The 288358-nt window shown below is 39.9% G+C and overlaps 2 protein-coding genes across 5 annotated transcripts; one reads left to right on the forward strand and one right to left on the reverse strand.

Moving 5' to 3' along the window:
- Positions 1–26680: 26680 nt before the first annotated feature.
- On the reverse strand, positions 26681–163930 carry ofcc1 (orofacial cleft 1 candidate 1). Its single transcript, XM_088072344.1, has 23 exons — positions 163927–163930; positions 163371–163550; positions 159922–160026; positions 159194–159277; positions 156673–156897; positions 156252–156349; positions 154789–154875; positions 154352–154425; positions 152997–153117; positions 147166–147408; positions 142799–142947; positions 142544–142658; positions 141371–141671; positions 135085–135176; positions 133156–133301; positions 119180–119431; positions 116023–116275; positions 115362–115525; positions 110435–110594; positions 89694–89891; positions 83757–83889; positions 83518–83626; positions 26681–28366 (listed from the first exon to the last, which is right to left on the reverse strand). The coding sequence occupies exons 1-22, from the start codon at positions 163928–163930 to the stop codon at positions 83553–83555; spliced, it is 3258 nt and encodes a 1085-aa protein (XP_087928470.1). The 3' UTR covers positions 26681–28366; positions 83518–83552.
- An 18194-nt stretch (positions 163931–182124) lies between these two features.
- Positions 182125–220229, forward strand: LOC148186021 (uncharacterized). 4 transcript variants are annotated; one of them, XR_015775351.1, is made up of 4 exons: positions 182125–182262; positions 184811–184916; positions 217605–217799; positions 219873–220226. XR_015775351.1 is itself a non-coding variant. In XM_088071946.1 (4 exons), the coding sequence occupies exons 2-4, from the start codon at positions 183851–183853 to the stop codon at positions 217991–217993; spliced, it is 525 nt and encodes a 174-aa protein (XP_087928072.1). In that variant the 5' UTR covers positions 182125–182262; positions 183838–183850; the 3' UTR covers positions 217994–219862. The 4 variants fall into 4 exon arrangements, 1 of the variants encoding a protein (XP_087928072.1); XM_088071946.1 differs by lacking the exon at positions 219873–220226 and adding an exon at positions 183838–183880 and having other exon boundaries at positions 217605–219862; XR_015775352.1 differs by lacking the exon at positions 217605–217799 and having other exon boundaries at positions 219873–220229.
- Positions 220230–288358: the final 68129 nt, after the last annotated feature.

Raw genomic sequence — 288358 nt, forward strand, 5'->3', positions numbered from 1 at the left:
TTATGCAGTTTTTCGTAGTTTTACAACAAACTATGCTATGGCATGTCTCGATGCACGCTATTTTATTTTGTTTTGAGTTGTTTTCAGTTGTTTTTGGGACATGTCATTTTTTGACATTTTTGCCTTACTATAGCCTTGCCTTTTCATTGATTTTTTTCACTTGCATTATTATGCTGTTTTTGGCCATTTTTGCAACAAACTATGCTATGGCGTGTTTCAGTACGCTATTTTATGCTGTTTTGCTGTGTTTTCAGTTGTTTTTGGGACATGTCATTTTTTGACATTTTTGCCTTACTATAGCCTTGCCTTTTTGTTGATTTTTTTCACTTGCATTATTATGCTGTTTTTGGCCATTTTTGCAACAAACTATGCTATGGCGTGTTTCGGCACGCTATTTTATGCTGTTTTGAGTTGTTTTCAGTCTTTTTTGAGACATGTCATTTTTTGATTTTTTTGCCTTACTAGAGCCTTGCCTTTTTTGTTGATTTTTTTCACTTGCATTATTATGCTGTTTTTTGGCCATTTTTACAACAAACTATGCTATGGCGTGTTTCGGCACGCTATTTTATTCTGTTTTGCTGTGTTTTCAGTTGTTTTTGAGACATGTCATTTTTTGACATTTTTGCCTTACTATAGCCTTGCCTTTTCGTTCATTTTTTTCACTTGCATTATTATGCTGTTTTTGGCCATTTTTGCAACAAACTATGCCATGGCATGTCTCGGCACGCTATTTTATTTTGTTTTAAGTTGTTTTCAGTTGTTTTTGGGACATGTCATTTTTTGACATTTTTGCCTGACTATAGCCTTGCCATTTCGAGCATTTTTTTCACATGCATTATTATCCTGTTTTTGGCCGTTTTTGCAACAAACTATGCTATGGCGTGTCTCGGCACGCTATTTTATGCTGTTATGAGGTGTTTTAAGCTGTTTTTGGGACGTGTCATTTTTTAATTTTTTTGCCTTACTATAGCCTTGCCTTTTTGTTGATTTTTTTTCACTTGCATTATTATGCTGTTTTTGGCCATTTTTACAACAAACTATGCTATGGCGTGTTTCGGCACGCTTTTTTATGCTGTTTTGAGTTGTTTTCAGTCTTTTTTGAGACATGTCATTTTTTGATTTTTTTGCCTTACTATAGCCTTGCCTTTTTGTTGATTTTTTTCACTTGCATTATTATGCTGTTTTTGGCCGTTTTTGCAACAAACTATGCTATGGCGTTTCTCGGCACGCCATTTTATGCTGTTATGAGGTGTTTTAAGCTGTTTTTGGGACGTGTCATTTTTTGATTTTTTTGCCTTACTATAACCTTGCTTTTTTGTTCATTTTTTTGACATGCATTTTTATGCAGTTTTTCGCAGTTTTTACAACAAACTATGACATGGCATGTCTCGGCACGCTATTTTATTTTGTTTTGAGTTGTTTTCAGTTGTTTTTGGGACATGTCATTTTTTGACATTTTTGCCTTACTATAGCCTTGCCTTTTCGTTCATTTTTTTCACTTGCATTATTATGCTGTTTTTGGCCATTTTTGCAACAAACTATGCCATGGCATGTCTCGGCACGCTATTTTATTTTGTTTTAAGTTGTTTTCAGTTGTTTTTGGGACATGTCATTTTTTGACATTTTTGCCTTACTATAGCCTTGCCTTTTCAGTTGATTTTTTTCACTTGCATTATTATGCTGTTTTTGGCCATTTTTACAACAAACTATGCTATGGCGTGTTTCGGCACGCTTTTTTATGCTGTTATGAGTTGTTTTCAGTCTTTTTTGAGACATGTAATTTTTTGATTTTTTTGCCTTACTATAGCCTTGCCTTTTTGTTGATTTTTTTCACTTGCATTATTATCTTGTTTTTGGCCGTTTTTGCAACAAACTATGCTATGGCGTGTCTCGGCACGCTATTTTATGCTGTTATGAGGTGTTTTAAGCTGTTTTTGGGACATGCCTTTTTTTCGATTTTTTTGCCTTACTATAGCCTTGCCTTTTTGTTGATTTTTTTCACATGCATTATTATGCTGTTTTTTTGGCCATTTTTACAACAAACTATGCAATGGCGTGTTTCAGCACGCTATTTTATGCTGTTTTGAGTTGTTTTCAGTCTTTTTTGAGACATGTCATTTTTTGATTTTTTTGCCTTACTATAGCCTTGCCTTTTTTGTTGATTCTTTTCACTTGCATTATTATGCTGTTTTTTTGGCCATTTTTGCAACAAACTATGCTATGGCGTGTCTCGGCACGCTATTTCATGCTGTTATGAGGTGTTTTAAGCTGTTTTTGGGACGTGTCATTTTTTGACATTTTTACCTTACTATAGCCTTGCTTTTTCGTTCATTTTTTTCACTTGCATTATTATGCTGTTTTTGGCCATTTTTGCAACAAACTATGCTATGGCGTGTTTCGGTACGATATTTTATGCTGTTTTGCTGTGTTTTCAGTTGTTTTTGGGACCTGTCATTTTTGACATTTTGCCTTACTATAGCCTTGCCTTTTCGTTCATTTTTTGACGTGCATTTTATGCAGTTTTTGCAGTTTTTACAACAAACTATGATATGGCATGTCTCGGCACGCTATTTTATTTTGTTTTGAGTTGTTTTCAGTTGTTTTTGGGACATGTCATTTTTTGACATTTTTGCCTTACTATAGCCTTGCCTTTTCGTTCATTTTTTTCACTTGCATTATTATGCTGTTTTTGGCCATTTTTTCAACAAACTATGCTTTGGCGTGTTTCGCACGCTATTTTGTGCTGTTTTGAGTTGTTTTCAGTCTTTTTTGAGACATGTAATTTTTTGATTTTTTTGCCTTACTATAGCCTTGCCTTTTTGTTGATTTTTTTTCACTTGCATTGTTATGCTGTTTTTCGCAGTTTTTACAACAAACTATGCTATGGCGTCTTTCGGTACGATATTTTATGCTGTTTTGCTGGGTTTTAAGTTGTTTTTGGGACATGTCATTTTTTGACATTTTTGCCTTACTATAGCCTTGCCTTTTTGGTCATTTTTTTCACTTGCATTATTATCCTGTTTTTAGCCGTTTTTGCAACAAACTATGCTATGGCGTGTCTCGGCACGCTATTTTATGCTGTTATGAAGTGTTTTAAGCTGTTTTTGGGACGTGTCACTTTTTGATTTTTTTGCCTTACTATAGCCTTGCCTTTTTGTTGATTTTTTTCACATGCATTATTATGCTGTTTTTTTGGCCATTTTTACAACAAACTATGCAATGGCGTGTTTCAGCACGCTATTTTATGCTGTTTTGAGTTGTTTTCAGTCTTTTTTGAGACATGTCATTTTTTGATTTTTTTGCCTTACTATAGCCTTGCCTTTTTGTTGATTTTTTTCACTTGCATTATTATGCTGTTTTTGGCCGTTTTTGCAACAAACTATGCTATGGCGTGTCTCGGCATGCTATTTTATGCTGTTTTGCTGTGTTTTCAGTTGTTTTTGGGACATGTCATTTTTTGACATTTTTGCCTTACTATAGCCTTGCTTTTTCGTTCATTTTTTTGACGTGCATTTTTATGCAGTTTTTCGCAGTTTTTACAACAAACTATGCTATGGCGTGTTTCGGTACGATATTTTATGCTGTTTTGCTGGGTTTTAAGTTGTTTTTGGGACATGTCATTTTTTGACATTTTTGCCTTACTATAGCCTTGCCTTTTTGGTCATTTTTTTCACTTGCATTATTATGCTGTTTTTGGCCATTTTTGCAACAAACTATGCTATGGCGTGTCTCGGTACGCTATTTTATGCTGTTTTGCTGTGTTTTCAGTTGTTTTTCGGACGTGTCATTTTTTGATTTTTTTGCCTTACTATAGCCTTGCTTTTTCGTTCATTTTTTTCTCCGTGCATTGTTATGCTGTTTTTGGCCATTTTTGCAACAAACTATGCTATGGCGTGTTTCGGCACGCTATTTTATGCTGTTTTGAGTTGTTTTCAGTCTTTTTTGAGACATGTCATTTTTTGATTTTTTTGCCTTACTATAGCCTTGCTTTTTCGTTCATTTTTTTCTCCGTGCATTATTATGCTTTTTTTGGCCATTTTTGCAACAAACTATGCTATGGCGTGTTTCGGTACGCTATTTTATGTTGTTTTGCTGTGTTTTCAGTTGTTTTTGGGACATGTCATTTTTTGACATTTTTGCCTTACTATAGCCTTGCCTTTTCGTTCATTTTTTTGACGTGCATTTTTATGCAGTTTTTCGCAGTTTTTACAACAAACTATGCTATGGCGTGTCTCGGCACGCTATTTTATGCTGTTTTGCTGTGTTTTCAGTTGTTTTTGGGACGTGTCATTTTTTGATTTTTTTGCCTTACTATAGCCTTGCTTTTTCGTTCATTTTTTTCTCCGTGCATTATTATGCTGTTTTTGGCCCTTTGTGCAACAAACTATGCTATGGCGTGTTTGATGCACGCTATTTTATGCTATTTTGAGTTGTTTTCAGTCTTTTTTGAGACATGTCATTTTTTGATATTTTTGCCTTACTATAGCCTTGCCTTTTTGTTGATTTTTTTCACTTGCATTATTATGCTGTTTTTGGCCATTTTTGCAACAAACTATGCTATGGCGTGTTTCGGCACGCTATTTTATGCTGTTTTGAGTTGTTTTCAGTCTTTTTTGAGACATGTCATTTTTTGATTTTTTGCCTTACTATAGCCTTGCCTTTTCGTTCATTTTTTTGACGTGCATTTTTATGCAGTTTTTCGCAGTTTTTACAACAAACTATGCTATGGCGTGTCTCGGTACGCTATTTTATGCTGTTTTGCTGTGTTTTCAGTTGTTTTTCGGACGTGTCATTTTTTGATTTTTTTGCCTTACTATAGCCTTGCCTTTTCGTTCATTTTTTTCTCCGTGCATTATTATGCTGTTTTTGGCCCTTTGTGCAACAAACTATGCTATGGCGTGTTTCGGTACGCTATTTTATGCTATTTTGAGTTGTTTTCAGTCTTTTTTGAGACATGTCATTTTTTGACATTTTTGCCTTACTATAGCCTTGCCTTTTTGTTGATTTTTTTCACTTACATTATTATGCTGTTTTTGGCCATTTTTGCAACAAACTATGCTATGGCGTGTTTCAGTACGTTATTTTATGCTGTTTTGCTGTGTTTTCAGTTGTTTTTGGGACATGTCATTTTTTGACATTTTTGCCTTACTATAGCCTTGCCTTTTCGTTCATTTTTTTGACGTGCATTTTTATGCAGTTTTTCGCAGTTTTTACAACAAACTATGCTATGGCGTGTCTCGGTACGCTATTTTATGCTGTTTTGCTGTGTTTTCAGTTGTTTTTCGGACATGTCATTTTTTGATTTTTTTGCCTTACTATAGCCTTGCTTTTTCGTTCATTTTTTTCTCCGTGCATTATTATGCTGTTTTTGGCCATTTTTGCAACAAACTATGCTATGGCGTGTTTCCGTACGCTATTTTATGCTGTTTTGCTGTGTTTTCAGTTGTTTTTGGGACATGTCATTTTTTGACATTTTTGCCTTACTATAGCCTTGCCTTTTCGTTCATTTTTTTGACGTGCATTTTTATGCAGTTTTAGTTTTACAACAAACTATGACATGGCATGTCTCGGCACGCTATTTTATGTTGTTTTGAGTTGTTTTCAGTTGTTTTTGGGACATGTCATTTTTTGACATTTTTGCCTTACTATAGCCTTGCCTTTTCATTGATTTTTTTCACTTGCATTATTATGCTGTTTTTTGTCCATTTTTGCAACAAACTATGCTATGGCGTGTTTCGGTACGATATTTTATGCTGTTTTGCTGTGTTTTCAGTTGTTTTTGGGACATGTCATTTTTTGACATTTTTGCCTTACTATAGCCTTGCCTTTTCGGTCATTTTTGTGACGTGCATTTTTATGCAGTTTTTCGCAGTTTTTACAACAAACTATGCTATGGCGTGTTTCGGTACGATATTTTATGCTGTTTTGCTGGGTTTTCAGTTGTTTTTGGGACATGTCATTTTTTGACATTTGTGCCTTACTATAGCCTTGCCTTTTTGTTGATTTTTTTCACTTGCATTATTATACTGTTTTTGGCCATTTTTGCAACAAACTATACTATGGCGTGTTTCGGCACGCTATTTTATGCTGTTTTGAGTTGTTTTCAGTCTTTTTTGAGACATGTCATTTTTTGATTTTTTTGCCTTACTATAGCCTTGCCTTTTCAGTTGATTTTTTTCACATGCAGTATTATGCTGTTTTTTGGCCATTTTTGCAACAAACTATGCTATGGCGTGTTTCGGCACGCTATTTTATGCTGTTTTGAGTTGTTTTCAGTCTTTTTTTGAGACATGTCATTTTTGATTTTTTGCCTTACTATAGCCTTGCCTTTTTGTTGATTTTTTTCACTTGCATTATTATGCTGTTTTTGGCCATTTTTGCAACAAACTATGCTATGGCGTGTTTCGGCACGCTTTTTTATGCTGTTTTGAGTTGTTTTCAGTCTTTTTTGAGACATGTCATTTTTTGATATTTTTGCCTTACTATAGCCTTGCCTTTTCGTTGATTTTTTTCACTTGCATTATTATGCTATTTTTGGCCATTTTTGCAACAAACTATGCTATGGCGTTTTTCGGCACTCTATTTTATGCTGTTTTGAGTTGTTTTCAGTCTTTTTTGAGACATGTCATTTTTTGATTTTTTTGCCTTACTATAGCCTTGCCTTTTTGTTGATTTTTTTCACTTGCATTATTATGCTGTTTTTGGCCATTTTTGCAACAAACTATGCTATGGCGTGTTTCGGCACGCTTTTTTATGCTGTTTTGAGTTGTTTTCAGTCTTTTTTGAGACATGTCATTTTTTTATTTTTTTGCCTTACTATAGCCTTGCCTTTTTGTTGATTTTTTTCACTTGCATTATTATGCTGTTTTTGGCCATTTTTGCAACAAACTATGCTATGGCGTGTTTCGGCACGCTATTTTATGCTGTTTTGAGTTGTTTTCAGTCTTTTTTGAGACATGTCATTTTTTGATTTTTTTGCCTTACTATAGCCTTGCCTTTTCAGTTGATTTTTTTCACATGCATTATTATACTGTTTTTTGGCCATTTTTGCAACAAACTATGCTATGGCGTGTTTCGGCACGCTTTTTTATGCTGTTTTGAGTTGTTTTCAGTCTTTTTGAGACATGTCATTTTTGATATTTTTGCCTTACTATAGCCTTGCCTTTTCGTTGATTTTTTTCACTTGCATTATTATGCTATTTTTGGCCATTTTTGCAACAAACTATGCTATGGCGTGTTTCGGCACTCTATTTTATGCTGTTTTGAGTTGTTTTCAGTCTTTTTTTGAGACATGTCATTTTTGATTTTTTGCCTTACTATAGCCTTGCCTTTTTGTTGATTTTTTTCACTTGCATTGTTATGCTGTTTTTGTGGCCATTTTTGCAACAAACTATGCTATGGCGTGTTTCGGCACGCTATTTTATGCTGTTTTGAGTTGTTTTCAGTCTTTTTTGAGACATGTCATTTTTTGATTTTTTTGCCTTACTATAGCCTTGCCTTTTTGTTGATTTTTTTCACTTGCATTGTTATGCTGTTTTTGTGGCCATTTTTGCAACAAACTATGCTATGGCATGTTTCAGTACGCTATTTCATGCTGTTTTGCTGTGTTTTCAGTTGTTTTTGGGACATGTCATTTTTTGATTTTTTTGCCTTACTATAGCCTTGCCTTTTCGTTCATTTTTTTGACGTGCATTTTTATGCTGTTTTTCGCAGTTTTTACAACAAACTATGCTATGGCGTGTCTCGGTACGCTATTTTATGCTGTTTTGCTGTGTTTTCAGTTGTTTTTCGGACGTGTCATTTTTTGATTTTTTTGCCTTACCATAGCCTTGCCTTTTCGTTCATTTTTTTCTCCGTGCATTATTATGCTGTTTTTGGCCCTTTGTGCAACAAACTATGCTATGGCGTGTTTCCGTACGCTATTTTATGCTATTTTGAGTTGTTTTCAGTCTTTTTTGAGACATGTCATTTTTTGACATTTTTGCCTTACTATAGCCTTGCCTTTTTGTTGATTTTTTTCACTTGCATTATTATGCTGTTTTTGGCCATTTTTGCAACAAACTATGCTATGGCGTGTTTCGGTACGCTATTTTATGCTGTTTTGCTGTGTTTTCAGTTGTTTTTGGGACATGTCATTTTTTGACATTTTTGCCTTACTATAGCCTTGCCTTTTCGTTCATTTTTTTGACGTGCATTTTTATGCAGTTTTTCGCAGTTTTTACAACAAACTATGCTATGGCGTGTCTCGGTACGCTATTTTATGCTGTTTTGCTGTGTTTTCAGTTGTTTTTCGGACGTGTCATTTTTTGATTTTTTTGCCTTACTATAGCCTTGCTTTTTCGTTCATTTTTTTCTCCGTGCATTATTATGCTGTTTTTGGCCATTTTTGCAACAAACTATGCTATGGCGTGTTTCAGTACGCTATTTTATGCTGTTTTGCTGTGTTTTCAGTTGTTTTTGGGACATGTCATTTTTTGACATTTTTGCCTTACTATAGCCTTGCCTTTTCGTTCATTTTTTTGACGTGCATTTTTATGCAGTTTTTCGCAGTTTTTACAACAAACTATGCTATGTCGTGTTTCGGTACGATATTTTATGCTGTTTTGCTGGGTTTTAAGTTGTTTTTGGGACATGTCATTTTTTGACATTTGTGCCTTACTATAGCCTTGCCTTTTTGTTGATTTTTTTCACTTGCATTATTATACTGTTTTTGGCCATTTTTGCAACAAACTATACTATGGCGTGTTTCGGCACGCTATTTCATGCTGTTTTGAGTTGTTTTCAGTCTTTTTTGAGACATGTCATTTTTTGATTTTTTTACCTTACTATAGCCTTGCCTTTTCAGTTGATTTTTTTCACATGCATTATTATGCTGTTTTTTGGCCATTTTTACAACAAACTATGCTATGGCGTGTTTCGGCACGCTTTTTTATGCTGTTTTGAGTTGTTTTCAGTCTTTTTTGAGACATGTCATTTTTTGATTTTTTTGCCTTACTATAGCCTTGCCTTTTTGTTGATTTTTTTCACTTGCATTATTATGCTGTTTTTGGCCATTTTTGCAACAAACTATGCTATGGCGTGTTTCGGCACGCTATTTTATGCTGTTATGAGGTGTTTTAAGCTGTGTTTGGGACATGTCATTTTTTGATTTTTTTGCCTTACTATAGCCTTGCCTTTTCGTTGATTTTTTTTCACTTGCATTATTATGCTGTTTTTGGCCATTTTTGCAACAAACTATGCTATGGCGTGTTTCGGTACGCTATTTTATTCTGTTTTGAGATGTTTTCAGTTGTTTTTGGGACATGTCATTTTTTGACATTTTTGCCTTACTATAGCCTTGCCTTTTCGTTGATTTTTTTCACTTGCATTATTATGCTGTTTTTGGCCATTTTTGCAACAAACTATGCTGTGGCGTGTTTCGGTACGATATTTTATGCTGTTTTGCTGTGTTTTCAGTTGTTTTTGGGACATGTCATTTTTTGACATTTTTGCCTTACTATAGCCTTGCCTTTTTGGTCATTTTTTTCATTTGCATTATTATGCTGTTTTTGGCCATTTTTACAACAAACTATGCTATGGCGTGTTTCGGCACGCTATTTTATGCTGTTTTGCTGTGTTTTCAGTTGTTTTTGGTACGTGTCATTTTTTGATTTTTTTGCCTTACTATAGCCTTGCCTTTTCGATCATTTTTTTGACATGCATTTTTATGCAGTTTTTCACAGTTTTTACAACAAACTATGCTATGGCGACTTTCGGTACGATATTTTATGCTGTTTTGCTGTGTTTTAAGTTGTTTTTGGGACATGTCATTTTTTGACATTTTTGCCTTACTATAGCCTTGCCTTTTTGGTCATTTTTTTCACTTGCATTATTATGCTGTTTTTGGCCCTTTGTGCAACAAACTATGCTATGGCGTGTTTCGGCACTCTATTTTATGCTGTTTTGAGTTGTTTTCAGTCTTTTTTGAGACATGTCATTTTTTGATATTTTTGCCTTACTATAGCCTTGCCTTTTCGTTGATTTTTTTCACTTGCATTATTATGCTGTTTTTGGCCATTTTTACAACAAACTATGCTATGGCGTGTTTCGGCACACTATTTTATGCTGTTTTGTGTGTTTTCAGTTGTTTTTGGGACATGTCATTTTTTGACATTTTTGCCTTACTATAGCCTTGCCTTTTTGTTGATTTTTTTCACTTGCATTATTATGCTGTTTTTGGCCATTTTTGCAACAAACTATGCTATGGCGTGTTTCGGTACGATATTTTATGCTGTTTTGAGTTGTTTTCAGTCTTTTTTGAGACATGTCATTTTTTGATTTTTTTGCCTTACTATAGCCTTGCCTTTTTGTTGATTTTTTTCACTTGCATTATTATGCTGTTTTTGGCCATTTTTGCAACAAACTATGCTATGGCGTGTCTCGGCACGCTATTTTATGCTGTTATGAGCTGTTTTAAGCTGTTTTTGGGACATGTCATTTTTTGATTTTTTTGCCTTACTATAGCCTTGCCTTTTTGTTGATTTTTTTCACTTGCATTATTATGCTGTTTTTGGCCATTTTTGCAACAAACTATGCTGTGGTGTGTTTCGGTACGATATTTTATGCTGTTTTGCTGTGTTTTCAGTTGTTTTTGGGACATGTCATTTTTTGACATTTTTGCCTTACTATAGCCTTGCCTTTTCGTTCATTTTTTTTTTAGGTGCATTTTTATGCAGTTTTTCGCAGTTTTTACAACAAACTATGCTATGGCGTGTCTCGGCACGCTATTTTATGCTGTTTTGCTGTGTTTTCAGTTGTTTTTGGGACATGTCATTTTTTGATTTTTTTGCCTTACTATAGCCTTGCCTTTTCGTTGATTTTTTTTCACTTGCATTATTATGCTGTTTTTGGCCCTTTGTGCAACAAACTATGCTATGGCGTGTTTCGGTACGCTATTTTATGCTATTTTGAGTTGTTTTCAGTCTTTTTTGAGACATGTCATTTTTTGATATTTTTGCCTTACTATAGCCTTGCCTTTTTTTGTTGATTTTTTTCACTTGCATTATTATGCTGTTTTTTGTCCATTTTTACAACAAACTATGCTATGGCGTGTTTCGGCACGCTATTTTATGCTGTTTGCTGTGTTTTCAGTTGTTTTTGGGACATGTCACTTTTTGACATTTTTGCCTTACTATAGCCTTGCCTTTTTGGTCATTTTTTTCACTTGCATTATTATGCTGTTTTTGGCCATTTTTACAACAAACTATGCTATGGCGTGTTTCGGCACGCTATTTTATGCTGTTTTGAGTTGTTTTCAGTCTTTTTTGAGACATGTCATTTTTTGATTTTTTTGCCTTACTATAGCCTTGCCTTTTTGTTGATTTTTTTCACTTGCAGTATTATGCTGTTTTTGTGGCCATTTTTGCAACAAACTATGCTATGGCGTGTTTCAGTACGCTATTTTATGCTGTTTTGCTGTGTTTTCAATTGTTTTTGGGTCGTGTCATTTTTTGACATTTTTGCCTTACTATAGCCTTGCCTTTTCGTTCATTTTTTTGACGTGCATTTTTATGCAGTTTTTCACAGTTTTTACAACAAACTATGCTATGGCGACTTTCGGTACGATATTTTATGCTGTTTTGCTGTGTTTTAAGTTGTTTTTGGGACATGTCATTTTTTGACATTTTTGCCTTACTATAGCCTTGCCTTTTTGTTGATTTTTTTCACTTGCATTATTATGCTGTTTTTGGCCATTTTTACAACAAACTATGCTATGGCGTGTTTCGGCACGCTATTTTATGCTGTTCTGAGTTGTTTTCAGTCTTTTTTGAGACATGTCATTTTTTGATTTTTTTGCCTTACTATAGCCTTGCTTTTTCGTTCATTTTTTTCTCCGTGCATTATTATGCTGTTTTTGGCCTTTTGTGCAACAAACTATGCTATGGCGTGTTTCGGTACGCTGTTTTATGCTATTTTGAGTTGTTTTCAGTCTTTTTTGAGACATGTCATTTTTTGATATTTTTGCCTTACTATAGCCTTGCCTTTTCGTTGATTTTTTTCACTTGCATTATTGTGCTATTTTTGGCCATTTTTGCAACAAACTATGCTATGGTGTGTTTCGGCACTCTATTTTATGCTGTTTTGAGTTGTTTTCAGTCTTTTTTAAGACATGTCATTTTTTTATTTTTTTGCCTTACTATAGCCTTGCCTTTTTTTGTTGATTTTTTCACTTGCATTATTATGCTGTTTTTTGTCCATTTTTACAACAAACTATGCTATGGCGTGTTTCGGCACGCTATTTTATGCTGTTTTGCTGTGTTTTCAGTTGTTTTTGGGACATGTCATTTTTTTACATTTTTGCCTTACTATAGCCTTGCCTTTTCGTTGATTTTTTTCACTTGCATTATTATGCTGTTTTTGGCCATTTTTGCAACAAACTATGCTATGGCGTGTTTCGGTATGATATTTTATGCTGTTTTGCTGTGTTTTCAGTTGTTTTTGGGACATGTCATTTTTTTACATTTTTGCCTTACTATAGCCTTGCCTTTTCGTTGATTTTTTTCACTTGCATTATTATGCTGTTTTTGGCCATTTTTGCAACAAACTATGCTGTGGCGTGTTTCGGTACGATATTTTATGCTGTTTTGCTGTGTTTTCAGTTGTTTTTGGGACATGTCATTTTTTGACATTTTTGCCTTACTATAGCCTTGCCTTTTCGTTCATTTTTTTGACGTGCATTTTTATGCAGTTTTTCGCAGTTTTTACAACAAACTATGCTATGGCGTGTCTCGGCACGCTATTTTATGCTGTTTTGAGTTGTTTTCAGTCTTTTTTGAGACATGTCATTTTTTGATTTTTTTGCCTTACTATAGCCTTGCCTTTTTGTTGATTTTTTTCACTTGCATTATTATGCTGTTTTTGGCCATTTTTGCAACAAACTATGCTATGGCGTGTCTCAGTACGCTATTTTATGCTGTTATGAGGTGTTTTAAGCTGTTTTTGGGACGTGTCATTTTTTGATTTTTTTGCCTTACTATAGCCTTGCCTTTTCGTTGATTTTTTTCACTTGCATTATTATGCTGTTTTTTTGGCCATTTTTGCAACAAACTATGCTATGGCGTGTTTCGGTACGCTATTTTATGCTGTTTTGCTGTGTTTTCAATTGTTTTTGGGACATGTCATTTTTTGACATTTTTGCCTTACTATAGCCTTGCCTTTTCGTTGATTTTTTTCACTTGCATTATTATGCTGTTTTTGGCCATTTTTGCAACAAACTATACTATGGCGTGTTTCGGTACGATATTTTATGCTGTTTTGCTGTGTTTTCAGTTGTTTTTGGGACATGTCATTTTTTGATTTTTTTGCCTTACTATAGCCTTGCCTTTTTGTTCATTTTTTTGACGTGCATTATTATTCTGTTTTTGGCCGTTCTGCAACAAACTATGCTATGGCGTGACTCGGCACGCTATTTTATGCTGTTATGAGGTGTTTTAAGCTGTTTTTGGGACGTGTCATTTTTTGATTTTTTTGCCTTACTATAGCCTTGCCTTTTCGTTGATTTTTTTTCACTTGCATTATTATGCTGTTTTTGGCCATTTTTGCAACATACTATGCTGTGGCGTGTTTCGGTACAATATTTTATGCTGTTTTGCTGTGTTTTCAGTTGTTTTTGGGACATGTCATTTTTTGACATTTTTGCCTTACTATAGCCTTGCCTTTTCGTTCATTTTTTTCACTTGCATTATTATGCTGTTTTTGGCCATTTTTGCAACAAACTATGCTATGGCGTGTTTCCGTACGATATTTTATGCTGTTTTGAGTTGTTTTCAGTCTTTTTTGAGACATGTCATTTTTTGATATTTTTGCCTTACTATAGCCTTGCCTTTTTGTTGATTTTTTTCACTTGCATTATTGTGCTGTTTTTGGCCATTTTTGCAACAAACTATGCTATGGCGTGTTTCGGTACGCTATTTTATGCTGTTTTGCTGTGTTTTCAATTGTTTTTGGGACATGTCATTTTTTGATATTTTTGCCTTACTATAGCCTTGCCTTTTCGTTCATTTTTTTGACGTGCATTTTTATGCAGTTTTTCACAGTTTTTACAACAAACTATGACATGGCATGTCTCGGCACGCTATTTTATTTTGTTTTCAGTTGTTTTCAGTTGTTTTTGGGACATGTCATTTTTTGATATTTTTGCCTTACTATAGCCTTGCCTTTTCGATCATTTTTTTCACTTGCATTATTATCTTGTTTTTGGCCGTTTTTGCAACAAACTATGCTATGGCGTGTCTCGGCACGCTATTTTATGCTGTTTTGCTGTGTTTTCAGTTGTTTTTGGGACGTGTCATTTTTTGATTTTTTTGCCTTACTATAGCCTTGCCTTTTTGTTGATTTTTTTCACTTGCATTTTTATGCAGTTTTTCGCAGTTTTTACAACAAACTATGCTATGGCGTGTTTCGGTACGATATTTTATGCTGTTTTGCTGTGTTTTCAGTTGTTTTTGGGACATGTCATTTTTTTATTTTTTGCCTTACTATAGCCTTGCTCTTTCATTCATTTTTTTCTCCGTGCATTATTATTCTGTTTTGGCCCTTTGTGCAACAAACTATGCTATGTCGTGTCTTGGCACGCTTTTATATTCTGTTTTGAGGTGTTTTCAGTTGTTTTTGGGACATGTCATTTTTTTACATTTTTGCCTTACTATAGCCTTGCCTTTTTGGTCATTTTTTTGACGTGCATTTTTATGCAGTTTTTCGCAGTTTTTGTAACAAACTATGCTATGGCGTGTCTCGGCACGCTATTTTATGCTGTTTTGCTGTGTTTTCAGTTGTTTTTGGGATGTGTCATTTTTTGATTTTTTTGCCTTACTATAGCCTTGCTTTTTCGTTCATTTTTTTCTCCGTGCATTATTATGCTGTTTTTGGCCCTTTGTGCAACAAACTATGCTATGGCGTGTTTCGGTGCGCTATTTTATGCTGTTTTGAGTTGTTTTCAGTCTTTTTTGAGACATGTCATTTTTTGATTTTTTTGCCTTATTATAGCCTTGCCTTTTTGTTGATTTTTTTCACTTGCATTATTATGCTGTTTTTTTGGCCATTTTTGCAACAAACTATGCTATGGCGTGTTTCAGTACGCAATTTTATGCTGTTTTGCTGTGTTTTCAGTTGTTTTTGGGACATGTCATTTTTTGACATTTTTGCCCTACTATAGCCTTGCCTTTTTGTTGATTTTTTTCACTTGTTCACTTTTTTCACTTTTTTTCAAGAAACACCTCAAAACAGCATAACATATTGTGTCGAGACACACCATAGCATAGTTTTTTGGAAAAAGCCTCCAAAACACCAAAATAATGCATGTCAAAAAAAAGACAAAAAAGGCAAGGCTATAATAAGGCAAAAATGTTAAAAAATAACATGTCCCAACAACAGCTGAAAACACCTCAAAACACCATGAAATACCGTGCTGAGACACGCCCTGGCATAGTTTGTTGCAAAAACAGCCAAAAGCACCATAATAATGCATTTTTTAAAAATGACCAAAAAGGTAAGGCTATGGTCAGTCAAAAATCTCAAAAAATGACACATCCCAAAAACACCTCAAAACAGCATAAAAGAGCGTGCAGTCAAAATTTGACTTTTTTCAACATATTATACTATTCCTTTTCTGGCCAATTTTTTGACATGCTAAATAATAAGGTTTTTGGCCTTTATTCCCACTTTGTATTCTATGACGCGTCTCAACGAGCTATTCTATGTCATTTTCAGCCGTTTTTAGGAGCAGTCAAATTTGACTTTTTTTCAATCTGCTCTACTATTGCCTTTTTGTCAATTCTTTTGACATCCGACATTATGAGGTCTTTGGCGTTTTTCTACCATAATTCCCCATTTGTATACTATGACGCGCCTCTACAAGCTTTTCTATTTCATTATCAGCCATTTTTAAGAGCAGTCAAAATTTGACTTTTTTCGACATACTATACTTTTGCCTTCTCGGCCATTTTTTGACATGCTAAATTATTAGGGTTCTTGCCTTTATTGGCCTTTTTTCCTGCTTTGTATACTATGATGTGTCTCTACATGCTATTGTATGTGATTTTCAGCCAAAATTTTACATGTCCAAAAAACTGTTGTGAACTACATAAAACCGTATAAAATAAAACGCCAAGACTCACCATAGCATGGGATGTTGCAAATAGAGCCAAAAACACCATAATATAGCTGGTCGAAAAAATAATTGAAAATGCCATCCTGTAATATTGCGAAAAATGTCAAAATATGACGTCCAAAAAAGTAGCTGAAAACCACATAAAACCACTTAAAATAGCATAGTGTGTTGAAAATGGGATTCAAATAAAGTCATTGTACAGTCTGTTGAGAAAAACTAAGAATGCCAAAAAAAAATCATAGTATCATATGTTGAAAAAACGTATCGTTTCAACATGGCAGCCAGGTATCCACTTTCTCATTCAAATTATGCCATAATCTATACTATCAAATAAATAATCACAAAACACATAACATCACAAAACAGATTACTAAGTAATAATCAATTTACTTAAATGTGCACTTGAAACTGATTTTATTTAAGATTGCAAATACTATTGGTAATTTTTGGTTCGAAAAACCAATTTATCCGCTAACACTTAAGAGAAACTCCATTGAATTTAAGAATTAGGCCTTATTTTATGTTTTTTATTACCTTGGAAAGTTCAGTCAATATTTGTGAACATGACTTACACTCTCTCAAGTTTAAGCACTCTGCATTTTGGACTTGGAGGGGAGTTGTTCATGTTTACTCATATTTTTAGACTGTCTTAGACTGTAGAAATAACATGTATGAATTTTGAAAATGGGGATAGTTTCCCTTTAAGTAAACAGTTTGCAGAATCTCGGAAAAATATGTGAATCCCTCTAAAGGTTGTTTTTTAGCTTCCACAGAAGGGACCTGGGAGGCCACATGGAGCGTGCAGACCACCTGACATCCATCCCTAGTGTGGTGTCGTGTCAGAAACAATGCAGTGCTCCGTTTCCCTGTCTACAATGACAATGTACAGTGGCAACATTCTTCAAACATACCTAAATACACAAACACCCAAGCCTGTTTGAGAGTGTGGGGATTTGTTTTCATTTAGGAATTCCCCTGCTGATGCTACTTTAGTTCCCAACCAGTCAAACCGGCTTGTGTCACATATTGTGTTCCTTAATATTTTTCACTGATCGCGTTACAGCAGTTGCTTTCCAAAATGTCTTTGGTATAATGAACATGCTTAAATACAGGTATCGTAAACATCCACTTATGTGCATGACAATGGGTGACCCATGGGCCTTTTGTATTAGCTGCTGCAAAGATTTGGCGTCTCATAGTGCAACTTCTCACATGTTACCCTTAAAAATTGTGCATTTACTGCAGCTTTCTGTGGAAACAGGCATGCAAATTGTCATATATGCGCACAACACACACAAACACACACTGGTGATTTTACAGCATTTGTAATGCTCTTAAAGGATTGCTTTCACTCTTGTCTCCACTACATTTTAGTCCTGGGGGCTAAACAGGTGTGTGTCTCTTGACACATTACTTTCATACCTGCACACACCTCCAGCTCTTGACCTCAACCTACACCCCATCCCCGCCCTCATTTGAGCCATTACTCGGCGCATTTAGCTAACAATACCCAAATTGCTTATATGAACATGTCACATTCAATCAACCTAATGTCAGGCTTATACATTACAGCATTTCCAAAAATGCCCTGTAGCTGACGGGCGAGCAGGTGATGTGAAAGGATATCGCTATTAGGCTGCCCACATTTTTTTTTCACCATAAGAACTTCTTTGGTGACCAAAAGTATTAGTTTCCACCTCGTGAAAATGTTCCCATCCCAGTCACAGTGTGTCTTTTAAACTTATGGGTGCTGAGGAGTTTAACTGTTTGTAAAAGTCCCAGGCTGCTATGACCCATCCACAACGAATAAAAAGAGGAAACACACAGAAATCAAGTGGATGAAAGAAGCCCAGAAGAATGTATGAAAACAGAAGAGACAGAACAAAAGATGGTCGATAGGGAGATAAGGAGGAAAAACTCAACAGACAGACACACCAGGCGTTTCTGTCTCACCACCCTGTAGTCAGTGAGTTGTCAGCGATCCTCCCTGCCTGCTCTATGGGTACAGCCCCGCAAGCGATGGCATTTCAAATAGCCTTATAAATCAAGAGTTATGTTATGTCACCCTGCCACTGCCATTAACACACAGAAGAGAAAACCACCACAGTTTTTTCTTTCCGCAGCACATAGGGTTTTATATTACTCTGTGCATCCCCTACTGAACCATTAATACTCTACATCAGGCTCGCTCTCAGGCCGTAACTGAAATTTGAGAACTTTATCCTCATCGTGGGTCCAAGTCTCAAGAAAACTTACTGGCGCTCTCGTTGTCAGGGCACCCGCGAGAAAGCAGCCCCTGACCTATTTCGGTTCCCAGCTTGTAGGTTAAGAAATGCACCCCCTTCCCTCAACAATTACTAAAGAGATACCCTTGAGCAAGGTACTTGACCTCCAATAGCTGCTGTGAAACAGCTCATTGGCTAAAGACTGTGGTGATACTGGGAAGCTCTGCTTGCAGTTGTGAAATAAATACTGAACAAAAATTTAAACGCATAACGCTTTTATGGGGTTTTTTTGCTCCCATTTCTCATGTTTAACTTAAAGATCTAAGACTTTTTCATGCAGTCAATAGATGTATTTCTCTCAAAATTTGGGTCACAAATTTGTTAAAATCCATGTTAAAGAGCTCTTTTCCTTTTTTTTATGTCCAAATTTGTGTTTCAGTGTTTAAGTATTCTTATTATTTCTCTAAAGACACCTCCATGATTCACAGAAATAAAAACAATACAATATAGATCTAAGGCCCTCTCAAACATCCAAAGCCTCTATGTGTGAAACCAAATGAAAAAACAAGGATTAGTGTGAAAACTTTTGTTTGACTAAGTGACTTCCTCAGAGAGCGACACCGTCTACATACAATTTACCTTAATGATAGACAGATGGCAAAGGAATTCATTGCTACACCACTGTGCCTCATGTCACCTTGAAAACTTTTTTTTTTGCATGCCCCACACGACCCTCCGCACCTGCTGCAAAAACAATTTCCCCTGCAAAGCAAGTCATCCGTACTACATGTAAGTCACGGTTGCCGGGGTTAAATATAGGAATCATGCACAGAGGGGTAATCAGGAGTTCTCATCGCAGGATCCCCCGAGACTGATCCCCGGCGTGTGACATGGCTGTCAAAACACTGACAGATTGTTTTACCAACACGCACACACATACACACGAAAACACACGGCTGCACACATGCACACGAAATCACATTGACAGATTGTTTTACCAACTCCATAGGCTTGACTGACACCTATTCTCCTGGGTACCCTCCCAGCTCCCTGCTTTACGAGGTAAATACAATCGAACAATTTCTCTCTGCAAGTTTTGTTATTTAATAAAGACCAGACTTTTTCTTCAGCAGTGACGGTACATTTTTTTCATGTCTTCAGTGCCACAAAGATGTTACAATACACAGATTTAGCTTTCATTTGATGACAACATCTTTACTACATGAAAAATAAATATTTAAAAACGTCTTTTGCTGCTTAAGAGGCATCACTCCAAATTATTTCAATTTCCGTTCATATTTCTTAGCATGAATCGAAAACAGGCATGCACAAGTGCGTCAGCCAGGTGCCCTGTTGGATTCTGTCTGCCATTCCATTAGCCAAGTCGCAAGCTTTTGAACATGTCAAAAATGTAATAACCCTATTAAACCACATTGACGTATGACAGTTAATTCTGTTGCCGTATGCCACTATGGAGAATATATTGGTTAAATGCTTCCTGAGACAGATGCTACTTTGAGGCTAATCAGTAGTAATTGATGGTCCAATTGGGTTAGAGTGGCCTTGCTCTGGCCAGTGTCTTTGGCCTGAAGCTGTCAGGGGGACGGGCACAGCAACAGGACAGACTGAGACACACGCCCATGCTAACTATGCCAGTGCTTTGTAAACTGTTTCTGGATCTCAGCAGGAAGGAGCAGAACACCTTGTACTCACATGATGTTAATGTGTGACGACACTGTCAGACACTGGGGCTGGTAGTGCTCTCTAAATGGCTTTGTTATATGTAATAGCAGAATAAGATTAGCAATAGAAGAGCAGCTGCAACAGTGCGAGTCACAGCCAGTCATCTGTTATTAGTTACTTTTACCAGGTAAGCCGATAGACTGTATATAAAGATGGACATCATATCCCCACTTATCCCCACTATGCTTAAGTAAGGTTAATATATTCAAGATACGGGCATTGCCATCTTGCAAGAGTGATGTCATTGAGAGCCGGATTCTGCGCAGTAGTGATATCAGTCATGAGGGAGTTTCCACCAGAACACCCGTCCGACCAATCGCGTGCAGCTCCATTGAATGCAAGGGCTCGAATTAGCTTTCACAGCTGTCAATCATGGCAGAAAATCCCCTTTTTGTAGAATTAATAACTAATTACAACCAAACTTGTCATAAAAACAAACACTTGAGCAAACATCAGGGTGACAAGAACTACCTTTGGTGACAGAGACCATCTTTGAGAAAAAATGTATTTGGCATATCTGGGTTTTTAGTTTGGCCTATGCCCCACTCACTTATATGGAGGGTTGGGCTTTATGAGCTACACTGCAGTCAGACACCAGGTGGCGATCAAGATTCAAAAGTTACACTTTGGGGGAGCTGTCACGTTGTCAATCTCTTTGTACAGTCTATAGGTAAGCCTCACAGCAGTCTTGCTCTTTTTCAACATAATCGACTCAACTATTTACTGTAATCTCTACCAGTAGTAACTTGGTATCAATTATGCACACAGACTTTGAGGACAGTTAACGCTCTTTACTGAACTTCTACTCATCAGTTACACGGTACAGCAGCACATTGTACAAACACACAGTGACTCAGCTTAACATTGTTTACAGACCGGAAAGGAAACAGGATTTCCCCCTTAAGGTTCTGGGGTGCCGTTACATTCATACTCAGTGGCACAATTTCAATCTGTAACACTAGGTCCAAAAACATCTCCACTCTCAGCCCACACCCCAGAATAAAAAAAGTTGGATTGTACGTTTCAGCAAACCATAGAAATGCTACGATTGTGTGTTTCATATGAATCATATCAACGTTCCAAAAGTGACATAGCTTTGAATACATGTATATGAGCTGACTTTGAGGAGGATGACGTGAAACTTAGGCAAGATGGGTGTCACGCTGCAGACCACTGCTCAAAACAAACAAATAGATTTTTTAGTGCGACATTCGACTGCATCCCCGGCAGCAATTATGCTACTAAAACAGGATGTTTTTAGGGAAACATCCCTGGCATTTCCAGCCATAATTATGCCACCAAAACTATAGTGTGTGATGTTGACTTGTGGACAGACGGATTACTGAACGGGCCTACTGGGCGAAGGCCTGCAACTACAAGTCACTTAAATGAATAAGTACTGACTAGAGATGCAAAACAACCACAAAGAGACAACAAATGACAAAAAACACCCAAAACGACTACAAAGTGACTCAAAACAACTCAAAAAAAAAAAAAAGAGGCACAACAACCATGTTTACCAGCAGCACCGACACAAAGTAACCAGAAAAATCCCTCAAGACTTTTCTGAATGAATAATCTGTGAATTAGGACACGGAAAAACACTCTAATGATGCCCGGCAAAACATTTGACATCCAAGCCTGTCATGTTTTGGAATGGCCTTCAGACTTCACTTTGTTGCATTATACATCAACCCTTACCCTACATATTACATTTGCAATCCAGGGGCAAATATTTTCAATTGTGGATGGGGGTGTATGTGTGTGAGGGAAGGGGGGGTGATTTCTATGCTCTCGCAATTTGATACCACAGCACTTGAGAGTTATCACCGGAGTGGCCGTAAGCTCCGGAGCAATTCATAATTGTGTTCTCTCATCTCATATTGCAGCAGCTGAAGTTTTTACTTTATTTATTTTCTCTGCAGCACACACATAACACCCACACAAACAAATACACACGCGCACACACGCACACACACACGCACACACATAATCACATAGATGTCTCATCCCAGCACTTTTTTTGATGATACATTAAATGGTGTAAAGTTGCATCTCGCACTGTGTGCACATGTATGCATGTGTGTGTGTGTGTTTGAAGCAGGGTCCCTCCACCTGTGCTGGTTGGGAGTTAATCCGGTTAGGTCCTAGTCTCGTCTCCGCGGCTGAGCGGTGTGGTTGAGGCTCCATAGTGCCCTGCGGGGGCCTGAGGCGCCTCTCCAGCCCAACGCCTTGGCTTAAGCGTGGCGCGGTAAGGAGATGAGGCCCGCTCGGCCCTCGTTACAGAAATTAGATGGATCAGGGAGTAAACATAACCAGCTTTTTATATGATCCTCGGCTCAGAGCAGACAGAGAGCGGAGAAGATGGAGGGGAGGGAAGGGAGGGAGAAAGAGAAGGCGAGATTCCTCCTCTAATTACTTCATGGGTCACTGCTCCTGCAGGCAGATGTCAAAATCCAACACTTTCTGATGTGAGGAGAGCGCTGGAGAATGGGAGGGAGAGGAAGCATGGCATGAGGAAAAGGGGAATGTAATGGGAACAGGAAGAGGGATGATAGAAAAGGGGGAAAAAAGAGAAAGAGGTTTAAGAAGAGAATAAAATAGTGAATTGAAGAGAGCGGGTTACAGAAATAAAGGAGGGTGAGGAGGAGGATAAAAGAAGGAAGAGAGAACAGATGAAAGGAGAAAGTGAGTGGGGATTTAGAGAAGCATGAGGAGAAGAGGAGGGGTAGAAAGCGACGGAGGACGGGGTGTGGGGGTGTAACACGTTGTCAGGAAAGTGGGAGAATGTGGTGGTGATGACACAGATTGGTTGTGGAGTGGCGGTGACCTGGGATGGCCTGTGTCTGGCAGAGAGGTAGCCAGCGAACACTAGGCCCCTAAGATTCGCCACATGCCCCCTGGCTCGCTGAAAACCACCGACACCCAACTGAAACGACAAACTGGCACTGCCACGTCAGGAGTTATGCTTCGCTCTTCAGTACCAGAGCAGTAAATACTTATATGTCAACATTTCAAATGATTTGTGGTTATCAGAGTCTTACAGCAACCATGCTGACTTAGAGCAGCATGTTTGTAATGTTTTGTTTTTATGATAAACCAAAGGTTCGTACAGATTCATCAATATGCTATGAATCGTGATGAGTTTCCATCAAGGAGATTAGACTTATTTTCTTCATTTTTGAAAAAGACAATGTATTTCATTTTTATTGAAACTGCTTTTAAAAGCAATTTAAAACATTTTGTTTTGTTGTTGTGGCCTTGTCGTTGACACATAAATACCTACTGATGTGTAAAATTGAGAAAATGGCACTCTCGGTCAATGTGATTACTACTCTGATTCTCACTGGAATCAAAAATTGCACAAATTAATGTATTTAATTATTTTGTGTTGCATTTTAACTGGAGTTTGTGCTTTGTAATGTGTGACAGCTGTATTTGTCTGCTTGTATTTATTGTTGTAACAATAAACAAATTAAATGCCGCCCTCTTGGCCTGTGGATTAAAAAAAAAAAGAGGTTTTAAAGGGAAAAAAAACTTTGACAAACTTAAAGTCCAACAAAGAGATAAAACTAAGTCATATGTGGGGTTTTTTTTCACATTTCCTAAATGTAAACAGCCTCCAAAAGATGAGAGTTTCCATTTAATTTCGTGTAATACTGTGGCTGTGATGAGATCTTAGAAAGCAAACACTGCCTTTTGCCATCAAAGAGGAGTGAAGGACTTCTAAGGATGTGGGCTATTATTGTTTTGATGTGATACATTGATACTTGGGTGCCAAGAAAACTCAAAAGCAGCTGGATGGAAACTGCAGAACCTGTTCAGTTGGCAGTCAAACAAGCACTAAGCTGTGCAACGAGCCTGCACAGTATGTCTCACCAAACCCATCCATCCCCATCCCCTTTTGCTTTTGAAAAGCAAAATGTATCCTTTACAACTCAATCCGTCGGCCTCTATGTATCGTGTCTGTCTTCTTCACAAACTGTGCCTCGGTTTTAGCAGAGGAGAAACAAAGATATCAGTCCAAAGCAACCGTGCTGCTCTAGCAAACACCTCCACACTTTTCAGGGAAAGCAGGTATTATTGCAGGTGTTTAAGAAATCTTGAATATACAGTTTATCTAAAGCCTCTTATATCGTCTGTTTCCTCGTCATTTCATCATGTCTAGGTGATAGTTGTTTTTTTTTCTTTTAAATACAGACAGTCAGTGAGCCAGTTTTAGTTTTGTCCATGTCATTGTCTGTCGGTGTTGTAGGTGTCTAAATACAAACCCAATGTGCCAGCAGTTTAATGTGCAGTGAGGGGAGGCACTGGGAGGAGCACCTGCCTCTGTAAGACTGTAGTTGGTAACTTTTACTAAAAAGAACAGCATTCAATGAGACAGATTATCTGTCAAAAAATCTGATTCCTCTGCCTACTCCATCATCTTGTAGCATTTCTAATGGCCTCACAGCACATAAACGAACATAACAGAAAATGTCACAGTTGAAGAAGTCTCTGATGCAGCTGCAAATCATGTCAATTGCTGCTTGTGCACCGTGTAGCTAAACAGTACACCGTTAATCTGGTTGGTGGCCAGTGTTTGGCGCTTCTTCCAACAAGGCAGCCGAGTCACAGACTTTCTCATTTCACAGCTAAACAGTGCACTAAAATATGTCTGAAAACATCTGAGGCGAGAAACAGCCAATGCAGTGACATAATCTTGATGCATATTTGCTTGGCGCTGCTTAGTTTCACAGAACAATGAATAACATCTACGTTAGAGACTCCTTGCCTCTGAATGGTCGTGTTTGGTAAACCCCAGTCCATTCTATTGAATACCATCAAAGCTAAAGAAAGAGCGGGAGGGACATGATTTTTTCACAAACTATCTGTCTATGAACTTTACAGTGACAGTTTAAGCAAGTATAACATAAAGTTTTTTCATAAAAGGTACCAACCTTTTACACTAGCACCATCTGTTTAAACTGGTTTGTACTGGAATCTAACTACGTGGTAAAAAACTTATGGAAAGTTAAACAATAGGCCTTGTGCCCATCTACAGACATTCAGACACACGTGAACCAACTGATAACCAGATTTGATATGATTTAGGGAGTTTTAACTGTTAAACACCTAATGTTACCTTTAATTACTTTCCTGTTTAAATAAATAAAATGAAACAACTCACACCCTCGAACACAGACAACTTGTGTTTGTGGGTGGGGTGGTTGTTGGTTGTTGGGTCAGTGGTATGCAGGGTTCTCTAAGGCCAGATTGAGGCTGATTTGGTCTCAGTGAATATGTCTCACTTCCCCCTCAGTGAAGCCGGCATGCCCCCGGGTCCTGATTTACTCCTGATTTGTGGGCTGCCTCTGTCAAAGCCAGGCACCACTCAGGCCTCTATGAGACATATACTACAGTAAACATACACACTTACTTTCACACATACACACACACAGGCACGCAAACAATACATGCATGGATTTGCATGCAGGTATGCACAGCACCAACCGACACTGTAGAAAAATCATAGACATCTATAGATAGATAGATAGATGGGTAGATAGATAGAGAACAAGCTAAAGGTAAAAGCAGATGGAGATCCCTTCGGCAATGACTTCTAAGCCCCGGTCTCCAGGGGCTGCTGGGATTTTCATTTCAATGGGCCCTAAATATTCATCACTTTCCCTCTCCCCACCCTATCTTTAAACCCTTCTGCTGTCCGTTTGAGGTATGGACTCTCCCAAACTGGCAACCCAACCAGGGAAAGTGAAACAAACAGAGGGCCTGGGCAGAACAGCAAGTGGGTGGATAAAACTCACAGACTCACACGCATGCAATCATACATGCAACCCTCCTCCCCATCACATATACACACACGCACCAAACACAGCACTCAGAGCCAAGAGCCAACAATGTGCCTTTGTTTTAAGGAAGCCTCTCTTATTAAATCAAATATCAGGGCCGTCTTTCAAGCCAGCCTTTGTCTGTGCACTCAGCTCACTCCTCGCCGGCCTCTCAGCCCCCCGACGGCCTGTGCATGAGTGTTAAGAGAACCCATTGACATCCCTGGATTAACATATATTAAGGGGTTAAATGAAAGTGCCATTATTGTGGTTAAAGAGTGAAAGCGACCCGTGGGATGTTATGCTTCCCACTTGAAGCTATGAATGGCTAATGCTAAACAGCACTTCATTATGGGAGTGCGTTTTATTGACGGTGTCTATCAGTGCTGGAAAATCTCCTATTGAAAAGCTGTTGAAGTTAAACAGCCTGGATCTACGCAGGTTGACTGGATACTGTGAGAAGTCCACAACATATTTATGGATAATAAAATACAATAGTGATTTAGTGCTTTTGAAGGCTTTTATATTTGTGGTTTGCAGAATTCACTATCTGGTGGGTTGCCATTGAAAAAAAAAAAAAAAACTTAAAAAATGTTTGCATAAAGTGCTTGAGTTGTATCTAGCCATCCCAAATGTCATTTTACCCACAAGGTTAGAATGGAGCAACATTAAGGCTGTATTTGTACCTAAAAGCAGCCTCGGCTTTGCCTTTGTAAACTGTATTTTTAAAGGTGCTATATAAATAAAATTCTTATTATTAGTGGTAGTGGTATTGTGGTAAAAACAATAAACAGCTTTTTTTAAATTAATTTAAATGAGACCACTGCTTTGACTCAATAGAGGTCCAAAGACAGAGCTCCAGCAAAAATAACAATAATAATAATAATTCAAATTTAATACATGCAAATTATTTTGTAACATTAATTGCATTAAACTACTGTTCACCATGTGACTGCAGCTATAATAATGGTGGCTGTGCTTACTTAACAGAGTTGCTAAATCCTGTCTCTGAGTACTGTTCAGAATTTTCTGAAAGGCTTCAAACTAATTTCTTAAACATATATTACTGCGTCTTCTCACCAGGTCCTGTCATGGATCATGCTTGGATCATGTACCTGAATCTACCTATTTTGAATTGTTCTTCTATTAATTTAATATGCCACATCTATCTGTCTTGGTTCCTGATTTCAGTCCATCCATGACTCTTACATCAGCATCATCGTAGGCACACATCCTAATATTAGTCTGACATCGCCAGATCAAATTACAAATACAAATGAATATGGAACCTCTCACTTTATTTTAGATTTTTATCAATGGCCGTAGACCAAAACGCCTCTGGACACAATTGGATAGACCTACAATCAGAGCACTGAATGTTACGTTGTGCTACACAAATGTAAACAGATTAAACCATGCAGAGATGAGCTGTGATGATTAAGCATCAGCTGCAGCCAACTTTGTTGTTTCTGAAGATGCTTCAGTGGCGCTTCCCATTACTAAGTGAAGTTTATGCTTACACTAAAGTTATGTTCAAGATGTCCCTAGCACAAGGGTGCGTGAGCCAAAAATGCCATCACATCTTTTGCATAAAGAAAGAAGGCTCCACAAGTTGTCAGTCATTGTCTGAAATACGCCCTATTTTTGGATAAACAGTTATGATTGGCCTGACCTGGTCCAGGCCTGTTGGAAATCAGTCTGAATAGGAGGTGGACCAGAAGTATTCTAAAACCAGAACTAGCGCACTTTCCTAAAGTCCCAAGTACAGAGTAATGTCAGTTATTAAAAATGATTCACAACTACCCATTTTTTTGATTTTGCAAAAATTTCTAAATGAATTTCATGGCCTCGGGATCACACATAGGCCTAATACAAAATACCATGTTCCTTTAATGCAACACTACATCAATGCATGGATAATTAAAACGATGATTATACATAAAACTGTGACTTGTATGGAAGTATTGCCAAGCAAAGTCTAGTTTTACGGGCATAACTTAGACATTCTGTCCATAGAATTGTGCAGTGAAAAACTTGCTTAAGGGGTTTAGAAAAATGTGTCAGTATCACAATGATGTAATAGTTATTTCCTTTTGTTGACCTTCTGCAGTCCACTCTGTTCCCTTTAACACAAAGTAAACTGTATCCAATTACCAGTGTCTTGCATGCAATTTAGGACACAATTTAAGTTAATTTTGTGATTAGTACAGGGACCTTTACTTCAACCCTAAACCACTGCCTTCACTAAGTTGCGTGGGTGACAGTTGGGATGTGGCTGCAGAGATGTGGCCACAGGTATACATGACAGTATAGGGTGACGGGGATTTCCAGACCTTGTCCCTATTGACACGGATCTGAGGATCAGGTGAAAGATACTGTGTTGTGTCATCCCAACAGACAGGATCTGGTTACCTCCATTCTGTCTGAAAAAAAAAAAAAGAAGATTGTCATTTTCATGGGTGTTTTTGAGTTCACAGATAGAAGGTACAGGTATGGCTTTTACAAGATAGCTCAAAACTAGCTACAAACAATTCACCATTTACTTAATGCTTTGTAATAGGCTACCAGTCAATCATATAACACCAAACAAAAATGGAAAATGTATGTTAGCCATCATTAGCTTTGTGTTAGCTTATGGAGACAGGCGTTGGTGTGATGTCAAAATGTGAGTGGATGTAAGAGTGGGCAGACAGGAATGTATGAGTGCAAGGCATCCTCTGCTTTCGACGCCGTGACTGTCAGAGCAGCATTGACATTGATGAGAGCAAACTGGATGGAGACAGCGTCTGTCCAGTCAGAGGCCTCATCATTATGGCTGCAATCCTTTTGATCATCCCTCCTTCTCACTCTCCCTCTCCTTCTGTCGGTTTGTCTGTCTCCGTCACTGCTGTCTCTTTTCCACCGTCCAAAAGCAGATGAGTGGTCGCCGTTATGGCACATGACACACACCCTTTTGTCTTTTGAGTTTTTCCATCTCGCTGACCGCTCCAACACATCACCCCTCTGCTCCCCCTACCTACCCTCTCCCATGCATGCGTGCACACACCCACACACACACACACACGCACTCCCCCTCTGCCTCTTATCCCTCTCTCCCTGACAAGACAGACCATGGCGGAACTCCTGCTGCGTCACTCACAGTGGAAAACTGCAGCAGTAATGATATTAGGTTGATACTGCTCACAATTACGCAAGTGTATTAAATCTCTAATTTATTTTTTTAATCCCCATTTATTTAGCCAGGCTTTAAAGCTATATTTTGGCATTTTGTGGGATACACTTATTCACTTACTTAAAAGTCAGTATCAGTCCATTAAATAAAAGGCTATACAGTCAGCAGTTGTTGGCTTGACATAAAGACTTGAAACATGGGGAATACTGGCTCTAAAGCTTACTGATTAACAGATTGTTGATTATTGTTTAACCTGTACAAGATGCTAAATGTAAAATGTTTAATTTACAGGGGCCTATATGTAAACCTTTTTTTTTTTTTTACCATACCCCATAATTCTCCTACAACCTGTCATCCTAAATGTATTGTTTCACCATTATCGCAGATGTGTGTGATCAGTGCATGCCTTTGAACCTGTTTTGCTGCAGCTCTGACTGTGGTAAAGTCCTTGTCTCCGGTATTAAAGGAAGCACAGAACTTTGCATGAAGTTGAACCTTCCCTAGTGTTGCTGTGTGTGACACCTGTCAAGAGAATCTAGAGGTCAAAGGTGAAATCTTAACTTTTTTTCCCATTGAAGGAATGGAGCAGGTAATCCGATCTAGGTGAAGTCACCGGTTGAGATTTGGAGGGCATTGTGAGGGCGGCAGGGTGCGGCGTAAAGAAGAATTGATGAGTGTGCGGTTGAGTCTGTCATGTGTCACAGAGCAGAGCTTTGTAATTGTGTTACTTTTGAAACACTTTCAAAAGTCAAAGAGCAACAACGAATGCTTCGTCCAACACATAACAAAAGACAGACACTGAGGATCATTAAATGAGGTCATGGAATAAGAGTGAATATTGAAACAGTCTAATGTCATTTTTTTAGATTATGACAGCTTGTATAATGCAAAGCAATCATTTTACATATTTGGTTTCAACACAATTGTTTCAGGTCTATGCCTCACTCATTCACATCATTAGCTATCATGTTACAAAACACTTTTTTTTGGCATGATGTTTGCTAAGATCAGATTCTATTGCAAACCTTGGGGCCTGTCATTGGCAAAGGCTGCTCTCAGCACAGTAAGATCATCCCCTACAGTTGATCATTGTTTGTCACCAGCTCCCGATGTGGAATTCAGCAACAAATGTCAGAGCACCGAGTCTGATCCTTTGTTATTGAGATGAAACCAGCCCCCGAAGTCCTCGCAGACTGAGTAAACACAGCTAATAGAAAATCATGCGGGCCTGATTAACCTGCCTTATTACGTTGTTTGCATAGAACATCATTAGCAACAACGGTCATTTCTCATGCCAGAGAGTAAGAACAACTGCCTGTAGATTATTTGTTTATAAACAACAGCCAAGAAATTGTTAGTGAATAGGAGGTCAAATTGAGAATTTGGCAATTTTTTTTTTTTTAACAATATGGCATTTAGTTCTGTACATTAATTACATGTCCAAAACTCAAATCAAGATTGGAAAGACTTACCGTTACTACTAAAATACTGAACTAAATCATTCAGTTTTTCAAATATAACAAGTGGCTCCTGTCTACCGAGACTGAGATAGGGATCACTACACAATGTTGAGTTGCCTGGTGTAGATAGGGTAATAGGGTTAGGGGTTAGGGTTAGTCTGCTACATGAAGTAGCAGATGACTTTTATCTTAACAAGTTTTCAAAGTTACAGGCATTTACACCATCATTTCATGCAGAAAAGGCAAAAAACCAGACAAACTGGTGCATAAAAATCCACCAGAATGCAGGAAATTAAGTGTTGAATGCTCAAAATTTTCTGACAGGAGATCCCTACAGTTCTTACAGCTTAAGGCAAGTTATATTTAATACGTTTTTATTGCCACTCTCAATCAATCAATTTTACAAAAAACAAAACTGAAGAAAAAACACAAATGACAGTTTTTACTTGGGTTTCTTGGAATTTTTTTTTGCCATTTTTGGTTCAGAGGAAAATCGGGTTTGAATTGGGAAATACTTTGTTGGCGATTTTCTGTTTCTGCATTTGGGATTTCACTGCCTTAATTCCCATGAGTTTAGCAAGAGGGGGTTTGGTAAATGTTTTTTTTAAACAGATGTTCCTAAACATTTTGAGATTTTACAATGCCAGAAAAAATTATCCCTAAAATACCATTGCAATATCTGATCATCATTAAGATTTTTGAATGTTCAAGGCATTTTAATAACAATTATGGCCTTATTTTTATATTACTGAAATCAATGCCTTTTAAGACGTTTTAAGGATCCACAGGAACCCTGCCCCCAACCCCACCATTTTATATGTGTGTCCCCCAATGCTGAAACAAAACATACGCCCTTGTTGACAAGCAATGTATTACACCTGGAGCCGCAATAAATACCCTGCAAAAATAAACTATTTGTTTAAACTTAAAAAAGATAGTGTCCAGGCTGCCTAAAATTTTTTAGTCGACAAGTTGAGGTAGTTTGGTAATTTTCAACTTTTCTTCTCAAATTTAGCTGGTAAAAGAAATAGTTTCTTTCATGTGGTTTCTTCTAAAATGAAAAGTAATGCAGATTTTTTTCTCTTCTTCTGGATAGGCAATTATTCAGTAATCCAGTTCATAGTTACACTTTTGCTAAAGCGGCCAACACCAAGGTATTTAATGATCTTACTCAAACTTGTCTTTTTATTGTTATCATTTTTTTTTAAACATAGAAAAACAACAAACACAATAATACACAACAGTACCCCCACAGAAAAAAAAGACATAATAAAGGAAATGAAAAATGAGAAATGAGAAAGAAAAGAAAGAGGAAAGGAAAGAAATAAAAACCCCTTAATGAACAATTAAAATATCAATAAAAATAAAGTAAGTTGATACTAAATAAAGTTTGATTGGAGATGTAGGGTTAATGACGCAGTAGATGTGCACACAAGATCCTTCACACTTACTCACACTTGTCAATAATTGAGTGATAAATGTAGGGATACTGTTTTTTAATCTATTGGAAGGTTTATCCTTTCACAGGAAAGAAAACTGGCCTGCTGTGTGACAGCCCCAGATCATGTAACTAGGGAGATGAGGAAGTGTTGACAGGAGCTTCCCTAAAAACACACATATAATAAGACACACAGAACACAATCTTGTGAAAGGGGATATCTTGTGAAACTCCTCAAAGATCCTTATGGAGAGGAAAGAGGGATTAGGGCAAAAAAGGAATGGAAAGGAGTAAAAAAAGGAAGAGCAAACAGAATTCATGCTCTTTTTTTTTTTCCTCTTTTCATCCATGCAGTATCTGTCTGTCTCCTTCCTTGCAGCTATGAGGCAGCAGTGATTGTCCCCCATCGGTCCCAGGGTCCCCGCGGTGGAGGCCCACCCTACAGCCATGCCCCCAGACACAGAGTCTGATGAGGAGCACAAGGCCACGGAGGCTTACCCTGAAAGCCCAGGGGAACACACACACACACACACACACACACACACACACGCACATATACACACACACACACTTACAAAAAGAGGCGGGGAAGCACAGATACATGTACAATCGTCCAGACATGTAGAGTGCACATATGAACACGCAAACAGACAGATAAACACAAAAGCAGGTGGATGCACTCATTCACTGGCACACTTACACACACACTGGCATGGTATCAAAAACACAGTAAACCACGAACCGACACAAAAACAGACCCGCTGGTACTCCCTGGCACAGCAACTCGCTATCACATCAAACGAGTAACTGTACTCTCAGAAATAAACCCTGCACCAAATCAATATTTTCACTTTTTCGTTCATATTTAATCTTTATTTACCCATATGTCACTATGGGACTGACATCTCTTTTACACTGGCCAAGGAGACATTACAGTGAAACTGGCATGAATGAAAACTATTGCAAGTTCATACATGAGTTGAAAAAACTAGCAAAGTGCTTTTTTTCCACTCTGTCTATTTCACCACTATTATAACATTTGAAAAAAGTAGTTTAAAAAGGTTTCATTTTCAAGACGTTGACTTTTATTTAAAATAATTATTATTTCCATGACTCTACCTTAGGATAGCTTTTTGATAAAATATCTTACATTGACCCTCATAAGGATATAAAATCAGATCAATTTATTTTAAATAACGTGGTTCTAATGTAAGTCTGTGAAAAACCCGAGAAAGGAAACATGATTATGATTGTTGACAGATTTTCCCATCTAAAGCACATTGCCTGAGATTGGTGCCCAAGGCTTAGATAGAACCACAAAATGTGTGTACCTCAGTGGGACCAATTTTTGAATTTTTCCAAACAAACCTGAACCAGCGCAGAAGAATAAGGAGTCATCTGCTATTGACATAAAGAGCTTAATCCTGCCTACCACTAACTAGCTCTTCTAAGACTAAACCTCTCACCTCTGAGTTGGCTAACTAGCCATCACTGCTGCCTGTTGGCTACACACCTGCCCCAATAGCACCTAGAGGCAGAGGTGGGCCCCAAGAGGACGCACACACATATTTATGTATAAACCCGAGTGCTCACATCACACACACAGATTCATGAGCTGCTCCTGTACAAAACACACACTCACTCTCCCACATGCACGTAGGATGCACACACTCAGAGGCCAACACACACCCAGTTTGCGTGTCATTCACTGTCCTTTTGTCAGAACCGTGGCAATTATTGCTAACAAATACACACCGGGTGCTGAAGAAACACCCGGCGCGCTAAAAGTAAATTAGCAATATTAGGAATGTGCACTCATCATTTGCAGTCAATTTCCTGTCGCTAATGAGATTAGAAACAATGCTGTCAGTCAAGAAACAGTGGCGAAGCATTTCCATTTTGTTATTTTCTTTTTTTCCCCCGTAATCAAGCCATTGGTTTAATAATCATGAAAATAGCAGGATATGGCAGCACTGTTTAATTACATTTTGTGTATCGTGGAGTTTTTAGTCACTTGGAAATGTCATTTCATATGATATTGGATTAATATTAACAGTAAATGAGGTACATAATATGAAATTATAATTTCCTCGTGGATATGACAAGGGAATAGGATAATAACCATGGCACAAACAAACAGTTTTAATTGTTAGGATGAGGGTTACGCAGAATGAGAAATAGTAATGGAAATTGCTTCTTGAATTTGGTGTTATTTTTAGATAAATGTTAATCTGTTTTATAGGTCAGCTGTGTAAGTTCTTCACAATGTCTTCTTTCCTCCTCATCTCTCCCTCATCTTGCTTTTCATCACCTCCTCCACTATATTTCTGTCCCTCTGACTCTTGCACCCCCTCACCCCCACCACATTCCCCTCCCCCCTGTGGGGACCGTCAGTTTGGATGGTGGCTGTGGTGACCAGAAGAGGGCAGACATACTGTATTTAATCTCATATCCTGTTATACATCTTCTCTCTCTCTTTCTCTGCCCCCCCAACCCACTTCTGTCTCTCTCTCTCTCTCTCTCTCTCTCTCTTCTCTCTCTCTCTGTTGTGTCTGTAGTGAAGAGGAATTTCTGACCCCCACCCACCCTCACCCACTTCACCACCCAGCCAAGTCTCTGGTGTCTGCAGGGAGACTGGTGAGACTGGACACTAAAAGAGAGCGCAATATCAATATCATCATATTGATTAAAAAAAAAATATTCTGGCACAGTTAAAACTGTGTTGTACATGCACTTTTCATCGATTTCAAAATACTATTCATATCGACTTTTTGAGGCCAGATGGAGTCAAAAACACATTTTGCTAGCATGTGTGCATGGAGTACACAACACATACAGAAACCCCAACTATGAAGCCCAAATTATATCTCAATTAAATAATCTGACACATTCTTTATATAAAATGTATAGATTTCTTGTAGTTTAATTTATAGCATTAATTGATGCTGAGGGTGCAGTTTAATGCAAACAGAATAACACATACACACTCTTTCCATCGGGGAGTTTTAAAAAAATCTCTTTGTCTTTGTGATCTTTGTTTACCTCTTTAAACTAATAAGACAAAGCAAGCTGTATTTATATAAAGTCAGCCACACAGCCAGAAGTTCAAAGGGTGTGAAGAAGTTATGGGTTCTGTTAATGTGTATCTTGCAAATATCTAAAACCATGAATATTTACTTCTGGTCTGAGGCCTAAAATTACACGAATTTGCACGAGCTTTAAATAATACTTTAACACTCTGTCATAGATGTGACCCCATTATTGCTGTCTAGACATACACTAACATCTACTTACTGTCATGGGACAGTCCCTTTTCTGCTTTATGACAGGAGTGGGGGTAACTGATACAGCAGTAATATTTTGTGTGGCAGTATTGTATTGATAAACAGATTTTTTGTAGCTTTCAATAAAAAATAGATAATATAGATACATAGATACCTTTTGCTGCAATAAAAATTACATAAGTGAGATGAACACACTGAAAACTTTATTTTATTAGTTAAAATAGTGTTGCAATAGCTTTCCTTCAGGGGCATAACTTATCATTGGTTAAAGGTGCAATATTATGCAATATTTGCCAAGTATTGGTTTTCTAAATTTTATATATTAGTAATATTTCAATCATATATTTTTTGGTAGCTTTCAAGAAAAACTAGATAATATAGATATATTGATAATTTTGCTGCAATAAAAATTACATAAGTAATAATTTCAATGATATTAACAGACTGAAAACTTTATTTCATGAGATAAAATAATGTTGCCGAACTTTTCCTTTAGGGACACAATTTACAGTTGGTAATATGTTGCCATACCTGTTATTGCAATACTAACAATAACGCAAAATGTTTCAAATCACAATAATGTCGTATCGTAACATCAGCATCTTGCTATCGTATCATGGAGCTCTGGGTGATTCCCACTCCTAGATAAAACACTAAAAGAATAAACTGGGTTTTTAAATGGTTTATTTAGCTTAAGCTCCAAAGGAAAACAATCCTTCAGTTTATTTTGAATAATTCAAAATCACCAGATGTGGAGATACAGTTTTCACTGGAGCGTGACGTCATGTTTCCACAGATACGTGAAGGGGGAGAAGAGATGTGCATCACAAAAAGCAGATCATTTGTTTGTGTGTAAACGCAGCCAACCACTGACAGGGACTCTCATGCTCTTACTCATCCAGGAAAGGGCAGGGCCAGAGACAGCACTGGACATTATTACATATTGATTTAAATCCCTCCTCCTTTTCCCTCTGTTTTATCTGATCAGACACAGGCACAATGGCCGACCTCTCTCTGTCACTCTCTCTCTCACTCTCTCTCACTCTGCTCTTTTTCTGAGACCTCCCTCTGGTGTATTTTAGATCCTGGATGCCTGAGGCCTTTGCACACCTCACTCTTCCTCCCTCCCTCTCTCCTTGCCCCCCTCCCCCCTTCGTGCTAATGAGTCGTTGGTGCTAACAGCGCAGGGCTAGCTAGCCTGCTGATGAAATGTAAATGGGCAGTAATGAGCACAAACCGCAGCCACTTGAGGGGAACACTGCCATAGCCACCCATACTGTCCCTCCCTGCCTCCATCTTTCCATCACTCGCATTCCTGATGGACAGGCGCCGGTCCCAGGATGGGCATGTGACTGACAGGGCCCGGCGCCCACACTGAGGGGACCCCAGTGGGCCTCTGGAGTGGCCCTTCGTGAGTGACCGCAGGGACAAGGATAGTGACGGCGGCTTGGGTCTTGCTGGCCGTTCTAAACTGGTCCATTAATTACACCAAACCCTTAGAGAAAATTAACAGGCAAATTTAATAACAGGGAGGAGGAGGAGGAGGTTTGTGTGTGTGGGTGTGCGTGTGTGAGGGATTGTATCCATACACACTATTTCTATCCACCCGCTGCTATTGTAAAGGAGGAACGCTCCAAGCTTATTGTCACCACTGTCACTCATCAAACAGGGCTTTCTGACATTTAAGGTCAATGATTTAAGGCCCAACAACAGGTTTAGTGAGGGCAGCAAATTGCCACACTGTGGCCTGTAAATTGCCACATTTGATGTAAAGTCCTCCCTCAGCAATTATGAGACCTTAGTGTGGGAGTTTCTTTAAATGGTGATTCATGACAAACCATAAATGATGATTCTCCACATGGAGGTTTGATGACATCTGAAAGGCTTCATTAAGAAACATTTGACTTTACGTTGTATTGAAGGGGAAGTGATTCATCAGTCATCCCACTGATGAGACGAGCACACGAGGGCAATCATTTAAAAGATTTTGTGTGACGGTATTTCCATTCTAGATGGCTGGAAATGATTCATCTCTGTGCTTGTTTTGTATGACACAAAAACAATATAAACATTATTTTAGATTACATTATAAAATAAAAAACTATTATGCTTTTTCGTATTATTTATCGTACAAATTGAGCAAAGGCATTTGTTATTTCTGGCTCCCATGTTTGTTAGTATTCGGAAATAGTGGCACAGTCTTTTTTTATTGTGTTATCCAGATAGAAAGAGTCTTTTGGGATTCTGGAAATACCTTCAGAACAGAGGAAGGAGGTATTAGAAAATCGAAGATGAAAAAAACAAATGCTTAGCTCTTTGATTTGAATAAAATAGAAATGCATGAGTCAAACGGTTTGCAAACATGGTTTCCAAACATAACAACTCCTGGGTTTCTTGGTGTTACATAAATCCAAAAAGCAGGGGTATACTTGTGGTATAGTATAGTATAGTGCATGTACTGAAGTGGAGCATATGTATGATTTATTATCTAATTGACTCATTGAAATCATTATTAGGAAACAAGTAAAACTCGCCAATGTAGTTCCATTCAAGATGGCCCATTAACCCAAATTAATATTTATTACAAACTAGAGGGAGAACTATCGGCAAATCTACACAAATAAATAATTTAAGTAAAAAAAAATGGTATATGCAAATTTCATTTTTTGTCTTTTTTGTTGCGCTCTGGACGGTTTGAATATGAAGATCAATCACTGATTAACACATTGATGTGAACTACATTAGATCACTAGAGCTGGAACCCGTACTACAGACGGACTAACGATCTTTAAATCATTTTTCCCTTCTATTTGCACCTATGTCGTCTATAGGAAGACATTTTACCTCAGTCCTACTCTGAGTTAATAACTATGTTTTAAAGATTCACATTTGGGAATTTGAGAGCACCTTGGCTCTATAACAAAATCAGGCACCTTTAAATATCACCAAAGCAGTTCCACATGACTTTGCTCAAGAAAGATGGAAGTTTGAAAAATATCATGATTTCCAAATCAGCCAGCATAAAACTACAGTACTATAGCAAACTGTCTGCTGTGACTTTTAGGAAACTAGCCAAACTTCAAATATCCTCTTGCTATCCCTGATCTTGATCCAGGAATTAAAGATATTCCACTGCAACTCACATGCACACAGCATAAGGCATGTGTCACCACACAATATCAATGTGCTCTGGGAGATTTGTAAAAGGAAATCCAAGTTGTGACAGCAAGTGCTAATCCCTCGGCACAATCACTGCATTTAAGTGTTATGTTTTGCACAGCTGTACAGTATCTCACAGTCCCTGTCTCTCACTCACTGTACTGTTCAAAGATAAATATGCTAATGCAAAAGTAGTTCTGCTATTATTCCAATGAACTTGCTGTGCTGTAAAACAGCAGCAAAACCATCATCTCGGCACATACTGTATCATAGTCGTGTGTATGTGCGCGTGTGGATATGGAAAATAGAAGAAGAGAAGAGTTTGGGGTTGCCGTGGCCCACTTCTTCTTCCCCTTCTCCTCTGTATTCCCTCTTTCTCTGCGGTGCTGTCAGTCTCCCTGGGGTCGGATCAGCGCCGCCGCAATAGGTAGGCCGAGGCTATCAAAGTACACTTTTAACTTTTTAAGACTTTGCAGGTTGGCTTTGTTCTCCTTTTCTCTCTGTTGTGCAGGCTCTCCTGGGCCCTGGGTTGGGGAGTCTCTCTGGGTGCTGGCGAGTGGCTCTGGGCTATTAAAAAAAATGCAGGTTATCTACTGGGAGAAGTGGAGGAGCCTTTCAAATTGAAGTAAGAGCTCACGACCAAAGAAGGAGTTTGGAGGGGAAGGCGGGGAGCGAGTGTTGGTTTCGATGATGAGTATGCATGTACATATATACAAGAGTATATGGGTGCTTATAAGTCTATGGTGTTGGTGTGTAATGCAGAGGAACGCGATCATTAAAAGTCCGCTGTATTTTTCTGCTTTTTTCACAAACCAGCCTCCTTGACTATGAATGCACATATACATGCATTCACACAAACACACACAGACAACCGCTTCATCACCTCCCCGCTACATGCACATACACACATCCGCTGCATCCACCACCACCACCACTACTACCACGTCTCCCACCAAAGAAAAAACCCGGGCTCAAAGCCTTTGGGATGATTTGATTAGCAATGATATCTGAAAACGGCCTCATCGTGCTAACAAGATTAAGCTGAGGCCCTGTCTGTTTTCAGTGCTGGAAATTTGCTAGGTGATTAAAACTGGCTCTCTCTGCTGGAACAGGAGCCTTAGCCGGCTAGTGGGACCGTTGCCAGGTAACAAGACATGACTGCTGTTTTGATGTGGCTACATAAGCAAAAGGCTAAAGCTACAGTAGGCTGGTAGGAGATAAAGTGGGAAAAAAACGTCCGTCCCTGGCCAGGCAGTACAGAGAGTGAAAACCCTCACTCACATGGTGTACAGCACTCTAGAGATACAACATTGAAAAGCTCCACTGTAGCTCTGCTCTGTGATCACTGTGAGCCATCAATAGAAAGCAAAACTACTTTCACTTAAGCAATTATGTGGTTATAAGCATTCTCTCTTTATAGCAAAATCTTGATGTAAAATTCAAAGCAATCTTAATTTTAATTAAGGCAATTAGCAACTTCGCACCAAATATTTTGCTAATTGCAAGAAATTAATAATGTGAAAAAAATGTGGAATGAGCTAGGTTAAAATTAAAAAAAATATTTTTGTATAATTATTATAATTCTAAATTTACAATTATGTTGCAGAATTATTGTTATTTTTGAACACTATTTTTGAAGTAATTTCCTTGTCTGTTTGTTTTTTTCCCTTCTCTTTTATCCATCTATTTATTTATTTATTTATTTATTTTTCTGTGTGTGCAAATTTTCCGATAATATTGTTACATGTTTTTTCTAATTTCTTGCTAATTTTTGGTTCATTTCTTAATAAGTTGCTTATTGCCTCCTTGCCTCATGTTTTTGAAAGAAATCAAGCAAATTTGCTCAAGTTTCAAAGGGTTAATTAAAGTTTAACGTTCACAAATACACACATCTGGTAGTTATAGACAACTCCAAATGTCTTCTCAGATATCATGTTTGCCAAAAATAAACATTTTTGTCGTAGGGGTTCATTTTCATTCTGATAATGTTGGCTACATCCTAACAAACTGTTGCAAAACGATGGCCAAACTCTAACATGAATGTACCATTTTTCCAAAATACAGTAAAACATGGTAAATCTTAATGCTTTTTGGAAACAAAACAACAGCTAACATAAACAATAGGTTGCTATATGATTTTACAGCATTATACAGTATTTTTCATTCTACCGACAAAGGGATGGAAACCACATGCTACAGTATTACACTATAATCCGAAAACACTACCGTAGAATACTGTAATTAATTTAATGGTAATATACTGGCATCTACACCTGCTAGTAGTTTACCATAATTTTACGGGAACATCTTTTACAGTGTGGTCTATATTATTTAATATTTTCTGTGGTGTACAATATTAATTTAGAGTACAGTTGGAAAAGATTGGTAAAATAAATGGTAAAAATGGTAAATTTACCATCCGCCAGTGAAAAGTATGCCTGCACTCTGAACCACTGCAACAAGGAAAATCACAGCACTAGTAAATATTGAATTAAACTACTGGGAGGGATTTGGTGTGCTAGAACATAAGTTATACATTCACCTCAGAGTGTTTTTTCCACTACACTATTCTAGCTGAATGGGAGTCAAGCTGCAGAATCCCCAACTTTCAGTTTACCATAGCAGGGGTATTAATTCTTCACTCCAACACTGTATTTATTCAATTGGATTATGTATGCATGGAAGGCCTAATGAGGGCTTAAAAATGCAATTATTGCTTAAGCAAAAAATGTGACTTTTTTGATAAATGTTTCTATTACCTAATAAATGGAGAATCAACAGACTTAGGAAACTGCTTTATTCGGGGCTTGAAATTAGCCCATCAATCATTTGAAGAGTTTGTTAACTATTTCTCTCCCTCTTGCCTCCTTTCCCTATCACCCCATCCTTTGAGGTCTGGCAATATGCAGAAAGGAAGAGGAGAAGAAGAAAAAAGAGGAAAGATTGCATTTGATAGCTGTGGAAAAACAATGAGGGAGAAAATCATCCCAGTAGGACGGCAAACACTTACATGCAGGGTATAATAACCCTTAACGACTGGACTATGATAATGAAGTGCATTTATAATTCATATGGTCTATAGGCACAGGTCAGTGGCGCAATGTGAACAAGGTTAATCAGAAGCAAGAGGGTCACGGAGTGCCAAAAGGTCGCCCTGATTTTTTATGAGCATATTGATTATGTTTTCACAACAATGAATATCACACAGTAGCATATGTGTGTGTTATTATATTGATTTGCTGAGTACCCATCCATATGTGGCCTGCAAATATCAAATTGACCCCAAATAAATGGGCTGTTATAATATTCAAGAAAACCATTCAGAGGGTCCAAAACTGACCAGTGGGATCAGAATATCATCCTCATGATATGTTTTAACTTAACTGCAGAAAAAGTAGTTACAGATAGAATACAAATATTTAAGCTGTGTGTGAAAAATAGATAAAACTGTTGCCCCTTTCAGTTTTGGAGAATACATATATTATAGATTCTGAAAACAAACTCAAATCCTGCATTTTAATGTCACGCTTGCATGATACAGTATATTCCCAAACAATTTCCCAATTGTTTGGGAAAATATGTAAACAAAAAATGCTGTTCTATGTCAGGCAACCAAAGGTACCGCTGACCAAAATAATAATTGGCAAATGTTACCATAATCATAAATAGACTAAAGACTCAACTAACATTAATGTCTGTTGTATTCAAATTTTTGAGAGAACCCATGAGGAAGTCTCAGTTGTCAAGCATTTCTGTTGCTGCTGCACGTGTAATTTTTGCTGAACAAAAATTGAAATGCACCTTTTTTTTCCACAAATGGATGTTATAGATCTAAGACTTTTGTTTTCATGCATATTTACCTTTCATATTTACATTTTGTTTGCAGATTTGTTACCCCCCCATACAAATGTGCTGATATAAAATATAAATAAATACATAAATAAAAAAGATTCTACGATAGGCAACCACACACCTCTGTCCAAAATAACCATAAGCAAATTTAATAATAACCATAACTAAACTTAATAAATAAATGCTATTATCACTACCAGTTCCAGTAATACAGTATATAAGACGGCTCTCAGGCGTATTCAACTAACATTAATGTCCTAGAGTTCAGACCCCCGCCCCTTGACGGATTTGGTTCCACCAAATGTTCACTCCATGCCTATGGCCCTGGATATATTACTGTACAGTTATACCAATAATGATTCTTTTTTAATTGTTGTAAGAGGTGATGTTGCTTTCAAAATACACCATCATTCTTTCTTGTTTAGTCTTTATTTATTCCATGCAAAGCTCATCTTACAAGTAAACCTCCATCTACTGGTTCTGCTTTCTCCCTCTGTCTTTCACACACAGCAGGCGTGATAGGGACCACACCTGAGGGAAACCGGGGGGGGTTTGAATACAGACATACTGTATTCCTCCATTCTGCCTGTTATCACTTATGTCAGTCAGCTCAGCTTCTATCTATTGCCAGGTACAGCAATCTGAGGTGCGACACAGAGTCCAGGACGTATCTGTCGAGAAAAAACAATGAGGCCATTTCGTTTTATTCCTCCATCCAATCTAAATGAATGGAAAGTGGCCCCTTCTTGTCAGACTTGATTGGGAAAATGTTTTGATCCGGGTGATGCGTGACACGGGACCAACGACATGACTGCATATACGCCCTGCTGTACATCAATTCAAACGCAGGCGAAGGGAATATTCAAAATATATTCATGGAATGTTCAGAGCTATTTCAGCGAGGGATCACACAATATTACCTCCACACAATGATAAGATAAGGTATTTTTCATATTTCCATGTATTTTCATTCATTTTCTCATTTTGGGGAAGGAGGAGGAAGAGTTTGGCCTCGGGCAAGATTAATAAGCATTTAAAACGGTTTCACTGCTAACCGGCAAATCACAGTGTGTGTTTCAGAGTATTGTTCACTACTGAGTGGCCATGAATGACATAAATAGATTGCCCTGGTATACCTCACCAGCAAGCTATTGAAGGTAGGAGAAAATAAATAAACAACGCACACACGCATTACCTATAGAATTTCACACATGCAAATGCAGGGTGGCAAACCTGTACACATAAACAGAAAACACACACCAAACACACAGTGTACAACACATATATCCCATCTCCCATCTGAACTATAATTAAATGAAAACTTGCCTTCCGGTGGCTTTTTTTTTCCCTCAAAAGACAGAATTCAAAACACTTAACCCCTATTAGATACCAATTGACAACAGAGCCTAAAATGGTTGCTGCAGCCGTTGGCTAAGACCAAGTTAGTGTCAATAGCTGGCTGCAAGCCTGTGTCTGTGGCTACAGGCTCACCACCAGCAACACCAACCTTCCTCCCACCAGCACAGAAATACGCAAACATGCATAAAAATACACACATGCATAGACCAACTACTGGAATGCAGATATATACATGTATGAGCACACACACACTCACACACAACAAACTTGTGCCCAAGCATTACAACTGTAAAGTGGTTTAATGGCTGATGTTCAAACAAGCAAGTGCAGCCGCCATAATTGAAGCCCTCCCCAAATTGTGTTTTTATTTTGCTCCCCAGTTCTGAAATATAATCAGTTTGCCTAATTTTATTGCATTTCCTAATGATGCTCGCCCAGAGCAATTGTTCTGTGTGTTCCTTAGCAAACAGCGCGTGTCAGCTCACTGAGATTAATCTTGATTACTTTAGCCCTTGATGAAGTAGGCTACAATAATGCTTTAATTGGGGAATATTACCACATACAGAAAAAAACGGTGATAGATAGACCAGGAGATGGATGTTTGACTCCAAACTGCACTAATTGTAATGCTGTTTGGAGTGATTAACTTTGGATGGATCAGTGGCTATGGCGGAAGGCACAACACAAACAACAAATAGGGAACCACATCCATGACTGCAGTGTGCTGCACTCATCCATGTTATGTTCTCACTGTGCCGCAGACAAAAGTGATGATTCAGATATTATTATCCAGACAAAGACAATGCATCGTAATAGTCAGTGTTCTTCTTACTCCTTTATATGTTTTTAGTGGTTTTGTCTGGTCCTGGCATTTGTTTTAGGTTAGGAGCTCCAGGGCGTGTACAAAATAAATGAAACAACTGATAAAATAATACAATAAACTCAGTGACTTTTGCATTTTTGTTAACACTTAAGATTTTTTGATAGCTGTTTTGGCCATATTGTGACTAATTAAGTATTATTAGCTAAATGTCTCTTTAAAAAAGTGCACTCCCACTTTTGCATTGTGCTCCTATAAAAATGTTGATGAAACGTAACTAAGGATTAGGAACACACACCAGAATTGTATTTTTTTGGCTAAGTTTTTGTTTTTGGCTAATACCCAGCAACACAGAACAGATTAGAAAAGCATGCAGCAAAAGGCACAGAGGACAAAACTGTATAGTTCAGGTCTAATTCATTCAAAATAACCTCTACTATTAGTTTGGTGTCCTCCCCGATTTAAACAATTGCTTTTTGTCTGTTCTTGTCCCCTAAAATGTCTCATATTGATCATGGTGACTTGTATCTGTGCAAAGTTTGTTACTAGAGGGGTTTTTTTTACATTTCTCTACTGAGGCAGGTGATGTCTGTGCATTTCCCTAAAATCTGGGATTCAGACATACCTTGGACAATATCTGTCAGATATGAGAAACACATTGATGGGGTAACAGATGTAGAAACAACAACAAAGCAAGAAACCTCTGAGTAAGTAAGGAGAGAGTTAGCATTACCATAGTAAAAGTTTTCAAAGCAAATAAGGAAAAGTGTGTAGTTTTTGGATGTAAAGTGGACCCCAAAGCTTCCTTCCACTACCTACCAATAGACCCATCACACCAAGTATTACTGTATGTTTCACAGCCATATATGCTGTGTCAGCCACTGTCAGCGGACCCACAAGCTATCAAGCTAACAAACAACAGTAAAAAAATAGACTATAGACCATCTTGCGGTGGGATTTCCCCAGCTGCTTTCTTCCTTTGGTCTACTACCTCCCTACTTCCGGCTCCCCTGCTCTGACACCACTCATCTTTAAACTGGACCTTCAGTTACACACCTATTAGTTTCGTGAATGCATCTTATACAGTTGAAACAATATCACCTTGACAAAATCTGTCCACTGTCAAAAGACATTTAAACACTTGGCAAAATATCCCAAATGGCTGTTGGGTAGTTCCTGCTACAATTAGGGTCACAAGGACCACATTTCACCAAGATGACACACAAACACGCAGACAAACGTAATTGTGCTTGCATCGCTAAAACTAACTCCTCCTATCTTATTCTTAAAAACGTTCATGTAGGAATTAAACCAGCTTCTGGTTGGAGATCAAACTCAGCCTTCTATCCTCATTACCTGGACCTGAAGCATAATGAAGCCTCCAAAAATACGGGTCCGAGGCCTGTCATGTCACTACTTCTGGAGACCACAGTACACACCCTGAGGGCAACACCCAAATCTGCTCATGCAGCTCTCCTGCTATTCTGCCACTTGTGTAGTATTGTACGTGACACGGGTGAGCACACACACACACACACACACACACAGTACAGTAAAGTGCACACACACAGCTGCACACAACACTGCGCTCAAGCTGTAGGAGACACCCAATCTGCTTGGTTGGGACAGTTGTCTTATGAGGTGTCGTACGCTGACTGGACATATGCTGACCCCTTCCGATTTTGTTTTTTGTGCTGACTTCCTCGTTGGTGCCGCTTTGTGTCATGACTTTGTGCTGAGTTTTGTTTAAGGGGGGGATGCAGAGGGAGGAGGTTGCTTGTAGTGTATAGGATGTGAGAGAATTCCTCGTGTGTCTTTGTTTAGAACACTACTCGTGGATGGTATATTTTTTTAAGTATATTAAGTACATGAACTGACCTACACAAACTTCTCCTCACACACACACTCACTTGTTGAACACATGAAAGAACACACAACCTAAAAAAAAATACCATGTCAGTATATATGTACAGACTTATCGTCTTTCTCACACCAACACACACTGCGGTCCTTTCACTCCCAACTCAATCTCTCTCCAGTCCATGTGAGTGACACCTGACAGAATGTGTGTGACTAGAGTTAAAGGTAAACACACACACACTCACACCTCCAGAGAGTTTGTCACCTGCTCACGCCACAGCGAGTTGAAGAAAAGAAGCTGGGATAGGCGATGGGGGAATGGGGACAACAGACTAAGCGTGTAGACATTGGTGCTGTCTTGTGAAGGTGTGAATCTGCCATTATAGAACATCACAGCTCACACACACACATCAGGACACACACTGGCACGACAAATGCATGCAAGAGCTGATATATTCTCAGTGTTGAGGAGTGATCCTGGAGTCCTGACATGGAAAAATATTCAGCATGTAGGTGTATATCTTAATGCACACAAAGACGTATATATACGCGAACTCCAATACACCCACTGCACCGCAGTCCTCGGTAAGGACTAGGAGGTCACCCACAGTAAAAGTCTACTGTTCATCATGCCACGTCAAATCCTGCTGCTGAGCGGCTGTGCATGTCAAAAAGGCCTTTCTCTGAGAAAGCCTGACAAGATGCAGAAGGATCAGTCACGCTGTACCGGAAAGATAACGTCACCAGAATCTGTTACGACATATTGAGGGGGGGGGGCAAAAAAAAAAAACAGTGACACGTTCCACAAAAGCCATGCTTAAAACAGGAGCCATACAGTTATTTGGTGATATTAATGTACGACGACAACTAGCAAAAAAAATCAATACAATTTTTTATGACATCTCCGTCTCCCCTGGCCGGCGTGTCTGTAATACTATTCAAATGGGAGCAATGATGATAAGGTTTGGCCAAGGCTTCTTTAAAGGAGGGGGAGCGGAAGACGAGAATGATAGAGGGCCCCCAGAAAGCTTGCTTCAGGCTGTCTATGGTGCCATAAGCCGTTGTTTTCTCATTTTGTGGATGTAATCAGAACAAATACAGTATGTAGTTGGCAGAGAGGTGTTAGGGTTATCCTCATCTCTAAAATCATGTTGCACATAATCTACATACTGTACGCTACATAAGGAATTATAGAGAAATCTGTCATGTTGGATCAATGAGAATATGACCAGAGGTTGAACCTGCATTTTTGTTCAGGCAGTGCTACCTGTGAAGCCCATACGTCTATAATATTAGAGGTTTTATCAAATTACGAAAAAAAGGAGAGTAAATGCATGTAAAGAGGGGAAGGTGATAACATTGCATCGTGGGGCCTCTAATGAATAATAATTATCAGAGACCCCACGATATGATATTATCATGATACTTAAGTCACTATACAATATTACTGCAATTTTAAACATTTTGTGATGTGCTGAGTATTGCAAGAACATACATTGTGATATATCAGATATATTACCTTTTCTCAGCTGCAAATAATGTCCCCAAAGGAAAACTTTGTCAATATCTGTTTTATCTTACAAGATTAAGTTTTCAGTCTGTTGATGTTTCAGTTATTTCTATTTCTGAAAAATGTGTCTACTTGACTGAAAAGCAATTGATTTTATTGTAGGCTAATCTGTATTTGCGATATTAATGATTGATATAATAAAACAGCAATACTTAGAATTCATGTATCAATACAATATTGCCATTGACATATCAAAAATTTAAGAAATCTGAATGGACCTCTGTATTGTCAGAGAAAATAAGTAAAAAAAAAATTGGGTAGCCCCATTTGGCTTAAGGTTAATATTCAGCGCACCCATGCTGAATATGTAAAATTGACACGTTTCCTTAATCCGTGAGTAAACAGTTCAGGTGCAGTGTCTTAATGCATTTTGCCATGTATGTCTATTTGCTGCTCATCATGAGTGTGGTTTTCTCCCAGAATTAGTGGATTTCATTCTAATCTCCTGGGTTTACTCCATGTACAGTCCAACAGCAGCTTTGGCTTACAGGAATTCTTGACAGTTGACAGTCACCCCTGGTTTGTCTTGTTAGAGCTTGCTCTAACAAGACAAACCAGGGGTGACTGTCAACTGTCACAAGCGCGCACACACTCTCACACACACACACACACACACACACACACACAAACACACGCTCACACATAGAAGCAGAAGGAGAGCCAACTGTACACTAAATAAACCTGCTTGTCATAATAATGATGAGAGCCGACTCCATTATGTTCTTTTGAGTTTATTTCTCTGATTTACCGCAGTCAAAGCGACGCGTGCCTGGGACGGTCTCCAAGGTTGCTGTCAGGGGGAATTTAATGTCCTTGGCTTTAGCGTCTTTCTGGGAGCCTGTCACATCGGCTCAGCACTGACTGGCATACCAGCCGGGACCTCTGGCATTGTGAATATTAATAGAATATTGATACCGCCAAAACACAGCGGTGGGATTCTCATGTCTTCTCCCCCCTTCTGTCTCTGCAGGACTTTAACCCCCCTTTTTCCTTCCTCTTCCCTTCTTTACATGCTTGTGCTCTTGCAGTTTTTATCGAGTTTTTTGCAACTCGATAAAACCTCTCATATTATGCAAAACCCAATTAATCACAGTTGTTACTACCTCTTCTTATCATCCTATTAATTATTAATTAAGCCAAAATACAGGTGTGTTTAAGGCTTCAATTATCTACAGACGTTTTCGTGGGAGCTCCCTGGTTGAAGGGTAGGTGGGTGAGACCAGGGTTTCCCCACCCACCCACCCCATACACACACACACACATACACACACACACACACACACACACACACATGCCATATGCCATTGCATATGCAACGCTATGCATGTACCTTCATGTGGACAGTTTCTTAAAAACAATGACTCAGCCACGAAGAAACTGGGAGCTCGTCCAACTATCTTTATTCATGTTTCCGCCACTGCCGTTACACCAACCAGTACTGGCATGACCCCGCAAGTGCTTTAAATCCTCTCATGAAATTACTTAACTGATGCTGGTTTCCTTTCCCAGGCTTGTTTTGGATCCAATAAAGTGGTAGTGGGGGTTTTAAACGCCATGTGCTGGGGTGGGAAGTCCAACATTTTTTGAGAACTGAAAATGTCAGTAACTTTTAACATGCCGAGTCACAAAGCATGAGCACTTTTAAAAATGGTAATTTGAAGTATTGTGCTTGGTTTCAAATCTTAAGTAATTCTCTTTAATACCTAAATATTCATGACAAAATTAGCAGCAACCAGAGTTGAATTTGGGGATAAGCCTTCTTAAATATTTTTTTTATTCACATCTGACCACAAAATTTAATTAATTAGCTTCATCTTAAGTATGTGGGTTTGATTTAATCATATTTGATTGACAGTTCTAGCAATGATCAAACAACCCCACAAATGTTGCAGTTTTTTTAAATATAAATACTGCTTAACTCTGACTGGGTACTGGAGAAATGTCATCACCTTTTTCAAACTGAGCCCCGTCTACTTCAAATCAGCGGGGGAAAAAATAATTGAAAAACAAAAATAGATTTTTTTTTCATACAAAATGCTGAAGACTGTCTGTAACAGGAACGTGCTGTGTTCATGAAGGACCCCACTATTTATAATAAGAGGCTGACTGAATTTCTGTTAAGGTTACCTTTGTCTATCCGTGCCCTGGTCCATTTGAAAAGGTGGTCTCAGTTAATGTGTACCCGGGTACAGTTCATATGTATTCGGGTACAATTAATTTGCACTCGGGTATGGTTGCATCATGTGTGATAACTAACTGTACCAAAACACAGAGGTTGACTGCTATTTAGCGCAAGTAGAAGTTGGCAACTGTAATTTTGCAACGCCACCGGTCTTTTCTGAAATCTGCATGCACACCGACATCATCCTCTGAACTGTCGGATTAGGGTGATAAAGTTGGACGGCAGATGAGAAGTTTGTTCTTGATATTATCTCTAAAATATGAACCACAGTAAGCATAATGCAAAGGCTGACTCATTCTATGAGGCTTAGATACTTAACCTAGACTGGGGTACTTGGATAATCGTACTTGTGCACAGTACAATCGTACCTAACGTGAAAACGCCCATAGTTACCATTAGGCACACAACTTGACTGTGTTCCATTATATTATACAACCACATGATAAATCCAAACATATTTCATCACAAGGGGCATTGATTTTGATGTAAACATAATTATCAAAGAGCGTCAGACTAAATTGGCCTGACAAGATAGAGAGTTCATTATCAGCCAAAACACTTGGGAGTGTGTGACTCTAATTAATTTTCTATAATGAACCCAATGTTTTTGTTAAGCTAGGAAAAATACCTCAATGACACATTGTTTATTGAGAGACCTCGTCCCAGCCCCACTGGGCTTTGCGGGAAAGCATGTGTTGGGTTGTGTATTGCACTATTCTGTGTATGTTCATGTTTCAGCCACAGTTCTAAAAGTGAATATTAATAACATTATTTAAAAAAAATGTAACAGGATATTATGACTGAAAAAAGAACTTGACACGTTTTTGTATTTTGCATTCACTTCAACGAGTTGGAATTTCAAGCCTGAATTTAAAGCTGTGGCTTTTCAATAAATTCAGAAACATGTTAAAGTTTTAACATTTTGGCCAAATAAGTACTGTCCCCCTCTCTGCATGCACTCTCACTCACCATACCAGGCGGCGTTGGCATCAGAAACTATTTTCAATAATTGATTCCACACTCTAATTGAACAGCACGACTGAACGACATAGCTCATTACTTTACTCATTAGTTAATTATCGGAGAAGTAGGACAAGTCAATAAAAGTGAAGGCAGTAAATTCCGATACTAATTAGCCGCGCTTCCTTCAAGACATATTTAAAGGCAGATTAGTTACCTGAATGTCCCGCAATGGGATAGGAGGGGGCTGGTGGTGGGGGGTGGGACACTGATGGGAGAGTTGGCGAAGGTTAGCTGCGTGATATCATTAAAGTGGGAGAAATCATAGTTACAGCAGTGTGATGGAAGTCCCCCAAAAGACAGCTCTTTAAGCACATGGGGATTCAAGGTGAGGGGAGTGAAGAGAGAGAATTTAGTACAGGGGGAAAAGTGAAAAAGTCTAAATTATGGTGTGTTTGTATTCATCAGTTTTTTTTGTCTTTTTTTATATATATTTACAATTCAAACTAAAAAATATGAAATGTTATCAATAAATTAGCAAAAAAAAACTGCAATGATCCCTCATGATCACAATCTGTACTGAGCAATATTATATGTCACTTGTCAGCAATATCAGCTGGGACTGTGTCTTTGACATATTGCTCCAAATTGATTAATGAGGAGAATTGATTAAAACAATCTATTCCCTTTCATTATGAGCCTCTCTGCCTCTATTTGTTTTCTTGGCTAACACTGCTAATAATAACCGTTTGACATATTGGGCCCACAGTGAATAGCCGTGACTGGGTTCATGCACTCCTAACAGGGGGGTGGATTTGCAACAGTAGCGCAGATGCCCTGTCAGCCAATCATAAGGCAGGAAAGAGGGCCAGGCGAAGCCAACGCTAGTGTCTTTTTCACATGCAAATGCTACAATGTGATAATAAACACCTGACATGGAGCATGACTGAATTATCCTGCCTGTTTAATCAAAGGCGCTCCTTATTGCAGCTCCCAAACCCTCTGTTGCCTCTCTTTTCCTGGCACCTTCCTCTTTCTGTGATATTTCATCACCCTCTTCTTCCTTCACTATGCCTTTTTTCTTCATCCATTTCTCTCTACATCTCTTTCGATACTTTGCTTTCCTCCTCAATTTCTCTCTCCTCCCTTCACATCCACTTCCTGGCCTGTTAATCCCCCCCTTTCCCTTCTATCACTCAGCTGTTTTCACAGTCATACATTATCACTTTTTCCGTCAATTGGCTTTAACCGTGCTAAGTTTTGTGAGGAGCCATCGGCAGGGGTCCCTTGGGGACGAGGAAATGACAGAAGGCGGCCTTTATTTACCTCTGTGGCCCCTACCGTGTCGTCTGCTTAATCATGTGGCTAATCGACAACACTGTCTCCCCGCTCGCCCGCACCCGGACAATGGGGAACCTCATTCATATTTAATACAATGGAGTGTTTAAGTCATTGCACGCGTCTGAGGAGGAGGATATTGTGTTTCATTGTGAAGGGCTCCGCAGGGACCTCCTCCCTGCCCACCCAGGCCTCCCTATCTGCCCTCCTCCTCCCAACTAGCATATGCTTGGCACTTCTGGTGTTAAGCAGGCGGGCCCTGGCCTGTGCAGCTGGCTGGACGCGAGGGCCCCGGCTTGGTATCAAAGTGTTCATTCCCATGATTAATTCAAATGGTTAATTCTGCTTTATCATGGCTTAAGAAAAATTACCAAGACAAATATGTACTCCACTGAAGAATGAATTACGTCGAGGTGTCTTTAATAATGCAACAGGGCGTATAATAGGGGCTCTTTTCCTTGCGCTAATCTCCTCACCACCTCCACTTTAGAGAGCATGGTGTCAGATGCTGGGCACCATGTGCTGCCTGTTCTTTAATAGCTCTAAAAAGGGGGATTTATCCCACGGAAAAGATAATTTTGTGCTGGATCTGTTTGTGTCTGTTGCTACTTAACCACTCAAAATGGCATTTCAGTAGTCCGGCATGAAAACTCGCATAACTGCAAACACTTGTACTGATGAGAGCAGCTGATATCTCCATGTATCCCTCTCCCTGTCAGTTTCTCGCTCCCTATCTCTCTCTTGCTGTCTCCTCTCCTCCCTGTTTCTTTAAAAGATTAACCAGGGTCATTAAGGACACTGAGAAGGTTCATTTCGTCGTTACGAGTGGCAAATTAATCATGGGGGGATGCCATTTAATGACACACTTCCCTGGACTGATTACTTGTGTTCTTGCTAATTACATTGGTTAACTACAGTGCACCTATGAAGGTCCTTTTGGTATTTGGTCTCTCAGGTCCACGGGCCTCCTTAAAGACACACTCACACGCTTTATTTTCTCCTCCGAGCAAATTAAAGAACATAAAAGAAACAGCTGTGTACGGCGCGGTACCCCGACGAGCCCATTACCGCCACGCCTGCCTGTGCCACGGAAGGAACTTAACTGTGTCCTATAACCTTAAAACGAGGGCACGCCGCTTGCCGCAGTTTTACTGTCGCAGTGCTGCGGCGGTTTTTCCTCCTCATCTCTCACTCCTTGTCTAAATGAGAAGAGCACAAAAGCCCGGTGTCATTAAAAACCACCGCCATTAGGACGGGCTGGCTTCATTTGTCCTCCATTATTACTGAAGACGGCTCCAGCCTTCAGAGCCTCGGAGGTGGGGAAGGGGGTGTGAGGCAATAGAATACAGGTTAGACAGAGGGCCACAGCCCAGTTAATAAGGGAGGGAATCTTGGGGCAGGTAAGGGTCAAACTGGACACTTCCTAGCATGCAGCGAAGAGCCATTCATCTGAATGGAAATGTCAGCGGAGACCATCAGGTCAACAGCTCCAGGCTAACTTGGACCTGGGTGTGACTCCTGACACTCAACAGTGGACAGGGGCCAGATAATGGGTTTAGGACCCTGATGGTTATCTCCCCAACTCTGGCTTGTTTTCATTCCTCTTCTCCCTCCATCCTCTCTCCCCCTCTCTAATGACAACTAAGGAGGGGTTAAATGGTCTAATTCCACAGAGATTTTTTGTGGGGGAGAAGATACGTGACAGATGTATCACGATATGCTGGCATTACTTGGAAACTCAGAAGCAAGGGACAGCAATGTTTTCTTTCTGATGTGCACCAGTATATATAGTGTGTGTGTGTGTGTTTGTGTGTGTAAACAATCACACATCCCGCCTTACAACTATCATAATTGGTGAGTTTTTATTTATTTAGTTTTATTTAGTTTTATTATTTATTTTTAAGATTACAACCCAGACTTGTTATTTTATCCTCACTTAAATGATTCCTTCGCCAAGTGCACTGATCTGAGGCAGAGGTGTGTTTGTTTTAAGTGTAATTGATTTCTTTCATTGATTTATCTGTTTTCAGTCAGTTGTTTAAAATATTTTAATTCCAGTTTATCACTAAGAGTGAAATTACAGTAATTAAGATGTGTTTGAAATTTTACTCGATGATTTAAATCAAACGAGTTTTAATCTCAAGGGAAAAATACTTTTCCGACATGTGAAATGCAGAGTTTTTTTTTTTTTTTTTCAGGAATGCAACTCCTTTGTGTGGAAAACAGCAGACAAATATCCACATCTTCCTCATGTCAAAATCTGTCAGAGCATTCTGAGTCCTTTGATATTTTTTTTTTTCTTCCTCTTGCTCATATTGAGACGGCTTAGAGGAGATCCTGAAAAGACCTTTTGAAATGGACCAGAGCTGGCAGTCTGGCTATTTGGTAACCCCCTCCTTTTCCTCAGCCTGTTTTACAATCTCATTAAATCGGCCCTTTGTTTTGCCACTTTCCAAGCTCTGATCTCTGGCTTAGGACGAGTCAAGAGGCCGAGACAGTTTGAAAAAGGCTCCCTGCGCCACAAAGAGGCCGCTTGTTCGCCATCAGTCCCCTCTTCAGCGCCACCCAGACAAAAAAAGAGAAAGAGAGAGCAAGAGGGTCATTCACTGGCGCGTTATCGTGAGAACTTAATGAAAGTTTTATAACTCTTGAAATGTTTATGACCTTCTCACTCAGCAGCTTGTCCCGCCAATTGATGATTGATCCTGACAAGAGTCCACGAGCCCAGCTGGTGAGCAACATAAGGAAAAAATATAGTAGAGAATTTTTTTTTTCTGATACTTGGCATTGTAAAAAAGCGCTTGAAAATGAGAAGATTCTCTTTTAACAACGGCTGCAGGATATGAGGACAATGATATTGTTTAAAATCGTAATATGGATACTATTCATCATACATACACAGAAATTTATGTGTGCACAGTTCTACCTTTGTGCTTTCAGTGTAACACTAAAATAAATCACTTGCTCCAGTTTTCTACTTATGCTGTGTTTCATTTAAAATACTTAAAAAAAAAAAAACGTGCTTATCGCGCAAGATAATATTGCAATGACCATAGGTGTAGATTTTAGGGGGAAGCGAGGGACAAGTCCCCCTCAATATTTAGAGAATGTGCATTTGGCCCCCCTCTAAAAATATCAAAGGAGCTGAGGACCTTTATTTTGACAAAATGAAACACCATCTACACCATAAATTGATGCAGAAAAGGTCCAAATTCTGGTGTGTAAATATAGAAGGTGCAGGCAGTACTGTTGCACTGGGGCCCATGGGGTGAGGGGCCTGTAGAGAGAGCGGCTGAATGATTGAGATTTCCACCTCAGACACATGTTTTCAAACAGGAATGATAAAAATAAATAAATGAAATTGTGCAATTTCCTATGTCCATAAAAGGGCAGGCCAATCTCCAGTTTTCTTTCTTTCTTTCTGTCTTTCTTACTTTTTCAAATAGTACATACATCCACTATAAAATCTAGAAACACAAATTTCTGACTTTCTTTGATGTCCTTGTCAGATATGCAGCGATGACTGCTGGGTAATATGTAAAGGCCTATTAATGTTGCAGAATGTCCAGTCTCTAATAGATCATGTTCTGAGATGACATGTGCATGATAGCATCCACTAAGGCCCATCATAAAAATGTGCACTCAAGCCCATTGTGACTACATTATGCCACTGCACAAATTAGTGCATTGAAATTCAGCACAATGCAGGAAAGTAAGTGTTTGATGCTCAAAATTTTCTGGCAAAGGACCCCCAACCCCTCAAAATGAAACCTATGCCCTTCACAAGATATTGTGCAGCCCTACTTTTGACCTAAGTGGGACTATCACCACCTAGCCATCACGTTATTTTGGTTTATTTTAACATGTAGATAGGTATATAGCATTTACCTTGGCGATTTGGATCCTACAGGGAGACACGGCACATAGAGATATTATAATCTCTTTGGCATCCCAGGCCTCTCAGGCATCGCTTACAAAGTCTTCCTCCTCTTCCCTGCCCAGCAGCTTTCCAGCTCTTGATAAATACTGCTCTATTGTGGACTTATTATGCAACATTCCACTCCATTATGTCACTATGTTTACAGGGTGTAAAAAAAAAAAAAAAAAAGGAGAATTGAAAAAGCCACAATCAAAGAGAGATTCTGCGGCTGTTACTGCAGCATGTTAAGGTCCAAATAACGCATTCAAAAGTGTTGCATCAAAGAGCAAAATGAACACTGAATACAGCCTCTTCCACTCACTAGACAGTAGTTACTGAATTACTCCTCTTGCAAGGACTTAGCAGAGATCCATCTTGGTACCGTGAACCTGTCATGGAGCAATGAAGGGGAATCCAGCGCCCATCTGAAACAAATGACAAAGTCTATCGCCCAAGGCCTCTCTCTCCCTCTTCTTAACAGCTATGCTGAGAAGCCATCACTGTCCACAAAATATGATAAAACCCATGCCATAATAGGATTCATAAACATGCCCAAATACAATTTGCTGAGATGTATTTCAGGAAAAGACAATCATTTACAACTTCTGAGGGGGATTTAGAATAAGTATGTTTGTATGCAAATCCGGCAAACACGTTTTATGTACTCCGCTCCCACAGATCATGAAAGCGCATTAGATTTATGGCAATGTGTGTGCATAATTGTGAAGATGGTGGGGTGGGGGAAAAGAAGAAGAAGACGAAGAAGAAGAAGAAGTGTTGGGATTTATACTGAGACCTTTTTGGGGGGTTTTGATTAGTGTAGAATGAGCCCAGCTTTCATGCCCCCGACATGGAAAACAATCGCTGCCACTTGGCTGAGTCCTGGGCATCCAGGCCCCCATTGCTTCCACATGGGATGCCGCCAACATTCGCTTTTGGCAATAAAGATAGCTGAGGACAAAAGACAGACAGCAAGTACCTCTTGGCAAATTCTTATTTGCAAGCAGGCCTCCTTAATTTGTAGTTGTTTTTTTCCTTAAAAACAAGAGCATTTACAAGTGAAAAGTTTAAACGAGGGGAGATATTTTGAGGGGGATTGTTTTATTAGTAAAGAAATTAATCCTAACCAAGGACTTGACATCAGTGTTTGCGTGTCAAAATTTGATAAGACTGACTCAACTACTCCCCCAAAGTGGCTTAATGTGTACTAGGGAAATTTAGTGAAAGGGGTACAGATTGTTTTCATTTTTTGAAGTGCAACTCCATTCTTTAACTAAATGAAATTAGAACTTTTGTCAAGATGTGTTTGCATTCTCGGTCATATCCCTGAATTCTGAAACTTTATAGCTTTCATCTGTGTAAGCTAGTAACCTTTAGGGTCTTATCAAATTCTCTAGTAAAGAAACTAAGGCACCCTGATTGGTCTTCTATAAAGATGCCGCTTTAAATAAAGAAAGTGCTCCAATGTCTAATGACTTTATGCTACCCTGGCCTTATGTAAACACCATTAGAAAGTTTAATCTAATAAAGTCCAATTTACAAACTCATTTATTACCAATAAAGGAGAGGAGAAACACCTGCTTCATGCCACCTTAACCTCATTTTGAGATATATTTTCTTTTCTTTCTCTCAGTCTGTCTGGGGAGGCCGTTATGTGCAATGTGGCATGAATTTGTGCGTCTGAGACAGCAGCCTCCTCTTCCTCTATCTCAACCATTGGTGGGAGAGACGAAGGAAAAGAAGTAGGGGGGGATTGACCCAGGAATCTGGAGTTTTTTGGAATGAGAGTTCAAAGGAACTCCCCGCAGCCTATATAAACCACCCTCAATTGGCACAAAGAGGAAACTCAATTTGCAGGGAGCTGCGCTGTATACTTTTTATAGAGGAACTTTTAGTCATTAGGCCATATACTCCATCTCACTCAAAGAACCAGTCGACACGGCAGGAGGCCGCAACGTGCTTTTTCTACAAAAAAGCAGGACCCCCACTCCGGAGAAGAAAAAATTCTCTTAATGAGAGCCCAGTTAGTTCCTGTGTCTTCAGACGGTGTCCTGTTTGTTCAGCAAAGCAGGGGGATCTGTGTTAACCCTTCCACAACGAAATCTGCTTAGAAGGTGTAATCCTATCTAGTATGCATGTAGCAGTCTTCAGGCGGGGCTGTGCAGGAAAAACAGCCAAAGATGCTGTATCAAATTAAACATATGTGTGACAAAAAAGCACACTCTTTTGGGCAACAATCAGTCCGCATTGAATGAGAATGAATTTCCTCCGAAAATCTAGTTTAAGGTTGTCATATTCATTTCAGTCAAATGGGATTTGAGAACAAAACGCAGTTTGAAACATGACAAAAACAGACCCAATAGTTGATCTGTTTACAAAAACATTAATCACTATGCATACTGTGGGACTTTCGTCAAAACAAGTCCATTGCTGCTTCAGTGAAATAGAGAATTTTAAATACGTTCTTTTAGGTATTAGTGTTTTAAATAATTAAATATATGCAACAAAATTAAACAAAGGTCAAAAAGGTTGTATAAGCATTCATTTTTAGATTTTTTTTTAAGTCACATTTTGATTGAGACGATTACATTTATGATTTCATAACTGATTAGACCAAAGTGGACCAAATCTGTTGTAGTCTAGGCCGGTCATGAGATAGAATCACAGTGTCACTCATTTTAAAAATTTTTACAAACAATTTTACCACCAGAATTACGGCTGTTAATATTTATATAAAAGACAGATTTTTTTTATGTCTGAAAAAGCAAGTCAACAGAAAAAAGTTATGTGTGGGAATATTACATTAATTATCTTTTATCATGCAGACCTGCTGAGACGCTAAAGTCCATCTCTTCCATTTCTGTTTCAGTACAGTCATACCTTTGAGAATTTGGGGTGTCACCAAGCAAAATTTCATTGACGTGCCATTCACTCTTTGTCCACTTTATTTATTTATTCATTAAGTGCTTCTTCCTAACTGTCAAGACTGAAACAATCTGTGCATGTCAATGGAAAGAAATTGTTCAGTGTGTGTTGTCTTGGCTTTATAGGTTGCAATATTCATCAGGCCTTTTCCCAGTTTTAGACTCCATCCGAACATCATCTGTCATAATCTCCACCTTGCCCTGTCCACCTGGGTTCTTGCTAACCTCTGTGACCTTTGACCTTACCATACAGCCCTTGCCAGCCATCATATTTGTCTCTTTGTGTCCTTTGTTGCCCTTCTCTCCCCCCATTCTCCCCCTTCACTATGTATGGCAGATTAATGACAGCTAATAATATCTGATGTTCCTGGACATTGCGTCCGGTAATGAGATGCATTCCCAATGGGTAGGCAAGGTGTCACCACTAACAAATTCACCGTGGCTGTGTGCAATTAGCCTGTAAAAAGGCTGGAAAAATACACTAAATCAGTATCGGCCAAGATAGATGAAGCGCGCTGAAAGAAAAATACCCCATTGTTACCAAACACCCAATGCGGAGGAAGAGAGGGAGAAAGAGAGAGAGGGGGGGAAATGTCTCTTTTCCTCCTTCACATCTTTCTCCTGGAGGAGATGTGGACAGGTTACCTTTATGGAAACATTATTCCTTGACTGCTCCCTGGCAGGAGTTCATTACAGCTCAGCCTAACGTTGAAATATTCTCTGCAAAATGTCAGCGTATGTAAATGAGGACTCAGCCCTCATTCGCATGTCATGTTTTGTTAAAAGTTGTTGCAACCTTTCTTTCCTACTCATTTCTGGCTTTTCGCTGGTCCCTTCTTCATTACCAATGATTCAGTTAACTTAAAAAATGATACATGTCTGCTTTGAAAAAACAAAGAAATTAAACGAAAATATGCACATTATTTGATGTAAATGAATTTATCATTTTTAATTTTCATATTCATCTTTAACCATTGCCTTTAATCATTAATTCAAAACTTTTTTTAAAGCTCTTGATGTGAAGTAAAACTCATATGATTCGATGTCTGCTTTACCACCATTCCAAAGAAGTTAAATGAAACACCAAATAATCGATTTTCTGTGTTATGTGGTCGTATTTATATCTGTACTAGTAGGCCATATTAAATCATGTTCAACACCATCGATCCCTCAGGGCAGTTTAAATATTAGTGAGCATTAAATCAATATCAATGCAGGCTGTTGTTACACTCTAAAAGGGACGCTGGCATGATTCAACATTTATGCAAAACAACAGCTAAACTCTGGCATAATGTCTTGGCTGGTGCCATCCTCACTGTACGGGCCCTGTGGCTACTCCCAATGATGAGAATGGATAGAGCTTCCATTCACAGCCATCCATGTGTGCCCAGTAGCTCAAAGCGTCGACTAGTTGCCCAGTCATCCCCCAATGTGACAGTTAGCGCAACTCAGACTGGAGCGGCTAATGCTAACACCACCCACTTCCTGCTACACTGACTGTGCAGATGATGTTCACACTCAAAAGCTCTTTTGCTTTCCAGGGCAGACTTAGATGCAGGGCTATATGGTAAATAATTTCCATTGTTTGGGGGGGGGGCTTTCTTAACTTATGTTGCTCTGCATGTATGAATCAACTTCTCAGTGTTACATAGTCAAAAATTCATTTTATGCAGGGGTACAGAAGATGCCAACTAGTTCACCTAGAGCTGTGAGGAAAGGGGATTTGGTGCATTGTGCCTCTGAAAAGAACGCTGCACTACTCCCATATTCAGCAGCCGGCTCCTTGCTCTGCTTTGTGCCCCTACTGTACGCCTGTGCACGGGCTGAATCTGTGGGGGCTCGATCAGTCTAATGAAAATTACATTCACACCCGCGCCACTTCTGCCTATACAGTCTACATTATGCAACAGATGAGCACTGGGGCCAGGGTGTCTAAGTTTGATAGCATTTCTTAAGCAGGATCAAACTGGAAGCGCGGGAGGAGTGTTGGCAGTGATGTGAATTTGATGAGTTCAACAGTAAAAATATTCACTTTTCACGTATAATGAGAATGACAAACAGGTTGGCGCCGAGTAGATTTTTGGAGACTTTTTTTTCGGGGGTCTTCTTTGCAATATCATTACGTGGGGTAAAATTGATATAAAAATGAACTTTTTGGAATAATTGACTCTGTGCTCATAACAAGAGGGGAACCCGTCATTTGTTATGAGCCAAATGTATGCTACAATATAGGAAATCCAGTTAGGAGAAAAGTGATGAGTTTCAGGAAGGCACTGAAATCTACATGCAAATGCATAATAATCACACATCTACAATATTGCAGTGTTAAGAAAAAAATACCTTGAATTCAATTATCATGTGGGCTGGAATAATCATAATGTTATTGGAAACTCAATTACGGAGGCAAGCCATGTCTGGAAATTAGCTGAACTTAGCTAAGGCAAGTCAGCCCCTTGAATTCATCAAGTATGGATTATCACAATATTACATGTTCACTTTGATTCTGCTGTCCAAAGACAAACATTCACAGTCACTGCTGCATACTCCCCACGTTTGTTTTATTCATGAACTGCGCTCTGATCTATTATACATACAAAACTGATTCTATGCTGATCGCCTCGGGCTAAGAGGCTCAGACATAGAATTAATTATATTATATACACATGCATGATAATTGTGTACGATTCGGTCAAACACAGAGGTATTTCTCTATGTGTGATTACCATTGTTGCTTCAGCGGCAATTATTTTCATTATTGTTGCTAATATTGTTAATGTTATTGTTTTCTCATTACAGCATTTCTCTGGGGCTTATTTTTAAGATATTAGGATGTATGTGACCGCTACTCTGGAATAAATCATGGCGTTGGCTGACGAGGCCCATGACATTAATACATAAACGGCACGCTCATATAGCAAGAAAATTACTTTGAAATTAAACACCAGGCTAGCACAGGTCGGGCACAGGAAATAGAGATAAGGGCGCTAATTCATTAAAAAATATTAATGAAATATCCCCCTCTACACAGTGTGCGTGGAGACAACCATACTTTTGAATATTGCAACATTAAAAGTCTTTCCTCTGGCTGATACGAAGGGTAGATCTTACTTTATTATTAATATTATATTGGTTGATACTTGGACTCTGTTTTCCATGCCGGAGCATGATTGAAAATATCATTTCCACTTGGTACTGGGAGCGTCATGCATGGTTTGGTTATCAAATTCCAACACACACTGCGAGGTCCAATATGATTCCACCCCAAGATTGTCCAAAGACATTTAAAATATGTATACTGGGTTTATGCAGAGTGCACTATGGAAAAGTGAACAGAGGTCAATTGCATGCCTGGGTGGCATTTCTAATAAAGATATTTAGACATGGACCATGGAAAAAACGTGTACAGATCTTTCTTGATATTTGCATAAATCTATTTACAATCTGAGTGCATATATAGTATAGGATTGTGTTTATGTGAATATGGAAGTCAGAACATATCATGTTTACGGTGAATCCAGCATGGAAAAAGCACAATATAAAATTTTTCTTAAACTTTTAAAATACTTCTTATTGTAGTTTAAATAATCAGGCATTAAACAACCTAAAAACCTTTTAACTAGCTGTTAATATGAGGATAGAACAAGAGAATCAAGTGCTATAATTTCTTTTAATTTCCCTCCTGTCCAGCATCAATGATTCTACTAATTTCTGTCTTCTTGTCTTTGTGTGTGTATGTGTCTGTTTCTGTCAACTTCGAGAGTTCCTTTCAGTTCACTCTGTCACCAGCCTTACCCCTGTTCCCCCTGCACCGCATGCCTGCCATGGCTGAGCTGGGGAACATGCAGCCTCGCTCCGAGACGACTTCAATCCCCTATTATCAGGAGAGCGCACATTGCCGCTCACAAGGGTTTAATTTATTTGTGCCTGTTTCAGCCCAAGATTAAAGTTTAATTGGCGCTGACTGGCAGCTCCCAAGTTTTGACTAATTCTCCTTATCGGGAATCCTTACCGTGTAGCTGTGGGCAATGTGAGGCCTGCCTGCCTGCCTGCCTGTGTGCGGAGCAGCAGTGCCCACACACACATTTACACACAGAGACACACATGCAGTCAACATAGTAATCCCTTATTTTAATTGGTCGATACATTGAGTACCTGTGACTACATGTTTATTTGAGATGTGTGTTTTCTAGGTGTGTGTGCGGATGCAATTATGCATGTTTGTGTTTGTTTGAGTGGTAATACACGTGTTAGCTCTATTTCTCCTTGGCAAGGCCCCCAAAAGCTTCTGGATTGTTGGGTAATTAGACATGCATCACATTATTTACCCCAGACTTCATAATTGATTTGTAAAGGTGGAAGCATCGTGCTATAGTGCAGACCGCTCTTGTGTTTTTGAAACACAAATCGAGCCTTTGTGACTCCGGTGATGTATATGAATGTACACATTTACAAGCGAAATGTCTCAGTGCTGCAAAACACAAGAGGAGAAAAATGCCGGGCAAAAAAACAACAACGTTGGATTGTGGGTTGATGCAGCTTGTGCTGCCACATTTTTTCCATGAATCGTTCTAGCATAAATCATTATAAAGTGCATTACCGTAGAGGGATCGCATTTCCATAAGTGCGTGTTTATGCCAGAGTGATACACAAGCGTAAATAACACTGATAATCTCAGCCTGTGTTTGATCAGCCAAATCTGAGTCTGAGGGTGCAATCATTTGTGACCTGTAATATTAGTGGCAGCTATTAAAAGCTGTGGAGGATTTGCAAAGCTTCATTTAGTCCGTCGGGGAGATGTGCGTGAAATAGAGTTCCTTTGGTCGTAACTAATGTCTCTAATTCTAATGAGCGGAGCTTCTGTGTTGCAGCTACATGCTCCTAAACTGGGAAGCACTGTATTAAGAGAGTACTCAGGAGGGCAAATGGACCCGAGTTCAAAGTCATCGGCTTTGATCAGGCTTGCAGATGTACACACTGGCACAAAAGCCTGTTTCAAATGATTCCAGTGATGCACTTTTGTATGTGTGGTTGAACACATGCTCACTTTCATCCTATAAAAAATAATTAGGATGAACTAAAAGTGTTACAAAATTTGCCACAGCAAGTTTGGGCACATTTGAATATATGACTTTGACACGTTTCCAATAAGACATTTATAATCTGTCAGGGTGAAATAGAGTAAGAAAAGATGTATGTCAGAAATTGAGGACTTAAAAGACAGAAGAAGGGGGACCAAGTAGGGGTGGTGCATGAGAATGACAATGAAGAGTACATGCATGTATATGCAGGAAAGGTGACAAGGAAGGAGTCGTCCTGGCTAGTTGAAAGCAGTTTTTCACCTGCCAGAGCAAATCTGGGAAAATGCCAAACTCACAGGTAGTGTAAGAGCTGTGTCCAGCTGGAGACAGCAGGCCCCCTTCTAATGCAAATAATGTGTTAATACACCGTCCCTGAGCATATTACTGAGCTATGTGCATTGAAAAATGCCACCGCTGGCTAGGTATGTGTAGGAGTAAGGGGAATAAAGTGGAAACTTGCATCAATATGTACGTGAACACATACACATACATTTACAAGTTGCATCAAAGAAGAACAAAGGGGACAGCTAACGTCCAGAATTAGCATGATAGGCTACTGTAAGGCAGGAAAGCTTGTTCTTTACAAGCTGTCTCTTTGATCATTATTGTCTCAGTGTTTTAAAGTTAAATACTTTTTGCATGGAGTTAGATGATCTCATATCTCTGTTAATTACGACGCTACACTAGGAGACGGTTAGCTTAGTCTAGCATAAAGACAAGAAACAGTGTGAAAAAACAGCCTGGCTCTGACCAAAAGTATATATGTAATAAACAAATGAGAGCTACAATATGTTTAGAAGTGAGCTTTACGGGTGGTGGTCAGGCTGTTCTCATTAACTCTATGTACTTATAGCAACAAAAAGCAATGCACTATATTTGAATATAAGCCATGTAACTGTGAGCCATGAGGACATGATCATGTGACCTATGCACTGCAGACTGTCAGTAAGTCAGGTGACGTGATATAAAGTGCAATGACGTCAGCATAGGGAGGAAGGTAGGGTTGGAAGGATGGGTTAAACAAACAGAAAGAAGAACAACAAGTTGAGTATGTAACGTGATAACGCCCCAACCGTTCTTTTCCGTAACCTAACCATCGCTAATACAGTCAGATACGAACCATTGTATGTTCCTAACTTTTGGTAAGATATCCACAAACCAATGTATGAGAATATGTTGTGTAGATGTTTTTTTTTTACAATTTATGTATTAAGCTAAGCTAACCACATGCTGGCACTAACTTCATATATAATTCACATACGTGAAAGCATATTTTTTGCTCACTCTTAGTATGACACATTTCTTTGAAGCGTCATCTCATCAAAATTACAAAAAAATGTTCTCACTTGATCATAGTGCTATTGAGCCATGTACTGTACATATTTTGAGTTACACTGGTCCACTCAGCTCTGTTGTGTTGGTGTGGTGGCAGAATTTTTCACAATTTCTCAATTACCCTCATAACTGATTTAGCTCTGATGGGTGCTTTCTGAAGAGACAGCAAGCTGGTTGAATCATAGAGGAGGAAGGTACTTGTGAATGATGTGGTTGACTTGGTGTTTGCAAAAATGGCCCTGAAGCACAGGAAAAAAAAGAGGACAAGGACACACATACACTGATAAACACACACATGTATATATACACTCTTTTGGACTTGGTCAGACTCTTAGCTGGAAGTCATTTTTTGGAGCTGTGGGAATGGCGTGTGTCTGGTGTGTGTGTGTGTGTGTGTGTGTATGTGTGTGTGTCAAGTGTGTAAGTGTGAAGGGCTGTCAGTGCATTGAGATGGGGGAGGTTGTCCCTAATGAATCCCCCAGGTCTGAGGGTCTTTCATTGACGGCTGCTAATTTCACCTGACATCGCCGAGCCGCTGCTGAGCACGGCCTGGCAACCAATCGGCACGCATCAGTCTCAATCAGGAGGAGATGCCCCTTCTCTGGTGCCCACACAAACATAGATACTTAATACAGGGTCAAGGCCAGTATCAGTGTTTCCACAAGTCTCGTCCCCAAGGATAGCACCTGATCCAGACCAGGAGGGGACAGTTTTGCTGAGTCTAAGTCTTTCTGACCTCCAGGTGCTAAATACTGTTCTGACTCATTTGTCACATCTGTCACACCTGAGGAAGAGGGAGCTGTCAACTCTGGAGAAACACACCAGTACAACACTGGGGCCTCTTCTCTTCTCTAAAGCAAAAACTCTTAATGGCATCACCTTGGCTTATTGCCACCTTTTACACGCCTCATGACAACTCCTCTAAAACATTGAGCGTACCACCTGAGGAGTGGCAGAGTGGCTTCCTCTCAAGCTGAAGTCAAGCAGCTCCAAACAAACAGCACCTAGCAGACAGATGGTGTCACGCTGCTGAGCTGAAGCACAGGGGAGGCACAGCCAAATAACAGGGTTGCCAGTTATGTTATAACACCTTCCATGGAAGACGTGGATGTGTGTGTACAGGCTTTTAACAGTTGTAAGTCTCTTGTTGGTGTGTGTCCTTCAGTATTCAAAGATGGTTTCAGTGACTTGGCTGGAGAAAGTGCACTCTTGTGAGACACATGTTGGCAGACTCTGCTGGTCAGCTGTGCAACACTAATACAACAAACATCTCTTTAATTCATAAACGTGACAAATGCACAACAATCCTCTGCCTTCATCATCCAACCAATGGTCCCTTTATTTAGCCTTTTTTCAAGGTCGTTACTCCGGGGCACAAAAAATGTTCCCTTCTGCAGTCCAACGTCAACTTATGATGAACAAATTGCAAGGCACGAGTTGTTTACAGGAGGAAACAAAAAAAAGAAACAATGTTGAAAAATGGGTGCTGCAGTTAGTTTTCGCAAAACAATTAATGTTGCTTGCGGTGGGCAAAAAGTGCTCGCGGCCAAAACCCATCTCTCGTCCTCCTCGCCTTGTGTATGTAGTCGATGTTGCGGGTTTCTCACTGTGTCAAGAAAGAACATATTCAAATGTGTATGGCTATTAAATGTTAATTTGCACAACAGATGAATGTCAAGTACAGTGCTTCATCAACCAAATGCCCCTCTGTTTGAGTATGCAAAGAGCTGGGCTTTCACCGAGTCGATTGAGCTCTTGATTTTGGCATTAACAAATTTCAATTTATTTTGAAGTTCTTAAAAGAAACTTTTTCCACAACACGCATCTATCATACAGGAGTCTCGGACAATCAGAAGGCAGCTGCTTAACTGAGACAAATGGGGATAAAATGCTTTGCTCAAGAGCAAGTACATAGGTTTTATTTCAAGAATGGGAGGAACACATATGAAACAGGGAGTTTGGGCGTCCTTGACAAGAACATTTTGAGTGTTTAACACTTAATTTCCTGCATTCTAGTGAATTTTTATGCCACAATTTGAAATTTTCTATGCCCTGATTTGTGCCTTTTCTTGCATGATTTTATGGTGTAATTTCCTTAAATTTTGGCAAAATAAAAGCCCTTCGCTACACTCGTGTTATGTCTAAATATTGATTATTGAGGAGGGCCCTCTTGAAATCGACGGTTCTGCTTAGGAGACAAACAAGTACAGTTGTAGGGGAGAATGCTAAGTCCACAGTTTTTTGGCTAATATTCAACATTTGAACAGTGACTATGAAAACAATCTGCTGTACCACGTGTATTAACTCAAGATTTCTCTCCTTCCTCTGTATTATTTTATGTTCAGAACTTAATCTTGAGCAAACAGCTTGAATTGGCCACAGACCAGGAGTGACTAATGTGGTTGCTCACAACATATCACGCAGCCGAGTGTTGACACTGAAGAGTGTTGAACCGTTATTGACAAACTGTCATTGGCCATACAAACTAAATGACTAGAGATAGAACATTTTAATACAGCAAGCTTAGTGTGCTGATGGATGGAGATTATAATAGCAGTTATGAAGTTGAACCTCTCAACACATGATTGAGAATTTCAAATCCAAACTCAAACAAAGTCTAACAGACAGCAATGCCTTCCAGAGGCCTTCATCATACGTAATATTCTTTTTGTCAATTTTTAGTCCGTGAGGCTATGGCACTGAACTTTTCAACACACCTGTATCCTTTTCCAATTGCTACAACAATTTACTAGTTTCCAGACTCCATATTTATTAGGCAACATCTGTCTAAAGCTCATACTAGATATAAAAACATGCTTTGTATTTGCAGTCTGAAGTCTGAAACAAAACCAAAAAAAAACATGTTTTTTAAAAATGCATCCATCTTTTGCCTCTCTGTGGGATAAATTATTGTGAACTAAGGCTTGGGCTTGTGACTTCGCCATGAAGCACTGTCCAGAGGTGAGTCACCCCTCCTCTCTTACACACACACACACTCACACACTAAAGTGCCCCTGTCAGTAGTGCTCAGGTATGTACAGTACGTACGTACCTGACAGCTTCTCCAAACCATGTCTGCAATTGAGATAGAACACACACTAACACCTAAGATGCTGAAACGGAGACCCATGAAAAAAACGGTCCTCTACGCCTCACACCGGAGCTTGAGCTGATGTCGCTTGACACGGTCAAAAACAAAGCTCAGTGTTTCTCCGCCGCTACGTTAAGCATTGAGGCTGGAGTGTCAGGCCATACCTGCTTCCCGTTTGAAGGCACCATGGAGAGCCATTGTGACGACGCCACCTGGTCAGTGTCAGCAGAAGTCAGTATGAGTGGTACATAGGAGAAAGAGAGGAAGGGAAGAAAGGCTCTCATACTCCTACAGTACTGTATAGCTTTAGGAAACTGTTGTCCATTTTCACAAGTATTGATTATTTTGTTCTAAAGAAGTAACATGCTGTACTGTTGACACATGCTAGATTGTCCAAAAATGTGACCTTTGCACTTAATTCTTACAATTGTTGAATTAAATATTATTTAAATCTTGGATTTACTCTAAATCAGTATGGAGCAGACTTTTAAATAGCTTAGTTCTATTTTTGCAATATACATGGAGCATGATAATGTGCACCTGGGCTGAAGGGCAGTTTGTTTTAGAGGTAAAGCCCTAAAAAAATTAATTCATCCTCTGGGCCTGCTGCTTATGTTTTTGGCTGCATTGTTGTCAAACATTTAAACATTGAGGCTCCACAGCCATGTAATGCCTTAAGGGGATTTATTTATGTATCTACTATTTTATTGAGCTACTGGTGCATTTTTAAAAGTTACAAACATTAAATGTATTCATTGTGTCGGCCAACTATTTATCGATCAGGAAAGTTGTGCCACAAATTTTGTACAAGTTTGAGGAATAATAATAGGATTGCGGGCTTTGGCTTGGAGGGGGGTGTACCATAATGTGACCATGGATTTAATTTACACCATGTAAACATGGATGATGAAGTAACAGCTGCATATGTATGAGTTTCAGCATGTAGTGTTTTTGAAAATAGTGAAATATTATATAATAAGAATAAGCTCTTTTAGGTGTCCTGTCAGCGACTATGTTTACATGTACAAAATATTCATTTTTTAGTCCTTTTTTCTACTGGGAGAATAATTGTATTAAGCTGTTTACATGGCTAAGGAAAATTCCACAAGTAATTCAGTTTACACGCAGCTGTGTGTACTCCAAGAAACATGTTTTAACATGTTGTTTATCACGTCAAAATATGGAAAAGTGGAACAGCTGGAGCCACATTTAGTGTATTTGATAAATGGACTTTAATTTGTATAGCGCATTTTTAGACTTCCAATTGCTTAAAGAGCTTTTTACACTACATGCCACATTCACCCATTCACACACACATTCATACACCACACAAGGTGTCACCTGCTCATTAGATATACATTCACATGCACTCACACACCACAATTTCAGGTCCATTTCTCCCAAATAAATACTTCAACACTACTATGGACTGAAGGAGCAAGGGATCAAACCACCGATCTTCCGATCAGTTGATGACCCGCTCTACCTCTTGACCTACAGCTGCCCCTTGCATCATCAAGAGAGCCTTTTTCACTCCTTCATACATCGTCTTGAAAAGTTCAGCATTGCAATCATTGCACATATCCAAAAATCTTTTAAAATCAAAGTCTTTCATAATGTTTAAAAGTAGGTGTGTTTCTTCTCCCAACCAGAAATATGGGCTTTTCACAAATTGCAGAAAAAACTCAAGTCGAGACACATATCCCAACTGTGCTGTATGCACGTCCATAAAAAGCTCCTAAAACCTAAATAATCCCGGCATATCCCTCAAAAAATGCTGCATTCGAGAAAAGGCCTAATTCAGAATTTCCAGTGGTGTAGTGGTAGTTGATGAGGTGGGTGTACTACAAGGTAGACAAGTGGGTTACAATGAAGGAAGTGGGTATACTTTCTTATATATTACAATGGCTTTTTGACAGATGGTTATGTTAACGGCCAGAAAAACAGGTGGGTATACCCTATTAACCCGTGTGTACCCTCCACTACACTGAGAATATCCAAACGAAATAAGCTGTTTACATGACCCGTATTAAATTCAAAATAGTGGTCATATTCAGGGTAACACTGGAATATTAGTGTGCATGTAAAACTAGTCAGTGTTGCTGTTTCCTGGCTAAATCTAACACCACTGAGACAAATCTGAAAATCTGTTACTGTCGTTTATTTGCAGCATCTGCAGTAAAAGTACCTTCATTTTAGTGAAATCCAAATTGTGAACAGTCGGTGTGTGATAAAAGTAGGGCATTGCAATAGAAGTGCAAAAGAGAAGGAAGAGCAGAATGCTTGTGTGTGTTTCCAGCCTTCCCCCAAATTGAGGCCACACTTTTAAGGTCAGCAGAGTGCGAGGAAGTGCAGCGGGTTGCAGAATGTTGTTGGCACTTAGCTTGGCGCACTTCTGAACCTCGTAGACATCTGTGGCAAGGTCACTGCAGGAAGTATAAATGGGAGTTGATGGCTCCGTTGTTCCATGTCATCCTCCGTGCTCTCCACCATACTATTTGGGGACGGCACTACTGAGCACAGCTGACATCATGTACATATGTACACAAAGGAGGCAGGCGAAATTTAAAAAAGAGTGGCAAAAATAGAGCCCGGCCCCACATTATTAAGACCCAAGCTTCAGTTAGCCCACACAATGTGATGATGGGATATAATTGATGCATTTCCTGTCTGCAACCCAAGAGAGCTTTTCATGCTGGTCCACACAAACACACATCCTTGTGTCTGACTGCATTTTAGTGGAAGTTTTTTTATGTGTGGGCTAGTTTTTTCAACATTTTTAAAATGCAAACGGATAATAGAAATTCATGATGAGAGGCCAGAGTGGTCCTGATCCTCCACTCACCCCTTTTCTACTCAAGACTTTTTTTTCTACTTTGCGAATGCATTGTTTTACTGCAAATTATAACCATAAAAAAGCCTCTGATCCCCCATTCTGTTAAATTAATAGAATTACGCAAAAAATGTAATGATAGCAATTAAGTCTTGAAAATGCAAATTTTATAGTCAAGGACGATTACCTCATTTATAGCATGTGCTGGAATGATGCCAGACGAAGGTAATTTAGATCCGGGTTGCTCACGGTTACATCATGATGAATATGAGACGAGCAGGGCCTCATCACACACCTCCAGTCGCCCAACGCTCAATCAAATGGAGAGGTCGGGGTGGAGTTTAGGGGAATGAGGGACATGAATGCTGTCAGAGACGACTCCTCCGCGGGAGAGAAAGACATACATCAGGAGTAAATGGGACTAAAGGAGGATGAAAAAAAAAAACTGCAGGTATTCTCCAAAAGATGTGAGTGCTGGGGCACGTCTGCACTGACCATAAGCTTTACAGGGCCTGTTCTTGACTTCTGTGACTTTACAAATGTTATGCATTCCAACAACTCCTCGACAAAGAGAAACTGTAATGTATTTTACAGCAAATGCTGACATTTTAGAGTGGAATGGATTCTAACGCAGGTTTGATGGAAGCCTCTCAGGACGACACCATCAGCGCGCCCTGTTAACCTCATAATGTTTATTACCCGAGATTAAGAATTCACATCTAAACTCCACGCCCAAATGACATTTAAATGAAAGGATTTTTAAAGCGTAACTGAGTTTGGCTGAGTAAAATACTCACATTAGTTAATTATTCGAGAAAGGCAGCTGTAATGGCATGAATCTTTTATGGGGGTCTGCCTGGTGCCATGATCTCTAATAGCTTAACATTTCACTTTAGCACTCCCTCCATGCTAGTACACTCTGCTAATCAACAACTGTTTTACATGCTAGACATAGAGTGTTGTGCGGGGGGGGGGGGGCTTTTTGCACATTTTTGTGTTTTTAAATTCACTCCCTTGCTGTCTGTGTAGAAAAACAAACACCAGGGAGGAAGATTGTGTTTTGTCAATTTATCAAAGAATTTCCCGTGAGGTAACATCCTCATGTTGGTGGATATCTCCCACCTATCACACTGTAAAACTTGACAAGTTGATTTTACTTAAACAAATCTAAGACACTGACTGCCTTGAGCAATGTAAGTATATGCAACTATTAGTCTTAATTTATGTTTACTTTGTATCTTACTGTTAAGTTTCCTTAAAATTTAGAAATTGTTGCAACTTAGAATTGACAAGTTTAAGTAAATTAATTTTTCAAAGTTCTGGCAAAGTTTTTTAGTAAACCAAGTTAAATGTGCTATACATCTGTATTCTGCTGGTCACAAACTTGACAAACATTTTTGTATATTGTTTAACATATAAAACAAGAAAAAAAAGAAAACAAAACAAAAAGAACTTGCAGATCTCCAGCTAAATCAGACTAACTTGGTTTACTGAAGTTGCCAACACTTATAAAGAACAAGGTAATTCCACTTTCCGTCGTTGCAACAACTTCACAAAATCAAGTAATTAGGGCTAAATTTTAAGTAAACCTTGCAATTATATATACTCCATCCATCCACTGTCGCCCGCTTAAAAATAAATTAAATTCAATAGTTATATTAACTCCTTTGCCAAAGCAATCTGTTTCCAAGATTATTTTAAATAAGATCCACTGTCAGATTTTACAGTGTCAGTCATTGATGTTTTCACATATTACTTGATTTCACCTCCAGGGAGATCTAATGGTGGAAAAAAGCACTGAGAAAAACATGAGAGAAATAGCACAAGTACCCCCCTTGTTTCTTTTTAAAACTAGAAAGCCATTTAACTAACATTTCACCCAGGTCTAGCTATTACACAGTCTATTGACACACATTGCACCCGGGCTGGACTCTTTCTCAACCCCATCCATCGGTCACACAGATTGTCCCCTGGTAGGCAGAGGCCTGCGACGTTAATGGAAATGGGGCGATGCTGGGAGCATAGAGCCTGGAGAAGCCTGGATGATCCCTCAGGCCATGGCTGCCACGGGATGAAATAGAGAGACTATTACAGCGGAGTTGTAAAGCCCCACACGCTCCACGCACTATCATAATAGAATATTGATTCTATCAGATGCCAGGCCCGGGCCTGTCCCCGCAATGAAGGAAAGAGCACTAAAGGTCATTGTGCAAAAGAACAGAGTGGGGGAGAGAGAGACAGAAGAGCAGGAGAGGTAGAGGGGAACAGAATAGAGTGGACAGGAAAGAAAAAGTGGGCTGCTGCTGTTGTGATACTGTATTTCTGTAAGAACAGAATGTATCATGCTGTTAGAGCACACTACAAAGCTATCAGGAAAAAGTAAAAGGACAAGTAGGAATGAGTTTGATACTGTATGAATAAAGTTGAACTAATCTTAACACATTTCTGCTGTTCAATTAAACTATCTTTCTTTTTTTCTTGCATTGCCGCATCTGTCTCCACAGCCATAAGTAACAAGGAAGCAATTTCAACCATTAATTGTTGATCAAGGCGGTTGGGAAAAGCGCCAAAGGAAAAGGATGACAAATAAGCGCCCACCACGCGAACAGCAGTACAAATTACACCACAAGCAGGAGACGTTTATGCTTGATTGGAGCAATTTAATGTTTTCTTACAAAAAAAAAAACCCTCGCAAATCCTAGGAGGACAGTTAAGGAAATGACTTTTTAATCATCCAAGGAGCCGCTGCGCCTTGTCTCTCCTGATGGCCCCATATTGAAGACTTAGAGCCATTAGGAGAAGGAGTTCATTGGTGGAGGCCGATCTTAGCAACAATTGGGCTGATGTTACTTACAGAAAGAACTTTTTTAGGGTCTGACCGCTCCAACCTGAATAAAAAGAGTTCGAATTGGAGATGAAACTGAAAACATCTGATGCAGGCCTTTACTGATTATTAATAAAAATAAAATATATTACTAAAAAATAAATTATAAATATAATAATAATATAATAAATTATATTACTTTGTTTGGATGACTTAAAACCATCCACTATATCTATACACACACCCCAAATGTATTATTATTATTATTAATTTCATTTTATTATCATTTTTTAATCTTATGTATTCATTGTAACTAACAAGAACTAGAAAAATAAAATAAATTTAAAAAACTACTTTTTTTGTACTACATCCCAGATGGCTTTTGCCTTTATTCCTTACTTCCCCATTTTCCTTATTTTTTATTAATTTTTTTTTTTTTTTGTTTTTTAACGTTAGTTCTGATTGTTTAGTCATTTAATTTAATTATTATTTATTTATTTATTTATTTCCATGTTGCCCATAGGAAGATCTGCCACTGCCCAAATAACATTTTTGTCCAACAATATAAGCCATGGCAGTCTGTCTACAACCACCAAGAAGCATATGCTTAACACGCACAATACATTAGGAAATTGACTAATCTTTGCTGTGACATTATGGCCTGTACAAACTTCATGATAAATTCTGTTTTTCCAGGCCCCTTGGAAAATATATTCATGAAATTTCAATGTCCGATGAAACAAGTCATCTTTTAACCAGAGCTTGACTGTGACATACCATTCCTCATTTCTATTCCAGGCAAGGCTTTATTTTAGTCAAATAAATATCCATTTGTCTTGTTTTGTTTTTTTTTTTCAATTCACACACAGCCGCAGTAATTGAACAGTAGTTGTTGTCGAGGGCCCCAGCAAATGAAACTGCCATTGTAGCATCAAAAATAATCAATTTGATGAGTCTTGTATATACTCCCATACTCAAAGTAATGTGATATTGATTTGGCGCTCTGATATAGTACTCCTCTTCTGTACCAGAATGATTATTGGCTTTAGACAAATTCCAGCACAATCTTTTATCCCCCTCCCTCCCTCCCCACCGCTCTGCCCGGCCACCTCTTTTGTCTCACAGCACCGATGCCAAAGCCCTCAGCTCCAATTCCACTCTGCAGCCTGACTTTGTGTGTGTTTGTAACACACTTGGACAATAAAAGACTCTTTTCTTTATTGCTAAACAACAGCGGGAATACAATTTGACCCGATCAGTCTGCATCAAACCATTTTACACGCAACTCAATTTGCATCTAAAAGACATGCAATTTCATATAGTACGCCTCTCTCTCTCTCTCTCACCTTCACACACAAACACAAACACACACGTGCGTACCTTTAAGTTATTATGTTTCATAGTGTTGTGAAGCATTGTGGATGGTAGCTCCGGAAATCTAATACATTATTTAAATCCAAATCACCCACCCCTGTCCGGCCATGTTATAGATGACAATAATGCTGCCTCTTTCTCTCTCTCTCTCTCTCTTTCTTTCTCTCTCTCTCACACCCACACACACACACATTTTCTCTCTTTCATCCCCTTTCTCTCTGAATCAAAGCGATGCTGCGGACCAAAACAATCGTATGGATGAAGTGATGGTTGGAAGGTAAAAGGAAAAAGGATGATGGATAGAATTCAGGGGTGGAGAGACAGAAGGATGGATGGATAAAAGAAAGGAAGGAACGGGAGAGATGAGTGATGGGAAGGAGGGATGAGGGGGGGAGAGAAGGAGGCCGCAGAGGAAAGATGGAAAGATGGCAGGCCTCAACACCAGGCCAGTCTGTATTGATTAGTGTGTGTAATAAAGAACGCGAGACACTTGGCCCCAGAGAGGACATGGTTCACTTGGTGTCTGCTTTAACAAGGAGTGTATGTGTGTATGCGCAAGTGTGTGTTTGAGATCTAAAGCCACTAAATATGCCAATGCGTGCATTTTACGCACAGAAATGCCTATGGGTGTCTACAGAAATGAATAAATGAAAAGTGTGTGAGTGTGTGTGTGTGTGTGTGTTTGTGTGTTTGCACCTGTGTCTGTTTGTTTGTGTCAGCCCGTGTACAGAGCATGCAAGCGTGTGTGTTTGCGCACGCTGCAGGCTGCATCCTCCTATGTGCCGTGCATGAAAACACCTCACACACACAACGGGGGCCCCTGCTCATGGAAAAATCAATATGCTGGTGATAGAAATATGCTAGAATGTTCTCTAGGTGAGAGATTGATCTGAGCTCCACAGAGGGTCTGTCCAAAACCAAATAATGGTTAGGGGCCAGCGACCTCCAGATCTCCACAGAAAACAATAATTATAACCACGCCGTGTATGCCTGGACTAAGCATAAAGGCCGCGGTCAATGAAGGCTAAATGCTAACACTGCAAAGGTGTTGGCTCAGCATTAAGAAAAACTGGAGCTTTCAACAATAATTAGGTCCACAAGACTGGTATTTTAAAGGGTCTGTTTGCCCACATTACAAAACAGAACACATTTTCCTCACATACATCTAATGGCACAATTAGTTAATCTGCATTTTATTCACCCAGGCTGCCAGATATTTAACTCTTAATTTTTCACATCACCTCAATTCAACAGAGGTGAAATAGAAATTCATTATGGTACTCACTGTGAACTATTTATTACTATGGAAAGTTAAAAATAAAACAAATGGGGAAAAAAAGAGAAATAAATAAATTTATAACATGACAGTTTACAGAACAAATACTCATGTCAAGGCTCTGATGTTTGCAAACGAAATAGTCACTTTATATCTACGCCCTATATAATTCAATTTTATTATCAGTTTACACCAGGATAGAGCAGGGCTGCCCAAAGTGGGGCAGGCACTGAGATAAAAATACCTAAATTGTAGGATCCCTAATTATTAAAAAAAAAGAAGGTATTTTTAAAATATCTGAGCATAGCGGGTAGAGATACACTTGCGCAGGTAGTACGTTTGAGTAAGTAAGAAAAAAATGGAGCGGCAGAGACAATGGCACATGGCCAAAAGGTATTTCAATCAAGGGAACTTGGGATCCTAGTACTATTTTGCATCTTAACAAAACAATACAGTTCAATAGGTGTTTGCTTGTGGCCCGTGGCCAAACATTTCAGCATCAGTTTCAGTTTTGGCCCTCCAAGAGAAAAAGCTTGGGCGCCCCTTGCATAGACTGATGTGTAAAGAATTCTTCCGCCTGCCAGTTTAATCGTACGGCTTCTACATCGCCTACTGGAGGGAAGAAGTTGTTATGAAACAGATGAGGATTTAGAAGAGAATTTAGAAGAGATACTGTCAGCAACTCTAAGCACGCTCTCATTGTGACTTGCTTAAAAGAGTGTGCTACAGGTTGGCCAATAATCTAGCACACATTTTGACCTGTACATATAGCTAAGATTTGAGTGTCACAGATAAGACGCAGAGAAATTATCTGGCTACTGGATCCAAAAGATCCAATCAAAAAGTGCCTGGCCTTCATGATACCCGATAGAGTAAATCTGCTGCTTTAGGTATAATCTATAGTTCCTACACAAATTACCACCATCCAAATTACCATCTTATTATCAATCATCCAATAGAGAGTTTCAAAGTGTTTTCTCATAACTACGATCCAGAATGTCTTCTGCTGAATTAGGATGTTCAGCCAAAACAACCTGCATCATGGTAATTTCATACTGCACACTGTGTCTGGTTACATAATGAATAATCGGTGTGGTCTGATGCACACATGCACGGTTGCAGTAGCACAGAGGATCTAGTTTAGCTCTCCAGCACCTTGCACAGTGCACGAGCAACGAAGCTGCACACAGTGCTTCTATTCTATGAATCAAACAAATAAAGAGCATTCATTCGGGAGGAGGAATGTGTGTTTTCAAGCCAGACTGAAACCCACAATACGTCCAATGCATGATGTGTACCTTAGGTCACAGATCCAAAGAGGGACTTGGCAGTCTTGTTGGCGATGCCAGTGTCCAGCTCCGTCCTGGCAGGTGCAATAACACAAGCTGTCTGTGTGGAAAGCGACCAGGCAGATAGACAGATAGAGAGACAGCCAAGCCGAAGCACTGTGCTGGCGTGAGGAGGTTTAATTGCTCTGTGTGGCAGGAAAATAACTCCTTATCAGGCATAGCCTCATGAAAATAGACTCTCAAATGTATTTTGTCATTTTATTCAATTAGACTACAGGGGGCAAAAGGTCTCCGTATCAAAAAAGGTTGCCGGACTGAGTCTGAAAATATGGTGTAAAAATGCCCAAGTTAAAATTGAAGTAGTTCTTGAAAATCCCAAAGGAAAATATGCTAATACATAAATTGGTCTTGTTTTCTCAAGGCTGGATCTGCCGACAGAACATCCTCATATTACCTAGCCAGCCTATCATCAGCACGGCCACTTTTTGAGTGATGAGTCTCCTACAGGAACCAACAGCTGTATGTGCAAATCATGCATATAAATCAATTACTGGGGCCCTATGTACTTTAAATGCACCCATTAATTAAGCAATGTCAGACACAATGAACCGTGAAGTTCATTACATTTTTAGCATTCAAACCCAGGATTATTTGAAGAGTGCATGAGAGAGAGGGAAGACGGGTTTACCTAATGATTAGCCCCATAGCTCAATGTCGGGCAGACGCCAGCGGAAATTTCAGGAAAGCTGTTGCAAGAGGAGACAGAGCAGCAGCGAGCTGTCTCAGCAATCTACAACACACGAAAGGGTTTGATCAAAAGGGAAGCGAGGAACAACAACTACGGTATGATCAGCGCTGGCTGTGCCTACTTTTGAACTTTCAAATAAAAGTAAAACTCTCACACAAGCATCTATAGAAATTCTATCATGTGGATTGTTCATCATTGAGTCAATTTTTTTAATCATCTCACTTTGTGTTTTCTCAGAGCCGATGAGGTTCTATATGCAAAGGTCCCCTGAACGCAACATGCAGTCTGTGGTTAGTGATGTGTGTAGTATATATTTACAACGGAGCTAAGAGTAACAGTGCATCTTTATATATCCAGTGAGTATGTTTTTTTGGAATATTCTTAATACTTTAAAGTGACAAAAAAGAATAAACAAAACTGAAGCTAAATGGTTTTCTGTCAGCAGCATGCAGGTGTTTTGTCTATGGAATGTGTGTGTCTCTCCATGTGTGTGTGTGTGTGTCCATGACCTCTGTGTTGCTTCGTGCCAGGCTATAGTTTGGTTCAAGTTGTTGTGAGATGACAGGAGAGGTTGGGGGGTGAAGAGAGAAGAAGCTGTGCCCAGCTGCCTGGCATTAAGCAATGACCTCTGCATAATGAAAGATGGCGACAACATTTCCCACTCATTACAAGGTTCCACACTGTGACAAGATTTGCATATTCATATATTTTTCCCCTCCACCTCCCCTCCCTGATTTTTTTTTTTTTTCACCACAAATTATTTTTCCTGTGAGCAGGACATCTGCCTCCCTGACACTGCTCTGGAAGAGAAAAAATAAATAAATATGTGTGCACAGAGGCACATGATCTATCCAGATGCCACAGAAATATGGCACGATGTTGACATCTCCGCACACCCCGACCGTGTGTGTTTTCCACGGCTTAAGCACCAGGAAATCATGTTCGGGGTCAGTGGAGAAGAATACAGCTTGGGCAGAGAAACCTGACGGAGGTCTGGAATGTATATCTGTTTTGCATATTATTGTCCTACCACAGTGATATAAATGCCACCGTAAAACACTGGTGTTGCAGGTAATGCGTATTTGGGGCCAACAAGAATTTATGTCACAGAAGAGAGGAGCAGTAGATGGTGAACAGATGTAACTAATTTGGCCTTATCCTACAGTTGAAATGAGTTTTCTTTGTATAAATTTGTCAAATAAAATCTATCATAATGAGGAGAGCCTTGTAACATACAATTTATTTACAGTCCAAATGGCAAAGTTTACACCATTTAATTTTTTTTTAATGATGTATGTTAAGAAACAGGTGGAATGAAAAAGTTATACTTTGATTTTTTACTTAAGATATTTTTCTTAGGTAGTGTGAACATACATAGTAGTGAACATACATTTAAGGTAAAGACATTTAAGCTGGATGTTGTGAGACTTCACTGATGGATATTTCTCTGTGTTTTCTCCGATCAAAAAAGCATCAGAACACCAAGCTCTTACAGCTCTTACCACTCCTTACAAGACGTAATTACAATTCAACATCAAACAAAAAAGCTGCCAAAAATGAAGATGGGTAAAAAGAAAATACAGACATGTAATGTTAAAGCAAAGACAGTAAATGTATAAAGTTCTGCATCAAAAGAAATGCATAAGTGGTTGCCTTTTAAAAAAAAACAATCAGAAACGGTTTGAAAAAAAAATACAAAGCAGCAAAAGTGGGAATTTGAATCCCTTTTATTTAGTTGGTAACTTTAATTCAAATGAATCAGGCTGAGCTGCACCCGCCAACCGTGCCCGAAGAGTTGCCGATCTCAACGTGCAGCATAACGATCACCGCAGCACTTCTGAATACAAACTGTTTTATGTGAACACCTCAAGCTGAGGGCTACATAAATATAGAATTAGACAAAGTGTTATTTTTTTCTTTTTATGTTTTATTTTTCCCCCCTCTCTCTTCTCTCACTCTCCAGCAACATCCTCAGGTTGGGCTGGCTCTAAGCAGATGCAGGCACTTACTTCAAAAAGTTGCAGCTCCCTTATGATAGCTCTGCAAAAAGGTTTTCTTTTAACTTAAATCAGCAAATGTGCGGAGAAGAGACCTAGCGGCGTGTTTTCTCTCCCCCAGAAATAATTGCTCCCAGGGATCAATTTGAAATTTAAATTGTGGTGAAATGGTGTTTGTCATTAACAATCAAATATTTGAACCGTTGAAATACCTTTTGCCCCCGCTGTATCTGCACCTTCTGCGCCCAGTTGGAAAATATTGCAGAGGGCATTGTTTTGATGATGATGAACTGAAAAGTTGGCGATACTCTCAGAAAACATCACACGAGAGAGAAAAAAGGATACAAAAAAAAAAAAATTGGTTCATATCAAGGTATTAAAACAAACCAAAGCATTATTAATGCTGTGTTGATTCTGAGTCATGTTGCACATATACTGTAGTATTCAAGCGAGACATACAGAGAAAGTAGAAAAACAAGAGAGGTGGGTAAGAGGATGAGAAAAATATAGATAGAGAGTGAGGTAGTAAAGTAGGACAAATGGAGAAAGAGAAGAGCTTCCTGTCATCTCTGAGAGGCAGCGTCTCTGCTTAATGTTCATTAGGGGGCTGATTGAATTGGGGGGTGTAGCACTGTCACTGTTAATGGAGTGATCTCTAATTGGAGCGCATTAGCTCTATAGGTTCTGGCGAGTGTCAAAGGCAGACAGAAGGGCAGGATGCAGCACGAGAGTCTAACACATCCTGCCAATGCTGAAAATACTCCAAATTAAACAAAATGTCATTATCTGTTGAGCGTTTGCACACACTGGAGATAAACAATCAATGAATTTCCTGTAAATCATGCCGACATGTTGTGCTTTGCTAATTTTATCTCATGAAGCGATAAATCTAAAAAATGTCACAATTTCTTTTAAATCTTTAGGCTGAGAAAGCCAATGTCTCTATTAGAGCTCTGAGGATCAGAAACAGAGATGTTAAGTGCGTGTGAGAGAGTGTGTGTGTGTCCATATGCAGTGTGCGCCACGCCCCCCTGAGGCCATAATGGTTTAAACATGGAGGTGAGGAGCAACTACAAGGCCAAAGTAAGGTATGTTCCTGATAATGACGAGCACGAATGGCCGCCATCGCCATCCAACAAGACCCAGAACTTGATCTGTAATGGCTGCCCATAAAGGCGAATCATCATCAATGAAAATGACAGGTTATTAAGATACGATTTTAGGGAGGGGGGCTACAGCTTTAGTATGATAGGTTAGCTATCTATAAAACCTTTAAAGCCTGGCCCTCAACGACATCAGCCCCCCGATTCCCATCTCCCCGCGCCCTGTGCCAGAGACACATGCTAATAAGCTCACAACCTTTAATTAAGCAATATGTGTAAGTAGGCAGCCATTATGGCCTGATTTGTGAGCCACTTCATTACACTGAGCACCGGCTAGCAGACACATATTCAATACAAATCAAGCTGGCCTGAATATTATCCTGCTTAATGTGAGGCCAATATTGATATTTTATCACTCGTGTTCTGATTAGTGACTTTTAGAATCTTCATTTTTCATTGTGTTGAAGCAGCGCTGAACACCTAACGACCTGCATCCATTAGAAGTGTTGCTGAACATTGTTTATTAGGTCACAAATAGATCATACACACTATTTATGTTTACTGACTGAGGGATGCTAGAACAATATAATTCACACCACTGTTATTGGCTCCTTTTATTCTGATGAGTCAACCTTCCATCATATAGTTTTTTGGCTATATTAAGGTCCCATATTGTAAAACTCAGATTTTCCTATCTTTTTTTATTATAAAGTAGGTATAGGTGCGATATAAATATGGTGGAAGTTTGAAAACTTCAAAGACTGTGACGATAAATGAGCCGTCAGGACTTGCGTGAAGTTGTGATGTCGCAACTATTCTGTATTAAGGCAGAAATTACAGTGATTCCCTGCTGCAGTGACAGTGCAAATATGCTGAGATTGCTCATGCTGAAGACCTGGAAATGCTGACCAATCAAAGCAGACTGAGCTTTTGTGGGGGGCTTTAAGAGACAAGTGCTAAAATGTAGCTTTTTTAAAAAAAATTAAAGCAAGTAAACATGTTCTAGTAGAAACTCAAATGTATCACGACCCTGAAAATTTTAACGTGGGAAATTTATGCATTTTCTTTTTTGTCACTGAAAAGTATGGTGCACCACAAACACACAGTACTCACACACATTTTTTACTACTGAGGAAGCTGTTGAAAAGTATTTAGATAATTAATACCATGTTTTCCACCCGATGGCAGCAACACAGCGTTTTTAGATTAAGAATTAAAGTTCAGTTTTTAATATACAACCACACCAGTCCTAAATTATTCACATATTCAAGAATGAAACAACAGTATATTGTAGAGACTTAAAGACAAGAGGATGATCAGGTGACTTACATTAGGGTCCAACTTTTTGTTCCTTTGCTTTGATCTCATTGGTGGAGTTCTTGCAGTGCAAAACTGGAGCCACACCCGCTTCCTCCTACCGGCTCAACACGATGGGACCCTGAGGGAACGAAACACCTGATGAAACTGTGTAAATTCTGCTAAACAAACACCAAGTAGCAAAGGTTTGCTCATGTAAAAAGGTTACATGTGTGTGAGACAACCGATGTCTGCTTTCAAATGTAACTCACGCCCAAATAGTTTCTTCCGTTTCCTTGGCTGGTGTGGCGCACCTTCCTTGTCCTCTCTCCGGCTGGCAGAGCTCTGACCCGCGCATGGCACCATCCTGGATGAATTGTCCACAACTTCCATGTCTCCAATCACCTTCAGAGAAACCACATGTGAGAAAGCGGAAACAATAAATGAACAGCGCAACAATCGTTTCAGGAGACCCCAGAGGCCATATGCATCAAGCATCTCAAAGTACAGGTTGAACTTGGATGACAGTGACTGAGATTGGCAGGAGAACTGCTATTTTTCCTCGAGGCCAGCGAATCGTGTTGTCATGCATAGTCTCTACCTCTGTGACTGTCCTGATGCTTCGAGTGAACTTGGAGGAGAAGCAGAAATGGAGACTTTATATGACACACTACCTCCTGTCCCAGAGGGGAAACAGCTCGCACAACTCTAGCTTGGCCTACTTATGTACAGTGATATGAAATACAACTTAAATCTCACTGGTATCAGCTATGATACAATGATAGATTGTAAATTTGTCTTACAAACTTGATATAGTTTCACAGTAAATAAAGGAAGAAAATACATTCAGTGAAGTTGTACATAAATATAAGGGGAAATTGAGTCAAAACAACGTCTGCATTCTTTCCAAACATCAACTTCATATTTCATAACAGCATCAAGTAGTCCTGTCAAAAAGGTACGTTGGCGCTCTTCTAAAGCTGCAAATTACACAGATAGAGCAGCAATTGAGCGAACTTGAAAAAAATGTGCCACAGAGTGCTTCTTTATCTCAAACTAGTATAAACTTGCCAGATAATTACATGTGGTGTACTTTGGAGAAGTCCTCCTGCTAAGCAGATATGGCTGCCAGGGAGGCATTAATCTCCTCATGCAACATACAGTACGTAGCCAAGGACATTCCCCCCTGCTCTCTCTTTCTCTCTCTGTGTCTCTCACACACACACCACATGCCGAAGAGACAGCACACACACAGCATACAGAGCACACTCACTTCCTGTATAAATCCTATTCATATTTCTGAGGGCTGCCGATGACCTCACGGCAAATGAAGCGTGGGTCCTCAGCTCCACAGCGGCAATCAAACGTGCGGTAGAGTAATTACAAAAGAGGGGCAGGAGGGAGAATTGATGCGGTTTGTCAATTAATGTTGCTGCAAGGTGTTTTTTTTTCTAAAGGTTAACTTCTTCATATTCTCTGCATGCTAAAGTAGGTCAATATTGGTCCGGCGAAGAGTCATCGTCGCCCTGTGCAGATGGACGGTGGGCTGAGTCATGCAAAGAAAAGACAAAGGGGTCCTTGTTAATGAGAGATTTGATGGCATATCATGATGATTAGGTGTCCCTTAAGGAAGTGCACTCCTTTGTGCTCCTTACAACTCTGCCCTTCCATTTCTCATATTCTCTGATCATTATCATCTGTCATTATTAACATCATATTTTTCAGCTTTTTCACTGATATTATATAAATCTACAAACTATAAGGGGATATGCTCTCCTAATTCTACAACACGGCCCCCCCTGCTGAGGTGATGATAATTAAATGCAATGCATTTAAAAACCTTACTATGTGAATAAACTGCATACCTTTTGTTTCTACAAATGGTTAAGCACATCCTCCCCCAAAAAAGGGAGAGAGAAAAAAAGCCCAGCTGAAATTGCCGAGAAAAGTGTTTTTATTTATACAAGTCGCTGGAGATGCTCATCATCAGCGTTTTTTCCGAGCCATAAATAATTTGCGGAGAGAGGTAATATTCAAGCTGGCAGAGCCTTAGTTGTGCATCTTTAATGGAAGTTTTACAGAAGCTGAGCCAGTTCTTGCATATGCTGCTGCCTCCCATATGGAGGAAAGGAGACAAAAGGGGCACAGTTGGCTTGTCCTATCTTTTTATAAGTCCATCGACACTTAAATGCTAGCCCCGGAGAAAAAACGACACAGGGGGACATAAACCCACTGTGGTTTTAGGAGGGAAGATAATGACTTTTCCTGCATTAATTTCTTCATCAGCCATCTTGTTTCCTCAGACAGAGTGGTTATGAGGCCTTCTCTGAAGGTCCTAGGTTATATAGATGCATTTCCCTGCATAATTTCGGCCCTAACAGTTGTTGTCAGCAGTGCATTTTGCGAGTCGGCAGCTGGGGAACATCTGTTTATAGGTAATGAGTGTTTGAAAAGCTACACCTCACTTTACCTTTAATGTCTTTTATTGGAGCACACTGATGGGAACGTAGCTTTAACTTTTTGTATTGTTGTGATTCAGCGAGAAGATTCCTTCAACATGGTCAATATTACAAACACCTGCCTTGGGCAACACGCTGAATGAGAGCGTATGATGGATCATTAATATTAACTTTCTTTAAACAGAATTCAATATGCAAGTCAATAAAGACTTCATTATGGTTATATTTTTTACTACACACCCACAACTGGGAATTTACTCCTTCCACTCTGTTCCTTCTTCTTGATAACGATGCAACACAGAAAGAAGAAGAAAAAATACTTTCAGTCAACACCGCTGGTTTAATAATGGCTGAATAAACAACAGAAATACTTAGTTTCTCATGACTCTTGCTCAGTTTCTCAGTCTTCAGCAAATCAAACAGGACACACCTCACTGTTCTCCTTTCAAACAGTGTCTAACAGTGTCTATAGCTCAGGGCACTTCTTCCAGGACTTGCTTTTTAAGGTGTTCGTTTAGACAAATTTTGGATGTAAATTTGTGGGTATTATGCAAAGCAACCGGCCCCTGGAGCTGTGGTCATGTTAGTCTAAGGGAGGAGCAAGTCCTCCAGGGCATCAGTGTCCAGGACACTGCCTGAGAAAACAGAGCTCTTTAAAGGAAATGAGCCATCCGTCAATATTTCCTCAGTAAATGGAAACAGACTTCTTAAGAAGGATTAGGCTTTTAACTAACTGGAACAGAGAATGGAGTCATGTTATTACACAGTCAAATGACAGTTTTTTTGTCACTGTCATCCTCCTATTTCAAATGTTATCTATGATCAAGATTTCAAAGCAGAATTAAAAAATACAAAATAGATACTAATAATAACAAAACCGATAAAGAAAAAAAAAAAATTGTGTACGGTATATATTCTAAATTGAAATGGAAAAACACAAGTAATGATATTCTGATATGTTGAAATAAAGCCCTTGTGGAAATGTCAAATACACCTCGGCATGTTTGGCTTAAAGTAAAACAAATTATATTAGTATTTTATTGCTCAAACAGGATTCACGCCACGTGATACTTAGTAACATGGCCGCATAACCACATCATCATAAAACATGCTATTATCCAGATAAGTGAATAAAGTAATAAGCCTATACAGGAAAACCCATAAAATTGCTTTAAAATGTCATAAATCTAAGAACAGAGGAGAACTTCTCTGAATTACTGTGGTCACTGCATCTCGTAGCAGAGCCTTTTTCTATTTCATTCTATATTTTTTATCTATTTAATTTTTGCAGAAGTGCCTGCACGGCTGTTATTTCTCTCTGAGGAGCTGTCACCTTACATCTGAAGGCCAGTTTGTACACAGCACCCTGTCGCAGTGTGTGTATCGCTGCCAGAATTATATAAAGCACTAATAAAATCAGCTCAAGTGTTCTTCCGAGTGCTGGGGATGCCCTTTGGTGATTCCTGGATCTTGCTCTATACATAAAACCAGTCTATATATTCAGGGGAGGATTAGTTTTGAATATGTAAAGTGGGGGTCCGTGCTGCGAGGCGAAGGGGAATGGCATAGTGCTCTCTCGGCGACGCTGCGCATCGGTGTTATCACTCCCCACTACCAGCGGGTGAAAGAGGATGCCATCGGCGTCTCTTGCTACTGGAGATCCCTGCCTGTTAAGTTGCAAGGAACAGACAGCAACACCCAAGGGACTCAGTGTGTGTGAGAAAAGAGAGCAACAGAAAGATTGTGTGTGTGTGTGTGTTTTCCAAGGACGGTAACACCTATCTTTCACTTAAGGTGGCCTCTATGAAAATCCCTTCGCAGTTTAAAGACTGAAAAGTCAGCACAGTAGAGACAACATGAATTCATTCTTTTTCTCCCAGTGAAATAATTTGTGTGTCAGGGTTATGTGTGTAGCAAGTTAGTGTCAGCATCTGTATTTGTGTGTTTCTGTTTCTTTTTGTGAATACCATAATAATATTTTTTCCACAGGAATGGAGGATCTGTGTGTGTTTGTCTGTTTCAACGAGTGTGTGCTGTTTGGCTCCAACAGTCCACCCAGATGTCTCATCTGCTATGCACAGGTCTAGAGGCTACATGCACACACATACACACCCAGACAGTGCGACACCAGTAATAAATATACCATGCTGTGTGTTTACTCACATAAGCTCACCATCACTCAAATTATGACGGAGAGCCATTAGAACGCAAAAGAGCCTCAGAGCTAATTGTTAGCGCATATAACCCCCCTCCTCCTCCCTGGCTCCTCTGACATTCAAACTTCAAAAATATTAATTTTGTTGGGATGATCCAGGTTGCTCTTGGGCGACTGACAGAATGATTGAGGAAAGGAATGGCTTCTTGCTACTACAGCAGGAGTCACAAAGCACTACTTTTAATTAGGCAACAATCTGTGAATCAGTCTGTTTGTGACCTGCCTGTCTTGCAGGGGCTTGAAGGACGAGGAGCTAAATATAAGTTGCAATAATTACAATGCACGGCAAAGTGAGGCAGCATTGTGTGTTTTTTAACTGTCAAAAATGACATTTTATCATAAGTCATAACACCGTGTTAAACAGGATGAGGTGCTGGGGTTTTTGTTATCTCATACAGATTGTAAATAGTTGTTACAAACAGGAGAGACAGGCAGAGGGTTGTTTTGCTGGAGCTTTGTTGACATGGTTAAAGTAAGTAACAGTCACATGATGAATTTTGTCTTGATTTATTTCTTAGGGCAAATCCTGTCATTTTTAATTTTAAAAGAAGAACTAATTTCAACTCTGGATTTACCCAAGGATAAAAATACAAATCTGTCACGGTTCTTCACCCGTTTAAACCACAGAGCTGTACTGTTGTCTTTTTATTGTTCTGACAGCAGAACAGGCAACTGGTTACTGCATCCATGTCTGTCCTATCCCCTCCTTTCTCTCTTTTCAGAGAAGGAGGAGAGAGAGAGTGAGGTAGAAAAGGAGGGAGTGTTTTGTGAACCTTTAATTCATCTCATCCTTTTCCTTTCCCTCCCTTTGTCCTCCTTTCTTCTTTTCTCTTCATGCAGCAAGCCTTGTACAAAGCCCAAATATTTCAAATACTGAAAAGATTTCCAAAAAATATACATGACCGTCTATTACTATGTTTATTTTGATGCACATCTACAGTGGCTGCAAATTGAAATTAAGGCTTCTTTTCTTTCATTAAAACAACAGATATGGGAAATTGTGCAGCCTTGATTTAGGTTTGTGCTATGTATTTATGGTCAGATCATTGACACAGTGTACTTCTGAAAGTACCTTTTCATACTGCAGAAGCCATCACATTTAACCCCACAAGCAGTAATATAAGACAGAGTTGACCCTGAGTATTGTAAAACAAAACTTGTGTTACACACATTTGCAGAAGTAAAACAGGGAAAACAACCTTGCATTCACTATGAATTCAAGTATATTGTCAAAATGTTTTGTATGCAATATGTTGATATCCTCTCTGTGTGGAGTTTGCATGTTCTCCCTGTGTCAGAGTTTTCTCCAGGTTCTGCGACCTCGTCCCACAGTTAGGTGAACTGGTGACTCTAAATTGGCCATAGGTGTGAATGTGAGGGTGAATGGTTGTCTGTCTTTATCTGTCAGCATTGTGATCATATGGCAGCCTGTCCTGAATGTATCCCGCCTTTCTCCTAATAACAGCTGGAATAGTAATACCCTATACCAGGATAAACTGTCACAGCAAATGAATGAATGAATATTGATGTCCCACCTCAATGATAGCCCCATCCGGTTGTCGGAGAAAGTGTCTGTATCTTTGTTTCAGCCCACTCAGGTACAGGGTGTAGACTGCCACATGGGTGCTGGTCTCGCCCTCTGGTAGGGGTGCACCCTCCATTGGGGGGTCACTAGGGCCTGCAGAGCCTGCCAAGGGATCTTCTGCTGTCCAGATATAGTCATAGACCACCACCTAATGAAGCACAAACATGAAGGGAGATTATGACTGTGAGCAGAGACTGCAAACTCTTTTTTGTTGATGTGCCCAAAAAGCTGGTAAAAAGCTTTGATATCCAAACCTTCGGGTGAGCTGTGAAAAAATATTGTTGGAAAATCAAAGCCAAAAAGAAGACATAAAATAAATATGTGACAATATGCAGAAAGCACATGTGGGAAAAATTCCTACACAAAAAAAGTGTCAGTGACTTTATTTCATTGGGACAACCCAATATCGAAAACCCATGTTCAACATATTAAAATCAGCCTGAACCTTACCTTGTAAACTGCTGAGATGTTCATTTTAATTACACACAACTGCAGCCACCTGATAAGCACCATTGGCGTACAGTACATCAGCACGCTAATTCCTAGTAGTGCATGAGTCCTATGGGGCCTGATCTGTGGCAGGTAAAGAGACAGGTTGTGTTTGTGATCATGCATACATATGTATAATCCTGGTGGCAGGCTTGTTTATGACTCTTGTGACTCGTGTGTGTGTGTGTGTGTGTGTGTGTGTGTGTGTGTGTGTGTGTTTGTGTGTGTGTGTGTGTGTGTGTGTGTGTGTGTGTGTTTGTGTGTTTTGGGGGCTTACACACCTGTAATGCGCTGCCCTTCTGTATTAGGGTGAGACACGGGGAGCAAGCGGAGCGTGTAACATGTTATATAGGTCATGTAACTCGAAGTCATCCATGTGTGAAGATCATGGAAGCTCTCTCCCTCTCTGATAGTGTCTGCTGGTAAAGGCTTTAAAGTGTGCTGATGGCATGCACTACAGCAGATCTTACATCTCATATTAGTGAAATGACAAAGAAACAGTAGAAAATCTATGTGCACACGCAGTTAATATAATTAAAATATGACAAAGCTATTTTGTCTGACATTAATGCCAAAATCATGCCCCCAACTACAAGGCAAAGGTAGGCCCAAATCTTCTGTTTAAGGATACGACAAGTAGTCACAAGGCCTCACACACAAGCATAATGCACAGCTATAAAATACAGCCAAAATCCCCCACATAAGGCTGCTGCCATCTTGCACTGGTGATGTCATTTGAAAACAGTCTGTGATGCAGCCACCTCCATGGTGTCAAACGCCCGTCCGACTAATTGCTAGCAGTGCCGTTGATCACAAGCACACTGATTGCATCAAATAACTAACTACAACCAAAAAATTCAGAAAAATAACCAACTCAACATACATCAGTGTGGTAATCACTACCTGAAAAGCCAGAAAACATTTTTGGGAAAGATGCATTGGATGGGTGCGTTGAGTTTTTAGTTTGGCACATGTCCCATTCACTAACATGGAAGGGGCTAGCTTTCTGACCTATACTGCAGCCAGACACCAGGGGGCGATAGAGATGTTTTGGCTTCACTTTTTGGGAGCTGTCATGTCATGTGCCTTTTTTGGGGATAGGTGGGATTTGGTGAATCTAGTGGTGAAGTAGCAGAACTGAAACTTCTCCCTAGTCCCAAACGTGACTGAAAACTACAATGGCCAATGCAAAAACGTGAATGGCCCTATTTAGAGGCAGTGTTTGGTTTGTCTGATACGAGCTACTTTAGAAACAACATGGTGGACTCCATGGAGGAAGCTAATGTATGAAGATATAAACAGTATGGTTGGGCGATATGGCCATAAAATAATATCACAATATTTCATGGTATTTTGACGATGACTTATAAGTGTTTTAGTTGTATTTGTCACAAAATGTAGTTCGTCTTCAAATATTCAGTAAAAATGAAAAAAAAATTCTCAGTTCTTTAGTTTGTAAACAAAAACAGTAACTCATAGTGAGATTCAGATTCTGCATTAAATATAATACAACAAAATAAAATTGATCAAACATTAAAGATATTAAAAGTTACCAAATACAAAAAAACCCATTGTCTTCAATCTAAATAGTAAATGTAAACGACTGAGTTGCTTTCTCCATCTGGACCTCGGAGCTGCTGACAGTTTACTCTAAGTGGTAAGTCACAAAAAGAGTTTGAAAAGTCTGGGGATGTTCATAAAACATTCAGGATGCCCAGGCTACTATTCCACACTACTGAAGTTGCTTCTGGACGGCAGAATTTTCATTTTTACTTGCCGTATGTAACAGTTTGACACTATTATGTCAATAAGTCCAAATATCACCATTATCACGACATGAATTGTTCTTGTCATATTAAAAATTGAACGGGTATTATCATGGATTATATGATATGCCATACCCCAAATAAACAGCCCATTCTAAGGTCAAGAAAACATAACAATTTTTATTTTACAGTGATTATAAAAAAAGACAATATAGTTAACAATATAATATACCATTTTGCCAATAAATGCCCCTAAATCCTAAACACTGAACTTTTAACCCTCATTTTAACTGTCAATATGAAAGCTCATGTTCGATAGAGAGCCATATGGGCCATAATGCAACTTATATCCCTTTAACACCACAGACTCACACCGGTAAAAACCTCATGCACACACACACACACACACACACACATACACTACACACACACTACACACACGCACACACACACACACTTGGAGTAATAAAGAGGAGGAAGTTTTTCAAGTAGTTTCTAAAACTCAAGGTGACCCCCTAATTGGCTGCGTAATTATGATTTGTCTAAAAATACAGAAAAAGGGAAAAGGCAAACTCATTCAGCAGGCCATGAGTGGCAGGGTCAAGCTGAAGGAGAGGTTTAATTTGGCAATGTATTGCTGTCACCCCGCACTTAAAAACGGTTTGCCAAACACAACTCTAGGCACTTCACCGAGAAAACAGTGGGAGCCATTACCCCACTTGTAATTAGAGACATTGCATAAACTGCAAACCAGGCTGCCCCCATGAGTAGAAAGGACCGCATTGTCAAAATGTCAAAGAGTCACAAGTGCAGAGAGAAAGACGACTAGCAAAAAAACATTTAAAGAAGGTGTGTATGTGTGTGAGGGGGGGAGATGGGGACGCGGGGATGCATCGCTTCGACGCTAATTAAGACGCTCATTAGTGAAATCGCCTCAACTGCGCCTTGCCTCGAGCTTGGCCTCAGCCCACACTGGGGAAACTGATTACCTGAATTCCTTAAGTAATCAGCACCTCTGCTAGGCAGCAATCAGTCTGTTTGGATAGGGTGTGTATGTTGATTTGTTACTTTTTTTTCCTTTTTGAGGAAACACAAGTGGGAGTGTACAGAAAATCCTAGAGCTCTTCCTATACGGTGGTCCTCAGCTTGTTCATGATACTGTAAGGAAGCACAAACACTTAAAGTCACGAATGTGGAACTGAGTATGAAAACATTCTTCCCCGCTGTGCTGGTCACAGGAAGTGCGCCTATGACCCGGTTGAGGCCCCACTCCAGGATTTTATAAACCAAGCTGTACAGTGGTGATAGAAACACCATGGATTCAGCCTCTGTACTCTCAGTCACTTTGGTTAAACACACCTGCTTAAATTCCCCTGTGTGGTGTGCATGTGTATGTATTTTGGCTTGCATGAAAATAGATTTTTTTGATGTTAGCCATGCCACCATCCTACGCTAATTAGCACGTGAAATCCACTTGACAAGACTAGACAAAAGCTTGAAAAGGTGTTTGTGTGTTCGGTTTGGGTGATGCCATTTCATGCAACGCACCATGGCTCTCAGGATGCATCATTGCCGAGACACAAAAAGGAAAGAGCATTAGAGGGCCTGTCTGCTCTACACTACTCTGTTCTGGTCTGTTGTGTTGCGTTATGGTGCTAGCCTGGCTTCTAGCCCTAGCTTGAGTGCTCTCTCCACTCCACCATTGTTCCATTTGATAGCACTAAGTGACTGATTTAGGTTCAATGCCTGCATGGAGCAGACAGGCCAGCTGTGGGTTAAGCAGATAGCATTCAAGTGAGCTAACCCAATTCAAACCCAATCAAACTGGGATTTATTGTCGGGGTCTGTATTTAGAAATCTGATAGAGTCTGCATCAGTCCCTTGACTTGCATCAGGAGAGACGGGCCTTATTTCTTTTAGTGGAGGACTATAAACGGCAAACCATGTTTTCCAGCAGGGACATAAATTTCAGGATTTGTAGACATTACCGCAAATGCACATAGAGAATGGGAGGGGAGGGACAGGGGCACAGGAAGTAAGGATGGCACAGCTGCAGACATGGCTCCATGGTTCACAAATATAGTCTGTCTGTCTTTCTGGGAGAAGATGCGATTTCACACCAACCGAATCATACCATACCACATATGAATGCGAAATAAAAGCAATCAGCAGTCAAATACAGGCGCCTGTGGAAAGCTTTTCTTTTTAAAAATGCACTGTGACTTGTAATAAAATTCGACTGACCTGTCAATCATGTTTATTCGAGTGTGTGCAAATATAAAGTCTGTCAAGAGATGGATTTGGAATTCCTTTGCTGTTTGTGTTAGTTTGAGGCCAACAAATAGGCATCACTGCCTCGGAGATAAAAAGGATAAATGCACTACATTCTAAAAAGGATTTTCCTTTGTGTTATATATAAAAAAGTGACCCATATTCATACCTAAATTAGGATTTAAACTTGCAACTAACAGCTAAAAAGAGGGCAGACAATTTCTGGGAATTAAATAGTAATTTTCCACTGGGTGACAGACTGCTCTAGTAATAGCTATATGTCTGGGGTAGATACAGTGCATTTTATATACTTGTCTCACACGTCCTTGACTGCAATAAGTATTAACATCTACTCTATTACTACGTCTACTGACGTTTACTCTATTTTGTGACATGTCGGACATAAACACAGTGTCTAGAGCTGACCATTATTGAAAGAGGACATTTCCGTTATGACCTCGTCTGGCGTGTCCCTGCTGAAAACCAAAACAGTTCCCGACTTTGACCCCATGCAGAAAAGGTTGCTATTTTCAACTGATAGTCAAAACAGAGTGTCAAAATGGGAACCAATTACATGTCTCAAGGCCAAATTTGAAGTGATCCGTAGTCAACTCAGTGCCTTAAAACACCATTTTGAAAACATTACCAAAAAGGGGGGTTACATTAATGATTAATAAAGACTAACCAGAGGTGGGACCAAGTCATTTTTTTGCAAGTCACAAGTCTCAAACCTTTGCACTTAAGTCTAGAGTCAAGTCCCAAGTCAAGACTCACAAGTCCCAAGCCCTGAACTTTGAGTTTTGAGTCCTAAACAAGCCTCCTTATCAAAAGTATTGTCATTTTATCAACAGAGTATTGATATATTAAATTCACAAAAGCATTTTATTTGTTCTTATTTGTTAAAACTTGTTTGTTGGAAGCTACTGCATCTTTATCTGTAATTTTTGACATGCACATTCTGCATATTGACATTCATTTTTTTTGTTGAGAACTGATTTGTTTTTACTAGCAAACAACTTTTTTTATCTTTGGTATAATAATTATTATCTTTTGAAATACTTTTTAATTTTTCGCAACTGGTGCTCAGTAACATAACATCAGTTCTTCATGGCTCTCCCATTGCTGTCAGATTTGTTCCTACAAAGTGGATCTGGGGATTAAAGTGTCCACTTTCTGCATATGGAAAGTGTTAAAGTTTGTTTATTCAAAATTGGAAGGAAATAAACTGATTTGTGGCACATTTTAAAACAACATACTTTTTCATTTGGGGCTTCAAGTCAAAAGTCTGAAGCTTAAGTGAATGCATGAATCACTGATGTTGAAGTCCAAGTCGAGTTGCAAGTCTTTTTTGATTTTGTTGAGTTGATGTTAAAGTCATCTAATTTGTGACTCAAGTCTGACCGGAGTCCAAGTTATGTGACTCAAGTTCACACATCTGAGACAAACTAAGGGTGAGTTACGCATAGGCATTAAATATCAAGTTTTTCATTGGGAGTGTAAGTATACATGAGTGTTTGAATGCAATATATACAGTGTGTACATACAGTATGTGTGTGTGGCTGAACTGAAGGGAGGAGGGAAGGAGAAGTCTCCATGGCCAGGCAGACTGAGCCTGGCTGGCGACTGTCCAGCACAGGAGCCTAAGGCATGGGCATAAACAGGCCTGTCAGTCCCCCTGATCCTTTAATGATTGATCCAAACTAGATAGCCATCATTACCATTCATGCACTCACTCTTCCCCAGGTCTCCTTTTCTCTGTCTAATTTTACCTTCCATTTGCATGTTCCCATGGACTAATTAAATCCTTCCTTTCTCTCTCTCTCTCTCTGTCTCTCTTCCTCACTCTCTGTCTTTCTTCCTCTCTCCGTGTCCATTGGTATGAAAAATAATGCAGCACATTTTTGGCACATTATTATGTATGAAATGTGAGGGCATAATGTATTCCAGTTGGTTGAAGTTCTCTAGACCCTGTCTATAATGAGCACAACAGAAGTAGACTTGCCGCACAGCCTGTGTGAACACTATACCTCCCTTTTCTCTCCTTTCTGTCTCTCTCGCTATCTCCCCTCTTAAAGACAAAAGCAACTGACCTTCCCTAAATGTACCATCCACACACTGTCTTCAGCGGCCCACCCTTCACGCAAATCATACACAGAGGGACTTCTCCTGCCACTGCCATGATCATTTTGGTTTGTAGTTCTGTCCCACTTGGCTTTAATTTACAGTGGGAAAATAATTAGAATCTCACTTTTGCGAAGAGTGGAGTGAAAATGTAAACAATGCTTCCCTGCGGGCGGGTGCTTCATCACTTTGACAGGTGCATTTGAATTTGCCTGGGTGGCGGACAGGCTTGGTTATTTATGTGTCAGTCGCACATGGAAGCCCCGGCTGTGGCTGGGACTACGGTTGGGACTGAGACTCGGGAAGAGATTGGAGCTCTGTTGAGTTGGGAGTACAGGTTTGCATTTGGGGGAAAACGGAGGATGGTGCTGGTTCTGGACCTGGTGTTTGGAATGAGGCTCTGGCAGGTTCTGGCACTCAGAAAGGGCCATGGTAGTTTTGGGAATGGAACTGAATGTGAAACTATGGCTGAGAATAAATCCATCATTGTCGAGATGAGAGGGCTGATCATGGGAAAGAGACTAGTAGTAATACCTGGTGAGGCTTTATAGTGAGGGAGGGAAGCATGGCTGATGCTTGAGTAGTGCTATCTTTGGAAATGTACTAAGGAAAAACTGTATGGACTTGGTTTTATAATCGGGTACCAGCATGTGATAACAGAGCTAGATCTTAAGCTTTCTATGTGTTTTGAGCACACAGATCCTTTGAAATGTTTTATAAGGTGCCAAGTAGAACCCACCAATCTGATACCACATAATCTATTGATAACCTTTGAAGTAGTTTCATACATGCCTGAAAATCAATTCTTTTTGCTGCTCTAAAACACAGAAAGTTGCACTGTGCAGCCATTGACAACTACGGTTTTAGAGCAGCAAAGAAGAATTGATTCCTGGTAAACAGATAAAAGTCAGCCATTAGCAAAATGTAAAATAAAATCATAAAATAAGTTCTCTGGCATTCAGTCTTTACTTGCCCATACAGTAGTAATAATAATAATACAGCTTTTATTTTTAACATAATAGCATCAGATTGGTTCTGGATCTTGGTTGATATGTAAGGTCAGGAATTGGAATCAGGAGGGAAAAAAATGGGACTGGCAAATATGTAGTGTAAAATCAACTGGCCATTAGTCAATCGTCTGTGACTACATTTCTCAAAAATGAACCGAATTAGAATCACAAAAGTACTGACGTAGTAAGAAAACATTTGCACTATTTCAGATATGTATTTGAGCAGTTGAAAACGGATGAGGTCTTATGGTGCCCATGATGCTTTCCATTACTGGATGAAGATGTGGAAGATAAAGAGGGAAGGGAGCATTCTTTTCTATCAAGCAAATATAATATCAGGGCAACTGAAACTACTTGGGGATTCTAGGTTGTTAACCAAACACGAGATGATGAAAATATATCAGTATTCCGAATTGTATGCCTAACAAAAATGGCTTATTTTCTCCTGACAACATTATCAACTACTGTACGGATGCTATGGTATCTTAAACCACACCACGAAGCACCGATGTCAATAAATATTGATTTCAATAGCCTATATTTTGTATTTATGTTGTGACAATGTTGCGCATTACCATTTGACACAGACTTCTCCGTACATTTCAAAACAAAAGGCAGTCATCACATGAAAAAGTGGTGGGCACACAAGCACAGATAGACCAGAAAGAAGCATCAATGATTATTGCCAAGTGAGAGAAGAGGTAGACATGTTTGCCTCTTTTGTCCACAGATCCTCATCCACGTGCACGCACACACGCTCATCTACATGCTAACACACACACATACATCCATGCTCACAAACAGACAAAGCCTCACACAGTGCGAGGCCACGCATGCGTGCATCTCCAGTGCCTGCGGGCGCTTGGGGCTAGGCAGCAGGGAGTGGGGGGAGGGAGGGGAGGGTTGTGGGGAGATGGGGAGGAGGAGGGGGGAGAGAGGAGTGCGCACTGTGCAGAGGCTCTCTAAGCTATAGAGGGTCAATCCCTCCACTCCACTCCAACACCCCCCTTTCACCACCACCACTCTGTCTGTCAGAGCTGGCCCGGGCTCAAGGCCTGTTTGCTGAGCAGTGGGTTCATACCACAGACTGTATGTAGGCACACAAACACAAGTGCCCACACGACTCATGGACGCACACACACGCACTGTGTTCACACACTCACACACCAATTTGAAATAACAGGCACATATACTGAAGTACAGATGCCAAAGCGTTGTACGTCAGGGGTCAGGCTGCACAAATGCACAACCTCAGAGATAATAATGCATGCACACACACACACACACACACACACACACATGCACGCACGCACACACACACACACACATGCACGCACACAAGCACACACACTGGCTTCATGCAACACATACAAGGTCAAGACAGGCTACAGCACATTGCACATGGCTGGGAACAGACCAAACCACGAAGCATAAAAGACCACCGACATACATGCATGGATAAGCCAAGCAATGTCAGCCATTAGAATGGAAATAGATATGCTATTATTGTAAATTTGGCCAATATGTGGACGGTCGGCAGATATAATTAGAGCAGCTGGAAAATGGCATTGATGCACACTGTCTGCGTTGGGCCTGATTTGGCTCAAGCAAAGGTCTGTGTCTGGTTAAACGCACCACTGGACAAGACAGGCCACCCATTCATATTTGCATGCAGGGACACACAAATACTGTACGCACACACGCATACACACACACACCAAGTGACAAAATGGCTAGTACGCTACAGTAGCTTTCATCTACCCTCCTCTCATTACTGTGCCTACAAAGCAAATTGCCATCTATAAATATTTCAACTTGAGTAATCATGGTTGAAGTGCAATAACACACTCCATCCAAAAGTAGCACACACCAAATTGGACTTCGAGAAAAGATAAACATGCAGCGATGATTATATTTACAGTCAAAATAAACTGAACAACTTTAAAAGAGATTATCCAGTGAGATAGTATCTCTGAGTGCCTGAGATAATCCAGAAAATAAGATATGCATAATTCACTGTTACTAATCTCCTTTGCGGAAAATAAAGCCTACTCCCAGCCTACAGTAAACAACTCAGATCGTAGCCCATCCTTTGCTTGCAAACCATGTCTGACTCACCCTAGGCCCTCAGGAGATCACATTTCCAGGTTTGTTCTGGAGCATATTGAAGTTCACCTGCAACTTTATTTAACGAAGGAAAAATGTGTGCTCAGGGATGATATATGAGCATGATTAAAACATTGAACACATTAATGACTTCGTCTGCAAATATGTAACCTCAAACCTGCACTACCGCACATAAGCAAGCAATGAAAAGTACATTTGTGTATGTTAAAATATTAGCAAGAAGATGAAAGGGATTAATGGGGAGGATAAATAAAGAATGTGTTTTCATGCACATTGAAGAACATGCCTCTATTTGACCAATCACGCAAATCATACTATTTAGTATTTTTTGATATCTTATACCAAACTCTCAGTGTTTGTAGACATGCCCTCTTCTGGTAATTTAAGAATCTCACAAGAACACGCATGTTAAGCATTTTGATTCTTAAAATGTCAGCAGCCCAGGATTCGTATTAAGATGCTGCAGACAGATGTCAAAGTTGAGTATTGCCTTTGATATCCAAAAATTTGACTTTGGAGTAGCTTCAAACTAATCAGGCCTCGAAGGCTGGAGGTGATAAGTATCCGAGCCAATAACCGAAATGAGAGGTGGGGAATCAGTGGTGAGACGCACACACACACACATGCACACACACACACACACACACACACACACACACACACACACACACACACACACACACACACACACACACACACACACACACACACACACACTGTCTCTTTAAGGTTATGAGTGAAACCCTTATGAAAAAAAAAACCCTCCAAATGTCTATCTCTCCTCGGGATGTCATGTGGGGCTGTTAAGACGCGACACCTGTCACAATCACCAGACCTTCCTCATCCCCTCCGGGCCGCAGGAAGCGGCCAAGGTCAAACTCTTTAAAGGAGAGGAAGGGAGAAAGGGGGAAAGAAGTGACTAACGGCGGACAGTCACAAAGAATCAGATCTGTCATGTTCAAGCTGTAAAACCTCAGTGGAGTCAGAGGCTGTATATGCACCTTCAGTACATGTATGAGCATTACATACGGTATCGTCCCAGTGCGTACAGTAAGCATGTCATCTTATTTTGCCTTGTAATATTTCTTCAGCTGACATAATTAACTTTCCGCACTAATCACTGGTCTACTCATGTTACATTAATCAATCAAATCAACTGAGCCATGTGGCTTGGTCACAAAAGCTTGGGAACTGACATACTCCAACTCCTCTTTATTTTTGTTGAGTGTGTGGAGTACTGCTGAAACCTTTTCTCACTCCTCAACAGTCCAATTTGTTGCCTCCTGTTTCACATTATGGGATGGCAAGGGAACAGGCAGGACTCTATGGATGGAGGAGGAAGGAGGGGAGGTAGTGGATGAGGAGAAGGAAGGAAGCATGAAAAAGCATCTCAACGTGGTGAAAACCTGGCGTTACTTTAACCTCCTCCAGCTGGACATGTTTTGACAGCTGATGGGCAAAGCTTCATATTATGAAGAAATTTAAAGAAAAATCTCCTTCCTCACTGACAGAGTCGCAAGTGTCCGAAACATTCGGAGAACACAATGTTTTGAAATAGCCTCAGAGAATCTTAGCTTGATCCTTTCTGTGTGACACGGAGGTCGAGCGTACTGTAGGCTGCTAACCAAAGGCACTTCCTTGTTTTGACTCGCTTTTTCATTTTCCCTCCCTCTTCTCCCTCTGACAGAAAAGCCTGCCCAGGCCCAGGCTTTAGTAGATAATGACATCCTCTCCCTGGATTAATTGTGAGGGACACATTAAGCAATGGGGCTGACACTCCCTGTAATTAAACTGTTCACACCGACGAGTTCATACTGGAACACTTTCTCCTTTCTCTCTCTCTGTGTGCTGCTGGAGCTGTGGGCCTGTTTAGAAATGGAATGAGACGTTATAGTGGCGTGTTTGCGAGAAAAGTGACTGTAGCACCTTGTAAAATTTGTGGGCTCCACCTGTGTTCATAGAACTATACAGGCCAGAATATAAAACTTTGATCTATAAATGAACCCACACCTGTTTATGGATTTAAGAAACACCTCAACTATAATTACTCACATTCAATAAATGTTATGTTACAGAAAAAAAAGAAAGCCGAAACTTCTCGCTCTGTCCACTAAAGGCTCTTTTATACTCCACTTTATGTATGAAAACAGATATGTCCAATTCAAACATGCGCTGCCCTCATACTGCCATGACTGCTTCATGAAGGCAGAGATACAGCCAACATAGAGCACCAGAGGGCAGAGTCAAAACTTTCAAATAACAAATGAGGCAACATGGAGAAGGTCATAATAAACCTTTTAATGGAGTTAGGGTTGTAGACAACAATGGTCTGTGAGGTGTTAAAATCTTTTCATTTAATTTCTTTTCACTATTTCACTCATTTGTTCTGTTCTGCCATTTTTTTATGTCTTTGGCGTCCTACATTCTTATACTGCTTCAACGACGCTACACTGCCTCCATGGTCTTCAGGGGTACTGCTCTGTTCCGTCTGTATCTGTAAGCTTTCAGAAAATGTGCACAAATACAAACGAAATAAACAGAGTATAGACAAAGGGCTCCATCCGTGTCCATATACGTATCTAATGTTGAGCATAAATGAGCCCTTAGCCAATAAACATTTGTTTGTAACACAATTGAAATGACCTGTGTCTACAGACCATTAGTAATAGTTCCTCTTGTGTCCATGTCCTCACAAGCCCATGTCTCTTGAAAGAGCCCTAGTATGTATGGATCTGGGTATAGCTATTGTGTGTGGCCCCTAGCTCCAAACAGCAGGTGCTAAACAGAGGTCAAAGAAGTGCATCACAGAGAACAATGCTGACTGAAAAAAGGGTGCAAGGGACAGAGTAATGGAAACAGCCTTCCTCCCATAGCTCATTTAGGTAGGCTCATGGTAAATGTGTTATGTGTAAAGTTGTTTTTTAAGTAAATAAAAAATGAGTATGTGTGATTTGGAAAGGAGGTGAGAAGGTACATGTGTTTGATCTTTATCTGTTTCTCCCCCTTTTCATTCTGTGTGCCGCTTTCACACATTACTGCCCAGCAATGACCTTTTCAGGAACACAGGCATGTAGCCTTTGCAGTCATATCTCATATTGAGCTCCCTAATGCTCTGACTGCGGATGCTGTGCTTGCTGCTACATCGCTCCTGTCCTTGCCTGCCTGCTTTGCTATCGCCTCGGGGCCGTTGGGGCCCTCAGCACTGTCCACTAAAAAAAAAAAAAAAAAGGAAAGAAAAAAAAGCCATCCGCTGTAATTGAAGAAGCCACTCTGATGTGACATGCACATGCGGGCGTGCAGAAAGGTTTGCATGCACACTTACAAATGTGCATGACAATGTACACACATGCACAGATGCACTGTATAATGCACACAGCAGCTGAGTATATGAGTGCACACACATGTACACACACACTGGTCACAATGCTCTTGTGTAGAGGTTATTGGGGGGTTGCGAGGACTCCCGTTTACACACATGCACTCACGCGCACGCACGCACACACTCACACACACACACACACACACACACACACACACACACACACACACACACACACACACACCATGAACCAATAGTTGCCCTCTGACTCTAGACGACCCCTCCTGTGCTACTGAAGCACTCAGCTCTTCTGCTGGTGTTCCTGTGTTGCTGTTATGGGTTCCTGTTCAGGAGCTCAGGGTTCTATTGTTGTGTGACAGCGGTTCCTGTGTATGCTGTCACGGCCTGCTGCTCCCTCTGTCTGCCTTCCTCTCAAAAGCTTCTTCTTCCTTTAGCTTGAGTTTAGATTTGCATCTCGGGTGGCCTCAAACCCACTTTACTGTATTATTTACACAGCAAGACTGATGAAGTACTGCACTGCATTGTTGTCTTGTAAATTGAGTTTCAACTGCCCTGCTTTATTGCAGAAAATGTTGAGGCCACGCTTATTTCATGTTGTTAAAACTCATTTACAGTGAAATTAAGTTTTAATAAAGTAAGGTGTTCTTGCCAGTAGTTTGCAAGTTTATATATATAACATATTTGTTTGTCTAAAAGGTAAGGCAATAAAGAACATTGGAAGAAAAAGGTAACTGTTAGAAAAAAAGATGACCCTCGTTTCTGTCTGGTCAGGTGATACTGAAATGATGCTGCTATATATTAAGATGGAGAACACATCCTACATGATTAACAGCAAGCCTTCCAGACTCAGGTTATCATTACCACTCCAATCTGTGCTGTTTGACTCTCAACAGGTTTACTCCCCACCAACCACGCTGCTGTTGCAAAGCACCTTGGGTGTTCCCAAACTCGCCCGCTGGTAACCCATTACCTAGACATACGGAGACAAACGGCACGAAGGTACGCAAATGTTGATGCAATCAGGTTGCGAAAACATCTCCAGGGCCACCACACATACCCCGTCTCTCTCCTCTCTCCCTCCTTCCCCACTTCTTTTAATCTCTCCACCTCTCCTTCAATTATCGCAATGTCACTACCACCACTGGGAAACTTTCCTTTTGGTGAATTAACAGGAAAAGAGCTTTGCAGCTGGTAAGTCGGCACTCTACTCCGTCATTGTCATAGCGGTGGCTCTGACAAAACAGTTTGCGTACCTGCTTAAGTATTACAGAAATTAACACCTCCCTTCCAGGTACAGTAATCAACGGGGTGACGGGAGACAATTAATTAGGTCCATCTGCATCACTGCCTTTACATAATTAATGGGGCTCATTACTGAACCACTAGTATGATGTGGAGCATGCTAGCACATTCACTAGCTCAGAGCATGATAGTACGAAAAGCATGAGGAGAGTGAAGACTTTTGTTTGTTTGTCTGATTTTTTTACAGATCTCCCTTTGGTTGACTAATCTGCAGTGTCAACTGCAAAATCTGTCAGAGCAGAAAGAAATGCCACCAACATACTACATAAAGTGAATGCAAAGATGCATACTTTACTTTAATAGTATTATTAAACTTCTGCCAAGCAATGGTGAAAAGTAACTACGTAATTTGTTTCCATTTAGTTATGTACAATTTTAAGGTAGTCATGGTTTTGTATTTCCATTTTCTACTACTTTTATTCCACTATATTTCACAGCCAAACATTCTTCTTTTCATTATATTTAGAGCTGTATTTACCTTTCAAATACATATTTTACAAACAAAATATATGATCAGTTTATAAAATAGGATATATTGTTAAAGATTAAACTACCAGAAGTATATGAAATAATTAAAACCTTGATCAAAGACAACATTGAAGGGGCATCAGGTGGCTCAGTGGATAAAGCAGGCGCCCCATATATGAAGGCTGTGTCCTTCCCGCAGCCCCGCTCTCTCCCCCTTTCATGCTACCAATTTCCTGTCCTATCTTATAAAGGCAAAAATGCCCAAAAATAATCTTTAAAAAAAGAAAACATTAAAGTCCCAGTGAAATATTACTACATCAGTATACAGTAGATCATAACACTATAACACTAACGGCAGTTACTCTGCATTAAGAGTAATTTCACTTTTGATATTTCAAATACATTTTGTTGCGAATACTTTTTCACTTTTACTGAAGTGAAATTAGGTAACTAGGGGGATTGCTACTTTTACTTATGTAAAATTCACGAGTACTCCTTTCTCCTCTGCTGCCAATTAACAATCTAAACAACCTCACCTCATCATAAAGTAGAATATAAAATATTACGTACATGAATTTAAAAACATTGGTTGTAGCAAGGATGGAACAAGAGCACACTAGCTATGTAAAAGGTGTGATGTCTGCTATATATGTACATAGAAGTGAGGAAGTGTGCGTTAAGTCTTAAATATTTTCAGTTATTAAAATTCCATAATTAATGTGTGAGCTGATGCCCCCTCTCTCAGCTGTTATTCACAACACTTGAGGCTAATGATCTTTGATGGAAACTAATTCTTTTCCTTCCTTCCTGGGATCAAATTAAAGAGCACACAGGTAGATACATCCTTGGCTCATTCACCCTCTTTGCTTAGTCGCTAAGCTCCATTGCTGACATCTTAACCTGAGAGTCATATTTAAACCTGGAAGCAACTCCAATGATCATATGGCATGGAGGAATCTATAATATAAAGTTAATTGGTGAGAAAGTAAAAATTAGATTATGTTTTATGACCGCCTTGTGAAAATTACAAGTTTGATAATAATAGGCCATTTGCAGGTTGGTTATTGAATGTGAATTCTTTTTTTATTGTTTCAGTGCTGGAGGGAGATACAGCATCAGAGAGATTTTGCTGACTTCTGAGTTACAGCACAGCACATCCGGAAAACTAGTTTTAACTTAATTGATTATAATCATCTTTTATTTTGTTTTTGCTTGCTTTGAACTGTTGTGTTCCCACCTAGTATAAACAGTGGTAAAGTCATGTCACAGAAATACATGAGATATTGGTAGTTCTGCAGCCTACAAATACATTTCCTCCATTATTGCCCAATTTCATAACCTGTTTGTTATGTATCAAATGTGAAAGTCATTTTTGTGGATAAACAATGACTAGTCTGCTTGTCTCACTACTGTGTTTTCCCACTACAGCTGATACCGCAGGTGATGTTACCAGCAATGACAGCTACGGTCCAAGAGACCCTGATATTTCAGACACAAAGTAGAGCTGGTCAAGCACGGCGCACACTGGCTGACACATTTCTAACTTGATTCTATTGAAGGTTTCCTGACTGATGCACAGTCAAGCAGCAAATTGTAAAAATAATACCAAATACCTCTGATCCAGTTCATCCAGAATCAAACCAGGACTGCCTGCAAACTGCTCTCAATATGAGCTGGTGGCTAGCAGTTAACAGTGCTAATAAAGCAAACAGTACTAACAGAGCTAACCTAAGGGTGAACCAAGGCTATTCAAAGAGGGCTAGGACACACTCTTTGACCTTATAGGAGCTATGTGGTATGACAAATGTGCGATGTACCTGGAGCTGCAATGTTGGAAGGTTACAACAGATGGCACTAGAAATAGAGTTATGGTGTCCGCTTTTTTTCACCCTCCTTGGATTTGCTGGGCCTGACAGAACTTTTTGGATTTGATTTTGCTGTCAGAAATAATTCTGAAATGTGTCTTGCATATCGGGTGGTCAGCTGTTTCCCATCCATCAATCCATCCATCCATTCAACCATCTGGGTATGCTCAAATGGATGGCAGCCAATAAACATTAGACCATTTTCATTTACAGAACATTTGTTTATGGTCTTTTATTAAGGATCTTTTCAGTAACTGCGGAATTGTAATTCTCACTTGTATATTTCTAAATATAGTCCTACCTAAGGCCGACTGCTGACGCCTCCATGAAACAAATCATTAATTTTTTAGAACAGTGCACGAGCTATTGAGTCTTTCGGCAAGTGCAAACCAGATTTTACTGCGCATGTGTTGTAACCCAATGGTATGATGCAATATGTTGCTGTGACTTCTTTTCCACTATTCCCACAGTGTAGGTCCACTTGTTATCTGCAGTAACAGAGCACAGTCCAGAGTGACTAACATGAGCCAGACTGGCTGCCACAATAAAGAACAGAGAAGTTCTGGTTATAACAGTTGTGGCATAATTCTTTGCTCAGGATGCCATTACTCCATGTTGTCTTTATATAGCAAAAGGTTGTTTGCGGCTAATTTAATGCTCTGAATGTCATTTACAGCACCTTTAAAGACTTCTCTGGGTACTGCAGAGACTGCTGCATGTTATAACCTACATTAAGCTCTACATTAACCTAAAAAGACTTTCGCTTGTGAGTCTATAATTTAGTTTCCATTTTCAGTTGCCCCTGTCTGGCACCTGACATACAACTGACATCAAATTAGTCTAAAACAAACAAGAAGTATTCACAGTTCCCACTTGCCCCAGATCTGATTTGTTGAAATGTCATACTTTTTGCTTTTTAAGAGTGTACTGTTCAATAACTTTCTAAAATTGGCTCAATATCAGACTGCTGCTGTTCCTGTGAGTACCTTGTTTTCCTTCTCCTCATCTCTCCTCTCTCTAACTCAGCTAATGAAGGCCTTGTGGCCCACTGTTATTAAAATTACGCCCTTGCCTCTGATATTAATTGGGTCCGTAATAAGGAATGCGTCGGATTCATTATTTAATTGCAAGGGCACATTTGGAATACAGTTTCTGAAATGTATTTTTAATGAAAAACACTACATCCTGACCTAATCATATCAACCTTATTCTATCTAATTAAGGATGCAAAAAATCATTAGAGTTGCAAAATATTAGCTTCAGCTCTGTCGGGCTGCTCCTTTGCTCGCCTTCATGAATATATTTTTTTCCTGTCTATGATAAATAGTTAATGAGGGAAAAATGACAAAAATTTGCATGTAGGCAAATTAGTCTAATAGGGATATGTCTTTGCTGAGTTAGGAAAGTGACCCTTTTCACAGGAGAAATTGTTACAATAATTATGAAATAATGGCAAGGCCCATCTTATTTTGATGAAAAATGGCCAGCTTGAATAATGTAAAAATCATAAAATGCAATAACCTTAAATTTTCATCATGCTGGAGAATGTGTTAACGTGTTGGCATTTTATCAGTTTAATAACACCAAATTAGGGACAATATGAAGTATGCTGTAATTGTTGCTGTGGAGGGAGATATGCAGTAATGCAAGGATGATTTAGCAGTGCCACCACAGCAAGAGGCCATCAGCAGCTAAATGAAGCATTTTCTTAATCACAAACTTTGGGGGTGTAATTTCTTTCAAAGTCTCCAAACATTGGGAGGTTCAATTTTCTCCCAATAAACAGGTCCATCACCATCCCATTAGTGTAGTCACCTCTCGGAGCCAGGGCTGCAGTTCATTAAGGCTTACAAGACAGATATAAAGAAAAAAATAGATAAAACAGCATTTCTACCCTTTTTTACAGTATGCAGTAAATTATGGATAAAGGAAATCTTATTTCACAAGTTTAGTATTAAATTGTAGGACAGTTTTCAGTAAAATAAAAGTGTCCATTTTTAGGATTTCTATGATCGCAGATAGTGTGCAATAAAGCAGCAGATCAACACAGTTCAAAACTAACTTGAATGAACAGCAACTGATTAACTGCAATCATAATTTACAATTGTGATTAATTTCACAAGATACACCTGTATTTATTAATAGTATTTAGCATTTGAAACACTGTCCATCAATACTTGAGAATTTTTATGTGAAATTTCTGCCTTTGGTTGTGTTTAGATTGCCCCTACTTGATCATGACAGATTTCTTTATATGGTCATCTGCTCCATGCACACTACTGCAAGTGTTTACATTACATAGCCTACACTGCTACATTTAGCTACACACTAATGTCAGGGAAACATGTAATCTTGGTTGGCGATTATTTCTCCGATATCGGACCCTATTCCTGCATTAACATGTCCAGTTGTGTTTTGAAGCTTTTATGGGTCATTTTAACAGGAAAAAGTGCTGCTAAACACAGTTATTCCCTGTGAGTACACTGCTGGTTGCTGATGTTCTTAATTTCTTGCCAATTGCACGTCATATTCCTGTTGGAACATGTCTTATTGGGGATTTTTAACGGTAGAGAGTGCCGCAATTCCTTGTTGCAGTCACTCTGCAGGTGCAGTGACATTGCACCAATGCTAAGATGAGGAAAATCTGGAAACCTGAGCAACTAGAGCAGACTGGGCTTTTTCATGAGTGGGGCTTGAAGAGACAAGCACTAAAACAAAGTGTTTTGGACAGATGGTAAATACAGGTGTTCCAGCACAAACAGTTTGAGGAAAATAACGTGTTTTTTTGACACAAAAGCATGTAATCATGTCCTAGTAGAATCCCAAAACACAAGTAAAAACCTGACAATCAGCATAATAGGTGCCCTTTAACTACTTTGACCGTCACACAACATGTTTCGGATTAGTCAAGTATCTTTTTACGGTCCTGTAAGACAAAACAGTACATACACTCTTAACAGCCAGTTCATCTTTCACATGAAACTGAGGACTGACTGTAGTTTCTGGTTCCATTTAAGCCCTTTACAGTCGTATGAACTTGTAAAAGCAAAGAGCAAGGGAGTTAATGAACACGGAGAACACCGAGCGATGTGTGCCACTAACAAATCCTGTGGAATAAATTAAAGGGAGCTGCAGTTTGATCGCTGAGTTCCATTTCCCTTATCTCAACAAGTCACATTTTCAATCACTATGCAAAGATTTTACATCGGGTTCAGGCTCGGTGCTAATACACTGCCCTTCCTCGTGTCATCACCATTGACCTACGCTGGGCTGTCAAACATGCGACAGCTTCTCCCAAGCAATAGTAATTTCATGGGGACATGCATTTATGCTGGAATCCTACATTCCTCCGTGACACCATGCTGTCCACATTAAGAGAATGCCCAGCATATGCACATGTATGTGCCCCAGTGTGTGTGTTGATTGAGCAGTCTTTCTTTAATGAAATATCTTTGGAAATTGGTTTCCACAGACTAATCAGGCAGCCCGCTAGCCGAGTTTCTGTTTTGGTAATTATCTTGTACTAATTAGAATGAAGCTAAAGACCTCTGAGATGAATTCTCAGCTTTCTGAAATGTAACTAAAGAAAATGTAATGATATAAAATGAGCCTATTCTATACATCCTCTCAGATGCAACATCTTCGTTAAAGTGACCAAACTGGAAGTGTTATTGATGAAGGCTGTGATAACATCATGGCTGCTGTTAAATGTTCATTTCAGTATTACCTTCATCCAGTCTTTCCTTCAGAAACCTCCCATGGTTACAGACAGCCAACTGTAATTCCTCCCCCTATACAAAGACCAATCTAACAGAGCACTATCAGTGACCTTTTGGCTCATTCTCTCGTTAAGTAAACATCCATTAGCCCAATTAATCACCAAGGGTTTGAGGGGAAGAGCATCGTCTGGCCAGACAGGACAGGCTGCTTACCTTGCGCCTCTCCCCATTGAAGCCTCTCCACTGCTCTGCCTTCTTTACAATGTAGCTCAGCTCCTGATTGGACAGCTCCAGGTCCTGAGGAAGGAAGTACGTCCCCTCTCTGGCTGTGAGACGCTGAAAGACATCCAGCATGCGACCGTCGTTGTGGAATCTGAAAAGTGGAATGTAAGAGAAGAAGTGAGGAGGGTGTAGCAGGAGGGACGCCATACTGAACTGCTGTCTTTCTCCTGTAAAGGTCACATGGGGTCAAATGTTAAAGCAAGGAAAATGTGCATCTTTACCTTGTGTCCTGGTGGAAATTGTGGATGTCTAGCTCTGTGGCTTACTCTATGCCAAAAAGCTTTTTTTTTTATATTGGCTGGCTTACAGGTCAAATCACAATGATCCCAACTTGCTGGAAGAACATATGAATCTTCTATTGATTACACAAAGCATATTTGCAGTGTGACGCGCTATAAAAGTCTAATACATCAGTACAAACACAATGAAAGAGCAAAAGGAATCAAACAAATTGGCCTGTGAGTGGGAAGCACTTTGTTAACACAAGCTGTAGCAATGTCTGCGTTTGGCTGCGTGTCTGCGTGGTTGTTGTACATCTGTTATTGTGTGGGAGTCAGATCCTGGGATACTCTTCAGTGTTAATGCCGAGCTTCAAACATGGCAGATGCAATGGACGTGCTGGTTGCAGCTGTGTCTGGAGAGACCAGCCTGAGTCACAAGAAAACGTTCGGCGCAGCAGAAGGCATATTGATTCATACCTCCAGATGAGCATACAGCACCAAAGTGTTGTTTTTCTTTTGCCACACAAGGGTGCATGCAGCCAACCCCTAAAAAGAATCACCATGTCTGTAAACAAATGCCTTGGCTGACCATCAAAACCAGCAGACCTTGTGCCCTTCCATAGAGATTCTAGCCTGTCAGAGGGTAATCAACTCTCAAATAAAACCAACATCAAGGAGACGGGGATTTATACAAGACGCTGGTACAGAGCTTTGAACTCAGCATCATTCCCCATCACTCTTGGGAGAGGGATGTTTGTAGAATCTTGACCTCAGACACAGGAATAGCATGTATTCATTTTCATCCTACACTTGATTTGTGCTTCTCATTCATTTATGCAGCGTCTCTCTTGGAGGAATTCACCATCTTTGCATCTCTATGCTTCAAGACAGGCTCATTTCCTTGCAGTTGGAAGTGCCCCGAATGTAGGAATGTGTTACTTATATCTGGGGTTTGACCTGGATGATAATGCTCTCATCAGCTCCTCTTTAGTGTAGAGGTCACCTTAAGGACACGTGTTAACTTATAGAATACATTTTGATGGAATATTTATGACGACATGACCATGGTGGATAAAAAGTGAAGGATATTTTTGTCTGGGAAACCTGCATATATTACATGCACTGAAACTGAAAGAATTATGCAGTGATTTCTATCTTTGACTTTGCTATATATATCTAATTTATTGCCAAACAACAGGAAAGTGTCCTACCCCCCAATCCCATGCAAATACATATTGATTTTAGAGGATATAAGAGCTAATCAGGGCATGTTTCCTTTAAGAGAAGGTGATTAATGAGTGATTTTGATATGGGGTTTCACTGCCCAGCCAGCTCTCATTCTGAATGCATCAAATACCACTGCTTGGTCATTGATTTCAGCGACAGACTACGATTGCAAAAACCACCTTTTGTAGTGGTATGATACGCCACAGGTCAGACATAGGGCACCTGTTGATGCAGTATGATAAAATGTAAATTTCCTGCAAAAACTAAGTGTACTTTGAAAAGATATAAGGCATTTAACAAGCATAAATTGATAAGCCATTCCAGAAACTAGCGTGTCGTGTGGACTTGACCGGCACTGACCAAACGGCATCATTTGACAAGTTGGAATGAGAGTTTGTTGCACTGCCCTCCTACTCCTGTGTCCCTATTTAAAATGCATGGTGTATGTAGATATATATACACACATGCAAACAAAGAAATTATGTAAAGGAATTTAAATTAGTTTTCTTTTCTTTATAAGCTCTGAACCTTGTCATCTTTTGGATGTAACTGCACCACTATCAATGTAACATCAATGTTTCTGGTGTTTATGAAGTTTCAAAGAGGATAGAGATGTGAAACACATCACTGATGTGTATATTTGCAGCCAGTGAAAAAAGGCTGCCTAAAATGTAATTAAAAAAGGATAACAGTCCATTCTATCTATACATATAGCCCGAGGCATTTTTTTTAGAAATAGGTCACGCTCTGTGTCAGAGCCCCTTCCTTGCAGCCAATAGGAAACTGTAACCCATAAAATTATCAGCCTTGCTTCAGCCTTGTGGCCTACATTCAATACAAACCCGTGTGGCGGCTGAGTGGCAGAAGTCATTATTCCCGGCTGCTGTTTTAATATTGTCCATTTAGCTGGAGCCCGATAAGCGTCCCGCTTACTGAAATTAGATGGCACCCTCTCCTCGGCCGCCAATCTCAAACTGATTAATTCAATAAGGGTTTTCTTACATTTTGAGCTCTTAATGGAATTTGCGCTTATATGAGGGTGGGTGAACACACCTTGGATGAATACTGAGTTACATTATTCAGTAATTTATCACCCGGCCTCCTACTTTTTTACTTCCACGCTGCAAAGAAATGATGTCCTTCTATTATTTAAAAAGTGCAATAGTCATCTTTTAAGCTGGAAATTTGGAATCAGTGGTTCTGCAGTGCATGTTTAAGTCCACCCTCCCATTGCAATGCAGTGCCAATCTCCTGTCATTTTATCAAACAGAAAAAAAAGGCAGTGTGACTCAACATTAGGGACCAGAGTTCTCAGGAAGCTTCTACCAGCTCTACAGAGGACATTAAGACTTAATAGAAAATTTTGTTAAAACAGTCTGAGGTGCTAAAATATAATACAAACCTAGTAAGTAAATGCTCCAGCATGAATGACCTCAATCTGCAAGACGTGAGTGGAACACACAGGAGTTTGTGTTCACCACCATATATATGCAGTTCGTTTCAATATGTATGCAACCTGCAGTGATACCAACCATACAAAACATTCAGCCTAATCGGATAATGTAAGAGGGTTATATGTTCACGCTATATCAAAACACATCTAACTTTTGAATTAGAAACGCTTTCAATTTTTCAACCAATTGCAGAGTATGGTATGTTCAAAAAAGGCAACTGTGTTGTGCATGAGTGTGTATTTCTGCTTTTGAGTCTGATAACTCTATGTGTGTGCGTGTGTGTAGATGTGTGAGGTTGATGCATAGCTGCATAAGTAATTCCATGCGACTATAAAATCAAAATGGATTAGATCAACATTTGTTTTCATTTTCTGATGTTTTTTTTTGTGCTTCTCTGTGGACAGAGGAGGGAAAGAAATGGTGGATGGGGTGGAACATGGCACGAGGCTGCGGGGGTGGAAGGTTTGGAGTTATTTCTGAACGGGTGCTCAAAAATAGTAGGCTGGTGAGGGCCGTAGTGTTTTAGAAAGCGCCTTCCTCTTCATTGGCAGACTGTCCCTACAGGCTGCATCAATTCAAAAATACCCAAATGATAATTCCCAGCTAGAGCTGTGTGTGTGATGCTTTTCAGCCATCAGGGAGGTCAGACACAGGGCTCACTGAGATCCACTGGAGATCCACTGGTTCCAGAACTGATTTTATTTATGGGCACATACTCTCAACTGTGTTTTGCCTTAGTGATACACCATGGTACTTAGGTTGGTTTCTGTCATAGTTTGGGTGACAGATCAAAATTGGGTGCACTTCATTTTCACCAGAAGACTGACACATAGAAAGTAACGTTGGCCTTGTTCAGACTGCCAGCCCACATCACACATCCAGACTGTATCCAGAGTGCATCCTGATTGATTTAGAATGTCTGAACAGCAAAAAAATCACATGATTTTTGCAAATCAGATTCAGATCACATATGGAGATGGTTGAATTGTGATTCCAATTGAATTTTGACAAATGCATCACAGTCCAGACATTCTAGATGCTCAAATTGGATTTCAAAGTGTCCTAAGTGTCTTTTGTGTCACTCAACACAAAAGAGTGACAGAAGTGCTGAGCAGAATCCAGGCTGCTACTTGCAAAGCAATATGGAGGAGTTTGTCTGGTGCAACGGAGGAGTTCTACACAGTAACTTGACAGTGTGATTATTTTGAGGGAAAATGATGGACATCTTTTTCTCATACTTCCACGTTGGAAAGCCATGGGGGAAATCTGCGTTGGAAAGCTGTGTCCTCAGCATATCTATGTAATTACTGATACCTACATCTTACAACAGCAAGCCATTCAGATAGGTTGATGATGTACGGACACACAAATCCGATCTGACTACTAACAAGTACTAGTGCAAACAGTCTGTTTTAAGGATCTGAATGAAGAAATTAATCTGTTTTACCTGTAGTCTGAACGCAGCCTTTTCTTGTCACATATGGTGACACAACAACAGACATAACTCATTTAGGGTCTCAAACAATGCTCTTCTACATGTTTGAGCTAACAGCAGGATTTAGGGCGCAAACAAAGTATGACCAAATATTTACCAAACTATTTCAAACAGTATATTTGTCAAGCAACGATTGTTTAAAAAATTTTGAAAACATAAATCCTTAATCTCTAGGATTAAAAAACAAAAACTTTCATACTATTCTTGTGTTGGCTATGGATCATGTGTTAAATTGCTTGTATTTACATATCTAAATGAACATATTTTTAATGTATTCTTGATTCAGTGAAAATTTCTTCCACACAGAAATGTTGCTGAGATTTTAGGTTGCACCTGACTCATGCAAGTTGCTCCTTCATAATCAAGGTCTTTGGTCAGCAAACAAACATGAAATATATTCTCAAAATATATAAAACAAATATTAGAATTGGATGAGGTCATCGTCTGCCTATGTGTCTCACCTGAGCATGTTAATGGTGAGGATGGTGATGGAGAGCAGGAAGAGGACAGCGTAAAGGAAGAGGGTGATGATCACTCCTGCTGCACCTGATTGGTCAGCGCGATAGAAGTGCCAGTAAAGCTTGGCTGCGTCACCCACCGGTGTATCTGGACTGTAGGCAAGACGCTGAGGAGACAGAGATTGAAAGTTAAGAAAAAAAGAAACAGACAGATCTATAACTGTTATGAGGCTGGACATTTGCAATATGGGGAAGCTCTTGCCCATGGACAGAGACTGAGCAAAGGGAGATCACATGATGGCTCAAGGACCAACTTTCAGAAACTGGTCAGCTAGTGTTCCTTTCACTGTATATCTTATAATGCTGACATTTTTAAATCACAACTATAAGTTTTGAAATGTTTTTTTAGTAATACTTAAAAAATTGTCAGACACCATTACAATGCCATTAAACAAGGATTTCATTCAGACATCACCTCGCCAGTCCAAATTACTCAATGACAAAATCCAACCCGCTGCCAAAATAGACACCCATCTAACCTTGCACATTTTCTTTCTCACCCTCTCCCCTCCCCCTTTTTTTGTAATCTAAAGTCACTTTGCCAAGATAAAGTGAACTCCTATTTAAAGTGCACAAGTGTCCAAGTTATTTTTAAGTGACTTACCCCGAGGACGGCGTCCACTGCAAAGACTGCCAGGGGGTCGAGGACTGTCCACACTCCCTGAGCCATGATAAACTTTGACGTGAAGGAAGGGAGTGAGCCAAATATCTGTTGACAGCCCCATCTGATCAGAACCAGCAGGAACGTTACTGCGTTCAAGGTCAGGGGACCCACCACCACCATCGCCAGCTCCTCGCGGGTGTGGAGCAGGGAACTCTGGTATACGAGGTCCACCGTGTGTGCGTGGAACTGGAATCTGGTGGCAGAGGAAACAGGAGGCGGGTGATGTGCTGTGATGTGGGCAGAGTGTGAAGTGTGTGCACGTGTCAATATGTGTGTAGCGTGTTTGTGTTTGTGATGCTTTGCAGCTCAAGGGCAAGTGGTTCCAGCAATTCACACACTATGTTATATTGTTTGTGGTTGATTCTGTCATATTTAATTAGTTTGATGACAATTAACATTGCAATTGGCTGTTTTACTGGTAAGTGCTGCCTCTGTGGTAACATGTGATATGTAAAAAGAACATTTATCCACACTTTTGCTAAAATAATCTGAATGTATATCAAATTAAACAAAGAAAAATACATAAAAAACTAAAAGACTCTACAAGTAACACCTGTGCTGTTAAGAGAAAGAGCTTTTGTCAGCCTCTTATTCTAGGTTAGACTCCCCATTTACCGCAAGCCTCATGAGTTTCTTAATCTTCCCATCAGTCAGGAGGAGGTAGAGCCAGTGGTGGGAGAGTAGAAGTCCAGTTTTTGCTCATTAATTTCCATCTGATTTGCTCCAAGAGTCAAGCGTCTCTCAGATCCTGTCCATTAATCTGACAGTGGAGGTCCGTTGGCGTTATATCTGAAGCAAATCTCCGAACACACAGATTCAATCCTCCAAAAGTCCTTTTGAAGCACAGAGATTAGCTCACCAAATGACCAGTAAAGATAGAAGAGTTTAATGTTATTTTTAACACTCTACCTTGCCAGATAAATTGCACTGCTAAATCTCATTCCAACAATGACAGGGGAATATTTCATTTATAGTGAATTTTGATATAATACAATGAAACTTTCCACTTCAATAAACTGTAACAGCATTTTGACATTGGCAGCATCATTTCATATGAAATATTGACGGTCATGATTCCTTATCAAATCAAATTTGATGTCAACTCAAATGTGGCATTTGAAATTTCAAAACTGCATTTGGCAATTATGTAATGGCTTGTGCATGTGGGGTGCTTCTTCTAGGAAACATAGATCTTGATCAGTGGTGGAAAGTACACAAGGACAACAATGTACTTGTTGTTGTTTACTTTGTCTTTCTACTTCACACTTCTACTCCACCATGCTGCTAGCTACTTGCACTTTTCCCTGCACACTATTTAACTGACATCTACAATTTTAAAAGCCTTTAAAGAGCATATAATGCATGTAATAAAGCAAACTTCCCACCAAACAGGACAAAGAAAACTGGCCCGATCTGACCCAGGCACAAAGACACTACTTACACACTGATGCACTAGCAGTAACAGTCCACTGTGTAGGATTAAGCGGCATCTAGCAGTCTGGTTGCAGAACTGAAACTTCTACTCTATGCCAAGCATGTAGGACAACTACAACTCCATGCAAACGTGCAAATGGCCCTATGCCAGCCAAGCCAGTGTTTAGGTGTGTCCATTTCAGGCTACTGTAGAAAAAAGATAGTGGACTCTGTGGAAGAAGACCTGCTACATATGTACATCTAAAGAGGTCATGCTAAGGTAACAAAAATACCACGATTTTTATTTCCAGGTGATTCTAAACAAATGAAAACATTAAGCCCTTTCTGTCAAAAGATGCAATGAATCTTATACATTGGACCTTGAAGTAAAATTTTGAAAATCTCAAAATAATTTCAAACTGTTATATATATATGTATGTATATAAAAAAAAAATCTGCAAAACGAACCTACAAAAAAAAATTAATTGATAAAAAAAAAATAAAACAAGAAAGGAAGAAAGGAGCGCTCATAGGTAACTGAAGCAGCATTGGGGCCAGAGATTCTGTTGCTCCTGGGCACACTTTGCTGTCCGCTGATGTCCGAGGGAGGATTATGGGGAAGGAGGAGGCAAAGGGAGACAGAGAGACAAAGTAAGAGAGGATGGAAAAAAACAGAGTGAGAAAAAACGGAAAAGGGAGGGAGGCCTGTCATCACACCAGCCACTGTGACTGTCACTTGGCCTCTCTCTCTCTCTCTCACTGGGCACCGCCAGCTCTGGACATTGCATGGAGAGAGAAATGCTCGGAGGGAGAGCAGCAGATTTGGACATGTGGAAGTTGTCATCCGACGTTGACCCCCTCTGTTTTCGCATTTTTGTTTTTTCTCCTCCTATCCACCCCCTCAGTCCATCTTTTTTTTCTTTATCCGCCACTTTTTTCTCCCCCAGCCTTAACGCATGATGTTTGCACCCCCATGTTATTGTAATAAAAACCTGCTTGTGTGCATGTTTGCAGCCAGCTTGTTTTATTGTGATGAATTAAATCAGCACCATATGCCATTGAGATGTGATTTAACAGTTCCGTGGTATCTTATTGCTGTTTATTATCAATGCTGTGTACCAAATAATAACAATAAATTCCTTCCAAATAATGTAGCCTTTTGGGACTTAAATCCGCGTGGTGAAATCAACAAACTCCCCCAGCAATGGTTTGTTAATATTGAGAGAGTCTTGTTAAAATGTTAATAGGGGGATTCTAAACAGATGATTTGGGCGTATCCAGTGTGTGTGCATGGTTGCCAAACCACACTCTCAGACACACTGCACATCCTTGTTTTCTCCTGCTCCTTAACCCCTCCACATCCCATTTCACAACCGTACTTTGCATGTGTGCTGCCGAGCTTGCATGCATGTGTTGTTTGTGAGTGCATGTGTGTGGATCTACAATTTGCCTATGTGCATCAGTAATCCATGTATGTATCTTCCTTCTATGTGAAAGGATTTATGTCAGCAGCAGCAAAACGTGCGTTCATAAAGTGTCTATGTACTTCTGCTTTGTGTGTGTGCGTGTGTGTGTGTGTGTGTGTGTGTGTGTGTGTGTGTGTGCGTGTGTATCCATACGCTCACCCCCCGCCCATATGAGTGTGTGTGTGCGTGCAGGGTGATATCAAAGGAAGCAAACTCACTTGTTGACAGGAACTGCTATGGCCTGGAGGTAGAGCCACTGGCTGCAGTAATGCAGGTAGAGCCTCACAAACCACATCAAAGCCAGCAGCAGCATAATGAGGCCGAGCTGCCGAACGGAGCCACGCCAGCTACTATGCGGCTGTTGTTGCCGCGGCAACGGCAGGCCCAGCTCGGACGGCAGCATGCGTAGTGCCAGGCAGGCTCGGTCGGACAGGCGTGAGGGGCAGGAACCAGATCCAGTTGGCGCTGATCTGTTTTGAGACAGAGGATAACCAGACACACCATGCGTTACTACACAAACTATACAATTACCATACAACCTTTTTTTCTTTTCTTGTCATTCTAACTATATTTTTTAATGAAGCTTTTTAAAGGGGACCTATTATGCTTTTCTTTTTATAATCTGTCATATAAGTATATATGTAATGTTACAATGTCATATTTTTATTTTGGCCAAAGTTTCAAATGAGTGTTGGCAGCCTATAATTCGACATGGTGCAACATGCTAATGTCAGGGAAACATGTAATTTTGGTTGTCAGTGTTGTTAATATCTCCCCGATCTTTGATTATATTCCTGCTAAAAATGTTCCCTTGTGAAGATTTTGGTTTTAAAGCTTTTATTGGTGATTTTGCACTGTATCAAGTGCTTTTATACTCTTGTTACAGTCATTGCTGTGCTACAGGTATACTGCTACATTTAGCAACATACTAACGTCAGGGAAACATATAATTATGGTTGGCGAAGTTTCTAATTTCTCCACAATACTGGATTTTATTCTTTTTGGAACATATTGATTCATTAAGATTTTTGTTTAGAGGCTTTAATAGCTGATTTCTAAAGGTAGAAAATGTGCTATACTCTGTTACAGTAATTCCCCCAGCTGCAATGAAGGTATAAAGAAGGGAAATCTCTAGTATAAACGACTGAAAAACGCTAACCAATCAAAGCAGACTGAGCTTTGACGGGAGGGGCACTTAAAGAGACAGGCATGAAAATGGAACGCTTCTCACAGAGAATGAATACAGGTGTTCCAGCAGGGTCAGTATGAGAAAAATCACATTTTCTGAACATTAAGCATGTGTTCTAGTAGAAACCCAAAATGCAAAATAAGCATAATGGATCCCCTTTAAAAAAAATAATGTACGTCACCATTAAACTTTTAAATGTCTTAGGATAAACACTGTTTTTGTGTGTCTATCCTTTCATTTTAATATTTTGTATTAAATTTTCAGCTGACTTGAATACAGGGTGCTTAAACAGTTCCTACACATGGGTGACAGTGTCAGTAACGATTATTCAAATAACAACATGCACCCTGTAGACCTCAAGAGCTACAAACATAAAGGTGAGTTACAACACTAGATGTTATGTTTATGTATGTTTAAATTCAAATTGCAAACACTTCTTTATCCATGTATTACATACAGTATTAAAGTGTATTTTCTTTTACGATCATCAGATGCATGCAATAAATAACAGGTAGGGAAATGTAGCATTCAAATTGAAACACATTCACACATGCACACACAAACAGATAGGAATCCCTTCCAGCGGTGCTCAGCTTCCCTCAGCACCTCTGCCTCCTCTGTGCCGCCCTTTGTCAGGCCTGCTCAACTATTCCCTTTCATATGGAGGGCACAGATGGAACAGTGGAGGCAAGAGGAGAGGAGAGGAAAATTCAAAACGTTACAATGGGCTCATAACAGCCACACATAAAGAACTTCATACATACCACATACAACACTGTACAGCGTGTGTCTGTGTGTATAGTTAATTAGTGTGTATAGTTACATTGTGCATACAAATCTATTTATTATACTTTGAACATATCAACACAAACAGACACTGATGACCCCAATCGTCTGGCTGGCAGTAATTAGACGAAGGCTAAAGTAGGTGCATACAGTGGAGCTATGGTTAGCATCACAGAGTGTGACTTAAGGCCTTTGCCTGTGGACATCCCTGTGTCTCACCACTGTGTCCCAGAGCACAGTTGGAATTCACTTTGTAGTGTGTATCTAGGGAAAATGGTACACTGCCTAAAGACGAAAAACAAGAAAAAAAAACCAGAATCAATTGTATTGCCCTCCTTCCCTCCTCCCCTCACCAAATAATTAGTCTAGACTTAAATCAAAATGCAGCATTGTGTTTTCTCCTGCTTGTATTGCTGCTGAAATGTGAACCGTCACACGTAGCCGCATTTAAAACAAAAAGGATCATCTTTCCTGTTCCTGTGAGGTGGGCACAGTCTCTGAAGTGTTAAATTATTTGAAGTTATCAAGTTCCTTAGTGGGTGCACACAAGAGCAGCGGTGTAGCGCACAGTACACGTGGGAGAACTCAGATTCATTCAGAAAAACGCACAGTCAACAGTTTGGGATGATAAATATTCATAGCTTGGCTGAAATAAACTTGAGCAAAGAGGATAAACATCTAGCATGAAAGTCAGCTGCCGGTCAGTTCTTTGGCTGAGATCTTAAACTACAGCATGTAGTCCTAGTGCTGCACTTCATTCTGTATATTTCCTGTGTGAGGTCGCTGAAATACTCTACATACAAGATAATGCATGCAATAGGGATGTCAGGAGAATTACATTGCTTCTATTGCTTTTTCATTAGATGTAAATTAAATCATCTGAAGGCATCGTTTACTGTTTTTTTTTTTTTGTACTCTAATATTAATGTTACATGAAAAAAGCAGTATGTGATAAAGTAACAAACTGACCGCTCATCAGAACAGGATGCAAAATCCTCCATATCGATGAATGACACTGGCAATAAGGATAATTCTTTGGAAAAAACGATTACAAGAAGCAACATATGACAGTTAAGTTTCACTGGAGATGTTGCCAAAATAAATATGTTTTGTTCCATGTCAGTGCAAGCAAAACTAAGTACTGCTGTGACAGTATGATGTTGAAATGTGTGCAATTCCTGTGTCAAGTGTCTGTTTTTACAAGACTAACGCAAACAGAAAGATGATAACATACGTGCAAATGTTTGTCTCTGCTCCTCTATCGTGATTTTGACAAAGGGCCTCCCGTTCTGTTCTGGGCTTTATCACAACTTGCTTCACCGTGTGCTATAAAACTGCTTTCTGCACGTCTGCAAAAGTGGAATTACGGAGTAGACAAAAAAGCTGTGTGTCACAGACACAAGGCAAGATGTTACCCTGTCAAGTGACATTAAACGAAAACAGCAAATACAACCTGACGCCCATCTTTCATATAATGAAGATATTGATGATGCATGAAAGAGGAGTATTTTTAGACGTCTTCGTGTGGCGGCCGCTTCCAAAGGAGACTGGTAACATGATGTGAAATCTGTTATCACCACTGAATTGATTTCATTATGGCACCTCCAATTACAAAAGTACAATGTAGAAAAAGAGGCAAAGGCAGGGGGTGGAGGTACAGGCTTTTTTTATCTTGCAGGAACGAAGGATGTTTCACAGCTTGTCCCCTGAACGACTGATAGCATGTGGCGTAGCGGGCCCTGAGATGAAACTAACCATTTCAACAAGCATGCATTGGCACATAATACAATATTTTAATTGTACATGATTCTGTGAAATCTGGGCCAGAAGCTGTTCCCTCATTATCTCAGTTTTGATATGTTTGTTCTCCATTCCCATGTCATCAAAGCACGTCGCAAAAAGACTCATCCTTCTCCTTAAACCTTGCCACAGAGTGCCAAAGCCTGTAAATCAGATTTAACTACCGTGTATCTGTCAACCATTGGAGCAAGAACCATCTCCTGGACTGGTTTTCCCAGACTGTGTCCCTTAATGTTGAATGGCATGACAACAAACGGGAGCTGTGCTCTTAAAAATAGCACAAAAAGAATAGCAAGTACAGGCAAGTATTAAACCTCTAAGATGGCATGGGTAATGAGAGATGGAGGGGCGGGGAGGAGGAGACGAGTACAGTGGGGTGTTACATTTTAAATAGCAGATTTATGATGGGAAGGCTCCAGGGCCGAGGAGAGTGAAGGTAACCCTCAGAATCCCTCTGCATCGCCCTGATGGCTTAAACCCTCCAGTCTAAGGCCACTTAAAGTATTGGACTTATCCCTTTATTTTGAGGATTAAGTTATTTTCTGTCACTTTCTTATTTGGGCCACCGGCATTGTTTATAAATGCACTAAAACCACACATCTTTTCCCACATAGTCGAGGAACGGTTTGCTGTTGGGGAAATAGAGAAAGCGAAGATACAGTGTGAAAATAGACTTAAAAGATTGACAGATAACGTGATTGTTTTCTTAGTGGCCCAGATGCACGAGTGTTGTGGTGATTATGGAAGTGTGATTATCTTAGGTGTCAAGAGATAGGACTGAAGATACCACATCTTTGTTTACATTTCATTTTTGAAGAATGCTGATAATGCATTTGCTCTGGATTTTGACAGTATCAGTCATCTGTCCTCAGTGGGTTACACAGCTAACTTCTTTCTGAGGTGTTATTAATGTTTTTGATGTTGGGGTGAGGGGGGATTGTGAAACTTCGTTTGGAACTTGTACACAATTGTACAAACAATTGACTCTAACAGAAGTCAGACAGCCTTTACTGTTTCTTTCAACACTTCTTATAGTTAAGTGACAGAGTAGGTTGTATGCCAACAGCTCACAAAATGAATACTAGTGACAGGCACATCCACTAAGTCACAGTGTTAAACATGTGGTAAACATTGTGAAATAGCTGCAGTTATGTACCAAAACTACTCAGTCGGGTTACATAACTTATGTAAAGAAGTTAAATACGTTATAGAGGTGACAGAAGTTAAGTGTGCTGCAATAAGTTAGGTATAAAGTTGGTAACTTTTATAAAAATGTATTTGCTGAAACTGTCATGACATCCACACAAATGTACAGGGACAGTCTGTGACAAAAAAATAGGCGCCTCCTCCCACTCCTTCTGCTTCTAATGGCATTGTTTTAGGATCTACCAACCTGTTTTCATTACAAAGTTGCAAATATTGCCGCTTTGACAGTGCTTTCAGCATACGATCCCAAAAGCCATCATCCGCGTCCCCATGATACGCCCCTGGATGGCATCAGCTGACGATAAGGCCAGATGGAACCTGTCACGTCTGTCTGATACACCGCGGGATGGCGTCAAGTTGAAATACTGTATTAACAATGCAATATAAGGAGAGAGAGGGCACCTATCGGGCTGGAAGGACGGGTGATGGGTGGGTCCAGCAAACCCCTTATGTTCATGGAGGAGTCCATTGTTCATTTCTTGTCTGAATGTGATGTTTCTTCTCTACATCTTTTTGCTGAATCCTAACCTGCCATGACAGTATGTGCATTTGTTGACGTCCCTACTTCAGCTGCTATGTGCTTTTCTTGCCAAAACATAACCACATGCTGCATAATCCCACTATGTGCTTGTGTAGCAGCATCCCGCAAAGAACAGAAAGGAAACCTAAAGCATAATATGCAGACATGGAAATCCACTGCAGAGCCGCAACATGTGACGACTTAGAATGAGAAGGTGTTAAATCTACCCCGGCTCATGGAAAACCACCAACCCTCAGAGCTGAGGAGTCTCTAATGCGGCTGTCAATCATGTCAATCACTGCAGGTAAACTGCAATCAAACTGTCAAATTATCTGCTGAATTATCAAATATGAAGTAAGATTCATTGCCTATATTTCACCTCTTTTTTCCATAAATATATTTTAGTGTACAGTTTCACTGTAAAATGAGAAAGTTGTGCAGCATTTAAGAGGAAATCTTTTTGACTTATTTAGTAAGACCACCGCCTTCTGTGGTTTTTGCCCCTCTTTATATGACGTCATCTGACTGTTGCTCCTGTCATTATTACCACAACTACTACAGGTTGTTGCCAAGCAAAAGTAAATATGGATTATCATAAGATGCAGGCACAGATGACCTATAGTAAAGTGTTCATGTGCTGTTTTGGAAGATGCTACTGCAGTCAACTTCATATATCTAACACTTTGTTACGGACTTCTCTGACTTTTTATTGCAGTTGATAATAAGTCATGGGAGTTCAAACCTGCTTTATCAGTGTTAGAATGCCACAGCTACTAGTCACACATAATATCACATGTGATATTTGCATCAATAACCAATAGCATCAATCTAAAGCCAGTAACAAGTTAGCCAGTGAAGCATTTTATTAACTGTGTTGCATAAACAAGCATTGGACATACACTATGTATGCCAATCCAAGTTTTCATCATGCACAGATGCTACCGTCATTCCCACAGCAGCGGCTGTAACTGCCTGTTTATTTCATTTACGCAGAAGCACATAAGTTTACGTAATGACTGGCATGTAAGCAGTGCTTTGCGCAGGTGGGGCAAATATAATACAGGAAGCTATGAAACCTCACAAAGTAGAAATCACAAAGAAACCTGCTCCCACAAGATGTATTAAATGATAATCATTGGTTACTAAGCTGGTATCATTTTCCAAAGCACCTTGAATGTGTGTGTGTGCATAAAAACAAGTTGAATAGAGCAGCACTATATGCCCGCAAGGCTTTCAGATAATTGAGTCATTTTTATATCATCTTGTGAGAAGTTTTATTTATATTGAAAAAAAAAAAATACAAAAAACTGTTTCAGAATTAACTTTGTGCTCCCTCTTTCTCTCTCTTTTAATTTTATTTGTTCCAAGAACAATTACCTTACCATTTGGGGGCTTTATAAGCACAGCATTTTTACAGAGACCCTGGCAAAGCGAGAATACACATAAATGAGTTTCATTGACAAAATGGGAGCACAGTGGCAGGTATTTGGGGTGTAGTTAAAAAAGAATTATGGAATAGTGACTCAGCTGTAGAAATGGAGTCCATCATCATGTAATTAAAATAGTACAGCGATGCAACACCAAATTATCAGAATTATTTGCAGCTGACAGGGAGTGGAGGAGAGCATAATCAGAAGCAGTGTGAAAAAAACCCTGAAATGTTCCACTTAATTAGGAAGCCATGTTTGACTAATAGTTGGCCGCTCATTTTTACAATGAGAGGGAGGTTCTCGCATGCAGGCGAGTATATGAGGGCAACAGAAAAGGCCACAAGCACTCTGTGCTATTGATCAGCTAGCTGTGGATAAGATGCAACACTGGCACAGAATTTCAAGCTGATAAAGATTTTGCATCAACAGGAAGTAGAATTAGTCTGACACGTAACCCCCTCAATTTTTTTTTTGTTTGTTTGTTCTTCTTGTTTTTTGTATGGATTAAACAAAGGAGATATATTGTGTATATTGTGAAAGGAGTCAGGTTGGGGTGGTGAATGGGTCACAAAATACAGGACTTTCCCTGCAGAAGGCCCATGCTGGAGGCCCATGTTCAGAACTGTGTGAAACCAAGCTAACTGAGTTATTTTAAGGTATGTTGTCTCCATGTTTCTTTTCCTAAACCTAACCTACGTAACTTTATGCTAGCTACGTCATCTCATATGTGGGAGACCAATTCTTTAGATATCATACACATGAAGATAAGCTTACCACTAAACCTCTAAAGCTACAAGCTAATGGACTGTTCAACAGTAATTCGATGAGTGTTAATCCGACTTTGTGACTCCAAAGGCACCAGCCAAACAAATCCCTCCTGCAAAAAAAGAATGTTTTGGCCTCTCCACACACCTTGGAATAGTTTAGATGTATACATGAGGTAGCCGTTTCACTGCAATGCAACATGTGGCGTTTTTATAGAGAGCCTGACTTAGCACGAGAGGAGATTAAAACATGGAAATGGCAGGTCCCTTGGCGCGCCATAAACTAGGGTGGAAACATTTCAAATGCAGATGCACCTGGGATCAACAAACACACACATAGGGGCTTCCCAAGCACTCGTTACTCACACAGTTAATACAGCTACCACCACAGTCCTCAACAATGAGGAACAGGTTGTTGTTCACGCTATTAACTTTTTGGGGGCAGTGAGAAAATATTCAAAACATGGCACTAGTAGATGTGTAATACATAGAATGATTAATGCAGGACAAATAATAAGATCTATCCATTCATCAATTTGGGTGAGGCGTACAGGGAAGAGTGCTGCGGAGGCTGAGTATGGGCCTCCGGAGAGTTGCATCAGTATTTAAATGGATTTCACTTCTCTGACCTTGCCTCATAACTGCAGGACATTGCCACCAGAGAGATAGAGACAGAGAGCGAGAATGAGGAGAGGAGGATGGCGAGAGAACGATGGAGGAAATTAGAGGAAGCGAGATGAAGACAGAATCATCTGGAGAGTGTGAGAGGAAAAAAGGAAATAATTATAAGCCAAAGAGACTGACTAGTATGTTATATGTGTTTGAAGAGAAAATTAACTGGGTGATGGACAAAGAAGAAAAGTTTTTTTTCACAGACATGACTTGTATTGCCACCCAGCGCTGGGTGGCAATACAAGTCACGTCTGTGAAAAACACAGACTAGATGTCAGTAGATTTGAATCAGTCTCTCTCTTCATATTCTATCAGTTTTGTCAATGCAGGATGAAATGGGCCAAGTCTTAAAACTGCTGTTTCCACATGACTGATTAGGCTGGGAAAATACCAGAAATGGGCTAAATGTCACTCTTATCTAATATACAGTTTGGTGCCTCCAAACAAAGAGTCAGACAAATGCACACTGTTAACTGTGGTGTCAGTGCAATTACCAATCAAGCATGCTCTGGTTCTAAACTGGCAATGGCTTAAATAGTTGCTGGTGACATCACGCTCATATATACACACAAATGTTAAAACCAGATTCTGACTGCATCGACCTCTACGACTTGTCAGTTATATTATCAAAGCTGCCAGTCAGTGATGTTTTCCTAAAAGTTCATATTTATTTGCACAGAGCACAGTGCATTAGTGCATGGCTGTGCTACAGTGCATTAGCTTACATGTATCTGCATGTACAAATCCACTTTTAAATTCTCGGGGAGTTGTTTGTTGACTTTTGCCATCTTTTTTAGATATTTATGTCAGACTGGGGAACGAGTGGTTACACATGAAAAAAGAAGAGCGTGAGGGAAGTGTCACCTCTGGCCTAGCTCTCTTTCTCTCTCCCACACACACACACACACACACACAGATACACACACAATCATGTACAAATCACACACAATCACTCATATGCTCTCACATATAGTTCCCGTCATTTTTTTCTCTATCTGAACCCCCCCTCCCGTTCTCTCTCTGACGTGTCAGTGGGAAACACATTCATTTGACCCAGACCACCAATGGGACCGCATTCAGCTCTGACTGACAGCCACATCACTGCAGATTAACCAATCATATTGCAACATGAGCCTGTCAGGGAGCTGACAGCTCTGATTTCCATAAAGGAAGCAGCGCACTGATTGTGTATGTGTGTGTCTGTGGGATCCGAAAGTGACCCAGGGCGCGTCTGGCCGCAGAAAACCCTAACATGTGCACTCTGGTCCGCGGTTGCCAGGGGCCCTCTTTTTCACACATGCACGCTCGCACTTGCGCATGCACACACGTAGACACATTCCTGCCCCCTCAGCACAGGAAAGCACCAGAGACCCAGGGGTGAACAGTACTGCCATCTCCACCCACCTCTCCAACCAGCATTACATCAGAATTGATTGACCCTTGCACTGAGTTGTGATTCGGAGCTGCAGTATGCAGGCGATTGACAGCCTGGAACTAGCTGTTATTTCAGGTGTTTTTTCTCTCTTTCTCTGTCTATTTCTGCAGGCCGATCTCTTTTTCCCTCTAAATGGCTCTTCTTTAGAAAGGGAATGACACTGCAGGGTGCATGTTATAAATGTTTTCTGCACATGATCCTGTGTAGACGAGCAGCCGTGAACAACATAATTGTACACTTTACTGCTAACCTTCCACTTGCATGCCGACTCAAACAGATGGAGGGCACACAGAGAGCTAGAGAGACAGAGACGCGCAGTGAGTGAGTGCTCTGATAGGCTCGGTTGGGGGAAACGGGCGGAGAGGATTGTTGGTCCCCAACGAGGCGAGCTAACTGGGGGAAATTAGGTCAGTGTGTTCCCTCTGACTCCACAACAAGAACAGGCTGTGCATGTGTGCGTGCGTGTGTGTGTTTTGCCGGTGCACCTAAAACGCCATACTGTTTCGCTATAACAACATACTGTGCAGGTCTGCGCGTGTCTGCGTGTGTGTTTGTGTACGCTGCCTGCCACACGCTGGCATTGGGAGTAAATGTGCTACCAAAGGTCGGGCTGGATTTTAATACAGGTGATAATTATTTCCAACACAATTGCTTCTACAGCGTTAACACAGATTTAACCATTGTGTTTGATAACTAGCTCTAAAACTTTATTTATTTTGACTCTCATCTAATTGAAACAGAAAGCTAGGATGTAACTAATCATGACATCATTATCAGTAACAAAATAGTTCTGAATATGAAAAAAGTGGATAAAGGTTAAGTGACATTTATCCCCAAATGGCCACACAGTCTTTTGGAATAAAAGCTTTGGGGACAGATGGAGTCAGTTCTGCAGTCATTTGGCCTCCGGAGGATGTGGATGCTCTTTTCTTTAATACCTCCCACCCAGCTTTGTCTTTACTCTGTCTGTCTCCCTCTCTCTCATTTCATGTCTCCTGATCAGGACAAGTCACACATACTATAATTGATATGAGATTTAGGGGGTATATTTCAATGTAATTAGAATCTTGATAATTGGACTAATTAGATCTAATTGCTATGTGAGAATGACTTTGATTAAAACAGGTTTCTCTCCTCAAAACCAGAGTAGAAAAAGAAATAGTTGGGTGACATTGATGAGACAGAATGCTAAAGCTGATTGGCAATAATCATGGATGCATGAAAATCGAAATCTGTATGAGCAACAACAACTAAGAGCAAAGCATTTGTTAGTATATGTGTGATTTTAAACTGTAACATGAGTTTTGATAATGCAAGCTAGCAACAGCAACTTCTCAATGTGCTGAGTACACTTACAGTAAAGTACTGTTAAAGTACCCACTAAGGTGTGAAATTAATTCAGTCTGAGTATGTTTACCTTTCCTAGAAGTTGTTGCCGCACTATCCGAAAGAATCAAATTGGCCCTATCGAATTACAACAGCTGTATTGAATCAGGTGCTTTGATTTTGCTCAGTGCTATACTGTGAGAAAAAAAGGTGGTTAAGATTACACTTGTAGACATCAAATAAGCTGGAAGGTCGGCAGGAGCCTTTCATGCATGTTCAAACAGATAGCAGCAGCATTGGAACTCAAAAAAACCGAGAAGAAGAATCATTCCCCGCCTTGTTTTCATAGTCTTTTTCATTTGCCCAGAATTGACTTGCATTGTCAATACTTGCAGTAAAAGGTGCATTGTGCTGTCTTTGAAATTGTAATTTGTGGTTTACAGTTATTAGGATTCCATATACCATGTAGGGTTTTATTTTTTCTGTTTTTGAGGGATAGATATACTTTTGAGGCTATCAGCCTGGAACTTTAAATAAAATAATTTAAAAGAGAACATAATAAAAAATTTCTAACTCCAAAAAATGCAGAGAGTAGCTGATCCTGGCCCCACTGAAACAAAAACTTTAAATTAAATATGAGTAAAATCATATATAATGGAGAAACCTAAACTCCAAGCTTCAAGGAGATGTGTTTCTAAGTAGTTCTGCTTGACTGAAGTCAGAAAAAAGAGGTAATGCATAAAGTACATTACTGTACATTGTGCCAAATTTATGTGAGTGACACTGTGATGTCATAGATGCATTTATAAACTCTAAGTTGTCATACCTGCAGTAATATTATTTTATTTATAGACAGTTAACAGACAGTTGTGTCCCTAACATGAAGTTAGACTTTGAAGTCACACCTGCAGCTACATATTAGAGATTTACTCTTGTTATAAGTGTGGGTAGTGTACACACTGTGGAGCTCTATGAGACACTGGCTTGCTTTATTTCGATACATTTCTTTACATTTATTTGACTCTTTGAATAAAGTGTCCTGCCTGTAACGTTTCAGATGCACTGTGTTAAATATTTTGTGTGATTCTCAGACTATCCTCACTGAATCTTACTGTTTCTAAGTGTTTGCTTAATAATGCATGAGCATCTGATTTGCACATTTGTGCCGGGACGCCCTATAAAAATCTCAATGAGCTCAATCTCTTGTGGCTCAATAGATGGCAGTAATATCCCTCAATCACTGCAGTATGAATCCTCATCCCACATAAAATGCATGTGTACGCACACTGGTGCGCACAAGTACTGTACACAGACACAGTCGAGGGATGATGTACACGTAAACGCAAACACACTCCCACGCGCATGCACAAATACATATAAACACACACGCAAAGATACAAACAGAGCACTCAAAAATGCCAGAAGAGATGGAGATGACATCATTACGGCAAATAAAAAAAAAAAATCAGTAAACAGTTCCTTTCGTCTGCATCTCTGTTAGTCCTCAGGTGATGTAGAGAATCCTAAGTCAAACAGCACAGTGGGAGAGATGGGTGAGGGTATGACTTTGAGGCTGCAGTGTCTTTAACTTCATTGTGAAAGCCAACACTGGCACCGTATCTTTTTAATGTTCTGATTAGGCGAGGGCAAAAAAAAAAGCAGCCTTTAGCTCAGAGATACTGTAATGTGTGTGCTTGTAAAGATAAAATCAATAGCAGCAGCACCTTCACAGGGCATCAGGGAACCGCCAGGGCTCCAACTCAATACAATCCGTACCTATAACTGACAGAAATGTCTCATCTCACGGAACCCAGCGACTGCTCAGAGGTAAAAAAGCGGCACTATGAATAATCGTGAAAACCATTTAATTGTGTCCCTTTGTGTGCAGCCTGCCTGGGTTTTCTGTGTTCGTTTTGTATTCACTCTCCCTCAAGATAGTCCCTGTGTCGTCATTTGTTGGCAGGATACGCTGGTAATCATTTGAATTCCCCCAGTATGTTCAGAAGATGTCAGGGAGTAGTCTCTGATCTTGTTTAATATGTGACCAGCAGCTATAAATTACCAACTCCCAGAAATGAGGAAACATGGGTACTTTTAAATCTCCAGGGAGAGCTCTCTTTCTGTCTCCCTCACACACATAGACTCCCTCTCTCTGCCTCTCTCCCCCCCAGTGTACTTGTGTGTGTGGTAATCCCCTCCCCTTAATTTAGTTGACGTTCAAATAAAAACAAATACCTGTGACTTTTTTGTTGAAATAAGCAATTTTGCTTTTAGCCTATTTCGATGCTCTATGGGCATACAGTGCCGCACCTTGTTGCATTTAACACATTTGGCCAAGGTGTTTGAAATGCTGTGTTTCCTGCTTTGTTTATATTTCATATATCCCTGTTTTCTCATTACAATCAAATGCTGTAAGCCACGGAGAAGAAAAGGGGAACAAATTTTTCCAAACCTTCCTTTGTTGCATTTTGTCGTGCAGAGGGAAAGAAAGAAACAAACCACATAAAGACATAACGGGTGTAGGTTGGGCAATTGTTTGGTACACATGAGCAATATTGTTACGATCAAAATTAGTTTGAGTGAGACTTAGTCTTTTGTCTCAAAACAAATTTTATCTTACAATTTTTGCATTATTTTAGAAATTTCAGTCCATATTAATTCTAATGCAGAAAAGTCAAAACTGTAGGCCATTATTGACAGTATACTTTCCCCGCTTTTTAACAAACTTCTCACACAGTGCGACTTTTAGATTAGGCGGTGAGGCTCTGAAAATGACTTTGCCTGCGACTTGTTTACAAATTAAAATTGAGCTATACAAGGTTAAAACCAGCAGATGCAAACTCCATTTAGTTAGGATTTCCCTTGGAAGACGTGACTACTGTATCTATATCTGTACAGGAGGTGTTCTAGGCACATTTTATTGTCAGTGTCTGTCTGCTTGATGCCGTGCACAATACTGTCTGTGAGGCACAGAAACCAGTTGTCACCCACGTTTTTCTTCCCTTCTTTTTTTCCCACGTTTGAATTTTGTGAGTCTGAGGCAGGATAATGAGTGGTGAGACTTACTGTAGGGAGAATGTATACTCCTCCATCTCCTCCGTGGAGAGGTTCTCCATTGAAGGCTGCATCTTCTGTTTGTCTGCCTGCCGAGGCGGCGCGCTGCTGCCGCTCATGCTGGGGCCGCAGCTATTTGTCTTCTTGATTGGCTTCTTCTGTGAGGAGCAGAAATCGGGGAGAACACATGCGGATGTCATTTGTAATCAAAGCAGGAAACAGGCCCCGGAATTTATCTTGGGGGATGCACACGGTGACAGTGACAGTGTGCGTGGCACTTTGGAGCCTCTCCTATATCTCAGCCGCGCCTCAATTGACACGAGACAAGAATGACGGCAGAAATCGCATACGGCACGCCATCATTCAAGTTGAGTTCATTTGGGAAACGTGAGTACAGTGACGGTGGTGTTAAATATGTGATATTTGAGCAGCTGGCACTGTTTTTTTCCACACAAGTCGTTTACTGTCATCGTCATAAACACAGTCAAATGGAGTTAGGAAGTGGGGTTTTAAATATTTCACCAAGGTACTTGGGAGCAGATATTATTTGTTAAGCCGCCAACATGTTAACGGCTTGCTTTCCCTGGCCCTGTCAGCCCTGCCTGTGTTGCCCTTGGGTGGGCTTAGTGCCTTTCTGCTTGAAGTTGTGAAATACTCACTGATGTATGTTAATGAGATCCACAGTTGGAATAAGCAACCCCTCTCTTTCTTCCGCCCCTGTCTAACTCTACCTCTCTCCATTTTTTTCATCTTCTCCTCTCCTCCTTCTTTCTCTCTCTCCCTCTGAGATAAACTGGGCCCAGGAAGTAGTAAATGGGCAGGGCCCCATAAAAGCTCCATCCGTTTTCATAGGGCAATCTTTGCCAAAGCAAGCTTGGATTCCAGAGTGATGATCACAATAAAAAGGTGGAAAGGAGCGGGAAAGAAAGCAGAGAGAAAAAAAATGCAGGAGATATATAAACCACAATGTTCTCTGGTGTCTCCCCACAATAAATTTAATGCAATACCTTAAGAGCGGATTCCGTATATAGCTGGATTCCTGCCCTGTGGGCAAAGTGGTCGCCTGGAGAAAATTCATTTTAATTAGGCCTGCACTGCAGGTTGAAGGGTTGAAATCTGATCCCTAGTGCTCCCAGGCTGGGGCAGGTTGGAGATCACTCCACTTAATCATTAGACAACTGGGTTCCACACCACGACATTTGACAGAGTTAGCAAGGTTTTAAAGATAGGGCCAAGAGGAGAAGATATTTTTTTTAAATCATGGTCTACAGAGGCTGCAGAGAAATAAAACCTCATATCAACAAACTCATTTATTTAACAGGTCATCGCTGATTAATGGTGGTCTAAAGAGCCTCTTGTACATCAGTAGAAGGAGGTTAGCAAGAATAAAGACTTAGGAGAGACAAAGGAGAGAGGTGGAAGGGGAGGACATATATGTGTGTGACAGACGGAGGCTTGATGTTGTTCATAGGCTTCTTACTACCTCAACAATAACATCACAACAACAAAAGGCCGCAGCGAAGGCACAATGGCAGGGGCGAACCGCGAGGCAGCAATGCCAGATCAGCACACAGAGTAATTTTGCAATTACCACTTCAAAGTATGGCAGGTAACATGCAGGCTTTGATTAATTTAGCTTAAGTCCTCTGTAGCACAGGAAGAGGCGTGTTTAGAGCGGCTTGGAGAAAAAAAAAGGGAGGCCTGGCTGGCATTGCTGATTTCACAGAATTTGAGCTGCTTTGGCTTGTCAAGCAGATCAAAACTGGCTTTGAAGGCTGAAAAATACCTGTTAGTGTGAAATGTATTTTGACAAATCTCAGATAATAAGCCGGGGAGGTGTGTGTAGGGGTGCAGAAAGGGGTGGGAAGGGAAGGGAAGGGGAAAGCAGAGAGGGTGCTCATTTCAAGGGTGGGAACACTTTCCCTTAAATCACAGTGTTACCTTGTAGTGAATCCCACCCTCTGCCTTCTCTCTGCATGGATCACCCTTCTCCGCCGTGTTTCTAGAAATGGCTCCCGAGGAGGAATTCTTCCCTACACCCCCCCCCAAAGAAAAAGAGAAGTAACGTGCAGTGAGTGTAAAAAAGAATGAAAGGTTCATGTTTGTTTTCTTTTGCAAACCACATCTGGCAATCATACTGAGGATCAAGGGTGGGTGAGTGGTATTTATATTACGAAATCCAAATGATTACAAGTATACGCTTGTTAAAAGTACTGATGAAATACTCCAAAATGCAATGATGGAAATTGACAAAAAAAAAAAAATCACAATTATGAAAAAATAAAATTAATACATCACAATACAAATTAAAAGTTTCCATTTACATTTTTTCTGACAAAAAATTGTTAAATGCTAAAAAAAATTCAGGTTTGTAATGACACTTTACACGAGAAGAATTACTGTTAAAAAAAATGCTGTTTGCAATCCCAAGAAATCAAATAAAATAGTCTTGTATTTCTAAACACACTGCAAGTGTTGCTTTTGTCTTGTTGTTCTACTCGGAGGCAGGTAGTGAAGATGTTTTGGTAAACTATCTGGAGACTTGCAAAAGCAACAAAGGCTGATTTGACTCTTTACAGAGAGAGGTAGGAGTGTTAACTTATAGAGCTCCCACTGCACAGTCATCTCTGTCTCCTACAATCTCACAGCTGAACCTTCCCAGCCTCAACGCTCTAATGTATGCAATTAGAAATGATGAAAAATCGAAAAAGAAATTAAGTTTGGTTGTAATACATTTCCCCATTCTTCTCTTCTTTGGGAAATTACTTTTGAAGTATTTTTTCATCCTAACCCTCTTTTTTCTTTTCTCTCTCTCTCTATCTGTCTCCCTCTTTTTTTTTTGCTGTAATTTAAATGGTAAGCCGCCAGATGTGTGTCTCATGCTTGAAGAGTCGGAGATCTGCATTATTTAGCATATTAACATTCACAGAATTTAAAAAAGGGTTCCTGCATTGCCTGGAGGTTGTAATTAAGTAAACCTTAGCTTGATACATGTAAAAATCTCACTATGTGAAACTTTTCTCCCCCCGTGGAACCAGTCACATCTATATGATGCATATGGAAACCTCAGCGATGATATAATTTTTTTTCTCGCTGCGGGATTAAATATATCAGTGATAATAACTTAAATATAGGCGAAACATCAGAAATCCTTCTGACAGCTAAAATGTACTTAAATGGCAGGACGAGGCTGCTCGCTGCTATTTTTAAGTGAGTCGGAAATCAGATTTCATCCTAACACAGATGTAGTTTTTAATTACCACCACTTTGCTGGTAAACATGTGGAGTGCCTACAGTCACAAGGTAATAAGGTTATATTTGTTCTATTCTAGGAATGAAATAATTTATATTTCTACATTTTCACGACATTACATAACTATATACTTAATTTTGTGTCAGTGTTAAGATTCCAATCACCTTATATCGGTCAAATATTTTGTGCATAATTATATCGTAATGCCTGGACTTGAGAACAAGATATTTTTACACACTCTGTAAGTGAATTAAAAAATGACAAATGACTGCCATGAGGAAATGTCAAATGAAAAAGCACTTAAAAAGCATGGGGAGGTGGATTGTGTCAAGAGGCAAAAAGTCAGAAAGCTTTCAAATATGTAAATATTAGAACTTGGTCAGTTTTGCTTTTTCGACACTGTATTTACCCAGAGAGAAAATTCACTGCATTCTGCATTTCTAACTTTTAAAACATCCAAATCAACTGTTTTTCATTCAAGTTGTAGGGCATTGTTTTAATAGTTTATTGCTAATATTCTAAGTAGAAGAGCACTTGAGCAAATATTATATTTCAGCAAAGTATGTGTTTGTTGCTCTGCAAACAGTATGAGACAGAGCAAAGCGGCCCATGGGCCTGGCCAGCTGCTTTAATGCACACACTCACACCACACACACACAGACACACACAAACTAACACACACACACCTCAATCTCTATTAGCAACAACAACAGCAACCTTAGACTCACGGAATTAGACCACCATGGATTAGGATGCTTTCTTCGACTGCACAACCACACACACAAACACACACACACACACACTCATTACACCAGGCCCCACTTGCTAATGCGCAGACGCTGTGGATCCAGAATGAGCGCGGAGGCAGCATCGACAGCTTCGACAGCTAAGGGCTACGTCTGTGAACTCGGAGCGCTGGAGCTGCCACAACTCCAGCCTCTCCGGGCACTCAAGGCCAACAACAAACTCCTTGTTATCCCCCTGCGCTCTGAGCTGTGTTAAAACCAGCGCGCGCACACACACACACACACACACACACACACACACACACACATCCCGTGTATACACTGTATTGACGCACCCACACACAGGAAGGCACACAAACAAAGATATTAATATGTAGACACTTGCATACATGCACAAACATTTTCCAGGGTGGAAATACAAATGAGTGTAGCTCACAACTGCATAACTCAACACACCTCCCTTCTCTCTTGCTTGCACACAAAAACAGGCCGAGGAAAAGCAAAAAGCCTGAGGGCCGTAACACTGTCGAGACCCCATCACTGTGTTACCGGTGAGATGCAACCAGGCTGAGATGGCGGCTCTTGCTCACCTAGGCCCCTAATTGCCTGATGACTGGTCCAAAGTTACAGAGGGATCAAAGGTCACTGACTCATGGATTACCCCCGGGTCCACGTCCGGATCTTGTGTGAAGGTTGCTATGATACGGTAAGGATTCAGTGTCATTGTATGCATTGTAATGACAATAACAGACACTCAGTGCATATGTACATGTGCTGGTTTTTTTTCCCCACACACGGATGAAGTCTGTTGCTCTTTAGAGTCAAATATGTCTTTATCATGTTTCACTTGCGTTATCGCACAAAAACTGGGAATTTTCAGTGCGCTTTGGAGGCAATACACTGTCACCTTTGGGTGTATTTATTCGCCACATACAGTCCTTTTGGCTTGTTTACCACACCCACTGTGAGCATTTACACGTGTATCTCTGCAAACAGGCTTCCATCCATTTGGAATCCGGACATTGTTGAATTAATCGGCAGGATGCAGACTGCGACTGATTGAGAGCCTATGATGTAACGTTGTGGTTTGAGACTCTGATGACTGGGACCCGGCCTGGAGGGGAGCACATCCTGAAAGTGCAGGGCAGCGCTCCAAAGAAGACATTAGATGAGGAATCCTCGAAATCACTATCGGCGCTCAAGGGGATGGATGTTACGATGCATTTCTTAAAAAAAAAAAAGAGGCAGAGAAATGAAGCAGCAATACAGTTATGGCAGAATCATCAGCGTGCTCACAGTGATCCACTGAAGGCGATCATGAAACAAGACGCTAATCTAATTAGTCGTTTGGGTTCAAACAAACCCAATGTAACTGGATCATTCAGTTAATGTGAAAGGTCACTTAACCCAGCCTGCCTCAGGCTAATCTCTACGTTAAAACACCAAATAAACTTCATTATGCTTGGACGAGTCAACTGAGGTAAATCAGGATTATTATCATCCAATGGCAAGTTAATCTGAAACACAAAAAAATCACACACAACACCACTACAGTAATCGTCTGATTTTTCGATCAAAACTTGTCAGAGTTATTATCTTGGATTGGGATGTCAGGTTTTGTTCTGTAATAGACACCTCACCACGCACCGTGATTTTTCTACGGGGATTAATTAACTTAAGGCCTCAGGAATACAAACTTCCAGTCTCACTGTCAAGCTCTGCTGTGTGTACGTTATCGCAATGACAAGAGGTCTCCATATACTTGTCCTGATTCTGAGACAAACGGGTAATGAGGAAAAATCCTGGCGTCACACGCGCAGAGAGAGAGCGATCTCCTCACAGCACATATCAGAAACAGAGAGGCATGAAATGGGAAGGAAACGTCTGAAACCCCAAGACTTGACAGAGGACTGAGGAAGGGGATAATTTGTTCTTCTTCTCCTCGCTGAATTGGATTTCCATTTTTTTGGCTAGGTTAAAGTTGTCCGTCCGATCACTCCCTTCAACCTTGACGTAATCTCCCCATCTGAGTGCCGTAATTCGCTCCAGAGGTAATGCAAAATGAACAGATCTGTATGCAAATGAGGCCCAAACGTCAGATCGGCTTAGGGAACGGCGTGGATGAGGTGTTGTGCAGGACACCCTTGATCCGTTATTTCACTTGCGGATCGTGTTCACTTCCCAAGCAACCTCCTCACCTGACTGCAAGTATGTGTGTGTGCTGGCGTCCATGTCTGCGTGAGAGCAGGGTATGCAGCCGTGTGTGTTGAAGAGACCTGGTACCTTTTGCCTTGTGTGGCAGAACATAAATCTCCCATAGTGAGTGGCTCCCTCCCTCCCTCGCTCGCTCCCTTTCTCTCCCTTTCTGGAAAGGCAGTCAGTTCGTTGGGGACACTTCCCTTGTGGGCGTTAGGATCTCTGTGGGGGGTCACAGGTCAGTCGGCGGAGGAAGCGACAAGCTGTGAAATGTAAAAGACCAATTTCTTCCACATGTTTCAGTGCTGGGAGAACACTGCCAAGCTGTCAGCCGGCATCACGTTTAAAATGGGCCAGGGTGCTACCCAGCAGACCTGTCACAACTCATTTGTAATTAAAAAGCCTGTGTGATGTTTAAAGCAGAGCACCCCAGAAACTTTTGAGGACTGTTAAATAAAGATGAGCTGTGCGTGCAAAAAAAAAAAGAAAAGGGAAAAAAAGGGATGTATTAATAACAAAGAAGCTAGCCAGTGGCCTTTGTAGTAGATCAATACCAAATGAGTCTGGATTTGATTCCTGGCTATGGCCAGGATGTTGGATTACTTAGGTGGGAAACAGGAATAGTATGTTTTTAAAATGAGGAGGTGGATCTTTATTACTATTAACAGAAGTCATTAGCCACCTCTAGATGTGGTTACAATTGTGGTATGACTTTGTCTGGACCTACAGATAAGCAGGGAAACCACATCAGAATAGTTCATCAGTGCATCTGATGGATACATATTTTAACTACAACTTAGGATCATATTGGAACATTTGCCAGCAAGCATTCAAGAAAAGCAAAGTCGAAGCAATCCATCGCAAAACTGAAACATGGAAACATAATCACATTCACACCTGGGAATGTAAGTCTCAAACCAACCTGAACTGCATATCTTTGGACTGTAGGAGGAAACCGGAGCACTTGGAGAAAAAAAATAGCCCAAATGCGAGGGGGGACAAGCAAACTCCACACAGAAAGACCATTCTTGCTGCAAAGTAACACTAAGCACTCAACCACTATGCAGCCGCTACAACAGTTAATCTCTAACTAAAATAATTTCATTCTCTCCTAGTACCTCTGGGAAATAAGTGATACAATCAGCGGTAATCAGAATACATTTTAAACAAGCGTATTCCAGCGTATAATGGGACAGGTTACAACTTCAAGACGGTAAAAAGAAATGTGTGATGGATGGATCTCAGTCAAATAGCAGAGACAATATAAAAATGCTCTATTTGAAATCACGATTATACATTTTTACTGCATTAAAATGGTAAAAAGTCAACCCCAGTGTAAACCACAACCTAATAGAACTATTTGTGTCTGCCAAGTCAAAACGCTCAGTTTAGTTTAGCTTAGTTAGGCACAAAATCAATTAAATAGCATTGCACTATGTGAATGTAAGACTCAGAGACTGCAAATTTTTCCCAAATGTACTGTTTGAATATTTAACTGCCAAGAAAAATTTAACTGAACTTATACGTGGCAGCCACAGTGCTTTGTAACAGTAGTATGTGTGGCAGCTAATACTGGCCATCGTTTATTTTAAGTACATCAATAAAAGTCAAAGAAAGTTACGATCTACATTTCATGCTGTTGCCATGCTGTCAGTTTATTAGTTTATGGAATGTTTCTTTGACATTGAACCAACGAGGGTTTGTTTACTTATTTGAGTGATGGTTGCATTATCAAAACGTTTTATCTGAAGTTGTTACAACTCTACTAGTGTTGTGCATGTTGCCATGTGCCAGAACTAACACTAATGCTACAGTGTATCTGTTGGATTTTTGCATATAATCTAACTGAGAAAACATACTTTGTTTGATTTAACTTCTGTCTGTCAAGCTTGGCCCACTGTCTACTACCCAACCCTACCCTCAAGCACATCCACCTCGGCCTGCCATTCTTCTCATCCCAGTGCTTGTGACATTAGGGTGGCATTTTCTCCCCACTGTGGCATAGTTGGGGGTTTTAACATTGGACCCCTACCTGGCAGAGATGAGGAAGAGCAAGCTGAATCAGCTGACAGGTGGAGAGGCGACCCCCGGTGAGAGTGTACCACAGCAGGCTCTCCTGCTCTGCTGCTGGGGCCCGCATGCGCCTGCTGTTGAGGGTATAACTGATGACGGAGCTGGGCCTGTGATGGGGGCTGGGGCTGGAGTGGCAGTTGACCTTGGTTTTGGTCATGATGGACCTCAGGTTGGGGCATGACAGGGGGGTTAGGTTGGGGAATCGATAATGGGATGCAGTGCTCTGATCCACCAGACGTTCCAGAAGGGAGCCTCTTTACCTGAAACACCACAAACAAGAGGGGGGTCTGTAGATGTGTGTGTGTGTGTGTGTGTGTGTGTGTGTGTGTGTGTGTGTGTGTGTGTGTGTGTGTGTGTGTGTGTTCTCGGTCTACATATGGGCTCATTGAACATTAATGTAACCTCTTCATGTTAATGCCATCAGCAGTTATGTTCATATAATTCCATTGCATCACCACTGTTTGTAGGAAAACAGCATGTGCAAGTAATTACACTACAGGTGTTAGTGATCAAACTGCAGACAAAGCCAACTATTAGTATTTGTCATAGTGTGCCATAATGGCATAAAATAACTCAATTAAGAACATGAATGTGACTAGAATGAATACTGTGCATCCTTTTGTGCTGTACATCCGCAAAGATAGAAAAAAAGGCTATTTACATCCCTTGGAAATCAAAGCAGTAATGATAATGCAGTAATATGAACAACATGTCACAGTCGAAGGGACAAATAAAGAGACAAGCTCAAGACAGAGAGCTTTGTTCTGGCTTTTAATTCAATTAAGATGTTTACTAATCTAATCAATGCATCAGCTCAAATGCATCCGGAATTGCTGGGTAAAGATGTGGTTCTAGTTTGCTCTCTGGGGCCAATTTCCAATTGCTCCGCAAAAGCTTTTTATCATAGAAAATCAAAAAATCCAACCCCCACCTATCCAGATCCACCATCCTGCCTCCCAAATAATAGGGGAGGAGTGAAGGAAAACATGCGCGCACGCGCACACACACACACACACACGATTAAACATGACTCATACCTGCACGCAACTATGAATATGACATGAAAAAAACAACAGATAAGAATCATCAAAAGAAACACGCATGCACATGTTTCCTAATCGCGCACACACACCTGAAAGTACAGGTTGCACAGCCAGTGGTCTAGATCAGAGGAGATGACGGCTTCAATCTTTTTAAACTGGTCCAGTTGTGTATTCGGCTCCCCCCTGAGCAGAGGGGTTTTGAACCTGGGTCAATGACACATAACAGGTAATTGTCACTTCACAAGCAAATGCACGTAATGTTGTTTTCAAACTCGTCTGAAATTATAATTTCATGTCGCATCATGGGCTGTTTTGCCGGTGTCAGAGTAGTGTTGTGACCTGACCTGCCCTGGACGAGACCCAGGTTCAGACCACAAACAGGAAATGCTCCCCAAGCCAGCACAGAGCTGATGTGGCTGCTGTCTCCCGGTAGAGCAATCAGTTGGAATACCAGCGCCATGGCGGGAACGACCTCACAGGCGGCAGGTAAGATCTGCAGACACAGAAGAAGGCACGAAGTCACTCACAATTCCACTCAGTCAAGCACACATGCCTGCAGGCACACGCACTAACGTATGCACACATATGCAGACAGATTGATACAAACAGTACTGCAGGAGCAAGCACGCAAACAGAAAGCCAGTGACAGACACACAAAGGGTCAGCGGTGGAAAGTATCTAATTACATTTATTATGCTGTGCTTGGGTACAAATATGAAGTATTTTTTACTTTACTTGAGTATTTTTTTTTTAATGCAATTTCTTCTCCACTACATTTTTAGTTCACTAGATTCATTAACAGCTTTAGTAACTTCAAGTTATAGTTCTCCATACCTTTCCTGATTTTCTAATAAACTGAAGGATGATGTTTTGATGAATTGTTCCTTTATATGTTGGGAAATTCTTTAGTTTTAAGCTAAATAATCTATTTTTAAACCCTCTTGGATCAGCTGGAAAATGCATCAAAACACAGCTGAAAACAGGGGTGTTTTTCTGACACAATGTTAAGATTTTACAGATATGGTGTCTCACAGGACACAGCCACCAACAAACGTATGATGATCTTACAGAATATAATGCATTTCTGTACATTAAACTACCAAACAGCATATAAATTTGTCAAAATTAGTACAACCTTTAAAAATATACAGCAGTAAAATGCAGCACACACATTAATGCAGCAGCTCTATTAATCCAAAAACATCACATATAAGAGTAAAACATTGATAGGAAACACTTTACTCCATAATGCCTACTTTACTTTAAATATTTTAAGCAGATTTTGCTGATAATACTTTTATACTTTTACTAAAGTAAGGGTGTGAATGCAGGACATTTTTTACAGTGTGGTATTAGTACTTTAGTTAAGTAAAGGATCTAAATACTTCTTTCAGCACTGCAGAGGGTAACAAACAGGACAGGAGCCCTCAGGGAGATACTTAATCTACATCCTAGTCTTGAATCCTCTTTTAACTTATTTCCGTGTTCTTTTTAGAGCCTTCTTAACTGCCATTCTTACCCGTCCAACCCAGCAAATTGCCTAAAAGGAGATGTTGGAATGATAAAAACTGTCGGCATCAAACACAGGGTGGAGAAGAAGTTGAGACTGCCGTTGTATTCCATGAGCTGACAGTTAGTGAATTTGCGATGCAGTGGGGCTACCATCAATCAAACTGATGATATTAAGGGTATCTCACGTGAAGTGAAAAGTGTTAGTGGTTAGCAGTCGATAGCAAACATTCTTATTTACCCAGAGAGCGGTGGGTTTGCTTAAAAAATGAACTGACAGTGAGCTGTGTGCCACTTCATCAATCACTGGGTGGAAATATTTTATCCTTTTATTAGTTGTAATGGAAAACGCAGGAGACTTGTTTTAACACATAAATCATGTGTATCCCTCCCACCCCCCTTGATAATCTGCTTTTGGTATGCACCTGTGAAATGATGGGTAGTAGTGTCTAACCCAGGACACAAATTTATGGCATAATATCACGGATTATGGATATTGAGGATATTTCATATTATTCATTTACTGTAAGAAATATGACCTGCATAAATAGTAATTTGTGTGCAAGTGTATATGTACGCAGTGCCTGCATGGGGACTCGTGCTCTTGTTTGCATATGCAGTATGTGTGTGTGTGTGTGTGTGTGTGTGTGTGTGTGTGTGTGTGTGTGTGTGTGTGAGAGAGAGAGAGAAGTGTTTCTGCAAGGTTTGTGAGATTGAATGATGTGTTTCAGACGTTTTCTCACTTCCTGTGTTAAAAATATCCGGTGTGATTCAAAACAGGCTGATGCTTTCTCATTTTAAAAAAAAAAAGAATGCATGTACAAAAATAATAAAATTGTGCAAGATGAAGCATGTAGTTTTTTGCCACATGACTGAACCTCCATCCATAATGACCAAAACATAGGACAAAAGAATAAAAAAGGAAAAAACAAGGGCAAATTCATGGATTTTCATACACACTTCAATGAACTTTTCATCTTTTTTCTCTTTTTTTCTCATTCCTTCTTCTGCCTTTAATATTAAAATGTGGAATCTTATGCATCTTCCGATTTAATGTAAAAACTGCACAAAAACCGTGGGCCTGACTCTTCTCATGTGCTCCTGCTTGCCAGCATATCCAAGACATCTCCAACTGAACTGAACTGTTTCTGTCTAAATCCAAACCCAGACGCACAAAGCAAAGGGTGAATGAAAAAAAGAAGGAGAGAGAGAGAGGGAGGAAAGGAAAATAAGCTCCTGGCTTCCTCTTACCATCACTAATTCCTCATTTCCTCTTAGAAGGCACTGCAAGCACTCCTGAAATCGCACGCTATAGTGTGGGCAAGAGAAGAGAGAGAGAAAACATCCAAGCCAATCCTGATAGTGGTGGAAACGCTGATCAGATTTGTCTGAGACTATCAATGGGGACGACAACAACAGGTTTGTCTATAAAGCACATTGGGGAGGAGAGGAGGGAAGGAAGACTGACATGAGGCATTTACCATGCCGTACTTAAACCTTTTTTACCTCTGAATCAGATCCCAGGTCCCCATTCAGTTTATGCCAGCTTTTACCCTGTCCTTTATGTTTGATGGGAGCTGCAGACAATATTATCAGGATGCTCGAGCTCAGTGAATACGCCCACCAGCAGATTGGCAGTGTCCACATGTGCTAAATGCTCCCGCTAAGGCCTTTAGAGTTGCCATCAGAACAGTGAAGGAGCCCTTTCTGAGCCTTTACAAAACTCTATGGAATCAGTAGGGACACTGGATTTAGTGGCTTCTGTTTTAAGGTTTCTCTTGTGAGTCTTGCATACTGTGCACACGCCATCAATAAATAAACATAAACAGAGATCTCTAATCCACTGGTCAATATCGACCATCCAAAACGGGTATGTAGGTTTTTAAGATTAGTACAGCTTCTATAGAGGATGTTTTCCCTCATATCAAGAGGTTTAGGAAAGTGGTTGTGAAACGTGCATAGATTTCATCTAATGTAATCTGCTGTGTTGCTCCATCAAACGGACCAAATATAAAAACATGTTAAGTCTTTGACTATACATTGGAAATGGAGGTTGAGATTTTATGAACTAAATTTAGTCAATTCTGCTTAACTTCTGTTTTTTCTTCTGTTATTCCCCCTGATCCAGCTCAGCTCAAAGACATGTAGAAACGAAACTAAATTTTTCACTGCGTTTGTACTCCATTTTCATTCCAATAAAACATTACTTCCTTATATAAATGAATAATTGATCTTGGGTTTGATTTACATGCATGGATTAAATGTCATGTTTGAAAAGTTGTTGTTTTATTCATACAGAGATCCCCGGAGAAAAACCTAGAGGCTGTGTGTGGCATATTTTCATATGCCGTCTTTTACAGCAATATGACTTCTCATAACCCTTTCAATCTTTACTCCAACTGATGAAACCAAGGGAAGGAGGAATTCAGAAATACTTTGGCAAAAATAAAAACTGAACATGCAGTCTGACAGGTTCTGTCATATTAGCAAAGCATGTTTTTTTGTTTGCTTTTATCTGAGGGAATGGTTTGTTTTTAAGATTGCATTTTACACATGTAAGTCTGAGTCCATATGTCATTGAAAGTGAGATTGCTTTAATTCCCTCAATGTCAAATTGCTTTCAGATAAGAGATGTTTTATATTTAAGTATTTTGCTGTAAATAAAAGAAATATTCAAAGCAGCTTCTCTAGGCATGATATGAATTAAGGGGTTCTGATTAAAAAAAAATGCACAGTCTCAAAACATAACCTGATTTTGTCCTTTCTTTCTTGAATAGAAAAATAATAGTGTCAAAAAAGGAAAGCAACATGTCACTGGTAGCTGCATATGCAGTTTCCCATCTATTTTTGACACACTCAAATATTTAAACAAGGCTAATAACAAGATGAAGTTAAAGACTGTAAATCAGCACACATCCAATACAAAGCTATGAAACTCACATACGCAGTGCGAAAAAAACTACGAGGCGAAACAAACATAGCTAGGGTCGGTTTTCACTTTCGCTGGCAATACTGTTCACAAATGCTAGGAAACAATCCCAGCGTAGTTACTTTCAAGCAGTCTGTAAATTTAGTTAAATAGCATGGTTTTTGGTTATTTTTCTTAACATACTTAAAATAATTTGATTTCTGAATTCTTACAGTTTCACCACCTAAATGTTTTAATATGTAAAATGTTTTGCTTTGACAAACATCTCCTCACCATGAACAGGCTCTGGTTGATGTGCAGGTCAATGTCGCAGAAGCGGCCCCGATGCTCGATTGGCTCGGTGGAGGTCGCGTATTGTTGCAGATCCTTCTTACTGCACCAGGCCAGAGCTGGACCCCCGAGACGGCTGTGAAGGCCCACACTGACAGCGTAGAGGCCCCTGGGTAGCTTGTCTCTGGTGGCTCTTAGACAACGCACACACACCTCCACAGGCTGAGGAGTTATGCTCTGGCTCCCCTTTAATAGACAAAGTGCATAACATATGATTTCATAACAATATTTTATCATCTCTATATCATATTAATTGATTTCATCACTGTGGACAGTCAGACTAATTGGGTACCATAATTGTTATCTTACTGGAGTACACACATGAAAGACAGATACAAATATATAAAAATTATTAACAGTAGAAATGTAAGGTGTACATGTCACACCTTACATAACCTGTTCAAACCAATTCTTTAGCATGACTGATTTATGGATGTTATGGAAGTGCAGGAATAAAACTTTATACTTCACTGAACAAACAGAGATTATTTATTGTCTAACACCAAATCTTAAGGGAAGACATTTGACTTATATTATCATAGCCTATGTTAGCAGCTTGAGAGAAACACACTGAAAACCCTTAGAATTAAAGGAAGACCGTAACGTCAGTATTTGCTTTGAATTTAAATTTTGATTTTGCGACTGTTAAGCAACTGCACCAAGCTACTCCATTATGTCTGTTAGTTGGATGTTACACTTTACAACCAAACTATCAACTACTGCATCAAACAACTTTAAAAGTAATTAGTCAAACTGCTTCTAAAACAAACAATTTGTTGACATTGCAAGGCTACCATCGTAAATGCTGTCAACAGGTATGTTATCTAATGCAATCCCCCCCCTTGCACCACTTACTAACGTAAAGCACTTTCAACTACTGTTTGGAAAAGTGCTATGTAAATAAAGTTTGCCTGCTTGGATACTTATCACGTCCAATGTTTTTCAAAACCCATCCGAAGTCATACTCAGGTGTTGTTGACATTAGCTATCTACGCCCTCTCCTTGTCTGTGTAAGTTAAGGAAACTAAAAAAACCAAACAATATCCAACTTATTTTCTTTTTCCTGTATTATATAAGGAGTGAATTTTAGCATCGCAAAGTGTTGTCTTCACTTGGGATTTTGAGAACAGGAGACTGGAGAATACTATAGCAATTTGAGCATATCCAAATGTAAGGTATTGACTAAGACACAAGTTGCATGTAATTTAATATAGGAGTGAAGTGAGATAAATATTGTGACCTTGCTGTATTCAGACTATGCCATGAAAAGACTTACAAGGGATACAGGAGATACAGGAGTACAGCATGGATGCAGTGTTAGAAGACTTTTTTTGTCACTCAACCTGCAGTGGATATAACTTTACTCTTGTCATTGCACTGACAACCCCGAAATTATACATTTTTACCCAGAAATAAATTGCAATTGATGATGTTGATGATGTTTTTTTGGAGTAGTAATCTTTATGACTTCAAATATGTTTACTGAACAAGTGTTTTTGTCCAGCTGCAGTGAAGCACTCATACATTTAAGACCAGTACAGCCGCAGGCTCCCATCTGGTGATCTCCATTCTACCATTTAGGGGTTAAGTGCCTTGCTCAAAGGTACATCAGCGTTCCTTGTTATCAAAGTTGAGAGTGATATTTATTTCCCCTGGCCACACTGCCCATTTATATGAAGGTTTCAAAACGCCAACCTTCTGGTAGAGAACTCATCCCACTAACCTTCAGGCTACATCAGCCCACTTGTTGTTTACTTGCTTGTTTGTTTTGGTGACATGTGCCTCTTTTTTAGGGCTTAGGATGAGTAATAGGGTAAGCTGGTGAGACAGTTTAGGTTTTTTTTTTTTAAGAAACATAATCAGAGAACAATATAAACACATATTCAGTCTTTTGTCCCCTATGGCATCTGTTAAGCAACACTGAATGAAAAGTCAATCTGGCTTAAACAGCCACTTAGTGTTTATCATCATTTATGTATTTTTAAACCTTAGTAGCAATGTTGGTCGGGCCGTTGTTTGGCTGGTTGGACATTTTGTCAGTACATTTGTTTACCTAACACAGACCAAGATAATGTAACTGAGAATATGATTCCTGATCATTTTGATGATCTCGTCACCTTAATCTCAAAAAAACTATTTAATAGTAAAGTAATAGTAAAAAAAAATATTTGCATATGTATGCACCTGTAACCCAGGTCAAATATATGTTATATATATCTGACCTGGGTTACACACCATTTTCAGGCAATAGTACAAGATTTTGATATCAGCATTCAAAGCATTTTGGCTTCCATTTGCAGTCTGTTTGTAGTCAGAATACTATTGACCAATCAGGTTTGTGCAGCAGGTAAAACAGTCTGTGTGGAGAGCAAAATTAACTTTATTTTTATGTATCTGCATTCATATACAGGTATCTTTTTAAAGAGATTAGCTGAAATGATCGGCGGATGGAAGAGGTCTTGTCAGATATCCTCTGGCTCCCCGGAAATCTTTAAAATATTGGCTGTTGTTGCCAGAGGTCTATCAGGATCAGAATGATAGCCTATGAGTTTAGAGATTGTCTTCATTTTAAAACCTGGCTAAAGCAAAATCAGCAATTTCTTTCTAAGCACATTATAAATGTTGGAAATCACCTGAAAACATGTGAAAGACTTGGAACTGTGTGGCACTACATCATGACACAAGACCATTTTTTTTGTCGGGCCTAAAAGCCTAATGGATGACACAGATTGGAGCCATCCTTAACATGATCTCTCCCCCGCTGAATAAAAACAAAGCCACTGCGCAGTTACAGACTCATATTAGCAGCTTAACCAGTAGCACACTAACATACACACCCCAGCCAAAGAAAAATAAAGCCGCTACACAGCGACAACATCTCGTTCAGCAGCTCATGTTTGCACAAAGCATGCACCCAAAGTAGTGAGCGCTAACTGTCGGTAGGCTGTGTAACTTATTCCGGCTACAACACCTGAAAGGTATCATTATTGACAGATATTCTGCTGGTGTTTACATGATCATGGCATAAACAGACTTGCTTATTCATGTAGTTATTAGTTAAAAGAGCTGAGAGAGCTTGTAGAACGTAGCAAACAAACAGGGTGAACAGAACGACACTGACGTGTAATACAATGCGTTGCGCTATTAACCTTAACTCAGTGCTAGATCCTTCCAGTTTTCCACATATTCAAAACATAATTTTATATACTTGGCATGGGTTTGGGTTGTTTATAACACATATTTCTGTGGAGTGACAGACTTTTATTTTGCTTTACCCAGACTTTAATTCTTCCTCTAGTATCGGACCAATTATTGCACTTATTTACAGCAAATACTAAAATAAAATCAGCAGATTGCTATCCTAAATGATTCCTTCATTTTCCTTTCGTATCCTACCCTATCCCATTCTTTTTCTAGCTCATCCTATCCATCCCATCCCATCCCATACCATCCCACCCATAGCCTGCCTTTTCCCCTCCTTTCTTGTGCAGGCATTTATTTTTCTCTGATTATCTAAGTTGCATCTCCTAATGCTCATTTATTTTATGTACTCCAATTTACACCCTGTTGACCAACTCCCTAGGGCAAATTTTGAGTGTCTGGCAATTAAAGCCCTCAATTCCAATCGATGACATAGTAGCACTCAGGGGCTCACACTCACACACTGTGCCCATGGTTTGTTTTACAGTATATATATTTATAGTGTTGTCACTGAACAACCTGAAACTATTCCTATCCTTTCCACACACATCACACACACACATCCTCCTAACACCGGCTGGCAGTGCCCATTGCTCTGTCAGTCTGTGAGGGGGGAAGGTGTGTGCTGAGCCCTGCAGTAATGCCCCTCAATCTCCCCACTGTGAGCATCTTTGCATACCAAAACAACAAAAACAATTTAGGCAGAAGTGAAATTAGTATAATTGGTGGCAAAGCGGTTTAGCCCACACATCTCACATTTGGGAGGAGGTGATGGAGGCCTCAAAACCCCCACACAGGAAAGAGATGTATGCACGCAGACTGGAAAGGAAGAGGAGGAGGAGGAGAAAGGAGAAAAAAAAAGAAGCAAAGAAATAAAAAACAATAACATCACACCGGTGTCCAATTTACACTATGTATGTTTTTAAGAGGTATTGTTATTATCTGGCCCACATGCTTGCACAGGCGTCGTGAGAGACAGTCAAGACAGCAAGGCGAAGGTAAAAGGTGAAGTGAGCCAATTTTCCATATCAGAGGTGGTTTGTTTGCCCCGAGCCTGAGTTGTGCCTAAAGTGCCATAACATTACAGCACTCCTACAGATGAGATCAAAGGCTCTAGCAAGGGATCCTCCGTGGTTTTGCTGGCAAGCAGCCGTCCTTTCGCTGAAATATCTTTTCAGGGCTTTCCACACATTGACTGATCACACAAAATGCACTCTTAATAGAGACAGGAAATGCCACATACAAAAACTTCCTTTCTTTCTAAGTATGGGCTAATATTCAGAGATTAAGCTTTCTCGTTAATTATTTTCATTTTAATTAGTAAATCTTAATTAACAATGAACATTTACCCTTAAAATTTTTTGGCTTCGGAATGAAGGAGGGGGGTGAAGAAAGGAGAGAATAAATATGACAATCTTTTTGGGACCTCCGGGCAGGATTACTGATGCAGGCTGCCTTAGTTATTAAACACGTTCTAAATTAAATGCCTCCATGAATTTTGCACAGAAATATATTTTCATAGTTTTGCATGCCAAATGTGACATTTTATATTTCAGATTCATCTCGCTGCAGTAATTTTAGGGAAATGTCATATAAACAAAGATTTTGTCATTTACCAAAGGAAATTACTATGCGTGGCAGGTTTGGCCATTGCTTTCTCTCTCTCTCTTTCTCTCTTTCCCTCTCCCTCTTTTGCCCCCTATTCTGCCTGTGCCGGTTGTTTCAAGTCAGCAAGCCATAAAAAATCTTTATCTCAGTGAAACACAGCAATTTGGGAGATAATCGAATGGTGACTGGGGGGCACAAACGCCAGTCTGAGGAATTATACCACAATCTCCCCTGCATTTACAACCTTCCTCAAAGCCAGTTGTCACCCTGGAAGGAAAGCCCCCGACTGAAGATTCATTACATCTTTAAGCCAGCACGGTGGCATGGCAGCCTCATCCCCAGATGCAACACAACAGCACACTCCTCCCACAGCTGGTGATGCTACCGCTAAAGCTGCAGCTTCCTTCTCTCTTTCCCACTTGGTTCTCTGTTCTCTCCTCTCCCTCTGTTCCCCTTTTTCATCTCCAAAGACTCCTTTTTCCTCCTACTTAGATTCCTAAAACCACAGACACCAGCCACACAAAGCCGGGAAAAACATCTCTATATACTGTATAAAAATAAAGTGACTGAATAGTTAGCATACTATATAGGGAAGGCTTTTTGCTCAGTGTTGTATGGTGCCTACATGTGAATGTGCCTTTGTGTAGGCATATACACATACAGCACCCATTAGTGTAATGAAAGCAGTAAAGGAATCTTAAACACTAGAAAATATGGGAGATGATTTCCCCATTCTCTTACAGGTCCCATTCATCGCAGGATTGCACATAATTACATCATTGGACTGTTTCTGAACAAACAACCCTGCTTTTTATAAGATTCGTACACACTTTGGGATCAATATCTCCTCCTGTGAAACAAGCGTCTCGGAGATTAAAAGGTATGTCACTTCCTGTTTGTGTGCTTTCTTTCTCCAATGAATGTGTGTTTTTCAGTTCACAGTTAGAGCGGCTCACAGATCTTACCTGCCACAGGGGCCGTGACGCTGAAGAGGAGGATTCTGGGAGCTCTGTCATGTGGCCGTATTTGGCCATGGCTTCCTCCTGGCCTTCCCCCAGCGCTCTGAGTGACGGGCTTTCAATGGTTCTGCTGCTACATGCACACACACACACACACACACACGTATACAACACACACAAGCACATGAAGCTAACCCTGTTAACAGCCACCTGCATTTTGGACTCTCTGTTGTTCCACTCTGTAGCCAACAGCAGCTCAATCTAATAACACCACAACAAAACACTTTCCACTGGGTCCCTCTCTCTCTTTCTCTCCCTCTCTCTCTGCCTTTCTTGGCCTTTCAATCTTATCAGTGGTAATGTAATAAGCGGTTGCTTCGCTCTGTCTCCTCGCCACCTCTCTTAATTCCTCAAAATAAAGCAATATCACAGGGGCCCTGGCCTGCCTGTGACTGGGGATAAGATGCTTGTAAAAGGAAGGATAATTCAGCAAATAAATGCTCTGCATCAAAGGCAGGCACTGGCTCTTTCTTTCCTTTCTCTCCCTCTCTCCCTTCTCACTGTTCGCCTATCAAAAGTATTACATGTGCTTTCATCAGTTCACAACAAGGCACAATGTGCTTCCTAATGCAATTACTCGACCTCCATTAAATCGGAAACAGTGGAAACAAATGAATTACACATTTGTTACAAAAACCACAAGTCAGCTCCGCGTCTCTCCTCTTTATTTTTTTTCTCTTTCATAAGCGTAGGGAGAGAAAAAGTGAAATCATTTCTCATTAAATTTCAGGCAGATGTAGCCCTAGGTGATGCATAGAAAGTCTCCCATGTCTAATAGCCACCCACCATTGATATCAGAAGGAATTTACAGGGTTCAAGGCTGTCGAGAGGAGGTCATCTTGCTAAACTCCGAACCACATTCATCTGACAGGGCTGGTGTCCGACTACCACCCACCCACAAAACAACCAAACACAAGATGCTGATGTGTACAGTAGTTTCTTGATTTTATCATGTCAGCTGGCATGGTAGTCCATAATTACTAAAAACTTAAACATGCTAAGCTGATTGCCCACGGGCCTCTCGCTACCAGATCTGATGTGTGATATCTGACTAAAGTGGATGGACCCAGGAACTGATGTGCCTCCGAGCCCCATGACATGGACAGATTTCCACGCCCCGGAGCCATACTACCCAGAATGCAATGCCCGTCGACAGGAGAAGCCATGCAGAGGACACATGAATTACATGCCTTCTTGAATGTCAGTGGGAATACAAATGCTTTTCCCACAATTAATGATTACAGTCATGTGACATAAATTGTACATGTGGAGAGAAATATGAAATGGGCTGGACTCACCACTGAAGCAGCGTGTTCAGACGGGGCTGCGGCGCTTCTCTGGCTGCCTCGTCACAGTCTCTTTGTGAATGAGGCTCCTTTGAAATATTACAGTGGATATATTAACAAACACTGTTAATGTGTTAACCGTCATTAGCAATATCAGCTAATTGACATTTTTCATTTAAACCACATCACTCTAAATTACAGTGTAAGACATTATTGATTTCTGTGACTGGCTGTAAAGAAATATTTTTTTTTAAGATGAATTCTAAGCATTAGAATGTAGCTGCTTATGTTATGGACAAATATAAGAGCAAAGAGTGTGTTTGGAGGGATGTTGAGCTTGTAAAATGATCTATAAACAGCATACAGTCCGTAAGTTAATGTCCTGTGGGCTATGACTAAAAAAGCAACACATCCTTCATACTGTACAGCATATATACAGTATGGGCCTTTACCTTAACATTCCCAGCGAAGAAGGCCATTAGTCTCTCCTTTCTCTTAGCCCACTCACTCCTCTTCAGCGGTCCCTTCTGAGCCACTTGCTGGAAATACGTGTAAACACACATGCACACTTTCTTTGGATGCAGCTTTATGAAACAGTGCAGTGCACCATAATGGCAGAATTAAGCACAAGGAGCAACTGTAATGCAATCTGCAGGCAATCGATACTGAGCCAGGCCCTAAAGACATGTAGCGTTTGATGAGTATTTCTGCCGGTTTTACATTCAGTCAGCACATTCACACTCCCCATTCAGACGCATTGACACTGCTAAGTGACAGCGTCTCGCCCTGTAGAGGCTTTGTACGGCAGAATAGAGAAAGAAGAAAAACACTATTATTTTTAAAATAGATGTGAAATCTCTGGTGGATAATGTGCTTTCAATGGGAGGTGGGTGTGGAAACAGTAGGAGAGCGCATACATATTATGGCAGAATAAGATAACACTGATCCCAATACTGATACAGTACACAGCAGCTGCCACTGATTATCCCGTACGGGAGGATGAGTCAACTGTTGCTGTGGTAAGACATTGTTGAACCATTTTTTCCCCAATTACGTTTACTTTCTATTCACATAATTTGATACTCCTACTCTCTTTTCAAGTGAGATTATAACTAAAAATACAGTGGATAGAAGTTCTGCATTCTTTTTACATATGCGTTAATGTTTGGGTTTCTTTGCAATCTAGATTTGCCAACACAATGGAAACCCCATGTTCTTGTATCCTCTCCCATTCCTTTTCTGACTGATGGAATACAAACACTTGTTTTGAAAGACGCTTCAGATCTTAACGATAGTTCGCAATATCCCTATTCCCCAGTCGGGTAATAAAAACTAGTCACGCTCTATTTTTTCCTGAAAAGAACATAAGACGGGTAAAGAACCAAGGAAATTCAGCTTCTGTCAGAAACAAATATGCATAATAATGCACAACAAAGTTCAAAGACAGAACAAAACTGTCTCCACAAATAAGTTAATTGTGTGAGGATATCATATGTAGCATAGATTATACAGTTGAAAATCCATGCACTCATTCTGAGCTGAGGATGAATGAGTTATCTAACCTTGAATGCATGTTCTACAAAGAGTAATTTCGCATGAGTGCATTCAGCTGAGATTCAGACCATCTGCACTGAAAATGAAATGCAGAACTTTTATAAAGGTAGCGCTGGGAAAAAAAAAAAGGTTGGAGACAAAAAGTGGAGCAAATATAGAAAGAAAGAAAAAGAAAATTAGTAAGCCGAGTATGTAAGACACACGTACGGATACACACATACGCAGACAAAACAGATATGCGCCCACATGCACACACTCTACGTCCATTAGCCAAAGCCACTGATACACAGTATAATGGACACGGCTGATGTGCTGGTGAATATGGGATGATGACACAGATATTCCTCTTTGTAGCCCTGACCTGCTGCAGTGAAAGGCTGCCAAGCGTGATCATGTCAGGCCGCACACGCTCCCTCAGCTGCTGGGCGTAGTGGGGGATCACCTCCTCAGCCGTTCTTGCTGCTAGAAATAATACAGAGGCACCATAAACCTTTTAATATTTATAAAAAATAAAATGTTAATGTTGAATTGTGTACAATTCTTTGAATATTATCATGCTCACCAATGAAATCTGTGAAAATAAAATATTCTCTACAGACAGAGTATTGAACAAAATTGTATACAACTTTTGAGATGATTTCTTGCTTTTTTTTATTTATGTGCAAACAAAACGCATTACTACGCTCATACTAAACTTAATATTGCACTACTAGACTATACAACCATAATGCCCCTCCAAATGAGAAATCTAATTTTAAACATAAATAAAAGCATAGCATTACTTTTTACAGTGCTCTCTCTGCCCATTACCATCCTCCCCACTTCGAGTCCAGCCTCTCCTCGCAGCCCAGCACTGGCCCCAGCCTGGGTTTTGGCAATGGTTTGGGCCTGGGAGGGCCTGGAGCCCGAGGCATCACCACCACCGTGGAGCAGCAGTCGCCGCTGAAGCACCGGATCACCCGCCTTCACCTCCAACACCTCCTCATCCCTGGAGGCTAGCAGCGTACCTGGAGAGATACGCATCGGTGGGCATGCACAGACACGCACACACATACACACACACAACCAGACACACATGCATACACATACTGATGGATGTGCATACTTACCACAGAAATAGACACACACTCACATAGATAGGTATGTAAAGAGACATTTGTGCAAGTGGAGAATCTAAAACATTGACTCACAAATACGATGTAAAAAATTCACAAAACAAGAGTATCAAAGCATGGCTTGTTCCTCAAATCCTGATTTTGGAAAAAAACCTTAGTTCTACATGAATATGCTCGCAGTTGTTTATTCAAGCTAAATCTGTGGTCTTCAAATCAAAATATCTCATAACATCTATCTGAAATCACGCAAAAATTAAAAAGAATGCTTTACTGGAATTTAATCATGAAATAAAACACAGAGGGTTTTTTTGCTTTTTTTTTTTTACTAAAGAGCAGATGCAGACAGGAGAGAGCTGAACTGATGCTGCAGAACTTAGTACAGATACAGATTCCATGAAAAGGAATCAAAGAAAGATGTACAGTAGTATCTTATTGCTGTAAATAAAAACACGTGCTGTATTTAAGTGTTTTTACGTGGCTGTGGCTTTAAGCCAATTTAATGTTAAAAAAAACATGCGCATTCTAATGTTTTTACTCGCAGACGTAAACAAGCCCATACATTGAAAGAAAGTTTTCCTCTGCACCATATGTGAACTAGATCCTAGTTAGTAACCTAGAATTCATTACAGACAGCAGAGAAGCATCATCCTCAGTAGCTAACCTGCCTGCTGTGCGTTTTTTCAGTTTTGCTGCACCGCCTCGTTGGTAGAAAGGAAGAGGTATTCTTTTAACATCTGTGCATTCATCGTGTGCAGTCCAATATATGCAACTGCCAAAGCTGTTATCACTGCCTAATGCTTTTCACATAGAAGCTGATATCAATGCTTAACGCCCTACAGAGAACTAGAATGAATAGAATACCAATTCTGCGTTCTTTCATCTCTTAGCCAAAGCAATAGAATTTATCGAGATAAAAAGCAAGAACTGAAGATCTTAGACAGACGAAGGGATTTCTCCAGGAATTTGTTTTCTGAGAAAATGTCTACAGCACTGGCCACTGTCCATTTCATTAATACTTTGTCGTATTCATGCTCTTTCTTGTGAAATGTGCATGGTGCTTTGTGGCAGGCTGTAAAAGCTGAAACAAAAGCCTGAGAAGCAGTCACAAATGTCAGGATCAGCACTGACATACACTGTGCTGGTTCTGCAGCTGCAAAGAAGACTTGCAGCCTACACCGGTGGGAGGCATCCATACAACAACATAAGGTGATTGTCTTGAAGTCTATTGTAGCTTGGTGAAGTGCTTACTGGCAGTCACCGCAGTTGGACTCCAACAGTACAGAAGTAAGAGCTCTCTCGCTCTCTCTCTCTCTCTCTTCCTCTCTCTCTTTGCTTCCCGGTCCCTCAGCCTATTGCATGGAGGAACTGTTAATCCAAGATCCTCTTTACTTTTTCTGTGGGATTTCATGAACATTCCAAGACAATGGATGGGGCTGCTAATCTCGGTGGTACAGCTAAATCCGAGACAAAGGCAAATAATACAAGCCGACTAAATTCTACCGTGTTGAAGCGGGCCTAAACCCATCACTTGTGCGCCGGAATTACAAGGGAGATGTGCGTCATGTCAACAGGATCTGGTGCGACTGTCTTCACCCAGAACAATGCTAAGATTAAACCACCTCAATGTTGCCTGGTTGGCTACATATTTAAATGAAACTGAGCTAATGAGAAAAGGCACGCCCACTGTGAGACAATGGCTGTGCTTGGAAAGCACAGACTACCAGTAAAAGTCAATTTCTACTCTCATTCTTTGTTCTGTGTTAATGCTGCTTTCAGTGTTAGTGAAAAATGTAGTGTCTTATTTATGTCTGGCTTGTTTATGATCTTACTGTCTTAATCTTTTCTTTAAGATACAGTACCTTTAGACTGTAGTGCTCAGTGGTCATGCTGTGGTCACTGTTGCAAATGTTAACTTTGGTAGTTTGGTTTCATAATAAAATATGAAGTTTTGATTAATATATCAACATGCAAATTAAAATGCACAAATGGAAACAGAAGTGTGGAAAAAGATTGAATACAATTGATCTTAAGAACATTAGCCTGCAGTTCACCAGCTCTTGGGAAAATAAATAAATAAATATATATATACATAATTTAATTTAATATAATTTTTGCTGTTTTGATTAGGACAAACCACCTGCTCCTAAATTTCCAAGAAACAGGAGTGCAGTAATGTGAGGATACATACCAGGTATATTTATGAAGGTATCGTCCTCATCCAGTAGGGCAGCCATTCTTTGATACAGCCTGTTTTCATCAGCATTCAATATTGCTACAAGTCAAAACAATTATAAAATGAGTAGACCCTCAAAGGTGCTGGAAAATTACATGCATCTGTGTGCTTCAAAATTACTTTCGACTTATCAGACAAGTCAATCTAAACCACATCTTAACATGCAAACTGGAGATATTAGCCGTGGCTGGAGAGGGGTGAAAATCAAGTGTATGCAGAGGGGTAATGAAATAGGAGCATTAACATGCCTGTTAGCCGGCCTGTCATCATGTGATGAGATTTGGTTTGGCGAATCCTTTGATATTACACGGCAGTGATATCCAAAAGATACAGGTGAAATGGCTTCTCCATTAATAGCCATGTTTCATTATAACATGCATATTACTTGGCTCCCAAGAGCTCGCTTTTAATAGGCCTACTTTAGGAGGGGGCTGCAAACTACTGATGTGGCTCTGCGTGTGTCACTTGACAGGGGAAAGAAAAAGCCACGGCGAAATGAAAACTGACCAATGATACGTGACCTTCATCAATGACAGCGAGTTGGGTAGCCAATCTTGTGATGCCATCACTTGGTGTATTTACATAGACTGTCCTGCCGTCACAAATGGCTGCCTGCTACCAATGATCTCTTTCACCTCACTTTAATGAACCGAGGAGAACTATTATGACAGAGAATGGCATACTTAATTCCAGCTCATCTTCAGCGCTGACCCCAGCCGTCCTGCGATGCCTTGGGTCTGTCTGCTCTGCCGACGATGGGTCAAAGTAATTTTGGGCACGTTTATTTCCTGTGGAAAGTGCGAGAGGCAAGAGAATGAGAGAACGAGGGGTTGGGAGTTGGTGGGAGGGGAGGTGGCGAGGGAGGGAAGAGGGGAGTTGTACAGGTTCGGGTTAGTGGTTATTAGAAGCACATGAAGCGAAATGTTAATTTTGAAACCCACACTGTCGAAGGGCAGGGGCAGTGGCTGCTACCAGATAAGGCAGAGCCAAGATGAGACAGGAGTACAGAGGCAGAAAGAGAGAACTGGGAAAGAGACTGCCAGGTTTCTCAGTGCACCTCTCCGCGGCCTGTGGTGCTCAGGGGCCTAATTAGCATGCCGCAAAAGGTCACGGCAGGCAATCTCTTAAATACGACTGCCATATGTTTGCCGTGTTCAAAAGGAACTAATGAGAAAGTCTACAAGCTCAAAAGTACCTGGAATTTCAAAGACAATACCTTCTAAATACTCCGAGGTCAGCGGCCTAGAGGACCGGGCAAGTTTGGAGGAGCAGATCCAAAGGAAAATAACCTGAGCCCATGTCTCATTGACTTCTTATTAGCAATCACTGACCTATGGGTATCAAGTCTGCTCCACAGAGTTTATGGGAATCCAATGGCTCCGGGGCTCTTTCTATTAAGGGTACACCCCACCAAGCAGCTTTCTTAACCCCAAATCATTCTCATTACAGGCCTTGAATATTTCTCTCCAATCTAAATTGCTTTACTTGTATTTCTCAGGTTGTGGGGCAAAAAAAATGCATGGTGCATTAAATCATGTCATATATTCTACACAAGGATTGCCTTTATAGAAGTCTGTGGGTATCGGCGCTTGGACGCATAAAAATGTGAGTAAGTGTGTTTGCATAGGAGCACCACTGGCCCACTAGGCCACTACCCAAAAAAGCTCACTGGGATTCTTTCGTGCTCATATGCAATATATTGCATGATGTTTTTCACACTCTGTCCTTACTCAAAGTTAAACAGTCAGACTGCAAAACTTATTAAACGAGGAGCAGCCGTATGACTCCTCAACGGCACCATAAATTGACTGTGAAATTCACATGTTAAATCCCTCCACATCGTTAACAAAGAGTTTGAACAATTTCTCCGCAAATAGCTCTGAGGTTATGAAACCCTTTTTTCAAACACAAATTTGCATAATGGTGGAAGCTTCGTGGATCGCCTTCTTGAATCATATCTGTGATTTACCTAAATAGTCTGGCTGTCCTCCAGTTCATCTCTCTAATGAAAATTTCAATTCTCTGTTCTTATATGCATATTATCAATAACTAGCACTTCTTGCCAGCCGGCTAACAGAAAATGAGAGATAATGAAAGGTTTTGGTAAAGGCCAAATAGAAAGTGTCACAAACATGGAACAATATTCCTTTGTGATCTTCCAATAAAGGAATACAAGCCACTGAAGTGTTAATCATACCCACACTCCTTTATGAAAAAGTGTTGCTTATTTTGTGCTTGTGATTCATAGTTTGTTTATTTAAATCCTATATTCAATGTAATGAAGTTATAAACCGATAAGTAATAATGTCCTTTGAAACATGCATGTAATAGAAGGATGTACAATGCAAAATACTATTCATATAGTGACTGTGTAGACATGAAGTATATTATATCTTCCTGAGTTCTATTCTGATATCAATAAACTATCATATGGTTAAGTTTATTCTATATGCTTTAAGGGTATGGAAAGTGGCCTAATTTGCATTTCCAATTAGTGGAACTAAAAGTAAGAGAGGAAAATCTGCAACTTAACTCATCTCTCATCATTTGCATGTCGATATGTGTTCATAAAGTGTCTGTATTGATACACTGAGAGACAGAGCACTTTGCACTCCCAACGAAACAAAATTTTGAGAATAAGGGTTGGATGTTTTTTCTTAGTTTGATCTTTATATTGGATTCTATAATGGGAAATAATGTATGGAGACATCATTGTAGTGTATAAAACAATAAGATGTCATTATAATCTTCTTCTGTATTGTTGTGTTGCTGTTGCTGTTGTTGTCATTATGATAACAATTTAGAAGTTGGAATTTTAGTTAATTTCTGGAAAGTTTTTTTTTCATCTACTATAAACATACACTCTAAACTAAGACCATATAATGATGTGTTTTAAATATGTGTTATAAACAAGTTTAAATGTATTCTTATTTTTTTGGCAAACTCATGTACTGGTGAGTGGTAACATGCTGCATACAAAAAGTTTTTTTTGCAACAGACTAGCTTTTTCTATTCAAGTTTTGTCTGTAAATAATCAAATTTGAATAATAATAAATAATGTAGGTATCAACAATCAGAAAATGCGTCACTTATTGATAGTCCATGTAAAGGAGTTAGTAGTGAAGGTTTCACCTTTCACCTTGTCTAATACCAGTTATCAGTAATCTTCAGTTTAATGGAAGAAACCTCATGCTGTCAGTCTTGGATCTCAGATGTGAGCAAGAGAAAAAGAGGTGCTGACAGACAGCCAGAATGAGAAGACTTTTGTTGTCAGTTATATCTGCAATTTGACCTTATATTTGACTGTGATATAAGGCTGAAAAACAAAACAGAAACAAAGATGACGACTTCTGCAGCAGTCGATTGCTTTTCTGAAGCCATAATAAATAAACAGTCTCATTAATCACTGATTTAGATTTCGCATTATTCTCCTACATCAAGTTTATGGTCTGACTTTTTGACCTCATGGAAAACATTTTTTGTCAATATGCTGGCCAGTTCCACGCACCATGGTAAAGTGTAATCCTACCTCTTGTGCTTAAATCATCATGACAATAATTGATAATAATTACTAGCCATGCACAGCAAAAGCAAAATAAACCACATTAAATCAAGAATCTTACATGTGACTCATCCCTGAGAAAACTGGCACGCTCGCAACCTTGAACGCATCCTAATTTACCATCCCATTCCTCAAGAGTTCTCCCTGACATACTGAATTATAAGGGGGCATATTCGTATGCCTGATTGGCCTTAAGCCGTGTTTCGGGGGCGTAGTGAGTACACCACACAGACAGCGGATCGGCTTGGTAGCGTAGTAGCGTATGTAAATGCACTCTCCTATGACTCCAGCCCACCACAAGGCATGTAGCCGAGAGTGGGAGTCAAGGCTGATTGTGTCGAGGGTACTTCTAGATAGAGATACAACACCCACTACTGTAGCGTTCTCCAGCGGAGGAAGAAGTTATACGAAGGTTGCTTGTTAGGACACGCTTGCTTTGGAATGCAGGGACCAAGGGCCCCCCGAATGGAAAAAGAGAGAGAGAGAAAGAAAGAGGGAGTGAGAGAAAGGTTAGATCAGGAACACATCTACTGTCAACAAATTTGAGGCTAATGAAAAATGAAGCTTCACCTCTTTCTTTGGCAGGGGCTTGCAGCTCCAATTTTTTTGGGTGAGCTGCAAGGGTGCTATCTGGCCTGTCACCTCGAATTTCTCTCCCCAGCCAAACCGGAGGAACAGAAAGCTCAGTGCTTCCTCCTCCATCGAAGGATGGGTTTTCTATGCCCACCAGAGCAGCTCTCTCCTCTCTCCCTGACAAAATAAGTAGGAACATAAATAAAAATACAAACACTGACATGATGGGGCAACACAACAGTGAGGTCAAAGTGACTCACAAAAAATAACAAAGCACACTGAATGGCAACAAAATGTTTCTACTGGTGATTTCTCTGCCCCAAAATGTTCAAGCGCATCCTCCTCGAATGACACTAAAACACAATTAGGTTAAAATTAAATCAGAATCTTGCAAAGGAGGAGAAAAAAAAAGAGAAGAAGAAGAAATGATTAAAATAATTACAAATTGCGCCCTGACAAGCAAGAGCAAAATTTAGCCCAAAGCCATTTGTCTGTAATTAGTTAATTAATCCTTACACAAATTATGAGCAATAACTCATCAAGCAGGACTCACCCATCAGAAATTCAGCCGACTTGGATTTCTTCTGCTTAGGTTGCTGCAGAGCCTTCTGCTGTAACTTCTGGAGGGAAATTGTTAAATGAATAAATTAGCTGCAGAATGAAGATCATCATTTATGATCCGCAACTAACGCAGTATTTTAAATATGGGACGACACTAAAATGTCATTTAATTTACATCGCCGCTAAAGGGGTCAAGCACTAATTGAACAACAGGAGTGGAAAAGAATTTAATCATAAATAGATAAGAAAAGTTGACATGAATGTGTAATGAAGGTCACATTAAAATACTTCCTCCTTGTTTCTAAAATGAATGGGCAACAACACTCTCTCCTGGAGAATTATGCATTTTTTACACAGGCTGCATGAGAGTACACACAGTCTTGGTGTGCAAATGAGTATGGAAATCCAGGCACACTTCTCATTATTTCCATTCACATGAACTCAACCTAAAAAATCTCAAAAGAGAGAAAAAAATAGTCTCTAAATAACAGCATGTCAGGCCCCTTGTATGTCGTAAAGCTTGGAGAATTTTCAATATAGTAATTTAAACACAGACTTAATGTGTAAATGTGATATCTATCTATCTATCGTTACATGTTAAGTCAACACTATGTGGACTTCTAGGTGGTCTACTGTACACTAGCAGGGGATGGAAAGAAAAAGTAAGAATGTATGAAAGCAAGGATGGGTTCCTTTGAAATCAAGAGTATGTGGAACAAACTCTGCAGTCCCACATTTCTCTCATTTCTGCGGACGAGCAGAACAATACGAAAGCTGAGGTAAAAGGCATAAGTAGTTGTTTTTGTTATGGATATGTTTACATAAGAATGCACCATATAAAAGAGCTCTCTTGCTCAAAGCGTATGGAGCTTTTTAAGCATCATTTTATGCAGATTTCAATGATGAACTGTGCTCATGCCCATGAACAGCATGTATTTGTATACAATATTTAATTTCAAAGGCAAAATCAAGGGGCAGAATGGGTGGGGGGGCTTATTTCAACTCTAAATGACAGAGCAATTAAAATAGAGAAGGACTACTTCCAGACCAATCTGGTAAGAGGAGTTTTTGTAAATCTGTTTTTACATTCAACAAGCCCTACAGCAAGACATTCATTTATACCACTGAGATTAATGCTTATCTAATTGTAACTTATTTAAAAACCATTTTCATTTCGACTGGGTACCAATCAGTTTTTCTGAGTTTCACATACTGTGCAGTATGAGGCTGGCAAAGTCGGCATCAGTGGTGATTGTCTCCCTGTGTTTTCTTCCATTTTCTTATTTTCATTTCGTTAGACACACCTTTCTGCAAGACAGATATTGTTTGGGTGCATATGCAAATTGGGAAACTCTGCAAAACAATTATGGGAAATTAATCAGGTAATTTTACTAATAAAAAAAAATAAACACAATCAGTATTTGCCCTGTATTATAACAGGCCAGTTTAAAAATATAGTGTTGTAAAGTGAAATAGTCATTTTAATAAGCTACATGACATTCGCATTCATTATATGGTATTAAAATTTTGATTGTTATTGGAATCTAATGGACAATTCCAAAAACCATAATGAATAAATTTAAAATAATGTTCCTCTACAGTAACTTCTATTACTTGATATTGTAAGATTGTTGTTCAGTCATTTAACAACACACACTGTGGAAGTTATTTTATTGATATAGTATTTTGCCAAAGTAATTAATCATCAAATTAGAACAATGAAGGAGGGTGACATTATTAATTATTGCTTTTGCCCTTGGGGCTAAAGGCACTTTGAAGAGATCAAAGGAGAAATCACATTAAGTTTTATCTTAGGCTATACAAATGTATTTTGTTTATCACCCTAATTACTGCACAGAATAATCTAGAATATCATCTTGCTCTTGAAAACTGTAATATGTAGCTGCCTGTTAAACAGATACATTATTCAGACGCTGAAAAGTAACAGTAATTTTAAGAATACTACTTGTGATTTTTTTCTATAAAAGGTTTTATAGTCATTTTATTCTTTTCCTTATGTAATTGTCACATAAACTCATATTCCTCTGGGCACAGTTTTGTTTTGCTCTCATTTCTAACAGTGTCCATGTTTCCCACTATGCAAAGTAAATTAGCTCCATGTCCTGCAAATGTCAATACGTCCTCTGATTACTATGAATGTATTCCTGCCTTAAGTTCTATACCAGTGATAAAAGACCCTAATAAACACACAAGGGAAAGTACACAGAAGGAGTACAGTACATACACCCCAGGCCTAAAGCTTTGGGTCATTGTCACTAAAAATCTAATCCACACAGCTCCATGTGAGCCTCTCTGTCTCGAGAGCTAAGAAAAATGCCTGGTTCTCATCTCGTTCCCTAGACCCCACTGACATTGACAGCATGCTCCTTGTAATACAAGGACTGCTGTTTAATGTGCCATAACCGGATGGAACATGCAGATGTTGCATTTCTAAAACGATAAACAACAATTCTATCCTGAGAAAAAGCAAGTATCATATAGAGGTTCATGAAATAAGCTGGCCTTTTAAAGTAGAAATGACTATTTAATACTATGGGGATGGCTGCAGTGTAAACTGGCCTTATGCAGGCAAAAAATAATAATTTTCCTCTTATTTTGCACATAATATGTTAAATCAAGGGCCAAGAAATTTTTGTATATTATAACATACATATATATACAGTGGCTCAACACAGCAGCCCCTGAGTTCATTCTCCTGTCATCTGAAAGCATCTATACATGCCCCTTTAAACTGTGACGTTTTTTCTCATTTCACTGTGCAGCACACAAAATGCTTACTGTGCAGTCAGCATGAGAGAAAAATCATTTAGAACTGGTGACAAAAAAAATCCATGACTTTTTTTTTCTTTCTTTTTTTAAAATGTGATTGTTGTCAAAAGGAATTGAGCACAACAATGCCTTGTTCAGTTCTTGTTGCATTCAAAGGCATAGCTAGAAGGGCTTGGGGAAGACCGCTCGCTGCTAGGGGCTGGTGGGCACAGACCAGCTAGAAAGTGAATTTTGCATACTGTACGGATCATCGCCCAGTTCAGCCCAGTCACATTGAATCTGCCATCAACCAATTGTGCTTCATGAAACCGTCAACCCTCATTTACGTCTGCCTGTTTTCTTCCCCACGCAGCTGTAAACAAGGCCCCAGCTTTGAGCTGTCTTCCTCTGTCCCTGCGCACGCTGCTTGCCAGGGGAGCGTAGACAGCAAAACCTTGCCTTCACAGAGATACTTGAAGCTACCATTTCCAGACAAGCAGCCTGTGCGCAAGGCACAGGAGTCAAGGACAAGAGTGTGTCTGAAAATGACAAGAGTTTTAAGAGCTTAGAGATCCTTCGTTGAGTTCTAATTTGTGCTTACAAATCTGTAATATCAGGTTTGCGTTTGTTTTGCTCTGCCAAGTGGCATTGAACAGAATCTGAATGCAAATGAATGTGTTCCTGTCTAAATATAAATAAATGTGTGAATATACTATATGTCATGATGGGTAGTAATAAAATGATAAAAGACATAATAAAGATGAGACAGAATGCCTTGCTAAATCAATAAAGTCATAAAAGCTCATTTTGTTTTAATGTTTATAAAGTCTCTTATCTATCAACATAATAGAAATGACCATATCAATAGCAAAGCATCTTTATTTAAATCACCGCTGATAAGGTTAGCATTTCTGTTTCAAAGGCACACAAAGCCAATTCAACCCTTAAAATGTTAAACCAGCTTAATTTATAGAGCAGCCTTATATGTGCACGGTAATTGTGACCCACCTAACAGTTTCTTATTAAACAACAACCGCGTCAGTTGGTGTAGACAGAAAACATAATTAGTATTCAAGCTTAATTAATCTACGCTGGCCCCCTTTAAGTGAATTAGTCAATTATTTATGCATGTGTGCTCCTTTGATGCTAACAGATTATGTATGTTACTGGAAAAAAAAAACCTTGAAAAATGACTTTGAAAACTTTCCACCATAAAATGTCACTACAAGCTTCTGCGCTGACTTAAAAATGTCAGCAAAGAGCATGAATGCTGAATAATTATGGAAAAAAAAAAGCTGGACTAAACTGTGAAACTTCTACAAATTCTCATTATTACCAAATCACCATGCCAGACATGTCAGTGCCATTCAAGGAAAACATTGCAATTCATTGTCCGAAATCCAGAGAAAAAGACAAAATAAATCAGCCAAATATGTACTTTTTGTGTGCTCTAATCCGTGGAATGGAAATCTAACACAGGTCGGATCAAGGTCTTTCCTGGGATCATGGGAACTCCTTGGGATTTTCAAGAGCCTTTTTGTTTTTACCCTTGAGAACCAGGCACTGGCCTCTGCACCCCTCAATCCCCTATTGAGAACCCAGAGGCAGTGCGGAGGAATGCTAAATGTCAATGGTCAGACGGCACCAGCACCTTCAGTGAGAGAGATGGAGGTACAAGGCCTGACCTCTTTTGTGTGCAGCTCTGCTTGCTATGAGGGGCCAAAAGTGAAACTGTACTCACACTGCTAAAGGTGTCCATCTCCGCAAACTGCAAAAGATCATCACCGGCTGACCCTGACCTCTGAAAAATGGCAAGGCCTGCAAAACAAAATGTGCAGAAATACAGTGAGAAATGAGTCAAAACAATCACATAAATTTAATGTTGCATGGCACTCAAGAATCTTAACTGAACGTGAGGAGAATCAGTTTTTTTACAAAACTTATAATTAAAAGTTTGTTGATTTTATTAGAGCTAGAATTTGTAAAAAGAGCTCTTTTAAAAGCTTACTGTGCAGCATAAAATCCCTCATTCCACACATTGTTACAGTATCTCTCCTCTGCTTGTGTGTTTAAACCTGTTATCTCTGCAATGCATCTTGCAGAATAAAGGACAATAAACACCATTTATTATCACAGATAACAAATTATTTGCCCTGATTATTCAAATAGTTTATTCATTTACATCTGATACAATATCATTTGGTATTTTTATCGTCTTTTTCCTATGGTAATTCACATGGCTTGCACAAGTTTCTGCTGAAATAGCAAAACAAACCCCAGGCAAAATGTGAAAGATTATCCCATACCATGCGAGCTAGGATGAAATGCTATACTTTTTCACACTGAACACTGCTCCACTGGGTGTGATTGAAAAACATGTAAAGCTATTGAATCTGTGGTTTGTATATGTGAGGGGAAAATGAGTGTTGTAACAAGTGGGCCAGTGTTTTTGTAATTGTTTCAAATTACACTCAGCGTAATAACTCAGTGAAAGCAGAGCCAGTGTGCGGTCCGTACACATTAACTAGGCAAAGACCACAGGATATCCATGCACCTTATCGCGGCCCACAAAAAAACTTGATTGTGTAAACAACTGTGGAGACTAAAACTCCTTAGCTATATTTCCAGCTGTGTCTATTTGTGTCCAACGGCGCTTATCACCAGTTACACAAAAGAAGGATAATACTTTTAGATAAAGAGGTACTTTGCAGCATTTCCTTTACATGTGTATTTTATTGAATTAAAGACAGCCTTGAATTCCTGTTTTTCATTTGCTGAACTGTTTTTCTGGGTTACTAATAGAGATGTGTGTGTGTGTATGAGTGTGTGTGAATGTTTTATACAGGCTGTAAAACTGCGATGTTGTGAGAAAAATAACTACATTAGTTGTTAAAACTGCATGCCTCCTGCCAAATGCTGGCTCCCTAACCAATGAGATTGCCAACATCATTGTTAACCACATAAATGACTGACTCACTTTTCTGCTTGAGGTTCAGGCTTTCTGTCAAAAAGTCGTATGCAAAAATTCTTCAGTGCGCACAACAAACCCCTAAAGTCCTACACAGTATGATGTACTTGCTGGACTCGAGTTAGTACTTATCCAAAGGGATAGCCATGTATGGGTTCACTTCTGTGTAAAATTATCTCATGTGCTAACTAAACAATACACCCATGCAAACACACACTGCCAGCACCAGCCGGCAAAATCATCTATACCGAGTTTATTTGCAGACCCGTACGCCACAGCACTGTTTCCTCGTTTGATCTCAGCAACATGCCAGGAATAAGCATCTGTGGTCAGAGTTTAACAGCAGAAAGATAACACTGCTGTCAATTGATTGCTGCTATCTCAGCAAGATGCCTGTACAGGACTTTTTCTGGGCATTATTTCTGCACAAAGAAGTTTTAGGATTTTCAAAATTATGCAAAATGTTGTATAGACTGAATCACCATGATGTTGCACTTACAACAACAATCACTTTTTGAAAGAAAATTGGATATTGATTTGAACTGCAGTCATTTATGAAGTTGGCCCACTACCTATGTGATGTCTCTGCTGTGCATATTTTTTGTGCTATGTTGCTTTAAATGTTGCTTTGCTAGAGTCTTTGATAAATCAAATCTGCTATGCTTATTTTCCCTGCTTTACCTTAAACACTAACCAATTGAGGCAGCAGCAGAACAGCAACTCCTGTGTTCTGCAAAGTAATATTAATGTTTTTGTCTCTGGAGTCTGGTGACTTTGAGATTATGGCTAAACTTACCTGTTGTAAAAGGCTGTCTGGAAGCAAGGTAAAGCAATTAAATACTCTAAATATAGCGTACACTTAAAGTAATACTCATTTATAGGTGGGCCTTTTTTAGGTGGCTAAAAACCAACTAATTAAGGCAGCGTTTTCTTGTAATTATTTGATTTTCTGTATGTGACGCTGGAGTTTCCTGCCCAGAAGTTATTGTAAACAAACAATGTGATACAGTCTGTACATCTTTTAATCAATTGCTTATTGGCCTTCTGTTAGACCCCAATGAATGAGGAAGTTGTTTAATATCCCTGAAGCCTACTAATAGTGACAGTATGCCCAAAACTGAAAAACTGACCTTCTGTTTAAATCACACAATAGAAAGTAAGCATGTACATTGCTCCTCTTGCTACTATACTTGACCTGCAACAATATTTTTTCCATCTTCCACTCATGCCCTGAGAATGACCATCTCCTCTGTCAACTAGTCAGCTAAGCTCAATCAACCTTTAATCCAGAATGACAGTGGGGGCCTGTGTTGCACTACAAAAGGCACTTCCCCTTTTCTCTGGCATAGTGCAACCTGAAATCTTCACTTGACATTCTTTTTCTTCTCCACCAACATGGATAAGGGATGTAATTCAATAGTCACTAAGGGACAGGGGCACCGCGTACCAAAGACTATTTTATTTGCTTGTGGACAGAGGCCTTTTCTTAATGTTTGACAACAGCCATTCTCCCTCAAGACATAGAGTTCACACAGCTGACAATAAGGGTAGAAAAAGGGCAGACTCTTTCTTCTTCGCTGGGCAGTGGAGATGTTTCACATGCATATTTACTCTAAATGTACTCTTTGCACTTTGAAGTGCACTTGCAAAGGCTTATATCAGCAGTGCACTGTGAGTGAACAACAGTGGAGTATATTGGAATGAATTCATGCAAGTACTTTGCGCCCATTTTTGGGAGATAGGGATACATTGCTTAGGTAAACTAACTACACTTTTCACTAAAATTAATGTAATTTGATCCTAATGGATTATAAACCACATCTATTGCAAATAATTAGCACATTATATTATTAACTGTATACATGCATGCTGTTTTTGTTTAGGATTAAGAGGTTTTTACCTTGTGAGGTCTGAATTCTTCCTCTTCATGGTCAGCAACACCTCAGTCGTCTAGGTGATGGTGACGCAGTCCCTGACAACACACACATATACGCGTAGTCTCAGGTAACCTCCTCATGTTCACTTTCACTCTCTGGAACAAAAAGAAAAAGTCTGAATTAGACAATTCAACTCATGAATGTATAAAATGTATAATTCAGATCTCAGGTTTCCACCTAACTATCTGTTAGATATACCTTTTGTTATAAATAAAGTAAAGCAAAAGAAATCCGAGTTATTGAATGATAAAAGTAGGAACTGCATGTCGTTTAAATTCAGGGAAGAGGAGATAATGAATGCTATTACCAAAACCATAACCGTTGAGTTGTGCCAAGATAAGGTTTCATCTGTGTGACAGTCTCATCTACCAGATGGCATCACTGTTTATGCTTTAAATGCTGTTTCATTATTAACGGGGAGTGTGGCATAGAGCTCCTTTAAAGAGATGTTCACTTATTGTCTCACCTGAGCCAGAGATATTATCTGTAAAAACAGGCTGCTTAACACCTTTCAGTGCCGATTACAATGAACTCCCCCAAACTGAAAGTAAAGTGCTCACACGTCTTTGTAAACATCTATTATGTAGTATATGACTATTTACACAAAAGTTCCCCACATGCATTATTTAGAGGGAACTGCAGACAAACCTATTTCTCAGCCAAAGACAACCCAGCAAGCCTACAGCTGCTGTGAAGAATAGGTCCAACATGCCCGGCGGATTGGCTCACGTTTGGCATCAGGCATATTAACACTAATGTCCCCTTAGAACAGATCATGAACTGCTAATGCATCCCTTTGAACAAATAGTGAGACTGTGCTTTATTTATGACAGCAAAACCATCAGGCCATTGGTGGCCTTTTCAACTGAGGAAGAGAGATTGTTCATATGAAACAGCAATGAATAGTCTTCATTTGTTTGGAAAAATGTAGTTATGTTTTGTTTTAGAGTTGTAGATATAGAGTTTGAAATTGGTGCTGTAAACTCTGTGCTTGCCATCCAACTGACCCGTATAACAATCTCTCCTTGATTGTCCCACAATGCTGGAAATTTTAACATTAACAAACTGCTAAGTTAACATGGCAAAATAATTAATCATTAGTCATTAATGCACATTTTAATCAATACAGTTCATGTGAAGGTGATCTTTACCGCACCTATGTTACAAACCACTGGAATCTCCTTTTTTTGTTGCTCATTAAGCTGCTAAAATGTGATCTAAATAAGATGCCCACCGATTTGGACCTCCCATTACCTGGCTAAGCTGTCGTTGATCGTTTATGCGATTAAATATAGACTTAAATCTCCATCTTATCCAATTAATTCTTCGTGCAGGCATGAGAGTGGCTAATGATGTTATCTTACCTAATTAACCTGTATAGGGATTCAACTGCAAGACAGGGGATTGTTCATCCTTCATCCAAGTGTTCATTATTATCATTACAATCATTATCATAAAGGGCCTAACTTATGATGTTGGCCATTCCATCACCATTAATCTAGATTGAGTACTTTTTTTCATTTTGGGGAGGGGGATCCTTTGGGGTCATTTTTAATTATCACTAAAAGGATGGGAATGCTAGCAAAGCCGAATAAGTTCAGTTGTGGTCACAGCAATCACTGGAATCCCGTGAGACCACATTAAACGAATGTGATTTGACTACTTATGACTGAGGGGACATTTCTGATTTTGCTGTGTTTGGGGCCCTGCGTCCTGCACGCTGTGAAACTCTCCTTGCAGTTTGCTGTCAGCTTTCCCATTGAAAGTCGGCTTCAACCTATTAACACAGCAGACTTGGAGCGGATCAATAGCCCTCATTGGGCCATGTGTCATTAGTTAATCGGATATTGATGAGGGTATTGACACGCACCTAATTAATCTCAGGCCCAGTGCTGGCTTTCATATGTTTCCTTAATTATGCACTTCATCTTAGTCCTTATACATCAGCAGGCTGCCGCTTCCTGTTTGACAGTGAGTAAAAGTTCGCTGTCAAGTCCCTCTTCTGTACTATAAGTTTATTTTCTTTCTTTGCTCCTTTTAAACTGTCACATACTGCAGCAGGAAACATGCATACTAAGCAAGTTTTAACGTTGGCACATGTAATTAGCATTCCTTCAACAGTTAGCCTTGCAAAAAGCAATGTTAGTAATCTTCTTGACAGTGTTTGGCACAACTTATTTGAAATATTTTCAATTTACACCCAAAACACAGGTTGAACATGCCGTATTGAGAATTGTATGCATAAATCACTTTGAGAGCACGTAGATCATCTCTCCATATTTATCTATTTTATTTATTTATTTATTTATTAACTGATTGCAGCCCTTGTTATTGTGTTGTGTGCATTTCTTTTGTATAGCGTTTAGCACATATGGATATTTTAATTGTTTTTATCTGTTTTTACTGTTGGTACTGTAAGCTGCTACAACAACTGAATTTCTCCACTGGAGATTAAAAAAAAGGTTCATCTTATCTTATCTTATCTTATCTTATCTTATCTTATCTTATCTTATCTTATCTTATCTTGTCTTATAAGACTATAATTTTAGTAAATGCAATTGCACAAAGCAGCAGACACATGTGGTGTAATTGGACAATTCTGCACTCTCAATAACATTTTCTGGCACTTATACATAAATTAGTTAACATTATAATATATAATGTATTATATTTAACACAAATTACAGAGTTTTTTACACAGTCTCTCGACCAAAGTGTCTAAATTACTCTGTACCATCTTTTGATGTGTATGTATGCACCATATGTTCAACTGCTAATGAAGTATGCATACATGTAACCCCGTGTGCTATTAAATGTGAGCTCATATGTGCATGCTTTGTGTGCACCTGCATGTGTGTGTGTGTGTGTGTGTGTCTGTGTGTTGACGCATACATGCTGATCAATAGAGCTGCGCATTAGAGCGCTGGTGTACAGATGAGAGAGCACCTGAAGGTGACCCTGACTACTGGCATCACCACAGGGCTCCAATAAGCTGCTCCTCAACCGCTGCTCTGCAAACCACAAATCTCCAACTTTTAGCCTGCTGCTGTTGGTTTGATTATTGTTTATAGATACAGCCGAGAATTAAAGTATGGCCCGCAGGCAGCATAATTATTTACAGCTGAAAACTCATATCATTACCAGCATGCTCCTAATTGCCAGAAGTAATATCAATGTTAGTTGATTAAGTGTATTTTTTTCATCTTCACTCTCCATAATGTGCAGAGATTGTTTTCCCTCAGCATATGGGGTGACGGTTTATCTCAATACAGCTGTTCATCTGGCTTGACTTCTATTTTTTTTTTTTTTTTCCACTGTTCATTCCAAAATACAATATTGCGTTATCTTCAGAGGGTAGCGATCGATTGCTCCACTTTTTGTAGTTTGCTCACAAGGTCAAAGAAAACACTGGAGATTCATCCTTCATTGCTCAAAAATAATTTATCTCTGTAAAGATTTTCCTTAAATAGACACAGATGTGACTTACAGGGGCGGACTTTTTGACTCAAGGTGATGTCAGAGCTACAAAGAAAGGCCAGTGGGCTGTAAAGCCACCTTTAATTCACAATCAAATGATTAATTAAAACAAATGTTTATTTGGCCTGGACCTCCCTCCCACCTGCTATGAACATGTCAAAATATTTCATCCTGTTTTTAAAAGAAAGATGAGGCTATTAATAACACCGCCTGTGAAGGGGAAAATACATAAACCTTGAAGGCTACTTTATTATTCACATGTAGATTACTCAAACAGGAATGTGGCGCTGCAGCACTAGAAACCTGTTTCTTGGAGCTCAGCATGAAATCTCAGAGTTCACACTGGGAATACATGTTAAATTTTAAAATTACATTTCAAAAGGGCAAAGGTTAAATAGTTCTTATAGTCACAAGTCATATTGCTTATAACATCAAATGTGTCACTCCTGTTTATATGAGCAACAAACTGAAATAGGACTCACCATTTATGAGAGTGTATTCCAGTTTGTGCAGTTCTGTCAGAAAACTACTGCATGCACTGCTGTTTCTGGATTCGGGGGTCCAATCAGGAGTCAGTGTGTCATTTACTTAGACTTTGACTTTTTGGTTTAAGTTATTTCCATCACACTTGCTTTGCTCTCTCTTTGACCACAGAGTTCACGCAGCCTTCTAAGAGTGGGAGTGAGTGACATTTTCTAAAAAAGGCTTGTACTGTATGTGAAGCCTCAACTTTGCTTCAATCAAACTTGGGAGCGAGTGCTGTGGAAGTCAGCTTGCCTTGCATGATACAGCATAAGTAATACGTAGAGGAAAAATCATAGAAGGCAACATTTTCCATCTTTTTCTTTCAATCCATCATATCTTGTGAGAGAAAAAAAAAACTGACGTGGCCCCGAAAGATTGTGTCTATAAGGCAGTTAACAATCACAGGAATCCATCTCATGCTTCTACAGTTAAAACTGTGCAGAGGAGCGGAATAATTGTTAAAAGGGCAATGCAAATAGTGATTAAAAGCGAGCCTAGGGTCATCATTAGGGCATGATCTCAGAGAAATTGGGAGCAAGGGGGGAGTGTTTGAGAAACATCTTGCTGACCAACAAGGGGCATCTCGCATGCAACTGACTCCTCAATGACAAGGATTTATTATGCGCCTTGTGACAGGCAGTGAATCTGCCCCTTTGATGAGCACACTGACTACGAGTTCACGCATAAAACGCTTGAGGAAATTAGACAATTGTCGGAATGAAACTTTGTGCTATAAATACATTTTCTTTCTTTCTTTGTCATTCATTCGGAGACGCAGTGATGTCATCACACAGTGAAGGTCTTGTGATCCCTGTTAAAAATCAAGAGGCTACAGGCGGTGATGTGTCAGTGGCTCAAAGGGTCAGCAGTATAAGGATATGATATGAAATACAGTCTGAGACATTAAGCCACAACAGTGGACAGATAAGATCGACTCAATCTATTGCAGGATCTTGATGCTTTGTGGATCTCAATCAATTTCTATTCTGTTGATGGTTACAGTAACTGATGCTAAAACATAATAACAAAAGAATTACCAGTTTACATGTAATGGCATTTGCATTTGCTATTTCTCTCCTTTCAATAAAGAAGTTTACAATTGTGTAGGTATATTGTCAGGCGATCTAATTCAATTAGTTTGCAGCTCTGTTCATCTTCTCCGACTTGACAATGAACCCAGTGTTTCTTCCCTGTCATTTGCTGAGAAGCAGGGTGATTATGGGCGCCCCTAACTACTTAACAGTTTGAATTCCCTAGAGGTGGTGTAATGACATTTTAAGTTTGTTTCTGTAATAATGGCAGTGCTTGCAGTTGTAGTTACTGAAACCTGACAGTCTTTAGAGAGGCATGTTTGTTCTAGAAGGTCAGAGTAAATTCTGTTATTTTTGCCCAGATAAAGTTGATAATGGATGTCAACAACTTAAACTGCTAAGTTAACTTTGTCATTTTTCACCAAAGTTGTGGTGACTCTGTATTCCCATCTCAGTCTTTTCTTTTGATGGTATCCTATAAGGTACTCAACATGGAAACATGGTCTTCTGGGTAATTTAACATTCTTATAGGTCACCTGGACACCTGTTTTAATTGTTTTTACTTTGTTTCTGAAAAAGAGCACATTTTGTCAGAGGAGCAAAATGGAGCTGTGGCAAATGCTAAACTTGCTCTTGGAAACAAACAAAAATAACAGAATACTCAAAGAATTACCTCTCAAAATCCATCCCTTCATCTCTGTCATGAGAGGCAGAAGCATGCTGAGCTGACCAAAAGGGCTTTGGTGAAACTCATAGGCCAATCACCTGTTAAGTGGATAAAAACAGTTGTATAAATATTGATGAAAAGAAAGAAACTCCATGGAGGGTGAAAATTATTCATTAGTGGCCTATGTTCCAAAAGAAATATAAAGGCCTACGTAGGTAAGTATGTATACTTTGTAAATTAGTTTAATATTACTTATTCATCCAAAACTGTACCAGGATCCAGAACTCAATTCATTTAAGCTTCAAACTCATGGAGTCATATTTAACATCTTATCTTATAATTGTAAAAGGTAATGAATAAAATGTTGCACTGCATCCACTTTTTGTTCTGTCTGTTGTGATTTTTTATGTTTGGTTAAGTGGTGTTCGCAGTTTTGTATTTATGTGGATTTATGTGAAACATCCTGGGATACAAGACAAATTTCAGAATCATTTGACAATAAAGTGAAATCAAATCAAATCCATTACTGTCCGTGTAGACACGCAGCGTTGAGAAAAGTGAGAGTGACACAATCACAGCAAGCACTTATTTCTAAAAGCCTGTATTCCTGTGCAAAGCGGCTTAGCCATGAGACAGACCTAAATAAAGTTCAACTTTTGAAACACAGCGAAACACAATGTATGTCATATGATGAGGAACAACTAACCACAGCCAGTAAATATCTCTCCTTTTCTTCAGTAAATATCAGTCTGTGGTAAATATGGTTGAAAAATCATATGTAACCTGCCTCTGCACCCTTGAAACACTGTCAAATGAAAAAAATGAATGGGATTTCTACCTCTGCAACTCTATTTCACAGGGGCAGGTGTACCATGGGTGAGAGGTTAATTCAAATGTTCTCTGGTCTCTAGAGTTTGGGGTGGGGTTGCTTTGCTTTGTTTTTTTTCAGTCTGAGCACTGATGATGTTATTTTCAATGAATCCTACTCAAATAGTGCTACTGCTTGCTACACCAGCAGAAAGTACCTTGGAAATTATACCGACACATTGCCACTGGTAGATGCAATTTACTCTCTAGTCCTGCCAGTCTAATCTGTCGTGTAAGTTGCTTATGTTTAAATGTTCTGCATCAAAATCTAGCTTCTGATACATGTCAATACATCCTTCCTTTACATTTCCCGTCACTCTCCCCTCTCATTTTCTAACTGCAAAATATTTGATACTGCCACAGGCAAAAATATGCCTTGACATCATTTATCTAGGAGCAGCTACGTAGAACAAGATTTTTTTTTTCTTAAACTTTTTGGTCAAAGTGTTCATCATATAAGCTGTGCAGTATCTGTGTTAACATTAAAAAATTACTGAGGGTTCGTCTGACAATGATTTAGAGTGTCAGTCATGCTGAACTGTGGAAAACTTATTTCAATATGCTGTGCTTACTCTCAAAATGTTTTAAACTAAGGATTAAACTAGGAAACACAACAGAGAATCTTTATGAGCTTGTTTACAGCTCAAAATCTTAATTTACTGATGACTCACAAGGATGTTAGCCTGTTTGAATTAACATACCAGGAAATAGTTTGTCCAGATTGGACTCCTGCAGTAACAGCCTAAAATGAGATCAACCCAAATCTCCCAGGTCACTTGCTAACCCACATCTGTCTTAATATCTAGGCGATTGTTTGAAATGTAAATGTCTTCAATGACCAACTACACTGAGCTTGTCTTCAATGGACATGCAACGTTGACCCTGAGGGCAGTAGCAAGCTCATTGGACTATTCATAGACTGTGTCCTCTGCCTCTTGCCTTTTAAGTTTTTAAAAGGGTGTAGTGTTCACTCTGTGAGTTTAACCTAGATCTCTTTTGAACTTTTAATGATCTATTTCCTACAGTTAATGATTCAACACTAAGTTTACTACTGTGTGTGCACTGACATATTAACACACAGGCAAGCAAGGGCACATTTAAATGTGGAAGTTAACTGGGGTAACACTGTATTTCTCTATGTTTGCCTCATTTGACCTGCTGGATGATTCATATCTCAGCATTTACATTTCAAATTAACATTTATGTCATCAGATGATCTACACCTGCCACTGCATGCAGTAGTTCTGTTCTTATGCTAACTCTCATACTGAACCTGAAGCAGACAATTTGACTTGTCAAAGTTGGAAAAGCACAGGTGAAATTTATATCATTAACAATGGCTCAGCTCCAGTAAGTGCCCAAATAAGCTAGCCTTGTATGCCAGCATGTACAATACCAGGACCTCCTCTAAATGGAATACAGGTATCATTAATGTTAGTGAAAACAACTACTATGACATGTCAAAATGTCTGTCATGAAAAAAGTCTGTTGCCTACTTTGTCATTGTATTGTTCTACAATATGTTAGACTGCATGTGTGTAGCAGTTTTTTGCAGTCTTTAAACAAGCATGAAAACACAAGCTTTAGGAAAATACAAGAAAAACCATTGCATTTAGCATTAGCTAACTAAGCTATACCTCTTTTATTTATGAAACAATGGAAAGAAAATACTTAACTCACCAAAAGGTCAAGCAAGCTATTGTATTTCAGGCTGAATATGTAACTGAAATCACACAAAAATATGTCTTAAAAGTGGTGCAAGATGCCCTAACTTTGACAGCACTTCATATTGTGATAACTGCAACATTATATTATCAGCAGTTAGCTGAATAAAGCACTTCTCTTAGTTTGCCATGCGACCTGCTGCGCTGTACATTTGGATAATACGGACAATACAGTAAGCTATGCTAATTCTAGTTAAGAGAAGGAGGCTGTTTCACCGTAATGTCAATTATTTATCCCGGTTTTCCTCCTATTTTATTTTCTTTCATACACAACAACAACAAGACTCATACCTGTGAACGCCTCTTTGTTTTTTACAGCGCTGCTGTTAATCCTTTTCCAGTGAAAGTAGCCAGCACGAGCTCCAAAAGCAAGTCGCTACGTCGCTAAGTCACGTGATGATGTCATACGCTCATTGCGTAATGTGACGCCATCGCGCATTCATTTGCATAAAGCTGAGTGGCTGTGTGGACGGTGTGTTTGCGCAAATGGAGAGATTATCTTAAACAGTTCTTGAGCCAAAAATCTTTAGCTAGAAATCACAAACTCACTGCAGGGGCATCTCCATTTGAAGTTTAATAATAATAATAATAATAATAATAATAATAATAATAATAATAATAATAATAATAATAATAACAATAACAATAACAATAATAATAATAATAATAATAATAATAACAATAATAATATAATAATAACAATAACAATAATAATAATAATAATAATAATAATAATAATAATTTTATACATATACATACATACATATATAATTAAAACTATTATTATTATTATTAATGTTGTTAATGTAAGAAAAAGAATAAAATAAGACATAAAATACTGCAAGTTAAAATATAATACAAAATACTGTATGTAGCCTAAACATAAATAAAATACATTTCTGGTAGGCAATAATTGCAAATGAATAAGTTGAGCAGCATGCATGGGAATATATTCAAGTAGGCTATAATATATTTCTCGGTTTTCCCCTGATGGTTATACTAAGTTGGAAAATTTGTTGTAAGTCACTTTTTATAAATAAAGTCACTAAGACAGTCTAAAAAGGTCTGCAACACTGATTTAGAGGCCATTGACTGCCGTGGTTGTTGTTTTTACCAAGAGCAAGGTATTTTTTTCCCTTAGATTATATTCACACTATTCAACCACTTCTGTGTTAGCCAAATTGCTTGTTCACTTCATGGTAAAAAAAAAGGTGGTTGTGTAAACATAAAACTAGAGAGTGAGTATTATTCTCAAATAGTATTTTTTATATTCCCTTCTTATAATAGTCTACCAAATTTAGCCCAAGTGTTGAAGGTTCACACCCAAAACTTATACTTGTTGGATTTTTAAGAACGCTGTAAGTAAAGCCAGATAATCCACACAAGTTGGTACAGTATGTTTGCTGTGAGATGAACAGTATTAACAGTTCCTTTGTGGAAGTTGTTTAACCGGAGATGAAAAGTGCATAAAAGGGAGATGTCAATGTTAATGCAGGTGACGCATGATGTCTGTGTAGCTTAGGCTTACTAATTCTTTAATTGCTCCACCTTTCAGCTCAATGTCTCTTAAAGATTTAACTCCCCTTTTGTGTTAGTAACTGAAACAATATTATTGTGTTGGCTTGTAAAGAAGATTGCCCGATAAACAATGGATTTGTTGGTACGACCTACAACCAAATAACTTAAGTTGTCGCTTATACAAAAGTTAAAATTCAAATGTCTGGTTTTTCAGTTAAAATTCATTGTTGTTTATACATCTAAAAAAACGGGGGGGGGGGGTGTTGACTGTCTGACCCGGCCCTGATTAAGCTCAATAAAAGATGTTAAAAATTAGTCTACCTGTAGACTGTCTGTTTTTGTCCTGATTCAGCCCTCAAAAAAGACATTGAAAATTGGTCTATGTTTAGACTGTCTGATGTGGTCCTTGTGTAGATCAAAAATAGATGTTAAAAATTGGACTGATTTTGTACTAATTTAAATACAGTAATGAAAATACGGTCTAATACAGCAAATGTGGAAGTTTTGTGAACATTTTGATTGCTGTTTAAATACTTAAATATACAATATAAATATACACACTGCTTATGGACATTCTTTGAATGACCACTATAGATCATTTTAGATCAGTTCCAATATTACACACTTATATTCAGATATGTGTGTGTTGTTATGGGACAAATTTAAACTCAGGCTGACCCCGCCTACTGCGCATGTCCGCGAGAGAGGGAAAGCGTCACGCCAATGCTATGAACAACAGATTTTGAACGTTCAAACCGGTAACTTTCGGTAACTTCCTGGAACTTTCTGGACCCTTCGCTCGGTAGACTGGACCACTAACATTCTAAAGGAAGCCCTGTAATTTGGTGAGTACAACATTTGCGGTGTCATTATTGCGGTAAAAAAAAGGCAGTATTATTTTTCTTTTAGATGTATTGCTGATGTATTTGAGGCTAAAATGTTATACTATGATGAACATTGTTTCGCTGTGATTGGAAAACTAGTATATCCCGGACAATTTGAAACTGTTTTTAGTAACTTAAGTGCCACTGACATGCGCGTGCTTGATGCTATGCTGAGTCATGGTTAAGCTAGCGGTAGATAGCTAGCTAACGAGCTTAGCTTTAAAGTACTTTAAAGTAGCATTAGCTAATGGTGGACCAAAAGGAGAGACCTCGGGGTGTTTTGCTGTGGGGTTTTGCTCGGGGGCGTTCACGTTCAACTTGCCTGATACGAGTTCCCGTCAGCTGGCGTTGAGAGCCTCTCCTCACTTGTTGGTTAAACTCACAAGCCATAACCTAAAAATCTGTTTGTGAACTTAATATTTACCTTAAGCCCAGTAATAAACTTAAAGAAGATCTTATGCTCAACTGTAACATCAAACAGAGATGATTTAGTATTTTTTATGATCATATATTAACGCAGAAACACTCGGTTTTTAGAGGGTCCTCTACAAGGTAGGCTACTGTTACCATGCTAACAGACCAGAATCACTTTCAACCTCCATACACTCAATTGAAAATTAAACGTTTATTGATAAGGTGAGGTTCAATTACAATTGGTGACAAACTGATGTTGGGGTTTTATGATTTGAGGTTAACCAATTTAATGTAAATGCTACCAAGCCTACTAAAGTTAGCTGCTTAACAGTTAGCTAACATTAGCTTTTTTCATCTGTGCTTTTAAGGTGGTAGGGGAATAAGCCCAGTCATGAAAATATTATAAATACTATGTGAAAGAAGCTTTTGCAAATTACATTGCTGGCTAACTAATTCAATAACATTAGCTAATGGAGGTAATGTTGATGAGCAAGAAGGCTGAGGAATAATCACAATATCCATGAATCAATAAAAGTCTTACAATAAAGATAAATAAATAAATAAATAAATAATGGACACTGACAGAAGCATCAAATAAACAAACAAAAAAATTCACACTCATATCACATCACTGAGTTTCACAAGATAAAATGTTTTCATAGTCCATAAATCTGTTGCTTTTTTTTAATTTGTAAAAGCAAGAGACTAAAGTGTTGTGTTTAAATCCGTCCAGTAAAGATTGAAAGAGGGGTGTGAATCTAAAAATGTTTGTTTATGGATAAAGAATTTCTCTATTAAAAAAAAAACAAAAAACTACTAATGTAGTTCAAATCATTGTAACAGATTACATATTTAAGGGTAAAATCGTGAGTGATATTACAATTATTGAAAACATGAGAACTTAAATTAGACCAAAAATTCATTGTTTTTTAGCACTCTCATCAGCCTGCCCACAGAAAGAGCATGAGACTTCTGGTTGTTATGTAACATAGGCTGTTAGCAACATGTGATGAAGTTAACACAACAAGCTGTTTTCGGTGCACATCAACCACACTATTATAAATATATACATATAAAATATACATTTGAATGACACTCTGAAATTCTCCATTTTTTTAACAGACATCTTGTACCAATGTTGTCCATTATTGGCAATCTAGTGGCTGTAAGTACTGAAATCTGACCTTAAGTGTAAGTAAGGATTTAAACTGCATGGTCACTTAATTAGCTACACCTACAATCTAATGCTATCCAATACAAACATACAAACAGCTCTGCATAAATTCTGCCTTAAAGGGGAATAACAGCCATTAAAAAAAGAAAAAGAAAAAGATATTATTCAGAAGGCTATGTAACATGATGGAGGAAATACTAGAACTTGCTCATGAATTTGCATATTGCCACGGTGTGCCAGAAAGAAAAGTCTTAAAAGGCATTGGATTAATTAATCTAAAAGTAAGGTCTTAATTGGTATTAAAATCTCTTAAATAAATCTTTCCCATACAGTGGCAGCTCACCTGTAACCTGCTCGTGGGTGGTCTGGCAGTGGAGGTTATGACCCAAAAAATAAGTACTGGAATATGTTTTATGTTGTTGTTTTTTTTAAATTAATTAATTAATTTAAAAAAAAAATTATCTAGTTGATATCCCCCCTTTTTTGTTTTTGTATTCAGCTGATGTGGTGGGTAGGGTACATAAAGTTTTTTTTAATTGTACATAGTTTTAAACACATTTTGTTTGTTATATCAATAAATATTTTATAAGTACTTCTTTATCAGTTGCCTCATTTTGAGGAAAAAAAAAAAAATGTCATAATCAACCATGAATTTATCAACCATCCTCCTCACAGTATATGTATAACATTTACTGTGTTACAAATTTAGTATTATATTGTCAGTAAATGTGGGTAAAACACAGCCGTTGCTTATCCTGTGCGAATGCACTCCATGAAACACAGATGTAGGGGGGGTTATTTCGACTTAACATGAGGTCCCTAGGTAATAATTGTCCCGTGCAAATGGGCCTTATGTCTGTGTTGTGTTTTTGGCCGCTGTGCTATCCTTCTATATCTCCTTATTCTTTGTCTTTTTACCAGTCCACACTCCGTAACATGGTCCACGCTGGACTTCTGGACTCCAACCCAGCACCCCCTCGTTCCCACACCAGACTGAGCTACTGCCACCAAACTAGATCTACGAATAGTAAGGGCCATTTTTATTTTCTTTAAATCTGAGTTGTGGTTTTGGTTGGCCGCTGTGCCGACTGATCTGTTTGTTTATTGATCATGGCCGCCGTGTCATGAAAATCCATCTCTCATCTCTGTAACTATCCCTTATCTCTCGTTTTACCTCTCTATCTCTCTGCCTATCCCCATTCCTCATCCTTCTTTATCTATATATGGCCACCATGCCCTGACTATCTCTCTATATCTCCTCTAAGTGTCATTTACATTTTTCCACCTTAGAATTATGAGTTTCTATCTGCATTCTGAACTGTTTTGAGACACTGAGCCTCAAAATTTTGCATTCCAAATATCAAAAATGACAAGAATCTTATTTGTTTTCTAAATAAAAAGTCCAAAAACACATATAACTTTTATGAAACACCTCACATAATGTTAATATGTTGTCACAGAATAAGAATAATACCTTCATGTCAGATAAAACCTCACAATGCTGAAGTGGTGATTTGTGTTGTGTTTGGGTGGTAAGATTATCTGTCACGGCTGCCGTGCCATGACTATCTGTTGTCTATCTGGCTGGATCTATTAGTTTAGATCTATGATACCATTGCTGTCGAAATTGAATATTACACTCTCTTATTATTTATTACACACACACACGCACATGCACATGCACACACAGGACCTATAGACATGCATTAGTTGCAGGGAAATGTTAGACTGATGGAGCTGACACATACTCAGAGCTCCAATCAGTTAGAGCTTCAGTGCCTTGCTCAAGGGCACCATCCTCCACTTTCCACATCAAGTCCCTGCAGACTGAGCTATCCCTACCCAGCAAGGTCTACAAAAAGTAAGTGCCATTTTTATTTTTCATGTTTGTGTTGTGTTTTTGGTTGGCCTCCGTGCCGACCGATCTGTTTGATTATCTGTCATGACCGCCGTGCTGACATGTCTGTTTGGTTATCTTTAATGACTGCTGTGCCATGACTGTCCCTCTATATATCACCCTTCAGTGTCTTTCTCTCATCTTTCCAACTATATCTCTAGTTATCGCTATCTCTGGCTCATCACTCTTGCTTCTCACATAAGATATATAGTGTTTTTATTTTCTTAAAATCTGTCATATGTTTTTGGTTGGCCGCCGTGCTGCTGTATCTCTTGGAATGATCTTGTATGGCTGCCGTGCCATGACTGTCTGTTATGCTTCTACATTTTTTTTAGCTTGAATCAATATTGATGCAACAATATAGTTTTAATTATCAATCTCTCAGTGGGGACATTCAGTTTTATCACTCTTGTAATCCTTACATACACAGATATACCAAAAATACACACATTGACAAGCAGGACTTGTAGGCATGTCAATAACTGTGGAGTGATGTCAGAGAGATGGAGCTGCTACATAGTGTGAGCCTCAAGCTATTAGGACTTCCGTTCTTTTTGGTTTTCACCATAAGCTGCTTGTGCATTCCACTAACCATGCTACCATACTACACTGTCAGAAAATGAGGTACATTCATGTTCCTTAAGGTACAACTGCTGTTGATGTACCTGTCAAAGGGTCATAGTTGGTCCATAACATACTATCATGTACTGTACTTTAGATAATGTACTGCTATCACAATGTGATAGGTTGATTCTGTCTGGGAAGTGTAACTTAAACAGGGAGAAAGTATACATATAAATGATTCATTACATTACCCTGAAAAATGCTCCGTGATTTTGAAATTTTGTGTTGATATAGAATATGTTTTTTTTTTTATGTGACCTTTTACCTGAATTTTAATGTAATAATGCCATAATTGTATGATTACTTAAAATTATATGGGATACATTTTGAAAGTGTGAAAAAGAATGTCACTGCTATATTATGTAAAGAAAATTAAGATAATTAAATACCCCGGTGAAAAGCTGTTGGTCACCTAAAGTTACAAATTTTACACATTATTTCTGACAGTGTAAAGATATGATCCGTCAAAGATGCAGTGCGTATTCTTCTGGATGTTGTCCGCATCCCTGACAAATACTGATGTCTGATATATTAAACAGGATACGTCAAAAATGCAGTCAATATATGAAAAATACAACAAAGATCTTTAGCAGATTTGAATTCAGGATATTCTGTGCATATTCAGGGACATCACAGATGCAAAAAATATATGGTATCATATCCGCCCGGGTATCAGGTACATTTATATCTTGATATCAGAAACAGGATACGTCAAAGATGCTGGTAATATATGAAAAGATCTGACACATTGGTCTTAAGCAGATTACATTTTAGGATATTTGAGGTATATTTCCCGGATGGGTATCCTGATTTCGGATTTTTCAGTGACTAATTTTGTCCGTTTACAGAGATATGTCAAGATAGGATCCGTCAAAGATGCAATTTGTATTCTTGTGGATATTGTCCGCATCTCTGACATATACAAACATATCTGACTTTGGATAGCTCCGTATTTTCTGGTCGTTTGTCCAATGTAGGGTGCCCCTTTTAAAGCTGTATCATAGCAGAGCAACCTAGAGTGATGACTTCAATTGAGCACTTTTCCTTCTATGTTTTTTGTCATCTCTATCTCTCCCTCACCAAAAAAAATGCAGCCAAAGAGAACGCAGTCAAAGCTGAAGGCAATCACAGCACCATTCTCACATGAGCGAGTGTTAGATGTGGGCCTGCGTGGGGCAAGTCTAAGAGCTCAATATCTCCAGCACATGAAGTTATAAAGAAGACAGAAGCAAAGCATCCTCTGTTGTATAAAAGTCATACATCGCTCGCAGGCACCAAAACACAAAAGAAGTTGAGCCGTGAACGTATTATGAAACAAGATTGGAGAGTGGCAAATTGGTAATTAGCCTCTACGTTGCAAATGAGCATTACAGTCTTGCTTATGACTTTCCTCTCTGGTCCCCAAAGCCTCTTCTATTAATTTAGCTCTGAGGGGCCATCCATAAACAGGCTGAATAAGCTGTTAGCCTTAACGACGAGTGCAAATGAAGGGCTGGCTAAATATGCTGAAGGTAACAGAGATAGCGAAACATCCAATAGTCAAATTACAGTGAGAAGAGAAGGTAGAAGGTAGGAATAAATTAGTTTTCTCAGGTATTGCTGGAATAATGCATATTTCTTGTGTAATTCTGTATCACTTTAAAAAGAATTCCAACTATTTCCTTATAGCTATTTTGCATTTTGCAGGAAAACATATTGCCCAATCAAGTTAAAAAGTTAAGTTAGTCATTAATGTGCAGGTTACATGTATTCTCTAAATGCTTTAATGGCGAACCAAAACAGTTTCATATAAGATTTTAATCCAAATTGAAGAATTCAGAATTAATTTTCTCCTGACCAATTTTGTTGTTATAATTTATTAAATATAATTATTTTGTACACGACATAGAGAAAATAAGCTCCAATCTCCTAAGCTTTTCCGCATGTACCGGCTTGGCACAATATGCTTGTCTGGCATCGTTTGTCACATATCATGTTCTGTCTCCCGGCTTTAATGGAAATTGCTCTGAACTCTTGAAATTCTGTCTCCCTCCCTCATGAGGTCAGTTTCCTGCCTCCAAATTCATTCAGCCCTCTGGTTGTCTTGCATAAGAACAAGTACAGCCTATTACTCGCGAATGAAAAGGAAGTAAGACAGAAACTTCCAAATTAATTTACAGTATGAACACACCTTACAGGTAACTGACTTGAGTTTGATGTAATTACTCCAGAAACCATAAATGGCTGTAATTGAGAAAAAGCCTACAGCATACAAGGATAACGAATGGCGAGATAATGGAGGCAGTGAAAGTCTTAGCTATTCAGATTGATGTTAGGGGGAGAAATATCTGGCTTCTTTGAGATGGGCAATTCACGCAAATACACCTCACCAACACTGGTAGCACTGCTGCCCTGCGCTTGCCCTCCCCTAAGCATGGCGCTTATATTCAGATGAGCCAGCCATTAGCTCTAAGTGGTCTTTACCCCCAAATTCTGCCATTTCACAAATTAGCCAATTTTCAACATTAGATGTTAGCCAGTGGCTAGGGTCAAAAGGTCAGCTGTGGTAAATATGAGGTGCAAACCTGCAGTTAAGGGGATTAATAAGGGCTCGTTCAAAAGCACTTAAATGGAGCGTGCGGCACGTTTACTGGAAGAAAAAAGATGGGTGCTGGCTATTCAGGATGAGTGACATTTCAGCTTTTAAAATGTTGGAAATATTTCACTGTGACTGAGCTATACACTGACCTCAACTGTGGATGGCGCAGGTTTTTAAAGCCATCTCTTTCTGCTGTGGCCTACATAGTGTCCTAAATGGCCACTGCATGGTTTAATGCAATAGACAAAACAGCATTAAGCTTTTGCTCTGTACCAGAGTGGGGAGAAAGGCTTGTCAGCCCCTGCAAAGTAGACTGGAAATAGAGAGAGAAAGAAAGAGAGAGAGCACTCTCACATCCCTGCCCTTCCACTCCATCGAGTATGCACCAGGGCAGACGGACATATGGGTGACGCTACATTCTTTAAAGAGAGTGAAGCAAATTCCTGACCCTCCCTTCCCGCCCCCATTCCTCTCTCCCGCCCCGTCGCTCACAAATTGCCCGTTCGAATGTCAGCCCTCCTCTTTATCAAACAAGTCCATTGTCTGCCAATTCGTGGGGCACTGACAAGAAGAGGCTAGCAAACTGTGGAACCTCTCGCCTGTGAATGAGCGCGTGTGTTTTTAGATATGCTCACTAGCTGCCGTATTAGCAGTCAGCCTTTTTTAACATGGCGGCACACAGTCAGACACACAGCCAGAAAAATCAATACAGCTTTGCATGGGCCTGACCCACATACAGTGAGGCCAGTCACTGCCTTGGTCGAGGCTGTTTTATTATTTTGAAAGCAAGTGTGTGTGCGTATGGAGAAATTTGTGCATGCGCCTACAAGTACGGCTGTGTTTGCAATCTTGACTTTATGCATGTGTGCAGAATGTGTGTGTAAATACATTTGCGTGTGTACGTGTGAGAGGTTATGTGTTTGTTGACTTGGCTTAGAAAGAGTGCAAGTTTCTTTGTGAGTATGTGCACACATTCATGTGAGCGTGTGTATGTGTGTGTGTGTGTGTGTGTGTGCGTGCGCGCGAGTCTAAACGTTAAGTCCGAGTGGGTGTTGAGTTCACACAAGCCCTTCCTGCTGCCTGACTTCACTGTCACTGATTGCAAGCGACGCAGAGCTAATAAAAGAGCAAAGCTGACTGTCAGCAGCGATTAGGCTGGCTACACAGACAAGACAAAGAGAGGGGAGAGCATGGCGGCATTAGCTATGGTCATTAAACAACTTGAGTCAAGAAGAAGACTAACCTGGTTTATTAAAGGGGAGGAGGGCAGCAGTATACAGCAGTTTGTTATAATGTTGCGACCACATTTTACATCCAAATTATAATTAAGTACTTCAAGTTTAAAATGAATTCAGTTTAGAATTTCACTAACAAAGTATACATTCATGTAAATATGCCTTTATTTAGTAATATATGCAACAGCAATTGTACCATCTACTGTGGGAACCCTTAACTGGTTAGACAGGGCCTAAAAAGTTACATGATTTTAAGTAAATAAATAAATAATCTCCAATTTCTACAGGATCTTGGTGGTGTTTTTGCAAGTGAAGGTTTGCGTTCTGACTTTAAGCCTATTCAGTGCTTGTTTGTTCTTGTTTGAGACATATATAGCTGCAGCCACATTCTGTTTGAAACCTACTCAAAACACTGATGATGCACTTGAGCACTTGATTTGCTCTACAAGTAAAGAGATATAACTCTTGCCCTTAGCCAAACTTAAACCACCCTCTGATAACCTAACAATAAGTAAATGCCAATTTAACATCCAGACCAAGGAGTCCCAGCTGTCGTTTTTGTAAATATATATATTTGTAACAGGAAAAGGAAGTGAATGCATTTTATAGCACTGAACTACAGGTAAGACTTGTTTATTTGCAGCCACAAACTACACCCACCAGCAGTACGAGACAAATCCATAATGCAACGGTTGGTCAAACTCTGCTACAGTGCAACTTGTAGTAACTAAATATGAGGCCAAAACGTAGCAATGATATATTTCAGCCATTTACCTCATTCAATATAAATGAAGATGTTTGCCTTATAAGTAATGACATGTAACCCTTCTCTTTTTTGCCCTAACCTATCTCTGACACTTGCTTAGTTAAATGGTCTTTCTTTATCAACAAATATATATATTTTTTTCTTTTTCTTCTTCTTTTTTTTAAAAAAGAAAATAGATAGGTCTTGGAATCATACAATTTCAAAAAAGAAAATATATATATATATTTTTTTTACAGTTTACGGATGTATACCTCACTTTAGGATTGGAATAAAATCTTTTTTCCCCTAACCTAAGTTCACTAGTTCACTAGTTCAGTGCTAACTAAGCATTTTCTTCTGGGTTTCTGCTTGCTGACGAAGGGGCAAAGGGGGCTTATTGTGTAGGTATGGTGGGCGAATCATCTGGCTGGCGGGCGGTTCACGTTGTGTTCAGGGGTTTTTTTGCAATAGGGAAAAGAAGTGATGTCAGTTTATGGTGATGAGCTTCAGGTGAGTCAGCGTGAGAGTTGTATTGAGATGCACAGCTGCAGAGTATTGTGAACTTGTGTGTGGGCGTATCTGTCTAATTACACTATCTATGTAGCTCCTAATCCATACCCTTTTTATTTTTGCCATAACTGCCATTGGTGATTGATGGTCTGGTGACATTTTCCTTGTGGTTGTATTGGACTTGAAATAAACAAAAAACATCTCTCTCTGTCATTTGTACACTTACAAACTCAGATCATTGCTCACAAAAACACAGACATTTTTATTTCCACCATCTTTTATACCCTCGCTCATTGTTTCTTTTTTATTTGTTGGCTTGTTTATGCACATGCAATAATACACAAGCACACACACGGACACACATGGAAACACATTGACTCAGTTCCAAGATTTCTTCCAGTGGCTGGCTGCCTTTGCGGGTACCTGTAGATCTCCTGACAAGCAGGTGGGGATTAGTAAGTCTCCTCTGTTTGCCTTTCAGCAATGTTAGCTCTCTGGCTGGCTGGTTCACTGGCTGGCAGGAAGGTTACCTCACCATCTCTGCCTTTTTCAATTCCCCCCTCCCCTCCTCTTACCATCATGCATACCAATGATATAATCTCCAGATGAATCAAATCTGAAAGCTACCCATCTGCTTTTTTTAAGATTAAGGGGGTACAAGTTATGTGTGCAAATGTGCTACTAAGAATGGGAGAGAGTGTGTGTTGGTATTGCAAAGAAGGCAGCCGTCAACCAGTTAAGGAGGGCTCCTGGCACATCAGCACTTAGTGAGACATTTATGAGCAAAACTAGCAGCTACGTTCCATCTTCAGTGGCCTCTAGGATGAAATGGAAGCTTAAATCTGAATCTGTTGATGACAGCATGGATTAGTAGAGGGAGACGAGACATGACGTAGAAAAGAGAGAGAGAGAGAGAGGCAAGCAGAGTGAGCAAACAGCACTGACAGGGGAAGCAACAAAACATAGTTTGGTAAGATATACAGTAGATATAGAAACTGTAAATTTGCTTTCTAAAGACCATATTTGTTAGCCTGACCAGGCAGGTGATGACATCTCCAACCCTCAAGTCTCACACTTTACAGCATTCTGTTTTCACTGTTTTTTATGACTGCTAAATGTATGAATTAAAAGTCATTAATATGTCACAGACCTGGCTCCTAGTTAATGAACCTGAGAATATATTGCTATTTTGAGTTCCTGGTTTCTGCACTGTAAAAAATCAGCATCCTGCTTAACACTGTCTTATATATGATAAAGTAAAACCCAAGTGGTGAGACCTCTTAGATTCAAGGGACTGCCAGTGATATTGGTCAAGAATACTGTCTTTAAGAGGCTGTGGCATATTCATTTTTTAAGCCAGGAAGTGCAAATATAGTGGTATTGTGAAAATAAACAAGGGACTCCTAAGGGACCCTGTCGCTCGTATACCACTTGCTAAAGAGAATGGGGATGGAGTGGTGGTACTGCTTTTTGTACTGTGGGGTCTGTACATAATTAGGTTTGTGCATCCTGATTGGCCAGCCACTTTTATGCACATTTTAATGTGCGAATGCAAGCTTGTGAGAGGAGGAGAGTACTATCCATAAAATTATGTATCAGAATCAGAATCCAGTTTTATTGCCAAGTACATTTACATATACAAGGAATGTGACTTGGTGTTTTGGAGCAAAACAATTAACATAAAGGAAGAATTAAAAAATAGTTAATTTAAATAGAATAGGACACAAGATTTAAAAAAATATAAAAGCTATTTAAATATATAAAATGACAAAATAGAGTAGAGGGTTCTTCTTATGCTAACAGAACTAGGGGTTCTGAAATAATAACCTTCATTATTTTTTTTTAAATAAAATGACCTATTGTGACAACTAGAAAAATGACGTCCTCACAAAATTCTACAGACACAAACCAGAGACCTTGGGCATTCAGAGGATGCATAGCTTAGGTATATTGACAATACGGGTGGTTTCTGATGTTTCTATGCTCATAGGTGCATAACTAAATCATAGTTTTTATCAAAGATATGTGACTAACTTGACACAGTGCTGATCTGCATCTCACATTAATCTCCATATTCCCAAATTTCAGATGATGTATATCACATCTATGTGGCATATACTGTTGTAACCCCATCCTGTCCTCATCTAAAAAAGACAAAAAGGTGTCCTGCTGAGTGTTAAGTAACACAAGTGTCTGAAACAACAAATGTTTGTCTCCTGCATTAAAAGAAAACCCGTCTTTCTAACTTTAATTTAACCATTCCCACAGAGGACAAAAAAGGTAAAATAGGAGGAATGAAGGTGTGGATGGAAGGATGCAGGGACAGACAGATGGAGGTAATTAAAAGTAAGAGGTGACCTGAAAGCCCAGACAGGAGGCAGTAAAAACAGCAGTTAGAATTGCATGTGGGAGTTCTTAGGAAAACATGTAAGTGACATGGAAACGATATCCTTCTTTTAAACTTTGCCACAGAAATGATACCATAACCCTGATCATTTAAATTGTGTTATGATATTCCGATGGCACAAATAAAACTATGCTTTTCTTTAGAATAGTGATATACAATGCATCCTCTCAAATTCACCTAAAAGCTACTAATATTGAAAGAGAATTAGAATAACTCAGATATGAAAGCTCTCTGTACAGTGGGAAGACAGTGTCTGAGTAACACAATATGAAATGTTAAAGTTTTTTTTTTTTTTTTTTTTTTTGCCCCTGAGGCGATTGAGCCCAAATAAAATGAAAGAATAGAACATTTTTTAAAATTTAGACTCTGCCCTTCTGTCATTTATACATTCACATATAAATCTCAAATTTCTTCTTCACTTTGATTAAAAATGAAGTAACAGCAAAAAGAAAAGCCCTGCATAAGAACATTTTGAAATCCTTTTGTTGCATGTACAAAAAGTCAATGGGGGTGGATTCATTTTTTAGAAACCATGCATGTCAAGTTGGAGTTGGATCTTCTCTTATTCCCTAACTGATTGTCGTCTCCTGACATATTTGTCACTGTTTCTTTCACTGTCTCTATTTTTGGAACTTTTTGCCTCCTACAATCTGCAGACATAAGCAAATGTGCATGAGGCATGCAGACACAAGTTATCACACAAACAAAAGCCCATATAAAATGCACATGTCTGAGATCCAGGCGCACTCACAATCATATAAAAACAAAAAATGAGTCAGAAACATGGACACACACACTCACACGCACAAACCCAAAGCCTGTTTTTCCAGCTTGTGCTAGAAATGACTGCCAAGAAGCAGGGGTATCCCACAAGCCCTGTAGCCAAGAGACCAAGGCTGATAATCAGATTGAAACTTTCTGTGCGTGTGTGTGTGTGTGTGTGTGTGTGTGTGTGTGTGTGTGTGTGTGTGTGTGTGTGTGTAGGTGAAAGAGGAAGAGGGTTTTTTTTCTTTGCCATTTGCGAAATATAAGTGAGAATCTCTTGCCCATGTGTGTTTAGTTGACGGTACACACAAAATGATGCGTTGTTGTTGATATTTCTCATTTGTAACTTGTGTGTTTACCACATGCACTAATTTTATGTATCTGGGCTCGAAAGCAGCAAGTTTCCTGTTTGTTTTCATATGCATGTGGGTTTGGCATTAATGTACTCGCCTCTGCTCCCTGATTCCCTGTCAATAACCTGCCTTTGAAGGTCCAGTCTTATTGCTCGCCTTTTCCCTCTGTAGGTCACCATCCCTGGGAAGAGGTTGGCAGCCCCCCCCCCCAAGGCTTGCCTCTCTGGGGGTCTCCCCAAAAGCACCTGAGGAGGAGGCACTTCTCCTCTTTAGCAGTTATACGAAGCTGAGTCTAAATATTCCTGCTGCTATAAATTGATGTTTGTAGACATCTCACACTTGTTGCACTGTAGCTTACTATGCCCTTTTATGTGGACTTTCACCAACTGGTTTGATGAAATGTAGACGCAGGTATTTATTACAGATGGTAAGGTGAGAAAGCAATAGTGATCACTCTTTAAAGACTTTAATGGGCTGGCAGAGGTTGGAATCGGGAATGCTTAAAGACAGACTCATTGCCACAATTCAGAAAGCCAAAGACAACTGTGCTTTGAATTTACTGGGCAGAGGAAATGCAGCAAACAGTAGACAGCAAAGGAAGAGAGTTCTCACTTTTCTGTCTCATTTCTTCTTTTTGTCTCCTGCACAAACATAGACAAATAAAATAGCTTTTAATTAGTGCAACAGCTTCTTCTTCCTGGGATCCGTAGAAAAAATATGTCCATGTGTTTATGTTAAAAAAAAGTATGTTAAGGTAACATTTCATACATATGCACATACTTAACAATTGTTCGTACTTATAAATAGAAAAAATAAAATTAAACAATGTACTAGTGCTAAATGTTGGCACAGTACATTTCTGAAAATTATAGATATGCAACATTTTTACATTATTATGAAGCAAATATGTTGAAACATGGTTTCAACAATGCAGTGGTCAACATCTGGTTTTGTTTAGGCATAAAAACACTTTATTATGGTGAGGAAAAGATCATGCTTTGGCTTAAAATTCTTGCTTTGGTGACAAAATAATGCCTGGAAATGTTGCCAATTTCCCACTAAAAATGCTCACTTTTGTTGTTTCTCGGCCTCTTGGTGGATTACAGCTTAGCAGCTGTCTTGCTGAAGTGGCATGCCATTCATCATTTACCTCAATCTCCCGAGAATGAACTCAGTTATATAAATGTCATCAGAATTCCGTCACTTAAGAAAGGTTGATATGATTTGTGTGAAACGTACAGATATAATATATCTGTGGTATGCAGAAATGAACAACACTTACTATTATTATTTCATACACATGCATTTATCTGTGATGGTGACAGACACAGAGAGAATGGGACTAATACACAGCAAGTCAAATAGAACATACAATAAAGGCAAAAGACCATAATTACTGCTTTGCTCTTTGGCTCTTTTATGGACATTCACATTGTTCCAGTCGAGCAGCTACCTTTATCAATGCACAAATCTATCCGATTTAGCATAGCTTGCAGCAACAGAGAAAGTGAGAGTGAGAGAGTAGCTCGCCTATAGATGACGAAATGAGTCATCAGCCATAACTGACATTACTGGTTCCTTCTGGTGACTCTGATTAACTTTTTTCAGTGACTTTGTTCAGACGCAACCATGAAATGCTGCAGTGAAGGCAACCATGAAATGCCATTTTATTTCGTATTAAAGACCGAATGCAGCCACAGTGCGTATTGGCGCTGAAGCCCCCTACTGTGCACTTGTTCATTGGATTGCATGAAGCGAGTAGAATGCTACTGCTGCATTAACTAATTGACACTTGAAAATATACCAAGTAAGAGAGGCATCCTATGAGCATGATAGACTTGAAACCACTTTAGCTTTTGCCTTTGCACTCACTGTCACACAATTCATATTTGCATCATTATGCTCTTACAATATGCTGGTGTAGTTGCACAGACACACCTAATGAATGGTATCAAAACGTCTGTGCCTATAGTGTTTATCTTTTAAGTTCCTTAAAGCCTTATACCTTAAAGCTTTCTGTCAAACTGAAGTTTAAAGCCCAAAGATCTATTTTGTTTGCAGCACTGGCGCGAGCTCTGTCAATACAATACACACAAACTGAACCAGATACACAAGCAACCAAGTGCACACACACGCATGCATGCATTAAAAATACACATTCACAATATCAGAGCTCAAAACATTACCAACAGACACTTTTTGAACTGCTCCACATGCACAACAAATCAATACAATTATCTTTTGTTCTTGGGATGTGTTTTCTTTCCCCAATAAAAATCGAAATATATTTTTATATGCCTAACACGCAGCGGCAAAATGTTCAATGACAACACAGTGTCTGGGGAACGAGGGAAGTCTTCGTCCCGGCAAACAAATACGTGCATGCTATTTTCTGCTCCTCCAAGATCAGATATTTGGGGCAAGGTGTTCACAGTTTCCTCGTGGGTCTCTCGGGGGAGTCATGTTTTGTGCTTCGTCTTCGGTCTGAGATAAATGAAAAACCTTTTGACTTTCCCTCCAAGGAGAGAGTGCAAGCAGGGAGGAACTGTGAGCTATGCTGTGGAGAATGCAGGAAGCCTCCAACGGAGAGTAAAAGGAGAGACGAGGGGAGAGCATTAATAAAACAATTTCTTCTCATTATAATGCTGTTCGGCTTTCTATTTTTATTTTGCGTTGAGGAACCTGCATGTCACTTGAGTTGGGAATGATTTGACACAGCACCCTTTGCCACAGTAGCATATTGTTGCATTTTTTTGTCATTACTCAATGTCACTTTTTTATGACATTCCATAATGTCATATATTTGCCTGCTGAAATAATAAAACAAGTTGCATATTTCTCCAATGATTTTGTCGGTACCAGATTTAAAAGCACGCCGTTTTAGTCAGATTATCAACAGTGCTCCTGTCAGTTTGGCACACATGTTTTCCAAGCAATTCCATGGGGATTGGGTAACGGAGAAGTGCTTGTTTTAGCATCGTCATCTGGTCTTTTGTTAAACTCTCTGTTAGTTTTCCAGCATCTGTTGTATTTGGCCGGTAAACTGCCCATCAGTCTGTATGCTGCACCATTAACTTGACTTTGTTGTTGGCTAGGTAATGTCTACTCACATGGGCAGATTTTGAGACAATGGGCCCCTGGGCACAGATATGCAAAGGCCCCACCACCTTTCTGATGCAGGAGCAAGACACATAGACTTTGTGGTGGTTTTGCTTCTATTTTTGTGGATTTGTGTATTTTCTTTTTATTTCTTTTATTTCCTTTTGGTCTTTTTAAGGTCATTTTGTGTATTTATGAGGTCATTTTGTGTCTTTTTGAGGTTACCCTGTGCCTTTGTGATCATTTGATGTCATTTTGTGTCAGTTTTTGATCATTTTGTCTCATTTTAAGGTAATTTTGTGTCCCTTTTTGTTCATTTTGTGTCTTTTTGAGGTCAATTTGTGCCTCTTTGAGGTCATTTTGTCTCTTGTTTTTTAGGTAGTTTAGTGTCATTTTTTGGTTCCCTTGTGTCTCTTTGTTGTTTCTTTTGTGTCTCTTTGCAGTTCTTTTACATCTCTTTGCGGTCTCCTCCTGGTTGATAAGTGTTAATTTGAACATTTTACAGGTGAAGGCCAGGAGGGCCCCCAACATTTTGGGTTCCTGGACCTGTGCCTGGTAAACCCGATCAGTAATACATCCTCTCACCATCCTTTCAAAGTACATCCATCTCTCCATCCTTCTTCTTATCATTCATCTGTTTTTCTGTGTGCTTGACTGTCATTGCCACATCACTCCATCAGTCTGCATCCAACCGTTCCCCTAGAGTGAATAAGTAAAGATAAGACTCTAATGTGCTGACAAGAAGTTGGTGATCAAGTGGAGGTGCCAGCTTGTGCCAGGCAGTTGACGGATATTGATGAGGTACTTTTAGGGTTACTTTGACACTCTGAATTTAAGTCTGTTTCACAGATACAGTCATCACAATAATAATAAAAGATGATTGAAATGATTATGGGAAAAAGTTGTGTAACTCAAAAGTACTGTTTGCATTTGGCTAATTATTTTAACTGTGCTTAACATGACAGAAAGGTGTTTTAGGATTTAGCAAGTAATTATATGGCAGCTGTTTGGCAGAGAGTCAGCAATAAGGGCATTTTGCCCAACATTATATGTGCACTTTCATTTGCAAAGTCAATATGTTAGAGCTTTTTTGCTTTTTAATATTGGCAGTTAGATAACAAAAGCCCAAAATAGAAATGATCAGAAAACATTGTCATTAACAGTTGACTTCATTTTTGATCATTCTAAGGTGGGGTTTCTGCCTCTGGGTAAGATTATCCAGCAAGCTAACCAGCATGTGCAGAAACATTCACTACGCTTACATGCACAAAATACTCGGCGTGGGTTTTACTCTGAAAAAGACAATAATCCTACTCAGCTATTTACATGGCAAACGAAAACTATTATTCCTCTAATACTCCCATTTACATACAGCCCTGCATAGTCATGCCTTAACTTGTCTTTTATTACATCAAAATATAGAACAGCGAAGAAGCTGGAGCCTCATTTTGCTATTTGCTTCAAAAAAGAATTTTCAGAATTTCTTATCAGTAATGAACTTGTTGAGCTGTATGAACACAGCCTCCCTCTTTGATTCCTTTAACCGCCCTATTTGGTCATATCCAAAAACCTGTTGATATCCAAGTCTTCCATGTTTAAAAGTAGGCAGTGTTTATACCTCTGACCAGAAATGTTGGCTTCTTTTTGGGCATGCTTTACCACAGTTTTGCAAGCTGTTTGCAAGTTGGTTTGTGTACAATATGTCCATGACAACAAACAGAGCTGACTGTAAACAGACAAGAGGCTATGTGTCACAAATTGTGGTGAATACCTCTTCTGAGATGCATATACCAAATGCACTGTATGTCAAAATAATGCAAATAAAACCCAAATAACACTGGCATATCTTACATATCTTACACGAAAATGCCAAATTTAGAAAAAAGTCCTAATTTGGAAGATCAAAAAGGAATATGCTGTTTACATCACCCATATCAAATTCAGAATATAGTCAATATTCTACAAAGGGTCCATTTAAACTACGGTAGCTGAGATCAGCGTTTAGTCTAATGTTACCCAAAAGTACAGGAGCAATGTTGACAGACTTTTCACTTAATTTTGCCATGATGTGCAAAGCTGTCAGCCAATGATCCTTCAGTTGTAACCAATATCTGACTAGGAATTTATATAAAACACGCAGCATTTATATTACAGTTATTCCTCACATAGTCATCAACACACGTTTTAATACCTAGATATCACAGAGTAACAGATATATGTACAGCCAAGCATGGGGTGTGTAATCTGTGTGTGTGTGTGTGTGTGTGTGTGTGTGTGTGTGTGTGTGCGTCTGCATGGGTGTGTGCATGTGTGTGTGCGTCTGCATGGGTGTGTGTTTGGAGGGTGTGAGGGATGCAGGGTGAAGGGGAGAAAAAAAGAAAGGTGTGGCGTTATTAACCGACTTGTTGCCACCTGCCAGAATCACAGATGGGTAGCGCTGGGCCATACCTAAGTATGTTTATATGTGTCACCTGACGCTGAGGTTTAAATCAATGAAAAGACTGACAGTTGACCTTAAATCAAGATGAGCATTTGTGCAATCTTCCCACCGTGGTGGATGACATACACACACACACACACACACACACACACAAACTCGTCTCCACCTTTGATATTATGTGCTCTCATGTTCTCTCTCTCACACACTCTGTTTCTCTATTTCCACAGTAGTTATGCGTCACCTTCACCTGTTAGTCATCAGTGTCTCAGACTTCTACTCTTTCTGCAGTGTTTGGTCTAATATGATTCAGATTTGTCTTTACTATTCAGTTAAATAATTCATGTTTGGCAGTATAGAGGACATGGGTATGGCCTTGCAGCCAGTTGCATTGCAGAGTTCCAGTAAAACAAAGTATGGGAATTAAAAAAAAAAAATCCACATTGAGTTACCATTTTTTCTCTGTATTTTGGTAAATATACAATAGCATATCATTATGAATGTCAAAGCTAAAAAAAAAGTTCTGAAGAGGAATTATTTCGTCACTGATACAATGAAGACACTTCAGCATCTTTCACTGTTGTGAAAGACTCAGCCATTTATTTTCTCCATTGCATAAAGACTGGGAAGAAAGAGGGTTGAACAAATGCCACCTCCATCATCTTCATCAAAGTGTCCCTAACCACATGTTGAGAGGAGAGAAATCCTTTAAACTTGCTCAAGTGGAGGTGTACGTTCAACTTAAGGCAGGGCAAAAACAGCATTAAAAAAGCTCAATGTTCCCCAGTAATCCAATCGCATCACACCAGTCCCTAAATCTTTGTCAAGGAAATGCAATTGTTATAATGCGTTTATTGAAACTTGGGCAAGGTTTTATTTAATCATGCCGCGCTCTAACAGCACTGGCGGTAGATGAGAAAAACACACAATCTTTCATCACACCATCATCCTTGGGAAATCCAATTTGTTGCTGTTCCTCTCGCCCTGGTGCGCACCACACATGTGATTGCTACATGGTACAGCTTAGAACATGGAGTAAACTCTGTGTTAATGTGTGTTGCATGTGTTTCTTTCGCCTTTTATGTTCTATTGTGCGTCATAGTGGTTTCATTTTTCTGGTGATTATCAGAGTAATTCAGTGTGTTGGGAAGGTAGAGGGTCTCTGCTGAGGAAACGTGTACATGGCTGTATGTGTGTGGAAACCTTGATGAAACTAACAGCGCAAAGTCACACATTGAGAAGTTTGCATCAACTTATTCATCTTAAACACAACTATTATCTTATTCATACAGTTCTCATTGTGTGCCACCTTTATCGGATTTCACAGGGGATCTGCTTGTTTGCTTTACAACACAAAAGAAGATTGCTTTACTGCACAACACAGAACTAAAGCTCTTTTTTCTGACACATTTTTTTTTCACATACCCATAATGCTAAATAAATTCAAAGATTAAGATTTTTTTTTAAACACATTTATTACACATACACAGGTATGGGAAGGGCATATTAAAATTGAAGACATGCTAATCTGCATTGCCAGAATAACCAAGTTATCAACTATGGTTCACAGCTCCCAATTCCTGACATTTCTTCGAACAAGCTGATAGGTTGATCCAACCAAGCCGTTACTTCCAGGGCTAAAAATGAACCAACACGGAAGTACTAAAAACTACAGTTCTTTGAATGGCCACTCTGGGCTGGCTACAGAAGCGAGGCAATGCCCATAGACCCTCATATTAAAAAGCCCAAATTTAGAGAGATTTACAGAAATAAACATGTTTACAGCTGGCTACAAAGAACAGTTTTGGTCTCTATAGCTATTTCTTTTTTAAACAACTATGCCATTGGTGAATTTCTTTCACTGTTGAGATTTCATTAAGGCTTAAAGTTCGACATGATAAGGGCAGGACACTTTTAGTGACAGACTTTCTTCCGATAGTGTCCTCTGCCTCTCAGTCAGATCCACCCCTCGCTCCTCCACAGCACAAGCCAAGAAATGTGGAACTCGAGGTCTCAAAACAGGATTCCACAATCATATGTGTAATGCCACATGTGAGGTTTGATAAAGACATTTAAACATTATACCCAAAAAATGAAGTATTAAAGAAACAGCCATTGGGCATCTGGTTGGTTGGTGAGTAGTTCAGGCATCCCACATACAAAAACATTGTCCTTTCCACAGCAGCTGCAGGTTCGCTTTCAGCTCATAGCCCTTTGCTGCATGCCATCCCCCCTCTCTCTACCCCTTTCACACTTGCTCTATCCTGAGAAACAGCCATACAAACATCTCCAAATGATCGCCTGTACACGCATAGGCAACCTGACGCTGCTCAAAAGCTTTGTGTAATGGTGCTTTAGTCTTCCCCAACATTAAAAACAATCTCCTGCTCAGGAGAGGCTGTCCTAGTATTACAATGAATTATTTATTTATTGTGTGTTAATTTTAGGAGTAATTACTGTTGCTCATTCAGTGTGGGCTTGTTGTTGAATTGCCTCTGAGTTTAAACTGAATGGACCTGTGCTGTAGGCCTACTCTGAGTAACACACACTTAGCTGTCTGCCTTATTTATTAGAGTACAGGAGTCCTGCCTGGGTGATGACTGAAATACGGCCTGGGCTGTACTCTCACTTAATGATGGCATTTGTTTGTGTGTGTGCATGTGACAAGGAAAGACACTGACGAAGAGTGTGTTTGTGCCTGTTTATTTACATGTGGGCTTGAATGTGTGTTGGTTAACTTTCTGGGCCATAAAATGGCACGGAACTACGGAGAGAAGCTGCTTGGCATCAGTAGCCACCACACCCTGGCAATGGAAAGACTTGTGTGTACACGTGTGTGTGTGTGTGTGTGTGTGTGTGTGTGTGTGTGTGTGTGTGTGTGTGTGTGTGTGTGTTTGTGGTTATATAAATGTATTGTGAGTGCTCCTCAGTCCTCCACCTGCCAACCTGGCATCATTTTCTCCCTCTCTCCTCTTTCTCTCTCATAAAATTTGCCAGATGTTACAGATTAGTCAGCATTTCACTTTGGCTCTAGTCTTAAGTCAAATGCCATCACCCCGAGCCACCCCTAGGTAACCATAAAGGCTTGAGGTTAACCAAATGGAGGAGGGCAACAAAATATAGTTGGGCATTGTTTGCAGATGGGGGACCTTATGGTTGTAAACCAGAGAGGCTGTAATCCAGCTGTGTTTTAAGCCATTACTGTGATGTAGCCTCAGAGAAAAGGAATTTTACTCCAACATTTCAGCCAATCGTGTTCTCCTCAAAGCTTCGTGATGTGGTTGACAATATGTTGAAGGCAAACAGTGGCAGTTGGCAATTCTCTTCGTCGAGGGACTGATGGTGTGTGGAGTGTTACTGACAGCTTTGACCTGACACTGTTTGTTAGGTGTTCCCATAACAACATAATTGACATCTGTATTGACTCTGTAAAACACATAGGCATCAATTTTCTGTGCTATAAACTTTTAGCTTGTATGTTTTAAATCTAATGGATCTAACATGCTGGCTTATTAGTTTTGTCGTCCACCTACATTGAGAAATACTTTAAAAAATGTTTACAAGAGCAACTTATGCAACAGCTTAAGTGCATGATCCTCGTCTGAACTGTTCTACAAAGGACAGCACAGGAAAAGCTTCAAACCATACTATTGTATGTTGTAGTTTGCAGGGAATGCATTTAAACATGACATAGTGACCCTGCCACTTGATGTTGTAACTTTTGAGTATCATAATCATTTGACCTTCATATCCCTCCATTGAAACATTTGCTTCAATTCTACGAGCAGTTGTCCTGCTGATAGTCATCATTAAACCACAAAAGTAGAAATAAGCATAAGGAAAGGTAATATGTGTACACAGTGAATTTCAAAATATATGTAAATATAAAGTGAAAACATATTTGTACATACAGTATATTAACTTTAAAAAAAAATTGAATATATATTGGAAAACATTTGCTAGCAACATATGATACCATATAAAAATTAATCATATATATTTTTCAGCATATGTACATTTTAGGCATTTTATTTATGTTATAAATTTACATCTTACATATTCAGAGGATATCTGAATGTGATGTCATATATTGCCTCATATATAACATATATGGCAGCATCACTCTTGATATAGGGGCATATACAATATGTCATACATTACATTTCTTCATGGGTTGTGACCTTATTGTTATAGTGATAATTATGATGTTAAGTATTAATAACAGCAGTGAGATAACAAATAGAAATGGTAATGACAGCAGAACTGACAGTTGCTGAATCAGTACTTAGGCATCAAATATCAAATATTTTTTATGCTAGCAGTGGTACAAATGATAATCATTTTCATTTTCTGGTCTTTACTCTAAAAAGAAAATCCACATTGATTAATTAATGTGTGTAAATAAACCATAAATAAATATATGTGACTTGTTTCTGACCAAATGAACTTAAGTATTTGATCTCCACAGGCCTTTACACTGTATACAACACTGTGTTGCTTATGCATACGGTAGAAGCAGCAGAAAACAATGGTTCTTATATTGTAGCTCGTAAAACAGTTTGTATGAAAAGATGGGTTGCATCTAATTTGAATATCTCCTCAGTTTGTTTGTTTTTTTTGGTTTTCTTTCTATGGGAAGTTCGACAAAGCTCAGTACTGTTCCTAATACAACTGCAGTTAGACCAAGCACATGCATATTAACAGACAGTAAGCCATTCAAAAGTAATGATTTGAATGGGAGATTCCCCTTGCTGTCCCCTCATAATTCCCAAATCTGCATGGTATACAAGTTGCATGGAAAATAAAATCAAATATCTGTGGAGTGGTACATGCTGTATGTAAATAAGTTGTGGATACCAGCTTCTTCCTTCCAGTAGCTCCACACACTCATGCAGAAAAGAAGATCAACCAAGTCTGCGACCTTATTAATCTCCCACCCAAACATCACCACAGGCACACACACAACAATGTATTCATGGTTACGTGTGTGTGCGTGTGTGTGTGTGTGTGTGTGTGTCTGTCTGTCTGTCTGTCTGTCTGTCTGTCTGTCTGTGCGTGTTGCTGAGGTTAGATTGCAAAACAGGTTCAGGTCAAAGAGAGTGTGTGATGTTCAGTGTATAAAGTGTGTGTATGTTTGCACAACTGCAATGATGTGAAATGCGTGTTTGTTGGTGTGTGTGTGTGTGTGTGTGTGTGTGTGTGTGTGTGTGTGTGTGTGTGTGTGCAGCATTAAGGTGCTTCAGATGTTCTGGAAGCTCAGGCCCTCTGGCTTCAGCCAGCTGGAGTTCTCCAAATTAGCCCAGTGCTTCATTATGCGGCTCCTGTCTCCTCCTCTTCCCTAACCTCCCCTCCAACTCTCCCTTCTTTCACATTCTCACCTCCCTCTTCTTCCTCACCCCTACCCAACAGCTATCTTATCCTTCTTGCTGAACCTCTCTCCACTGCCCCAGTCTCCTTTCTCACCATCTCATTTTCAACTCCCTTTTTTCATTCTTACTTTTATCTAGCCCCCCTCATTTAATCTATAACCTCACAAATTGTACCGGGTCTGTGATCTCTTAGAAAAATCTTCCTCCAGAGTGATCTCAACAAGTTAAAACTCAAATAGAAAGAAAATGATCAAAGATGTTGATGCGAAAATGATCGACACAACTACAAAACTCCCTATACCTCTCAACAGTTGCAATAAAGCACCTGCTTTCCCCTCTCTTCACCCTTCTCGTCTGCTCTCCCCCTCTCGTCCCCCCTTCCCTTTCCTCCCCCCAATCTCTCTCTCCGCCCTCCTCTCCCACACCTCCCTCTCCCCTCCGCTTTAGATATTTAGCTCCAGGTGAAACAGCGAGTCGACCCTTATGTTGCCTCTGTCTGTGAAGCTTTTGTCCTTTTCCTCGTAATTGCACTAAGGCTCAATACAGAGTGTGTGTGTGGCTGTCTGTGAATGTGTGTGTACTGTACATGTCAGAGAGAAAGACAAAAACGAGCGGAGAATCGGGGGGTTGTAAGTTGTTTGTGTATTTGTGTGCGCATGCACTTGTGTTTGTGTGAGTCCGTCTCCTTTGCTTTTCATCTGTTGCCTATGGTGCAATCCACAACCCCACTCCCAACCGGCTCCCTAGTACCCACACACATACACACACATACATACACACACTCATAGCCCTGCAGTGAGGTTGTTAGCAGGTGTGTATAGTTTATGTTAGCATTAGCCACGTTAGCCTAGCCGCTATGCCCCCCAGTGAGTCTCTGTCTCAATGGAAGCCAGGGATTTCTTTTCATTTGAGGGCTGAAGGGAGGGCCGTGATTGCGCGCGCACAAACACACACACATACACATGCACACACACACACACACATTGGGGGGCCTGAGGGAGGGCCAGTAACTGAGCCACCAGCCAAGGGAGCTGGACCAATTACATTGTTAGGATAAATGTAGCGTCGGCTATGCATGGATTGTGGTACTTAACAGCCGGCGCGAAAAAGAAAAACCCTCCCTTCCCTTGCCTTCTCTTCTCTCCAGTTCGCCTGGGCGTTTTTAAATGGAGGGGAATTTAAAAACAGATTTATGGGTCAGTTAAATATAGTAGGCAAAACTGATTCCCTAACCAACCACCCCTCCTCCGTAACTCCCTCCATCCATCCCTCCCTTGTATCACCACCACCCTTCCATCCCCCCCAGTTTTTGTCTCCTTTTCCCTCCCTTTGGTCTTTTATAAAATGATATATCTCTTAAAAAGGATGGAACAGTTCCCCCAGTGGAACGCTCAAACACAAATTGACAATCCAGGCCTTGTGGTTTAATAGGCACCCTGTATCTCTCTAGCTTCCCCTCCCTTTTCTTTCTTTCCATCTCCCTCCCACCTTCCTCTCTCCTGTCTCTTATTCTCCTGACCAACAAGGACTTATTAAATGAAGCCTTAACTAAATCTGAGTTAATGAATTATTCTAACACCTACGATGTGATTATTGTAATTAATGGGCCACCGACGTACCTACCTTCGCACCAGGTTTCCTAAATGAACATCTTGCGCAGGCCTAATGTCTTTCTTTTTGACACAGATTTAAAGCTTCCTCTGGCTGCCTTTCCTCCTCTTCAACTTACAACCCCAAATGCATTGTGGGATAGAAATCTGGGTCTGATATTCATTTTTCTCCTCTAAGGAGAGAGGAAAAAATACCCATGAGTATTTATATTATGGTTTTAATAAAAACGAGAGCACTTAAATTAGTGTTTAAAGGATTAGCGTGATCTCGGTGGGCAAGTCGGTGCACTTTTCTGTGCGGACGGTGACTTCACATGATTTGCTTTCCATTTTGTCAACAGGCTTAAGTCCATGTGATGGTATCAGGGAATGTTTGCATTTGGATGACAAGCATCATTTGGCAATCCAAAATGTTTGTTTTAGGGGCAAAGACAATCCCTCCTCTGTAGCATTGCTATTTTGGATATGTTTTTGCTGCTTTTCCTTTAAAAATCTTCAGGAGAGGAGGGAGGGGGGGGGTTCAGTAAAAATGTGTTTACCTCACCATACTGAGAGTTGTAAATGCAACGGTTAGCAGGTTTTCAGCAGCGTGCATGGAGGTGCAAATCTCCCTCCTCACCACACGCTAGCCTCCAGCGCCAGCACACAGACGTGCACACATACTTTTTTCACATACACACACACATACACACGCTGCCTGCTGCTGCTGCCTTCTGCTAATCCACAAGCACCAGCACAATCCACTTTCAGGGCTGCGCTGCTGCAACCGCGCCAAACAGGCCACAAGTTTGGTTCCTTCTCCAAGACACACAGTTCTAGGCCATGTTTGAGATTCTGTTTCAGCAGCAAACACACAGACCAGCAGTGTTCAAACTTCTAGTAGTATAAAAGCAGATAATTTGACAAAAAAAAAAACCTTCCTGGTGTCGGCGGTAGTTCACGAACCTCGGCCAAGCCTTTCATCCCGAAGCCAATGTGTATGGGGCAAACATTCAGTGCGCTTTGATTTCCTAACCACTTAAGAAGATTCGGTCATGCTTAATCCAGTTTCTCAGCCGAATTTCCCTCCAAGCTGGTAATCATGGCTGAATAAAGTGTATACTTGAAGTACTGCTGTTGTTGCTGTTGTTATAGATGCTGTATTGGGTGTAGTCCCCCCCTTGTTAACCTGCAGGTAAATTGAGGAAGTTAACACCCATCGTGAGTGAAGTCATCCACAGTAGATGCGGATTAAGGGCCTGTACTTTAGGTATCTTTCTGTTATTTTTTTTTTTTTCATTTCTATGAAGAAATCTTTATAATATTCGAATAGTGCTGCAAATGTTTTTATCTGGTGTTCCTCTCAGATTTTGCCAGTACAGATATTGAATGACCAGTAAAATTTTAGCTTTGTGAGAGTTTATTACCATTTGTGCTACTGGTTTTTTTAACTGGGTCACAGCCGTTTTTTTTTTTTTTTCAAAGCTAGGGAATAGCAAAAAGCCACTCACTGTGACATTTAGAATTTTGTTGTGCATTCTTACTGTTCTCATCCAGCGTCTACAGCACAACAATCTGTATATAGCCTATGTAACCATGAGCAAGTAATTTGTTTAAAACCCTCTTATATTAGAAGATTGCAATCACATGACCAATATTCTGACCAGAGAAAAGAATAATAAAGAGGCAAGTTGGAGCACTGAGTTGCCCACAAAACATGGGATTCATTCCCAGTTCAATGGTGGAACCAAGAACTTTGAGTCATTTTAGGGTACATACTCACTATGTTTCTTTTATTACACCTAAGGCAGAAACTTCACTTGGCTAACCATCTCTTTAACTTTAAGTGCGTAATGTTACATTACGTTTGTAATTGCGTTTGTATTGGGGTACCAATTTGTAGAATAATATATGACTGTTGTGTGCGCATTTTGAGGAATATTTTACGAAACGTTGTATAGGAATACCTTGCTCTATTTCAGCTATTGAAAAATCACTCAGATAGTAGCTCCTCATAGTCAGCCCCCACTACGGTATAGCAAAATCTATTATGTACACACAGCCAAACAAAAAAAGCTTGTACATTATATTTTGTGGCCCTATTTGAATCTAACATGCCGGTAAATATAGCTGGCATTCTTCCTTCACACAAAGATTGGAATCTGGGACCAACAGCAGAGGGAAATGAGGCTATGTTTTTTGGGCTGATGTACAGTATCTCTTGTAAATGCTGGCATACTGTTAATGACAGTGACAGTAGGCATATCTTACAGTAGTGGGGTAAGGAGTCCAACAGCAAGCAGTTCTAGTATGACTGGCACAGCGCCTTCAAGGGCCTCAGAGCTTTGACCACTTTGTCTGCAGATGTTATGCCTCACTCAACAGGTATCCATATTTACTTTCCCTTTTGGGCTAAAGTGAGGGCTGTATAAATTGCAGGCCTCATTTCACGGAACCCTTCCACCATAGCATCATGTTCCCCTGAAGCTTGTGCAACTTTGTTGGATGACATTGCTGAGTTGTAAGAGTTTACTGCTTCACAGGATTCACAGGGTTTTTAGGATGTTTCATCAGGTGCATGTTGGGAGTTAATATTATTATTCCCGACTTTAGATTTCAATAGATCCCTGCAAATTTTATTGCTCATTTATTTTATTCAGATTTTTTGTTGTAACATCATGAAAAAAGTCCAGTTTCGCAACAATATCTATATGACTGAATATACTGCAAGCTACGGCATGTCTTTTGCTGTATCAGCTAAAATTCTGTAATTTTTTTGCTTCAATTTATTTGCACTTGTTGTATTATAATACAACATTCTTGTCCTATGTTGCAAAGTAGTAACATTCTTTTTACATCCAAGCCCAAAGAGCATAATTTTCTTTTTTCATTTTTTGCTCTTTTATATATCAGATCTGCCAAACCAGCAGTAGTGCATCTCCCAGGTATGCTCATTGTGTGGAGATGTGAGGGGTACAGGGTTGACCCTTGTGGACTCTCGGCTGGTCTGTGTGCTCTGAGCCCGCAGCAAAAAGGCAACCCGGCACTGATGAGAATCCCTATAATTGGCCCAAAACTGCACACATGGCCTCAAGCTCCTCCACTCTACATTGCCAATGAGAGTGGAGGATACAGATGGAGAAAGTAAAGCAGAGAAAGAGAGCTGACCTGACTGAAGATGTAGCTCCATATTGGTCTCTGTGAAAGGATGTGGTTTGCGTTTACCAAATTCTAAGTAATGAAGCTGTTCACCTCACTTGAATAATGCTATGCTGAGTTTTTTATGCAGAGTCAATCAGCTACCAAGCCTTGAAAACTCTCCCAAGAGACATGAACATTGTTTCTTTGACTTTCTTTCTTTTCCATTTCTTTATCTGTTATTCTTTTTTACAAGTATATTCCCTATCTTTTCAGCACAATTTCTCTTATCCGTCTTGATCCATGCATTGCTCTCCATCCCCTCACTTTCACTGTCAGTGCGTGTGCGTGTATGTTTGTGTGTATGGTGCACCACTGCACGTGGGCCTGCTATCTCCCAGCCACACTTCTGGGGCTGGCAGTGGGACAGAACATCCTGAGGGCCCTAACTTTCCCCGGCTCCCCAACCCCTCCCTCCTCTCTCTCTTTCTCCGTCTGTTAGCCATCCAAGAATATGCCAGTCAGGTCCTGGGCAATCTGCATGCTGCCCTCCTGCCATCTTCCACCTACTCTCTCATCCTCTCCCTTACTCCCTCTCCTCTGTATTCCCTCTTTCACTTTTTCTCTTCTCCTCACCTTCTCTTTGCATCTCTCTGTCCCACATTTTCTCTCCACATAGCCTCCCTGCTCCTCTCCTCTCTGGCCTTTGGCAGCCACTGTAAACCCGCTGCATGAAGTGGTGTCTGTTCGTAGCTCAGTACCGTATGTGTGGTGACGCCCTCTGGACACGCTGGCACGCTCGCTGACAGCTTGATTTGGACCCAGTGTAGCACAGAGTAGCAGGCTACTATTAAAAAAGCTTGTAAATCTACAGATCAGCGCAATATTAAGATTTTATATGTTCATTTTTGATGAACATGAGTTCAAACGGAAGGTGATTATATTAAATGATAAACAATAATTTTGTAATAAGATGATGTCAAACTCTTGTGTATGTGGTTCCTTCACCTACAGCTGAAGGAAATAAAGATTTTTATTTTGAAAAGATGTTTATTATATGTGTGGGACTTTTTTCCTCTTTCACAGTTAATTTATTTTGCTGTCTCAGGCTGCCACTTAAATTTCATGATTTGAATAATTTGTCATTCATATTCATCTACATGTGCTGAAGGCAACATATTCCAATGCCATTGACTGCTTTGGAAAAAACTACCATCTATAATCCAAATCTGATCTGTAAAAACACTATCACTGCTCTACTGAAGCTTGACGTCCCTGCAACTGCCCTGTACCTGTTGCTAAGGGAAACAGCATAAACTAGCATACAATTAAGAGCATGACCCAGGATGTTTTGATTAACTCCCAGTTGTCACTGCCTCAATTTTAAGCTCCTGTCTTCTGAAATCAGCTTTTCAAACTATTCAGTGTCTGCATGAGTATTTCTTCATGTTAGCAAAAAATCTATAAACATTTGTGTGTTTTATTAGAATGGAGCAAAAAGTTCTTCAAACATTGTTGCAGGTTCTGATCAGAGTTTCCATGTGTTGAAATGTCAGATACTACCCTTTCACATGGCATTGCCCTTGCTGATATTTAATTTGAATTGCTTATTGTAATCAAGACAATTGTTTTCTGCTGTTTTCAGATGACATCACTCCATTACCAACTTTTTCCCTTACACCGCTGCTCCTTGTGCTATTTGCATCATTTTCAAATGGCTTTTAAAGTTAAACCCAGAAGAATATTCGATACATTGATGTTGAAGTATTTGCTGATTCAGATTACCCCACAACAATGTGATCTCATCCCTTCTTGTCGTATTTTGATGTTTGTGCAGAATCTATTAGGTTTAACAAAAAAAGACAAAAAGGCACTTGGTTATGTTAAAACAGCAGCAGCACAGGGCAACCAATGCCAGAATGTCAACAAATGCACATGCTGGCAAAGATGGTTATAATTAGGGAAAGGAGACACATGGCAGTGTTTTGAAAAACAACATTACATTCAGATTGGAAGCAAACTCTGGACTCACACATGAAAGTTCAGGGTTTGTTGGACCCATCCACCACCCCTCCTGCATGCCCTAAAGGCACCCTCAAGCTCCTGTTACATCCTTACCGGCAGTGTTTAAAATTGACCCCGTCCTGCTGCATCTCATGTGGACACAAAAGGTATCCCTCCTGTCCCATTCTCAAGTGACGCCACCCGTATGTGCATCATGGGGACACGACAGGTGCCATCCAGCCATCCACTAGCATAAAATATGACTGCAGCCAGTTATGTGGCTGCATTCTGTCCAGCTACACTCTCACCTGACACCGTCCATCGACATTTCAATACATCGGCAAAAGGCACTGTCAAAGTGGCAATAATTACGAGTTCAGAACAAGAACAGGCTGCAATATCATATGTAATCAGGCTTTCAATTTCACACAGGAAAAAAACACTCGTCTCCTGGGTCAAAGTCCTGTGCTTGTTGGACTCATCCGCCTAACCACTAAAGGGTGCATTGTGTGTCCATATCTGACCAAGCAAGGGTTTTTGTGGTCTTGGGAGTGAGACCAGGCTGCCGACAACATTGATGCAAAATTGTGCAAAAAAGTGCTTTGCTTTGCTTTGCGAGTATTTTGGTTGTTTTCCAAGTGTAATCTATAACCTATGCAGTACGCACACAAACTAGAGGCCATTGTCAGTGGGTGGGATGAAAGAGTGGACAGACCGATGGGCAAATGGCCTGTTGTTATTGAATGTTATTGATTGGCTGTGTAATTCCACTGTATAAGGATTGATGTGACTTCACTGTAGGCCACATCTGCATGGTAACAAATGGGAAGAAACACAACAGCTACTGTAGCAGGACCTCCTTGGAAAAGGACTGATTAATGCAGACTCCTCCAGGGGTCGGGATGGAGGGATGGATGGATGCTAAAGAGGAGAGCCTGGCAGCTAGCTCCTAATGCTACAGGGAGAGTGACGAGAGGGAGGGAGAGAGGAGAAGGAGAGAGAACGTCCGGGGGCAGGCATGCAGGAACGAATACACACACACTACACACACGTGGGGAGGATTTTGACTCTTTAATCTTGCCCTGTGTTGCTTTGATAAGGAAAGAAATCCCCCCCTTGCAACGAAGATAGAGCTGTTCTCCTTTTGTCTTAAAGTTATGGGCATATTTATGCATGAGCTGTTTATTTGTGTCAGGCTTACAAATTAATTTCTCAGAGTCCTCCAAAAAAAAAGTGTGCACCCAAGTTAAATGTGACTTTGCAGAGTTTTGGAGACAAAGCGAGTCAGTGCTGATGTCTGTGTATCGATCGCATTCGCCTGCAAAGAATAGCTTCCTTGGCTGCAGCTATGAGTATTCACGTATACAAACCCACGCACTTTCACAGATTCACATTCCTTTGAGTCTCTCAATCAAGTTTCCCAAGAGCAAGAGCATGCCAAACCTGCAGTAGGTCACTGGATGTCAAGTGCACCACAGCTCTCATTCCTCCTCCCTCTCAATCTCGATCCAAAATTAAATATGCACATGAAAAAAATTGGGGCAGCAGCTATGACAAAATGACTGCTCACATAAAGGGAAAGCTCACTACTGAATAGTCTTACAACAGCATCCAGTCCTCAAGTCTGCTTCACTAACCGCCCCCCATTACAGTAACACTTGATTATCGAGTGTTTTTACTGTTGACCCATCATCATAAAGCAACTGTTCTTTTGGCAGGCTTTCATTAAAATCCACCATTCAAAAAATCCCCCTTCTCATAACACACTCACACTCAGGTTTACGCTTACACAAATATTATGTAGCTGTCAGAGGTGCGGAGCTCGATTTTGAAGCTGCTTCCAGGCTTTGAAGTCTCTGACCTTTTGGTCTGGCTCGTCACACACCGACGCAGAACCGGACTGTCAAGTTGCCACTGCCTTCTGCCACATTCCACAGTGACTGCAAACCGGGAAGCCATTTTTTGAATTATTTCTGTGTCACTGGCATAGACAGGCCTCTTCAGTACAAAGTCATGCGCCGGAGCACGCATGCACACACTTACAAATAGTCTAATGAGTAGTTAAAGGCTCAGGGAAAAAGAAATGAATAGGTGAGTAAGGGTATAAAAAAAAAATGAGAAGGGAATGAAAACATATTTTGTTATGCTTTTAGCAACCTACTTAACTCACAAATGCGTTGTGTCATTATAAACACTGGCCTTAATACACAGATCATAAACTGTATGCAATTCTGGGTGGTCTTCAGATAGAACTGAATAAGTGTATTAACCACATTTTACTGTGCTTACTTGCTTTTTGAACAATAGCAGCTGGAAAAAAAATGTATAAATCTGTGTAACTGTACTACTTATTTTACTTTATAGTGAATACATACATGTTTACATATAAAAACACAACTTTGTTGTATGTGTGAGGGAGACCTTTAGACATCTGTTTATGAGCATGTGCTGGCATTTTATGTCTCTTTGGACCACTTTTTTTCTCTCTTTCTAGACAGTTACTCATGCACTTAATTTATGGCACACCTGGAGAGTGTGTTTGTGTGTGTGTGTTTGTGTGTGTGTGTGTGTGTGTGTGTGTGTGTGTGTGTGTGTGTGTGTGTGTGTGTGTGTGTGTGTGTGTGTGTGTGTGTGTGTTCATATCTGTGGGTCTAACTGTGTGGTAACTCTCAGGCTCACGATGGAACTGTTGATGAAGGAATGCTGCTCCTTCTGACTCACCTGATGATTAGTCTCTTACCTTGTGATCAGCGCAGCGGGGAGATCCCACACAATAGGGAGGCGATGAGCAACACACAACAGCAGTGTTTTCTCAGTTCAGGGTTTGAGATTCAAAGATGGAAATAGTTTCCTAAATAATCCAGGAGAAAATAGTGGTTTAAGATATTGTTTTGCCAGAAGAAAACGTGTCATGTAGCTTCATTAAAAGTGGACAAAAGATGACCGTGCCGCATAATACTGATGAAATGACACGTGTGATATGAAGAGTAGCTGATCAAACATGCAAACATGTGAGACAACACACCCACTCACACGAACCCACACAGTCCATCACAGTCCTGATAGAGAGCTCCTCATGAGACTCGCTGCAGGACGATGCAGTTACGCACTAAGCTAGTATAATCACATAATCAATGACTAAAGAGTTCAGTCCACTGCCCTTTCTTGAGACAGACGTGCAATGAGAGCTGGGTGGGTGGTATTTAAAGTTCACATGTGTAAAAGCTTTGAGCGCGGCCTTGGATGGATGGAAGCTCTCATTTACATTTCTGTCTTCTGAAGCGTGGTCTACAGAGGATCACTCCAGCGTGCTGCCATCTTTCTCTCTTCCTCTCTCACATACACACTTGCATTGTGTCTGTGTCTCTGCATCTCTCTCTCTCTCTCACTCTCTCTCTCTCTCTCAACTGTCAGATGTGTAAATACAAGCCATGCTTCCAGTAAAGCCTTTAGGCTAGTTAGAGTACACCCTAATTATGTGGAGTATTATTTAGAGGACACAGTTGTTAGAACGGTAACTGTTACTTGGCTTAGGTGAGGTAGACAGATCACCACAGGGAATACAATTTCAATGTGCATCGAAGTTAAGGACATTTGATTACTTTTTTTTTTGTCCATTCACATTTCAAGTTTCAACCTATGATAGCTGTGAGAAATTAATCTAAAAAATTGACAATGGTGCTATATGATCAGAGAAAACAGAGAAAAAGGGCTGCTGCATTTTCTTTTACTCAAAAGTGAGCAAACCTACAACTACCAGAATGCACTGCAGCGCACTGGCACAATAAATGCTCTCGCTAATGGATGACGTAATGTGAGCTTGTCCATTTTGATACAGGAAATAATATGGCAAACAATCGCAAATATAGTTAAAAGGTAAGCTAGAATTTGTAAATGAAATTGACAACACAGTAAAAGAGTCTTGGTTCATATTTAATCAGCATAGTTAAGTTGTACCATTTTTCAGCCTCTGTTTTCACAATACAGGCAACAGTATGGCGCCTACTTCCAGTTTACAAATTCTCAGCTAAATTTAAGGCTCAAAAGTGCTTCAAAAATGTATCTGAAGACATTTTAGGTGAGAAATTGGAGATACAGCGACAAAATCTTTGTTTATACTATATTGGATCAGTACTCTGTAGATTTACAGTCTATTGGAGTTTGGTCTGAGTTTGAAAAGGAGAGAGGGGTGACTCTCTCAATGCGCTTCTATAGTCTTTGTGTCCCTGGTGGCAGGCATACAGTATGTGGAAGTACAATCTGTAGTTTGAGCCAGCTGGGGAATCTAGGTGCTGGTAAGATGGAGGGACATTTAGCACATTTCATATACACATACTACCAATGTTGTTATAATACAAGGTTGGGTAAAAATCGGCAGAGTATCCGTTTGAGATCCATAATAAAATAAGTAATTGTTATTCATAGTAATATACTCAGACAATATACTGTTGACTCTGGCAGTCAACAAAACTTAAGCGATTTTATTTGTAAGACCCGATATGGACAGTTAAAAATTTGTAATCAGTAAAACACGCAACACTGTCTAAGTTAGTCTATTACCTGTTCAAATGGAGTGCTAGGCTGAACATTACATTACAGTGCCAGTTTCTCTACTTGTTGCAGATTGGAGAACATCTGCAGAGAGAAGTGGGTTGACTGTATGGTGATAGGTGTTCACTATAATTATCCAAGCGCAGCTCAGCCAATGTGTAAAGTTAGCATAATGGAATCCCTATAAAATTCCTTGTGGGGAGTAAGAATGCCTGATATATTGAGTCATGATTTAACCAAGTCAGTGTTGTTATTTCTGCTGCGTGTACAAATACAAACAGTAACTTTACTCACGTTTGCTGTAATATAATCTCAGTTTTAGATTTCATCCCTAAAAAATGAATGCTAACGTTAATAAAAACTATCCCAGTTTGACTGACTGTGTTTGCTGTTATGTCTGCTTGCCGTCTGCAGAAATAAAACCATATGTTTGTGATCAGCAACAACACATGGCACGAGCGTGGGATCCTGGGAAAGAAAGGAAGCAGAGACGGGGCCCATACATCCTGGGTCGGGAAGGAAAAGGAAAAAAGGATAGAGACGACAAAACAGATCCCATCTTTATGAGCAAGACTCGGACTGCGGGCTTATGTGTCCTTTTGGGCTCAGGTCAGAGCTTATTAAAGAGAACAGAGAGAATAGAGAACGTTCTCCACCCCCCACTGTCTCACGAGGCGGTGAGAACATTAAAGTACCTGAAAGGGATCAACGTTAAAAATGGCTATCGGGTGGTGACAGTCGGGAGTAGCGGCGAGAGCTACTACTCCAGGCCCCCGCAGCCATGTGACAGTGATGTGATCTAGTTTAAACAACAGCTGTTTGTGATTCCAGGGGAAATTAGGAGCAAGATTCCCCCTGAGATGACAGCGGCTCACTACTCCAGTTATCTAAATGAGGTGTCTCGACGTCTCAGGCACACTCACCTTGTAAAAACACACTACCTTCTTCTCACTGGTGTCTGATGTGTGATGCTGTTACATCACTCCAGACTTACTCTTTCTCTCTCTGGTGGATCAAAACACAAACTGTCCAACGGTCTAATCTCATGCTCACACAGTGTCCCTTTCAGGTTGCGTGAATATCACCTGTTGTCATGCATGTGTGTGCCTTAAGCCACCCTCCTGCCTGCCTCGGCGCGGCATTGAAATGATTAGCGAGCCATTTTTTATGATGCTTGCCTGCTTTCTAGCATGTGAATACTTGCACAGGACTTATACCACGTTCCTCTCCATCCCCCAGCCTTACCCCCCAGCTATCCTTGCCCCATCCCATAAAAATGATGCAATAGAACTAAATTAAAGAGGCTGAGATAATCTGTAAATGTAGCAGTATTGTGCCCCCTATAAATTCCTTCAGATTACTAAATAGGATTGATACAAGTCTGCTGTTTTGTGTCACATTTAACCCTTGTGAAACTGTTTTTATAGCAGGAGGCCTTGAGATGTATTAATGAAGGTCTGAGAATTATTGACAAAATGTAGAGATCTGAACACTAGGAATTATATCCATTGTAAAACACAAATCCTGGCAATATATTGTGCAGTTCCTTGCACAACATATGGATTCGTAAACCAACTAAATATTCTTTGCTGTTAAGGGAGTCTAGAACCACATAAAACACCTTTGAATTCCAAATTTGACTGACATTAACCTTTAAATACTCTCACTTTTGTGGTGTTTTTGAGGTACCAGCTAACCCGTGAAACCCTAGAGAGGTACCAGTCTCCTGCTTCTCCCTCACATGTCTTTTACCAGGTCATATTGTTGCTGTTCCGTGTTAAGTGCTTGTACCAGCCGACACATGGGTGTGTTTAATTAAAGTTATATGGCAGCCATAAATGGGGTTGCCATTATGGATACGGAACCTTTATGGGAACTTAAAAAATTAAGCAGTTTCTTTGAAGTAAAAACCACATCACGGCTAACAACAGTAAAAGCTGTGAAGTAAAATGCATTCAAATGATATTTACTTTTTTCCATAAAACACCTGGGTTTGATGTCAAACTTTATTGTCCAAGTAGAAGTATTAATTGGTTATTTTAAAAAGATTATATTGGCCAAGTTAAGAGTTTTACAAACTAGAAAGCACATTGGCAGCATATGTAGGTGTCTTGATGTATGGGAATGGGACAAGGTGCAACATACTGCTAAATCAAAACACAGCCTGAAATGCTTTAAGTTCAGTCACTTGAGCTTTAGGGAAGGTGCTGTAAAATCCAAACTCTAAGGGCTCAACGCTGGTTTTTACTTCCTTGTGTCAGGGCATTTTGAGCATCGGCTTTACAGAGCTGAAATTTTGTAATCCAATAGTGGAATCTCACTAATTTGGCAGAACAAAGTGTAAAACGTTTCTCTTTATGCAGATGATGTGGTGTTGAATCAGTCAGATCAATCCATTCAAAAACTTGAATTAAAACACATTATTCATGACATTTTTTATGCATGGCAAAATGCCACACTAAGAGACTCTTATCCTCAAGATAAAGGCAATGTGAGAAAATAACATCTGTGCTGGCGTTTGCCGAACTGTGATTCTTGCAGTCTGCACTTAGAGCTTAAAGGCTTTGTTGTCAAGTTCTAGCTACAAAAATAACTCCTCTCACCAGACTGCACATTGGCCACCAGTACTCCCACAAATATGCACTCATTCATCAAATCAATGCATTCCCCTCCCATTCACAGAGATCTCCTCCAGCAGAGAACTGCACAGCCCTGCGCAGCAGCGAGCTAGACATGTCTGTTGGAGACTTCACAATGGTTCAGCAAGCAAACATACTTCCCTTAAGGCCTTGGGACAAACACAGCATCAAGCGGAGGGACTCCAGGAGTGGTTGCTGCTGTCTTTTTTTTCCCTTGTGTGTGTGTGGGAATGTGTATTTCTCAATGTGCATTGTTGTTTATGAGTGCGTTACTGCACTGTTGCACCTGTGTGTTTCCCCATCAACAGATCATCTCCAGATTAAAGTCAAATGTGTAATAATATACTTTGCAGGTTTACTTACTGTTATTAATTTGGCTCTGGATGAAATGAAATATACATTTGGGCATAATTTGTTTTCCATCCCTTGACAACTTAGTGTCAGTTATGTAATACACTGCAGCCAAAGCACAGTGAAGGAATGAAGTGCACACCACTTGTTTTGGAGAAAAGGCATCACCAAAGGGTTGGCTGAATGAAGAGCTTTTATCCCAAGGCAGTCTTGCATTTATTAATGAGATTGTAGTTGTGAAAAATGAAATAGAACAGATGAGAAGATTTTTACTTTTTTTTTAGCCTTTGCTGATCTGTCTTCACTTAAACTACCAACTCCTGTGGGCATCAATTATCTTTTCTTGTTGATAACTAATCATTAATTATGTAATACACTGTAGCTGTAGCGTATATAAGGGAAGTGAAGAAGACTTCACTTTGGGCAGAATGATAGTCAGACATATTTTGCAATCAAATCCAAGTTAATTTAATGGGATATCGTTTTGGCAAAGCAACAATGTTTGGGGTCCTGAATTGTAGTGCTCTTTCAGTGCAGGGGACATACAGCTATCTTCGGGTTAGCATGAATCACTGAGCAGTGGGGTGGGGGGTCCACCCGTGTTGGCACACCACACTGGGCCTGTCAGAGAAAGCGGGAGGGGTGCACATTCTTCACCTTCCCCAGAATGGCACCTTCCAAAGCGGATCCCCTGTCTACCCGTTCCCCAGGCCCCAGATAAGAAGCTCATCCGTCATCCACTGGGGCCGCATTAAATTTTAACTCTGGTTACCGAGTGTGGCCATTCAAACTTTTATCTCAAACCTTCTTTATCTTCTTTTCATTAAGTTCTCAAGCACTAATAGCCCTGCGAGTCTCCGCCGGGGTAAGGATGATGTTCTGAATAATGAAAGCTCATTATTTCTCCACAGAATGCTTGTTAATTCAAATGATGATATTAAAACTATAGTAGCCCTCAGCAGTCGGGTGATTTCTAGCATACTTTATCATGTATCAATATATACTCTGTTTGTCAAAACTGCCCCGAGCCTGGGCTGACATTCTCCTCCCGAGGAGTGGAGTGCTTCAGCAGGGCCTGCAATACTCTAAGGTGACAACTGGCAGAGTTTGTGCCTTTAGGAAAGCAGGGGGGGAGGAGGGATGAAGGCAGTGATGGGGAGAAGGATGAAACTCAAAGAGCAGTCATTGTGCTCCCATGTCTATTCGACATTTTTCCATCATGCACACGCAAACCCCTCCTCCCCCCCCCACACACACAACCATGCACCAATACACTCACATCTGTCATCCTCATCTGTCTTGCCTGATATGTGCATGTCAGCAGACATTTGCACATATTCACTTAAATTCATATACACACACACAAGACCGTGCATGCATATGAACACCCATGGCCATTAACCTTTAAATATACCACTCCAGTATTTTATCTCCAAGACTTCAGATTTTCATATTTCTTGCAATCTCATGGACAGTATACAAATCATAAACGTAGCTGTTAGTTAGATCAGTTTGTTGATCTGTCAACATTACACATTTTTACAACATTATACATTTTTATTCTAAAATTCTGACTGAATATTGATTTTTTTTTTTTTTTAATATAAAAATAACAATAACCAGGATGTGACATAGAATTGTTGGAATCTGTGATTTCTTACAAAGGGCTCTTTGTAGAGTTTAAAAAAAAACTCAAACAGGAAACAGTGTGAATTTGACCTTTAGTCTAAAAAAGAGAATGCAATTGCTTTGCTCTGCTTTTCCCCAACTATGTGTATGATGGTTAAATTAGCTTTTAAAAAAAGGTAAGATGGCTGGTGTATTTAGACGACCTCAAACCAAATAGCAGACAACACACATTCAAATTAGATGAAAAAAGGAGGGGGAAAATGAATGAGTCAAGTGTTGAAATTCCATTGAGGATCTTGCTGCTCTAAATATATCCCTCTTATTCCATTACCTGAAGCGCAGCATTTATGTTTTGGCATCTCCTAAAAAAATGCCTGTGGTTCATTGTTTCAAATGCATATCTGGGGGGTGAATGTGATGACAATATGTTTCAAATAGTGTGGAGGGCATATTTACTCTGGATTCCTCGAGAGAACAAAACCGGTGAAAAAGAGAGAGTAGAGCAGGGCATTCAAAAAAGGCCTTGGGTGCCGTAGATGACACACTTTGATAGGTGTGCCCCTGGACATGTCTTGTTAACACCGGGCCAGATGCAAGCAAAATAATACATCATCTGGATGGTGTGTGTGTGTGCAGTGTACTTGTACAGATATATCCTGTGCATATGCATGTGTGTGCAAGCTCATATGTGTGCATGATCCTTCAGGACAGAAGGATGGGTATATGAGAGGGAGAGTTAGGAGTCAAGAAGCCAGGCATTTGCACAGCAAAACACAACATAACAACAAGCCACACAGGCCGGACTGGTTGGTTCGCCCTGCCGTAGCCTGTAATACGCCCCCAGGCTGACCCAACCCAACTTTCTGTAAGCTTGTGCTCCAGGCATCAGGTTTCAAAAGGGAGAGCCTCTGGCATAATGTCACAAAGCCACAGGCCCTGAAGGGCATTCATACAAACGTGCACATTTATGTATTCAGGAGCCAAAACCTACCTGCAAATTGAAGCAAATGCATTGATAGGTGGAGAGCAAAGGGGCAAAATGATTTCTAAAAAAAATCTGTAATAATTTGATGTTGGCTATGAAAGAGGGTGAGTGGAGGTGAGAAGAGAGAGGTCAAAGGTGAACGGTCAGAGGGGGTGAAATTCAGGTTGGACCTCATGCTTGAAAGTTGCAACTGTTCCTACTGGTTACAAACAAGAGAGGAAACCTGCCTTTCTTTTCTTCTTTTTAACAGAAATGTGGAGTACCTGATTTACCTGCTAAGACTGCCCCAAAGCAGATTTTACTGTGTCAGCTGCTTAAAAGAAAACTGCTTCTCATAGATTTAGAAATATTTGGTTCCTTATGCCTCACTGCCTTTAGTTTAAGAATGGACAGTTTATGACAAACATCACCAAGCAAATTCATGTTATTTTCTATTCCTTGATGTTCACCATGAATTTCTAAAAAAATTATTTGTAATGTTTTTCTGCAGTCACCTCCTAAAGAAATGGTTCCAAACCCAAGTAGAGCAACTACTTAGTCAACCTGCTCTTGGTAACATTTGGCTTACTAACATGCTGTACCTTTGCAGCATTTTTGCCAATGGTCCTGAAGCAACAATGTGCACATTTTTGGGTGCAGTGCTCTGTATTAACTACGTTTTGAGTAACTGCACTTTATGTTTGCAGTGTGTTTCATTCTATTGTGTTCTAAAGCCATATCGTGTTCACATTTTGTCAAATAAAAATGAATATGTGGTAATTTCTTTTGAGTGTGAACCTTGACCTACTGACTAAGGAGAAATCTGGACCCAGGGCCAAAAGTAACTTTGTTGTGGTTAAGAAAATAACATGTTTGGACTTAAAATACTCAGTCTTACGAAGAAACACCTGCTTTTGGTGGCATAATCATGTAATCATGTCTGGAAATCCCACCAATGTCTTGCTAAATACAGCCACTTTTTGGGGTACAATCATGGCTGGAAATGTTGCCAGTGTCTCTCTGAAAAACATCCATTTTTGGTGACTCAATCCCTGCTGGAAAGGCTGCTGATATCTCACAGAAAAATAAATTAATAAATAAAGTTCTGTTGATTGTTGGTTGTCTACAGCTTGGAAGCTGTCTCACCTTAGTGTCATACCATCCCTATCCCCTTCATCTCTAGATAAGACACCCAGCTTTACATTACTTTAGAAATTTGATGATACATTTGAAACTCACAAATACAAAGTACTCGTGGTTTGTAGAAACGTAAAATACCATTTTCTCCTGGCGACTTGGCTGTGATAATATACCTGTTTCATATCCTGTGTCGTTCTCTTTCCATCTGTTTTTTATCTTGCTTTATGCCCCTGTCCTTTTCCTTGAAAGGCTTTTAAAGGAGCACAGTAAGTACTGAGAGAGTGGCAGGCAGCCAAGGACAGTGGACCTGGGGGGTAGACGGCATTAGCCGGGAATTAGACACACTCACGCTCAGACTGGCACACTGGCCATCACTACTGCTACACTGGCCCCTTAGTTAGTCCTCAGTCTACTGTGTGTGTTTGTGTGTGTGAGAGAGAGAGGACTAGTAAACGCTGCCAGTTGCCAGTTATGTATCAGTGTTTCCAGTATCCGGCCAGTCTCGACAAGCGCAACCCATCACTGCACCACAAGTATCAGACTATGATGTAGCTTTCCGTCTGGGAGGAGAGTTATTTCTTCAGATTAGGAGAAGTCTGACTTGTTTTCTGAGACACACACATTCATCTGGACAGAGTCCACAAATGTAATTAAATAAGGAACCATTTGTGTGCTATACCTTGTTTCATCCCGTTACAACGAGTTGTCAAAGACACTCCAAATATGATCTATGTCTTCTTATAACAAGTGATTGGAAAGAAAAGAAAAAAAAAGAGCAACTCTCTTTGACACGCCTCATCTGCTCTTCATCTGTCTGTAGTCATGCAAGTAATACTTTGAGTTGCTCAGGTGTCAAAATAAATCACACATCTTTGAAGTAACTTGGCCTTATTCAACTTTTTGTGCAGACATGTTGATAATATATTACTCACACTAGTAATTAACTTACACCCGGAAATGTGGTAAGAACACTGAGGTATAGAAAGAGGATGTATGTGAATCCCTGTGGGCTGTTTGTGAGCATTTAAGATGCCCTCCCTTTATGCAGGATCACACTATAGCACATATGCGGTGTAAAATACACCATTTTTTAACAGTTTAATTTATACTTCCCTTGGTTCATAATCTGGTTTAAAAAGCTACTGAAGACCTCAGACCCCCCCGTCTCTTTTCTGCCTCCTTCCCTCCCTCCATATAGTATACAGTGTGAGTGAAACAGTGTGGAAACTGTTGTCCTACCTGATAATGGATTTGGTGGCCCCCCTGCAGGCATGCACCATTGGCAGATACTGAATACCACTGAGAGATCAATGGGAGAACGGGAGGACAGAAAAGGAGGGAGTTGCGAATGGGAGGGAGAGAAAGAAGATGAAGAAGGGATGGGGCGGATAAAAACAGAAATCCCGTGGCTTCTCCTGTTTGCGAGCGGGGTAGGGTAAAGCTGTCGCCATAATCTGTTGTCAAGACACAAGGCCGCTGTAATGTCTTCCATCAGCAAGTGGATTATGTGCAGGGGAATTGTAATTTACACCAGCTTCACTTTTATGTGTCGCTCGGCTTAAAAGTTAATAGCATTTAGCTCAACAATGGCCCAGCCACATCGAAACCCGGTCTGCGGCGCACCAATCTACAAGTGAGGTGCCATTGAAGTGCAGTTGTCCCGAACCCTAGACAATAGGGTGTTCCCACTGAGCTAATTAGCTGACGCCTGCCTATCTCCACGCCACACATGTCCATTGTTGCTGTCACTGCACGAATCTCCGTCTCACTATATCTGCATGGGCTATTGTCTGCTCAGGTTCTGTTCAATAATCCTATGTAACGCCTGCATGTTTTGTCTTTAGCTCGCTAGATCTGAGTCCTTAAGTGACATGACCAGACATACCATATTTGATTTCCTCTAAATTCCTTGCCTTTTGTCTCAAAGGAATTATAGGCCTTAAGAGGTAAAGCCTCATGTTCACAACTTCAACTTAACCTTCAAGGAAAATGCAGAATTAAGATTTAAAATAAGACTGTGGTATATCTTAAAGCCACGTCTGAGAGATTATCTTAAAAAACACACCAGAAAAAAACCCTGTTTTGATTCGAAACAGAGAGCTATATCTACAAAGTGTTCCTATTTGACCCAGACAAGATGTAGGTCACCCTCTTAAAAATAGCGACAATTTGGAGGGCAAGTCTGTTATTTCGAACATCCAATACTTTGTGTCAGACGATTGGCTGGGAAAATTAGTCGTGAGATCTTTAAAACACAGTAGTTTCCAGGATACCGGGGGTTGACCTCCAGAGTTGCATTCCAAAAAACACATACCACCTCTGAAGGAGCGAGCTGAAGAGAGAGAGAGTGAAGAGAGAGAAAGTCAAGCCGACCACAGATTTTTTTCCCAAGCCATGTTGCCCTTGGGGAAGGCAGGTGTGATGTTGCGAGGTGTCCTCTGTTCTCTCCGGGAGCAGTTAAGAGGTGGGTGGAGGGAATTAGGAATGGGGGTGGGGGGTAAGGCTAGACAGATAATCTGATAGCATGAGTTATGCATTTGGAAGAGTGTGTGAAAACAGCTGCTTTTTTTGCTAGCGATCTGCACAGGTGACAAACAAATCTGTCAATCATTATGAAAGCTAATTGCAGCCTGCGGTTTCATTGCCTACTTTATACTTGCCTGCTAGAGGACTCACCTACATGCAAACCAAGTGCCAATTATGTCTAAAGTCTCCAATATTATCATGTCATGAAAAGGGAATTACAAGGACCACTTAATGTATTGCAGTCGCTGCACACTATGCATTTCAGATCCATAGTTTGGACTTATTTTTGCTTGGCTTATTTGATGGTCCTGCCTCAGACATGCCCATTACCCAATCCAGGCCTGTCTCTTAGACATTGCTTTTGTATAAAGGCCTTTACACACAGAGTGTGACGAATAAAAATGCAAAAATGAAAACTTATTTATGAAAATTATTCATCAAAACTTTTTATACCAGCAGCAATGCGATTTAGTGACAGCTGCAACACTTGTTCAATAAAAGGTGGGAATAGATTTGCACCAGCTCATTCTTAAAAAGAAAAGTTTGAGGTCCTTCTGGAAATGATAGACCTGCATATGAGGAGGCTGAGGACCAATTTTAGCTATTGTATGGTATTTAATTGAACTTAAATGCTCTGAGTGAATTTAAGTCTCCTCTGACAGTATGGGGCTTTTATTGTGAAGGGTAGGACAGACAGAGATCTGGTATCTACTGCTTTTATTAAGGTTAAAATGTGTCATGGTCGTGGGCATTTTTTTATAGAGTGGGATTTTGGGATTTCTATTTTCCTAGTGTCTTGTTACTCATGTTCTGTTTCCTGTTTTATTTTGTAGTATCACTCCTCATGTGTCATGTCTGGTTTTACTTCCTGTCTTTGTGTGTTTCCCTGCCTTAGTGTTTCCCTCATTAGTTTCACCTGTTCCTCACTATGAACAGTCCTCACCTGCTCTCCCTTTCCCTTGTGGTTTTCCTGTGTCCTTAGTTCTTCCTGCCTTTGTCTGTCCCCCTCCTGTTTTCTATCACACCTCTTTTATCAGTCTCCTTTGTCCTTCCCTGTTACCAGAGTCTTCCCTGCACACCTGTTCTGTTTTAGTCGTGTTTGCTCCACCCTTGGGTTCTCTGCCACTCCTTGATTGTTAGCCAATCCCTGTGATTCCCTCCTTTACCTGCATCCACCTATCCCTGCTGTGTCTCATTCTTCTGATTAGTTCATTGTGTATATTCCCACGTGTCTTTCTTGTCAGTTTGTTTGTGTTCCTCCCTGTTGTCTCTCCCATGTTTTCTACCGTCTTTACCCCTGAGTTCTTCCTTGTGACCCTGGTTAGTTTCAGTTTAGTTTTTAATTTGTGTTTTGTTTGTACCTTGTGTTTATGGTTACCCTTTTTTTTTTTTTTTTTTTACATTTTTATCAACATTAAAGCTAGCTTTTCATTTGTACATCGGTCTCCCCTTTTTTGTTTTGCATTTGGGTCCTCATCTAAACCATGAAAAAAGGAGTAATAAAGTTTGTTGTCTTGGTACAGACTACGGTGCATCCATGTTGTTGTTCTGCACAATGTGATGCAAGCAAGTACTCGTGGCAAAAACAACAGTTCGGAAAAATTTGTGTTCTGCAAATTTAATGTATGACACAACTTACTCACTGTGTAAAGGCCTCCAAACTGATTTGTTTCATTTTAATGTAGAAATGCCTTTTGTTCTGATGGCCCAAAATTCCAAAGCCCTGTTTGACCAGCGAATGTCCCACTGGACCAAAAGTCCATTTCCTACAGCTCGTTATCTCAAAAACAAATGCAGATTACTGCCAACATGTTCTCATTCCAAGTCATCACATATTGCAGCTTTGTCTGTGGACTTCTGTGCACGAATATTGTGTTTTAAGTATCCTTCTGTGTCTGCTCTTTACTTTCCATGATGCTGCTACCGTGATGTCAACAAATGCACATGGTGGAGGCACATGTGTAGGTTTTTTTTAAATATTTTAAATTTTTATTGATATACAGCACTTTGGTCAACACCCATGCTTGGCGGCACAAACGTTGCAGGACAAACAAGGATGGTTGTGTAGGAAAACATCATGCTTGTGACCAAAGGGTCAGTTAAAACACTTGCCGCTGGGAAACTGAAATTAACTGCAGGGAGTGTGTAGTTTTTGGAGAAACAGGACTTCCAAGCAATGGCCGTTGAAGAAATGGGCCAAATGGGCCATTTTTCGGCTTATGGGCTTCAGGGTTTGAGCATTATTGAACAATGGCAGCGTAGAAAGATGTAATTGTTGCCTAGTATATGTGCAACTTTTTGTTAGAGTAGAAGGAGCTGCATTTTTGCATCACATGCACACTTCACTGCATGTTGTAGTTGAGTTAGATGGTGAACATTTAAATCACAGATGCAGATGGTCAGGTTTAGGCAACAAAAGCACGTTTTCTAAGGTTATGGAAAGGGGGAAAAATTGCTAGTTAGCACTGAAAATTATTAAATATGCAGTATGCTCTGATGCACAGTACAGTTGGCATATGACTGAAGGGTATAGCTTGCTGCACATGTACACAAGTAAGGGTTCTGCTAGCTCTATTAGCTTCAGTCAGCCCCCTCCTGCCACACCCAGAGCCTAATATACTCTAAAGGTATATGAGGCGAATAAGTGCAGTCTTGAATAAGTAAAACTCCATTTCAGCACTCTGCTCTATTATTAATACCGAGCAGGCTGATCTTTGATTAAGCTACTCAAGTGTTCTTCCTGTGTGGGATTTTGATTAAGACTGAGCTGTGTCTTAGAGCAGGAGAAAATGGCGGCTCTTTCTTCTCTATCCAACTTGTTCTTTCTTGAGTTTCTATCTACGTTCATCTGTGCGCCTTACTTCTTCTCATGTCCCGCAGATCACAAAGTCGTTATCAAACGGCCATCTCTCAGTCTTCTTCGCTCACTTTCTTCCGACACAATGAATCAAACAGATTTATTACATAAGGCACAGCCATTCATCACTTCTCACCTGTCACATTATTAACTGTGAGCTCCCCAATGTCTTTTTGGCAGTGCTGCCACTAAGAGACACAAACTGCAATAATTCCACATGTGCGCTCCCACATCAGTCATCTCTGTAGATTTTTGTAGTAGATTCTGAACCTTTTGAAGTACAGTATGTGCGCTCATAAACAGCCCTCTTGTCAATTTCCACTCCAGTTGTCAGTTCTTTTTGGTATGCATCTTAATTTTGAAGTGACAGGTTAATTGAGCACCATTGCGTAACCAAACTGGTGTAGCATGTTTCACATCTGTCACACTGAGACAAAGAAATGACCAGTGATGAGCTTATTGCGTGCCAGGATCACTGAACTAAACTCACCTGTCTGTCTGTCTACATGATGTTATCCAGGACCTGTTACAAAAGTCTGTACCTTCAAAAGAAGTAGCAGTTTCTTTAAGTCCTGTAATGATACATCAGCAAACAATGTGTCAGTTGTTTAACTGGAAAACTGAAACTCAGAGGCAAACAGTTCAGTTTGTGAGCAAGCAGGCCGATGAAAGATTGTTACAGAGATAAGGTCAAGCTTAAACAATATATACCTGCCACAGGAGGAGCTGCATAATTAACATTTCTTATCTGTATTATCTTTAGCAGGAAAGTGAAAACTCAAACAATATACTACTTTTAATAATACGGTAATGAAAGCTAAGAAACCTGTTAGTTAAAATCTGTAAATCTGCACAGAAACATTGGCTACAAGGAAAAAACCGAATGATTCTCACTCCTCCCTGAATGCAAACTAATCGTGACCAACACTAGAACACAAGGCACTGCTGAAAAATTAGCATATGTGCTTGGTAAATCTTCCCTGGATAATTAAAAATAAAAGTTTTTATCTAAGCATGCACCCCTGAACAGCAGCAGCTCACTGATCTTTAGATGCTGCTATAGAGAAAGTGGAAAACTCTTCTCTGTGCATGGGTGTGCTTCGAAAGCAAGCGTAACAGTGTTTCCCTACGAGCACAGTTTTTTCTTCAGCTGATGCCAAAGTCTCTTGACGTTCATCGTTGCATCTGTCGTTAATTTGAACGGCCTGTTTGTCGCACTGAGCCACCAGATCAATCCCTCCTCATGCATTACATGCAATGCACACACACACGATACAGAAGCACAACTGGGATGAGATGTTAGTTGTCTTCCAAAGTCTTTTTTTTCTCTTCCTTGAGGTGCTTTGAACAACATCTCAGCATGCTTCTGCTCTCCTTCTATCCTCTTGCACCCTGTTTTTTCCCATGATCCTTTTATGAACACCTCCTCATGCAAAGCTTCCTTCTCCACTTGGGGCTACTTCTGTTCCATTATGCATGGTGGCAGGATTAAAACTGTAGACGCGATGGCTTCCCCCTTTCGGTGTCACGTGGAGGCACCAGGCGTCCAATGGCGTGCGAGTGTGGCACGCAACAGGGCGCCCCGCTTGGCCACCCACACATCTAGGGGAGTGGGGAGTATGTGTGAGGAGCACGGTATCAAACGGGGAACATCTGTGGCCACTGGGCTGTGGAGACCGGGGACAATGGTGGCCCCGGGGCAGCCGCAGAGCCCTGGCCCGTGCCGCAAAGGCTAGACACAGGCTAGGGAGCCAACCGTGCGCACACACATGAACACACACACATGCGCTGAGGGGTGGGAACCCATGCACACACATACATCCCAGTTGAGCAGGAAGCAAACCAGGCTGGTGCAAACTACAGATTATAATGCACTCGGTGGACCTGCTTATGGCGAGAACCAAAAGGTGTGAAACAAGTATTTGGATAATCTGCAGAAAACTGAAAGATAGAGAATTTGTTTTTTACTGTGCTTTTTTGTTTCAAATTTTTTGTGTTCTTGTATTATTATTATTATTATTTTTATTTTTTTGCTAATTTGTTGCTAATTTTTTTGCTTTTTTTCCAATGTTTTTGAAAGAATTCAAGCCTATTTGCTTGGGTTTCAAAGGGTTAACCAGCATCATTTAGCCTATGTGTCCAGACAGTGGAGAATCAGTAGGGACAGTTTACATTACTTTAGATTCAGGCACTTTAACTATGGTGTCCTGTTGGGGCAAATTCAAGAAAAGCCATCCTTACCACCACCTCCACGTCCCACATCACTCCCCTGTATAATACTATCTGAGGCATTACTGCCATTATTATTATTTTAAACAGCCACGTGATTCCATTTAATGCTTCCTGTCCTGTCCTAATACGATGCAGAGAGAAGTACTGAGTCATTCATTGCCACGCTACAGTAAGAGCAGAGAGGTAAGTGATTCTCTATAAGCTCCCCGTAGAGACACATCAGTGCCGTTTATTCCTACAAGCAGAGATGATAACACGCACTCATATTAATGCCGTGACACACACACACGCACGCACAAACAGTCACACACCATTTGAATAACATATTCCACAGCTGCTGCGGCTCTCAATGGCCTCCCATGTGGCTTTTGTGTGTTGACATGTGTGAAAAGTGTGGGCATGGAAACAGACACAGATGCACACGGACACACACTCACATAGCAGATCTCCGTATGTGCCGTGATGTCACCTTGTAGGAAAAGCCCGCTCCACCTTGTCATGTTGTGGTATCCCATGTCTGCAATCAAATGCCCACTGACATGAAATATGACGTGGGAGCGGTGTGTTTGTGTGTGTTTGTGTGTGTTTGTGTGTGTGTGTGTGTGTGTGTGTGTGTGGACCCAGGTGCATAGACCTCCCATTAGGGATCTGTAGGCGGGTGGTGCTCCATCTCACTCTCCCAGGTCCCTAGTGTGTGTACACACACGTGCACACACCTGCGTAGCACAAGCAGTAGCTGGAGTTGTGCCATGAGTGAGAGAGTGTTTTATAGGGTTTGGGTTATGTGGAAATATTACATTCTTAAAACTTTTATGTTCTGCATGTTTGATGCATCAGAATATAAGTGGCACCCTGGGAATTTTTCATAGGGGTGGCCAGATGGGGCCACTGAAAACCTTAGAGTAGCAAACCAAAACCAAAAGCCATAACTAAATTTCTGTTGTAATATATAGGATAGTTTAAAATGATGTCTATATTAGAGTTAAGGAATCACATACTAATATGTTTTGGTTTCTTATTTTACGGTTACTATTACTAATTGTCTGATGTGTATTGACTAATAGCAATCATGTGACTATTATGACCTGCAAAATTCAGACGGACGGCAGGAAGTAATAAATCCATATATTGCATGAATTGGCTCTAGAGCAAGGTGACTACATAAAATGGCTGAGTGGAACTGCAGGTAGCAGGTATCGTCAGAAAAATTTAACTCATTGAATGTAAACAATGCAAAATGGAAAAAAAAGGAATTTTTTTTCTACAACAGATTTGCTCAGTGTAGACACAATTGTCGTTGCAAATTACCTCTTCCTCCAATTGTCCTTACTTTACTAATGTTACACAGCAGGCCAATGAAAGCGAAAAGAGTCTACTGGACTACAGTGTGTGGTTGGGTCCAGGGCTGTGATGACAACTGTCTTGTTTGCGGATGAGTCAGTAAATTTGCTTGAGTATAACTGTCTCTCAACTCTAGTAACGTTAGATAACTTTAGCTATTATTTTCTACCTGGTCAGCTGCTCCAAGAGTTGCTGCTGAAATACCATTAAAAAATCTGGGTCATAGCTAAAAGCACAAAGAGGACATGTTTTAACATACCGCTGTAACATTTACCTTTGAAATTAGTTAACTCTGATCCACAAGAGGTTTTTGATCCACATCTGCCGCTATTTCTCAGTGACTTTGTTTTTGACTTTTCCCTTTGGTATGTTCTACTATTATCGGATGTTAAAGTGTTCTAGGTTTTTTCCCACATTGATTGATTGCAACAACCATCATAGTACAAATCATAGTAATTTGTGCACTGTCAGTAGCCTTTGCCTCCAGTTGCCTGGCCTCTCTCTAGACAGCTTACTGATGTACGATGTCATATGCAAAGAAGCTTTACCGGTACAGTTTGGAAGGGGTACCAATAGAACCCATTTTCATGCAGATATCTTGAGGTGAGAATAGTTCAATGGACTTTGAAAATCGCCATGCCAGTTTTTCACTTACCAAAATTTAGCCGGGCAGGGCAATAGGGGTGCCAGAAATTGTATTGATGCCATCAATCATTTTGCAAAAGTGGATGTCACGCTTTTCAAACGTTGAAGACCTTGCTGTGGAATATATGGCTCCCCGAGATATCCTGCATTGCAATTTCTGATTAACTTGTAATTCACCTCTGTGTGTTTCCGCCTCATTCTCACGCTTTAAATGAGTGAATCCTCTCACCACTCTGAGCAATGTGTTATTATTAGCCATTTATACCGCCGCAGTTTGACAGGGTGATTCATTTCACTTGGAGACAACAACACTGGCTGCAAGTCATTTGTATTTGCGCATCCTGTTTGAGTTTTAGATTTCACACACCAGCCTTAATCACACAGACACATAGAAACACTAATCAGAGATGCACAAATACATTTTCTACACACATACACACCCTGTTCACACACAGCAGTCTTTCAGATGGGTGACAAGTGATTCCTTCCTGTATCAACTAGCCGCCGGATAATAATAATCAGCAAGATAACTGTGGGAAGGTAACCACAATAACAGATATGAGGAAGCCTCGGTTGCTGGTCAGAGAAGAAAAAAAAAACTCAAAGTCAGTAAGGAGAGGAGAACTGTGGGATAAATTGTAGGTTAACGCAGGATGTTTGATTTTGTGTCAGTGTTGGTTTTCATCCTATTAATGGGGGATATGCCAAAATGACAACTTTGTGAAGTATTCACATGAGTAACATTTTGACTGAAACTGTATACTATGTATGAGAAAACCACAGTGGTATTTTAAAGACAGACCAAAGTGGAGTACTGCTGTTTCTTGTGAACCTGTTGTAATGCAAATGATTTCAGTAAAGGCTCCTTTAGGTATATCCAGTCAGTTAAAGTCCTATATTCAATTTCAATTCCCCTCACTTATTTTTTACTAATTTAGTCATGCCATTAGATATTTAAGATGTCGCCTCACAGTTTCATTTTGTACATAATTTGCTTTATGGCACAAAATAAGATTAGATTTATGGCATGAGAAAAGAGAAAGAATGCACTGTGCTTTGAAACAAATAGAGGGAAAAGTTTTCAAAATTTTCTTGCAAGCTTTGTGATGAGATTAGTGGAAGACCGATGGAAAAATCATTGTATAATTTATTAAGTCATACACATTAGGGAGGGAAGTATGGGGCCCCCAAGGAAAGGTTTGCTGCCTCTGTACAGTAAATAACACACCCAGTGTGGACCAGAAGTGCCATTTCATTTAACCGAGGCCTACAACTGATTGACGTTTGACCAATGCCATGTCTCTTTTGCCTTCTCCTCACATTAATCCCACTTCCTTGAACAAAATGCAATTCTGATCTGTTCATTTATGCTGTCATTCACTGCACAGCTTCAATAGTTCATAGATTTGAAAAATAACAACAACAAAATGTCATTTTGCGGCTCTTTTTTTGACATCCTATAATATGTGCCTCACCTGGAGAGTGACAGGGCGTGATGGATCGACCTACACACTCACACTGTTACAAAATATACGCACAAAGAGGAAAGACTTCGGGAAACTCGAGGAGAGAGGGCGAGAGTGTGTAAATGGAGAGAGAAAGAGGGAGAAAGGAGAAGGAGAGAGGGAGTGATAGAAAGGGAGAGATTTGAGTGAGAGGGGTTTGATATTTCTGTGGCCGTACACTTGTAAGCTCAAGCAGTTTCTTCCCTCCGAGGGACAGGGTCCGTTAAGTAGCTCTCCAGTGCCTACAGTTTAGAAAAGGACCCAGGCAATACTGGACTAATTTAATCAAAGGTTACAGGCCCAGCATAGAAACACAATATTATGGCGATTGTACAGGAAAAGGAAGGTGGGGGGATGTGTCATTTCACCAGGCGAGGCTTAGGCCTGCTACTTTATCTCAACAGTATGAAGGCTAAGTCCCTCTACAGTCTCCAACTGCTGGCACTAACACACATTTCCATTTTAGCTAGCGGGCCGGCTCGAGAGGTTGATATCGAATGACTGGCTGGCCAGAAAGATGAGTGACTGACTGCAATTGCTGTAAGAAAAGACGAGCGCAAGGTTGTCTCCATTTATAAACTCTATTAAATCCTCTATGAGAAGTTTTAGCATATAAATAGCACTTCGATTTCCCATAACAAAAAAAATGTTGCAATCATTTCGCCTATGGTACTTTTTATACATCATTCAAAAATGCAGGTTTACAGCTTCAAAACCCCCAAATTATTTCACATTTCAATATATCCTCATGCATCAGTTGATATATTTTACAAGAATGCACATACAACGATTCATATTATCTAATGAATAAGCACTTGACTAATGCCGTTACGTACTTAACCTAATGTTACCTAGGTTAAGTATAGGTATTTAAAGTTGTGTAGTTCAGATTTCGGAAAAGAAACATTGTTGGGCATGTTAATGTTAGGGGTTGTAAGCAAAGTTCCATAGTTTAGGGTTTGGAAAGGACACATTTTTGTGTGTCTTTAGGGTTAGACAATTAAAGGTATGTGGGTTAGGTTTAGGCAAATAATTGGTTAGGTATAGGGAAAGAAACATGCTTGAGCATCTTAAGGTTCAGGGTCAGGGAGTGTCAGTAAAGTTATGTAGCTCAGGTTCAGGAAAATAAACATTGTTGAGCCTCTTTTACTTTAGCATGTTAAGTTACATATATTAGGTCTCGAAAAAGGCATACCTTAAAGTAACTCAAAGTTGACTTGGTTTCATTTGGTACCAAACAAGGGTCTCCTGGGGGAAAGTCCTATGTTGTTTGCCTGCTTACACTGACTTTTGGTCATTATATTACTTCCTTATTTATTTCCGTCAGCACACTGGTCATGTGATGGTGGCATTCTCAATTACATGAGATATACATAAATTGGTGGCCCTTGATTGTGTTGGTTACATGTAAATTGTGGTGCATTACTTTTTGTGCATTTAAGTATGAGTAGTATGAGAACAACCTGTGCATTCACACATTGAAGGGCAGGTCCCTTATTTTATTTGATTTTTTAATGTTTTGGTTTTTTTTTTGAGGTTTTATATCATTCTGTAACTTTCTAGAAGTGTTCCTTTTGTAGTCAAATCCAGGCATTCTGTCTGACAGTAAGGGGTGAAAATATTGCACTATGTATAAGTATCTCATACAACCCATTTAAAAAAATCAGAACTAACCCATTCAGTTATTAATATTATCAGCACCTACATAACTGCTTTTTGCTAGTGGCTGAGTGCGCGTTTCCATTTAAAAAACCCTAATAAAAAGAATGCAGAAGCACCATTTAAGTACTGTCTAACGTTTTTGCTTTTAAAGTAATACAAATTAGGTGTCGAACTGAGAAAACTATAATGTTTTTGGTGATTGGGCAACCATTTATTGTTTACTTTAGAATTCAAGAGTGGGCCTTTAGCAGCTGTGTGAATACTGGCAGCATTCAGACAGATTGTAATCTGTTTAGCCCAGCTCACTGGCCGTGTCACTGTATAATAAACTGTCATAAGTGTCAGTGTTCTTCACCCCTTAGGGACGTAGTCTGTATGTGTATGTGTGTGTGCGCGCATGTGAATGCCTTTCTCTGTGTCTGTGTCTGTCTGACAATGACTGCCCATGCATGTGTATGTGTGTGCAAGTGTTTGTGTATCTGTGTGCACTAGGGAGGCGTTTTCATAGGTATGTTTCAGCTGTAGGCTACACAACAACACACTCAGCTCACAAATGATACACACCACACCGGATTACCAAATTACCAGTTTGAATATGCAGAACCGGCACAGACCACACATTCAGACATGATATCCCCAACTTGATTACAACAATAATCATTTAGCCAAAGCTCTGCTTACAGTACTAAATACTAAACAGATCAGCATTAATTCTCAATCATAAATCCCATAAGAAGGAACCCCGCCTGATAAGTTCCATTCACATTCTCATGGACAGCTGCCCACTGCTCACTGGAGTGACTTGTGTTTTGTATTACAGCCAGTGCTGGGATCCATAGGCAGAATTAATACAATTGGTCTATTATGAGATTAGGCCCAATGCACACTCCATCCCAGTGCACGCATCAAGCCATAAATACCTCTCGATTAAAACCCAACATGATTTGTTCCTAATCATTCTGCATGCAGGGAATGTAACTGAATAGTAAACAAATGAGGTATATTTAGGCTTGGTTTCGTCATTTCAGCCATGCACCAAGCGGTTTGGCTGTTCTGGCTTCTGGGCAGCTGTGGAGAGAGAAAGACGGGGAGTGAAAGAGATTATCTTGTGTGTGTGCAGAAAAGTGTCCACACAAACTGGTGTGGTTTATGGGAAAGACAGAAATAGACAGTATGGCACGTTCAGTTTATGGGTGTGAATACACGTGCACTATAGAATACATTACAACTAGCTAGGGGAGAGATAGCTTAAATGTGAACGACCAGTGTGGTGGCCTTGCTTGATGGTGATGTAGGGGTTGGGTGGGGGTTGGGGGGGGGGGGGTTGAGGGGGGGCTGGTGTCAGGGCTTTAGCCTATCAAAAAGAAATCAGCTCGCCAGCTCTCTGGGTGCAGAAAGGCGCATCTCGTCGGCTTTCACGGACCAAGATTGCTTTCACCTGCATTCCCCGGGGCGACGCGCAAAACACAGGCCTCAGCCGGCCTGCCAGTCACACACACTCATGCATGGACACACACATGCACATATAGGCAGAAACACACACACACACACATTCTCCCTATCTTTCATGCCTGACTACAATAGAATCATATTAACTCGCTCCATGCATTCCCAAACATACGGCATTACGTGGGAACGTTGGACGGTGCAGAAAATCACAATTATAAGCGCATACATTTAAAGTGCCTTTGTTCCTGTTCCTACTTGCATTCGTGAATGTGTGTGTGTGTTTGTCAGCATATATACATGTGCGTTTGCTTGTGACATGCGTGTGTGTGTGTGTGTGTGTGTGTGTGTGAACGTGTCTGATAGCTAGTCTGAAATAGTCTGAAAGCTGCATTCAGTTGATCTTCCAGGAGGTGGAAAAATGATGTCAAAAAGGCAAATCTGTATTTACCGGCAGACAGGTATCCTTGACTTGACAGCTATACAGTCATTATCTGCCTGTCATGTGTCGCCCCGGGCCACCCTGCCTTCTCCCAAAGCCCACGGTTCCCATGCATCAGACGCAGCCCTATTAGCTTACCTGTTTCCAATTCAAAGGCCATCGCCAACCAAAAAGACGCCAGAAGGACAAAACAAGGTGTCATATTTATGAATGTGTCAGCACGGGCCCTCCTGAAACCCAGGGCGCACCTTGAGCAATGAGCCTGACAACTCAACAGGGGCCTTTTCCCAGTCAAGAGAAATGATACCTTCAAAAACCACTGGCGGGATGAAACCAGAATCTGTACTGCAGCGGCGGTGACACAAGTGTAAAAAAAAAAAGGCGCTCGTAAATCGCCTCAGTATTATTCAGGCCCAATTAGGGGAAACTCAACCTGTTACGTCGAATAGAAGAGAGTGAATATCAAATGCTGGATAATGACTGGATGGGTTTAGAAGTTGAACAGAAGACGAGAGGTGGAGAGAGGGGGATTGTGACGGGGTTGATTACCTCAGCGTTGACTGTTCAGGTGTGTTTTCAGGTGTGAGTGTGCGTGCTGGGAAGTTGACATCTTCAGCTCTTGAGTATATCCAGGTGCACAGCCTGTTCTACAATTTCTACTTCTGCATTGTGAGTAAATGGTTGGGTAATTGTTGCCAATTAACTTATCCGATTGCAGATAAAAGCCCTGTGTTCTGCCAAGGAGTTATAATTAGACAATGCTATAGTGAACTATTTGAGCTAGTGATAGGTTCCCATTACCTGCTAATCCAAAACTACAACTCAAGAAATATTGACACATTGTTACAGTTTGTGTCTGTGTAAGTGTGTGTGTGTGGGTGAGTAGTGTTCCTAAATTACACAGTGATTAATACAGACTTCTAAATTATAAAGGGGATCGGTGGGCTGCAGTCCAGCCTTTCCTTCTGTTTCTGTTTTTGAGACATGTGACCCATGCAAAACAGTCTCCCTAGAGTCCACATTTTGACTATGAATACATAATGACCCCTTGCCCTTTTCAGTACATTTGTAGTTTTAAGATATATATTATATTTTGACTTTAAGCACAGTCCTGAAGAAGGCAACAAAGCATTTTATGACACAATGTAGAATTTGGTTGAGTATCTGCAGGCTGTTGTTGTTGTTTGTACAATATATCCACAAAAAGTAATGCACCACAATTCATATACAACCAATATGTATGTTATATATATAATCATGAGCCAGTAATTCTTGAGTCGTGGTTGCTGTGGTCCTGCCTGCGGCTGTGCCTGGATCATGGGTCATGGTTGAGCTGATGCTGCGGTCCTGCCCCACGCCTACTACTACTGCCATTATTTTTAGTCATAGTTCCACTATGATTATACACATATGACTATTATTGCCACATACATAAACTATAATATATGCATTTAACATACAGTATATACTATCATAAACTACATTTGGCAATACACATACTGTTATTGCTATTGTTGTTTATGTTATTGTTATTATTATAATGTTGCTGTGCATCTGTCCCTCCCTCTCTTTCTCACTCTTTCCTTTGTATCATTTTGTCATATATTATTGTAATTTTAATGTGTAGATCTGTTTTGTAAACACAACATCTATTGAATGTCTTCTTGCATAAGGGATCCCTCCTCAGCTGCTCTTCCTGAGATTTCTGCCATTTAAAAAATAACAATAATTTCCCTGTTGATGTTTTTTTTTAGGGGGAGTTTTTCCATTCCTCCTGTGAGGGTCCAACTACAGAGGGATATCATATGCTGTAAAGCCCTCTTAGGCAAAATGTGATTTGTGATAGATAAGGAGGTAGTCCAAAGACTGAAAGTCTGCATAGGAGGCAGGTTGGTGTGGTGAATGAGTCAAACAACACTGGACTTTGCCCCATGAGACCGGTGCCTGGGACCATGTGAAACTAAGTCTACTTTGAGTTAATTTATAATATTTATAATATTATAATATTTCATCACCATGTTTCTCTTTCTAAACCCAACCTAAAAAACTTTACTTGCCTAAACCTAAAACGTATGCAACTTCACATTGAATATGTATCTAAACATTAGTTATGTAATGTCATTCATGGGGCGCTCATTTATTAGATATTCTATGAACCACTGAATGTGCGTTTTCGGAAGAGGTCATACAAACTGTTGAATGAGGACACCTTGTTATGTGACAAACATAACTTGAGAGGAGAATCTGTCACTTTCAAATGGATGGGCCAGAGATACATCCTTTCTTTTGATCAAGACATTAAAAAATCACAGAGACCAACTTTTTTCACCCACAAGCATAGCTAAAATTCAGTTTTTCTTTTCAGTCACATCTTTGTTACATGCAGACTTGATTACTGTAATGCTTTTTTTGTCAGGCCCTTGCTTTTGGTCTGAAGACGATCAGTTTAAGGAGGCAACAGTCAGCATCTCGGGGATTCCAGTGTACAGTAGCAAGCATATGTAGGCCAAGACATCTTCCTCTTTCATGCTCCAGTCATTTTGGCAAATCACTATTAACAGATATCTGAATGAAGACTTTTTTATAAACTAATGAAAAGCTTAGTCATTGTCTTATAATAGCCAGTGGATTTTGAGATCAATTTCCTCCTGCTCAAACATGATTCGTCAAGACTACTCAGACTACGAAAAGAAACCTGAATGCTTTGGTGACCAAACTCTTGATACGTTGCCTAGAGATTCTGCATACATATCCATATATCTGTTTAGAAAGATTAGCCCTGTGCTAATATTACAAGTTTTCAAATTGTTCAGAATATTGCGGCAAGAATTTTATCAATAATTAGAAAACATAACTATATTACACCAGTTCTACCTGTATTTCAGTGGTTCTCTATCAATGTCAGATCAGACTTAAGGGTGCCTCTGACGACTTTCTGCAGAGCCTTTTTCTATTGTGGCCATTTTCTCTGGAATAACCTCCCTGCTGACATCTGATAGTTTGACTTTGTTGAGGCCTTTAAATCCAAACTTAAAACTCATCTATACACATATACTCAGCAGCAGCTCTAAAAAATTACATTTTTCTTCGTCCAGTTCTCATAGTTTCCAGCACACCTGTGCCTGGTGTGAGCTATAACTAAACCCCTATTTCAGGCAAATCCCCAACATTCAGCTCATGTTAAAGTCTGAACTCACAAACAAACTGTCTCTCTTTTTTATCAAAACTATAGATGAGTAGGCCTACAACATTAATCTTTATTTTATTATTATTTTTTCTTTGCTGAAGTTCTTTGCTGGCTCCATCTGCCATTCCTGAGAGCCAAAAGCATTACAGCCAGATCAATACAAACTAGCAGCTCAGAATTTATATCATCAGCAGTGCCATTGATCTTTATCAGCAGTTAAAAGTTTCTGGGGCAAAAATAGGGCAGCTATTTCTCGTTGCTTCTTCCATTTCTTTGAGCGAAGCAAGCAATGCACCGACTTGTAATGACCATTCAGTAGCAGAAACTTTCTACATCACAGTGTTTCATTTGGTAAGACAACTTTATTTTATCTGCCCACGTTTTGCTTTGTGTGAAACAAAGAGTATTATTTATTTTGAAAGACGTGGGTAGTGTGCTTGTCTTAGTAGCTGCAGCGTACCAATTCTGCTGAGATACTGTGTCCTTTTTTTTCCCACTATGATTCAATCATCATTTGAATTTTAGATGTACATCTTATTGTTATGTTTCTATGTTATGTTCTCAGGGAAGTTTGCTGCATTTTGCATATCGTAAATATCCTTGTAAATATTCCTGCAAAGGTGCAAATTGCATATCTCTCTGTTAAACTAGCTATCAAGTTCTTACAAAATAAATAAATAAATCTCGAATACTGACATTTTCAGGACTTTCTATACTGTTATACTGTATACTGAGCTTTTGCCAGTCCGGTCTGGTACTCTTGGCTTGGTTTTGTTATATCTGCAATAAAATATATTTATACATTTTTTTGTGTGCAACATTTCAAAATTATGTTAAGTTCAATTTAACGGCATTTTAGAAAAATACTGTATGTATATACATGAAAAAAAACAGTCACATGAATGCTACAACATATATAGCATCATGGCCCTGAAGCAAGACTTGTTTGTTTTAACTGCAGAAATGTACTCTTCAGGTCAGTTTTGTTTGGTTTTTCATTGGCTTGAAATACATCACCTATATTAGATATATTTGTTGCCAGCAAAACACCTCTCTCTCTCTCTCTCTCTCTCTCTCTCTCTCTCTCTCTCTCTCTCTCTCTCTCTCTCTCTCTCTCTCTCTCTCTCTCTCTCTCTCTCTCTCTCTCTCTCTCTCTCTCTCTCTCTCTCTCTCTCTCTCTCTCTCTGCCTCTCTCAGTCGTGGGAGAATGACAGGTGTCCTGGTCCAGTCCTGTGGCCCCTCTGGAAGACAAAGCAGCTGGTTAGGACCTCAGGCTATGTGTGTGTCTGTGTGTGTGTGTGTGTGTGTGTGTGTGTGTGTGTGTGTGTGTAAGGGGTGGTTACTCATTTTACAATAACATATAGGTTGCTTTCTCTTCTTCTATAGAAGCCTTGCATCTCAGCTGTTGTATGTCATGACTTGGTGACAGTGACAGGAGCATACAACTGCAGTTGAGAAGGGTGAAGGTGGGATGATCTGGGTGATGGTGGTCCATCCTGTCATAAGCATATGGTTTACTGATGGGTTAGGGTAAATACTGCGCTATAAAATGATGATGGGGACTGGTTTTGGATTGGCGGTGATGTAATTTATTCTATTAGGCCTATAATTGCCATGAATTGAGTCTGGGGAATCCTATACTGCCAGCATGACTTTTTATATTAAATATATTTCAGAACACCCAGTATTTGTTATGCTTGAGAACTGACCAGTACATTATCTTATATGTATATCTATGCAACTGGATGCAACTGAATCACCAAGCAAAAACACTGGCATTGTAGTGTTCTGCAAACTGCACATTAAACTGAAAAGGTTCTCGAAAAAAATAATTATTGTTACCATTGCTAGCATTCCTCATTAAAACCAAAGGGTACTGCTAGCCTCAAGCTAATGATTTAGTTTGTGGCCTCAAGCATGACATCACATTAGTGTTTATGAAAAAAATAGTTTGTTTATAGGCAAAATGCATCCACATGATTGAAATGTGTAATTCACACAGTCAAAGATGTTTTGAAACTAAGTATAAAGAGATCTCTTCACATTACTCTGCATAATACAGTCATGTAACCGAGTAAATTCAATATACTTAACTCTGTCTTTTTTTTTATTGATTCCTCATTAAAGGTGTCACATTAAGCAATTAGGACTTAATAGTAAAATGGGATATTTAATACTCTTGGAACCATATATCCATGAATTTTATGTCCTTGCTCGAGCCCCATGATGTCTGGAAATTAAACGTTTGTCTAACGTATCTGTTTATATCATAATCAATATTCATAACAGCAATAATCACACTACATCAGAGGCCACAGGGATTTTCTGTTAAAGTTCCTCTGACATTGTTTAACTCTTAATGTTGAGTTATGGAGGACGTTGCATACATTGACGTATGATGACTAAGACAAAATGCCTCTGAAGTTCGGGGATTTGTGCCTCCTGGTAGGGTTTTGTGTGTGAGTAACTCTTCTGTCACCAGTGATGAAGGCTGCTGCTTTAGGCCAAGTCCTTTAGAACAAACAAATGTCATTCATTAAGTCATATTTATCTGTCTGTCTGCCTTGCAGCTCGTCTGTCTGTCTGCTCATACTGCTGCCTTTATGTGTGCATACCTGCTCACAGATAGATAGATATATAGATAGATAGATAGACAGATAGACAGATAGATAGATAGACAGATAGATAGACGGATAGATGGAAAGCCACACAGAGAAAAAGGAGACACAAGCCTGTCACTGTGACAGCTCAGATCTCCCTGCAATCCCATTCAAGTAACAGATGCAGATTTTCCCAGGCCCTGCGTCAATATAGGGACACGCACACACAATAACACTAACACTAACACACACACACACACACACACACACTGCTGCTACCTCAATGGGGACAGCCGCTCAAGTGTTCTGGAACAGAACACATCACACGCTCTCCGCTCGCTGTCATTTCACTAACAGTAGTCCCAACAGCAGTTCCTCCCCGTACTTGTCAACCAGCCAGCATTCAGCCAGTCTCTGATCAGCTACCTCCTGCTACCCACTGTGATGAGAGTGTACAGTAGATCCCAGTTTCCTAACATGCAACTCAACAAATTAGTCACGTTTTACTTTTTTTTTTTTTTTTTGCATTATTCTTCAGGGCAGTCCACGAGTTCACCCAGTGTAAATTGGTTATTGGTTATTTGATTAAATGCAAACTGCATGGGAGTATGTAGCACTATAATTACATGATAATTGTGTGTTAATTTTTTTTTTTTTTTTAAACTAGGTGCTATACTAACCTATGGTCTATTACGGCCATAGTATAGCATTTTACTAACACCCTTTTAGAAATATTAGACAGATTATAGGAAATATGTGCAATGTATTGTGTATTAAGGACTTGTCATTTCTACAATGTGGCCATGTTTGTATATTACATGCTGTTGGTGATTATTTTTCATTTTAAATCTGGAATAAAAACATCATATCCACCGTCACATCCATTGAAATACAGTGGAGATACATATAACACCTTATTTCCTGTCATGTATATGATGTGACAGTGTCACATGTTAATATTAAATGTGGCTAAAGTTTCAAATAATGACATATATTCATACATTGTTTATTACTTTAGAGATAAGGTGATGTCAGCTGCTCCAGGCACGCTACCTCAAAATTTTTACATTATGTAGCCTAAACTGCTACATGTAGCTACCTGCTGACATCAGGGAAACATGCAATCTTAGTTACCAGTGTTGTTAATTTCTCTCAGACTTTGTGTCATATTTATGCTCGAACAAGTTTGGTGTGAAGGTTTTTGGTTTAGAAGCTTTTACTGGTGAATTGTCATGGTAGAAAAAGCTTCACTTTATTACAGTCATTCCCTGGCTGTAAGTACACTGCTACATGTAGCTACAAAATAACATCAGGGAAACATGTAATTTTGGTTTGGAATGTTGTTTATTTCTCCATGTTTCTGGATTGTATTCTTGTTGGTACACAAACAGTTTTAAAGATTTTGGTTATTTTCTCCTTTTACTGGAGAATTTTTAAGGTCGACAGTGTAGCTATACTCTGTTACAGTCTTCCCAGTGGCTCCAGAAAGCCCATAAACACTGACCAATCAGAGCAGACTGATTTTTGAACATTAAATTATGTAAACATGTTCTGGTCTAAAACCAAAATACAAGTATGAACCTAGCATAACAGGCCTCCTTTAAGGGATAAAAGATGACAATGTGGCCCACAGCTTGAATGTGGATTAGTAATTGGATCAAATTAAATGCTAAAAGTATAGTCAGCTGTAAAGAACAAAATGCTATAAATAAATAAAAAGAACATTTTCACAACCGTAATATTTTATGTATAGAGTATGCATAACATTTCCCGCATGTGCTTTCTGACAGCCATTTCTTTGATGTGCTATTGCAGATATTTTTTCACTTAAAATCCATGTGTCTTGTATGAGTGTGTCAGATTCTCCACAAAGTAAACAAATACATGACTTCATATTTAGCTGTTTGGCGTTAGTTGCTTAGAGAAACAGGGAGCAGAGCTCGTAATGACAGCAGCATTTGTGTGTGTGAGTCTGCCTGCACAAGCTTGTGACTGTGTCAGTGCAGCTATGTGTGAGACCCCGTGTGTGTTTGTGTATTTCTGTGGCTGTGTGTTTCTGTGTTTGTGTTGTGTGCTGAGCTTGGCACCTGTTAACAGTGCCAAATAATGTGCTCTGTTGAAATTTTAATCACCTGCAAGTGCAAAACAAGAGCAATGCAATCAGGACCTAATTAGCACAGCAATTAACACCTCTCTCTCACACTTTGTGTGTGCCAGAGCTCACACGTTCAGCTCATGCGATTGCAGGTTCTCGTTTCATTAGCATTTATGCTTTGATTGAATATGTTTTATTTATCAGCAAACATTTGTTTGTTGTTGTTGTTGTGGTGCCACTGTTAGCTCCCCGGGTCCCTGCTGCCTGTCGCTTTTCAAGGATCAACTATGTGTTGGATTTTGAACAGAATTTGTCATCATTTCTTAATTCTTTTGCTTTTTCATTAATATATTCAGCTGCAAATATACTGTAATAACTGTCCACACACATATTAAAAAAAAAAGTATACAATACATTGAATATTGGTAAACATCAGAACGTGTATAATGATTAGTCTAATCAGAACCATTAAAAAAAGATCTTATTAAAGTTTATTTAAGTTACCACAAAAGCAGGTATTGATGGACAATATTATGGATAATACAGGTAGAAAAAACTGCCCATAGTTCCATTAAATATGAATTTAAAAACAGTTTTTCTATCATGAAGGATTGCCTCAAGAAATCCAACAATCTCAACCTGAAGTCCATCATATGGGACCTATGGCTGACTGAGCAGTTGGAGTTCTGACTGTAAAATATGAATAATTAGATTTTGATTGGCATATATGACAATTGATCAGTGACCCAAGAAAACAATTGATTACTGTATTATGACACCCTGTTAGTTTTCTTGTAAAACTGCATATTTAGCAATTCTCGTGATGTGCAAACACATTTTATTTCATTAAGATTTATGCATGAGACCTGCCTGGTGCAAACTTAGATTTTAAAACTCATGCACATATATAACTAGGTGCATACCAAACACTCGTTCAAAGAGTAGAAAAAAAAGCTGTTTTCTGAGTTTGTGTCTTACAGTTTTGGTTTAAGTGATGACCAAGTGGACGAGGTCACTGATGACTATTGATCAGGCAGCTGCTCAGCCAGCCGGCAGCGTCTGTCATGTAGGGAATGAGGATAGATTTGCGTGTCACTGTCTGTCTGACTGTAGGCCTCCCGGGGAGTGGACGTGCGTATTTGTGTTTTCATTTGTGTGCTGCTGTTTCTGTGTGTGTGTGTGTGTGTGTGTGTGTGTGTGTGTGTGTGTGTGTGTGTGTGTGTGTGTGTGTGTGTGTGTGTGTGTGTGTGTGTGTGTGTGTGTGTGTGCTGGCCTCATTGGGTTATCCATTACAGCCTGTCCAGGAAACCAATAAGCTTCACTTCAACTTGAGGAATATTAACTTTCCCCTGGATGGCAAGCTAATTATGGCAGTAGAGCCTCCCCACACCTAAACCCTGTCGAAGGTACAGTGCCACTGCTGGGGAGTCAAGTCAGCCACTCTGACAACAACTGATCAATGCATCAACCTATTGAGATTTAGGATTGGGGGATTTGACTTTTCTGTCTGGTGTCATTGGCTTTTTGTTGGTTTAAGTAGGACAGGCAATGTCAAACCATTGCCTGTACTGGCTGTCCATAATATGTATAGAATAGATGAGAAAAATGTATCCTGTCATGAAAAGATGCTGTTTAATTCTCTAAATTTATAGTGAACAGCACCGTCCCTTTCATCAACATACAAGGAAACACCACACAGACAATCTTTTTTCATTTTTTAAAGGCCCAGAATGTGGGATTTAGAGGGATATTTTAGCAGAAAAGAAATATAATATACAGTACTATGCAAAAGTATTGCACAGGCCAACTTAAACTTAGTTATTTTAGCAAGGTTATAATGATCATACTTAATTATTTCTCATTAGTCTCTTTACTAAAATACAACCAGAACATACAGGGAATATGAATACAGTAATGAAAATGCAAATATTTCAGAATAAAACAATCCTGCCAAACAGGGTCGGAGAAACATTGATTTGTAACTTGAAACTCACTGTTACTAGTTTTTATTAGCTAGTCCATTTGTTTTGGGGGAGGAAGAGACCTGTGTGGATAATTCAGCTCCCAGTATAAACCTTCTGAGCAATAAACACTGAAGGAATTTCAACCAGGAGAAATTTCAGCTTTTTGCAATCTGCAATACTCACCACTAGATGCCACCTAATCTCCCTAAATCTTACACACTGCCCCTATAAACGATATCATCATAGTCATGGCATGTACAGTTGATCAGACCCAGACAATGATGAAGGAAAGCGTCTGCCGCTCAGACAGGAAGTCTATATGCCCAACTCGCCCACAGCGTAAGAGACTTTGTTAGCGCTCCATTTATTCTCGCAGATGTCGAATCGTGGCAGCGTCTTTGGTTGTATTTCGGGTAATTTAATGTGCCAGGGCGCCATAGATCTAATTTGATTTGAACAGATACAGTTTTAGTAGGCAGCCGTGGTGACATCACTTCCCTCTCAGAGTGCATTCCTCGGCATCTGTGTCATCAGGCTCATTTTGGAATTCAACAGATGACTTATTGTAATGGGATTGTGAGTGTTGAGTTGAGGATACACATCTCAGGGTCAATCATAACTTCTGTAATGTAATGTGTGTGGGAAAACAATGCTTTTTAGCATTTAACCTACTTCGGTCCAATCCGTCTCTCTCAGTTTGTCTCATATAATCTGTCATTTACAAATTATCACTATCACAACTAGTGATAAACATGAATGTTTTATTATGTGGGGTAAAACTGAAGCCTCTTCTTATAAGGCACATGGACACACACACCCTAAATGGGAAAATTCACGCATTCATGCATATAAACACACAGAAAGCACAATTGTTCAATCAGGATTAAAGCACATAACCACAGGAAGGGATGGGGTTAATACATTTGGCTTGAGAAAAATCAGAAAAGTGTGAAAGCATGAAAAAAGGGGCAACACGCAAAGTACAAGAGCGAGTGAGATGTTTACTTCACCGACAGTCATCTGATCTGATGCCATTATACCATGCTTATTTTCAAGAAGAAAGGAGAGGGGAGAACAGAAAGACAGAGACTTGCGTATGCCATCGAATCCCCTTGGGGCGTTTGTGTTTTTTTGGCGTTCCAGAGCGATGCAGCGATCAGGCCCTGTGTATGACCATGACTCCACGATGCTGCTTCCCCTACTCGGCCACAGTTCAAGACCAGAGGTTGGGAAGCTCCCTCGTCTTTGACACGAGTCTCTTGATTTTCTGCTTGACTGTGATGGGAACACGTATGAAAGCACGCTCTGTGCGTTTTCGAAAGGCTTGGTGCGTGGTTGAATCCCCCTCACAGATGGCTCTGTGTCGAGCAACGACTGCTTGCCCACAGATGGAGGATGCAGAGGAGAAAATGGCATCGGTGTTTGTGCAAAGAGCCTTTGCTTTCTTGATTTGAAATGTGACATGTAAGAGAGTCGGAATCAACCAAATCTGTTTCCAACACATGTTTCAGTGTCATTTTGACGCACGGCATCACATGTTTGTTTGTTTACTTTATTTGGGGGCACACATGTTGTGTTTCTGTTTTCACTTGTTGCCATCCCAACACCAACCAGTTTGTTGTCATGTGAAAGAGGATATTGAAAGAGAGACAAAGCGGAAAAGTAAGAGGGACACTGGAGGAGAGGGAGCAAAAATATGAATCATTAATGTCATCAAACACATCTGCTTTATTTGCTGTTTATTTCTACTGAAAACAAACCTGTTTTTCTGGGCATGCCAGATTTAATAAGTGTTTTTATATTTAGCACTTCTGCACAGTTTCGAAATTGAAAGGGAGAATGAAATCTGATTCTGTTTCAAAGTGATTGATGCCTCGCTGCCTTCAAGGTAAATTCCACTCTTGGATCCTCTTACACTCATGAATCAACAATGTTCAGTGTCGGGTTATTATGCCATCAAGTGCTGTGATTTACTTTGAATCTGAATCATCTATGTCAGTGGGTTATTTCTCAACAACCAAACAACCAAATGCAGGGTGCAGTTGTTTTAAAAACAGATTTCCTGTATGTTGAATATAAACTGTAATTTACTACATTTAAGTCTATACCGATTTAGAAACAAAACATCCCTTTTCAATCTTTTAAAGGTCAAACATTGGGGATCCAAAACCCCTTTCTTTCGTAAAGTAGCAGGAAAGCTATTTAGAATACTGACTTGAGGAGATAGAGTGCTATTTTTAAAGGAGCACTGCCTGTGGGTTTTGTTTTTCCATTACCATTTTTCCACCCAAATTAGCATGTGTGCAGGTTTTTAAAAGAGGGAAACATGCCGCTATCACGATGTCAACAAACGCACAGGGTGGGATGACGCTGCACGTGGTTATGTTTAGGTAACAACAGCATGTGGCAATCAACGCCAGAATGTCAACACACACACACGCTGGCAGGGATGGTTAGGTTAAGGCGACAAAGTCATGGATGGTTAGGATTAGGGGAAGGAGGCACATGGGTAGATGAAGAGGAAAAAAACATTCGAACAAGAAGTATACACCAGACTCCTACATCAAAGTCCAGGTTTGTTTGATCCATTCACCACCCCTTTCGCCCTATAGGTGAACCTGTGCTCTTTATATCGCGTCGTTACTGGCAGCATTTTAACTTGACGCCATCCTGCCGCGTTTCATGCTGATGTGACAGGTACCTTCTGGCCGAGATCTCAAGTCCATACGCATATCGGGCAGATGTGGCAGGTGCCGCCTAGTTGTCCACCAGCATATAATGACACTGTGACCGGTTCTGACCGCCTGAGTTCTCACCTGAAACCGTCCAATGGCACTCCATGCAAACGCAAAAGATGCCTTTTGCCATTGTGCTCTTACGCCAAACACACTGATACAGCGTTTTAACCAATTTAGAATAAGAACACGCTGACATATCATACAGCTTAGGATAAACCGTAGCTAAAAGTTCCGAATTTTTCAACTAGACACACATGGAGCAGATGCACAAAAATGCCAGAGCACTCTACAAAAAAGACACTTTGGACAATTATTTTTCTCTGTGTGGCTATATGCCTTTTAAAAGATGCTGGTGCCCAGATGAAAACACTATGGCCGACATAGTCCGTGACAGATTCTGATGCAACTTGATTCTAGGACTAAGAAATGACACAAAAATAGACTTTTCCACAAACACAAGCGATATGTGGGACTTTATCACGGCCAACACTCATATTAAAATCGCTAGTTATTATCTGCTTAATGACAAATTCATCTGACTTGCAATCAGATGTAGAGCAGAGACACTGGGGACGTCTTTTTGGTTTTTAATTTGGAGCATATTTGCACTGGGGAAATCATACTTCTTTGTCTCGTTCTCACCAGAGACTTTGCTGCTGTTTCTTTGAGTTTACTAACAGCGGACTACATCTGGGCTTAAGCCAAAGATGGTAGCCTTAATTGGGAGGATAATACAAGAAATTAATGAATGCAGATTGTTTCATCATTTTACATATATTTTTGTCCTTTGTGTGCAATTTTTGTAACATTCTGGTCCCAAAAAAAACAAGGTGTGCATCAAGTGTTTTTAAATTTTAATTATTAGAAAGGTTTCCTTTTTTTTATTTCTCTGTATTTCCTTTATCGCTTACCTCTATTTCTCTACCATGCCCTCACTCTATCTCTATCAGCCTCTCATCGTCTGTAAAGTCTGCCAGCTTTTCTCACATAATTTCATTACCTCAACTTGGTCAGCGTATTTCCTGACCAACACTTTTCTCCTCCCTATCTACACCTACAGTTCTCCTCTCCCACCATTTTCCCCCGACCTAACCCAATGAAACGCTGCATCAGCTGTTATCAAAGCTTGATGAATTTGGATTTTAAAATGTAGTATTGCCCAGAGACAATTTTATCCTATGAGGGGAAAAAAAACTGGCAGAGGAACTTGGTGCAATCATCCTGGGTGCCTGCACAGACTGGAATTTACATGAACACATTCATTATAAGCATATTCATGATTTACAAATATATACAGATCTGTATACAAAAATAATGCGGATGATTTTTATTCCTTAATCTAAGTTAAGAAAGTTTGACTTGTCCACTTGCACACACAAGCACCAGCGTACTGTACAGTCTCAGTTAGTTTACAGGGAAACATGGAGGAAAGGAATGTGTCAAGTTTATTTAGATGCTCCCCCCGCCTCCATCTCTATCTCTCTCGCTCACCATTGGAGGTAGGTAATTAGGAGTGAGTGCGTGGGGGTCGGGGATTTGGGGGGAGGTGGGAGGTCCTATAATCTTTTGCTGAGAAGGCACCTTGTCCTCTCCCCTGTTTATAACATCATCAAAGTTGTGCCTCTGGGGGCCCCCAGCTTCGTTAATAATTTAGGTGCGCGCTGGCCTAGCTGGCTGAGGCAGGAAGCCCTTACTTATTGAGTTTGTAAACCATGTGATGATTTACGAGAACACCTTTGCGTTCGTCACGCTCATTAAATAAAATGCTCTCTTTCTCTGTGGCCGGGTTTAATCAAGAACATAGAGGTAAACAGTGTTTCTCTCCAGCACACACAGTTGTGCCTTGCCGGGTAACCAAGCAAGCATATAGTAGAAGAGATGCAGATATGACACTCAGTTCGAAGGTTATCACTCCATTAAAGCGGTGTTATTAATAGTTATCAGCATCTTAGATATTGATTAAAAGGGCCCTGCTACACCAACTAGTACCACCAACTGTTCACAATGCTGTTATCAGCGCATGAACAACTGTGTTTATTATTATGCGACCAAGTTTTGTTTTTCAACAAAGGAAGTCAGGTGACGTAACATTAGTAAAACAATAACCACTAATAACTCCCATTTAATGGAGTGATAACATTTAACATGGGTGGACAGGTTTGTAAGAACAAATAAGTGAAGAGGCTGAGGTTCAAAAGGGAAAAGGTAAAAAGAGAGAACGATAAATAAGATATATAAAACAGCAAGACGAGGAGGGATAATTAAGACAGATGATAAAAAGTAAAAAGTGACCTTTAACTCCATATTGTAAATGGCTGGTCAAATTGCACACTTCTGACCTGTCGAGATTTCCCTCTCGACCACATCTACATAAAAAGTTTGAAAACCTGCAATAAAATATCATTTCCACATTTTATCCAGTCATTTATTATTCAACAATGTCTTTTGTAAATTAATTCCTCATCTAAAGGCAATAACGTATCCCAGAGTTTCCCTTACGATTGAATAAATGGGGTGGGTCACCCTGCCTAAAGCGCCTGCTAACCCACCTAAAATCATTTCATTAGTCTGCTGCGGTCGAAGGCGCTCTCACCCTGATGAGAATAAAATTCTGCTGGATCCTGTAATTGTTTGGCATTAAAAAGGTCAAATTTAATGTGGAAATCAATACATAAATGCACAGAGTATCTGCTTTCAGTATCTGGCATTCAAAGACCTGTTCTGGGTGAACCCTAGGAGCGAGTTACAGCGCTGGAAGGTGGTATATTAAGGTTTCGCTTGGCAGCTAGCTTGGACATGGTGTGGAGGGTAAGTGCTTCACGCTCAGATGGCAGTCAAAGTGGGTTGTCTGACCTTCATACGGCACCTTACTCTCCAGTTTAGCTTATGGAATTGATTGTGATATGGCATGGCAGAACCCGGGCCAGGGGACTATACGCAGCGAGGGGCCGTAGAAATGGATATTTCTTCACCCCAGGATTTACGGCTTTTAGAAAGTTGCTCGCTGCATGTGGAGTGGATGATTGGACAGTGTCTGTGTGTGTGTGTGTGCTGTAATTGAGAGGGAATGTGTAGTGAAGGTAAGGCTGAGTGCACGTGTGAGTGAGAGGGAGAGGAGGAAAAAAGGGAGAAAAAGTAGAAAAAACAGAACAAGCAAGAAGAAGTGAGTGAAGTAGAAAGGAAAAATAGGGACAGAAGAAGGAAGACAAGACACGAATGGATGTGTGTCACCAAACAGCTGACCTCTATGGCCCACAAAATTCTTGTGAACCTTGTGTATGTTATGGACAGAGACTATTTAAACATGTAATTCAGCAGAACAGTTGTAAATACTGTTTGTTGTATTGTTCTAAGATAGCAAAGATAAATATGTAACTAACAGGATCATAGCAGTTACTGCTATCCCAAATGCATAGGGTGGCGGCAAACATTCTCAATATTTATTTGAGTTTGAATTATGTTTTGAGTCCCCTAAAGGCAGGGCAGCTAAAGAGGTTTGTTTGTTTAACTGGCTTTGGCTGTTGTTTTAGAGTCAGTTAGGCCAAATTAACACCATTACATCTCTTCTTTAAACACACATTATGTTGTTTAAACCACCTATAGCATGTTTGCTCAGGAAGCAACCATCCATCTAGCCAATTATTGTGAATATATCCCAGGAAATTTTGAAAGTAAACATGCAATCTTTCCCCTTCCCTCACCACGTTTATAAATCCACTTGATAGGCGTCTGTCACAATTTGGAGGCCCACAAAGTTCACTTTCCTGCACTCTCTCTCTCTTTCTGGGAGGATTTAGATGGTGTCACTCTAATGGGTTTTACAGTTTTTAAAGAGATTATACTTTGGGATTACTACCTTAGCAGGAGGGGCTTGGAAAAGTTCAGCAATGCCTTTGATGTCCTGCAGTGTAAACACAACCTAAGGCTACCTTGCAAGGAGGAGCCCCTGTTTTGTTATTCAGAGCCACGGCCCTTAATTGCAGTGGTGGGGACAATAGGGGAAGAAAAAGGTAACATTTTTCTAAAAAGCATCAGGGGAGGGGCCCGGCAAATAATGGTCAAGAAAGGCTATAATTTTGCATAAATGGGTAAACAAGTGATAGAGATTCCACTGAGGTCAGTTAAGCAAATCACATGTTAATGTTGTATTCTTGTTAAACATTTGTAAAATTTCTAAAAGTCTTGGGGATGTTTGTCTTGAAAAGGCCAGTAAGGCCAATAGGGGTACTTGAGGAACACCCCCAAAATTAAGACTTCCTATAAGTTATTTGAATAGCTTAGGAAAGTACAATCAATAGGCCCTTTTACATAGCCTATCAAAGGCAGAAATGTTGAGCTTTTATTCTGCCTCGCTGTTTCTTATAAAAGGTATGACTGCGGAAAAGTTAAATAAAGTTGCCTGACCTTCAACCTGGCAGCAGAGTTGAATCGACATCTCTTTAAAAGGCACAGCAAGCACGACAGGATTGGGTCTGGCAATGTTTTGATGCCGTCTATGTATGTGACCCACCACCAGGAGATTTAAGAAGCAGCTAGCAGAAGTTAGTAGCTATATCAAAGGAGATGAACAGCAGCCAAAACTGTCCAAAAAATTGGAAAACAATGAGGTCCAGCAGCAGGGGTGGTAAATGATTGTTATTGCTTTGTTATGCTATTGTTAGAGTTTAGGAAGCACTGTCAGACTCATACGTCATATGTCACACTGTAGAAGCCTACAGTGTTGTGTTATAGATATATATATATATCACGCCGGTCATGCCTGTTTTGCTTCCGCAATGCCGGCATGCTATCTTAAATCACACACTGACACTAGATTGGCATGATGCCACTGTTGTTTGATTCTCTCTAAAAATAATAAATAAATAAAGGTGTTGCTATGAAGGAAGTTGATAGTGGCCCTATCACATGGTCACTATGTAAAAAGGTTGTTTCAAAAAACTGTAAAACAGAATGTTTGTTTTCTTTTTATACCAAAATGAGTTTTATTCTACTGTGGTGTTTTCAGTTCTGAAAACAGAAAATGTACCCATATACTGAAAACATTTCAGCCTATTCTCATACTGAAGTCATCAAATGCTACCGCTTCGTCATGGATTTTGGCATATGATCCCAATGTAAGAAGCCACCTTTCGTGTGACTTTCACCTGGGAGCCCAGTGTGCACTTCCTGTATGAATGGAGAGCCAAACCATGATGTTTTTTCCTTAACCTAACCATGTACTTTTGTTGCCTAAACATAACCATCTGTGCCTTTGTTGCCTAATCCTAACCAGGTTGTTTGTTGACATCTCTGTATTGGTTGCAGCATCCTAGAACATCAATAGCGGATGCTGGAGGATACCTCCATAAGACGTGCAAGTTCACGTGGCAATATGTGACAATTTGGGGTGAGAATGTGTTAGATATTCCCTTGCTGCTCTGTCTCTATAACATCTTTTCCAATTCATTGTCAGTGGAGTAGCTCCAGAATTTATATTTGACAACATCGTAAATTGGAGATTTGATACTGTAGTTGTGGGATTTGGGAAAGAATTGTTCCTGTTTACTTATATTTTTGGGGCTGGCTTAGAACATAGGAATAAAATGTATGAGTTTTGAAAATGGGTGTATTTCCCCTTTAATATAGTGTTTTAAATCATCCAGAACAAGCTATCGTGGGGACTCATTACTTGTTCTGTAAGAGAGTCAGGCGGCGTTCAATGCTCTGCTTCCCTGCAATATTTAAAACTACGGCTCCACTGAGCCTAAGTGCGGAGATGGGGTTCTCTGTTGGCGTTATGGACATGTAAATAGGCCTTAATGTGTCCACAAGGCCCTCTAAAGGCAAATACCTCCACTCTCACTCACAGAGATGAGCTTCCTTCTGGTGCAGGCTGAGTGCCGCTCTGCTGCAACACTTGTGCGCATTAGAATTAAAGTTAATGTCTGTTAACATAGACTTGGGTAATGTTTAATGTTTATTCATTATTGTGGTACATTTGCATTAGATCTACTCTGAAACAAGCTAGGAAATGTAAAGGAGACACAGAGGATGCTATTTTATATCAGAACTATTATTTAAGAACAGAATTCAACTGCCAGTTTTATGGGAAAATTACTTTCTCTGTTGCACACACAGACTCCACATGTGACACAGGATATTGAAGAGTTCCTGCACTCTCTCCTCTTGACAACAATAAATGTGCTATCGAAAATATATCACACCACAGACAGGAGAAAAAACAGTTACAAAGAAAGACATGGAAAGGAGTAAAAGGCAGAGAGATGGAAAAAACAGCATGTTGTGATAGTTATAATCCCTATTATCTTTGTTTTCAAGTCGCCATCCTGCCCTGTCAAAAAGGAAAAGGCAAATCAATATTGTCATTCACAACTTCAGATTAAACTCTCCTTGCTTTTACTGCCTCTATGTTCTTTTTTGGCCCATTCAATCTGCCGTAACAGTGACAAACACATCTCAATCGATTGTTGGTGAGATCAGCGAATTAACAAGTGGAATGCTTTTTTTTTCTTTCTTCTTCTTCTTCTTTTTCTCCCCTCCCTTTGTTTTTTCCTCCAAAATGGGCAGGGAGTGAAGCAATGGAGCAAAACACATAAAAAGACGGCAGTCATCAACAAACACAATAAAACCCTGATCTAGAAACTACTTTCCGAGGCGAGGGAGTATTGCCGTGCAAATGTTTTTGCAATTTAGAGTCAGTTGCCACAAACCACTAAATGCCCTTAAATAGTACTGTGCAGTTAAGGTTTTCAACAGAAAAGTAGTTCCAGTGCTTTATGTGGGGCCAGACATGGGAATCATTAAAAAAAAAAAAGATGCGGGGTAAAAAGCAAACACAAAGTAAGTATTGAAAATATCCTCCCCGATTCATGCCAGACATTTGCATGTATCGACAATGTGGTTTTAATAGATCCTCATTGTTCCTCACGGCATCTGCGGAGATGTAAACAAAAGTCAGCGGTGTCTCTTTGCCACATGGACTATCCACATGTGTTTCCGTAACAGATCAAGTGCGCTGGCATCCCCGAGTTCTTTCCTAAATCCTCTGTAATGCTGATACAAAGACGCAGCTTGCAACAGCGAAGGAGAGGCACACTTGGCACGCACATGATTCGGTCCAGAATGAGTGGGGTAGGGGGTGGGTGATTAGGTATGGGCGCTTTAAAGCTGTCAACGAAAAAAATGGTAAACTTGATGACGGGAGATGGAGGCACAAAACACCCATAGACATGGCTGTTGTTTAAGACAGCGCCAAGGTAGATTAGAGCTTGGCTTTAGTGTGTGAATGTGTCACGGGATAGGCTCGAAAAGGGAGGATGCTGCTTTTGGGTGTGAGAGGTGCAGGTCGGGGTCACGGGTTCACATTCTGAGTGGATCAGCATCATCGCACGCTCAAGTGCTGCGGTAATACTCCGCTCCCATCTACCTTAGCCAGGTAAAGAAAGAAACACAGATCCTCCTCCTCAGCACTAACTTAATGTCTCCAAAACCCAATCTGCATCTACACGTCTTAGAGAAGACTAGAAGTATTTAGCTGTTGGATAGAAACTGATGACTGCAGCTTTGAAAGAGTCTTGCAGGGGTTTTAGGGGATTTTTTTTTCATGCAGCAGTTATCTGACTTTTTGACCTGAGAGGGGTCAGAGAACCGGGTAAAACTGGATTGCAGGGAGCGCCATTAAGAGTTGATTCTAAATGACAAAGAGTCAAAGGTGCACATTTTCAGTTCAGGGTTTTGGTCATCATTGTTTGTTAAAAACCGCAGAGGCGTAGACCTGCAAGGCCAGAACAAAACTGATCAGTAACAAGTAATGTTATAACAAGACACTTTTTATTTATCACTATATAGCAAATATTTATTTATCTTGTTATAATGTGAAACACTTTAGATTTCTATTTTAGATTTGTTCTAACAAGACACTTTTTAAATGTTATTACCCGATCCTGATCTTCCTTTTTTTGTTTTGTAGCGGCAGTTGTACGCTTCAGTGAAAGCTTCAGTTTCTCATTAAAATAGTTTGTAGGTGATTTTGACCAGAAGTTACACAATGTGTCTGATGCCCTCATTTGGCTAATGTTTGTGATTTCAAACAATTAACAAGCCAGATGATTCTCGGGCTGATACACCATCTGACAGAAATATAAAAACAGGTTTTGTCTGTCAGGAGTTTGCCAGGCTGAACCGTGTGTGTGTGTGTGTGTGTGTGTGTGTGTGTGTGTGTGTGTGTGTGTGTGTGTGTGTGTGTGTGTGTGTTTCGGTGTGTGTGTGTGTGTGTGTGTGTGTGTTTACATGTGTGATTACTTACATGTGCTTCCACGGGACAGCATGTGTTTGTACATATGTGCTAACTGAGTGCATGCATGTATTTGCGTGCACTTTAATGTGACACACAGTAAGACCACCACCTCACCTAGCTGTTAATTTCTCCTCTTCCAGCGTGAGGAGCAGGGGTCACACATCAAAGCGGCCAATGATGATTGAATGAGAAAGGTCTCCATCTTAAGAGCCTGCCCAGGCCTGCTCCCCTGGATTTAGACACTTAGTAGGGGATAAACAAAAGGCACTGGATTTTACTTCCCGGACACGCAATCAGACACACACACACCTAGACGTACACTCTGTGTGTCACAGCGCACACAGACACACGGGTGCTCCCACAGCCTGCATTTTCAATTCAAACACATCTATAAAAGAGAATGAAATAGCAGTCTACTTTGTATTGTCAGCGATAAATATATTTTGTTTATATAAGCTGCAAAGCTGACTAAGATTTCTTTTCTTTTTTTTTCATAGCAATAGCCTGTGGAAAGATTGCACTCTAACTCCCATCGGAGAGCTGCCCAGTATAACCAGTCATGCCCTATTCACCACTGAACACATCTGCTGGAGCATTTTGAGGTGAAGTGTCTTTGCGAAGGCTTGAAAAAGAATGATGAGCATTTCTCATTCACTGCCACCTAAATACAACAAGCAGCTATAGTGCGGTTTTTTATGCGAGTAACCCTCGGCCACATGTTTGTTTTTCTAAGCCGCTGCGCTCCTTGCTGAGGCACAAAGAGGCTCAAGAGGTGCCACGAAACTTTATCACAGACTGTACTGGGATTTTTGTTTCTATATTTGAAAAGAAATATACACAGACACAAACATAAACATATTAGACTACAGTATTTAATGTAGCATGGTGGGAATTCAGTCACTTTAGCAGGGCAGATGTTTTACCGCACCTAAGCAATTTAGGATGCAAAGTGTCTAAAATGCAAAAATGATCATATATACTTTTAACATACTCTGTCCATGTTCTGTGTCATTCACTGTGCATGTTCCTCCATATCAAAAATATGGAAAATCTGTTTTGAGAGGGGTGAGTTGAGACAATTTAAGCAGGGATGGCAACTGATGTGACTGTCAGTTGGTTACACTGAGAATATAGTTGCAGTGTAATAATTATCGACATCATAACAAAGGGATTCTGTACACACACTGCAAGTGACAGGTGAGCTTTTAAGGGGCCGCTGATGAGTATCACCCAAAGAACAAAAGACGACAGTTATAGGATCAAGTCAAGACCCTCACATGCTGTCTCGCACTCAAAACACGCATGCCGCAATTTTGCTGCAAAGTGCTACTGACACAGGAAATTATACAGATTAACACTCGTGCACGCAAGCACACACACACACACACACACACAACAAGGTGTGTCCTCTTTGCAGTCATGTTAGAGTAGCCAGGTATTTACGCTCCTGCTTGGCTTATCAGATTTCAGTATCTCCCCTAAGGCGATGTAACACAAAAAGATAGATAGCCATCCAGGCACGACCTCAGACATACACACAACGCTCACACACGCACACACACACACACGCACACACACACACACACACACACTGAGGAGATAGATGACAACCCATGCATGACGTCAGACATCATCAGTGATTACCTTCTTACAAAAACTGAGATTAAACTGAGATTAAAGCATAAACACTCTTGTGGTTTTGTGATAGATTTTAAAGCTGCTGAAGTATTTTGAAGTGTATGTATGTGTGTGTGTGTGTTTGCTTACATAAGTATTGTAGTAGTGTGCTTATTCTTTATATTCTTTACAGTACATGTTAGAATGTATTGCTGTGGTCCAGTCTACAAATTCACCTGCTTGCATTTGACTTGGGATTCTCTTCAGTTGCCTTTGTTGCATCTCGATGTACCTACATGTATGAATGCCTCTGCAGCCTGTCAGCCTGCGTGGCCTTTGTTGCTCTGTTATCAGCAATCTTGGAATATCTCAACGGCAACTGAGCTTGAGAAAATAGAGCTTTGCAGCGGATTGATCGTTTTCAATTACAGTAATCTGTCCGCATATTGTTCGCACTGATAAGACGGCTGAAAACTTGATCACATCAGCGCTGATGGTGTCTTTTCTGTATATGTCAGGGTGTGTGTGTGTGTGTGGTGGGAGGTTAGAATCTAAGCAAAGACACTCACACAGCTCTGCACTGGATGTTTTTCTTTTCATTTCTGTGGGAGGAGTTGAACTCCAAGCTGCCTCCTTACATTTTTCTCACACTTTCTGGGTAGCCCGGTCCCGTTTTTTTTTTTTTTAAAGAAATGTATGTAAATCCTGATAATTTAGCAGCAGTGCATGGCAGTTATTCATGCTGTTGTTGTTGCAGAGCCAGGTGAGCCAGGCTTCACCTGGCTGATAGCATCTGATTTCACATCAGCTCTGCCTCCAGGCCCCGAGGCCCCACCACCGCTTATTTAACTCTAATCATTTTCAGGCATCTTCTCTTTACCACCATCACTAGAAGATAGATAGAAGGAGAATGAGAGAAAATAGACCAAAAGAAAAGCCCAGACTGAGAGAGAGAGAGAGATAAAGAAATGCAGATCTATAAAGGGATGAGGCACACGTTCAGATCCCAAATTCTGTCCCCTCCTACTTTTCTTCTTTGATACAATTTCATTTTCCTCAGACACATTTTTTTAACTCTCTTTTAACAGAAAATGGTTCAGACATACAACGCACCAGGACAATAATATGATGATGGGGTTTGTAGGGGGTGAAAGGTCAAATAATGTAGGTGACAGCTTGGACTTTGAAGTTGCGCAGCAGGTAGTTCTCCACTTCCCCCTCCTTCCCCATCCTCCCTCAGGCTCTCTGTCTCTCCCCCTTTCTCTGTCAGTCTGTCCTTTTCAGTCTTGCTCTCAACACATATTTCTCCCCCTTTTCTATCCCTCTCTGTCCAATTATCTGCTCATCCAGCTGGAGTAAGTAGCATGACATGTGTTGCTTTACCCCACACTCTTATTTGCGGGGGGATTTTTACTAGAAATGTACCCAATTTAAAAACCCCTTATTTGTTTTGCAAATCAAGTTGCATTGTTCTTTAAATTGGATTCAAAGTTATACAACCACATGGATCCTGGCAGAATACTGGCTTTTAAACTCTCCCCATGTGTGGCGCTGAGCATGTATGCTCCTCTGCAGTGCCACATAGCTTGACATTAACACAGTTCACAGAATTCTGCTACCTTGTCAACGTGTGCCATGACTCAAGCATGTACTACACCCTGTCACATTTTAGCAGCAGAAAACAACACTTTTTTGGAAGAGTTACAACCTTAGCGAGAAATAGATTGTTTTGTGAAAACACTTTGGAGGAGCCTCTTTGCCTAAGGGATGGAATTGAGATGTGTGCGCAGCCCCCCCACAGTCAGTCCGAGGCACACTTAGCATGTATGCACATGCAGACACAAATGTCCAAGTTTAACACACATCGACATATTTCATGCGAGACTGTGATATGCATGAATGCATTTGTACACTCAAGTCTGCACACTACACTCAGGTTTTCGGATCAGTTCCTTTGCAGCACTTCCATAGTTGTCCCTAGAGTGCCGGGACTGCACCGCACAGTGTCATCTAAAGAGCAGACATTTGTACCCCTTACTCCTTTGCTCTGATGAGAACCTGTGAAGCTCCCACTTCTAGTAGCTCCCTGCATGTGTTTGAGAGAGAGAAAAAGGAGTTACACAGAACGTGGATAGGAAAAAAAAACCAAGACGACAGACTACGGGTACAGACAGAGGGAGACAGAGAAGGGGGAAAAGAAGACTGATGGACCACTGATAGGGGTCTAATTGAGAAAACTTGTTTTGAGTTACACATTTAAGTTCTCTTACTGAAAATACAGGAAGAGTATTGCACACAAAAAAACTTACTTTTACCTGTAAATACATGAATGTGTTGCATCTGGGATACAATGATTTTTATATAGCATTTATAACATTGTAACTGTATATTTTCATTCTTTTCACCCCGAAAAGTTAAAAATGTACTAATTTACAGTTGGCACCCACTCAGTGAGTTTTCAGCGTGCGCTCCCACACGAAGCGGCCTTTTGATCCTCGTCTCCATCACAAAAGACAAAGAATCACATGACCAATGGTAATTTCTCGCTGTATTTTTTGGATATAGCTGGTATTATTGCGATGGAAGAACTTTGACTTTCATTTTTTGTGTGAATGTTAGTTACAGATATAATTGACCCTCTGGGGATGTTTTGCAGCGGTCTTTTCGGGGTCATGGCTGGAGGCAGACATGCATCGCCCTGGGCTATCTTTGTGTTCACCTCTTTAGCTGAGTAAGCCTCAGAGGCCTACAGATTTGTTATGTTATGAATTCTTATTTAAGAATGGGTTTTTGCTAATTTTATGACCAAAATTTATCCTGAAACTTGATACCAGAGATATTTTTATATTGAAGCCCTGATTAAGAAAGTATATATATATATATGTATATTTATTTTTTAATTGTTGTTAATTTTTCATCTAAATATTCATCCTTTTTTTTTTTTTTGAAAAATCTTAAGTTCTTAATTCCATCAATTTGCTGACCCCTGACTGAGGAGCTCTCCCATTCATGTGTTTCAAGTTGCCCTCACATTGGACCCACTAATGGGTCCTCTCTCTCCCTCTCTCCCTCTCTCCCTCTCTCTCTCTCTCTCTCTCTCTCTCTCTGTCTTCCTCTCTCTCTCCTCACGCCGTGCTCTCAGTAATGGACAGATGGCATCCCATTGTTTACTGGGCCAAGGTACAATGCCTTATCGGCCATAGCAGCGGAAACTGGGCTAGCGTTTCTGCTTGACCCAGCTTAAATCTGCCTCCTAAAAAAAAGGAGGAGGGGAAGAAGGGTGGGAAGAAAGGGGGGGAGGAAGGGTAAAAGAGTGGCCAGCAATTGAGACTGTAGCCGAAAATCTCCTGCAATATCATTTCTTGCCCTCTGTTTAGACCTCTTTGACCCTGGATAGTATGTGTATTTCAGTGTGTGTGTTGTGATGGTCAAACCTCCCCCTCTATATCCCCTCCTCACCTCCCAGTAATCGAGTGAGCTGTGACAGCCCCCATCTTATATCCTCACACACACACACACACACACACACACACACACACACACACACTCATACACACACACACACACACACACACACACACACACACACACTCATACACAAGCCTCAGGGCTATAGGTGATTTCTTGATGATGGGATGGCAATCAGCTCAGAGCCAATCAGTAATGAGGGTTAATCAGCTGATCGATCGGAGAAGAGGAGGGGCTCTGTGGCCAGAGTCCTTGCTTCACTAAGACTTTACTGTATTGTGTTTTTTGGGGTGGGTGGGGGAAGTTATGTATTTAGTTATGTTGGCCAAACAATGGGAATGACAAACATCATATTGGTCATAATGCAAATATGTAGATAAAAAACTAACTTACTGTGATAGGAAATGCTCCAAAGCCACATAATGTCAGTACAAAGAAAAGCAAATATACAGAAAGAAATACAAAGCTCATTGTCAAAATGAAAGATCCAAAACAAAAATATTTAATTTTCATATTAGAGCCACAGCCAGATTAACAATATCAGGGTGTAAAAGATAAGTGATACGCACATTAGCCAAAAGCCTGCAAGAACCAGAGGGTGCAAAATTGATAATCCATGAGATCTGTAATGTTTTGCTTTGTTTTGTTTTTTTTCATTTTTAGTTTGGGGATATGTGCGATGCCAACGTCGCTGATGCTTTGTTTCAGTGTGGCTGTGATTTTGCTGCTTTTTTTCTGCAGGTAGGGCAGGTTTAATCCGTGCAACCTCAGTGTTTATCATGCTAACTGTCCAGTTCTTCTTCTATGTATTCTAATACATTAACTATAAACACATAAACTTAAAGGGATAATTTGGATATTTTAAATAAGGGTTTTATGAGGCACTTACCATTAACAGTATATTACATACAGTAGCTGTGTGTTGGAAAGCCTCCAATTTGGAGAAGCAGGCTGGGATCTGACATGGAAGCTAAGCAATGTATTGCTGTGGATGAGGGCAGCAAGAAAATGTATTTTAGCCACATAACAAAAAGTCCCACCCAAAAAAAAATGATATCTGCTTAAGTGTATGCTATATTGAGGGCATTTTCACCGCTTTACCTTTCCATCAGTCAGCTGGCTCTGAGGTGGAAGCCGTTAACAGCTTAAGTTTCCCATCTATGCTATCATCAAAGCCACCAGACTTCATTGAGAAGAAAAATAATTTTAGTTTGTTGATCACAGGAGGTGCTGGTCAGCCACTGCCTTAATCAGTTAGTTAGGTTGTGTTATTGTGTGACTTTGGCTAATCTGAACTAACCACTTTTAAGGTCAAAGAAACACAATAACACAAGCTTACTTTACTGTTTACGGCAGTGTTAGAACAGCAGCTTCTGTGTTGAGCAATGTTAAATCACTGTTTTTCTCAATGGAATCTGGCTTCATTTTCCCATTTGAAATCACTGGCAGACAGTAGGGTAAAGCAGTGAAAATATTCCAAATATAGCAAATTGTTAAAATTATATTAATATAATTAAGTGGCATTTTTTTGGTGGCTAAAATATGTTTTGTTTTTGACCCCTCCACAGCAGTTAACATCAGACTTTAGCCTGTTTCTCCAAACTGGAGTCATGATGATTATATGTCCTGTATGTAATATACCGTCTTTGGATAAGTGCCCCATTCAACCTTAATTCAAAAAATCTGAACCATCCCTTTAACTTCAGAATTTGACATATGGTCAAGGGTTCTGGACATAGCTTTTGTGGGACTTGATATACTATTCAGATTGATTCTCAGCTTGTTGTGCTGGTACAGCTACTCAAAAGAGTGACTTGTGCATCACTACTACTAAGGGCCCCTGTTTCAGCCTATCAAACCCTCAGTTCCTCCCCTTCTTTTAACCCCTGAGGGCCCAAGACCTGGGGAACTTTTAATTATCCGCAGCCCTAGCTCTCCTCTCCACTGGCCACTGAATGGTCAACAGGCTTTTTTCTACTTACCGAGGCATCAGTGCCTGAATAATAATAGAAAACAATGTCAGCGTGCAGGGAGAAGTGTCTAAGGGGGGCCAAGGCTGAGAGACAGAGAGATAGACGGAAAGAGAGAGATAGGGGTATCATTAGATAAGCCTGTCGGTTAATTAGCCCTGCTTCAGGGGGAGGGGACCCCCCTCCCGATGCCAAGAATGGCCATCAGGCGTTATCCGTGGTCGCCTATTTTTTATGGTCCTTTGCAGACTCAACTGACGAGGTTGTTAAGCAGCATGGAGGGCATATGGTGCCAGGATGGAAATACGCTGTAGTCAGTCAGTTGCACATTGACAAGAGAGAAAAATAAAAGTTTTTTACGTAGCTGCAGAGGCGGGACTGAAGATGTTTCGCTCCAGCTGCTTGTTAGCCATGGACTTTAAAACAGGATCCCCCTCAGTGATGGAGGTGTTTGGACTATTCATCAGGTTAGCTGTGTGGGATGTCCTAAAAGTTGACAACACAGTCTACTGATTTGCAAGATTTACAGTGTATTAGCACAGGCAAATTTTCCCAAAGACAATTGCCAGAAACTCTGCTGTGGGAGATGTTGAAGGTTTATTTAGATAGGATTTTCTCTTATTTTAAGGGTAACTTCAAATACCAAAATGCATATTTTCCCACTTAATCCACACAGATAGATTCAGTTTTATTTGGCAGGGTTCTCAGATCTGTATTGGCAGTTGTACTAGAAAATATAGTTTCTATACTAAATGCATTAACCAAGAATGTTTGGCAGTTAAGGCTTTTAATGTCAACATTTTTTCTGGAGAGCGATGTAAGAGTGAGTTTTTCTAATGGAATATCTATTTTTAAAGCTACATTTGGTAACTTTTGTGAAAATAACATGTCTTATTTCCTGGAACTGTTACTATATACTGAAAGAAGAACATGAAATTGATAGTCTGTGAAAAAATCATGTTCCTCCTCCTCTTCCTACTGCTAGAAATGTCATTCTTTGGAATCAGCCACGGTGCACCAAAAATAACCAATCAGAGTCAGCTGTCAATCACTGCTGGTGACCTGCAATCAAACTGTCAAACTAGGCAACGCTGATCAAATATGAATTAAGAATCTTTTACTGCGTTGCTTATTTTACGCCTCAAATGTTTTTGGAAAACATTGTTTAGTGTACTGTTTAGCTGTCAAATGAGAAAGATTGTTGGAAATACTAGACTAGTACCAACGTACTGAGTACCGCACGCTAACTTTCTAATTTTACAGCTAAACACTCCACTCTGTTCTCGAAGCGATCAACATGATTGAAAGCTGAGTTAAAGACTCCTCTGCTCTGATTGGTGGTCAACGACAGTGCCATGGTCTGATTCTAGCGAATGCAATTAAAGGCAGTTGGAGGGGAGGAAGGATTTCTGTCAGAAGACCATGAAAGTTTCAGTGAATATGGCACAAAATATTTTTTTATAAAAGTTATTAACTGTAGCAAGCACCAAAAAACAAAATACAACATATTATATAACTCCATCGTATTTGAGTGGCAGCATAAGTCTGTAAATCGTGGGTCAAAACGAAAAGCTTACAGACCTTGTCTTTGAGTGTGTTTACGTGGTCACGGATAATCCATTTATGATCAGGTTTTTGGAGCATCCTTTGAGCATGTAAGCACCATTTTCTCTTGATAAGAAACCTGAATGTGCTTGCTGACAGAAACAGGAATGTATATGGGGAATGAGAATAACTTGATTTCTCTATGCTCATGTAAACACCATATTCTGAACATTATCATAACCGGGATAAGCTTCATAAATGGGTTATTCGTGTCCAGAAACCAGAAGCTGACCTGCCAACTTTACCATATTGCTGCTGTTATCAACATACAAGAAAAAAAAAACTCCCTCCCATAGAGGAAGGGAAAGAGCCATACATAATGCATTAATTCGGTTGAATACATATTAAGAGCTTTGAACACTCCTACCTTGTTTTTTACTCCCTTGCCAGCTATTTGCATCGCATTGTATGGTGCTCATTTAGAATTTATATTATGGTATGCGCTGGCTTTTGTGCAGTCAGTTCATAATAGTCCACTTTTTTCCAATTAATCACAAAAGATTTTTTTTGTTTTGCCTGCAGCATATTCAGGAGGACTCACAACAGTAAGCAAGAGCCCATACATCAAACACGACTTTCTTTCTTTCTTCTCTCATTTTCTCTCTCATTCTTTCTTTCTATCCCCACTTCCCTTCCAGTCTCTCCTGTACATTTTCTCCTTTTCTACCTCCCGCTGTGAGCTTTACAGATTTTTACCCTTTACCACCACCTTTCCCCCCATGTTCACTCTATCCAGTCCCTCGTCCATCCATCCCCCAAACCCTCTCTCATTTTTTGGCCATCACCTCTTCATCCCTCCTCTCTTTCACTCTCCCCTCTCTCTCTCAGTGGTGGCTGGGCAGGCCGAGCCCCGGGGCAAGAGAAGCAGCGCCCAGATCTGTTCTGTGTCGTGTGACTAGTTATTTTTATCTCAAGTCACTTTCTAGGCCCAAACAGCTCCCTCTCCATCCCTTTCTCCTCATTCGCTCTCTCTCTCAATTTCATTTGATTTTTTTCCTCTCTTCATTTTGATTTTTTTTCCCAGTTTTTGGCAGGGGTCCCAGTTTACTCACTGTACTGTATTTACTTCTAACAAGCAGTGTAAGATAAGACGAGTGGGCAGTGTTTGTGCATACATGCCTGTGCCTGTGAGCGTGTGCATGTGTATGTGTGAGTGAATGTGTGTGTGTCTGTGTTTGTGTGTGTGTGTGTGTGTGTGTGTGTGTGTGTGTGTGGCAGGATGATTCAACTTGCTTTTTGTCATTGATGTTGACAAGCATAAACACAAACCTGCTCTCTCTGCTGGTAAACGGATAAATGTTCCTGAAAATCACAGAACAGAAAAAACCACGAACACCTTAGGTGATGACGACCGATCACTGGGGGGGAAAAAATCAAATGCCACAACTGTATTTACTGCAAAATGAAGATATGTATTTTGTGTCTTCGCCCTTTTTCCATGTACAGTTTCAGTAAATAATCATTTAAAAAAAGTATATCAGCATGTTAGTACAGCTTCCATGCTGTAGCAACAATTTGTGAACATAAGAATCAGCCTTTCTGGAAAACACCTTGGAGCCGTGTCCTGGAGAGTTCTGGGCATGTTGGTTAGAACAAAATATGTTGTCAGGAAAGAGGACACACACACACACACATACGCACACACACGCAGTCTGCTCTTCAGGAGGAAGCCCATTGTGCGGAGAGGAGATCGATGGAGGGGTCAGGCCATGTCAGAGGAGGTAAAGCAGAAACAAGTAGAAGATTGTTTTCTGCGTCTCTCTCTCCTCCGCTGTCTAGAGACCCCGCTGGTCAGTGCTTTGTGCCAGGGTACAACCTTTCAGCTCAGGGAGAAGACGCTGTTCCTTTGCAACAAGTAGTTTCTATGCAAATGTACTATACAAGAACATTATCAGCAGACAATAACATAACGCATTTGACACCAAAATCATACCTAAATGCAAAGTATGTACAGTACACACTGTAATGTAATCACTATCACCTCTTGTACAGAAATATTTTGTACTCTTTATGACAGGGCGTTCTTTTTTAGAATAACCACAGTGACCTAAAAGATATTACAAATTACTGTTTATTTTATGGAATGTTTCACACTACTGTTGAGGTTTGTGGAAGTAGCTCATATTGCTAGTATTCCTGAGCCAAGCAGTGGGTGGTAAAAGGTTACCCAGTCTTTGTTTTGCCTCGTTTTCTAGTTTTCTGAATTTGTCACTCTTACAAATAAATTGGCAAACAGTATACTCTTTTTTTCTTTTTTTTTTATTGCAGCATTGACTTAGGGCAGGTTGATATGGACAAAATCTGTGGGGTATTTTTTGTTTTGTTCTTAACCAAAAACCTCAGTATCGGTATTGCAACAACATTATGGGGTTGACAACACATTTGCACCATGAATTGATTCAGGAAAATGCAGTGTATAGATTTTATATAATTTTATTTCTATTTGTGATATTTTTTATCTTTTTTAACACTGAGTCTCTTTTTTTTTCACTTTTTCGCTCTTGCTTCTAACTGTTACTTTCCCAAGTTCAGGATAATTTAAGTTTTATCATATCTTATCTAAAAAAAAAAAAAAATTACCAAAATGCACTTAATGAATTAAGTGTTTGACACTCAGAATTTTCGAGCAGAAGATCCCCATTCCTTGTTTCACATGTCCCACCCTAATGTTTAAATCTAACCTATATCCTATGATATCCAAAATCTAAGCTCTAATCTAAGCAGATGAAGAAGCATCATTAAACTAGAAAAATAAATGACAAGTCTGCGACAAAGAGGGAACGTTGATCCACTTGGAAAAATTTTTGCAAAAAATGATGTTCAATCATAAGGATGTAATCACTGCAGAATATTTGTAAGCAATGCTCAGAGTAAAACATACAGAAAAGTGGCATTCTCTCTTTATCAAAACTGTTCATTCCTACCGCCTCTTGCTGTTAGTACCCATCAGCTGTTATTTTGGGACGTTGGCCCCAACTGATAAGTGTGGGAAAGGAGTGTGAGGTTCTCCACACCAGTCCTCTAACCTCACCCACAATGGTGTGCTTTGTCCACCTCACTTTCCTCCTGCCCTGTCTTGGGGGCTACATAGGGTTGGCATTGTGCTTAATAAAGTTACAGTGGCCCTAGGACGTCTGACTTCCCTTGATAGCCAAAGCCGGCACATCGGGGGCGTAACAAGCTGGGACAAAAGACCTCAACTGCCACTTTGCCACAGCCAGGCCAAGTGTTGCTCAGCAGGACGACGGCCAAAACCGTCTAGTGAGGTTAAAGCAAGCCATGAAATGCAATTATCATTTAAAAAACCTAGCTGCATGGTGAATTTCTGATGTATTTAAAAGAGAGGAGATTCTGTCTGGAGGGCAGATCCTCGACGTAGCTAATGAGTTAGCCCTGGCTGGCACCAAACCAAGCTAATGATTCACTTGGGCTTTTTTATGACCCTACAGCCCTCATGTGCCCTGTGTCACATCTTTTTAGAATGGGGGATGAGGAGCTGCAGAGATGCTCCCAGAGCCCCTGTTGTCAGACGATACAAGGTGATGAAGGTCGATTTAACTTAACAAGGTAAAATAGTCTAAATGAAAGGGTGCAGGAACAAATGCTTAGCATTATCAAGTTAGCAGCTAAGCAGTTGTTTTAGTGATACTGCGGTACAATGAAACAAGTGTTGTGGAGAGTGTTGACAATGATGGATAGTGCGGGGGTTTGGGTGAGCAGATTGTTTCAAGACCAACTTGTGGCTCATTATACCTACATTTGCTAGAGAAAGCCTTTGTTATTAGTATTGCCTCATTGTTATACAGACAACCTCCAGATGTAATGTTATCTGCTGAACTACTTACTTAATCTGACATTAAAGGAGCTGTGTACAACATTCAAAACATATGGTTCTCAACATGGAGGTGGCTAAGCTGACTAGCAGCTAATGGTGCTAACTCAATAAATAGGGCTAACAATGGCAATCTGAAAAAATAGCTGATCAAAAACTGCCTTTTTTCTTTTAAGCTATTAACCTTGTGACTCATCCTCATTGCTCACGACTGGCAAAGTATTCCTACATGTATCACCCTAAGACATGGTTTGTTTGCTACCCATTCTGCTATCTTGCTTATGTCACAGCCAGCACATGGCCAGCTCCTGACTGATGGCATGCTCTTTTTCCCCAGAGCTGCTGGGTCCCCTGGTAGTCTCATTCTCCCCCCCTGCCACAACGCTCCCTCAGGGTGTCACCACCAAAGTGTGCATGTGTGTGTATGTAAGTGTATTTAATGTGTGTGTGCTGTATCTCCCCTGTGCAGGTAGCTAACTGTGACAGCTCGGTCCACAGGTAATAGTCAGGTGGCTTAAAGGAGGACCCCCTTGGGAAGATCTCAGACCCCAAGGGACTGAGAGAGAAAAAGAGAGAGAGAGGCTAAAAGATAGGTGGATAGGTCAACCAGCAAGGGGTTTCAGAGCTGAGGTGAGTGCTCCCCTGTGACTTGCCCATAACCACCATTCGCTCTACCCTACCAAGGCTCTGTCTGTCCCCACCAACATACAAAACTGTGTGTGTTATGTCTACATGCAAACTGATTGGTAGCCCTGGCTTTTTCTGAATGCACAGACACACAGAGTGCATATGAATGCTGGCCAACATCTGCCAGCTAATGGTAACGGGGTCAAGATCTGACAAGTGCATGATAAATGGCTGCTTGATCCTCTATTTCCCGCTTCCATTTGGTCTGTGTGAAGCTCTGTGGCCGAGTGGCTCAGACCACAGCTATTTAATGCATGGGTTTGGGAACATGGCTGATTCTAATTCTCCAATGAAATATCCTAAAAATATCACAAAATGAGCACTATTTAACCTGATTAGTTGCAATATCCAAATTTGCATGTATCAGTGTCTTCCAACAATTTAGTTAACTCTTTGATACCTGAGCAAATTGGCTTGATTTTAAAAAAAGAGAGAGAGAGAGGAGGGCAACAAGCAATTTATCAAGAAATGGCACAAAACTAACAAGAAATTAATAGAAAAGTTATAATAAAATTACCCGAAAATAAGCACAAAAAAGAAAGAAAGAAAATGACCTCAAGAAAGTGGTACAAAATGTCTTTAATATACTTAAGATAACTGTGAATATAGTTTCCTGAACATTTTGGGGTTTTTTTGATAATATTTAATAACCCCCCCAGCTCATTTTTAAATAATTTCCTTGACACCTTGTCGAATATGCTAATGTCTTTGCTTTATGTTTCTTTTCATTTCGCACCACTATGCTTTTGTGCCTTTTTTTCTCTTCTTCTCTTTGTTTTAAAAACAATATTTTTTTGTTTTGCTCATTGCATATTCAAAATAAATATTTAAATCAATCAATTAATCGATCAACCTTTTAGTTGCACAAAGCTGGTGAAAAGGTGTCTGAATGCAGCACAAGAAAACTGATGTTGGTCCAGGTGTTAAAGTTTTAAATGTCTATTGTACACTGAAGTAACATATATAAAAATGCTACAATAAACTGATCCATTTAGTGCCTCTTACCCCTCGTAGGACAGTGAATCTCATCTGTAACTCACATTTTTCAATAAGACGAATGTATATTTTCTACAAATAAAAACCATATTGCCAGACAAGAACATAAATATTGGACAATGTTTTGAGAATTTTTGCTTTCTAACATGCATACAGCAACTATGGTATTGTTAGAACACTAGAGATTAGAGAGAGATTGTGGTTATGAGTTATAAAAAACTGTTCTTCCCTCCTGTGTCCCTGTGCTGCCTCTCCCTCATCACAGCTGTCCTGCATCAGCCTCGTTAGTTCTTCCTGCTCCTTAGTTTCTCCCAGACAATCAGCTCCCTGCCTGTTCCTCTGCCTCATCTCCTCATTCCCCTCACCTGAGCTTCTTTGATTATTTTCTCCACCTGCACTTCATCCCCTCGTCAGTCTAGTTTGTATTTAAGTCCTGGTTTTCAGTTCAGTCTTTGTTGAATCCTTGATTTGTGTGCTGTTCAGTTACTGTTTCTTTGCATTGAAGATTTATCTTTCTGAGTTTCTGTTGCCTGCCGTGTCTTGCAGTTCAGTCTACCTGCTCCCAATCCCTGATTTAAGTGTTGTGTGTGTGTGTGTGTGTGTGTGTGTGTGTGTGTGTGTGTGTGTGTGTGTGTGTGTGTCTTAATAGTTATTAATTTCATTCCAGTGTTTAAATTGATTTTACACATTATTAAACAAGTTATATAAATAACAATGACACAAGCTTGATTATAACCTGTTACCCTATTGTGTGTGTGTGTGTGTGTGTGTGTGTGTGTGTGTGTGTGTGTGTGTGTGTGTGTGTGTGTGTGTGTGTGTGTGTGTGCATGCGTGTGTGGAGTGATCAGTTGCTCTACAAACCAATCAAGAACAAGTTTACCTGATTATAACCTGGGCATGTGGTAGGTTCCAGTTAGGCGGGGGTGTGAGGGTAAATCCCAATCACAGCTTTTGTTTGTTTGGTGTTCTTTTATTTATTTTTTATTAAGTGTTATTGAATTTCCCAGGTTTCTTTTTTTTTTTTTTTTGCATTTTTCCAGTAAACGTGTTTGTTAATAAATGCAACTTTTTTGCACTACTCCTGCTAATCCACTTGATTCTTTAGCACCTCTTTTAAAGTTTTCTAGTGCCAAATCCCTTCATGTGCCCTTTATAGCACTACACACTTAATGACATGCATTAAATAAGGTCTTATCTTTCCTGATACCTGTGCATAGACAGGTGGTGATTTGATAGCCATACTCCAACTGCAGAGCATTATAGCAGGTGTTTGCAGGATTCTTAGTAGCTCCTATGTGCCTGAACATGCCTTGGCTTACACTGACAGTAAGTGTGCATTCAGGGGATGGATCAAGGTGGATTTGCACGCATGCTCTTCAAAACTTTTTTATCTTCCCAGACAGACATACTTGGTGTGGATGTTGAAGGGAATGGGAGGGGAAGACACTATTGTGTTGTCTGTTCCTCTAGCCAACCGCACAATTTGAGTCAGACAGTTTACTTGGTCATGGAAACATTCCTACTCATGTGTCACGAGACGGCAAGACCTCCCCAATTCGGTGCTGCATTGCCAACGAACCCCATTAAGAAAACTCTCCGACAAGGCAACACAAACAAGACTCTCTTCCTCTTGACTCTTCTTGTCAGGGCTGCCCTTTATCACCCTTGAAGAGAGGCCTATCTTTGGACTATCATTTGACATCATGTACACATTCCTCCTACCAGATGCTCCCTTGTGATATACTGTGTGTGTTCCCCCTCTGTGCTATGTGACTCAATGGGCTGCTTTCTTCCTTTGTAGCTTCCCCCCTTCATCCACACACAAACATATAGACCATGTCAGCCACAAAGTCCATTCAGCTGATAGGGACTGCTGGCTGAGGGGTAAAAAGCCACCACATGATAGTGGGTCCAGCCCCTTACAGAAAACCACCTTTTCTGTCCAAGGGGGGAAACAGACAATGCTTTGTGGACTGTATAGAGGGAGTCTACCCCTTCTATTAAAGGCACTGACGCCCAGCTGCTTAAGCACGTCGGCCAAACTATGGACCATTGTTCCACGCATGCCTGCTTTAGTCACATCCCTTCCTCGATAGGCCCCCAGTGATGATCAATGGCCAGGCCCTGCTGGAGTGGCCGAGGGTCTGTGGCACCCCACAGGTCTTCATACTGGGCCCACTCATTTTGTGACTGATCGCCTGTCACTCTCCACCCTCTCCACACCCGTGGCCTGCAAGAGGTACTCGTCCCGTCAATTAAACCCACACAGCAGGTCACAGACTCCTTGTTACTGGTTGCTGGCTTTGTCAGACCACATAGAAACAACAAGCTGCCTCAGATTTTCTTTTTCTCCATGATGAGGTTTTATTGGCTGAGTTTGCAGGAGATAGGTGTACCAGTTCTTATGTTTTTTATCCTGTCTCCATTTTACGACAGCCTTTAAAAAGCTAATGTCTGTCATCTCATCTGTTTGGTGCAATTAAATTCTTCTTTTAGTGGTACTGAGAGGAGGCCTCAGCTAACACGTCCATCAGAAGAGGAGCTGCATATAGCAGACATGCTCAGTTAGACCGCATGGTCATAAAGGTTATATTAATGGTTTATGTACCCCACTGCAGCATTGTTAATGGCAAATGGCATTTACTGGGTGCTGCAGAGGAAGGCCATTCAATCCACTGTATGGTTTATCTATCATGTCAAGAGCTCAATAAAAAGCCTTCAGTAATATCAAAGAAGACTCAACACAAAGGCTCTACCCCTGGGCTAGGTTTAAACCTTCTCTTGTGTTCTATGCAACAAAATGAATAGTTTATATTTTCAAAATCCGTCTGAAATTAATCAAATTTAATTCCTCTTTGCGGCGTGCCTAAGTACATGCACACGGACACACAGAGACAAACACACACCACGGTATGTCTGTGTGCGCACACACAAGGCAACAAAGCGATCCCTACACAGTGAAACAAACCCTATTAAAAGAATTTCAGGGGTCGTTTCAAATCTGGCTCTGTGAAATAGCTCACGCCTGAACCGGCGACTGATTTCATGTGCCTATTTGATTGTTTGGTGTCCCTTTATCGGCGATGATGTCATCAAAGCCAGTCGCCACACCACCGGCAGCACCTCGCTGGCTTTACAGTTTAAGCAATCCCCACTATGCTGGCTGAATGCTGGAGAGGATAACGATAATGATGATGGAGGTTATCGTGGAGTAATTACTGTGCATGGAGGATTCCGCGCAGTGTGAATGAGTAAAACACCCAAGCGAGAGAGATTGAAAGAGGGAATGAGGAAGAAACATTGAAGGGGAGGGGGGGGGCTGTGGGGGAGTTGTATCTCTTAATGTGTCGCTTGATTGAAGTGCGTAAGGTTCTGAGCTAATTACATCCAGAACCGCAGCCTAGGAACAGATGCCACACTTGTGCATCAATAAATGCTTATAAGTAACTTATTTAGGGCTGCCTGCCATGCAAGGAAATGGCATGACTTAAAGCACAAGCGCCTGGGGGCTATTCCCCAGCTCTTTGTCTTGTCATCCTGCATCTTTTAAATCTATTCACCGCTTCAAAACAACACAGGCAGACAGCAGGGCAGGCAGGAAAAAAAGAGAAGAGGAAGAAAAAAAAAGATACAAATATTCACACTTTGCAGACAGTATTATGTTTGCCGTTTGGGTTGTCGTGTATCAAAGAAATGCTGTCTACTCTTAGATTTGTGAGCGGTAAAGGAGTGGTGAGAGCGCTGTTCTTAAGGCCAAGCTCCCGTTTGATGAAATGCAGCTGTTCTTTAAAGTTTTAAGATAAATATGTTTTGACTTGAGCATAGAGAGATGCATTAGCTTGACAAGTCGTTGCTATGTTTTATTTAGCTGTTGGTGTAATAAACAGTATTAAGGCCTAGACGTTTGAAAGTTGTGTGTCAAAAAATTAAGGGTGCCTTCCTGCGTTATGATTTGTTTTGTTTTTTTCCTGGTGTAGCATACGTTGACATGCCATCATCTTCACTGACTGCTGTGAGTGACAGATTCAGACAGACAGGTTGACTGCCTTGACAATTCCAGAAACAGCACATACAGAACAGTATGTAATCAAAGCCCGACCTTAGCTTTCTGCAAAGATAACAGGCAATTAGTGTTGCCACAGCCAGAGCTTTGGTATGCAGTGCATGCATGTGACAATTCATTGCAATGTCAGTTAGTATTTGAGCCATTAGCACGATGCTAAGTGAAATTTCCTTTTGCGTTTAGAATATATATATAATCACTATATCACCTATCTGCTCTTGTGTTAAAACATTTTCAGCGGATCATGCAAATCAGAAAGAGACACAGTGACTGCATGCCATCACACTAACTTCTTGCGTATGCTCACAGTTGTGCAGGTGCATGTTCCAGGAGCATGCTAGTGATCCTTGCCCCACTCAAAGAACTATTTAAAGCAGCAAGGCTGGAAAATCAACTGTGTGCAACATTAAGGGCCCCTGCACATTCCCAAGGATTAGCACAGTGAGAGAAAGAGCTTCTTCACACTTTACTGTCTGTGCTGCATGATGTAAGACGGCGAAAGTCCCAGGGAATGCTGAGCAGCCTGCATGACTGACCAATGCTAGAAACACTGTAGTGCTGAACACAAAAATGCTAATCCCCCCCCCCCAAACTATTTGCTCTCTCCTTTTGGATGCAAGAAGCTGTTTTGCAATTGATGATTGTCCCAAAGAATAATTAGACAGGTTTGCATTTTTCATGAGATTAATTCATGGCTTTCTAATGTGCGTTTTGTAACCTCCCGCTGCATATATTCATCGCCATATTAACATATTTGAAATATGTATGATCTTTAAGGAATATGCCATATGTTTTTAGCAGGCCCTGCACCGTGGGTTTAAACATGTGAAAGCAGAATGCAAATGGTCCAGTTTGTTTTGTAATATTATTATAATCAGCTTAGAAATAAGTTTGCAATGGAATTCTCACATTGGCTTGTCTGTTCACGTTCATCAGAGGCAGATCATATTCGCAACAATATCCACTGCCAAAATATGCACACATGCATTTTAAACAAGGATTGGGATGCAAGCACTGTCAGTTTTCTTCAAAATGTCAAGTTGATTTACCTATTTTAAGACAATACTGAAATCTTTACTGTTTGTGTGCTTTAACATTTGAGCACGCAAGCCTGTTTGCATTAGTGTGCATGCATATTTGCACACAAACATGCTGCTTGCAATTAGTAGGTGTATTAGTGAACTGTCAACCCCTGCATGGACAAACAAGGAGGTGGAGGATGTATGGAGAAGGGGGAGAGGTGGTGGAGGACGAGGTGGTGGTGTAAAACATGGCTAACTTTTCCATGACATCACTCTTGTGGTATTAATGCATCGTCCTCTCCTCTCCTCTCCGGTGCCACCCAAATGTGAGAAATATAGCAGAGATACGAAGCATGTTGCTGTTTTATAGGAGTTCCAAGTGGCCTGCTGCCAGACTCTCTGCTTTATATTTCCTCCCAGGGCTTATTTCTCACCCATTCTTCTACAGGGAGCAAGCTCCTCTTGGATAGGCCCTTTTCTAGGATAGACTAGTGTGTTTGTGTCCAGTGGGATGAAGCACTGCACTTTACCCTGTCATTGTTTTTGAATAAAGAAAGCACAAAAATTGGATTTTAAGCTCCAAACAACCTATGCAGATCATAGTAAAAGTTGTGCTCAATTCTTTTAGTTTAATCTGCAACATTGAGTTCATGTTAAATTAACTCTATGTAAGTTCTTCCCAATAACACATAATAAATACAGGATGTACAGTCCGGAGAAACAGCATCTGCATTTTTGTTAACACTCTATTAAGTCAATCTATGAAATGAAAAACCGGTGTATAAAAACCTTTAAGCTATCAAGTAATCAGACTTGAGGCATCGTTAGCGCCAAAGCAGCTGGAACATAGTTTCTCACAATGTGGAGTGAGTCTTTAAAGCAGAGCACAGTATATGATGAATACAGAAAAAAACCCACAAAAAAACTGTAATCTCAGGTGTCTGATTTCACCTCCGGGGCAGGAGGTGGGGGTGAGCAGCTCTGAAGAGAGGTACAATATTTTTTAATGCTTTAGAAATTACCGCTCACTATTTGTCGACTTGTTTGGGCAGCGAGCAAACACTCGTGGCATATACTATACCTCCTCGCCCCACCTCTCTCCTGCACCAACAGCTGCAACCACCACCCCCGATCGTTTTGATCTAATTTCCTCTTTTTTTTTTTTCTTCCTCTTCCTTTACCTTTCCTGCTGAAATTGATTTCTGCTTGTTTGGTTTGGCAGTAATAAGATCAACAGTAGGATCATGTTTCAATGGCATACTACCTTGAACCCCAGGCAAATGATTTGTCCAAACTTAATAATGGAAATACTTAGGATGTATTGGGAGATGTAAACAGTAGTTGTAATAAAACAGTGCCGGAAGCTAAGGGCTCCTTTAAGTTGCAAAGCCTTTCCACTTATGTTGGCCGCGCACACCTCGGGCTCTCCCCAAACACTACGAATAAAATGTATCCCCATTTAGCCTGGCGAAAAGTCACCCAATAAAAGCTATTTAACAGGAGTGCGGTCTGGAGCGTGGCATATTGAGCCCACTGCAAAGTTTGACCGCCAATGACAAAGCTGTCAGCACAACAGGAAACAGCTAATACTTCACTACACAGACAATTAGTTTAAGTCTGTCACACACACACATCAAAACAATGTTTAAGTACTTTATATACTTGCTGTAGTGCTGTTTCTGCTTTACAAAGATGAATTGACTAGAAAATCCCGCAGCAGCAATGTGAAGGAGGACACGTTTCTCATATTTTTCTAGGCAGGAATCCCACAGAAACAAAGGGATTTTGAAAATGGGCACATTCAGCTCCTCTTAAGCTAGTTTTGTTGTTTCTCTTTGTGAACTTTGAAGATTATTATCACGAGAGCAAGCATTTTAAGCATGCTAGATATACAGCAATAATAGTTCTCTCTTGCCTTAGAGTGAATGCTCGCTAGCAAGTCAATCAGTCACCAAGACTTGTTTCAGGACATACTAGACTCTTAAGACCTATCTTAAAGGGATAGTTTTGGGGTTTTTTTTGGTTTTTTTAAGTGGGATTGTATGGGTTACTTATCCATAGTCAGTGTATTACAAACAGTACATGTCAGTCGGCACCCCTCCAGTTTGGAGAAGCAGGCAGGAGGCCGACTGTACTGCTGTAAATGGGGGTCGGCAACAAAATATATTTTAGCCTCCTAAAGAAAGTCCTAACTAAAGAAATCAATATCAGTGTTAGTGTATGCTTTATTGAGAGTATTTTTTACTGCTTTATCTTAATGTCAGACAGTGATTTCCAACTGGAAAATGAAGCCGTGATATTGCTCTCTTCAAAGCCAGACTCCATTAAGGAAAACAACTCCTGGTCTTACACTAACTACAGTCATGGTCTTACACTAACTACAGTCATTTTATTGTGTTAATTTGTGACTTAAAAGGCATCATAGGTTTCACCAAAGTCATACAATATTAAAAACGAATGATTAAAGCAGCAGTAGAGCAGCCGCTCCTGTGTTCAGTGAGTTAAAATTATTCTTTTTGTCAATGGATTCTGGTGGCTTTGACAAGAGCATGGATGGGCAACTGAAGCCTCCCATTCAAAATGGGCTGTCTGGAAGCAATAATATAGTATTCTTAAACTAATATTGACTTTTTTTAGGTGGGACTTTTTTAAGGGGGCTAAAATATGTTTTGTTGCTAACCCCCATCCACATGAGTACATAGCTTAGCTTCTGTGTCAGACTCCTGTCTGCTTCTCCAAAATGGAGGCATACCAACCAACATCTACTGTAGGTAATATACTGTCTATGGATAAGTATCTCATCCAGCCTATGTTGACATTACAATTAAACCTTAGCCATTTGTTAAAGTCGCTAAGGTAGCAATTTTAGGATATATTTAGCTTTTCAAAAGGTATATTGTGTGCGTCAGTTTCTAATTAAACCCTTAGAGAGTTTTGTTTACAGGCTGTCGTCTCACACCTTGTATGCATTGGCCCACTTACATTCCTCAAAGTGAATTAGATTAGTTTCACTCCATGCAGGATGGCAGAGTTACTCGCTGTCTTCTGCCGTAACCTGAAAACGTATCCATTCAGGAAACACTTCACATCCTCCCTCTCCTTTCCTACAGATTCCTCCTCTGTTTTACAAAGAAATAATACCTGGAGTCGCTCAATCATAGCCAAGTGCCTAAAATATAAATGTACCTTAAGTCGAATTAATGTCAGTGCTCTTAAGTGAGTGTGAGTCAATGTGATTGAGAAGCGTTCAAGTTTCTGCAGCTGCACTTTGGGGCACTTTTGACCCAAAATAGACGCTGTTTTTAGTTCTGTGAAATACCCACTGCCGCATGGAGTCCTTGTGACCAGGCCGCAGAGTGGAGATAAAAACTTAACGGCTGCTAAGAGTTCCTAATAAGCTTTCTCGCTCAAACACCCAAATCATTCCACACAGAGGAGAACAAATTCAAAACACAGACTCATTTATAATCTGATAATTAAATGCGAGGACTCAAGCATATGTGGACAGAGACTCCAAAAAGAGATCAAACATATTGTACAAGTGCAAACATTAACACATGCTCAGTCACATATTCCCCCAGAAGTTCTTCTTCTTCTGAAGTTGTCTGTCCACACACACAAAGACCCCATTGAACCAAAAGTCTCTCCTGCCTGTGAAAAATTAAACATAATTCATAAATCCTGTTTGTTATCATGATGCTTTTATTCTCATGTTTCTTGCCATGAGATGACTCTGTTAACGTGATGAGGAAGGAGCAGCCGAGGACATCAGGTGACTTGTTGGTGGTGAAACTGCTGTGATGATTATTGTAAGCGTTACATGTTTATACTTAAATTAATTTTTGCAATTGGGTCAGTGTCATGCCTTTTTTGCCTGTCATGGCCGTTTTTAACATCCTTGCAATTTTTTCTGCCTCTGCGGTGAAGAACCAATAAAAAGAGACTTAGTCAGTGATCAGCCATAACAAGGAAAATATTCATCATTCAGCTGCAAAGGGACCAGTGTTTCTTCTCAGAACCCCCCCCCCAACTGAGTCAAATACGAGACGAAACAGGAAGAAAGTATAAACCATGTGATTTGAAGCTGTCATCTACTGAGCTGTTTAATTTTTTTAACCCTTGGTCGGAGCTTGAAATGGAAACTCTGAAACTTGGGTGGAAATAAACAGCAGGCGGACTCGTAAAACACCTGTTTGCAGTATGGAGGCCTGAAAGCAGGAGTTGTTAATAGCCAGCCATAAATCGCTCACTCCATTGTTCTGTCACCAAGTTCCAGGCCTGCATTTCTCTGCGGGATTCACGAGGTAAAACTTTGTTGAAAGTATAACGCCCCCCACTCTGCTACTTTGACATCAAACATTTGAAAGCATCAATCGCCGGGCGCACTTTGAAACTGTTGAATGAACTCCCGCGCCGCGACCTTACACAAACATGCAAATCGCCTTTTGAATTTCTTTGCAAGTAATTTGGTTCTCCTCACACAATCTACGTAAAAACATTTCATAAATTTGAATAAGAAAATTGCTGCTGTCTTTTGTGGGACACAATTTGACTATACTATGAATTAGTCACAGCCTTTTAACGGACGCTTTTTGGTGGAATGCTGATATTGAGATTAATGTTTGCACAGAATTTATCAGAATTTAGCTGCTGTTGACCTTTGGTGAGGGCTTGGGAGCGCCAGCAGAGAGGGGTCTTTTTCCTAATCAGTCTTTTGACAACAAACACAAGCTGTTTGGGCCACAGAAAGCATTGAAGGTGTGTGATGAGTGCATTCATGTCTGTGTCACCTGGACGGCCTGAGTAAATCCTCCACCCCTTTTATTTTTAAAATGGACCCGTCTCATTGATACAAACCACAAGTCTGACAAACAAAGGAAGAGGCAGAGAAATTTAGGGGCAGGGGGTTTAAAAGAGCAGTCGCCACAGACAAGCCTGGACAGGACAGGAGGGAGACCTCTGGCCCTCTACTAGTCGTTCCTCAGACGGGGCGGGGGATCAGCTCACTGTAACAAGCTGCACAAAGACAGCAGGAGGAGCAGAGGGAGGAGAGATGAACACCTGAGATCAGATCTGCTGATCACGTGCTTGCAGTAAAGGGTCATCTCTGCATTTAGTCAAGCCTCTATTGTAAGGAAAAAAAACATCAAGGGGCTAAAGAAAAAAGAGAAAGATTTACAATGTGTCTCACAAATGCAGTAGGTGTGTGATTTGTTGCAGTTTATAAACTGGGAACATCAATAGCTGATAAATTGTTGGTCCGTTGATGTTTTTCATGTTTAGACAGGTTCCAGTTTAATTGAATGTTTTTTTTTCTTTTCTTAAAAGTCAGATTTTAACCCTTTAGAAACTCGATCAACATCAGTTTTGTTGTGCTGCATTCAGACGCCTTTCACGGGCATTTATACCTCTGGAACCTGAGAGAATTGGTTTGATTTCTTTTGAAAGCATGGGGGGAAAGGCAATGAGCAACTTAGCAAGAAATGTCTGGCAAATTGCAAAAAAAATTTGAGGTGACAGATTATTAGATATTATTAAAAAATATATATGAAAACTTTCCAGAAAACTTTATTTATAATTTTTATATTTCTATATTTAAAATTATGCCACAGAGAAGAATACATGTTTTATTTAATTTTATTTTATTTCCAGGTAATTTTCTTGTAACTTTTTACTATTTAATTGCTGATTTTTGGGACATTTCTTGCCAAGTTGCTCGTTGCTGTCTTCCTATGTGTTCGAAAGAAATCAAGCCAGTTTGCTCAGGTTTCAGAGAGTTTAGGGGTGTCTGGTAGCTCACCCTGTAGTGCAGGCTCCCCATGTATGAAGGCTATGTCCTTGCTGCAGCAGCTGCAGGTTTGACTCTGACCTGCGGCCCTTTGCTGCATGTCATCTCCTCTCTCTCCCCCTTTCATGCTTATGCTGTCCTATAAACATAATGGCAAAAGCCAAAAAAAGAAAAATCTTTTTTTTAAAAAAAAAAAAGGTTTTAAAAGTGTGAAGAATGTGAGACCCTGTGTGTCCTGCTAAGTATGGAGTATATTAGGGTCCTTCTGCCTTTAATGATAGCCAGAAAGAGTAAAACAGAATAGACAAGGGCCACACCAGCTTTTCGACATTTTCTGTCTAGTTAATGTTGGGAGGCTCTAATAAAAAGCCACCATGTGCCAATTGAGCGACTACAATTAACAGATTAGAGTGATAAAGAGGTTGCATGGCTGCGAGGCACGGGGCCGCCTTCACGGGCCCTCAGGGCTCCATGATGGGCAGGAGCAGGAGGAGGAGGAGGAGGTGGTGGTGGTGGTAGTGGAGGGTTGGGGGGGGGCTGAACCACTGATGAAGAGCCCAGATAATCTCTTCCTCCCTCCTCCTCTCTCTTTCTCCCTTTCCCTCCTCCCCCTCGCACTTCTCCTCCCCTCTCCACCGCCGCCCCACCCCACCCCAATCCCTCGCACTCTGTGCCCTGGAGCACCTTTCGCAAATACCTGCTCAATATTCTAGTTGGGGGTGCAGCAGTGGTGGTGGTGGTGGTGGTGGGGCATGTGGTGTGTCTGCAGAGGGGAGATACAACACACAAAAAAGCCGCTTGAAACAAAAAGCGGAACATCTGCTAAAGCGATTGCGAGGTAAATATGTTTGACAATTATTGTTTACAGTGACAGTGGTAACAGTTTCAACACCCAAATCAAAACCCCACCATTTCTCTATTTGCAGTGAAACAGATGGGCCTACAGCGATCCATTAGCAACCTGTCAAAAGCTTTATTCTCAACTTACTTTTATGTCTTTGCCTCTTTGCTGTGTGACTGAGGAGAGGCACTATTTGGGCATAATGATTATTATCTATTTGCCCAGCATAAATCAGATACCTACAGCTCATTGTGTATATGATTTTTGTGTCTTGCTCTTTCTTTACTTTATTCTCCTGCCAGTGTTTACTGTTCAAGGAGAGCTGCTTGAATCCACATTTGTTTCTCTCTCTTCACATATTATTGTATTATTGATGGCGATACACTCCACGTTGCACTTGAAAGAACCTGCATAACGATTTTTTTTTTTTTTTAACACTGGTTGTTGTTTTTGTTTGTTTGCTTCAGCACTGAAATCTAATACATTTGGGGCATTTCTTATTTGTGAGTGAGATTATTCAACAATACAAATTATTAACAAGCTGCCTCTTTTATCCTGCCGTCTGTATTCTCACGCTACCTTGAGAGATCGACATGAGCCGTTATGAGCCAGCATGCAAAGAAGGACTTTTGGATGGTGTGAGGATCCTAATCAAATCAGTTGGCAGTGGCTGTGGAACAAGAGGTGCAACATGAGACCTTTTCCATAATTTTTTTCGTTGTTTTACACAAAGTTCTTTGCGTGAAGAACAGAATGGAGTCAAAAACATGCTACAGGAAGTTATTTCAGCTGCTAAGAAACCGGATTTGTGTGTTTGTGCACGTCAGCATGTATGCATCTGCCACAGTCTGCGTGTGTACATCAACAAACACTAAAGTGTTATCTACCGCTACCCCCCTCGCCATTTTTCCCCAGCACTGTACTGCTCTAAATACGCTCAATCAAATAATGTGTTGGGAATAATTAACCCCAGAGCCCCCATTGGTTCTAATTGGCACCTATTAGAGAGCTGTATGATTCCTTGATAAACACTGTGGAGAGAGAGCGAATGGCAGCAGTGGTGGGCGGAGGTTTGATTGGTAAGCAAAGTGCGGGAGCGATGCATACCGGGGGTAACCAACATTTAATTATCAATGAGGTTTTCGCAACACTTTAGAGAGGCCCCGGGCATCGTTTCCTTCAGTAGTAGTAATGGGCTCTTTTTAATGGAACTTGTGTTAAACACGGTGCTGCCACTGCAAAGCTTTGGCGTTCAGCCCCAGCCCTTAGTTGTGGCTGCTTTAATTTAGGTGACTACTGAAAGAAGACGGAGCTCATTTGGGTTACACGCTTTTTTTGGAAGTGTGCACCAGGGCCACGGAGGGAGATAAAGAGGGTGCCCATGGTGAATTCACATAGGCCGCATTTACATTTTCTCATTTGTATCTGCTTTGAGACTTCTTCAGGGCCGGAAAGATGATTCATCTATTCAGGTTGCATCTACAAGGGTCAGAAAAGTCGGTTAGTTAGCTATACTTGTCCTCGTGTGGAGGAAAATTCCAAATTCTACCCTGTATGCTCTGAGTATTACAAATTGTTGCATAACTTTCTTTAACTTTTTAGCCACAGCATTGGAGCCATGCTGTTTTAAAATGACTTGTGGTTCAATGTCACTCTGCTGTCAAACTCCACCCGCTGTCACCACAGCCATTAATGTGGTTTCCCAATAAGACCAGTGAGAATTTTATATGACATCTCATTTTATTTCTCAACCAAACAAGCTGTCCTTTATCCTACATTTGACCCATTTGTTTACCCTATAGTGTCATGTATATTCTTTTTACTTTTCTTTTGAATGTGTGTTTTATAAACACTTTAGCCGGTCACGAACTGGTTGTCATAAGGGCTCAACATGTTGCCAGACTTGCTATGTACTTTGAACGCTGGGAGTTCAAAGCATTCTAACATCCAGCCGCTGTTACAGTTTATTTATGTCCTCTGTTTTTTCCTCACAGTCACCATCAAACATAATCTGGAGACTAATTGTTTAAAAAAGGGGTACAAACTAAATCAGGGATGTGTGGCCTTTATTGTCACATTTTTCCAACCCAGTTGCCAGTCTAAAATGTTGGCACTGTACATATCATACATGACATAATTCAGATTACATGTATTTTATCAGCTGAGGAAGAGGGGATGTTGGGTGGCATGACACCTTGATGAGATGGCTATAACCCTGCGTCACAGTTTGAGACCAACAAAAGCAGGTGTTATTGATGACAGTTCAAGACATATCCAGCCATGTTTGTAGTTGCAAAAGTGGGTGTCTTTCTAACTTTAGGACATTGTTGTACATTGACATAGTTAGGTTTTTAAATTTGCGACATGTCCAGTTGTTCTATATTGACAAAAGCGGGTATTTTTTTTACCAAGAAATTGGGACATGTCTAGTCATTATTTTATATCAGCAAAATCAGTTGTTTCCTAACAAGAAATCAGGACATATACAGTCATTGTTCTATATTGTCAAAATTGGGCATTTTTTGAACAAGAAATCGGGACATGTCCAGTCGTTGTTTTATATTGATAAAATGGGGTATTTTTTAATCAGAGATCAGGACTTGTCCAGCAATTATTGTATATTAAAAAAAATATGTGTACATTTATTTATTTATTTATTTATTTTTGCAGTGACACACGTGTGTATTTTAAGCCAAACATTATGTTTTCCTAACTCTAACCAAGTGTTTTTTTGTTTCTAAACCTAACCAAACATTAACCACAGTGTTGTCTCAATATAAAATTAAAAACTGAAATGTAAAGAAACATAACATTTCAACAAGTCTGCTACAGACATACAAAATGTAACACATTCACGGTTTGCAGAAAAGTGCAATGCTAATATTATTGTGGCAATGGGTTGGTTTTGCACTTCTTGCCACCATATTACCAACAAGACTCAACCAATAAACCCAAGAAAAAAAATGTTTAATTTATTAAAAAATCAAATGCACTTTGTTTAAAATAAATGTGAAAATTAC

Source organism: Plectropomus leopardus, chromosome 21 (genome assembly GCF_026936395.1).
Source record: "Plectropomus leopardus strain MGB_pleo_1.0 chromosome 21, ASM2693639v1, whole genome shotgun sequence".
Taxonomy (NCBI): domain Eukaryota; kingdom Metazoa; phylum Chordata; class Actinopteri; order Perciformes; family Serranidae; genus Plectropomus; species Plectropomus leopardus.

Bases quoted from the DNA above. Each gene is read 5' to 3' on its own strand.
- ofcc1 (XM_088072344.1), bottom strand. The intron at 119,432-133,155 runs GTAAGTCTCACC...GTCTCAAAACAG, and splicing joins GAGTATACATTCTCCCTACA to ATCAGCGCCAACTGGATCTG. The intron at 89,892-110,434 runs GTAAGCAGCCTG...GTGCTTCATTAG, and splicing joins TCAATGGGGAGAGGCGCAAG to GTGGTGGTCTATGACTATAT.
- LOC148186021 (XM_088071946.1), top strand. From the start codon at position 183,851: ATGTTGTCCATTATTGGCAATCTAGTGGCT. The intron at 183,881-184,810 runs GTAAGTACTGAA...TCTTTTTACCAG, and splicing joins TTATTGGCAATCTAGTGGCT to TCCACACTCCGTAACATGGT. The intron at 184,917-217,604 runs GTAAGGGCCATT...TGCCGTCTGCAG, and splicing joins CCAAACTAGATCTACGAATA to AAATAAAACCATATGTTTGT.